The 288,358-nt window shown below is 41.4% G+C and overlaps 6 protein-coding genes across 8 annotated transcripts; 3 read left to right on the top strand and 3 right to left on the bottom strand.

The window, feature by feature from the left end:
* Positions 1-6,809: 6,809 nt before the first annotated feature.
* On the bottom strand, positions 6,810-78,037 carry unc13a (unc-13 homolog A (C. elegans)). The gene is made up of 41 exons (XM_051935325.1): positions 77,633-78,037; positions 64,828-64,857; positions 63,141-63,240; positions 62,903-63,020; positions 61,912-62,035; positions 61,738-61,808; positions 61,562-61,616; positions 60,494-60,523; positions 60,140-60,353; positions 56,629-57,186; positions 56,440-56,536; positions 54,871-54,917; positions 51,849-51,927; positions 47,314-47,385; positions 46,985-47,204; positions 46,604-46,831; positions 46,316-46,457; positions 45,983-46,152; positions 45,521-45,636; positions 45,281-45,444; positions 44,803-44,953; positions 44,629-44,697; positions 43,826-43,915; positions 43,600-43,734; positions 43,376-43,509; positions 43,214-43,299; positions 40,282-40,408; positions 40,031-40,127; positions 39,520-39,663; positions 37,229-37,306; positions 36,990-37,067; positions 36,784-36,872; positions 35,346-35,498; positions 34,809-34,932; positions 32,545-32,574; positions 32,028-32,084; positions 31,852-31,932; positions 20,933-21,080; positions 18,802-18,894; positions 18,538-18,697; positions 6,810-12,545 (listed from the first exon to the last, which is right to left on the bottom strand). The coding sequence occupies exons 1-41, from the start codon at positions 77,652-77,654 to the stop codon at positions 12,260-12,262; spliced, it is 5,067 nt and encodes a 1,688-aa protein (XP_051791285.1). The 5' UTR covers positions 77,655-78,037; the 3' UTR covers positions 6,810-12,259.
* A 9,334-nt stretch (positions 78,038-87,371) lies between these two features.
* hmg20b (high mobility group 20B) lies at positions 87,372-113,618 on the bottom strand. 2 transcript variants are annotated; one of them, XM_051935313.1, is made up of 10 exons: positions 113,468-113,618; positions 104,689-104,740; positions 95,564-95,708; positions 95,192-95,395; positions 94,986-95,106; positions 94,847-94,896; positions 90,142-90,220; positions 89,836-90,051; positions 89,579-89,711; positions 87,372-88,056 (listed from the first exon to the last, which is right to left on the bottom strand). In XM_051935313.1, exons 2-10 carry the CDS (start codon positions 104,727-104,729, stop codon positions 88,044-88,046), a joined length of 1,002 nt encoding a protein of 333 aa, XP_051791273.1. In that variant the 5' UTR covers positions 104,730-104,740; positions 113,468-113,618; the 3' UTR covers positions 87,372-88,043. The 2 variants fall into 2 exon arrangements, with proteins under 2 accessions (XP_051791273.1, XP_051791272.1); XM_051935312.1 differs by having other exon boundaries at positions 94,847-94,899.
* Positions 113,619-126,660: 13,042 nt separating this feature from the next.
* On the top strand, positions 126,661-163,964 carry LOC114662800 (BTB/POZ domain-containing protein 2). The gene is made up of 9 exons (XM_028816473.2): positions 126,661-127,332; positions 138,950-139,069; positions 139,281-139,437; positions 139,545-139,650; positions 152,141-152,338; positions 152,427-152,619; positions 153,408-153,495; positions 153,978-154,124; positions 163,025-163,964. The coding sequence occupies exons 1-9, from the start codon at positions 126,788-126,790 to the stop codon at positions 163,184-163,186; spliced, it is 1,716 nt and encodes a 571-aa protein (XP_028672306.2). The 5' UTR covers positions 126,661-126,787; the 3' UTR covers positions 163,187-163,964.
* A 1,207-nt stretch (positions 163,965-165,171) lies between these two features.
* On the bottom strand, positions 165,172-170,842 carry eef2b (eukaryotic translation elongation factor 2b). The gene is made up of 13 exons (XM_028816472.2): positions 170,696-170,842; positions 169,492-169,706; positions 169,212-169,393; positions 168,887-169,098; positions 168,324-168,502; positions 168,022-168,127; positions 167,559-167,811; positions 167,279-167,474; positions 166,576-166,942; positions 166,131-166,484; positions 165,864-166,046; positions 165,614-165,746; positions 165,172-165,464 (listed from the first exon to the last, which is right to left on the bottom strand). The coding sequence occupies exons 1-13, from the start codon at positions 170,696-170,698 to the stop codon at positions 165,271-165,273; spliced, it is 2,577 nt and encodes an 858-aa protein (XP_028672305.1). The 5' UTR covers positions 170,699-170,842; the 3' UTR covers positions 165,172-165,270.
* A 9,665-nt stretch (positions 170,843-180,507) lies between these two features.
* On the top strand, positions 180,508-217,003 carry LOC114662801 (cyclic AMP-responsive element-binding protein 3-like protein 3-A). Of its 2 annotated transcripts, none has more exons than XM_028816474.2 (10): positions 180,508-180,666; positions 197,267-197,404; positions 197,513-197,792; positions 197,922-198,037; positions 210,874-210,987; positions 211,113-211,219; positions 214,046-214,114; positions 214,352-214,433; positions 214,509-214,605; positions 216,271-217,003. In XM_028816474.2, exons 1-10 carry the CDS (start codon positions 180,646-180,648, stop codon positions 216,627-216,629), a joined length of 1,383 nt encoding a protein of 460 aa, XP_028672307.1. In that variant the 5' UTR covers positions 180,508-180,645; the 3' UTR covers positions 216,630-217,003. The 2 variants fall into 2 exon arrangements, with proteins under 2 accessions (XP_028672307.1, XP_028672308.1); XM_028816475.2 differs by having other exon boundaries at positions 210,877-210,987.
* A 53,061-nt stretch (positions 217,004-270,064) lies between these two features.
* LOC114662802 (relaxin-3 receptor 1-like) lies at positions 270,065-271,661 on the top strand. Its single transcript, XM_028816478.2, has one exon. It carries the CDS (start codon positions 270,418-270,420, stop codon positions 271,570-271,572), a length of 1,155 nt encoding a protein of 384 aa, XP_028672311.2. The 5' UTR covers positions 270,065-270,417; the 3' UTR covers positions 271,573-271,661.
* Positions 271,662-288,358: the final 16,697 nt, after the last annotated feature.

Consider the following 288,358-nt stretch of genomic DNA (forward strand, 5'->3'; position numbering starts at 1 on the left):
AAGAAATCACTTAAATAGGAGCTGCCTGACACAGAGAAGTAGACCAAAAGCACCTCAAAAGCTAGACATCATGCCAAGATCCAAAGAAATTCAGGAACAAATGAGAACAGAAGTAATTGAGATCTATCAGTCTGGTAAAGGTTATAAAGCCATTTCTAAAGCTTTGGGACTCCAGCGAACCACAGTGAGAGCCATTATCCACAAATGGCAAAAACATGGAACAGTGGTGAACCTTCCCAGGAGTGGCCGGCCGACCAAAATTACCCCAAGAGCGCAGAGACGACTCATCCGAGAGGTCACAAAAGACCCCAGGACAATGCCTAAAGAACTGCAGGCCTCACTTGCCTCAATTAAGGTCAGTGTTCACAACTCCACCATAGGAAGAGACTGGGCAAAAACGGCCTGCATGGCAGATTTCCAAGACGCAAACCACTGTTAAGCAAAAAGAACATTAGGGCTCGTCTCAGTTTTGCTAAGAAACATCTCAATGATTGCCAAGACTTTTGGGAAAATACCTTGTGGACTGATGAGTCAAAAGTTGAACTTTTTGGAAGGCAAATGTCCCGTTACATCTGGCGTAAAAGGAACACAGCATTTCAGAAAAAGAACATCATACCAACAGTAAAATATGGTGGTGGTAGTGTGATGGTCTGGGGTTGTTTTGCTGCTTCAGGACCTGGAAGGCTTGCTGTGATAGATGGAACCATGAATTCTACTGTCTACCAAAAAATCCTGAAGGAGAATGTCCGGCCATCTGTTCGTCAACTCAAGCTGAAGCGATCTTGGGTGCTGCAACAGGACAATGACCCAAAACACACCAGCAAATCCACCTCTGAATGGCTGAAGAAAAACAAAATGAAGACTTTGGAGTGGCCTAGTCAAAGTCCTGACCTGAATCCAATTGAGATGCTATGGCATGACCTTAAAAAGGCGGTTCATGCTAGAAAACCCTCAAATAAAGCTGAATTACAACAATTTTGCAAAGATGAGTGGGCCAAAATTCCTCCAGAGCGCTGTAAAAGACTCATTGCAAGTTATCGCAAACGCTTGATTGCAGTTATTGCTGCTAAGGGTGGCCCAACCAGTTATTAGGTTCAGGGGGCAATTACTTTTTCACACAGGGCCATGTAGGTTTGGATTTTTTTTTCTCCCTAAATAATAAAAACCACCATTTACAAACTGCATTTTGTGTTTACTTGTGTTATATTTGACTAATGGTTAAATGTGTTTGATGATCAGAAACATTTTGTGTGACAAACATGCAAAAGAATAAGAAATCAGGAAGGGGGCAAATAGTTTTTCACACCACTGTATATATATATATATATATATATATACTATATATATATATATATATATATATATATATATATAAATGTACCAAGCAGTTATATGGGAATAATGTATTTTTTTCTTTTTAACAATATTTTCATCTTCATTTTCATTCTACTTTTCTAGGTGTTCTAATTGTTTAATTAATCCATAATTTATTAATTAGTGGGTCTGATGCTAAAGTAGTTGAAGCCTTTGATTATTCAGTGTTGTTTCCTAACGTGTCTGCTCTGCTTATTTTTAATTGTCATTAATAAGATACAGTCAGTCAGTCAGTCATCGTCCATACCCGCTATATCCTAACACAGGGTCATGGGGGTCTGCTGGAGCCAATCCCATCCAACACAAGGCGCAAGGCAGGAACAAATCCTAGGCAGGGCGCCAGCCCACCACAGGGCACACACACACACACACACACACACCAAGCACACACTAGGGACAATTTAGGATTGCCAATGCACCTAACATGCATGTCTTTGGACTGTGGGAGCAAACCGGAGCACCCCGGAGGAAACCCACGCAGACACGAGGAGAACATGCAAACTCCACGCAGGGAGGACCCAGGAAGCAAACCCGGGTCTCCTTACTGCGAGGCAGCAGTACTACCACTGTGCTGCCCTTAATAAGATACAACGAAGGGGAAAAATGGCACAGAGAAAGGTTTAAATATGAAAATCATCAAAAGAGAGTTAAGCATTTAAATCTATAGCAAAATTAGAAATATTTCTAAATGTCTTATAAATATAAAAATCATACTGAATAAGAGAAAAAATACCAGCTAATTAAATGAGATCAGCGTGATCAGGTGTTGTCACTGATTAGGAATCTGGTTGGAACAAAAACCTGCAGCCACAGGGGGTCCCCAAGGACCAAGTTTGGGAAACACTGCTTTAAGCTGATGTGCAGACATTGAAGATGTGAGACCAACAGTGTACCTGGAGAAAGAGCCCATACAGACATGGAGAGAACATGCAAACCCTGCACTGACAGCAGGAAGATGTGGAGTTGAAACCAAAGCTATATTTGGAGCTATATTAAGTGGTTCTAAACTGTGCCCCCCTTACTGTCTCTGAGGATATGTATGAAAAAATAAAATCTATATAGTTTACATACAGTCATAAGAAAAAGTTTGGGATACCCTCTTAATTCTTTGGATTTCTGTTTATCATTGGCTGAGCTTTCAAAGTATCAACTTCCTTTTAATATCTGACATGCCTTATGGAAACAGTAGTATTTCAGCAGTGGCATTAAGTTTATTGGATTAACAGAAAATATGTAATATGCATCATAACAAAATTAGACAGGTGCATAAATTTGGGCACCCCAACAGAGATATGACATCAATACTTAGTTGAGCCTCCTTTTGCCAATTTAACAGCCTCTAGAAGCTGTCCTCCTATAGCCTTTGATGACTGTCTGGATTCTGGATGGAGGTATTTTTGACCTTCTTCATACAAAATCTCTCCAGTTCAGTTCAATTTGATGGCTGCTGAGCATGGACAGCCTGCTTCAAGTCATCCCATAGATTTTTGATGATATTCAAGTCAGGGACTGTGACAGCCATTCCAGAACATTGTACTTCTCCCTCTGCATGAATGCCTCTGTAGATTTCAAACTGTGTTTTGGGTCATTGTCTTGTTGGAATATCCAACCCCTACGTAACTTCAACTTTGTGTCTGATACTTGAACATTATCCTGAAGAATTTGTTGATATTGGGTTGAATTCATCCAACCCTCGACTTTAACAAGGGCCCCAGTCCCTGAACTAGCCACACAGCCCTACAGCATGATGGAACCTCCACCATATTTGACAGTAGGTAGCAGGTGTTTGTCTTGGAATGCGGTGTTCTTCTTCCGCTATACAAAGCGCATTTTGTTATGACCAAATAACTCCATTTTTGTCTCATCAGTCCAAAGCACTTTGTTCCAAAATGAATCTGGCTTGTCTAAATGAGCATTTGCATACAACAAGCGACTCTGTTTGTGGCGTGAGTGCAGAAAGGGCTTCTTTCTCATCACCCTGCCATACAGATGTTCTTTGTGCAAATTGTGCTGAATTGTAGAACGATGTACAGATACACCATCTGGAGCAAGATGTTCTTGCAGGTCTTTGGAGGTGATCTGTGGGTTGTCTGTAACCATTCTCACAATCCTGCTCATATGCCGCTCCTGTATTTTTCTTGGCCTGCCAGACCTGCTGGGTTTAACAGCAACTGTGCCTGTGGCCTTCCATTTCCTGATTCCATTCCTTCCAGTTGAAACTGACAGTTTAAACCTCTGAGATAGCTTTTTGTAGCCTTCACCAAAACCATGAGACTCAACAATCTTTGTTTTCAGATATTCTGAGAGTTGCTTTGAGGATCCCATGCTGTTACTCTTCAGAGGAGAGTCAAAGGGAAGCACAACTTGTAATCGACCACCTTAAATATCTTTATATCTCATGATTGGACACACCAGTCTATGAAGTTCAAGGCTTAACGAGATCATCCAACCAATTTGGTGTTGCAAGTAATCAGCATTGAGCAGTGACAGGCATTGAAATCAGCAAAATTACAAGGAGACCCACATTTTTGCACAGCCAGTTTCTCACATTTGATTTAATTTCATACAACTAAATACTGCTTCACTAAAAATCTTTGTTCGGAAAACACTGCAGTACTCAGATGTTCCTAGGAAGTGAAAGACATACCACTGTTATCTTTTTTGTTGAAAGTAGAGTCAATTGTTATGCAGGCTAAGAGGGGTTCCCAATTTTTTTTCATATGACTGTAACTTGTAAGAGGAACTGAGGAACAGGATTAATTTACATTTAAGTTCTTGCAGTGAATAATGGCTGTTAGTTTTAGCTACGTTTGGTATCAGGATTTTGAGTAAGGTGAAGTGAGACAAGTTTATGTAATTTAATCATGTTAGAGTTGTACACATGTTAGCTGTCAAGAAGGTTATGGACAGGTAGGTAAATTGTCTAATTTTTTAAAAAATACAATGAAAATATAAAGTGTTCTCCCCCATGAAACAGTTTTTATTTAATTGTGTTACAATAAGGGAATATTAATTAATTTCAATCTAACTGTAAATTAAATTCAACAGATCCTTCTGTTTCCACATAACATCCTCAGGTTCACCTTGACATGGTGGTAGGGCTTGTGAACATTAGGGATGCTCAGAGCTATGCTGGCTGGAGCCTGATGCTTCTTTTAGCATCTCCCTTGATAAACAGGTTTGAGCTAAAAGGTCAGACAAAGAACAGTTCATAATGATCCTCATGATGGTGTAAATTAAAGAACAGTGTGCCCTGTTGGGTAGGGTTAACAGGACCCACTCCTGTAGCCATGCCTTGGGGTGGCATTCACTGGTGAACAACTGGTGGTTGGTTAACCCACATAACCCAGCCGGGCTCAGCCTAAAACAGCAATATGGAACTGTCTTGTGGGCTCACAACCTGCAAGACCAAGGGTGAGGGTTGGATGGCGGTGCCAGTTATGTGGCAGGCATGGATGGGGAAGAGCCAGAGTCTGTTTCCGACAGGATTAGATGCAAGGCAGGATCTAACTCTAGATGAGACACCAGTCTATCAAAGAGCCTGCTTGCACACACACTCTTGTACACATGGGGTCAGAAACACCAGTAAACTTGAGGGATGTGTCTTTTGAGGATGTGGGTGAAAAAATAGAGGAGCCCAATATAAGCCCAATAGAGCCACAAAAAGAACTTGCAGAGTCCATACGGTCAACAATCAGATGTAGGATTTGTAAATGGAATACAGGTTTTCAAGGGGCAGAAATGAGTTTTTCTTTGCAAGGTGGATGGACTGACACTCTTTGATAGGGTGAGACGCTCAGTGAATCAGGAGAGCCTCAGAATAGAGTTGCTGCTCCTCCGGATTGAGACAATCCAGGTGAGGTGATTTGTGCATATTGCAAAGATGCTACCTTGGTGGCTCCCACTGGATCTGCTCTTGGTGCCACCATCCCACTGGGCAAAGACCCTGAGGCAGACCCAGGACACTTTGGAGGAACTAAATCTCTCAGCTGTCTTGGGGCCACCTGGGAATTCCCCAGGTAGAGCTGTAATCTGTAGCTGGGGACAAGGAAATCTGGATTGACCTGTTTGCCACTGTGACCCCTATCAGGAAAAGTGGTTGAAGTGATGAAATGAGAAGAATGCAGGATTCAAAATATAGCAGCACAAACTTCTGCGCCACCATGTTACAAGTAAAAACTGAAATTCGCTAATTTCATCATTTTTCACCTTTGTCTTTGTAACACATATTAATTAACAGACTTGGTCACAAGTGTTTGTTTTTAGAAATTTAGCCCACCTAGATGTAATAAAGGTACCTGCTCTGCTAACCCTAACCCAAATACAGCCACAATGTGGAGACAAAGCAAATCTGTGAGACATTTATTGAAAATTTTTAATCAAGCAAATTCCCAAGGCACTGAAAGTCCTCCAAATCACAGTAAAGTTCATTATAAAGAAATGGAGAAAATATGGCACAATGTCAATATGAGTACAACAGTGTGCCCACCAATGACCATGCAGGCAAGGGGAGGGGGGGTGGGAACTAGTCAGGGAGACGATCAAGATTGCAATGTTGCATGTAAAAGAAGTTTTTGGAGGGCTACATAATCTAAACTTGTTGTGCTCCTCTGCTATTTAGCTCAGTTCAAATCAGTTTATTTTTGTATACCACTCTTCACCAAGTGCACAGAACGGTGTGACAGATTCTCAGGTAAAATGCAAATACAAACTTTACAAATCACTAATTACATAATATAATTACATAATTCAGTCTTTGTGCTGATTGCTGTATTACAGTTGTTGTACTTTTTTCAAGGAAGTTTATTCTTCATTCACTTTGCCTTTGCATTGTCTTCTGCAGCACTCTAGTGCTTATATATACAGTATATATATATATATATATATATATATATATATATATATATATACTGTGTATATATCCTTATTTGTAAGTGCTCATGGAAGAACATATATTAATATTCTAAACAGTCCAGTTTAGGGCTGTGGGAACCCAATGTCTGTCCATCAGGTTTCATGCAGGACCTAACTGTGGATGGGCTGCTCTGCTCACTTACTTACTCACCTGCACTCACAAGGGCCAATTTAAAATCACCATTTAGCCTAACATGCATATGTTTGGAATGGAACAGGAAAACCCACGTAGGCTCATGGAAAATGTTATTCCATTACAGAGTGACTATACATGGGATTCCAGCCTAGGATGGTCGATTATTGAGTCAACAGCCCTAACTAACATGCTGCCATACCACCCATTTGGCCAAATAAGGACAATCTAATATCACAAGCAACCCATAACCTAAATGAAAGAAACTCTGTGAGGATGGCTACACACCTGCTGATTGGCAAAATAAAAGACACTGAAAAAGCTCACACCAAATATCAATTAAGATCAGTAAGGTAGAGTCTGAACTGATGGAGCAAAGTGCACAGAAATCCTCTCGTGTATGTAAACAGTTTTGGACTTTGGAGAAAATTCATCTTTCAGCTCAGGTGGACAATAAGCCACAGTGGAGTGGCTTAATTATAAAAAGTCAAGGTTTTGGTGTTGCCATTCAAACACTGAACCTCACGTCATTTGAGAATATATAACCAGAGAAATAACAACCTTCTGTTAATCATACACCTCAACGGAGCTTAATAAATTTGGTTAATAAGAACAGATTGAAAACTGCAATTTTCAGGTGCACGTGGTACAGACTCAAAGATTTTCAATGGCCGCAATTTCAGAAAAGGTGTCTCGAGTGGGATTAATATGTATAAATCTGTCATTTCAAATATAATACAACATTCTCAAAGCAATATTGGTTGTTGGGGGACCAAAGAGTATCCCAGCAACATATGACAGGATGCTGGAACTAACCTTAGATGGATGACCAGCCAAATGCAGATAAAAACTTAGGGACAATATTACATTTGTTAATAATCAAACTTGCACATCATTTGTATTGGTAAAGACAACTGAAATACTCTGTGACATAAAATGTTACGAAAATGTATGTACTTAGAAAAACTTGTAGCCTGTTCTACTTGCCACAAATCAGTTCAGACTGACAAAGATCAAATAAACCATTTTAGCTGCTCTACTCACCACCTACCAATTCATTAGAACATTTGAAAAAATGTTGACAAGAACAGACCATTTAGCTCAACAATGCTCATCAATTCTATCCACCTAATTCCACCAAAATAATATCAAGTCAGATTTTGAATGTTCCTACTGTTTACCACACTACTTTTACCAATTCTGATTGATAAAGATTGGATAACAACTAATTGACGTAAACAAAACCTGCTGTACACAGATATGTGTGTGTTCTACTCAGAGAATACCAAATCAGAGCCAATATAAACTAAATATTGATGGACGAAAACAAGTTTGACCTAGCTCAAGGGCTACGGTGAAAAGTTGAGTTAGTAGAAGTTTCAATGACATAAGGAATGCCTAAACAGGATCGGTCAAAGAGAGGTCTGAACATGAGAGGGGAGTTGGCCTTACACTATGTTGTTCCATTAACCTAAGAGGTACACCAAGGAAGAACAAGACCAACATAAATTTAGGCTAACAGAGCATCCAAGTGTCTCAGTCTCTCTGCATCATTCTATCCATTCAGAGACAATGCTGGTTCAGAATCCACTTGGCTTACTAAGACAAACAGCCAGCAATATGCCTGGACTCCTAGGAAGACGAGCTGCTGCCTATCCAGGTTGTATTAGTATTATTTTGTCACACTCACTTCTTTGCTTTTTTTCAGCACATTAGGAATCTTAAGTTAATGTTAATCTATAATGCATGATAAAAGTGTAAGCTTTCTCTCCTGTTTGTTTTTGGTTTGTGACAGACTGCTACATGTAAACACATGAGGGCTATAGCGGGAGTTGGTGACACTCTTATCACATAGACCTGAACAATGAGTCCGAAAGTGTACTGCTATGATAGAAATAGCATCAAAAGGTTTTAAGGATCAGATGAGACAAAGTCAAGGAACAAAACACAGGTAGAAATAGTAAAGACAATAAGAGATGTGCCAACGCCAAATATAAAAGACAGAAACCATAGTTAAAAAGCCAGAATATCAAGAAACACTTATTAGAAATGGGTTGTTTTGTTTTAGCTCCTTATCCACAATCTCTGATACAGATCATGTGGAAGCAGCACATTTTTCTTCTGTTACATAATAGACATAACACGTCAGGAATATCCAGGATGTTGCCACAGAAATGCATAAACGATTAACATAAAATGGTAGCGTATGTGAGGAAACAAAACAATAGAAACTGCACCAAAAATCTTCAAAATCGTAATTACACTTAGAGAATAAGAATTAGTATTCTAAGTTTATTTCCCATGAAATAAAATCCAAAAGGGGATCAGCAAAACACTAAAATGGGCAGGGAAAACCAAATTTAAAAAAAAAATGAAGCCATGAAGCAACACAACAACGTAAAGTGAGAGGAGGGTCACCTTAGGACCCCTTCACAAGAAAACTATATAGTCAGAAGGACTTCGGTGTAACCACGTCTTTCATCCCATTTATGAACGTTGTTTTTCTTAGTGATTGAGGAATATAGTATTCACAGGGTGCCCACAGTATTAGCAGGCTGAGTGGAATGTCCCACCAGAGAAGATGTTACAATGGGATTAATGCATTGTGGGCTGATAAGTGTGTCTAGGCTCTTTGTCAGATCAATGTGTATGAGAGTTTAGGTTTAAGTTATATCTGGGGATACCCGTGTGCTGTTTGTGCAAAAAGTAGTGAGTACTTATTGAGGAGTGGTCCATTGTTCAGGCATCACTCATAATCAGAGTTTTAGTGTAGGGGACGTCTTTGTGAATGTGTTTTAGTTTAGGGGGCAAGAGTAGGAAAATCCATAACAAATTTGCAACAATATCAGCTTAAGATCATAGAGACAAAAATGTTTACGCCCATATTGAAATCAGCAATCTTCCAGTGCAGTGGCAGGCGCAAGCAGGGGGAGACCAAGAAAGAGAGCCCAAGTGGCCTCTCCTATTGGCCTAAAGCAGAGGAATAGACACCTGCTGTATAGGTGCCAGAAGAGGCACAAATTGATCCGGCGATAGTACGGGTTGCTACACATCCAGGTTGCATTCATATTATTTTGTCATACTCATTTTACTTTGCTTTTGTTTTGGCCACATTTAGGAACTCTAAGTTAATACATCAGGTAGCACAGCAGGTTAGAGATAATGGAAGTATGAAAATTCAAAAGACTCAAAAAAGGATAGTAAAGATCGCATTAGCGCAAACAAATGAAAATTATTACTCGGTGAAATAACAGAACAGTGAAAAGAGATCAAATATATTGTTTGGATTTGTTCAGAGACTTGTAGATCGTCTAATTCGTGTTGCCAGCGAGAATCAAAAGATTCCAAAAACGTTGGTGCGGTATTTAGTCCCATGAGATGGAGACTTTTAACATGAGATTCTTTCAAGTCACGCCCTACTTACAACTATTTTCAAACAAGACCACGGTCATCTAACCTCAGTCGTGTGAATGCTTTTGGCAGACTCACTTCTAGCGCTCTCAGCTCATATAAATTTTATCAGGACAATAATTTTTTACGTTCTAGATGACACGTCAATGACAAAGCGAAGAAGAAAAAGCATGGACAAACATTCGAGAAAGTCGTTTTATTTATTAGAGAGAAAGAAACGATATTCACTCACAGGCAGTTATACGTTGCGCTGTCACGATGTAAGTCCAAACACGGAATCAAAATTCAATGCAATCTTGAAGAAAAGTTAATTCCAAATATTGTTTTTACAAAAGTTTTAAAGTAAAAGTGAAAATAATGCATATGTAACAATTCCCATAAAAATAACAATCTCTTTAAATGTATATCCAGTAAACCAAACCCGGGGGTGGGCAAGTGAAGCGAGCAGGGGGCAGAGTCCCCTAGTAAGTTTAAATTTTCTCTCCTGCTATGCTTTGGTACTCTGTCTTGTTGCTTGGGGTCGTAGATAAAAAAGAAAGGGCATGACTGGACCTGCAGACTGCAACTGTATTTTTGCGATAGCCTGGCGAGCGTAAACTTATAGTACAAGGTTTATAGTAAGGAGCCTGGACACTCTGTTCAGGTCTACGTAATAAAGAGTCTGAAAATGAAAACAGGGTCTCCCTAGGACCAATCAATGATAAAGCACTCTGAGAAAACAAATGGGGAGAACCTGCAAACTTCATATCAAAAAAGATTGGGGTTACAATTTTAACCGTTTCAATGAGGTTGCAGTGCTAAGGCATTGTGTTGTCATAGTCATATTATGTTGTTTTTATTAATAATTTATTTAGAAGGATCTGAGGAATTTTGTTTTACTTTGACATTATGAAGTATTTGCGTTTACCAATGGCAAAATCTTAAAACCAAATGCTTTTCAAATTCTATATTGTGGCACAATTAAAGGTAAAAAAGTCAAGTGACTTGAATACTTGTTACATCCCATAAATCTGTTAGAGAAGTGATGTCCATGATTGTCATGGGTAGGCTACAGTGGGACAGAGGGCATTGTAGGTTCCCTAATGTTTCATTTAGAGTTAAGGATTTAGATGTTCATAGCAGCTCTGGACACATTTAAGCGAAATTTAGAGACAACTGCAATATGTTCTCTCATCTATCCAGTATCAGACCCACTTAATCCAGTTCACGGTTGCAGAGGTTCAGAGCCTGTCTTAACAGGGAGATGATTTTATTTTTGAAAATTATTTTTTGAGATGCATACATAAAGTGCATTCTGGAGAGATAGAGAAAGGGAAGATTTGTGTCTCTGCTCTTCGACTAGTTAGACAATAGATGAGGACATCACACATGCAGACACGCGGTGGTGCATTTATTACGCATCCCTTGTGGCCCCCGCCTCACCCAAGAGCAAAGGGGAAAGGTGGGGGCACGTGCAGCGGAATGTTACTTGTTAAAAACAATGAAATTAAATAAAAAATAATTAAAAAAAACAACAAAATAAAAAAAAATCCCAATGAAAGAGTCTGAACACAGAGGCCCCAGTGGTGACAGTTTGGCAGTCTGGCAAGTAAACAGTCTTGTTTGGGTCTGAAGAATTTCACATCTGTAGTTTTGTTCTTTTTTATTTTTCTTTCCCATTCAGTGAATTTTCCAGTCTGCAAAGTGTTTGTGCACGTGGGGAGGGTTGGGATTTATTCAGTCACAGTGCTAAAAGGCATCCAAATTCTCATGCGCACGTTGAAGAATTTACACAGGAATGCACAGATAGACTTTCACTAACCTAACCCACAGCCAGGGGGCACTGTGCTCCTGCACTGACATAAAAATGGAACAAACAAGACACCCATGTTAATGGTTTTCTCTTTTAAAGAAGTGCAGATTTTTTTTTTTTAATAACTAAGTTAAGTCCTTAGTAATTAGAAACGCCTTTGCGGTTCAAGGAGAGAGGCTTCTCAATGGCTATTGCATTCGGACTCCGGCATAATGCTCTGCTCCACTCTTTTTTGACCACAGACTTGCAGAAATGGCTCCTAACTGAGCTCTGTCTTCTATTGCCCATGTGGTCATGCCTTCTGGAGCAGACTAGGATGTCGGGTGTCCTAGATTTGCATAATGGAGAGAGCTCCCATTAACCCAACTGAAAAACAGTCCTCTTCTCCCCTGGGGGGTGGGGGTGGGGGTGGGGGGGGTATTGGTTGAGCTGGGTTTGATGTAACATGCAGTCAGCTATAACCATTCCGTTCTACAGTGCACAAGATGTGTGTCCTTCAGAAAGTGTTATTGCCCCCTTCCTCATCCCCTCCACTGAAGGGCATGAGGTTTAGAGCAATGGGCGGGATGATTTGAAAAGAGAGGGAGGGTTTGCCCATCCCATCTTGTCAATATCTGGTTATCACTCCATACCCCCTAGCTGCCCTCCTCAGCTGAGCGGGTGTCAGATTTCAGCTTGACAAACTCCCTGGCTACTTCATCATTGTTGCGTTGGGACAAAATACGTAGCACCGTCAGACCCGTCTCATCCATGTGTATCCGTTTGCCCAGTGGCAGCCAGCATGCTACGCTCCCCCTTGTCATGAGGTCCTTCAGCTGCATGACGGCAATGCCCACGGTGCGATCTTCTCTGGCAAAACAGTAGTCCTTGACACAGATCTGCAGCTCATAACACTCTGGGCCTGTCTCATTGCTCAGGGTGCTAAAAGAAGAGATAAAAGCTTAGGATTATTGAACTCTAAGACAACCCTGGTTAGTTAAAACACCTGCATAATACAAGATACTTACTGTGATTGTCTTCTTTTGATTTTCTAAAAGCACAGAGATTCATCTAGAAAGAGGGTATTCTGTAGCACATAGTGACATGTGAAAAAGTAATTTTATGGTTTTACATAGTGGTGAAATAGCTAACAGTCAACTAGCCCTCGCCAAGTCTGAAATTTAGATAAATCTATGTAACTTCAGATGACAAACCACTCATAAGAGCAGATTTTACTTCATTTTTTAATTTATCAAAAAAAGATATCATTCAGAAGCCACATGCAAAGAAATAAGCACATCCATAATGCTTCCATATAAATCTAAAAGGTCATTAAAGCCTGGTGCTGGCCATCATAGAGTGTGCACTAATTAGCTGATGATCAGATGTGGTACCACCTGTTGTGGGGTACAAAATCTGTACATTTTGGTTTATATTTCCATTATATTTTGTTCAAGACAAGACAAGACAACAGATGAACTACATTCAGGACACATCAAAGCATGTCTTCTTCCCAGTTATATCTCACTTTTAAAACAGCTGTTCCAACATAGAAAGAAAGACATGCTGGTGGCTCAATTACTTTATAACCTGAGAAAGGATGGACATCTAATTATTTTACAGCCTGGGAAAGGAAGACACAGCGACACTTCAGAGAACATAAAACGTTTTATTGTTTGGGGAAACGGACAGTGAATTAATTCTTCATAGTGACAGCCAGCCAATCAGAATATCTAACAATCACATCTTGCAAAACTCCCCAATTGAATTTTAGAATAAATATGCCTCGTCTGAGGAGCGATATAGTGAGTGAGTAAGGAAGTAAGGAAGGAGGGATGAAGAAGGGACAAAGACATCAGAAGAGAACAGAGTGACGTCAATGTGAAGCCGTTTCCATCTGGTCATCAGAAAAGCATCATGAGCAACTACGAGTGCTAAGATCACAAGTTGCCTGTGACATTCATCCTTGTCATCTGTAACTTTTCGTAAGCTTTTTCTAAAGACTATATATACCCAGACTTTTCTATCATTCCTATTTCCTATTATTCTTTGTTCCAGTGGTATTATTATTATTCTTGTAATAAATACCATGCTGCTTTTAACTTTCTATGCTTTGTCTTAATGTCTAGAGTGAATGATGTAATAAGGTAGATTTTTTTGAGCACCTGGTGCAGCCGGAGGTTTGCCATATGCTCCGTGCTGTGAGGTTTATTAAGACTGAGGGTGAGAGCTCCACTCAATAGTAGGGAACAGTACGTAAAGTAAGGTATTCTTGGCTGATAAATGGCCTATAGTCAAGGATGCTGAGCCCTTGTATGTTTAAATGTATTCTTGTAGACCAAAAGTAATATTTAGGTCTGAGATATTAAAACTTTGTATGTTGTTGGTGCCGATAATAAGTAAGTCTCTTGAAGTGCTGAGAGAGTGACAGGCTGTGTTATTCCTAAGGCACTTGTGTGGTTTAAAGTGCTAAAGGTTAATCAGCTGTGGGAGTGTCATTCATGAGGCACTGTTGAGGTTAGGGTCTGTGTGTATGTGTATATCTATGAATGTGTGTGTTGATCTTAACATGCAACAGTAGACCAACCCAATAACGAATTTGATAAGTACACTTACCCTTGAAGGTGTGGCGGACTGCCAGGAACCATGCCCGGCCGGAACGCCTAGAAGGACCAGGAGAGGGATTATACCTCCCCTGGGCCACGACAGGGTGGCCACCCTGGTCTGTATGGGGACCATGGGAATGGAGCATGGAAGCTCAGCCCCATTGGGGCCCATGGCCACCACAGGGGGGTGCCAGGAGGATTGTGGAACCCTGGGTGTCAGCAATTCCGCCACACTTGGAAGTGCTGGCGGAAGAGATTCCAGGGACACCCGGAGTTTTTCCGGGTGCTAATGTGGCATTTCCACCACACCAGGAAGTGCTGAGTCGGGAGGAGAGGTGGAAAGGTGGCAGGAGAAGTCCGGAAGGGAGAGAAAAGGACAAGAAAGGTGGTTGGTGCAGGGGCACTGTGTTGTGTGCTGGACTTTTATAAATCAAAGAGTGTGTTTTTTGGAACATTGTGTCCATGTCTGTCTGTGCCGAGGCTAAATTACCACAAAGGAAAACAGGCAAAGGGTAAGTAGAGAGAAATACTGTGATAACACACCACCTCAATATAAAAACAAAACCCTTTGGCAGTTTTTTTTTCTGGTGCATTCAGTTTTATCATTACACCATGTCAGGGACAAAATATACCTGTACTAACTCAGAAGAAGACAGTGAAACTTTTAATAAAAGGGGTCAGGACATATCGGAACATAGTCAGAAGTTTGCACCATGGTCATTACCAAAGAATGCAAACCAATTGATTGTAAAATTCAAAATGCAAAGTCAAATCAAAAGTCAAAAGAAACAAAGCAATATGATTAGCAGGAAGTCTTTTTAACAAGAATTAGATTTGCACACTACACTGTTTTTACCTAAAACTTGGATACATAAGGAATGCATGTTGCTTTTTATGTGGCCATTCCAGGGAGGTCATACATTGTGCATCACCAGGAGGTTCTGCGATAAATCACCATGGCATGGGCAGACGAGATCACTCCAAAAATGGAAGCACCCCTAACAAAACAAACATGGCATTGCAACAAAACAATAACGTTATATTAGGATTCATTGATGTTCAAAACCCCTAAGTATATGCATATATATTGAAAATTCATCCAGGAAACCCTACAAAAATTAATAAAGATCGCTGATCAGAAAAAAACCCATCAGTTTGAGAAGGGTTACAAGTCTATTTTCAGACAACCTGGAGTCCTTCATTGTACACTGAGAAAGATTATTTAAAAAACGGAGGACACTCAAGAGAGCTGTAAATATTGTCTGGAATTGACAACCAGGCAAATTCAACAAAAGGGCAGAGAATATGATAACCTGGCATTATGTGTACAGTTTGGGTCTCCCTATTACCAAAAGAGACATAGCAGCACTACAGTAAGTCCAGAGAGGAGTGACAAGACTGATTAGGACTGAGAGATATGAGCCATGAGGAGAGATTTAAGGACCTTTACAGTTTAACAAAACAAGGATTATTAATAGGTGACATGAAGGAAGTGTTTAAAATTATGAATAGAATTAGTACAATGGATCCCAGCTGTTACTTTAAAAAAATCTTCAACAAGAACACGGGGACATGGTTGGAAACATAAGTGCAGATTTCACACATATGTTCAAAAGTTTTTCTTCATGCAGAGAACTATAGACACCTGAAATGAATGACCAAGTAGTGTGGTGGAGAGAAGACTTTAGTAACTCTTAGATCTTGACTTGATGTTATTTTAGACAATGTAGATGAAGAGGATGGACAAGCTTGTTGGGCAGAATGGCCTGTTCTTGTCACAATTATTCTAATGTTCTAATACTGTATTTTAATATTCAGATATTAGATGTTTATTCTTCATGCAGGGAACCATAGACATGGAATAAATGAACACCAAGTGCTGTGGTGAAGAGAGGACTTCAGTGACCTTCAGATTTTGATTTGATGTTATTTTAGACAATCTAGCTGAATAGGATGGACAAGCTTGTTGGGCTGAATGGCCTGTTCTTGTCACAATTGTCCTATTGTTCTAATATTCTGCCCCAAAAAATCACAAAAAGAAAAACAAAAGTCTGTGGATTTGAGTATAGTAAATATTAAAGTTAATGAGCCTACCATTAGAAAAAGATGGGAAAGTATAGCTTCCTTGAAAGGGTAGCCAGGAGAAAGCCTCTTTTCCCTAAATACATAGCAACAGAGTCAAGACTTGCAATGCTACACGATAATGAACCTCACAGCCTTTCGAACAATGTCCTCTAGACTGACAAGACTGAAGTGCAGTGTTTTGCTCAGAATGCATAATGTCATGTTTGTTGAAAACCAAATTTAGCCTCTCATCACAAAAACCTTATATCAAGTGTCAAGCACAGTACTGCAGAGGTGAAGATTTGTACACCTGGATGTCTCTCAGTCACTGTGGTTACTATGAACTCCTTCACATTCAAATATTCTAAAGGAAACTGTCTGGGAACTAATCCAACAAATGATACTTGGCCAAAAATCACATCGTGCAAAATGACAGCAAGTAAACTACTGAATCTACTACAGGATGGTCAAAAAAACCAGAGGGTTTTAGAATGGACAAATCCAATTCCAAATCTCATCCCTTTAAAATGCCATGGTGAAACTTTAAGTCAGGTGTGCATAAAAGTATGGCCCCAAACACTAATAAAGAAGTCAGTCGGTCATTTTATAATAGTCCTGAACAAGGCCCACAAGGGTCTGCTGGAGCCTATCCCAGCTAGCATAGGGTGCAAGGCAATCACAGATTGAATGCACACACACACACACATCCACCCCAAGCACACACTAGGTCCAGGATCACCAATTCACTTAACATGCATGTCTTTGGATTGTGGGAGGAAACCCATTCAGACACGGAGAGAACATGTAAATTTCACACAGGGAGGACCTGGGATGAGAACCCTGGTCTCCTTACTGCGAGGGAGCAGCATCACCGTGTGCAACCTGATGTAAGAAGTAGTGGACTAAAATTCCTCTAACACCGCGGGACAGACTAATAAACTCATAGTAAATTACTATTTCATGTTAACGCGGCCAAAGGTGCTTCTACTGTACATGCTGTTGGGTCGGGGGGTACACATTTTTTCATAGGTGATTTCTGCATGTTTATTTATTATAAAGTGGATAAATATGACAAAGTAAAATCTTTTCTGGGTTATTTGTCTTCTGAAGTTTATTTACCTCAATTGCTCTGGACAACATGATTCTTGATTATGTCTCTGATATGTAAAACCATAAAAATGAAAAAGTGGGTACTTACATTACTGCATTTGCTTAAGTATACTCTCTTTCTAGCTGAACATCTCAGCTGTTGCATAATATCTCTGTCTTCAGAGAAGACCAGGTAGCTGAATTCTGCAGGTGAAAGTAGACTAAGAGAAAGAAGCTTCTTAGGTAGCAACACCGAGGCAGAAAAAGGAGAAGTGGCCCTCAATCATTCTACCCTAATTCTTTCATTCATCTGTGTCAACCAAATTGCATAATCTGAAGCAAATTATCACTTAATCAACATTTTTGTGCTGCGTGTTTGTTAGCTTGGCATTTACAATGCACATAATTGCTTTCTTAGTCTTAAACAGCTGCATTCTCATTTTTTATTGCTTCTTGCTTTCTTAACCAAATGTAGATTGACAAGAAGATGAAATTGACAAGCAGTTCACCATTAACTTGGTCTCATTTAAGCCTGTGCACATTGCTGCACCCACCACACGATTGGGACCTCAAGTGCAGCACCTCAGCACCACTCTGGAACAGTGTGAGGTTTTTTTGTTTTTTTTGTTTTATGGTGGTTGGGTTGCCAATCCTGCCTCAAACCCCCACGTTTTCCCTGTAAATCGGAGGATCTGCTTGCAGGGCTGGATGCAGGTTAACATCATATCCATGACAAAACAATTGCAGCTTAAGGGCTTTTGCTCAAGGGCACAACAGAGTAGAGTCACTTTTGGCATTTACACGATTCTAACCGGCAACCTTATGATTGCTGGTGCAGATTCCTAGCCTTAGCGCCACCAATCCACGACATCACAAAGTATCTGAATAAAATAAATGAAATGAAATGCAAGAGAAAAAGTGAACAACTGTGATTTACTAATCCATTCTGAACTACAAATCATTTGGATGATAGCCTTGGAAAGGAAAAAAAAATCTACAATCTAAGAATGACCAGAAATAGCAGAATGAGAGCCATGGAATTAAGTAACAAGTTCTGTTATTAGCCATGATTGGTTTTGAAATAAGAAATTGGATTGAACTTGAGGAAACCTGACTTAGGCCCTGCGATTATGTCCACACTAATTAGATACATAAGAACAATTGTTTAGACTTACAAGGTGAAGGTCTCGTTGTACTTGGGAGCCCAGCTATTATTTTTGGATTTAGTGGCAAATTTCCTCTTCCTGTCACTAAGATGCGGGCCGATGATGTTCACCTCCACAAACGGACGGAAAATCCCAGAAGTCTGCCATCGGAGGTCATTTGCTGCCACCACTGAGGAAGGAAAACATCAATTCAACCAGGATGAGATGGGAGCAAGAATGGAGTCTTCCTTCTAATCCAAGACCCATGTGAGGCTCATCATCCGTGTTACTCACCCTTGACTGTAACCTTATGCTCGCCAGTGTTAGGATGTGTAAACAGCTCCACATGTATAGACACTTCCCCAACGGGATCATCTACTCCAGAGCCTGTAGGTGATAGGTTACACTGAATATCTGAAAAACACCACACACCGGCCAAGGTAGTTCCTTCCATCTGTCTGTGTTACTCAAAGGTTACCCTTCCACAGAGCACAGCCTTGTGATAGACTGCTTAGGGCACTCAATTTTCCTGCACTGCCTATTGGTGCTGGAAGGATGCACCCAGTTGCTGCCAAGGCTATGGATTAGCTTTGCAGGTCCAGCGGCTTGTTTCTGAGCATGGGTTAGAGGGTAAGGACATTTGTGTGGGGAACTGAATGCAGGAAAGCAAGCAGGAAGCATGGTAGAACTCATCAGACTTTAATCCATAGCCTTCATTGATAAGGTATTCTCAGGTTCTCGAGGCAGCTTTCCGGCCACTGCCGTTCATGTTTAAAATGGGTAAAACCCCCGCAGGCAATTCAAAGTCACATGCTGAAACCTAGCCAATCAGTGGCATTCCTGGCTTTCTTATGTCCGAGCAAGCACAGTGAACAACTGGCAGTGTGATTGGTCCGATCGGAAGCCTAGTCTCCTCCATAATATGCACAGGCTTCAACCTTAGTGCAGCTTTGGTGTGCAGGGAGCATCCAAATTCAAAATGGAAAGTGGGATACTTCCCTGAAATTCTTTCCCGGTTGAATAATGGAATGACATTGGAGTGTTGCTGGGAAGAAAGGCTCTAGGGTTCAGATCAGACCTCATTCAAAAAACAACAACAACATGCACAGTCTTTTCGGGGTACAGTTTTTCTGCAGGCCAACCCCCCGCACCCCCTTCATTTAAAGAGCAAGCCTATGCTTTAAATGAAGCAACAGTCCACCTGAACCTGAAGCTGTAGGTCTGTTACCCAGACAGGCTGGTGTAAGTGTCTAAAGCTTAAGCATGTAAAATGCTTAAGCATGAATGGAGAGGGAACAGCGAAAAGACCATAGGACTGGCTGAATGCCTCAGCACCTCAAACCACCAAAATCCAGGTGAAGGTACCTTGTTATCTGAGGTGCAAAGAAATGCTGACTAAATGTGCATTGTTGGGAAGAGAGGTCTGCCAGAGACTTTAAGAAAACGGTTATATTATTGGGTTCAATCAGTTTCTCAAACACCCTGTACCGGGACCAACTGAACAGCTCCAAAATCCCAGGAACCACTGGACTGGCTAGAAAAAAAATGGTGTCTAAACCCAGTTTTATTCCACTGCAATGGTGACAAATCCCATTATTCTATCCTAGTAAGAAACACCATGAGGAGGCCTGTGAGGATGCAGCCTGCCTGGGCAACAAGACCTTTCTACTGTTGCTTGTCATTTCCGATGACAACAGTCCACAAGTCAGAGCCACACTGGGATCAGTGGCCAAACAGCTTCATGCTCCACTATCAAAACTGAATCTGAAGTAGCATTCCAAAGTCAAGACTCCCGCAAGAGGCAATAGGTTGCTTCCAGTGCAAAACTGGTGCCTATCCCTGCAGGGTGAAGACAAACACACACTCACACACTCGCACACGCGCCATTGTAGGTGCACACACACAGGTATACACAACAGGGCAGTTTCTCTGGGGACACATTTCTCAGGGTCTTGAAAAAAATTCAGTGACAATCTGGCACTCCAGTGCAAACGTACCCTTCTCCGGGTACACATCTTCACTAAGGGTGAACCTAACACCCTTGCCTCCGTGAACTATTCAGATGATGGATGAAAAAGGGGAAAGAGAAGAGAAATATAGAAAGAGAGAGAGAGAGAGAGAAGAAAAGATAAAGAACGGGGTTCAGAGAACAGGAAAACAGAAACAGTTACAACAGGCAGAAAACCGTGGACAGGTGTTAACAGCAAAATGAAGAACAATATGAAATTATCCAGTAGGGGTGAACTACCTTTCTTCCAAAGGTACAATTACTCCATCTGGGGACCATGGCTCAATTACACAACCCAAAGGCTTACTGTCACTCTGTTACCCAAGTGCTGTGTCTCCTTCTCAACTTGGCTTGTGCCTGATGGCCAGTAGACACTTCGATTTGGGAGAACATTCCTTTGTGAATTGGTTGACTTACCCTGTGCATTCTGGGATTGAACAAAGGTCTTAATGAGCGTGTCCGTGGCTTGTGTGTACAGGGAGAGGGCATAGCGCAGGGACTGCAGGTCGGGACTCTTCTCTAGGAAGGTCTTCTTTAGACCAACTCCACCTGCATGGAAGTATTGCTGCAAAGAGAAAACCAGATGTAATAAGCAAGGGTAGGAAAGAGGAAAGAAAGTACAAAACTAACAATAAGTAGACACCACTCATGCAGGTATGTATTGTATTTATTACACATCTGTTTCTAACCCTGCCTCAAAAAGAACAAAAGAGGGGAAAGGTTACATGTGCATTGCTTGTCTTTAAACAAAGAAATAAAAGAAATTGATTTAGTGAGTTGGAATGCTGGAGGCAATAAATAAACATACTGTCAGTATTTAGTTTAGGAGAATACATATTAGTTTTGCTACATTATCAAACACCTCTGATGTTATCTTTGGTGCTATTTTGATTTTCAAACTCAATGTACTGTACTATCCAAGAAAAACATGCTCCTGCAAAATGATAAATATAGGTAAATTGTGTGTATTTTTGTAGCTTGTTTAAGTGGAGTTTTGATGAGGGGGCCCTTTGGGTCTGGAAGCCCCCACACCCAAAGCGTGGGCTGTGGGGTCATCCACTATGCCAGTAACCATGGCACAAAGTTCTTGGGGACTCTTGATCCTGACTTAGATAGGCTTAAGGTTGTGGCACCAAGAGTCAGTGGTTACTTTGAACACCAGGGAATTTCTGGATTGACATCCTCCATCTTCCAATAACCCTGTCAATAAAATTAATTCTAAAATGGTGCCATGTGAAGGACACATTTGTTTATTGCCATGCACTCAATGATACTAGGGTGGTGTCAACCCCCCAAACATAGCTGTGAATTAGTTTGGGAGGCTTAACAAATGGACTAATAGATGGCTCTTATAATGAGGCATCACACACCCGTGTTGCAGGTTCTTTCCTCATGCTTCTTTTCCAGTGATGCTGGGAAACAAAATGGAGCTTTTAGCATAGCTATAGGTGTCTTTCCATTATGTGGATTATTAAATGTATGGAGGATTAGAAACATTTGTGTACTTAACATATTTAGGCTACGGAAAAGTTTTAATACTATATTTTAAATGCCATTGTTTTAGTTTCATGTTTTTCCTTCCCTCGTTGCTGTTTTACTCATTGCCAGATGGTTTAGATTCACGCCATGGGGCTTTGCTTGCAAAGGGGGCTTTTGTATATATGAGAGAAAAAATACCTAAGGTTTTTACTGATCGTACCAGCATTCACAGCAATCAGCTGTCCATAACACACCTGAACCCACTCCGATACTCACAGTTATAAACCTATCCATTAGATTGAAATAAAAAGATTCCGAAATAAAAATGAGTGTAATTTGGTTGATATGGGTGAGCCAGGATCAGATAAATTGTCTGATAGGTCACTTCTATTAGATTATACATTTAATCACTTACTGTTCTGCAAAAGACAAAATGGATGGCCATTGAAAATGAGGGATCAGTGGGGCAGTGAAAAGAAATGAAATAGAGAGAAAAGCTTTAGATGCTGATTTGCTAGTAAATACTGAATGAGACTCCCATTACTGATTGTTAGGAGAGAGACGACATGACCGCTTGAAGCAACCTTTACATTAACATACAGTCCAGTTCTGCACAGCCACCAACATAGACATGGAGAACAATATGGTAGATAACAAAACCACTGCAGAAGATAAGAAGCACCAAACACTGCCAAACCCAAATAAAGGATCCCCTTTCTGGTCCTGAATTTCATTTGGTCCCAAAACACTCAGTTAAATATTACCTTTTTTGATAAAAAGTAGAAAAAAACTTCTAAAAATGTTTAATTGATGTTCGTTAACTGTGTAATCAGAAGAAAGCTGATTTCTCAAAACTGTGATATAGCACTCATTAAGTTGTTTGTTAAATTCATTGCAACTGCGGTCCCACTGCTATAAAAGTAAGACGCTCCCGGAATGGCGTGTCACACTCAGGAGAGAGCAGGCTGATTACTGGATACTGAAACTGATGTTGAATGAATACGTTTCCTGCATAATTTTTATTTAACCCGCTTTTTCATGTTTTTTTATTGGAATTTCTATCGATGATGTCTGTTTAAGGACCATGTAAATATTTAAAGGAACAACCTGGTTGGTGCCCAAAACTTCTTCCATGACCAGTGTATTCCCTCAGTCAACACCTGTTATAAACTTTTTGGATTTTTTTAACAGTAGCTGATTTATTATTGAATTATATCACATTCATAATTTGTCAGTATATGTGTGTGCCAAATGGGGGTAGAGAAGTTTGGTGAAGAAGAGTCTTTTGAACTTTGACACTCTAGGGCTTGTGGGGGATTTAATCTGGCCTTGGTTTTCTCTTTGTGTAATCTCCTGTTTCTTCCAGCCCTTTCAATACTCGCTTATACAGCACGACAGTCACTTCGAATACTTTCAGTAAATGTTTCTATTATAGTGTCTTGGGCTCTCAGCTATGTGATGGCATGTCTGTAAGTGTTAGAGACTGACACTGCCTTTGTTTTAGGGACACAGCGGTGCGGAGATTGATGATCTGCAGTCTATACAAATTAAAGTCGCTGAAAGAAAGTTCACAGGAGAGTGTACTGCCTATGCAAAGAGACAAAAAGATTAAAAAGAGGAACTGGTGCAGACAAAGTGAATTCAAAATCAGAGTCTAGGGAGTGACAACCAAATGGGAATGAAAAGGTGAAAAAGCATGGAAGTCATTGTAATTAGGTGGTGAGCTTTGGGGCCTAATGAAACACCAGAGCCAGTAGTCAGGTCATTCCCCATTGCCACAGCAATGGAAAAAAAGAGTACTTAGGAATGTAAATAGTTGCTAATTTCATTTCCTTACTATCATGTAACCTGAAAACTCTATTCTCTTATTATTGTGTTCCTCACTTTGAAATCACTTCAGTTTCTATTTGTCCAGCACCTTGTGACTCGCCTTTATGAGAAAAAAACCCCACATATGATAACAACCACATTGATTTCAACAGCACATTTTTATACACGGATTGTAGCTGAAAGTGATTTAGAGGTCAGGTGGCCAGGAGGACAGAAAAAAAACAAAAATATATATATAAAAAAAAAAACTTCAGTTAAGCTACAGAAAAAAACAAAACCTGCAGGGGTACCAAGGCCAAAGGACTACCCAGTCCCCACTAGGCATTCTACCTAAAATGACGTACCATTTGACTTGTCTTTTATCTACAGTAGTTATGCACGACATCAAGCTTTTTGTAGTTACCCCCTTTATTGATCCTGTAGACCAAAAAAAAAAAAAACTCTAATTGTTAGGCCATTTCTGGATCATACTTTTGAAGGAAATTGCACCCTTATGATTAAGAGTAAACCAATGGGTGCCTTCAACAACAATGTTCAGAAGCACTTGAATTTATACATACGAAAGAAGTTTGGAAAAATGGGGATAGTTAAAATAGGCATGTAGAGTCTCCGTTTATGTTATTTTGAGGTTGCCGATCATGAATATGAAAATGTTTTTGATATTTACCGGCGGTCCTAGTCCTCTAATAGCCACTCCCTGAAAGTTAAAAATTACAAATTTGAAACATAAGCATATGGGGTATTGTTTTGGATTATTTCAATGAATATAATGTTTTTGATTTTTGATAATCTTCTAAGGATCTAGTCTTCAATAGACCTCTATCAGAGGGTGAAAAATAATACATTTTCTATTACAATCAAGAATATTTAGACTTTTAAGATTTAAATTGAAGCACAATTTTAATACTTCAAATATAGAGTGACATGTCTTGTCATTGCATGGGCTGTAGGGAGTGGTACCAGTGGTGGAGTAGAGTCTTGGGGGAACACAGTTTGTAAGGGCTCAGGGCACCTCCCTAGAGAGAGCTGAGTGACAGGGATCAGGGTTAATTTTAAGACGTGGAGATGAAGGGAGGATGAGTACTTGGAAGAGTAGTTGTTGTTGGAGCAAGAGGAAGACAGCATTAGGTTGAGAAGGAAGTGAACAGTTAAAAGGCAGGCAAGAGGTAGACAGGATGAAGGCGAATTGATTTTATTATTTTGGAGGTGTCCTCGTGGCCCAGACAATGGGCGGCGTTATGCCGCGATATAAACGGTGCCCTATCAAATCAAAAGCCAGTCGCCATTTGGAAGACTCCCCCTGAAAAGCGGCTCCTGATTGTATTTTATTTGCTGGGACGTCACAATACTATTATTGTTTATTAAATACTTCTAATTTATGAAGTAAATTGTCACATTTCTTATGAACACCTTGAATTAGGACAGCTTACGCTCTATTTTGCAAAAAATAAATATTTTTTATGTCAACAATCTACAGTGACGTCCTTTCTTTCCCTACCCACTTTGAAGGTCGCAACAGGTCGTACAAACACATAACTCCACTTTTTAAATCCTTACATTGGCTCTTGGTTAAGTTTAGGTCAGATTTCAAAATCCTCCTTTTAACATATAAAGCCTTAAATAGCCGAGGTCCAGCTTACTTGTCTGAACTTATCATGACTTACAAACCAGAGCGCACATTAAGATCTCAAGATGCTGGTCTGCTTATGATTCCAAGGATTATTAAAATAACAGTGGGAGGTCGAGCTTTTAGTTACAGAGCCACTAAACTGTGGAGTGGTCTGCCTGCTACTATAAGAGATGCCCCTTCACTCTCAGCTTTCAAATTCCAGCTGAAGACTCACTACTTCAGCTTAGCACACCCTGACTAGAGCTGCTGATTAACTGTACAGACTGCATCTCTGTTGTTAGTCATTAGATAGATAGATAGATAGATAGATAGATAGATAGATAGATAGATAGATAGATAGATAGATAGATAGATAGATAGATAGATAGATAGATAGATAGATAGATAGATAGATAGATAGATAGATAGATAGATAGATAGATAGATACTTTATTAATCCCAAGGGGAAATTCACAATTATTATTAATTATAATCATTAGCACTAAAGCATAAGCAACATGACAGTTATAATTTGTTACTAACCCTCACCCATTCTGTTTCTCTTCACGGTACTCAAATGTGGCACTTGGTGCCACTGCCCACTTGCCAAGTTGTTTCGCCTGCCTAAGATAAAGTCATCCCTGATGGAGGATTGCAAGAATCATTGGGTAGAGGGGTCCTTTCATCAGACTGGCTGGCCTAGCGCTGTCTCGGCTGTGGAATGGCCAATTGGGGGGAGGCAGCTTGATGGCTAAGATCTCCACGACTCTAAACAAATCCAAATCATATTATGTGATATTATCTACTGTTAAATTCTGTTCCGTATTTGTAATATTTTTATTTTTATACTGTATTGAGGATTACTTGTGTTCTGTTCTGTATATTGCATTGTATTGACCCAGTTCTTTTTGACACCCAGTGCACGCCCAACCTACCTGGAAAGGGGTCTCTCTTTGAACTGCCATTCCCAAGGTTTCTTCCATTTTTTTCCCCTACGGGGGATTTTTTTGGAAGTTTTTCCTTGTCTTCTTAGAGAGTGAAGGCTGGGGGCTGTCAAGAGGCAGGGCCTGTTAAAGCCCATTGCGGCACTTCTAGTGTGATTTTGGGCTATGCAAAAATAAATTGTATCGTATTGTATTTCTTGCATTCCACTACAGGGTTAGGAGCACATGCTGATACAGTGCATTGCAGCGCCCACCATGTGACAAGCCAACTCAGGATCCCAGATTAGGACCTGAGTACAGCCATACAACTGGTGACACCTCAGCGCCACACTTGTGCAGATGGAATGGAACAGTTGGAGGTTTTTTATGGTGGCTGGAGTGCCAATTCTGCCACCAATCCCCAGGTTTTTTTCTCTGCAGGTTAAGGGCCTTGCTCAATGCTATGAAATTCTGCATAAAACTAACAACTTTAGTGAAAACGGCAGGCAAAGCAATAAGCCGCTGCCTAACTGGTTTCCCATTATTTTAAAACCCTAAATCTGCGCGGAGTCATTTCGGCTAAGGAGAGAGAGAGAGAGAGAGAGAGAGAGAGAGAGAGAGATTGGGAGCATGCGCATTATAGCGAATTGTCCTGCCGTCAAACCCCATAATTTCCCTTTAAATTGGAGGACCTGCTTTTAGGGCTGGAATGCAAATTAATGTCGTACCTAATACGAAGCAGATGCAGGTTAAGGGCCTTGCTCAAGGGCCCAACGGAATAGTGTCACTCCTGACGTTTACGGGATTGAATGCCTGTGCAGATCCCTAGCCCTAGAGCCAGCACTCCGCACATGTTGACAGACAGAAAACAATAAGCCCAAATTCGCGGTAGGCTCGAGGAACTTTAGAAAAAAACGTATTAAAAAAGACGAATAGTAAAGTTATATTACATCGTTACAGAGAATAACTGGAAGCCGTGGTGTTGACTAACACGATAAAGGCTCGTGTCACGGCTACCAGCAAGTGAAAAGAGCGCGAAAGCGGGCGTGTATGAAACGGACTCGCCGCGTGCTTTTTGGACACAACAAGACAGGTTGCGAGCAGCACGCCAGGATAGACTATTTAAAAAAAAAATCGAGATAAAAGAGACATCAAAGGACCTTCAACGCAAACAAACACACTTTTGGAACTGCATTCAGGGAAGACTATTATATCTGAGCAAGGAAGTGCATTTTTGAAACACGCCATGAATTCAACGTCAAAAAGACACACACACAAAAAGCTACCAATCATTCAGATCCTACTGTCTTAGCTTTGCACGACTTGGACATTTGGAGAGATTATTCATTACTCTCTTCGGCACTTGGAATCAATAGAACTCGACAGAAAACAAGCCTTTGACTTGTTGGCACCGTAAGATGAAACCAGCACACATGCGTTTAAAGAGAATCGGCAGAAAATGTAAAGGTTAGTGTTTTTTCTAAAAAAATTTTTAGTCAAATCCCGCATTATGAAACTTGTACCATGAAAATATACGTGTCATGTTAGACATGGCAATCGCATGGAAGGGCCGATTGTTCAATGCAGTAGCTATAAAAAGGGGGCGCTTTTGGGCTCCGGTAAACTTAGTTGGCAGCAACATGACTGAAAAATATGATAAGATAGCATAATACTGAAAATCAGGCTATGACGAGGGTGTCAGATGTTTCTTTTTAAAGGAGATTCCTTCATCAATATTCAACATTTGTTACATACGCGCGCCATGGCTGTCAGTTTTCTCAAAGATCCACTTCATGTATAATTTGAGTCCGTATGTAATTTAAGAAGGATCACGTAAACACCATACGGAAGCGTATTCCAGACCAACAATATATATAGATAGACTGATGAAGATGATTCAACATTATTGTCATTTTACAGTTAAATGATATATAGGTTAGGAGCATGTCGCAACCACCACACGACAAACCAACTCAGGATCCAGGATCCAACTCAGGACCCGAGTGCAGCCAATAACGTCAGATCCAGGACGGAGAAATTGCATGTTAAGGGCCTGGCTCAAGGGCACAACAGAGCGGAGTCCCTTTTGGCATTTACGGAATTCGAACCGGCAACGTTCCGATTGTCAGTGCAGAACCCTAACCTCAGAGCCACCGCTCCACGCGCACGCGTGTGTGTGTGTTTATATATATCTTCAGTAAAAATGGGTCATCTGTGTCTGCTCGCAATTATCTGAACCACAAAGCGCACCGCGGCTGTTAATCTGTAGTTGGAATTGTAACGGGAAGCAACAAGAAAAACTGTAGAGAAGATGGCTTTCCACACTGCCATAATGAAATGTAGTGGTTTCAGTATGATGCCAAAGACATGACAGTCTCATGAAAGATATGCTGCAGCGCACCGCTCATTTTCAAAACGGCCAGGGCTAGCCGCCCTAACGCGGAGGATATGTAGAAAAGGCATATTTGCATTTTCAGTGGTGTTAAATGTGGCTGTCGCTGATGGAAACGCTCCAGTGCTGAATCCTGAGGGTAGCGGAGTCGGTTCTATAAGTTATGATAAAAATGACTAATTCTGCACTTCAAAAATATGTAATTATTTTATGCATACTTTAATAAGTATTTATGCATACTTTAATAAGTAATATTTAAGTCAAGTGTGTAGTGAACAGCTTTTCTATCTGTAGTAAGACATTCTGTATTTTGGTAATTTCTGGTTGTTATTTATCCCCTAAAAATGCCCACTTATTTTATGTTATGATTAAAGAATTTGGCCACTAGTAAAAAAATAAACAAAATAAAAAACATGCTTTTTGAAATGGCTTCTTAATTTTGTATTATGTTTTTTTTAAAAGAAGCAAATTTGCTTTTATTAATAAATGTTAGCAGCAGTTATATGTGTTTATTAATAAACATAAGTTAAAAAAACAAACACCTTATTCAAGACAGCAGCAAAAGTACAAGAGTGTAGAATACAGTGTCATGGCCACCATTGGGATGGCCTCAAATATACTTGTGGTTGGAGAAATAAACAGCTGAGAACCACTGGTTTGATGGTTACAAAAACTAACTGTGCTTGGAGCATTGAATCTATTATAACAAAATATTTACATCATTTTTAAAGTGTTGTGACTTGTCAGGTATAACTTAAACAAGTAAGATCGATATAAATACTAATCATGGCAACATTTTGTATGTTGACTATCACTAGCAAGTAAGAATTCCCCTGTATTCTCTACACAATATTAACTATTTTAACCCCATTAATCTATAAACTATTCCCTGCAAAACCTGCATAACCAAAAATTAAACCTCAGGTCTTCAAGTTTGAGTGAGCATCATTATAGCTTGAACCTCTGCCAATTACATTTAAATTAGTAACACTGATGCACGCCAGGCTATTCTGGACCAACATATTGTATGTTGTGCCAAGTCAAACTTTACATTTGACAAGTGCCATGTTTGTACAGCACATGGCACAGCTGACATCTGCTTTATTATGAATTTGTGCCCATCTCAAGCTTCTCTTTTGCTTAAATTATGTCTGGTGAATGCTGTGGTAAAATTTGTAAAATCAAGGATTTGAGAAGAAAACCTGACTGTTATAACTAAATACAAACACATTAGTCTGATGCAATATCCATTTTTTGCTTCAAGCCTACCTCCTCTGAGCTGTTAATTTTTTACATATGGCTAATTATGTTATATTCACTGTTTAAACCCTAATTTTAAGGCATCAGTCAATTACTTATTTAGTCCAATTCACCCACTAGGAGCTGGAGTCTATTGCATCAACATAAGATGCAGGTAGCAAATTCTGAAACCCATGCAAACACCAAGAAATTATGCAGACGCTAGATGGACCATGAATGGGCATGGAATTCAAACCCAGCATACCAGATCTGAAACATGTTACCCATGTTTTAAAGAATTATACATTTTTTTAAAAGTTACAGTGTATCCTGTGTGTTAGATGCTGGTATCTTAGTGAGACTAAAGCAGTACAGTGGCACTATTTGTGTTTTTTAATTACATAGATTTTTTTTTTGTTCTTTATTTCACCTTATACAATTTCTTGTATTAGGAATTTGGTAGTTTTCGCATACCCCTTGGGGTCAGAGCGCAGGGTCAGCCATTGTACAGCACCCCTGGAGCAATTACAGGTTAAGGGCCTTGCTCAAGGGCCCAGCAGAGCAGTGGCCTTTTTGGCAGTGACGGGGATTTGAACCGGCAACCTTCGGGATACCAGCGCAGCTCCTTAGCCTCAGAACCACCACTCCGCCCATAGATGTAGTACACTGTAAAATTCCTCATACTTTGAACCTGTATTCTGATAAATGGTTATCAATCTAAAAGGTTTTATTTTTTTATCTTTGTGAGCTTATCTCAGTTATTTCTCTATGAATGCGATTTATTATGAATTTTCATTATCTTGTGTTGCACTTTATTATAGAACAAAAGCAGTTGTTAAATGCAAACAGAACACTGCAAATATTATTTCTTATTTTTCTGCAGTTTTTTAGAAAATATGTCACTGTTTTAAAATCTGTGAAAGTGACCAATGTGTCTTTGTAACATGCTCAACTATGATTTGAGCTTAACCGAAGTAACAGATAACTTAGCTGACCAGTGTATTTTAAGAGTATTCTTTATATTCAGAAAGATGAGTTTTCTTTGCATATACTTCTTACTTTTTTCAATTGTGGCACCAATTTGCAGTGTAAGTTTAGATCTTTCACCTATTAACCTAACCTGCATGTTTGTCAGATATAGGAGGAAACCCGCATTAAAAACACACATACAATGATGAGGCAGCAGTGGAAACCTCTGGGCTTATGACATATAGATCAGCTGTTTTCTAGACATCAACACTGTGAGATGTTTTGCTTATTGCTTAAGTGAATAGCAACTCAACGCCTTATCATAGCCTGGAAAAATGTAACCTCAAGTATACATAGTTTTGAATTGATTAAAAATCTAACAAGATCTTAGGAGTAAATATGTTACTATCTATATATATAATTCACTAAGCTGGAAGACAAGTAGCCACCCATGGAAAGCATGGTGTGGATTCACTAAGCCGCCGACAAGTAAGACGCCCAAGACCATTGGATACGACGACAACTCGCAGAGCCACACCCACCAACTCGGACACGACAACTCTGAAAAAACGACATCATTTATGTTCGGTTGGGCTACAGTACACATGCACCTCTGAGCCACGTTGACTTTTTGGTTACGAGGCATGACCGCGTGCACCATAGCAAACTGTTTTGCACGCTACATACAGCAATTCGCATCCGCGACAAACATGCGTTTTCGGTTACGAGACACGACTGCGTGCACCATAGCAAACTGTTCTCCCATTTTATGTCAAAATAGCGAAATTGAAATGAGCTGCAAGATTGATGGGGAGGAAATCTGCAGTCGACAGTGAGAGAGTGAGACAGAGAAACCATTGAGTAGAGTAAACTGAATAAACATCAGCCTACCTACCTTTATAGTGTCCAGGGCAAGTTCCACAACAGCACACTGTTTTGGCGATAGTGACTTAGCTTCCTCTCTTACCATATGGTCCTGAAAAGCAATTTCACAAATAAGATAATCTTCTGTTCACCATGTGGCTCCTCTTTTCCACCAATGAACCCAGCCAATGATAAACCCATTATTACCTTCAACTTAGAAAGTTGTCCCAGTTCCTTTGCTGCATTAAAGATCAGCTGTGTGCCCTACAAATAAAAAGACAGTAGGAGTTAACCCCCATAGATAAGTTTGAAAAGAGAAAGGCACAGTTCAAGAGCTGAACAGAGAAACGTGCAGACATGAGAGCAAGAAAACAAGAGAGGAGAAGAAGAGGAGCCAAGAGTGAGAGAACAGGCACTGGAAGGCACAGTTCAGTCTGCTACTGTGAGACAACTCAGATGGACAGACTCCTGTTTTAGTGGAGGGTTGGTGGAAGGGTGGAAGTGAAAGTGTCAAGGAAAGCAGCTATGAGGGCAACCAGACAAGTAGACAAAATCCTGACACGCAGCGAAACGAGGGAGCCCTGCAAGCAGAGAGAGGGGCTCGTGTCCGTGCAAAGTTTCAAAGTCTCCACGAGTGAAAGATACAAATAGCATTGAGGAACAAAGAACAGAGGAGCAAAAGGAAGAGAGACACATTGAGTACGGCAGCAAGGCATTTCCTTACATCAGTGTGACACACAAGCTTCACTCTTCCCTGTAAAGAGAGGAGAGTTAATGACATTGCAGCAACTGGTGCGGTACCACACCAGCTGCCCTTAGTTCCAGAGGTTTGTAGCTGTAAGAGGATGAGCAGCAGCTCCATTCTGTAGGATGTCAGGAAAGCCTTAGATTGGTTCAGTTCAGTAGCAGTGTCTTTAAGAGAAAATATCTAAATTGGACGGTCATCTTCACCACCAATAAACTGCTTCTTCCATGCTCTATTTACCAGATCCTGAACCTTATAAGGCCTATGAAATTTGATCCCTCCCAAGCATACACTCATTAATTAAATCTCTTTTTGGTCACATCAAAAAAGTAAAATTACCCCAGCTCACACAATCTAACCATTTCCTGAGTTAAAAACTCACAGAAGAGCCCACCACATACACATCTGTATCCTAAGTCAACCCAGATATTCCTCTAGGTGCATGTGAGCTAAGTGTTAAGCCCACTTGACCTGCTTTATACTGTTTTCCTCTCTGCTATATCAACCTAATCACTAATAAGAAATTTGTGTGGTTGCTCAAGACTTGGAGCTGCAGGCAACATTTCTACATTACTAATCAAACCATAGGAGGATCAGAGAGCTCTTCTCATTTATTACTCATTTACATTTAGTTAGAAACATACAGTCAAAAGACAAAAGCATATATTGGCAGCCAACATTGCACCGGAGATGCAGTGTGGAACAGGTAGACAGTGAAGAAAGCTGCAGTACAATGATTCTGAACGAGGAGCGGGGGGCAGGTGGGGGAGGTGGAGTACCTGAAATCATCCACAGAGACCAAGGCTGGATGGGAGAGGGCGGGAAACAGGAAATCCAGTCAAGACAATGCACAGAAACATGGCAACAAACCTAGTCCAAAATATCAGACCACCAGGGTGTGAGGTGGGCCCACAAGGGCGAGAATGGGTTTTGTGTGTGGGGCTGGGCCCAGCTGTTTACCGAAATGCACCATGCTGCTGTCTAGAAGAGACTGATATAGGAGAGCAAATTAGTAGGGGAGGGAAGAAGAGAGGGAATAAATATTTAAAGAAGTGAAGAGAATAAGGGGTATAGTTAGTGATGCATGAATAAAGAGAATTTACAGAACTAAGGAACCTCCCTAATTATAGAAAGAGATGTAATGAGGTGTAACTGAAGAATAATTTAAACTGTGACTAGGTAAAAAGGAGAAGAGTGGAACAAGGGTGCTGCCAACTCCCAGTGTTTCAAATTTACTTTCAATTTTGGTTTGTTGTGACTCCTATGTTGCTTTGTTTAAATGTCTTTAATGACTTTGGTTTAATCCTGTGGTGCAAAGATTTTATCAAACTGATTGTTTATTTGAAAATGTCGTGATAGTGCGTCAATATATGGCTGTGTGCCAATGCACTGTGAAATACTGGCTTTTCATCCAGGCAAGGTTCCTATCTTGCACCTGTGGCTGCCAGGGTAGGCCAAGGCTGCTTGGAATTTGACCATCAGGCAAAGAAGATGGCTGAATAGATGAAATGACTAAAAGTGAGTGAGAGAGAGAAGAGGAGGGGTGGGACTAGTAGAGATGGGCCAAAGGACCTAACCAGAGGTGTGGAGGAAAATGATTTAAAAAAAGAGAAAAATAAATGTTAAAAGTGAAAACAGAAAAAACAATGAAAGTGTAAAGAGTGCGAGACAGGGAAAGGGAACAACAGACAGGTGAAAGGTGGGCTGCGAAAACATGGACAATGAGAGTGAGAGACAGCAGAAGAGTACAGGGTTGCAAGAAGGGTGCAGCCACACATAACAAGGACTGGCCACCTGCAGCGACGCACTGGAGACAGACAGATAGACACACAAGTGTCGTACTTACAATCATCTGTGGAGTAGCCAGAGAGGCAGGGTGCAACAATCAGAGAAGAGGGTCAGTAAGTATCCATAGGCCCAAGTGACAACAAGAACAAAGTATTCATTAGAACAAAAAGGGGACACCCTGCAGCACACACTGCTCTGCTCAGAATGGCAAGCATATCTGCTTTTCTTTTTAGCCATGAAGTCAAGGAGGTGGATATTTAAGTGAAAGAAAGGTTACTGTAGGTACTGCCCAGTAGGGGAACACTGATCATCCACACGGCCTGCTAGGTGACACAGCCACACGTTGACCTAGGCTTTCTCATAGATCAGGTGAGAACTGGGTGCAGTAAGGTTAGTGACAGCTCGAGGAGTTTCAGTTATAGAAAAAGTCAAGCTGGGTAACACTGTGTACTTACCGTCTGATCAGTGAGAGGTGGCAACACGATAGTCTTCTCCATTGTGTTCATCACCAACTTCCACAATTCCTTAAGGACACGTTTCAAAACTGTTTTCTCACAGATCTTTGCAAAAAGGGTCAGGCTGCAGTGAGAATGTTAACAAAAAATTAGAACAGTGCTTCCTCCATATTTGTATCTTCATACCCTCTCACATGTATCTCATTCTCACACAAACTTGTGGCTTTACACAAATATCCTTAATCCTAAGGCAAAAATGACCGGTATTCCCCATTACATAACATTCCAGACCTATATGTATTATATGTGCTCATTATATATGCATGCATGCACTGGAATGAAAAAAGGAAGAAGAAAGGAAGGACCAAGCACTTGTCTCACATTTAGACTCATACTTACAGAGACTGCTAAATCACATATGCCAAGGGCTTGTATGTTACAGAATGCGCAGCATCCCTTGATTCACAATGCATGAATACTTTCTCCCTCAACATGCTTAATTTGCACATAATATATTTACAACACTCGTTTGCTCACTTGCTATCCAGGAAATCCATTATTGGTTGCAGTACATTGTCTGCATCTTGGGCTACACTGCTACAGGCACTGGCTGGTACATTGCCTGTACCCTTCACTTGGCTTAGAATGTCACCCATTTGCTTGACACATTCTTCAATATGTGGCTGGAAGCTGAAAGTGAGAAGAAAACAAAAGCTGGCAAAAAGTCTTGTATTGTACATCTAAAACCATTTCATGATAAGAATCTGTAATGGAGAATAATATCTAGCATTTATGGTAATAATAGTTTGTTTTATTTTCTATTTTTCAAGTTTAAAACACAGGAAAGGTGTATGACCCAGTCCTTGCCCAGGGACATTTACGATCTACCAGATTAGTTAATATCATTTGTTATCAGGGGAGAATTGACCAGGTGTGCAGGATAGTCTATGCACGTACCCCCAAAGAAGGGACAAGACAATTTATCTGGAATACCAGGCAGTTGAGATGAAAGAAACATGAACTGGATGGGGGCTGAGTATGCCTGACCAAGAGATGTGTCCAGAATGACAAGATTGGACTTAAATTAAGGGCAGACTGAAAGGCAAAATCTCTGTTTTATCCACCTTGTATCTCCCATTTTATATCCTGAGAAGACCATGTCTTTCAGATACCATATTCAGACAGGCAATGCTGTGTGACGCTATGCAGATGGCATGCTGGATCAAGGACCAGTATGGACCAGGCCATACCAGGACAAAAGAGGGACAGCCTGGTAATAAGAATATGGATGCAAAATGAACTTCTAAGTAGGTTGTAATGGTATTTTTATCACACTTATTTTTCTTTGTTTAATATTTTGGGTGTATTATTTATAACGCATGATGAATAAATGTGAAAGTTTCTCTCCCTGTTGTTTCCCTCCCTACTGCTTGGGAATTCAGATATAAAAGAAAGGGGGAATTGCTGAACTACTATACCTGAAAGTGTGGTTAGAGTAGGGAATTAGAGGTGTTTTGGTCAGGTCTACATAATAAAGATTATTAAAGGGAATAGGGACATGATATGACCTTATCTCAACATAAGTGCATCTAACAATCCCTCTAATCCCATTTCGATTTTCCATTGCAGTTTGCACATTTGCCATGATCTCCTATGTCAGTTGTTTTGCTTATTTCATCTATCCTGATTTGGAGTGTGCTTCTTGCTTCACTCCTGTTGTGTCTCATATATCCTCTTGGCTCATCCCATGTTAGCATTTTTGTTACATTACCTAATCCTATGTTTTGTAAGCACCAGTTCCTTATCACCCCCACCCCCTTTTGTCATTATACAGTATTTTAAGCATTTTGCCACTTTCTAACTCTTTTACACTTTAAGTACTCCTTGCATCTTAGGTCCTATGTATCATATTGCTACATTTCAAATGTTCAGTCTCAGCCCTTATAGAATTTCCCATTTTTTAAGCTCCACTTACCTAGTAGCAAAAACTCTGCTGAGGTCATCCAAGACATTGTTCAACTTTACCTGTAATTCTTTCAGGATGTCACTGGCCTCTACATTCAACTACAATGAGATTCATAATAATAATAATAATAATAATAATAATACAATATATTAGATATATTATTATATATATATACATTATCATCAGGCATGCAGCCCAAAGAAAGCAACACTCACATCTTTGCCTCCCATAGCCTCAAACATTTTCTCCAGCTGAACTCGTAGCTGCTGTATGTTGTTCATCAGGATACATGGCTGTGAACAAGAAAATAGTTTGAGCAAGAGAAATGTAATCAGAAGATTGCAGACCAAGTAAAACAGCAATAGGACTGGCTGATGGCATAAGGACAAAAACAACACAAGTCTGCATTGACCACATAATAGTAGGTGTGTTTTCCACACTAAGAGTTACTTACCACTTTCTCTTTGGAACAGTAGTTTGCAAAGTCCTTGGCAATAATATCAGCATAGGAAAGCAGCACATTGCTGATGGTCTGTCAGTTCACGGGAGAGGGACCAAGACAGAGAGAGGAAGGATAAGTAAAAAGGTCAAGCGCAGGAGTAATAAATTAGTAGTAAAGACTCCTGACACAGAATGTGGCTCTGGCACCTCACAGCACTTTGACTTCAGTCTTATTTCCAGCAGTGGTGTCAGTTAGTATATTCCACTCTACTTATGAGGATTTTCTTTCACTGTTAAAAGATGTGCTTTTAAATTGATTGATTTTTGTGTGGTTTGGTGAGTGTGTTATTCTGAAGGATTTGCCAGCACAGACTTTAGATCTCTCTGGCTCTGTATTGGAAAATTGATGGATAAATTAATAATCAAATTAAGGATGACAAAGTAATGTGGATTGCATTTTTTAACACAGGGTTAAAATGTCATATAATCTGGGAATGGTCATTATTTCCTATTTTAGATATGACCTGACAAACCAGTGAATTACTTATGTTATAAATCCTGACATTTTCTTGACTGGTAAATCATATTATCCAATTATATTATAGGGATTTGAAAACATGAAATCCAAAAGAGGATAGCATATGAATTAAGGATAAGTTGATCAATACCTCCTTCATCTATTTCCATTGCAGTTGCCAGGATTGAAGTTCTTTTAAGAGTACTATTGCTTTTTTTCCAGATTTTCTCATCAAATACAATTGGCTTTTAAATTAATAAACAATTCCTATCTCCTCTACCCTTATAAACCCACTTAAGATTCAGAAAGTGATACACATTCAATAATGATGCTAATGATTATTCTTAATTAATTACATTTACTGTATATAATGCTTTTCTAACCTACTCAAACCAATTTACATAGCAAGTAGGGAGCCACAATATTCACCACCTATGTGTATCATCCACATGGATGATGTGACGGCAACCATACACTCACCACACATTAGCTATTAGGTTGTGAAGAAGTGAGAGAGATAGCTAGTTAGAGACAGAGGATGATTCTGGGCCCAGAATGGACAAGGCCTTGGTGGGCAATTTATCCAGGACTTTGGGGAACATCCTATACTTTTAAAAGATCTTTTATGAGAGTCAGGACCTCGGTTTTATGTTTCATCCGAAAAACGGTACCGACTTAATGTCATTGTCACTGCACTGGGGCATTAAATCCACACACAGGCCATAAGATAAGTGTGTCTTGCTAGCCTCACCAACACCTCTTCTAGCAGCAATCCAAGCTTTTCCTAGATGGCCTCCCATTCATGCACTGACTTTGCCCAAACATGCTTAGCTTCAGGTGGATTACCTGTCCTAAAGTGCAGGTGGTAAGGCTGCTGGCATTTAGAGGAACAGGGACTAATATATGGCAAACAGTGATTGTCAGTGCTATTTCTGTGGAAATATGACCTTGTAGTTCATCGATGGAATATACTTTCTTACTTGAACAATACAGCGCTACTTTAAAAGATATGTATTCATAAAAGTAAAGCCCTTATAAGTGCATCACTAAGTGTCACATAGTAAGGCAGTTTTGTGAACTGATCCTGCAGCCTTATGGTGTTCAGGACAATTTCATAGACCCTAGACATCCCTCCCAGTAACTTAATAAAGCTGAGTTTCCATTTACACTACTCAATTTCTGGTCTAATTTCCACCCCCCCCCCCAAAAAACATCTTTTCTGTTTTATATTTACAACCTGACAAATCAATAAATGATTGCTTCTATTCTTATACACATTATATACCAATATGAATATGATAATAACTTAATAAATATAATCAAAATATATCAATGCTATATCTAGATTAAATGGCTTATGAACAAATGGCACTGATTTTAATTATGGGACCATAATAAACAGCAAATATAAATGTAGTGTGGGTGTCTGAGCCCTGTGATGGATTGAAATCCTAATCAGTGTTGGATCTCTATTGTGCGCTCAATGTTGTTGGAGCAAAGTGTGGCTCCCATGATCATAACCAGGATAAACAGGACAGAAAATGGAAGGATGGATGGATGGATAGCCTAACATTATAACACATCATAGAATAATTGCAACATTTGTGTAATTAGACTAGTATTTCTTATTAATTTCTTTTTATTCTGTGAGCTCAATCTCTCTTGATGAGAATGAGTACCAATGACTGATACAGACCTTTACAGTTGACTAAAGCCTCAGATCTTAAGCATCACATCCTGATACATATTTTAAAATGCTATGAAAAGTAAAAGACCATCTCTCTTACCTTGGCAAATCTTCTCATGTAGTGACCAACAATTTGTGGATCTGGACATTCCAGCTTCTTTATGATTTCAAAACTCTGGTTGAGCTGAGAAAAGACATCCACCACAGAGCAGGAGAAAAGTGCATGCTCTGAGGTTTGTTGAAACTAGGAAAGAAAAGTGTGATTAGTTATGCAAATATGCAGCTGATGCCAGGACTCACCCTGAGCCTGACAAGTTGCTCCCAAAGGACAGAAGAAGGCACAGGAACTAATGAGCACAGCATGGATGAACAACCTGCAGGAGAAAAAGCTCAGCTTTGCTTTGCTTCATCGCTCAGTAATCAATACTCTTTTAAATTTTACTAACTTGAAGAAGCCTTGCAGAAATGATTTACTCCTCATTGCCCCCAGGAAGCATCCTTGATTCCCATTAGATTTATTTGATTTCCATCAAGGAACTTGTCATAGAAACAGCTCCATTCCAGACACTTCATCTTTGGATGATTCTTCCATTATACTTTAAGATACTCACCCCATCCTTTTTGTCCCTTTCAAGAGCCCCATGCAGGAAATCACGAGAAACTTCCTCATTTTCATCAAGCCACTGAATAACAAAAGGCTCAAACCAGCTGCGACACAAAGAGAGACGGAGATAAAAACAGCCTTAAACAGCTTAATGCAAAGCAGTTCTGGAGACATGGAAAATGTCAGGGTTAAATATTGGAGACATTAGTGAGATAACCAAAAAATAAAAATAAGGGAGACAAAAAAATCAACACTTACGCAGGGTATTCTGGAACACGGTTTTTGAAGAAAGGCAACTCTGTCACATATTCATTGTATAGCCATTTGACCTTAAAGTGCAGGTTCATATAGTCTGCGCTCTTACACAAACGGTTCTTGTCATGTTCTGAAAGGGAAGGTCAATAAAGAGACAGAAGGAGAAAGACTAAGTTTAGAAAAAGAAATATGACAATGAAAAAGACCAAGACAGGTGTGAATGCCAGATGGGAAAAGATTTGAAAAATGCAATAACATGGTAATAGAGAAATAGTTGGTTAAATTAAAAGTGGACAAATAAAGTGGGAATGAAAAGGGTAGGAGAGAAGAAGGTATGACTGTGAAATGAACGAAAAATTGATTTATTCAGAGCAGGGCTACGGAGAAGCTGGGACCTATCTCAACAAGCATCAGGTGCAAGGCAGGAACAATTACTGGATGGAGTGCAACACACAAATACACATACACTAGGACCAATCTGGCATTGCTAACCTTCTTATAGTATGAAGAGGAAAATGTCACATGATAATTCCAGAATTACAAGTAAGGAATACAGCTTAATTGCCACCTCTCTTCATGTGTATTCTACACAGTAGTGTGCTTTATATCCATACATCCTATTGGGCTTTTTAATTGCTTGTGTAAAACAGTGTAAGACTCTTTATTACAAAACATATTTTCATGTTTCAGACTATTTATTTTGTTAATATATAGACTTTTTTTTTTGAATATATACAGTATCCTTTTTATACATGTTTTTACATTTATTTGCATTAAGCTAAATTCTCCACATATTTGTCCATATTTGAAAGTCTAGTTTATTTTGTGGCCATTTTTCTGACACTAGTGTATGTGCTTTGTGTTAAGCCATCTAATTTATTGCAATCTGGGAAATTAAACAATTTGTCGGCTACCTTCTTGCCCTTTACTTGCTGAAGACAACCTCTGAAATAATGTAATTTTGATGAATATTCTCCTATATTCTTTGCGTTTAAGACAATTGTGCATCCAACTGCACAACACCCTCTGGAAATCTGATGACTAGCCTCTCCAAGGTGCTTTATGAACACTTGTAACTGTATATAGTATAGAGCATTCCATTAAAATCCAGTTTTTTAATTTTAATCCACCAATGCCCCTGGACTTGATAACTATTTGCTATCATCTTGTTTGTAATTTTTTTCCATTTTTTCTAATGTGCATTAAGCTAAATGACCCATCATTACCAGGGCTGACCCAAACATTTTTCTATATAATGACAGCTTTACAAGTTTTCAGTCATTCAGGCATATAGCAATATCTGAAAAATACCAGTATAGTACCACAGAATAAACGGTGTCCACTCTGGATTATTTATTTGCTTTCAGTATTTTTAATCTTAGTATCATTTTACTCTGTACAGTTCACAAGACATTTAGTATTTAATTTTGCCTGTTGCTATTGACATGTTACTAAACTCTATACATGTAAGGAGCCCAGAAAATATGAATTCATATTAATTGTCATTTTATACTTTCAGCTTTCTGATCTTAAGACACTTTGGTTTGCTCCTTGATCATTATTTTACTGCTAAAATATTGAAAGAAATTCTTTGTTTGTTATCATTAAGAATATTTTTAGCTACCTGTCTTTTGTGAATTTGCACTTTTCTTTTTAGCTCCTACTGTACTAGTAGCAAACCTAGCATTGTGGGATTTTCTTTAAAGGAAAACTGGAAGAAGAGGTGTAGTTAGTGCCAAGAAAGGGTCAAAACTGTAAGAATTACTGTACAGTGCCAAAGCCAAAACAAAAACCAAGGTTTGAGTTTATAAATCGCAGGGATGAGTCAAAAAGAAACTAATCGGAGAGAATAACTAATCACAAAATCGAGCGTCAAAAAGTGTTTTTGGAATCTATACTCTAATAGGGAAATGATTTTATAGGTGACATTTTAAACCCACCACATTGTTAACGTAGGTCACTACCATTGAGAGCAAGCCCCTAACAACATGAGAGCTGCCCTGACAAAGAGAAGACAAAATAGAAATGTGGTGTCAAAAAGGTACAAAATAATTAATTACTACAAAACTAAATTTTAAATAAAAAACTAATAGAAGATTCACAATCAAGGGCTTAAGAAACCTCAAACTCAAAAACTGATTCAGATAAATACATAGATAAACAATAATGAACCCATTCATAAGAGGTGCTGTCATGTGAGCATAAGTGCTACAGCTAGCAGTTTTGTAATTTAGTTTAAATGTATTAGAACATTTTTTCTACAATGGTGCTTTCCAATTCATTTACTAATCCACTGAGAATATCTGTTAGGTTTCCTAATGCTTTTATTTTTTGCATAAAATCGTCCTGCGTTGTATGAAGTAATGTACAGAAATTACTCCAAACTTCTTTCTTCAAAGTTTTGTTGCATTTGTAAAAAGTTCAGCTTTATGAAATTACATTACCAGTTTGACTTCCTGCCGCTTCATTCTGTCTTACTTTTCTCTATCTAAATTATGTGACACTTATTATATTATGATCATTGCATCATTTGTGTACATAAAAAGAAAATATTAAGCTTAGACATACTGCCTTCACATAATGAGTTGTCATGGATTACATTTCTGAACTTAGTTCTTGCACTGTACTGTTTCTTAGTCTTTCCTTTTGGTATTTCTCCTCAAACCTAACTTGTATAATACCATTATAAAGTTGATTAATAGTTTAACTTTTGCTTTGAAAGGTCTGCAACACACCCAGAGTTTCATGCCTCAGTCCTCTAACCTAAATCTCCTCTTTTAGATGTGACTCATCTTCTTTTTGAATCAGGTGTGAATTAAATTATGTCAAATACAGTATATGATCATCCTTCCATCTTTTGAATCAGAGAGCTGCAGGCTCTCTGATTAAGATTGAGAAGTTTATGATTGATGAATAAACTGTTTTCTGTAATCACCTTCCATGGCATATTTCATGTCCTGAGCAAACAGATTCCACATGACTTCTGCGCTGATCTTACCCACATTCAACTCCTGCGGGAACCTGTAGAGAACAAGCAATTTAACTAGGGTAGAGGTGTTTAGAAAATGTCACCCTACATGGACAGAGTTCCACTAACTGGTTAAGACATGGCGTGTAAGAGTTCTTGTCCTCCTCGATGATGGACACAATAAGTGTGATGAGTTTGGACCAAAAGTCAAGGTTTTTGATACTGGGTCCCTGCTCTTCTGGTGGTAGCTCACCCTTCTTAGCCTGCAAAAACATGAAAGAATGTGCAGTGTCTTCAGCTGCTTGGTGCCCTAGTGTAAATCCAAAGAAGAAAGTTTTAGTGAGCATACTTACTGGGTCAGTCTGATATTCCCGACTGTACAACTCATGGCAGTTGTTAAAAATATATTCATAAGTGGAGTTCAGGCATGCTTTCACACAGTCCTTTACAACCTGACTGGCCCTGGGTGGGCTTTGCAGCTCTTGCACCTGAAAGGTGGAAAAGTTAGAAAGAAAAACTTGCAATGTTGTCAGAGGAAACATGAAGTACAAAGGTTTCTATCACTTGATGCCATCTGACCTTCATTCTAAAAAATGTAATGCTGGTGAGTAGGTCCACTGTCGATTTCAAGTCTTGTAGACGCTCAGGGCTGCTGGCAGGGAAGTTGTTCTGTAGGTAAGGAGACATATGACTTGAGAGAAAGGAGGAGTTTGCTTCATTCTCCTTCGCTAGTCATGACAATTCTGAGGTAGGGAAGCTTCTCTATTTGACCTATTAAAAAGCCACCCCTAAACCCAGTACTTGATTTTTTTATGCCACCTTCCTTGTTATTAAATAGCCCACTGCAGCAAACAAACTACCTAATACAAAATTGTATGAATATGTATAGAACATTTTACACAATAAGTTGCAATTACAAAACAGCACTTGACTAAGTCCATTGACTTCCTGCCAAACAAATGGGTGAAACAAAAACTCCAAACTGACATTAACCCTGGAGAAAACCAAAATTCTCTGCATCCATAAAGGAAATATTCAAAAAGACCACCAGCAGGCCAACCAACGCTTTCATTGGGTACAGAGCGTTGCCACACCCACCACATGACAAACCATTTTGAAAATATATAGCCTAAAATGTCAAGAGAAGAAATCTATGTATTTAGAATAGAGAGTGCAATAGGAAGGTATTAAATCATGCAGATATGGAAGATTATTTTCTCTGTTTATGCTTATTTCTCTCTGGATATTATTTCAGTAAATGGTTTATGATTTTTTTATACAATTGTTTATGATTTGCTCATTATAAAATAGTACTATTTACATATTACAGTATTAAATATTGAAGTTCCTGATATAAGTGTATAGTATGGTGTAATCCTCACTCGGTATGTAGAAAGGTCAATCCTCAGGGAGTTGTGTAGCTGGTCCAGAAGTTTCACAAACCTTTCTTTCTGCAGGGGGAAATAATAAAAAGATTCAAATGGTTACTACTAGAAAAACCAAAACTGGGATTAGTTTCTTGCACCTCATGAGGCTAAGCACTTAAAAAGACTCACCCCAAAATTTGAGGCTGAGAAGCGGTCTGAAGCAGAAACATTGGTGGAAGCGGTGGTGTGAGCGTAGTAGGCATTAATGTTGGCAAGCAAAGTGCTCATAACTGCAGGGACACCTGGACACATGTACTTGGAGGAGAGGCAAGCAAAATGCCTGGGAGGTGGGATTGAAGGTAGAATTTATAAGAAGTTGATTCTCTCGCCACATGTAGTTTTTCACCTATTTAATTATGATGGGCTTCAGCCCTTATGTTCAAAAATAAAGAGTTCCATTCTAATTTAAACCATTATTCTCTACCAACAGTATATATATAGAATGACTCACATATCAATACTCAGTAATATTGAGATACTTTATAGTTGGCAATCAGCCCAACACGTATATCTCCTTAAACAAACATCAACTCACAAAAGCACTCTACTGAATATTCTCAAAATACTATTATTTTGCAAGGTCCCATCATCAGATGGTTACACTCACGTCATTGCCTGGTAAATGGACTCCACACCATAACGCATGGCAAACTCGTCCACAATTTCTTGTGCTGTTTCTTCAAAGTAGACCTTCCAGGCATCATCCCCCTTGGCATCAGGGATTTTGACCACACCATTGTTTTGAACATCTGTCACATAATGGAACAGGTTCTGTGGGGGAGATGATCGATTAAGACTACAAAGTTGACATTTCCCACGCCCTATATCACTGTGCCATCATACTTGCCTCGTGCAAACAAGTGTACTGTACGTGGTAGGGTGCCACCTTTTCCTCGCCCTTGATCTCCACACTTATTTGCAGCCGAATTGCTCCAGACACAGCAGACTTGTCTGTACGCTTGTCTGTTTAGAATCAAAGATTGATGACAAGATAAATGATTTAGGAGAAACTAGATAAACAAGGATATTAGTCTAATCAGCGTACTTCTCTTCATCTTACATATTGCCATTTTTAAAGTTACCCTTAAGACGAACAGCATTCCAAACAAGAGAAAATGGTGTAAGTAAAAAGTGGTAGAGGTCATATTGAAGAATCATGGCATATAAAGCAAAGAATATAATTTGTGTCATGAGACAGGATAACATGAGATAACATTATGGACAAGAAACATTGGATATGCATCAAAAAGGATATACAGTTGATAATATTGAATGGAAATGGGACCCATCCTCATATCCCAGAGCTTACCCAAATTGTACCACACATCCATCTCTCCACTCAGTGTTCGAACTTCAATGATTGTCTGACCCAGGAAATCATCAGACTCGCGCTTAAACCTCTGTTTGACCCGGGATTTAATGTCATCATCTTCATCCCAGACTCTAACCTTAATCCTGTCCGAGGAGTTGTGGCACTCACTGCATATAGAGTAAGTAAGGGTCAGATTTGTGAGTATAGGTTCACATTAACAATTATATATTGCTGTCCACTTACCCTCCCTCAGTCCATGCTAGGGCAGAAGGAAGACCAGATAACCCTAATGAAGGACTAGCATGCAAGAGAGGTATTGGATTCACTCACAAGTGGAAATTCTCTTCCCAAACGGGGTTCAGATTTCCATATATGGTCTTTGTCCTCTTCTTAGTTTTGCCAACCTGAACGGTTACATATGGATCACTAGAGCCTGTCTTATCCTTGGCTTGAAGACCTTGAGCACAGACCACTTATTCATTTGTTAAGAGAGAGAAAGAGACACACACACACACAATGAGAATATATTTTCAAGACAAATCAGTTATAGACACTCCGAAACACATGTATTAGACCTTTAGGAGAAGTAATAAGGAGGGAACTCCTGGCAGGTCTTACCTGTGATACTGATCTTAGCTGACCACTTGGATGTTCCATCAAGCACACTTTGTTTGATCTGTTTCATTTGTTGGGCATGGGGACCCTTAACCACACCAAAAACCTCTTGAATAAGCTCAAAGATCTCTGGCTTGTTCCTTTCTCGTATTTTCATCCGATCTTTAAGAACCTGGATGATATTCTGCGTCCTGTCTTCAGCACCATGTTTGGAGCTCTTCTCAGCAGCTCCTGCAGGAATGCAATACATAGATGCAATGAGTGGTATAAGAGAAAATGAGTAATAGATAGAATAATTAGATGGGCTAGAAAAACAGGAAAGTTCTGTATAATGGGAGAATGGTGTACGGTATGTGACTAAAGCTATTGAAGACTTCTACTCACTTTGAAGACAGTCAGCATTCAGCAGGTCCTGGCACTTTTCGTGACATTTCACTCCACATTCTGTGCAACGCATACCCTGGCGTGCAATGCCCCACAGCAGTCCCTCACACTCATAGCAGTAGGTAGGCGTGGTGGCTGTCCACACCTCAAAGTTGTGGGGTGTTGTGGAGGAGATGGGGTAGATGAGGGCCTGCAGTGTTTTTCGGTACACATGATTCTTCTGCAAAGAAGGGCAATCGCCAAGGCGGAGATCCAGTCAGTGACCAGATAGTGAAGATACACATCATACGGGAACAACCACAGGAAAAATTTGGATGGGAGGATCTTACCAGCTCCTCATTGTTCAGAGTGCTGGAAGCAAGTGCAGAGGGGATCCCTACTTTTCGAGAATTAACCAGAGTCTGGAAAAGTAAAACAGTAATGATTAAGTTGGAGGAGATTTCACAACAGGTAAAATGAGAACAATATACCCCCATCATTTAGAAAAAAGGAATATTTACTCACCATAGCCTGGGGAAACAGTGCCATTATTGGAGGGAAAAAGACATTTGTTAGCTGATGGAATCTTAGACGTACTTCAATCCATAATTCAAGAGGAAAATGAAGAGCATGATTTGCAGCTGAAGGGCAGGGGCTACTGACAAGACTTTATAAGTAAATTCCCTGCCATGGGAGCAAACCGGAGAAAATCAGACAGCTTGCTGGCCTTAGACTGGTGGCACATAGGTCTATACCTTGCCCCTACCATATTCATTGTATTTTTCTTAATATTGTTTTGTGTAGATAGACTGAGTGAAAATGTCTTCATTTTTTCAGTTTAGTGAGATTTGACACCTACATCTGAAGGATGTATCTCCTCTGTAAAATGTAGTCTACTTCAAACTCATGTTGTGCCTAAAAGGAAAATTCACATAAAGTTAGAGTGAAAAGCCTTAGTAAATGGGTTAGATCAGGTGTGGTTTTCCCCTCAAACAGAATGTCTTAGGACCTGATTTGCACTTTTGAATCAGATAAGGACACTTGCAAAGGGGTGCAAGATTTCAGTCACATGAACCTTAAGCCATCAAGTCTTCAATAACTTTAAACTTAAAGGTTGATGATTTTTTGGAGAAGATTCTAAAATTAAAGATGCAATGTTGGGGAAAGAGATTTTAAAAAGGGATAGCATTAAATTGGGCAATGACTTAAGACAATGTGAAAGATGTGGTTGGTGGTAATCTACACCAAAAATTACCCTGAAACATGTAACCCTGCATGACTTTGAGAATCAAACATTTAGACAAGAAACTGTGCATTGGGAACAGATTTCTCCACTGGCTTAACATTTTCCCAGAGCTTTATTTTGTTCTTTTTTGAGGGAAGGATAAAAGAACAATGCTCCACATAGAGTGAGGTCATCAGCAGAGTCTCTTGGGGGTCTGTCATGGGACCGTTACTTTTTCTGATTTATATTAATGACATAGATTTCAGTATAGTGAGTAAACTTGTGAAATTCACAGGCTACACTAAAACTGGAGGAATTGCAGACAATGAACAGTCAGCAAAAACAATTCAAGAAGACTTGGACAAGCTTAAGAACTGTATGAATGCTTTAAAAAATGCACTTTAATGTAATAAAGTGCAAAGTATTAAACTTGGACAAAAGGAATGTTATTTATAAATACAAGGTGGAAAACACTGTCTTACGGGAAGCAAACTCCAAAATGGATTTAGAGGTTTATGTTGACAACAACATTTTCATCATCTAAGCAGTGCACTTGAAGCTATTAAAAAAGACAAATAAAGTGTTAGGTTGTATCATAAAAATAGCTGAATATAAATCAAGGGATGTCATGTTTAGGCTATGTCAGGGGTGAACAATGTCGGTTCTGGAGGGCCGCAGTGGCTACAGGTTTTTATTCCAACCCAATTGCTTAATTATAAACCAATCCTTTCCAATCTCAGACCTTATTTAATTTTATGATTTGTTAGTCTGCAATGTAAAGGTTTTTACATCGTAGATCATAATGATTTCAAGCCTGTCACATTTTCTATTAAGTGTTTTAATAAATCAAACAGTGCATGATGAACACACAGAGATGTAAATGGAAACAAGATAGATAGTGAACTGCTGACTGAGTTGTCATTTACAGTACATCTTATTGCTAATAAGGAGCCATTAAAACAGTGAATGCAGCTCTTTAAGATTGAAATAAGCAATTAAGGGTGGGGAACCTTAACACATGGGACCACTAAAATGAAGCATCAAAATGTCACTTGAGCAATAAGTGTTTCATCAGCAATAATTGACTTCTCATTAAGAAACTGGGTTGGAACAAAAACCTGCAGCCACTGCGACTCTCCAGGACCGACATTGCCCACCCCTGGGCTATGTAATACACTAGTGAGATTGCATCTGGAGTATTGTGTGAAATTCTGGTCACCACACTACAAGAAAGACAGCAGCACTTGAAGCTCTGCAGAGGAAAGCAACCAAGTGCATTCCAGGACTTAAGGACATGTCGTACTCTGTCAGACACAGTGAAGTAAAACTCCTTATTCTTGAACAGGAGAGACGGTATGGGGACCTAATCCAGGTCTACAGAAGTATCAAATGCACTCTAAAGTATATCCAACAGAATTCTTTCAAATTACTGTTGAATCAGGTATTCAGAGACATTAGCGGATATTAAGGGGAAGTGCGTTTAGGATTGAAGAGTTGTGGGAATCTATAGCAAACTACTAAGACATGTAGTCGAAGCAGAAACCTTGACAAACTTTAAGAAGTGTCCAGATGAAATATTGGGACAGCTTAGCAATTAGCTAAACAAACAATCTTGATGGACTGAATGGTTTCTTCTCTCTTATCAAATTACTTCTTTTTCTTATGTTTCTAGGGCTACAATTGTAGATGAGAGTCTTAGTTTTTCTCCTGCTGTTTGAAGAGGCCAGACCTATCTAAGGTCAGCAATATATTGAACACAAGGTGTACACAATGCAAACTACAGAAAGCAAAGCAATAGCAAACAAAGCATAGGAATTTTAGGAGAGGTGGAGGAGAGGAGGATAACAAAAGGCTGCTGAACCTGGACCTGTCAATATTAAGAGGAACATGTGAAAGCTATCTTTTCTTTTCTTTTCTTTTTTTTCCACAGCAGCACTTACTTGCCCTTGCATCCCTTCTTCCCCATGCATTGCCTCTCGCAAACAGCCTAATAAGCAGCATGCATCAACTCATTTGATTTCCTCCAGCAGGCCCATCCTCAATGATAGGCAATAGTGGTTTAATTGAGTCATAATCTATTGTAATAATCTTTCACATTGTAAATTTCCACCACTGAGAGAATCAAACTTTCTGGAAACAGTTACATTGTGGACTGGGTTGTGCCCTCTGATGAGCTCCCTTAAAGAGACAGCACCCTGACTAATAAAAGTGGTAACAAAGCCAACTGACACCTAGGCTGAATAATAAACTATATTTCTAGAATACTTTCTGTGGCATCAACAATTACTAATTAAGGATGCCCATTCAATTATCTGGATTAGTGGAAAGCTCAACCTAAGATAATTTTCTCATTTTTTGATGTCGTTTCCAGAATAAAGCAAAACGTTTGCCTAAGGTAGGCAATGAATAATGTGCTCAGATTGCAGAGACCCCTTCCCCACAACTTTACCTATACAGTAAATAATATGGCAGTTTTCAAATTGAAATCTGGTCTGGGCCATTAAGTTGTCTCAGGCTACTCATTATGCCACATTATTGCTCTTCTTTTTCTTATAAGCCATAACTGCTAAGGCATCATTTGGTACTACATGTGGTGCTGTCTCTTTAAATGAACTACTAAGCCTGTGGTAAGCTCACCAGGCCAATGACAAATGGGAGAGATTTGTGCCATGGTTTAATATCAGGCATGCTGTCAATGCTCTGCAAGACAGCCACTCCCCTAGTCAGACCAACAGGGAAGGACACAATCCAAAACCCAAATCAACAAGCCTGCTATAACAAAACATGAGATCGATATTAACAGAGGCAACTACAAGAGCCAATCAACAAACAGATAAAGAGAAAGCAACAGAAGGCAGAACAGCTGGAGCCTCCTCTCAACGGCAGGATAGAAGAAGAGAATCCATTAGTCAATCAGGAGGAGTAAGAGGAAGAGTAGACATTTATAAAAAGGGATTTAGGGAAGGAAGGCTTATAGAAAAAGAGATGGGAATGAAGCAAGAAGATGAAATGGAATGTAAAGGAAAAAATACATAAAAAGTAAGAATTGGAATGGAAGGTCAAGTGATTGAAAACAATGAACAGGAGAAATATGGAAATAAAAAGCAGGCAGACAGAAGCTGGATGGGGGAGGAGAGGAGTATATAAGATAGAGTATAGGGTTGAGTGAGAAAGTTTGAGGAGCTGAAAGAGTATTGTAGACGAAAGTGCTGAATGGAGGAACAACAGCAGAAAACAGAAAGAGCAATGGAGAGGTGAAGACAAAACAGAGAGAGAGAGAGGGAGAGAGAAATTTGTTAACTAGAACTAGAACAGAACTGATTAGCAGAAAAAGTGTCAGAGACAGACATGACCAACAAAAGTGGAGAGTGAGTGAACAGGAGATATAGACATAAAGGAGGAAGAATGGGGAGGAAGAGAAACAAAAGGGGCTTATAACTGAAGAATGTGAAAGAAAATAGGAGAAGGAGAGGGCAGGGACATAAAATCTTTGGAGAATAGACAGGGGAGAAGTGGAAGGGTTTTGAGAAAGAGAAAGTGAAAGGACAGGTGGTACAGAATACAATGAGAAGCAACTAGAGAGGGTGTTTACGAAGGGGTGAGAGGAGAGGAGTTACAAGGAATGGGTCATTAAGAGGGGGGCAGATTCAGAGTGCTCACCAAATCTCTAACTAGAGGCACCGCTTTCCTCTTTCGAAGGTCAGGCATGCTGTCTATGCTATACAGCGCCCCACCTGGCCTGCAGAGAGACAACAACAACATCATGTAGGCAACATCTTCTCCACCCTGCAGTGAGCCCAAAATGTGAAGGAACAACAGAACTTACATTGACACTAACAAGCAAAGTAGAACCTTTGTTACACTGGATTTGTGAGATTTCACATAGTGCAGAATGCAGTTTGTCTAGTTTGAAGCACAGCTGAGGAATGCTGGCCTGGATACCTGAAGACTCCTTGGACATTAAAGTGACACCCTTCAAAGCTCTTCCATCCTCCAGTGATGTATGACACCAGTGATATAAATGTACAACAATGCCCAAAGTTCACTTGAAGATGTAGAATTATATGCCCCTTTGTATCTATGTGGTAGAACCAGTTCATACTGACCTTGCAGCTAAATCACCAGAAATGTTAAGAAAGTGTACCAAGTATGCCAATGTCTTTAAATTTCAAGGTTCTACCACTTTTTAGGGCATAATAAGCCACTCTGAACCAAACAATTGCATGGATGTATCTGTGAGTGTTGATCTTGGGTACAAATATACATTTGAGTTAAGGGCATCATCTGTAAGTGTGTACAGTAGTTAAGTATATCAGAGTAATGGATGTACTTGGGCACTTGCCCTGCATTATTTTAGTTCTGTGTACTGGTACCATGGGAACAATGTAAACAACAGGAGCCAAAAGCACATGTGAGTCTATCCATGTGGGGCACAGTACACATTTTGAAGACAAATTTATATTTCCTACTCTTTCTGGTATGCCAGTAATATGGTTGCATATGTATATGCATATTAAAGATGTTGGAGCTGTTGATGTTCCAGTGTTGTGGCTGTAATCTAACACACAGATAGTACAGGACTAGTCAGATGTGCAACTGACATGGACCTACTTGAGCATTATGTTGCTACGAGCATTTCAGTATCACAGGAGTGTAAAATGCCATGTACATAATGGAATTAAAAAATAAGTTTGGTACTTTTCAGGTCAAAGTTATCTTATTTTATAAGATATATATTAATTTGTCATGGACAATTTTGTTCCTAAGTTATGTGTTTTTATAGATAAAAAAAATAATAATATATATATACTAGGGGGCTCTTCCCCCTGCTCGCAACCCCCATACGGGCACTATGCGCCAGCCACTTTGCGTCTCTGCCGCTTGCGTATGTGGATTTCATTTTCACCAAACAACAAATCTTTAAATTCTTGTGGATACGCCTCTTCATTGGGAAGAAACACTACTTTTCCCTGATGGCAACATGAATTAGACGATCTACAAGTCTCCGACTTAAAGTTTAAAGCCAAACAATATCTACATACTTCTGTCATATCACCTACTGTATGTCAATATATTCGATCTCTTTTCACTGTTCCGTTATTTCACTGAGTAATAATTTCCATTTGTTTGTGCTAATGCAATCTTTACTATCAGTTTTTTGAGACTTTTGAATTTTAGTACTTTCATAATCGCTAACCTGCTCTGCATGTGTACCGCACCAACGTTTTTGAACCTCTGTACGATGTTTTACTTTGTCTTCTACTCTTTGTCTTTTATTTCCGACCCCATTTGGAGCTGAGAGTGCAGGAACTGTGTCTGACAATAGCATTCACACAAATGAGAAGTGATTGGACTGTGGGTGTGGTTGTAAATGTTTGAGAGGAGGGTGGAACTTGTCAAAATCTCAACAAAATGATATTGGAAATAATTCATTTTATCACACATTCTTAACGCTATTTTTGCTCAGGTAAAGATGCATTCCTAATCACTTGTCTGATCACTGCAAATGTTGTGGGTGGAGTTTTTATTTAAATATGGAAGTGAAATACAACTAAACTACACACGTCTGAAACTGTTTAGCACGATATTACCTTATTAACAAAATATTTAAAAAATGCACATATCCAGGATGTAAAAATAAAATTAAAAAAAAAAAATTGTTTACAACAATGTCAATTTCATTTATTAGCAAATTGAATATTGGATAAATTAGTGGCTTTCATGTAGGGTGACACTGCAGTGCAGTCATTAGTGCCATTGCCTTACAGATCTACCATCCTGGGTTTGAATCTTGTGTTCAGTTGTTGCCTGTATGGAATTTGCACCTTGAGTCTCAACTCATTCATTGGTTAAGAATCCTATCTTCAATTCAGATGCACTGTATTGTGGGAATGTGCTTTTCCTGTTGATCTTTAGCTCTGAATTTCCCAGAAGTAAGTATTAATAGTATTTTTGCAAAAATGCACAAATGTTGCACCTTAATAATGGACGTGTGAATTATATGACATGAGTTATGTAAAAGTTTGTTTTTCTTTTTCCCATGAAAATTTTCACATCATTTGTTGTTTGAGAGATCTAGTCAGTATTTTTGCCCATTATATCATAAATTGTTTTTTCTCATTCTTCATAAAAATATGCAAATAAAATTTCTTCTCATCACTAGTCAAGTGCAGCAGGTAATATCTTTTCAAAACAACACAATCATTATTTCAAAATAACGCAATACTTTTGTGAAGTGATGCAATAAAATTTTTTTTGAGTGGCAGGAATAAGCTTTCATGCTGAATAACTTTCTTGCCTTGAATATAGACATTCGTTTTAAGGTTTTTGAATTCACGTTTGGACCAGTGCCCCATATACCCCATTTTAAACCACAAGAACAAGCTCAGCATTTAATTTATTTATTTATTTAAAAAATACATCACTTGAGGACACAACTTCCCATGACAAATGAATGTATACCATGACTGTATTCTTATCTTTGATTTAAAAAATGCATAACTTGTCCTTTAAAGAGCTGCCAAAAAGTCTAAATGGAACAGTGTTTGGGTTGTATGCAGGTGTGTTTAAATTGACTTAACTTTGCAGGTGTGCCAGTGTCATGAGTGTATCTGCATAGCACAAGTGACACATCTGGCCCTGTGGAAACCGAATGTGGCACTGCAGGTGCACATTTACTTACCCCCCTTTAAACCATAAGGATTGAGCCCCAACATTTTCTCCACGAGCCTGGTGAGGAGGAGAGAAGACAAAGATAGTTAGGTTTCTTGGAGTTACACCCTGTGCACAAATCCCTTCCTCCCTTCCTTAGCCAGTATTAGACATGAGAACCCCCCTCCCCATCTCTCTCTTTCACACATTCTTTCTCTCTTAAACCATCTCTCTCTCTCTCTCTCTCTCTCTCTCTCTCTCTCTCTCTTTCAGCTTGCAAAGGGGAACTGTTTGGTTCAGAGTCTCAGCTGCTGTTGTTTTCATGGACAAGCCATACCAAACCAGACACACCAAACTGTGAGGACCCACCTGTCTTGCCGTCTCCGAGTGCCCCAATGAATATCGCTATGGAAACAGCTGGTGACTGGAACACAAAGGTGAAGAAACAAAACAAAGTGCCAACAAACTGAAAATAATTCAAATCAAGACATCAGCAGACAGTGCCAATCAAAACAAAAGCAATGAATTAACAGGAGGAATGGAAGTAGCAAAAAAGAACTAAGCAACAAAGGTAAAAACAAAAAAGCTGACACACACAAAAACACCACAAGACACTGGGGCCAACACCGTGAGACTCTACTTCCTCCCCTTATTATCTACCAGTCACACCTTCACAGTGCCTGTCTCTTAATCTGTCTCTTAATCATAAAATAGCTCCAAGCATTTGGTCAGTGCCTTTATTAATAATAACTAAACCTTTCTCAGTGACTTCCAAATCCATTGATCAACACATACCCTAGGACCCACCTCCTCAACTAGTGATCTATACAACCCTCCCTTAGAGTCAGATTTAAATGCTGTGGAGAAATATGCCTTTACCCAGAGACCCCAAACATAAACCACTTCATGCTAAATCCAGTTACCCCAAAGAACCAAAGCTCCCACCACCAGTATGTACAGTCTTTACCCTGTAAACATTCTTCCATCAAGTCATCCTCTCACACTCAAGCAAACACTTTCCTTTCCCAGCTAAAAAAGTCTTTTCCTTCTTATTGGTCCATGCTTTCATCTGCCAAAAATAAATAGTCCCACTTCTCCCAGTATACACACAGTTCTCGACATCACCATTCTTTCAATGTGACTGCTGATCATTGACCCCTGCTCTTTTTCTTCCCCCTCCCAAACACATTCTTTCCTCTAAATAACTTCCCACTACTAGTTACAAACCTTAATCCTGTGTCATATTAACGATATTCCCAAAACGATTTTCCCTAGCAACTCTTGCAATTACAATACCCCCTGGTACTGATGAAATGAATCCACAAAATAGTCAGTGGACTCTACTTCTCTTCAACTAATCCTAATATCCCAATGCAGTAAGTTAGCAATGCTCTTTCTGCCAGTAACTAAGACTCAGTGTCATGTCCTTCCTTTTATATGGACACAATAATGCAATGACACTGTGGGTTGGATGAAACCTACTGCTTGTTTATGTTGCTTTCCTCTTAAAATGCATCCAAACCAGCGATTCACCCTATCTTTCCTTTGGCTCTCTTTAAAATCCTTTAACATGGGGCCACAAGCCCATACATCTGCTTACCTCCTGTAGCTGCATTCGGACCTTGTTGAAGAGCCTCAGCCAGTTAGCCTTAGCTCTGGACATGGAGTCATGCCCCACAGGCTCCTCCACACCAAAGCTGTGAAAAACAGAAAAGTGCCAGTAATGAAGAGATGGGAAAAAGACCAAGGAGCAAGATCTGAGTCATTTATATCATGCAGATGAGTTTACCTGTCCGGCAGCTTTTCTGGCTCTGTTGGGGGCACAGCATCAGGCTGTGTGGGCAGTGGTTCTTCAGGTGCCTGCCGATTTTCTGGAGCTGCCTCCTCTGTAGTCTGAGAAGGGATCTGTTGGGAGAGGGATGGCTGCTTTTCCAGAGTGGGCTTGACTGATGCCAAGGGGGCCGGTATTGTCTCTTCCTGCTGCTCAGTTAAGTAAAGATCAATATCCTCATCATAAAGGGGCTCTTCCTCATAGGCACCCTGGTCTTCCTCGGGTTCATAGATTTCTTCTTCCTCATAGAACTCATCTCCCTGCTCGTAGCCAACCTCCTCCTCTCCCTCATCACTGTAGATGCCAGGAGGTTCATCTGTCTCCCAGTCAGGTGACTCCTTGGTATAACTGACTGAGCTGTGGCAGGAGTGGTAGGACTCCTCTGCTTCTGGGTCATCATCCAGCTCTGACCCTCGAAGGCTCTCATTGTCTTCCTCAGGATAGAATTCTTCACTGAGCTGGGAGCTCCCCCGACTCAGCTCTGCTGAAGATGCATATCGACTACTGCCAGTCGGGCTGGGTGGACAAGAAGGGCAGACCAACTGAGCAGATGGGTGTGCCAGTGTGTAGATACGCACTTTGCACCACCGGTCACACAACTGTATGCTCGCAAACATGACTACACTCATGCACACGCACACATAATCAAACAGCACAAAAACACAACCACGCGAATGCTAAATTTACACATTACGCAATCACAACCTCACTTTCAGTTACATGCATGCTGACACAACTCACTCCTCCTTCTAACATTCAAGATAGATGGATTGTGAAAGACCTGGAGAAAAAGGTCTAATGCTTCAGAATGTGGCCTCCTGTTTTTATAGGTATAGACCAGCAAAGAAAATCAAGACCCTGTAAGGACGTTCACTAGTAGCTTGAGTGGCAAAGATTCCCCCTTGCAGTGTAGTCCGTTAAAAACCAAGCCCTTCTGTTCACATGACCTAAGATTAAGAGAAAAGGACAACCTGCAAGTTGGAAATTTAGTTCATTCCCAGCCTCTGAAGAATAAGTATAAGGAGGAAATCCACACTGCAACTGGCGCAGTCTGTATGTACAGAGGGCCCTGTCCATTATAATTGAGACAAAGTAAGAATTTCTGATTAATTGAAAACAAAAGGACACTAAGACATCTCTTAAGGTATTGATGCATTCATAAGCAAATCAGTAACTAAATGTACTTATCCTACTTTTCAAATTCAGAATAATGAGCGAATGCACAATAACTCCACTTTTATATCTATAGCCTATAGCGATCACACATCCACAACGGCACACATGATTATGCAAATAAGGACTCTGACGCAAATGTATTTGTGATTATACAAATTCACAAGGTACTTACACGCCTATAACTGCATGTAATCACAAGCTTACTCGCAGCTGGGTACATTCACATTCATACACTCCTCAAAAGTCAAGTAAGAGAAATACACACATGCTTGCAGCTATACGAACACAGAGTGAAACTCTTCACACATTTGTAATCATATTTACATACAATCACATTAGTAACTGCACAAAAGTACACAGTCACCTGTATACACTGCAACACTAGTACACAATTTTACAGGTACAGCCATTTGCTTTTAATCATATTGCACATAACTGCACACACAACTAGCTGGGCTCAAAATTGCATTCAGTCATATACACTGCAGAGCTACATATTACAACCACATGCTCTGCCAACTAAAAACACAGCAACATAAACGTAAAATCTCATGAATAACCCACCAAAGAGCTTCATACAAGCAAATACCCTCAAACAGACCACCACGCACACCCATGAGATTATCTTAACACACAAAGTATTACACAGTTGTAGTCACAACTAGCATTAGCAACACTGCATTACCTATAACTGTGCAGAGATATACATAGACCCACAAAAGCTGCACACACTCACACTCCAGCACACCATTAGGCATCCTGCATGCATGCGCAGGACATTGCACACGCAAAAGGACATGCAGAAGACACTCAAAATCAACACAGCAGAATGCGTGTGACCAGCAGCAACGCTAAAGAGGAGCAAAAAGCGCACATTCCCAGCATGGCTGGGCTACAGGAGAGAGTTGCACCCTCTTCCTAGTGTTAAAAATAGTACCTGGGCATCAGGCCTCTGTTATTAAAACAGACGCATCTGAAAGGACCAGACTGGTATCTGGAAAGGTTCACCAGTGTCCAGCAATACTGACACCCCATTGAATCCTTTTCTGAAATGTAATCCAGCACTGAATGGCACTGGCCATTGATGCCTATGCTTTGGGAATTTGAAGAAACAAACTGTTCAGCTCAGCTGTCCTTGCTAATATTTAATTTACTTGCCCACTCTGACTGATCACCTCACCATATTATATGTAGTCCTGTCTGCTCTCACCTTTCATATGCACACAAAAAAATTTCTGATAAATTCAGCCTCACTGACTCCTTAAAGTTTTCCTTTAATAATCAACCATTAATTACAGCCACCTCAATGTGACCTCTGCCATTTCTTCGCCCACTGATCTATGACTTCAGCTATCATTTATGACCACTTTGGTGTTACATACTTGCCATAAAGTACATCCCTATCTGATACATACATTATTATCTACCTGTGTGATCTTTATAATTTCTTATATCTGGTCTACTGTGACCTCAGGCATTGCTGACACATGACCACGTGTGTAACTCAGGTGTTACTCATAGCCAACCTGTGTAACCCAATGCCATCCCAATCTCTGTTCTAAAGCCCTGCCTCACTTGCTCATGCAGTGTTTCATGAAGTCCCAGCTACCACCAGGAAACTCATTAATGCACTCCAATACACCTTCTCCTGCTGTACTAAGCAACCATGCTGCTCCACTGCCTGACTCTGGTACACACGAGCCTCAGAAAATAAAAGAGAGAGACAGAGAGAGAGCACCAAGAAAGCACACATGCAGACATGGCCGGCACAGGACAGGGTACCCACCACAAGCACGGCTAGAGATGAAGGCTGGCCACCCACCTATCAGAGAGGGATTGCCTACTGTCTAGCGAGTACTGCCGACTGGTCAGCCTGCTAGAACCTGAGGCTGATTCAAGGTCGCTGCGCCCATTGGTGGCAGAGTCTAAGCTATCATAGCGTCTGCCAGGGAAGGGAGGAGAGGTCTGTCAGTACCCGCCAGAATGGTCATCAGATGCTCATCCTATCTACATGGGAGTTGCCACCTTATTGCTATAACAATGTGGCTATCTTCTGGCCAGTGCATAACAGCAGGGAGATGGTTATACCATGCACAGTTTGATATCCCACACACTACAGGAAATGATCCTCAGTGGCTAGACAGTGGGAAATATTAGCAGCTGACCACCCATGGGCTCACCATATGGGAAATCCCACATGTGGGAGAACTATTTTGCATGCCTATGTGGTAACTCCTTTAGGATGTAACAGAAAATGACTGTACAAGGGCTACACCACCCACAGAAGGATTACCTCATTGCCCTCTGGTGATCAGAAGAGTCCAAATCACAGCTGTGCATAGAGCTTGTGTATGAGTCCCGTGAGATCTGCTGCTGATGCCTCATTGGATACTGATGGACAGAGGCATTGGGTTGGGAGGTAGTGTAATAAGGTGGTGGAATGCTGTTACTGGTCTCACTACGATAATCACTGTCCCGGTCATCCACCGCACTGTCAGGGTCATCATCTATATGGGCGAAAAAAAGTGTTATCATATCTTTGCTAAAACAACATTTTTGTTGCTTTCCCCCTCTGGTCTGGTCACTCTAATCCTGGAGATTTTTGCTGAACCCCTGCCCTCCAACTCAGTGCAAAACCTGTACTCACTTTGCTGGTCCCACCAGAGATTCAAGTTACCTGCAAGGAGAACAGAAAAATAGAGGGGAGTGTAGGATTAGTCTTCGGTGGTCAGCAATGGAGAAAGTGGGAAGCAACCAGATTTCACTGCCCAGCAGTGAATTCATTGATGCAGACTAGGTGACAAAGTAGCCTGTTTTATTTGTCATTGCTGAATATAGACACTAGATCCTACTAGTCATAAATTAATATACTGACCTGAAGAAGGCAGTAAGTTAATAGATCTCACTGGTTAGGGGTAACTTCAGGGACCCAGGAAAAGTAACAGTAAATTGTATCTTAGCAAGCAATGATGACTGCATTAACCTAGAGAAGGTGATAGGTAGACCTTACTAAGGCAACAGGAAACCATATGTCATTGGCCATTACAGACTAATGTCAACCAATTATACTTGAAATATACTAATCACAATAACCTCAAGAAGATCAGAGATGATCTCAATCAACTGCTGTAGGTTGTGTAATTCAGACCACTATAGCCTCAACAACATGTCAGTGAAGGAGAGTTTCCTGACGAGGAGTGAATACAAGCCAGAAACCATGAGGGGGAACCACGTCTTATGGTATTGTTCTGACTATATTAACTTAAAGAATACAGTATTTCAGTCCAATCTCACTGACCAGCAGTAACTTCATTCATTTGGTGGTGGCAATAAAGTATTGCATAGAACTAATCACAGTGACCTAGAAAAGTAACAGATCAAAAGTTCTACCTGGTCAGCATCTACCACATCATTCTGGTGGTCATCTAAAACAACTAAACAGACTCAGTGATGCAGAAATAAAGGTGATAAGAAATCATAAATTACTGGAAAGTTCCAATTACAATGACCAAGAGAAGATGCAATAAATAAGGCCTCATGGGTCAGTAATGACCACCGTGATCTAGTGGGCTTTGCAAGATAAGGCCTGTGAAGACCATTCTGAATGGTAGAAGATGACAGAAGTCACATTTCTCTTGCCGGTAATAACCAAAATGATTCTTGGAAGATGACAAAAATGAGTCTCCCTTGATTTATGCTCTCCAGGAATACTTACAGCACTGAGTCCCTGGCACAGGAAGCGGGTGCTCCTGCTCTTCCTGGTCTGTGTACTGAAAGTAGAGTCATGGTACAGGAGGTTAGTGGAACTGGAATCATGAGTCAGTTTTTCCTCATATGCTGTTGACTTTTTCAAAGAGGTCAAGACTTTCTTAAATCCCTACAGCTACTTACATCCTGGTCCCGCAAGGCATTCAGCTGTTCCAACTTCTTTGCCCAATAGCGTGCCTCCTCCTCTGGGATATCTGGTGAAAGAAAAATGAGATACAGGATGCTAATGAAATCCCTTTGCCCATCCCATATATTACCACTAAGTGACAGCACTGGTCCTTCCACTACAGGGCTTACCAAGAGGCAACTCAAAGCGTGTGTCAAGAAGAACGCGATGGAAGGTAGGGTCCTTGGTGCCACAGATCTCACTGTCTGCCATGATCACCTGGGAGTCAAGGGTGAGCCACTCTCCTGGGCCTTCCTATAAAAACATAGTTGGGAAGAAGATGAGCTCTTAAACACACCCTGGACAGAAATTAAGATGAATTCAAAGGCGGACTGACATAGAATACTGAATTTTGCATATACAGTAATCCCTCGCTACTTCGCGGTTCACTTTTCGCGGATTAACGACTTCGCGGATTTTATATGTAAGCATATCTAAATATATAACACAGATTTTTCACTGCTTCGCGGGTTTCTGCGGACAATGGGTCTTTTTACTTCTGGTATTTGCTTCCTCAGTTGGTTTGCCCAGTTGATTTCATACAAGAGATGCTATTGGCGGATGGCTGAGAAGCTACCCAATCAGAGCACGCAGTTAAGTTCCTGTGTGCTGCTGATTGGCTCAGCGATGGAGTGCTGCATTAACCAGGAAGTCTCATCTCACTCATTCAGCATTAACGTGCTCTTGCTACTGCATTCAGGGGATTATCACCTTCATCGTCATCATTTTTACTGCGCAGCATATTCATCACCATCATCACGTCAAATATAGCTACGTGTACTTCGCTATACAGTAAGTGTAAACTTGTCTACCGATTTCATATTGCTTAGCAGTTGTCCCTGTTATTAATAGAGTAAAGGGAGGGTTGTAAACAATACAGGGAGGGTTTAAAAACGTCCAAATACACGTTAAATAATTAAATAAATATGGTGTCCCTACTTCGCGGAAATTCAGTTATTGCGGTCGGCCTTGGAACCTATCTCCTGCGATAAGTGAGGGATTATATTTAATATTCTGATTCAACAAATGATATTGGAATCCTGCAAACAACAGCAACACTAACACTATTTCCACATACTCCCTGTACCCATCTTCTCCTCACACCATTAAGGGGCACAGTACCTCATTTGACTGGCGGATGCTGTGCAGAGGGATCCACACTGTGCCCATCATGGTGTCCCAGATGAGACCTTTGTTCCATAGCTCCACCGTTAGCCCAAGATCAAGGCGGCTGATCTCGCTAAGTGACAGAATGAGACAATTAGAATTTGGTACCACTGTGCATTTCTGCAATGAACATAAAGCTGAATATACAAGAAATGAAGTTGAATGGGATCAGGGTTGGCCTATTGTCACTCACAACATAAAATCTTGTTCCCAGCATGGCTGGCTGCCCCTAACAGCGATCGTTGTGCTCTTCACATTCTGAACCTTGAGTGACACATACGTATTGAATTTCTCTAGAAGAGACAAGAATAAAATAACATCAGAATGGGAATCAGTTTATCAAACAGGTAGATCCACCAGGCATACTGTACATAAAGAGTAAATTCAGCATGGACACAGACTGAGTACCAAATGCTGAGAAGAATAAAATGAACATAACTAAAAGTTGTGTACAGGTGAGGCAAGAAATTGGGGGACAGGGAAGGTACATGAGAATGGAAAGAGTCCAGAAAAAAAAGTGGTCTTTAAAAAGAACAGTACATAATCACGGAGCAACAGATACCCAGTTAAAGGTGAGGACCACTAGGGGAGATTAGGTTGTGTACAGGAGGGGAAAATGTTAATTTCATATTCAATGAAAAGCTGAAGGGGTTAGGAACCTAAAGTAATGGGGGAAGAATATCAGTCAGTTACGCAATACTGACATCATAATGTGCTGTAAATGGGTATTATAGTGCAGTATCAAACAGATGTCACTGATAGAGTAACTGAAATTAAATGGTGTTAGGTGTCAATGGAAGGAATGACGATGCTAAATGGCAGAGGTGGAAACACAAGTGGAACATAGTGGACTATGGAATAAAAACAATAAACAGTAAAATAATAGTGAAAGCGAAAGCAGGTTGATGTAGAAAGATTCTATAACATGGATGTTAGGTGCAGTTTAAAGGCAAGCAGTGTAAGTGTGGTTACACTGGGAGTGGGTGTGGTCTTGATGGGAGGAGCAACTTTTAAAAAGTCAGCAACCAATGTAATCCTGACAGTAGGAGCAATGCAAAGTAAAGAGTAGGATATTGCTGATGACATGGTGTTGTGTAGCACCAGAAAAGAGAAAGTGGAGAGGAAGTTGGAAGAATGGAGAAAGACTTTGGAAGACAGAGGATTGAAGATAAATAGGAAGAAGACAGAATATATGAGATTTAATGATGATCAGAATTCAGAAGATAGCCTGCAAGGAGAGCTACTGAAAATAGTGGATTAATTTAAATATCTAGGATCATTGGTAGCCCAAGATGGAAAATTAGATGCAGAGATAAATCATAGAGTGCTGTGTGGATGGAATAACTAGAAGAAAGATATCAGGAGTACTGTGTGATCAAAGAATTGAGGTAAGGATTTTAAGAAAGTGGTAAGACCAACAATGATGTATGGAGCTGAGTTATGGGCAGTAAAGGGAGCGCAGGAGAATAACTTACAGTAGATGTGGCAGAAATGAGAAATGGATGTATGGAGTTACAAAAAAGAACAGAATAAGAAATTTCACAATCAGAGGTACAACAAAAGTGAGAGAGATATCTAAGAAAGTACAGGAAAGTAGGTTAAAGTGTTATAGACTTGTGATGAGGAGAGAAAATAAATATGTGTACAACAGAATGATGGGAATGGAAGTACAAGGAAAGAGAAAGCGAGGGAGGCTAAAGTGAAGGTGAATGGATAAAGTAAAGAAGATTTGAAGAAAATAAAATGACTGAGGAGGATGTGCAGGACTGAGCTGTTTGGAGAAGGTTGATCAAGCACATTGACTCCATATAAAAGTGGGGAAAACTGGAAAGGGAGAAGAAGAATATAGATGAAAATACCATATATAAAACACAACTCACCCTGCGGACCATCGAGTTTGGCTTTCTTTACTGGAAAAGTAAAATAGAAAGAGAGGTTATCAGCTCCATACACCTAGAACAGGACACATACAAGAGTCTGCAAATAAATTTGAGTGTCACATATTCCCATGTTCACATATAAGGCTCCTCAACTCTAGCAAATATTATTGTGTCAATCTATGTGATTAACTAGTGCATGCAAGCTCGCGATGGAAACTGAACAATAAACAGAAGAGTATAGCAAAGGTGACAAAATCCCAGTAACTCACTGTACATTGTCAATGTAGTTTCAAATTCAAAAATATGCTATCAGATCACTTCAATTCATCAAGAATGCAACAGCCTTCCATCACAGTGACACAGTATTCTGTCCTCCATACTAGGGGCAGCATATATTGTATACAAAATGCTAGTGCTGGCTTACTGGGCTGACAGTTGTGCTGGCCATGTCAATCAGCCAGCAGCCATATTATTTGCATTTCAGAACAGGTAATTCACCTGAAGCTAAACATGCTTGATTCCAGACAGTACTTGGAGGGGAGACCACCTAGGAAAAACTTGGGTTGCTGCTGGAAAAGGTGTTGCTGAGGCCATCGGGGTCTCTTACCTTGTGGTCAGTGTGTGAATCCCAGTGCAGTGACTGGGCCATTATGCTGTAAAAACTGGCACTGTCCTATGGATAAGAAATACTGTAAAAGAGAGATTCTGACTCCCAGTGTTGATAAAAAGATCTCTGAACATCTTTTGAAAAGAGTAGCGTTTTTCCCAATGTTTTGGCTAAATTGCCCACCATGGCTTTGTTATTCTGACCCCATAATAATCCTCTGTCTCTTACTGGATAACTCTCTCTCACCCCTTCACCACCTAATAGCTAATGTGTGGTGAGCATACTGGTGTGAGAATTGCTGGCGTCACATCATCCAGGTAGATGCTACACATAGTCATAATGGTTGCCCAAAGTTTATGTAAACTGCTATATAAATGTATTTAATTATTATTAATATTATCATGCACATTTGTACACCAGACACATCTTATACATCAGCAATCCCTTGATGGTTGTTATCATCGTGACCGGAATGGTTGAATCCATTTCTAGGTTCTAAAAACCACCAAAGACCCAACTTCTCAAATGTCAGTTATTTAACCCCAAAGTCTGACACCTCATTTTTGTTTTTCTACTACACTTCTGATGTATTGACTAAACCATTATTTTGGTATCAATCCACTTTGTTACTAACCATTTTGTGTTCTCTTTCTCTTCTTAGTGATGTGCTGTCACTGCTACATTAAACAACAAACCCCTCCTGGCCCTGGATGTGACTTTAACAGCAGATGAGAGAAATGATGTCAACAGTGGCTGACCCTAGTGTCACAATGTCACACATCCGTCCATCCATCCAACCATCCATCCATCCATCCATCCTATCCTAGCAAGCATAGGGTACAAGGTAAGAATTTATGGACAGGGTGCCAGTCTAGACATCATACGTTTCCATCACAAGTATAGACATCTGTCGTCTCTGTAATTAATGCATGTAGACTGTCCAAGAAGGGTCTCGTTATCCATCCAGTCTTAGTTCAATACATGGACTACTAGGGGGCTTTCCCCCTGCTCGCTTTGCTCGCCAACAACCCCGGCCTGTGCTACGCGCCTGCCACTTCGCATCTCTGCATCTCACGTTTGTGGATTTCACTTTCACCAAACAACAAATTCTTTAATTCTCGTGGATACGCCTCTTCATTGGGAAGAAACACTACTTTTCCCTGATGGCAACACGAATTAGACGCTCTATAAGTCTCTGACTTAAAGTTTATATCCGAAGAATATATTCGCCGTTATTTCACCGAGTAATAATTTCCATTTGTTTGTGCTTTACTATCATTTTTTTGAGACTTTCGAATTTTACTACTTTCACTATTTCTAACCTGCTCTGCATGTGTATCACGCCAATGTTTTTGAATTCTTTATGATGTTCTACTTTGTCATCTACTCTTTGTCTTTTATGTTTTATTTCCGGCCCCGGGTGTGGTTAAATCTCTTGGCACAAAGTCTCGTCTCGTGGGACGTGAAAGTATCTTTCTGAAAAGTCACGTCTCGTCCCAGGCTAAAAAATCTCGTCTCATCCCAGGATTTATTTATTATAATAGAGAGATATGCTATTCATGTTTTCCAAACATCATGACCCTCCCTAGGATTTGTGACAATGAGAGTTTTTATTTCCCTCCCCATACAAATCTTATATACATTCTACAGTTTGTTTAGCTGAGTGCAGATTGGTGCAGATATTTAAAAAAATGCAACAATATGCTACAGAATACGACATGGCAGAACTAAATTACAAAACAAATCAATGGCAATAAACAATATCTGTAAGTATCAAAGACACTCAGCAGAATCAAAATTAAATATATAAATTAATTAAGTAAATAATATAGTATATGGAGCACAAGGATATAGCAGACACATTTTAATGAACAAAGCAATAGCAACAGCAGTACCAAAAACAAATAAATAAATGTATCAGAGAGAACAAGTAACAGACAAAGGAAGTAACAGAACTTTAGACATCCTGTAACATTGATTTGGTAGTTTAGTCTGATTGGTTATATAATGGAGTCTTGGGCAAGTGTCAATGAGTTGAAAGTATGTGAGTTAGCAGTGGCTAAAAACTGCCTTAGAGTCTGTTTGCATGGCAGTGAATGCTACAGTATCACTTGCTGGATAGTGTGTGTGGTGGGAAAGCAAATCATTTGTAAGTGGGGTATGTGAGGCCTGAGACAGCTAGCTTTTCTTCAGTAATTTGTTTCTTATGCCTTTGGTCATTATCTGGGAGACTTATTAGTTATTTTTCAGCTTCTAAGTTTTGGTACAGAATTTTCCTGCATTTTATGAAGTCTTTATTTTAGTACACAGTTGGCCATAAAACCATCCCAAGAGCTAGGCATTTCATTATTTTTGGCAAGTGCTCAAAATTTTCTCATTTTCAAATTAAATGAAAGAGTTTTATTTATTATGATTACTGCTTCATAACAGTTTAATCACCTGTTTACTCCAAAGTTTGTCTTCATATTACAGAATATCGGCAGCATGGTAGCGGTTAGTGATACATAAGCACGTAAGAAATTAGACAAATGTAAAAAGACTATTTAGTCCATCAGGCTCGATTGTTTAAGCAGAGGTTCTCAGTGTCGGTCCTGGGGGCCCACTGTGGCTGCAGGTTTTTGTTCCAACCAGCTTCTATTTTTAATTGGACTCCTGGGCTAATTAAGTGAACTATTATTTGTCAGATTCTGTGTTTTGGGAAAAATGTAGAAATTAGAAAACTAATTTTGGTATATTAAAATGTACCAAGCAGTTATATTGGAATAATGTATTTTGTTTTCTTTTTAACAATATTTTCATCTTGATTTTTATTCTGTTTTTTGCCAAGTGTTCTAATTGTTTAATTAATTAATTATTTTCTAATTAGTGGGTCTAAAGCTGAAGTAGTTTCAGCCTTTGATTATTCAGGTTGTTTACCTGGCTGTCTGCTGCTCTGCTGGTTGTCATTATTAAGATACAATAAAGGAAGCAAACTGCACAGAGAAGGGGCAAAATATAATGAAATCAACAAAAGGGAGTGAAGCTTTTAAATCTATAGCAAAAATGGAAATATTCCTAAATGTCTTATTAATGTAAGAATCATGCTGTGGTGCTTTCTTAATGTAGAATAAGAGACGAGAAAAAAACAGCTAATTAAATGAGATCAGTGTTGTCTGGTGTTGTCACTGATTATGAATCTGGTTGGAACAAAAACATGAAGCCACAGTGGGCCCCCAGGACCGACTTTGAGAACCCCTGGTTTAGTGAAAAGCCAAGCTGCCCCAATATCTCATCCAGATAGTGTACTTCGCAAAGGTTGTCAAGATTTCTGCTTCAACTACGTGTTTTGGTAGTTTGTTCCAGATTTCCACAACTCTTAGCATAAAGAAGTGCTTCCTAGTTTCAGTCCTCAATGCACTTCCCCATAATTTTCAGTAGTGTCCTTGAGTATACGTATGATTCACCATTCATTTGAAAGAATTCTGCTAGGTCTACTTTATTGATACCTTTGGAAATATTGAAGGCCTGGATCAGGTCCCCATGGAGTCTCCTCTGCTCGAGACTAAACGGGTTTAATTCTCTGAGCCTGTCACAGTGTGACATGCCCTCAAGTCCTGGGACACTGACTCTTCTCCTCAGTGCAGCTTTAAGCATTGCTGTATCTTTCTTGTAGCATGGTGTCCATAACTGCACACATTACTCCAGATGCGGTCTCACTAGTGTATTATATAATCTAAGTATAACGTCCCTCGGTGATGTGCGCAGACCTTCTGGAAGGCACTGGCTCAGAAGCGGGATTAGAGACACCATGCAGTCCCCACATTGATGGATTGAAGGCCAGATGTCCACATGACCATCATCATTTAATTCGTCCACATGAAGCCTGAAAACCATGAGGACTGATTGAGATCATTTATGTTAGGTAGAATGACCAGTGGGGGCTTGGGTGGTCTCGTGGCCTCAGAACCCCTTGTTTTTTTCTCCAGCCCTCTGGAGTTTTTTTTTTTGGTTTGTTTTTTCTGTCCTCACTGGCCATCTCACCTTACTTTATTCTTTGTTACTTAGTATTGTCTAATTTTATTTTTATATTTTTCTTTTTTCTCTCTTTATCTTGTAAAGCACTTTGAGCTACATCATTTGTATGAAAACATGCTCTAGAAATAAAAGTTGTTGTTGTTATTATGAGTCAAGTTTTGTTACATTGCAATCCTGGACTCATCAGTGTTTCACTTCTGCAATTTTTAATTTCCCAGGAAATTTGGATGTAATTTCAAGGGCATTATAATATTCACAGCCTTCTGTCCACATTGCTGAATATTTATATATTATCAGGAAAGATATTACACACCCACTACTGTTCCTACACTTTATATTCTTAATAACACATCTTAACAACACCTAACAGAAAATCACAAAATTAGTTCATGCAGTGCTTGAAGTGAGCCGGTACTCACACACTCTTCAATCAAGTAGTGACGCAGCCCGGTGCTCAAAGCTTCACGGGAGACCACCCCCCCAACTCTTTGATTGAATGTCACTGTATCACCATTAAAAAGACTACTGCCAGTAATTTGGTTCCACTTCAAGCGCTGGGTCCATGAATACCAGACGAACCTTAACAGCAAGAGTTCACATCAGAGAACATCAAGTCAAAGATTTTTCTCCCTCTATAAAGTGCCTTTTGTGAGTCAGTTATTCAAGAATCCACTAGACCTGATCATCTGTTAGCATAGATTACCATTCTTTTTTTGTGCATTAATCATTCAGCAATGAAATGAACATTTTGTTATGATCCTGAACCCTAAATTACAATATTAAATGGCTGTAGTTGTCAGCTTTTGGATTTTAAAGCAAAATCTTCTCTTTGCATCCTATGTTTTGATAGGTTGCAATGACTTCATATTTTTTAATAATTAAATCACTCTTGACAGAATTAGAACATCAGAGAGCTGGTGTTGTCATAGATTTATGAATTTGGACTTAACTGAACTTGGAAAGATTTCATTCAGCAGTTGCTGTAGATACAGGCAATGTGGCATTGAATTGCAGCAATTGGAACCACTCAATCAGCATCACACTCTTTCAGTATACCCAGCATTGCTTGGTTGGTAATCTTTGGATAGGTTTATACAGAATGAAATACTCTGAACTGTATCAGTAAACCAAAGCCACCTAAGCTTGAATGGCACTGCCAAATTTGAAACCTGAGATTGGTCCCTTGGAGGCACGCTTTCATGATGCCAATAGTTTTACAATGCTTTGCTTTGTTACAATGCACTTGAGTTAATAGGCAGAAAAAGCTGTTTGCTGTAAGAAACAGTGCTAGGGTGTTGTACCATGTTAGCCATTATGGATGCAATGAGAAGTCAAGCAAAATGACACCTTTTATTGGCTAACTGAACAGATTACAATATGAAAGCTTTCGAGGCCACTCAGGCCCCTTCTTCAGGCAGTTTGTAATCAAAACTATCATTACAAAATGCCTGAAGAAGGGGTTTGTGTTGCCTCAAAAGCTTCCATGTTGTAATCTGTTCACTTACTCAATAAAATGTGTCATTTTGCTTGACTTCTCACTGTAAGAAACATTTAATTTATAAAACACAGATAAGCGTAACAATTGAAAAGCATGACCAGCACACAAATCTTTATTATAGTTTTTGTGGAAGAAATGCCAATAATTATCATTGATAACACTTTATTATGATAGTAAACAGTAATCTACCTAACTTGGATAAGGTATGTGATCAGAAGTGATTAATTAATTTCTAATGGGAGTAAAGGTCACCTGGGCCAATGAGGGGATAAAGGTCCAGGGCCTAAGCCACAATAGCTATTCATTTGTGCATGTCCCAGTTTTTTATGATTTTTGTGGCTCAACATGTCCAGTGTTCTGGGTTTAAATTAGGTGTAGAGCTACTTGTTAAATATAGAAGTCATGGAAAGCTCAATTAAGAAATTGGGTAGAATATTAACACATTGGTTAACAAAGCTTCTTCACTGATCAAGCAGCCGGCTGCTGCTGTTTGCATGAACTCTGAATGATCTCTCTTTGTCATTTGGGGATTTCCACCAAATGCTCCAGTTTTGCTTCCACATCACCCTAAGATGTAAAGGTTAGTTTATTTAGCAATTACAAATTGTTCCCTTGTGTGCATGTAAGTGTGTTAAAATATTGTATGTTATAACAATTCTTATCAAAATATGCATTTTGATATGCAGTAACAAAAAGTTGTTAATGGGTAGTACAGTATAATCTAAACGGGTGGCTATTGATGAATGGTTATGTTTACACAGAGCCATTAATAGTTTGCACCATCATATGGCACTTTACTGTGCTAATAAGATTAAAAAGTCAGATTTATCAAATAATTTGTTCAAATGGATAACTAAACACATGTCTGTCAGATACAAGACATTAGGAGGACTTGGATGGAAACCTGCGGGATGTTACACAGCAAGGGTCAAAAGAGATTTCCTTCTCAAATATCTTAACATACACAAAGATAAAAAAAAAGTCTTCCGCCATTTTTAAGCAACCTCAGTGTGGAGTTGGCTCATTCTCAGCATGTTCACCTCAATTGTGTACTAATACTCTTGTTTTCATCCCATTTCCAAAATGTATTGTAGCTGTCAGCTTCATTCCTGACTCTAAATTGACACATTAAGAGCATAAGTGTGGGCATGTGTGAGTGTACCTTGTGATGTCCCATCCAGGATTGGTTATTGCCTTGAACCCTTTTGCTTTTATGATAGTGGGTTTGATGATTGATGGATGGGTGGGTTGGTTAAGCAGAACAGAGTACATCATACTTCTGAACCTAAGACCTTAAAAGTGGATTAAATGGGTCTGCAAATGGAGAGATGGACAGACCGTGCCTTACTTTGTGCCAGCCCAATAAGCAGGGAAACATATAAGAATAAATGAAGCTAAATTAAACACAAGAGTTGTTTTCTCCAATATATTTCAGTATGACAGATTTCAATGAATTTCATTTTGCACTGTATAGCACTCTTCACCGAATGGAACTTCAGAACACTTATACAGAGGACAATTACAGTGTCTGCAAATAGGTGGCACAGTGGTTCAGTGTCTCCCCCAGATCCCCATTTGACTCCCACGTGGATTATGGGTGTTTATTTTTCTCTCTGTATTCATGTAGGTTCCACAGTCTACAGTGTAAATTAACCTATTTTTAGTTGGCATGCCCTGTGTAATGCAGCTGACCCACCCAGGGCTGGTTTGTGTCCTGTGCCTATTTCTGTTGAGGCTCTGGCTCCCCATGATCCTCTATGATGTAAAGCAGAAGCAAAAAACTGATGAGAGAATGTAGGTATGTTAAATGGAGGGCGGTGACTACTACAGATCAGTGCTGATGAAAAGACAGAGCAGCTTGCTCACGTTCACCAGTGATAAAAGGACTAGTACCAACCTTTCTAGAAGTGGAGAAAAGGCCAGTTCAGAGGGAAAAAATCATGTTTCAGATATTGAACTCTCTTCTGGGATGACGCAGATGACTTCTCACTGCTGGCTGCTGCTGCCATTTGGCTAGTCAAATTTGTCAGTCTAGCTTCAACAGCTGCTTATAATTAAGCCATTTTAGGCAATTTAGAAACCGACTGCTCAGCCTTTTCAATGCCCTATCACTTTTGTGTGCCAGACAGAATTTTGTTTTTCATAAATCATCTTCAGAGGGCGACATAGCAATCCAAAAAACACCTTGTGAGGAAAAATGGCACAGTAAAATAAAGTGGGATGGCTTGCTTTTGAACCAATACTCATAAAGCTGTCATTTTTTTCATTTTCTAAACCTGCTTGTTGGAGTTCAAGGTGGTGGAGTTACAAAACCTATTCTGGCCACAGTGGGCTCGAAGCAGGATACACTGGATAGATAGATAGATAGATAGATAGATAGATAGATAGATAGATAGATAGATAGATAGATAGATAGATAGATAGATAGATAGATAGATAGATAGATAGATAGATAGATAGATAGATAGATAGATAGATAGATAGATAGATAGATAGATAGATAGATAGATAGATAGATAGATAGATAGATAGATAGATAGATAGCCTCTGAACACACACTAGAATAATTAAAAGCAAGAAAATTAAAAACAAAGTCACAGTCACAGTGATGCATTACGCAGGTGTATAACCATTGGTATAAAGGAGTCCCCGTAGCTTTTCTTGACACACTTCTGCTTTATAAGTTGTTGGTTGAAAGTCCTCTGTGTTACTGGGTCAGACAGAGGATGTGCATCACAGAGTTGTAGAAGATGTGAAAATGGTACCTCAGCACATAGCACACAAGCATGGATGGCACTTCATTCCATTGTAGGACACAAGCATACTCATATTTGAACAGGTTATAGCCTGAATCAATCTAACCTTCATGTGTTTTGGATGTACTTGCAAAACCTGTATAGCTGTGTAAAGCCAATATGTACAAAGACAGAACATGCAAAATCCCTATTAAAAGTTACAGGCTTGAGACTCTGATATCTGTGGAGCTTTGAGGCAGCACTTACCATGGTGCCACTCACTAATATCTGTATGACAGTTTACCTGATTTATAAACACCAGAGAAACAGAACTCCAAAATGGACATTGGAGCATGGAGAATTTGGATCATAATTATTTCTTTTATGAAACTTGCAAAATGGACGTTTTCTGCTGTTTTATTTTCTCTGAAGGGACACTTTAGACTGAGTTGTCAATTCTACATTGAATATTTAAGTATCATGGATTATCTTCATAACATGTAAGTTTTTTTTTTTTTTGTCTATTGGATTGTGTTAAGAATATGAAAAAATGAATGAAAATGTTTATGTAGATGTACAGTTGTTGGTTTCCAGATCTGTCCATTCTGTATTGTATTATTCCATAATGTGCACACCAGTAATGGTAATAAAGTAATTTCCCAATGTTTCCTCCAAAATCTTGAAGAAGACCCCACGTAGTTATTTAAGCATTTTCCCCAATGTGATATAATCAGCAAATCCTATATTAGGGATACAGTTTCAAATAGTAAATCCAAACCCATTTTAAGAGTTGAAAGTCTGGGTCCATTTCCTTCCTAAATCTGGATCAGGAATAGTCAATAAAAATATACAGACAATAATATCCAAACAATAACTGATGTTTAACATAGTACAATTTACATTAGTGCCTAGATAAAATGACCTGAAACCAATTCACCATATACTGTAAATATACTGTTCAATCTCTCAAATCTAGGGTCACTGCAGATGAGGCAGAAACCAAACTTCATTGGCTGACCATTCACCACAAACATGTACATTTCACACCCACACTCTCTACTAATGGGACCAGTTTATAGTTGCCAATTTACCCAACTGGTATGTCTTTCAGCGGTAAGAGGAAAACAACATCAGCCAGGGAGAACATAAGAACTCCAGAGAGGCAGCCACAGGTCCAGAATATGAAGCTGGTCTTGTGCAGCTTTAAGACAGCCGCCATAAACGCTGCACCATGCATGCTGCCCACCCTACTTATTATATACAGTATAACCATATGTTACAGAAGAGGTAACAAATGCATAAAGTATATATTTTAGGAAATTAACACAAATAACAAATATTTTTACAGATCATGTACTATGAGACAAATGAATGTTTGTGTAATAACATTTTGAGACAGATGTATGTTTTGAATGACGTTCTAAACTGTTGTTAACCAAATTCAGAGCTATGGGGAGACGCATGCTGTAGAAGATTAGAAATATCTTTATATTATAAAAGCAATGTTTTATAGGACTCCAGTTAAAAATTACTCTTTAATAATAACTTTGATTTGTATTTTTACAAAGTAAATATAAATTAGTTTACAGAAAAATATAGTGAAAAGTCAAGCAAAATGACACCTTTTATTGGCTAACTAAAAAGATTACAATATGCAAGCTTTCGAGGCAACTCAGGCCCCTTCTTCAGGCAAGATGTAATCATCTCTGCCTGAAGAAGGAGCCTGAATTCCCTCAAAAGCTTGCATATTGTAATCTTTTAAATTAGCCAATAAAAGGTGTCATTTTGCTTGACTTTTCACTACATTCATAATGGCTGACACGGTACAACACCCTAGTACTACAGAAAAAACATATGTTAACCCAAATGCCCCTGTTTTGAATACATTCTGTGTGTGAAGTCGCTGAAATGTGTTATTAGAAGATTAACATCAATTACTTCATGAGATAAAAATGAAACTGAAATTCTTTGTAAAACGTGATAAAAGCTTACTTTATGCTTCTCCTTCTAGACTGACAGATAAAACACATGTATTGATGTTCTGCTATGAATTGGTGCTTCCATGCCCAGCCAGGCCAGTGCTCCAGGGATGGCACCAGCATCAAGCTCTCCTGATACACTGGTTAGTAAATGGATAGATGTGTAAATAAACTGACCTCTTTAGAAACAGCTTATATGGACAATGACGCTCTTGACTCACTGGGCTCAAATCCCAACACTGCGGATATCTGCGTGAATTTCTCCAAGTATTCTGGTTGGCAAATGCGTGCAGATAGGTTGATTGGCAATTGTAAGTAGGCTCATTATATATGTGGGTATTGCTAGGAATGTCAATGACTTTAAGTTTTATTAAGCGGAAACAAAAGTATTTAGTAATGGGTGTGTTTAGTTGTGTCATCAAAAACTCCAAAAGTTATAAACCCTCGTAGTTAAAGTTCGTATAAGTGAACAACACACAGCAGAAACTCTGCCGCTGACCACATCCTTCTCTGGTCAGTATGTTTTGGAAGAGACTACCAGAAATTTGAAGCTTTTGAGATCTAGGTGAAAACCTAGCACTGGCTACACCTCCAGATTGTACCGAGGCGTTGCAGAGTTTGCAGGGATCAGACCTGACGATCCTGCAAACAGGAGAAGACACCTCAGATATCAGATTAAATGACCACAAGCAACTTGTGGGAAAAGGGGTATCTTGCAGGTAGTCGAGAAATGCGTGTAAACATAGAGCGAGGTGCCGTTGGTAGGGTCGCGTGTGATGGCTGCAGGCGCTTTAAAGAATGCTGTGTCAGTAGAAAATGCGGCAGCAAGCTGCATGGGTATCAGCGGAGGGAGGGTGTGTCTGCGTGCCCACCACCAGCTAGGGCATCTATCTCAGGCTCACTTTAGTAATCCCGGGATTGGCACACAATAAACCGCCTCCGCTGTGTGTGTATGTGGGTGAAGGGAAGGCCGGCCAGCCAGGGGACACCGTTTTGTGAATGAAATCAGCGCGACATGACGGCCTCTTCAGTTCATCCCTCGTGACTGTGATGCGCTGTTCCATTTACACTCGACACACACGCGCGCAAGACTCACGGTTTCTCGCCCATCACGTGCATTCGTTCCATTGATACCTACTTTAAAGCTCCAATCTCCTGATCCCCAAAATAAATGTAATGCGCGTGTTTTGTGTATGTGTGAGTGTGTACATGTGGGTAAGTATGACTGAGTGTGCGATCGTTAAATATCTTCTTTCCCTCAAGCCCGATTCTATAATTAGCTAAGAGCTAGGGTGGTAAGGGGCGGGGAAGCTTCAGGGTGCTTTTATTTTAAAAATGCTTTGTGTGGGTACTGAGATATATGCAATAAAGTGTTAGTTTCCCTTTCTATTACTTTTAAAGCATTCGCTGGGTTCGTCTGAAAGATAGTATTAAGAGACTGCTGACGCCGAAGGCGCAGAGACACCTGCTTGCGATGCATCGATTTGAGGCAACTACAATTCTAAATAAATAAATATCCTATTAAATAAAGAAGGAAATTTGGAGTCCAATCGATAGATCAACATTACGCGGTAGTGACCATGCGGGCGAAGAATGGGGGACTGGAAAAATCACAGTTCCGCCCCACACCCCCTCAAAAAAGAAGCTAGCAGTTCGAACGGAAGAGGAGAAGGAGACCGGGGTTCACGCTGCACCCCAGGGGACAGCTTAGCCCCATTAATTACTTCCCATCCCTAATATGGGAATCCTTCACTCGGCATCAAACACAAAACCACCCGGAGTGGTGGGTGTGCTAATGGGGGATAGTCGGATTCGACACAGAGGCTAGGTACAGGGCGGGGTGGGGGTGTGGGGTAGAAGAGATTTTTTTCTGGCACTTACAAAGTAAAAACAGAATAAAATTTTGTTTAAAAAATCAGTTCAATGACTAGTCAAAATAAATCGAAGCCACAGCACTGGTCAGCGCTCCTACCTCCGACGCACAACAGGGACATGGCTGCTCGGCTCCCTCTCCCCTGCCTGGTCCGGCTTTATCTCCGCGCTGGTTCTCCTTTCCTCCTGCTGTCCTGTCGTCTCATGTCAGGTCGCTCCTAAAGCAGCACGGAGCGGCTCGCCTCACTTGTCCAACGCCCCAGCCATCTTGGATTCAGCACTAGCGGAGGAGAACAGCGCCCTGACGTCACGTCAGCCAGATCGGAGGCAGCAAGAGGAGATGAGAGGCACCTGACTCCGGCCAGCTGGTCTGGAGAATGCCGCTCGTCGAAAGTCCTCTGGTGACTAAAACGGGAGAAAGGTTTGGGAAGAGAGTCTTCGATTCATCCGCAACCCCTCACCGTTTCCGGATGGAACAACCCGGTGTAGGCGGGTGACAGCAGCCCTGATGTCACGGGGGATCTCTGCTAGAAAACAGCTGGAACCCCCACCCCCACCCCCACAGTCACCGCCACCGCCCCCGTCTTGTAATCACACCATCTCAACTTAATCACGACCACGAAAGAAAGAAATGTATTCAGAAGTATTTATCGTTGCGTTAGATTTCAGAGCACAAGGCTTTGACATGAAATGTGTTAAAGAAAGCGCAATGAAATCACGGTGATTAACGTGGTCAGTTTAATATATCTCAATGGGAACGCCAGATGAAGTCGAGCTCATAGAGGTTACACCTATTGAAACATAAAACAGTAATAGAAAAGGACATAAAGTATAATCATTCAACATATACAGTACAAACACGACAACGCATCTATTTAGAGGGATCAGTAATAGACGAATCCATACACATTAGCTGTGTGTGTGTGTGTCATGAGGTGGACTGAGGTCTTTTCAAGGGTTGGTTCCTGCCTTGTGCCCAATGCCACCAGTACACGCTCCAGCGCCCACTACCCAAAGTTGCACATTTGGGCATAGATAAAGGAAGGATGGATGGATGCATGGATGAATACAGTATATGGATTTCTCACACATGGGTATTAGGTTAAATTATCCTGTGTTAGTGAGTGCATGCGTCACTGTGCAAACTGATGAACTGATGCCATGTCCAGCAATGTAACGGTCTTGGCAGCTTTGCACCAATCCCTGGATCCGGGCTTTGTGTGGACTTCAAATAGAAAAAAGCAGGTTCACAACTTGACTAAACTAATGGATGAATGAATGATGAATATACACTGCCTATTCCGTTCATGTTTGTTTTTTTCTTAATGAACAACTGCACTAACTTTACTAGAAGGTAAAAAATGTATGTGATATTGTGATAATAATCTTTGTTTTTAATATTTGAAATAGCTTACTGCACTGTATCACTGCATGCACCCAACCTCCTCCTCCTCCTTACTGTGCTCTGATGCCTATTAAATTTAACTCTATGTTTTGACATCACATACTTAATCTATCCAAAGTGCTCATTCTTTGGTTTTTGTTATTACTCTCACAAAATCTGTTAAACATGTTTAGTACCTGGACTGCCCAGCCCAAAACCCACTAAAATAAGCCCACACTTCTGTGTTCCCATTGATAAATTATCCTTTTTTAAATGTGTACATTCAGTTTCAATTGAAAAATCTTAAGCACTCAGAATCTTTTATTTAAAGTAAGATATACACTGTAGAGATGACAACTTGGAAAGCAAAATGCATAAAGACATAGGTACATGCTTTACTGGGCTGTGTGGTTTCACTTAACTCCGTTACTTCATTCTGTAAGGGCCCTTTGTAAATTACATTGGTTGATTGGGCTTTGAAAAGATTAATGTAGACAAAACAGAATAATTTAATGCATCAGCTACCTTACAGGATACAACAGATCAAGAAACCTGAAGTTAGCATGTGCTACTTTAAGCAGTGAGGGTCCATTTAAAACAAGGAACCCACTGCATTCCTTTTATAATATGTTTATATTATTATGGAACCTGTTTCTGATCAAAATAAATAGTCTCCTTATTGATTCTTTATGTTCAACCCCAAATCAGAAAGTAAAAAAGGCAGTGATTTTTTACATTTACCTTGAGTTTTAGTTCATTGCAGACAGTATGAACAGCAAGATATTTCATGTTTTGTCTGGAGAACTTCATTGCATTTGTTAATATACACTCATTGCTGTTTTTCAGGGGCAAACAAGAGAAACTGTGCATGCATACAATAGTGGCGCCGGATCGGGCTTTAGGCTTAAACTCATGAACTCTTCTGCCAAGTCAAAAACCTCAATCCCCCCCCCCCTCTGCTCTTCCATGTTATATGTGAATATCAACGTCCTCAAAATCCCAAAGTGGGTCCCTCATTTAATTTATACAGCTATATATTGGCTAATGACGCTGATGCAATCGAAATTTATATCCATTAAGCTCTGCCATGTTCTAATTTTTCTCCAGTGTGTAACATGATTGGCATCCCTTCCAGGATTGGCTCCCACTGGTTCCACGAACCCCTTCGCTAGAACACGCCCTCTTAACTTTAATGAGTAAAAGTGACAGTTTTCATTTCAGAGTTTACTTAAATGAATAATTACATAAAGAATAAGCAATAAAAATATATATTGTGACACATTTACTTATCTAAACTCAAATTTCATGTTGTTATTGATTATTTCTTGTCACATTTCACATTGGGCAGCATGGTGGTAGATATGCTGCTTTGCAGTAAGGAGACCAGGGGTTGCATCCTGGGTCTTCCCTGTATAGAGCCTGCATGTTTTCTCCATGGTTGCGTGGGTGTCCTCTGGGTGCTCTGGTTTCCTCCCACAGTTCAAAAACGTCCAGGCTAGGTGGAATGACAATGCAAAATTGGCCCAAGTGTGTGTTTGGTGTACATATGTTTGTTTGCTCTACGATGGACTGGTGTCCTGCCTAGGGTTTTTTCCTGCCTTGTGCCATATGCTGCCTGGGACAGGCTTCTGTGACCCTGTTCAGGACTAAGCAGGTTAGAAAAATAATATAAATAGCATTTCACATTTATTTATTTATTTATTTGTTTGTTTGTTTAATCTGAAGTATTCCTCCATATGTAAGAAACAACAGATGGCTGGGTATGGCTTGCTTTTAATTCATTATCTGATTTGTGTAACCGACCTTTAAATTCTTTATTTTATTATTTATATCTCTAATTTTTCAAATGAAGTTAAGTTTTAATCTCTTATTTTACCTTCAGTGATTATTGGGTCTTAATGTCTCGTGAGGTTAGCAACAGAGGGGCCGAGGGGGCACCATTGTTAGGCTGGGCTTTAGGCATCATTTGGCCTTAATCCTGCCCTGTTGTTTGGCAAATTTAGTTGAATTTGTGTGTGTGAAAGACTTTGCCCAGGGATGAACTCGTTGGTCCTTGCATTAAGAATGATGCTGCCCTCTGCCCCCAAAACCCCAAATTAGATTAATTGAGGTTTCATAATGTTATGATCAATAAAGAAGAAAAGCTGTAAGTAGGGCTGTCTTAGGTGAATTAGGCAGTGTGAAGGTCAGCAGGATGCAGAGGCACACTGTAGGGCTTTTCTTGTGCCGTCCTGAAGCTGGTCAGAGTCACTGCCTGAATGAGGGGCCAAGATGCCATTTGGGAGCTGGTCGAGACCACTGCTCAGATGGAACACAAAGGAGAGATCCTGGGATTGGAGAGCCCATCCCAGATGGAAAAGTGGTGGCGGCCAGAAGAAGACGAGAGACCACATATTAGTTCTCTCAGCCATGAGGAGCACCAGGAAGGTAATTCCTGTTTGAAGCCAAATATAAGTGTGCCTGGCCCTTTAAACAGATGGAAGTATGACCCAGGATCGCAGGTCAGTCAATTGGCTGTGACCCTGGAAGCAGTCAAGGGGCACAATTTAAAAGAAGTGTCCTTCCCTCAGCCAGGTGAGCTGGGGTTGAGAGTGAAGTGGAGGCAACAACTTGCCTAATAAGGAAGAGGAAAACAAATCACTAGTATCCTTGAGGAAAAGGTAGGCCAGGGACAGAGCATCATGTATTTTAGACTTAGGCTCTGAAGTGGCAAGTATATGTTGTTTTTTTCATTATATAACCTATATTCTGTACCTCCCTGGAACCCTTTTTTCTACAAGTAAAAATCCTTGTGACTGGACTATGTGGTGTCTGCATGTCCTTTTAAGTGAAAGGTTGACTCGTGAGTGCCCCCACTGGTCACAGGAGTCATTTACAGCAGTAAAATTTGGACGGGGAGGCATTTAATACAAACCATGACTACAAACACTCAGACTAGACACAACATTCTAACGCTGATTATCTTGTTTTACACTATTGTCATACATCCTGTGACGATTAGTCTTAACGTCTGCCCCTTACACAAGCACTTCACAGGTAGTCTTCCAAATCTCTTCTTTATTTTCTTCACTGTATGCTTGTGCAGTGCAAGTATAGATGCCATCTATTGGGACGCATTTTTGAAACCTGCTTATCTAGAGTAGAGTCGCAGAGGAGCTGAAGTCTATCCCAGCAATCATCAGGCACAAGGCAGGAATAATCCCTGGGCAGGGCACCAACCCATCACAGGATGAAGACACAAACACACACACATAAATGCACACTAGGGCCAATTTAGCATTGTCAGTTCACCTAGCCTGCATGACTTTAGGCTGTGGAAGGAAACCACAGTACCCAGAGGAAACCCAGGCGAACACAGGGAGAACTTGCAAACCTCATACAGTGAGCACCAGGGATGCAGATCCTGGTCTTCTAGTTGCAAGGCAGCAGCACTATCACTGTGCCACTGTGCTGCCCTCCCACAAATCACAGACAAGTAAATTGAGATGCCTGAAATAAACTGACTAGCCCAGTGGTTCTCAAACTGTGGGGCGGGCCTCCTAGGGGGGCATGAAGTAACAAAAAGGGGGGCACGAAGATGTGAAAAAAAGAAAACAAGAATCGAAAATATGAAAAATACATCTATTGAAACCAAAACAAATTAACTTAAAACTACATTCTGATACTAGAAAAATAAATATAGAGTTAGATAAATGTCGATAAAAGTTAAGTAGGTATAATAAAATATGCATCTATGATATACTGTATCATTAATTTAAAAAGAACAAATTGGTATTAGTGGGCTCCTTTCAAAAAATGTTAGGGGGGCGCGATTAAAACTGTTATGAAAGCTCGGGTCGCAAATACTTAAAGGTTGACAAATGCTGACCTAGCCTAATATCACCACAAAATTTAATGAAATTGAAGTATAATGATTAATGTTAAGCATTTCCCTATAATTCCTGTTTATTGTGTCTTTAAAACATATGCAAAGAAGGCAACATCACCATCCAATCAGTGGATAATGTCAGAGGTTGACTATGGAGAACTTTTTGGCATGCCAGGAGCATTTGTGAAAAGTGCATTTAATCCAATCATACTGTAAATGGTGAATGCAAGCTTTATTGTATGTGCATTCGAGTGCTGCTTATAATTTTAATTAAATCATCCTTAAGCAATGTATTCAAACCAAAAGTTGCAGCTGTTTGCAGCATTATTTCATTTTATTGTGCTATATTTTGTGTCACATAGGCTATGCCAATTTTCAGATTATTTCTATTATTATTGTTGGATTATTACACAGGTATGCAAAATTAAACTAATAATAATTGCTTTGTGAATACTTTTATTTGCATTCATGAACATAATAAAAATATATATTTAGAATGTTTCCATTATGTCACATTTATGTACAAAATTGAAAAGAAGTGTAATTAATTTTTAAAAAATTATGCAATTTATTCATATTTACTATAAATTAATGAAACAAAAAACATTTAGTCAATCAAATATTTTTAAACATATGTGAAAAGGAAACAATATATATTCATTAATTTACATAGAACTTCCCAATTTTTGGTCACTTCTTAGTTCTTTTGATACTAAACGTCGTTTAGTGGCCAGTCGTTTGTCTACTTTTTCTGGTGCCTCCCTACGCATCCAGCTGTAGTCCATCTTCATACTGACATCCCAACGTCCCTGGGGCCTTCTTTTCATGCACTTGATATCATAATGGAGTCTTTCAACTAGATTCCCAGATTTTCAGGGAAAAATTCCAAATGCAAATCCAAAAAGTAACCTTTGAGACACTTGTTGCAACCCAATTCCTTAAACGTCACTAATACCTTTTTAGCATTTTTTAAAAATTTGAATCTTGAATGTTACCATAAAATTTTAAATTGCTTTTTTTAATGTTACTCAGTCCGCTCGTTCCAGGTTTGTTTATTGAATAATCCAATTCTGCATTAGAAATAAGTTTTCTAATAATCAGATTAGGCAAAAATGCCTTCTTTCGCTTTACTCTCAAACAAACTAGGCCACTTTCACTACGAATGCATCAACCTGGCTCCATTTTTGATGGGTTATTTGACAAACTGCTTCATTAACCCAACCTTAATTAAACAAAGCGGGGTTAACTAGCACCTATTGAAAATAAATCCTTCTGAATTCAGGCGAAGAAAAACAATTAAAGATTAATTGATTTCATAGCACGGTTTGCCCCTACAGCATCACAACTCAAGAGTGCTGGTCACGGTATGCGAGGGGTTTTTCTCATGTGGGGTTCAATGCATCCAACACCCGCGTCTCGTTGAGTCAGGTCTGGTCTCGCGAGATTGCCTCAGCCCTGAAAATTTGCAGGTTAAGATTTTGAAATGCTTTTAAACTGCCCCAGCCAGGGTGTTTACGTGAGTGTGCCCTGTCAAGAGCTGATTCATAATAGACTAAAATAAGCAAGCAGGACTGACTGAAGAAATAATCTAACACTTCGATCTGAAAGCAGCAGCCAACCGAGAGCACTGTACTATAATGGAACGTTTTGCAGGATAAAGTTGCCAAGCCCCGCGTTTTTCTGCTACACGATGACATAATTTCGTCACCGTGCGTTTCGTTTCTTTCTTTCACTGTATCTCGAGCTCCGTCTAATGTCTTTTGTGCCCACCTTTACATCTTGGTGTGCACCGATTTCATACAGTGGGCTTTTAACTGCATCCAAATCTCCAAATGTTATTCACTATGAGACGACACTGAATCTGGTATGTGTGCACTGCCAACGAAAAGCTTCTGCTTACGTGTATTACTTTTGTCCTTTTTTGGACAGATGTCTTCTTTATTACTCGCGCATACCTCTTTCATGCAGATCGTTTTATTATAAACAAAGAGGGGCTAAAAGTAATTTTCGTAGAATATTTTTGATGCTTTTATGAACAAGTAATTGATGACCTCAGGTTAGACAATTAACCTATTGGGAGTATTTACAAGGGCGGCACGGTGTCGCAGTGGTAATGCTGCAGCCTCGCAGTTAGGAGACCCGGGTTCGCTTCCCGGGTCCTCCCTGCGTGGAGTTTGCATGTTCTCCCCGTGTCTGCGTGGGTTTTCTCCAGACGCTCCGGTTTCCTCCCACAGTCCAAAGACATGCAGGTTAGGTGGATCAGCGATTCTAAATTGGCCCTAGTGTGTGTGCTTGGTGTGTTTGTGTGTGTCCTGCGGTGGGCTGGCACCCTGCCCGGGATTGGTTCCTGCCTTGTGCCCTGTGTTGGCTGGGATTGGCTCCAGCAGCCCCCCGTGACCCTGTGTTCGGATTCAGCGGGTTAGAAAACGGATGGATGGAGTATTTACATTGCAAGCTCAGGCTGTCCGGAGCTTGCGCGTTCCCTTCCCACTTGCCGAAGACGTGCGTGTGAACTGTCCGTTAATGTAGGGTGGACCTGGGCAAGGGCGACTTCTGATTGGACTAAGCGAGTTGAGTTGAGAAATAAATGTTTCGGTACTGGGGTAACTGCCGAGACGGATATTGGGTCCCATTAGCTTTTTTTTCCTCTGTATCCCGTAAACACGTGGGCTCGGTTACTTGGCAACGCGCGGTCGTGTTCTGTGCACTGGTCCTGCTCCCCATCCAGGCTCGGTGCTTGCCTTGCGGATAATTATGTCAGCTCTCCGTCAGCCAGAACTTGATAGGTAGGCAAGAAAAATGGTTGGACTGAGACTCTAAATCACTTTGGTCTGGCCGATTCATTGTCTTTTCTCACATTCCACTCCACAAGGTGGCTGTAGGATGTATTTTTTTAATTAAAACAACAGGCCAATTAATCTTATTTCATCCCATTGTGTGTTGTTTAAAACTTATTAACACAATTTTTCCTTTGTCCTAAGGCATACTTCGTTTGCAGTAGACTTAAACCACAGTTCATTCGCGCAAAGGGAGGTCTTAAATTGCACTTGAATGTCTGCACCTGGTCAAACCCAAACAGCGCTGCACAAACTTCGCCATCTGGTGGAAACAGACAACAAATACAGTTTAAATAAACAGAAATTAGGAATGGAGTATACAGTGGCTCTATAAATTATTAGGTCCCATACACGTTTTGCATTTTGTTATGTTGCAGACTTAAGCCAACATCGTTTATTTCGATTTTTTCCTTTATAAAAACACTTGGTATCCCAGAATAACAGAGAGAAAACAGGGTATTGAGATTTTTTTTTTGTGCAAATGTATTTAAGATAAAAATAAAAAACTAATAATCACATTGACACGAGTATGCAGTCCCTTTGCTATGACACTTGAAATATGGCTTAGGTGGATTTCATTCTGCTGGTCATCGTTGAGATGTTTCTACAATTTGTGAATCCAACTGTGCTCAATTCAATACGTGAATAGCCTTTTTATGTGAAGGCCAAAAGCCACAATGTATATCAGAGCAAAAAACCAAGCTATGAGGTCGAAGGAATTTCTTGCAGAGCTTAGAGACAGGACTATGTCATGGTGCAGATCTGAGGAAAGCTACAAATAAAAAAATAAGTATTCTGCAGCAGTGGAGGTTCACAAAAGCACAATGACATTTATAATTCTTAAATGGAAAACATTTGAACAACCACAACTCTTCCCAGAGATGGCAGTGAAGTCCAACTGAGCAAAGGACTTGGTAGGAGAGGTGACCAAGAACCCGATTGTCACTCTGACTGAGTTTCAGAGAACCGGTGTGGATACAGGAGAAACTTCCAGAAGGACAACCACCACTGCAACGCTCCACTGTTTTGGACGTTAGGCAAAGTGGTCAGATGACACACGAAAGCCAGCTTGGAGTTTAGAGAAATGTAGCTGAAGGACTCTCTGGTCTGATGAAATCAAGACTGAACTGTTTGGCCTGAATTCTAAACATTGCATCTACAGGATACCAAGTAATATTCATCACTTTCACAATACCATTCCAATGGTGAATCATGGTGGTGACAGTAGCAGGGACTGGGAGACCAGTCAGGGTTGAGGGAAAACAATGAACCTCAGCACAAAGCAAAGAAAACAAGTCCCTTAGGGACAACTCTGAAATGTCCATGAGTGTTCTAGCAAAAGTCCAGATGTGAACCCAATCAAAACCGCTCTCCACCAATGGTCTCAAGTCCAGCCTGCCAGAGAATGAGAGGTTCTGCAGAGACAAATGGCAGAAAATCCAAAACTCCAGGTGTGTAAAGCTTGCTGCACCAAACCCGAGACATCTCTAGGATGGAAGTGCTGCCAAAAGGGCTTCAAAGAAGTACTGAGCAAAGGGACTACTTATGTCAATGTGAGATTATAGATTAATACATTTTGAAAAAAATCCTAAAGTCCTTTTTTTTGTTTTGCCATTTATGATATGGGATGTTTAAGGACGAAAAAAAAAGATTTTAGTAAAAGGGCTCTGAAGAAAAAAAAAGCAAAAATGGTTTGAAAACTTTCTGAAGACACTGAATTTATCTAAAAGAAAGAACACACTAACTCAGCTTTCAGGGTTAAGCAATTGTTATTTTAGAAATTCCAGAGTGAAAAAAAATAAAAATCAAAATTCATTTGTTTCATTAAAAAAAGGCCCTACTGATGGAATGTGATACATTTCTGAAAGGCAAAAATCATATGAGGCAGAGGCTAACAGGACATTTTGTAAGGCACGAGGGTGGAAATAATTTAAACCTACAACTGTAATAGAAATAAAAGAGAGGGGACTTAAAATGCAACTGGTGCAATAAAATGTAATCAGAGTACCTTATTTAAAAAAAAAAAAAAAAAAAAGAAAAATGTCATGGTGGGCTAAAGGTGGAATAAAGTCCCAAGCTCTGCCCCTCCAAAAGCATAGCAGTGAGGTAAACTTCTATTCCCCAACAAAACAGCTGTTGATGGCAAAGCAAGACTATATATATGGGAGAGCTAAATAGCTAACTGCCAACATCTCCCATTCAAAAGCCCCCCCCCCCCCCCCCCCCCCCCCCCCCCCCCGAGGCAGATGGCAGTGATTAGGGAGCTCTTCATATATTTCATCTTGCCGTCTGTGAGGAAAAGCCAGCATCAGGAAATCCCATGAATCAAGGTGCAGAGGTTGGGGTTGCTCCTCCGCTTAAAGATAAAAGGCCATAAGGCATGGTCCCACCAATGAGCAGCAATTCCTTCCTTACATCCTGTTCAGATGTTTTCACTAAAATGCAAGACAGTGAAAGTTGTGTGTTAGGACCTCGAAAACTAATCTTGCTTCCCCCCTCACCAACTTAATATTCTCAAGTTCTTTCAAAATCATTTGCCAACTAGCTGATAATCCCATGATCAGCAAAATTCATAAAAATTAGTTGCAGTGCCTAGGAAAAATCCCAATCCTGTCCAATTACTACGTGCCTTTCTCTGCAGCCTTCTAGAGGCCTCCATCTTGAAATCTTGCCCACCTTTGCATACCAAAGCATTTCTGAAGAAATTGTAAACTTCAAGTTGGGTTAGTGTGGGGATGTTGCACTTGGATGGATGACCAGCATTCATCCTCGCTTTCTACAAATCAAGGAATACCTGGGATCTAATTCTGTAAAGACCACACTACAGTATGGCAGCCTTTCTATGTCTGACACCTCTGATAAGTAAAGGCAAGCAGCCACTTTAATTACAGTTCAAGGGTTTTCACATTTGAAATTTATTTTGAACCAGACAAAAAAGTGTAGGGCCAAGGGTTTATGAGAGATAATTTGATGGACGGTGGCTTGCTCAATGAAATCATGGACAAACAAGTCCACACTGCAAAAAATGAAATCTTAACAAGCCAGAAAATCTTGAAAAGAAATGATAGATCTTGTTTTTTTATTTTAAGAATAACTGACTTGAGTAGATTTGTATGTGTAAGATATACAATCTCATTTTTAGAAAATTTAACAAGTTAAACTTTCTCACTATATTGGCAGATAATTTTGCTTGATTCTAATACATTTTTCTTGTTAAAACAAGAAAAAGGTATTAGAATCAAGCAAAATTATCTGCCAATATAGTGAGAAAGTTTAACTTGTTAAATTTTCTAAAAGATTATACATCTTACACATACAAATCTACTCAAGTCAGTTATTCTTAAAATAAAAAAAACAAGATCTATCATTTCTTTTCAAGATTTTCTGGCTTGTTAAGATTTCATTTTTTGCAGTGCAGCTGTTGAACCGTGCCACTGGGAATTTATTGAATTGTATTCCTGCAACTATCCTAACAGCTACTTACCTATCCATTCATTTTCTCACCCTTCTGTCCAGTTCTGGGGCAACAATGTGCACAAACTCATCCCAGGACACTCGTGCTCTAAAACACTGGTCTAAAGTAGCATTCCCAATTAAATCTCTTAAGACATGACTTTGTCACAAGCAGCTATGACAGAGTATGGGATTCAAACCATGAGGTAGCAGCCCTAACCACCACACTGCAATGCCACCTTTGTATGTTGTGGTATTAAAAGTGTTCACCCCATTGAAAACCATTTTATTATAAGGAATGTACACTTTTGTCATAACAGAGTGAAGCATGGAGAGCAGTCCTAGTTGGTATTGTTAGTTCTTTAAATTGAGCTTTTCAAATACCATCTTTGCTTGCTGCAGGGTGATACTGCATTTTCCTCTTTGTTGTAAGCATGCAACCAAAAAGCATTCTGCACTTTACCACTTTTGTATGTCTACTATCCCAAATACTCCACTTCCCACCTGTCAAAATGGCTGACGATCTCCTGTATCTTGGCAACAAGCTTCTTGTACTCTAGGGGGCTGCTTTCAAGAATGCTGGTTAATCGGGTCATATAGGACTCCACTGTGCTGGGAGTTGGGATCTCCCCTGTACCTGAAAGAGGTAGGAGTGTAAGAGGAAGAAGATGAATGTAGCAAAAACTGCTGCAGCTGATCATGGTGCTTCTCATTCCTTCATCTCCCCCTTCTAACCGCTCTCCTTAAGTAACCACGTGTACCTGGCAGCGGGACTGCCGCAAAGCTTGCTGAGAGAACCTGCCGGATATTTAGCAGGTGGTGTTGTAAAGCCTGAGTCTCTCGCTCGTCTTGCGCCAGCTCTGCCTCCAGCCTCTCTTTGGCATTGTGCATGTCTTCTATGTGCTTCTGCAGCACTGAATTCTGCTCTTCATATTCCACATTGGCCTTGCGTAACCTACGGATTTCTGCCTCCCTTGCTGAATGAGATGGAGAAAACAGGCAATCGTGAATAGACAAAAAAGACACCAAAAAATAGACAAGCAAGATACAGGTAAGCCCATCATTACCTTTGTTCTGATCCAGGAACTCTTCAGTAAAAATGGGTACATCAAAGCTGGAGAATCTGTCAGAAAGTGGGTCACCGCTCTGTCCACCAAGACAAAACTGCAGTTAGACGAACAGAAAGGAAACCCAACACAACCCTCTCATTAAAGGATTAAAAAGCTTCAGTGCTGAGCCTTTAATGAGGGAACAGAGGAGGAGGGTTCACAAATGAAGAGACAAGACTTTTAAATAAATGGCCAGATTGAACACAGGCTATTAAATGTATAATTTTCAATAAGCCATATATGCATTGAGAAGTCAGGCAAAATGACACCTTTTATTGGCTGACTGAACAAGTTGCCTCGAAAGCTTGTATATTGTAATTGTTCAATGAAAGGTGTCATTTTAGAACATTAGAACACTTATTTCTTCCAAAAAAACCATCAAGTCAAGTTTTGAAAGTCCCCATCGTCTTACTGTCTACCACACTACTTGGTCGCTTATTCCAAGTGTCTATCATTCTTTGTGTAAAGAAAAACTTCCTGTTTGCGTGAAATTTCCCCTTAAGTTTCCAACTGTGTCCCCATGTTCTTGGTGAACTCATTTTAAAATCGCCGTCTCGATCCCCTGGACTAATTCCCTTCATAATTTGAAACACTTCAATCATATCACATTTTAATCTTTTTGTTTAAACTGTAAAAGGCTCAGCTCTTTTAATCTTTCCTCCTAACTCATCCCATGTAGTCCTCTAATCAGCCCTGTTGCTCTTCTCTGGACCTTTTCTTGTGCTGTTATGTCCTTTATGTAGGCTGAAGACTAAAACTGCACCCAGGACTCCAGATGAGGCCTCACCAGTGTGTTATAAAGCTTGAGCAGAACCTCCTGTGACTTGTACTATATAACCTGACATTCTGTTAGCCCTCTTAATGGCTTCTGAACATGCTTGGGAAGTCGACAGCTTAGAGTCCACTATGACTCCTAGATCCTAAAATTTGCCCAACTTCTCAATGCATCCATTATGGCTAACACGGTACAACATCCTACTACTACAGATAACTCGTATATAAAATAGTGAGGAAAAAAATGTACCCAAGAACTCCTAGCATCAATTATAACATTTTCTTTTCACTGGTCTTCATGTGTAAAGTTTTGACATAGGACATACTTGCATATACTATCCAAATTTGAGTCATAGAGGGCTGGGTGAAACAAAAACCAACCCAGGTCAAGGTGCCAGTCCATTCCAGTTCCCACCCTCGCATACATTCACAAAGGATTTGGAGCCACCAAATTGTGGGTACAAATGCATGCAAAGAACATGTAACCTCCACATTAGATGTCTGTTATAATGGATTGTAAAGCAGGATGCTGGACTTGTGAGGCTGCAGCACCAGCCACTGTGCTACCCTTGACAAAGCAGGTTCAAACCTTTGCTACCTGAATCAGAATCAGCATCATCCCAAATGTAAAGAACACATCACTCTTCATTTGGTTCTGGGTGTGGCAGAAGTGCTGAGGACCAGGGCTCTCTAGGCATCTGGGTGCCCCCTGGCAGTGACCACGGGCCCCTATAGGGTTCAGCTTCCATGCTCCTTTCCCGTGGTCCCCCTAGCCACCAGGGCGGTCACCCTCTCGTGGTCCGGAGGAGGCGTAATCCCTCCTTCGGTCCTTCTGGGCATCCCGGCTGGGTACCGTCCCCAGCCGCTCGCCACAATGTTTATTTAACTGTATGGACAAACTAATTAGTATAAACAGCAAAACAGACCCAATTTTAATTTAGCTATTATTAAAAAAAAGTTACAATATCAGTATATTAACACTATAACCAATATATCACAAGTTGACCCTGGAGAAGCAGAAAAGAAAAACTCCAGTCAACAGGATTCCCAGAGAAAATAAACCTCCAATGGGAATTCACAGTCAGTTATAACAGACAAAGTCACATTAGCAGCTAACACTTTATCTTCATGGCAGCTCAAATAACACCATGCTGAATCAGTGTACTTAGGGTAAATTCATTATAAAAAGGCTTAAGACCATAAGCTCTTCTAATGCTTGGGCAGAAGATGGATCAACTGAAGTGATGAATTTCACAAAACTCACAACCACTACATTCCTGTAAGTCTAACGCAGCAGTATATAAAAGATAGTTTCAACTCCAACTAAAGGTGCTTAACACCAAAATTATGTCAGAGTTGGGATTGTATGGGAGTACAGTTGTTAGTACTGTCATTTCACAAACCCAACATCGTTCCTGGTAGTTGTTCATTAGAGTCTTCTCCAGTAGCTCCAGGTTTCCTCTGACATCTCAAAGATGTGTTCTTTAGGTTTACTCTAGATTCTAACTTGGTCTCATGTGAATGTGAGTGAACCTTGAGATGGACTGCTGCCCCATCTAAGGGTCATATCTGCCTTGTGCCTCAGTGCTGCTTGGATAGGCCCGGACACCCATAAGTCTGAATTCGATGTAGCTGCTGGTGAGTAAGGCAGGATCAAGCCTCAACCAAACACGTACAAAAATAAATCTCTCAACCTTTTTAAAATGAACTTTTTGGACTAAGTGAAATGTCCAAGCAGACAGTCCACACAAGAATAGAGAAAAGCTGTTACTGTAGAATAAAAAGGCAAAAAAAGAAAAAGGTTTCTTCTTGTTAAACTTCAATTGTTTCTATACTTAAGGAGGAGTTATTTCTCTGTGCTTTTCATCACATTCAGTACATCCTAAACGTATGGCTCTGCACATACAACTGAGCACGTTAAGACACAGTTTGAAACCGTGTGCCCTCCATGCCTTACACACGGCAAGTCAGGTCACTAACCAACTAATCTGCAATCAGAGGGACAAGACATCGTTAGAATACACCAATTCAATTCAACTTGTGAGGGTTATAAGAACCTCCCATATACAGGTGCTGGTCATAAAGTTAGAATTTCATGACAAAGTTGATTTATTTCAGTAATTCCATTCAAAAAGTGAAACTTGTATATTAGATTCATTCATTACACACAGAATGATGTTTAATCAAATGTTTATTTCCTTTAATTTTGATGATTATAACTGACAACTAATGAAAGTCCCAAATTCAGTATCTCGGAAAATTAGAAAATTGTGAAAAGGTTCAATATTGAAGACACCTGGTGCTACACTCTAATCAGCTAATTAACTCAAAACACCTGCAAAAGCCTTTAAATGGTCTCTCAGTCTAGTTCTGTAGGCTACACAATCACGGGGAAGACTGCTGACTTGACAGTTGTCCAAAAGACGACCATTGACACCTTGCACAAGGAGGGACAGACACAAAAGGTCATTGCTAAAGAGGCTGGCTGTTCACAGAGCTCTGTGTCCAAGCACATTAATAGAGAGGCGAAGGGAAGGACAAGATGTGGTAGAAAAAAAGTGTACAAGCAATAGGGATAACCGCACCCTGGAGAGGATTGTGAAACAAAACCCATTCAAAAATGTGGGGGAGATTCACAAAGAGTGGACTGCAGCTGGAGTCAGTGCTTCAAGAACCACCACGCACAGACGTATGCAAGACATGGGTATCAGCTGTCGCATTCCTTGTGTCAAGCCACTCTTGAACAAGAGACAGCGTCAGAAGTGTCTCGCCTGGGCTAAAGTCAAAAAGGACTGGACTGCTGTTGAGTGGTCCAAAGTTATGTTCTCTGATGAAAGTAAATTTTGAGAGGAGAGGCACAGAATCCACGTTGCGTGAGGTCCAGTGTAAAGTTTCCACAGTCAGTGATGGTTTGGGGTGCCATGTCATCTGCTGGTGTTGGTCCATTGTGTTTACTGAGGTCCAAGGTCAACGCAGCCGTCTACCAGGAAGTTTTAGAGCACTTCATGCTTCTTGCTGCTGACGAACTTTATGGAGATGCAGATTTCATTTTCCAACAGGACCTGGCACCTGCACACAGTGCCAAAGCTACCAGTACCTGGTTTAGGGACCATGGTATCCCTGTTCTTGATTTGCCAGCAAACTCGCCTGACCTTAACCCCATAGAAAATCTATGGGGTATTGTGAAGAGGAAGATGCAATACACCAGACCCAACAATTCAGAAGAGCTGAAGGCCACTATCAGAGCAACATGGGCTCTCATAACACCTGAGCAGTGCCACAGACTGATAGACTCCATGCCACGCCGCATTGCTGCAGTAATCCAGGCCAAAGGAGCCCCAAATAAATATTGAGTGCTGTACATGCTCATACGTTTCATGTTCATACCTTTCAGTTGGCCAACATTTCTAAAAATCCTTTTTTTACATTGGTCTTAATTGATATTCTAATTTTCAGAGATACTGAATTTGGGACTTTCATTAGTTGTCAGTTATAATCATCAACATTAAAAGAAATAAACATTTGAAATACATCAGTCTGTGTGTAATGAATGAATCTAATATACAAGTTTCACTTTTTGAATGGAATTACTGAAATAAATCAACTTTGTCATGATATTCTAATTTTATGACCAGCACCTGTACTATAGCAAACATTTAACATAACTAAAAAAAAAAAAAAAAAAAACAACATGACTTAAATAACTGGCAAATGGCTCTTACATTAGATTAGCTCATAAATGTTACACCAGTGCTGCCTTACATATGTATTTTGGCAAATTATGTAAACACTAACCTAAAAATTCCTCCAAACTTTCACTTTCTCTTAGTTGATCCTTAACAAAACCACATTTGCCTACCTTGTGCCCTGGGAAACTATATATGCCTACCTTGTGTCCTGGCCCATTTGTGACCGCATTGATGATGACTGACGTACATTCTTCTGATGAAAGAAAAGGTGGTCAGAGGACATGTAATACTGCATTTCTTTATTACCACAATCCACCACTTCTATATAGGCTTCAGTACCTTTCTTGATCTTTTTCTCTTGGATCTTCTCATTGCTCAGTCTGTACGCCTCACTCTGCTGGTACTCCTTCAGTTCTCTCATATACTTCTGTTTTTCTTTCTCTGCTTCGTCCAGATAGCGCTATAATTAAGATCATAGCCATATGCAAATGCAATGCAGCATTGTGTCATGACAGCATCCCCCACCAGACAGACACGTCCCTCACCTGTTTGTCATCGATGGCAAGCCGACTCCACTCTGCCCCTAACATCTTTGTGATTTCTGGGAAGGGCAGCTCAGGATGTTGGCTTCGGATTTGTTCGCGTCGCTCATTTAGAAAACGCACATATCCTGTCACGGGAGCTTTTGGTCCATTTGGAAGCACTTTTTTCCTTTTCTTCCCTTTTGGCCAACCACGCTTTTTCACCGGCTTAAAAATAAAAAAATGAAAGGAAAGAAAGAAAAATAAAACCAAAAAGTTTCAGCAACCTGATCAAGATTTCACACATAAGGCAAAGAAAAGAAAAGAAACAAAACTCATTGGTCCAGACGGGGGAAGAGAGCGTGGGAGCAAACTGGAATATAGAAAGCATCTCACCTCCTCCTCCGTGCTTCTCCCTTGGCTGCCTGCTGTGTTCCCACCTTCGCCTGCATTTGCCGCCCGCACATTTGTCTCACTATGCTCCAGTTTGATGGCCCCAAAGACAAGAAGCTCCCCGTTCTGACTTTTTGCAGACAGCAGCCTGTAAAACACAGAATAGTACAATGCAGGAGGCTTGGAATATTAGAAATGACAGGCAATGTGGTGTAGTGGTTAAGGTATTGGACTTTAAACCCAGAAGCTGAAGTTTCAAATATTGCTACTGACACTGTGTTCATCTTGCCTGTGCTCCAATTGGACAAACAACAAAAAAATGTAACCAATGTTGTATGTGGTCTTGGACACAGGCTTCAGACAAATAATAATAATTAGAATTTCTCACACACACACTTTTACAGTATCAGTGCATTGAAACTAATGGAGAACGATCCATTGATCCTTTTTGTATACCCTCCTGTCCAGGTGAGGTTCCAAAGCTAGCAGAAGAAAAGACCCTATGTCCTTCTCCCTAGCAGCAGATTACAATTACTGCTGAGGAAACAGTCTTTTCAGCATGTCCTGTGCTTACTTCAGAAATTATGCAGGAAAAAATCCTCACTGGACGCCCAGGGTTTCATCTGGCTTCTAATAATGTGAAGGAACTTTTAAAACACAACCAGATGCGATATACATAGTAACTAGGGGGCTCCGCCCCCTGCTCACTTCGCTCGCCAACCCCTGGTCATGGGTAACCCGCAATAGATTTGAAAGAGATTTTTGTCTGTCTTGGCAATTGTTACATAGGTATCATGTTCACCGTCACGACATCTGTAGGTCTATGTAATATATGTAAATGACAATAGCAGTTTAATTGTTTTGTTATGTAAGTATAGAATGTCTTTGAGTTTGCGCAGATCTATGTATGAGATATATTGGAGTGTAAAGGTGTAGATGACGCACAAAGGATATCTTCATACACCACATTTGTAGTAAAGATGGCGTGTTGTCCTTGAATGAGTTTTCCTTGGTATGGAGTTATTATAATCTTGACGTTAACGTCACATGCATGCCGAACTCTTGAGAAGGCTACATAAAGTTGTCCATGTCTAAATACAGGCTCAGAGAGGTAAAGGCCGACTCTATCCATGGTCTGTCCTTGGGATTTGTTGATTAGGTATACGTTGTTTACCGTTAGTAATATGGATAATTGCACTTACTGTTAAAATTACCTATTTCCGTTAGTTGAACTCTTTTGGGGCGGGACGCGGAAGCCTCTTCTGTTTGTGTTTTCTGTGAGTACTTATAGTGTTGTATTACTGTAATGTGATTCACATATGCTGTGGAGTCCGGATCTTCGGGGCTTCTGTACTATCTCGGGTTTTTGCTTGCGGTGCTTTAGAAGCGTGTTGTAGGCGTCTGCACCTTCCGCACTATGTCGGGTTTGACTATGCTGTGTAGTGTGGACGTGTAGGGTTTTGTACTCTCTTGAGAAGGCTACATAAAGTTGGTTAAGACTGTGTTGTGGTAATCCGGCCGGGTTAATGGTGTTTCTCGTTTTGGAGCCGTGACCGTGACTCCATTAGTTATACGTTGTTTACTGTTAGTAATAAGGATAATTGCACGTACTGTTAAAATTACTTATTTCTGTTAGTTGAGCTCTTTTGTTTCTGAGCTGTGGCTCCTTCGCTTGCGGTGTACAGGCGCATGCGCTCTTCGTACTATATCGGGTTTGACTTTGCTGTGTAGTGTGGACGTGTGTCAGTCGAGCTCTTTCTTTTTGGAGCTGTGCCTGCTTTGCTTGCGGCATTTCAGACGCGCGTTGTAGGTGCCTGCGTTCATTGATTCTATCCAGGCGGGCTCGTGGTTTACCATTCTCGGTTAGCCTGTGTTTTCTGTGGTTGTACTGTCAATATTGTATTACTGTAATGTGATTAACATATGTTGTGGAGTCCGGATCTGTGGGGTTCCTGTACTATCTCATGTTTATGCTTGCGGTGTGTTAGAAGTGCGTGGACCATGCTGTGTAGTATGGACGTTCAGTTCAGAAGCGCGTTGTAGGCGCCTGCGACTTTCGTACTTTTCCGCGCCTTCCGTACTCTCTTTGTGGACCTGTGGGGCCTCCGTAGCCTCTTCCGTTTAACTCTAGGGTGCAGCGCAGAATCCTCTTTTTTGTGTGGCTGTGTCGTTAGTTGTTAGCTATGGGTGCGTTGTTGCTTCATTTCTTATTCACGTTAGTTGAGCTCTTTCGTTTTTGGGCCGTGACTCCTTCATTCGTGTTGGATCAGACTTCGCTTGCGGTTTATGAGACACGCGCTGTAGGCGCCTGCGCACTATGTCTCCTGGTCCCATCGCCGTGTACCTGCATCCGTGCCTTCCAGTTTACCATTCTCGGTTAGTAATATGGATTAGCTCATTCATTTTTTTTTTTTCCAAATTCAATATTTCAAAAGTAGAGTTTTAGGAGAGCCAGGGAGCATCCTGCCAACATCTGGCACAGAGTGTGACCCTGCCATAGGTGGGATGCCTGTACATTGGAGGTCTGGTTTACCTCCACACAATCCAAGCTAATTTATATTCACCTGTTAATCTAACCTGCAATTTCTCTGGGAAGGGGGTGAAACTGGAGTTCTCAGGAAGCCATGCAAAGTGTATGACGATCCTAACCTAAGTATTACAAATTACTCTGTAAAAGTTTTACATACTGCAAATGATTGGAAGCACTTTTGAGTTGTCCTCTAAAAGTAAAGAAAACCAAAGGGTTCAAGGTTGCACATAAAAAGGGAAATTCACTGCAATCGAAGGCATAAGGAGCAGATAAATTGATACAAATAAGCAAAAAGAAAGCAAAAAAACCAAACCCCCCAATGCCTGATTGGGTCGTCCAATGACAAGGTCAAGACCATTGTGTAAATATTAGGGGCAGTGGCTACATTCCCACCTTTGTACTCACACTACACACTGAGTGTACACTTACTGTACTGTTTATTTTGAATATCTTCTCAATCTGAACTAGGGCTGCCACAACTGTTTATTTTGTAAAATTACACTGCACAACAATTTTTTTTTTTTAGTCGATTGTGACAAGTACCTACTGGGTATGCACAAATACAGTTTTGGTTTAACTGCATCACGTAGCAACTCTGAGAAATAGACATTTATATGTTTATTGACAATAACGTATTTAGTCACGTTTATGTTTCACATAAGCTATTACATTCAACAGAATTAAAAGTGTTTTGCTCCTAATTTTCTTTTGTATTCAATGTCTGGTGCATCACGTTGCAGTGTCCAACAATAGTCAGCAAGCATTGACGGATTCCAGTTGCCCTGGTATCGTTTCTCCATTGTAGCAATGTCCTGGTGACACCTTTCACCGTGTTCATCACTGGCAGCACCGAGATTTGCAAGTGTGAGTGGAGCAAATGAATCTTGAGTGACATGTCGCACTTCATTGTCTTGTATGCTTTGAGAAGTTTGTCTACCAGCTGAATGTAGTTTGGGGCTCTGTAATTGCCCAGAAAATTGTCAACAACATCTTCAAAGGCTTTCCAGGCAATTTTTTTCCGGCCCAACTAACAGATCTTCAAACCGCTTGTCACTCAAAACATGTCTGATCTGGGGGCCAACAAAAATGCCCTCTTTGATATTGGTGTCAGTTATTCCTGGGAACATCTGTCTCAAATAACGAAAACTTTTGCCTTCCTTGTTCAGTGCTTTCACAAAATTCTTCATGAGTCCCAGTTTTATGTGAAGAGGAGGCAAAAATATCTTTGCGGGTCGACATGCGATTCATGTGCCACATTTTTCTGTTTTTCAGTTCTGTCGAGAATAGTGCGACTCTTTGGCATGGCTGTCCCATTCACAGATGCAACAACAGTACTTTGTATAGCTGAGCTGTAGTCCTAGTAACAGAGCAACAACTTTAAGATCTCCACAGATATTCCAGTTGTACCTGCTATACTGGACTTGCCTCAAGCAACAGTTTCATATTCTCATACGTCTCTTTCATGTGTGCTGCATAGCCAACAGGTACTGAAGGATAAACATTGCCATTGTGTAGCAGAACAGCTTTCAGGCTTAACATTGACAAATCAAAGAAGAGACGTCACTCTTCTGGGTTGTGATCACAATTCAAGGCCGAGAACAGTCCTACAATGTCACAACAGAAACAGAGACTGTCGACTTGTGCAAAAAATTTGGTTATATCATGATGTCTGCCTCGAAACACAGATATTTTCGTACCTGGTGACAGCAAACACTATTCCTGCAGTCTCGAACTCAGCAGCTTGGCTTTTGCTTTTGACAGACCCAAATCTCTGACCAAATCGTTCAATTTGGACTGTGTTATCAGATGTGGATCGCCTGATGAGCCCGGTTCAAAATCCGGGTCAATGTCACTGTCAGTACCCTGCATTGTAGTTTCTTCATCAGGTTCATTTAAGGTCCAATCCTCTGGTGGTTTTGGAATTGGAAGACTGTCGTCATGTGGCACGGGTCTCATTGCTGAAGGCAGATTACAATATTCAATTGACTTGTTTTTGGCAGAGAAACCAGACACATTTGTCAAACAGAAGTAACAGTCTGTCACATGGTCTTTCTGTTCTTGCCATATCATCAGAACAGCAAACGGCATCGTCTTTCGAGGGTCTCTGAGCCAGGCTCTCAGACTGACAGCACATGTTGCACAGCAAATGTGAGGCGCCCATTCCTTGTCTTGATCGCCAATTTTGCAGCCGAAATACAGATGATAAGCTTTCTTCACAAAAGCAGTCATCCAACGTCTCTGAGGCACAAGTGTATATTCAGCACAGATATAGCAGAATGTATCGCAGCTGTTACGACATTGACGAGACATATTGGCCGACACCAAAACGTCTATAGCATCAAGCTTACTTACTGTTGTATTGCTACAGATACTATACTTTACAATACTGATATTATACATACACACTGACAATCTATTTTAACCAAATGAGCAGGATCGGTGTATGCAAGCCACCTTTATAGCATGCTGAGACAGCGTCAAGCTCGTTCAGACCTGCCCAGGATGTCAGTTTCACAGAACAGCTTCCAACCTGGCCTGATTCCATACCTGGACATGCTCAGGCTGCACAAACCGTTGTTGATAAGTCACTTACGGGAGTGAAAATGTTTGGATTCAAATACAGTACAATCCCTCTTAACTGGCCTCACATTAACCAGCCAATGGATTAACCGGCCTGTTAAAATAAAATAACATTTTTTTTTTTTTTAATCCCAAGTTCTTCTTTATATTATATGTATGCACTTCCTTTTTTCCTGGAAGGTGAGAGGGCTCCTACTTTCAGAGTAATTTCCGTTTACATACTCCTTTATGAATTTTCCACAGTGCCTTCTTCTTTCTACCTGGTGGCTCCCCTGGTTCTCCCATCGGGCTTCGCAACAGGGGAGTCGCTCTACCTGCAGGTGCAGCTGCCTTCCACACTGGTCCGGTAGCCCTCCAATCCCTGGCTCCATCGGGCTCCATCCGGACCGAGACTTGGGTTCTTTCCCCAGCGGCCAGGGCGCTCACGCTGGGGCTAAACCAGCCCAAAGCCTCCACGACTGCCACTGTCTTTCAATGGCCACTCATCTTCAATACTGGTCACTCCAGCTCTGTGATCGCTCAGTGGAGTGACTGCTTTCTTCAGCCCCACCGCGTGTCAGCCAAACACTCATCTGCAGGGGTTCACCTCCCAGCTGCCTGCCTTTGCTCCATCAAATCTGCTCTCACTCGCTCTGTCTCTCTCTCCTGCACCGGCTTTCCTCTGTCTGCTTCCTTCTCCATTAACCTCCCATTCTTTCCTGTTCTCCCCCTAGCCGCTTCTCACTTCTATTTATCATGGGGACGTGGATCAGATGTGGCAGTTAGCAGTTCCCGGGAACAATTATGGATGCAGACGACTCTTTACCTGTGCACTTAAGCTAGGATCGCCCGCATCACAAATTCCCCAGGAACCGATCAGCCACACATACTCGCTAAGCTGCGAGTGCAGCGATTATTTATTTAAAAAGTGGCCTTTTGACTTGAGCTGAGGACCCGCTACTCCACACTGTCCAGTCGTTGTACGAGAAAAAAACCCATGTGCGAAATCGTGGATGAAGCCTTGTGGAAATGGTTTCTTCAGGAACGTCAAAGAGGTACAGTACATACCTTAGAAATATTTTTCTACATGAAAATAGGTTTAATAATAATAATAAGTCTTTACATTTATATAGTGCTTTTCTCACCACTCAAAGCGTTCTCCACACAGGGAGGACTCGGGAAGCGAACCCACAATCTCCTTACTACAAAGCAGCAGCACTACTACTGCGCCACCTGTGAGGAATGCGTCGGATTAACCAGCCAAAACGGCCACCGGCTATGGGTCCAGACCCAAGGTGGCCAGTTAAGAGGGACTGTATAAGAAAAAATCATGACAAAACTGAAGATTTCTCTGAAAGGGTACGTGATGGGTAAATTTTGATGTGATATTCATAATCAGCACCCAGAAATCTATAAGAAACATCCAACAGTGTTCAAGAAGCAAAAACGTTGTTGTGCAGTGTTATTAATCTATTGGCTGTTTTATCAATTAATCTAATGACTAATTTTATCCAAATAACTTAGACGTATCAATTTGCACTGTACTTGAATATTTATTCAATAATTTTATATATAGAATTTGAAAATATTAGGAAATGGAAAAAAAAAAAAAAAAAAACCCAACTCCAAGGAGAAAACAAGACAACACTAATCAATAAAATATTTCACCCAAAAATGCCCAAAAGAAAAATTAATACATTTGATCAATAATGGACTTAACATGACTTGATGTCTGTAGTCCAACTTGAAACAAAACCAAAGAAATAGGCTTTTGGGGTCTTTTAGACCTCAGTGTTACAGTGGACTCTGACTAGTTCCAAATATATTTTTAAAAAAATCCATCTTAAATTGAGATATGTTATTTATAGACATCATGAATATAGGTGCTAGGAATATTTAGCATAAAGCGGCTTAATAATATTTGCAAAATATAAATGATATCAACTGAAAGATGTAGGAGACAGGCAACTCAGACTTGAGGTTAAAAAAAAAATCTGTGCTTTTGCAACCACAGAGCATTAAATAATTATAAAAGTTACACTTCTTAGCAACAGGTGATTTTTCCACTGTCAACTTTGGTACAACTTTGTTCTAAAGGAGTAATGACTGCACAATGAGCATTTTTTTTACCTACTATGTAATAAAACGTTAAGGTATGCGTGTCCAGTTTCTCAGAGCAATCCAATTGGTCAGTTTGGCTTTGATGTGATGTGTCACCAAAGGCAAACTGACCAAACAACAGAGGAAGTGCGAGTGTGAGACGTAGGCTTTACAAGAACAAGCTCAACAGAATGAGTGCTGGTGAAGAGAAGTTCTGACACATGTAGATACAGAAGAAAGGCACTGACTTGGGGTAAGAGATAGCAAATATTTTGAAATTTTTCTATAAATATGGCTAGTTATTTATAAAAACACGTAAATCCATTCATTCATTTTAACATGCTTAAAGTGCTTAACATCAATAGTTTAAAGGTGCTATAATAAATAGCTATTATTCTTATTTTGTATGCAATTTTTCAGTTTTACAAAAGCAACCTGCTAGATGTCTTAATCAGTAGGTTACCCCATAAATGCACATTGACAATCCATTACAAATTGTGTACAAAGGGTATGATGCAACATGCAAAGTAATTAATTCAGAATATCTTATGTTGAAAACAAATACTGTTTCAGACATAGGAGGTGAAGAGAAAAAAATGGGAGAGAACCTCTACACCACGTACAGAACACTTGATACGCAACATGATAACTCGCAAGTGGCACTTCCATCCCCTTAATGTCACTGGAAAGGATGCCCAGGATGTTCCTCAGCCTGTCCGCACCTTCTTGAGAACTATTTTAGTTAGATGTGCTTATATTCACACCTTTTTAAAATGTTAAAACCAGGGTTTTTCTGAGCTGTAAAGTCTGTCTATTTGCAGTCTAAACTGCAGGGGAAATTGTGTTTCACTTCCAAAAAGCCAACTTCTCAGCAACAGCTTCAGAACAGGCAGACAGCAATGTGTTGCCAAGCTGCAGACTCTCTTTCAGTTTGGATGAACTGCATCACCCATCTTACTGAGTTAGCCTGATCGATTATTGAATGTGATTTATTTACAATTTAATGATTGGAGAAAATACCTAAAAATAAGTTTATAAAGCTGATGTGTGTTTATATAGGTTGTTATTGCTGCCTAATTTTGACAATCACTGTTAAGTACTTTTCTTTTGGATACACAAGGTGACTGTTAAAGAGTTCTAAGTTGCCAGCCCTGTCATAACTATCTGGCAAAAAAGTGAAAATGCAAATTAATTAAGAAAATACAATCTGACTAAAAATGTTTTATTTGTTTACATTGATTAATCACGGCAGCCCTAATCTGAACATTAGTTCAGCTCAACTTCCAAACCCAAGTTCACCGGAACTCTGGCTTTCAAACCCAAGTCAAAAATCACTTCTTATAGTAAAGGTCAGGAATACCCCCTGAACCGGTGCAGTCCTAGTTCTCAGGCATAGGGGCAAGCATCCCCAGGTAGCCCAATATACAGTAAAGCATGGACTCACTAACATTTTATTATTCTGGTGGACATCTGAACAATTTGTTGTTTCCAGTATTCTCTGTCCTGTAATGCCCACTTCGGCTAGAAATCATGGTTCCTCTCCTCAATTATCATTATAAGCATAATACTTGAAAAAGCAGAACAAGGAAATACATTGATAATAATAAAATGCAGTTTGAGCCAAATGACAGAGGGTAAATAAAGTAAATGAAACAGAGTGTTTATCCCAAACATACAAAAGAAAATGAGCCTTGGTACATTTTTGAAAGAGTGTGCTTTTTCACTCGCATAGTAATACATAATATTGGAAAATTACTATAGCCTCCTAACCATATCTGCCACCTGTTAGATATTACATAAAGAAAGCAATCAGAAAACATAATGTGGTACAGCCGACAGTTCACCGAGCAACTCATTCAATACAGTGCAGCTCAATATTAGGAAAAAGGATAGAAAATAACAAAAATAATCACTGTAATTGAATTGAGTTTATACTCACTGAGGTCCAGTGCTCTGCTGTTGCTTGGCAGCATGTGACATATTCCACCAGCCTGCAAGTATATAAATTAACAGTCAGGAAAAATGGGTGGTCTTGGTACACTGTGATGCCAGGCTATCTGCTCTTCTGAAAATAAAAATGTCGAACATCAACAAAAGGAAAACCTTTGCAAAAAAATGTACAGTCCTGGATAAAGCCAAGAAATGGACACATGGTATCAGAAGAGCAGAACATAAGGAATCATCTGGCATGAAAAGTTTGTCTGTCCCAATAAAGCTCTTCAATTATTTTTAATTAACATTATCAATAAAAACAGCAAGTTAAGATGTAAACATCTTCAGTTCCTAATTAATTAGGGAGGTACTTTCATCAACATATTTATACTTTTGTGTTTAAAGGGATATTTTCTAACATTTGCAAAACTCCTCTCTGTGCCATCATGTTCAGCCTGAAAAGCTCCTAACTGCGAGGCAGCAGCGCTACCATTGCGCCACCGTGCTGCCCTTATATATATATATATATATATATATATATATATATATATATATATATATATATATATATATATATATTATATATACATACACATACAGTGCATCCGGAAAGTATTCACAGTGCATCACTTTTTCCACAGCCTTATTCCAAAATGGATTAAATTCATTTTTTTCCTCAGAATTCTACACAAAACACCCCATAACGACAACATGAAAAACGTGTACTTGAGGTTTTTGCAAATTTATTAAAAATAAAAAAACTGAGACTGGCTGCAGTGGCTGAAGAAGCTGGACAATTCAATGAGGTCCAAAAGACGACAAATTGTTTGCTCTGTGACAACTGTGCAGCACACAGTGATGATATCAGACTGACAAACATCAAGCTCGTTTTTATGCCGCCCAACACAACAAGCTTAATTCAGCCCATGGACCAAGGCATAATAGCAAATTTCAAGCGAAATTACCGATCCCTCATGCTTCGCCGTCTGATGGCTATCATGGATCAATGTGACAATTAAACAATAAGAGCAATTGTGCTGCCCGTAAGCTGATGCTACTTGACAGTTTGCACATGCAGAAGGATGCATGGAGTCGTATCAGTACATCAACAATCGTTAACTGCTACAGATGGGCAAGCTTTGTGAAAGCTGTGGAGGGAGGTAGCACTATCCCAGTTCCAGGTGCCTCAGCAGCAGTTGTGGACGATAGCAGCAGCGTGGGGCTACAGCTGCCTGATGACTTTGATCGTTTCGTTGAAATCGACAGTAATGCTCCAACAAGTGTAGATAAAACAGACGAAAAGATATGTGAAAGCATGAAGGCATCTACTCCAGCCGCTAATCAACTAGAAGAGGAGGAGGGACTGGACGTGTAGGGCTGCAACTAATGATTTTTTTCGATTAGTCACCATTATTTCATGCCTGACTATTTTGAAGCCTGCGACCTGTGGTTGCACATCCTGTTTTGGGCTCCAGTGCATCTCTTACCTCATCTGCTCACATCTGTCCACCTGTGAATGTCACCCTGATGTCTCTGCATTAACACGATTAAACTTAATAATAATCAAATTAAAATAACAACCTGTGAAACATATGAATTTGAAAATAATCAGATGTTTTATATTAGTGTGACCATCACAATAAAAAAGAAATACATTAAACAATACAAACTAAAGTGCACATAGTCTTTAAACAAAAAAAGTGCATTTAACTTAACCAAAAATGGCCACTGGTGTGTCTTAAAGTCCAAAAGTTTAAATAAAGTTTCAATTCAAATAAAATAAAAACAATAATGTACAGTTTATAAAAGATTCAGTTCGTATATTCCTGATTGCAGTGCAGGAACGTGAGCATTTCGACATGCTCTGGTGTGAGGTTGGCTCTCTTCTTTGAGACAATGTTCCCAGCTGCTGAAAAGAGACGCTCAGAGGGAGTAGCAGGAATACATAAGAATGATTTTGCAGACAGAGAAAGATGTTTTAATCATCACACTCTGAAGGAAAAGTGTTGTAGTTTATCACATCATGTACTATATTATGCCAAAATAAAAACATAACGGAGTAAAATACAGTATGTAACCAGCTAATTACGAATATACCCCAATGTTAGTTAGAGATGATTTACTATTCACATGAACTCAAATATTATACGAAAAAAGAAGAAAACATGTTAGCAAACATAACTGAAATTATATTCACTTAGCCCTTAAACTGCTGGAACTGGCTGGAGTCGGCTGCCAGTGCAATTTGGAAGCACACCGATGCCGAGTACATTCGGCGACGTACATTCATTGAACTCCGCAGCCAGCTAAAGTTGTTTCTCAGTACAATTTGCCAGCACACCGGATGGCGAGTATATTTGGTGATTGTATATTCGTTGAATGCTGCAACCGGCTATAGTCGTGTCTCTGAGCAATTTGCCAGCACGCAGGGGGAAGAGTATATTCGGCGACATACATTCATTGGACACCGCAACCACCATATTTGCTTCACAGAGCAATTTGCCAGCACGCCAGAGCTGATCAGTCAAAGCCGTATATATGTTGAGCAGCCAGGAAAAAGAAACAATTAAGGGGTCTGAGTCTTCAAGAGCAAGTCAATTAAAATTCATTGAAAAGAAATTAATTAGAAGCAAAAACAGGTCACTGATTCAGAAAGGGTTAAAATGAAAACCTGCAGCCACTGCGGCCCTCCAGGACCAGAGTTGGGCAGCCCTGGCCAATATGATCAATAAAATAAACCAGAGTTTCAAATTACTGACCCATGTCACACAGGGTGCTATTATATAGAGCTCTAAACATTGAAAACGAAATAAAAAATGTAAAGCAATTAATAAGATGCACACCAAGACTATAAACCTGCACATTTAAAACAACACTTTTGTGCCAGTAATTGCAGTTTAAACACATCCAAATGTCATTGCAACAATAACCCAAGCATTAGATTATTCTGTACTTCTGTACTGGTTCTCATTTGATTGCTTTATTCAGAGTGCCTACCATACAACTGACTTGATGGAAGGCTTGAGATAAAGTTAAGCACACAAAAGCTCTGCTTCTTCTACAGTTGTAACCAAGTGAACTATACATTTTACAAAAACTCGCCTTTTCACCAAAGAGAAATTTAAAAGGGTAACAGTGATTATAATTGAATCATCTGACTGCTCTGCTATACCCTCAGGAGGTAGTGCTCTGGCAAGTAAAGTGCACAATGTCCTAAAGTCATGCAGGAAGATGAGCCAAAAAGTTCCAGACTTGTTGAATCAAAGTACACAAAAAATGGCTACAGAAAACAGATGGCTGCCACTGTCACACTGCACTGATTTTAGAAGGTGGCCGTCTCATGTTTACTGGATCCTGGGTGCAAATTTTAGCCCGCTCACTGCTTGTGAGGAATTTCCCATAATTTCTTTATGGAATTTTTCTCCTGGTAATCCATTTTTCTTCTACATCCCAAAGATGTGGATGCCGAGTTAACTGGTCACCCTAAAGTATTCCAATGTGACTAAATGAGTGGGAATACACACTCTGATGGAATGACAACTGCTGCGATCCTGAAGTTGTTGGGATATATTCAGTGCAAAGTAAAACTGAATTTGAATAATAGGGCTTAATAATGCCTGGATGGGTAAATTAGAAAAAATGCAGACTAGTTGTGGCCATTAACAAAAAATGCCAGAGTTAAAGGAATGCTTCAATCAAAAGTGATATTTCTGATGTTACCCCAAGCAGTTTGCAGTGATGACGGAGAAAAACTTTTCATGCTGAACAAATATAAAGTTTTCTGTAGATCAGGGGCTTATTGTGGCAAACTCTGGACAGCAACAAACAATATCAAAAAAGACACTTCACCACAAGGAGAAAAAACACAACACAACTCTGATGGAGTGAACTGGGACATTCACACTTTCACCTGAGAAGAGTCAAATATTAGTGCATCAAATTGACCTAAACCTGTACTACCTCTAAAAAAAGAAATATTCTAAACTTGATCATAAACATTTAAATACAGTAGATTAGTGCTGGGCGGTATACCGGTTCATACCGAAAACCGTTTTTTATTCTTTTTATGATATGGATTTTTCTTATACCGCAACACCGGTTTAAATTGCCTAAACGACGTTCGGAACGTGGCGCAGCGGGAAACTGCTCAAGTGGGGACCTTTTTCACTGCTACAACGCTAAATACAGATTTGTTGCGCGGGGGCTCTTTTTCACTGCTACACCACCAAATGGGTAGCGGTAGCGTAGGTATTGCGCGGTGAAAATGGACAAAGAACATTCCGAAACTGAGGCCGACGATAAAGTTGAACATGATGAACAGAAGAACTTTTGCTGAAAAAAGGGAGTCACGTCCGTCGCCTGGAGATATTTTAGTTTTAAAAGGTCAGATGTGTAAATACTGTTTCTATACTACTGGATAATACTGCAAGCCAAGTTGTACTTGTTTTATTTGTTTTCAATACAGTGTAATGTACCTGGGTACTGTGTAATAGTGTGACGACATGTTGACTTTATTCTCGACATTTCTACTTTATTCTCGCCGTTTATGTCAAGATTAAAGTCGACATGTTGACTTTATTCTCGTAATTTGTCATTAAAGTAGAATATCGTAAACTAAACTTCATCATAAAATGAATATTTAATTTACTAGATTTTCTCAAACCCCGTCATAAGTTATATAGCACATTAAATGCTTTGTGTTAAGTGTTCTCCGAGATTCTTAAACTGACTTCTTCTTGCACTAAGAAGAGGCGCCGGCAGCAATCGCCGCACAGAATACATTCACTTCATGATCTTCCTGCTCTCTGAACATATAGAATGCTAAGATAAATACTTAATATAATTTTCATGGTGAAATGCATTAAAGCATGCATTAATTATATGGGGGCATGGCGGCGTGCCTGCCTTGCATTTGCATGTTTTTCTGGTGGGTTTACTCGGCGTGCTTCAGTTTCCTTTCAAAGTCATGTAGGATGTGGGGTTTTGCTATGCTATATTGTCCCTGCTAGTGTATGTTTTGCTTGTATTCATCCTGTGATGTGCTGGCGACTCGTTCAGAGATGGGCGCAACTCTGAATGGATGGCATAATTAAACATGTATAACGAAGATATTTTTAAAGTTCTGAACACTCTGTGGGCTAAGTTTATAACTAGTTTTAATTTCACAAAGACGTTTATCGTGTGGTGATTGGTTATGTGGTGAAAGAAAAAGGAAGGATAGGAACTGGGGTTTTGGTACGTCAGATAGAGACCGCATGCATGCAATAAAGATAGCCCGCTCAGAAGAACATGCATTGAATTCTGTGTTCATGTCTCCGACCAGCAGATCACAAACCCAACATTTACACAATATTTAAGTTAAACCTGTGCGATAGCCATTCATATATCCAGTTTTTTGGAGCCTCGTCACACCTGCCATAAAGTTCTCTACACTGAACATACACCTGGGGACCCCTTACTGCGAGGGAGCAGCACTACCGCCTCACTACCGTGCATGTGTAATACCTGCTTTAATGCATTTCATCATGAAAATGATATCAAGTATTTATCTTAGCATTCTAAATTTTCAGAAAGCAGGAATATCATGAAGTGAATGGATTCTGTATGGTGATCGCTGTCTCCTCTTAGTGCGGAGGAAGTCAGTTTAAGAAGCGTAGTAATTAACAACTGGGTCGGGGAACGCAACACAAAGCATTTAATGTGCTGCATTAATTTATGACGGGGTTTGACAAAATCTAGTAAATTAAACATTGATTTTAGGAAGAAGTTTAGTTTACGACATTCTACTTTAATTATGAAGTAAACTATGAGAATAAAGTGGAAATGTCGACTTTAATCTTGACATAAACGGCGAGAATAAAGTGGAAATGTCAGCTTTAATCTTGACATAAACTGCGAGAATAAAGTGGAAATGTCGACTTTCATCTCGACATAAACGGCGAGAATAAAGTGGAAATGTTGACTTTATTCTCGACATATAGTTTGTTTTTTTTCTTCCCTGTGTCCGTATTGTTTTTTTCTTCACCGTGGCCCTAATACAATTCCGTAGGGCTATACCACAAATAGCATTATAAATGCAAGTTGCAGGTTTATTATTTATGCATATAGCTTAGCTTGAAGCAAGGTCCATATTAATGCAGTTTGCCTAAATGATGGTTCAGTTGGTAAAGATGTCATCACCAAGTTGCACTTGTTTTATTTTAATTTGGTGAATACTGTGTAATTCACCTGGGCTTGAAGTTTTGAAGTAATAGTGCAACTATCATTAATAATACTATTATTTATTTTATTGTTATTATTTATTAGTTTAAATATTATGCAGTTTAATGATGATAAAGTTGTTTAAAAAGTCACTTTAACGTGTCAGTGGACAGAGATTGTTAACATTAACAGAAAGTGTAGTTGGTTTACAAAAAACATTTACTATTTATTCCTTTTCTAAGACATATTCAGTGCAATACAACTTTTGACAAGCACTTCTGGATATTTTACTAAGTCTAAATGCCTCTTTGTATGGTTGAAAATATGTTGTCAAAATTATAGTTTGTTTTTGCAAAATTTGTTCAATAAAAAGGTTCTATATTTTGACTGCATCTGTCATGCAATGTGATACCTTCTCCATTAGTGCCACCCCCTTGAAAACTATCACTTTATGGGGCAATGCAAACCTGTATTAATACTTGTGTGCACATTAAAATGTTTTTTTTGTACAATGTACAATACTCTTGACAGTGGAATAGGTTATTCTTAGCCAGTAATTGCAGTGGAAAATGTGGTTAACATCCACTCATGCATGGGGAAAAAAATACAGTCGAATACCGTGAAACCGGGATAATTTAGAAAAATACCGTGATATAGAATTTTGGTCATACCGCCCACCCCTACAGTAGATCCATATCAGGATTAAATGCTACCTTTAGTATCCAATTCTGGTTTTGAAGGGTAAACATGTCTATTTTCAATTATCTGATACACAGCTTGTAAGATGCTGTGTTCTTTAAACCTTCAAGTTCTGCCTTAACATACTTTCATTGAATCTCTAAATTTATATGTGCATAACTCACTGTATTAGGAAAACTCAAAATCATGCGATTGGCATTGTTTGCATATATAAAAAGTTTATGTATAATCATTAATATATTTGATTTATTGGTCGTTAGCTACATTTCACTGTGCGGTATTTGTGGACTACTTGACTTAAGTCTGAGAAAACATGAGAGCTATACATCCATTCATCTGTTTTCTAACCTGCTTATCCATTTCATCATCACAGACAGACACTATCTCTTTGGCGTGCATCAGACACAAAGTTGGAACCAAACCTGGACGTCATGTCCGTTAACAGTTTACAAATTATTAAATCAGTATTGAAATGCTTCTTAAATAATCATGTACAAAGATTTCTTTTGTAAAAACTTTTGCATAAGCTGTGTCTGTGTATTGTTTTAACAATTAAACATAACTAAAAAAAGTACTATGTTTGCATTTTCAAGGGAATACTTAAGATCCAACATTCACATAAGAAATGTGGCAAACCAGGGGATACCTTTCAGTCCATCAAGCTTGTTCGTTTAGTTAATAGGTGAGCTATCCCAATATCTCATCCAGACACTTTTTAAAGATTGTCAAGGTTTCTGCTTCAACTACATATTTTGATAGTTTTTTTTTTTGGAGTAAAGAAGTGCTGCTTGTGTTCTGTTCTAAATGTACTACCACACAGTCTTCACTAATATCCTTGAGTATGTGATTTCCCAAATTGAAAGAATTTAGCCAGATAGTCTTTGAGAATTTTGAAGACCTGAATTATGTCCCCTTGAAGTCTCCTTGGCTCAAGACTAAACATGTTTGTCGGACATGTCCTTAAATCCTGGAAAGCACTTTGTTGCACTCCTCTGTACGGCTTCAAGTGCTACTATGTCTTTTTTGTTGCATGGTGCCAACAATTGCATAGAATACTCCAGATGTGGTCTGACAAGTATTATGCAGTCTGTGCTTAACGTAACCTTGATCTACTGTATATTCAACGGTTACTATGATATCACCTAACGTTTGTTCATTGCTTTGATGATAGAAATGTTCTGTCACCATAAAACCCCTAAAGCCTTTTCAAACGTGCCTCCCACAATGCCCTGGCACTAATCTTCAATATGTAGGTAAGACACTATATGGGGCAAATGTGGACGTGGCGTAAAGCTAGAAGCTCATATTAAACTGTTAAAAGCGCACTGCAGTTAACCCGTTACGTTCAACAAGTGCAACTGTCTGGTTATATAATATTCACCTGATGTGATCAGTACCCAACTCTACGTCTCACAAAGAGAACAATTTGCAGAAATGCAACTAGCGAAAATAAATGTAGTTGCAGCATATTTTGAATAATGCCTTACACACGTTTTTGAGAGGACTAACTGCATGTATAGCTCTGCAATCGAAATAGAAGTTGATCAAAAACTGCATTTTGTCAAAGTGATGCTACTTTGAGCATGCGTCCCGTTTTATTGTTATTATTCTAACAGTATGTGAATGTCAATGGGCGTTATCGGATTTATACAAGATAACGGAGAATAGCTTTTTCAGATGTCGTAGGCAAACACCACAGGCATTATCCTCGAGTTGCGGAGAACTCAATGGCCTGCTCTAGTAAAAGATTCTTTTATCTTCGATAGACGTGAGCAACAACAATCACTCGCCTTCGTTTTAAAAATAACCGAGACAGGTATTATCGCTAAGCTGCAGGTAAGCTACATCATAGCCCTCTTCCCCCAAAGAATTCCCGTCACACTCACCTTAGATGTCAGTCCCCAGTGAGAAAACAACGTTAACTCACTTTAACTTAATCGTCGTCGCTTCGATTCGGGGCCTTACAGCAAACACTAGATCGCTGATTTAACCCGCCCCTCGTCGCTCATTGGTTTTGAAAAGTAATCTCAACATTTGATTTGATCGGATTTTCACTCACTGGTCTGACAAACAAATTCCACATTACCAATTGGTCATACCCACTTCTGAACGCTCATTGGTAACTACGGCAGTGTTAGGTCTTTTTAACCCGCCTTTCAACGTTGATTTGCTCTTGAGCGTAGTTACGTCTTCACAGTCGACACGGCTACTGGCGGAGAGCGACATTAATAACAAAAGCGAGCCTGCGCAGTGCTGCAAAGATTGCTTCTTAAAAAGATAGCGCTGCGTCCAGAGATAACGGGATGGCTGATTTTAAAACATGAGAAGCTGACACCGCTCTGTAATACACACTTTTCAATTGTGTCCAGTCTAGGGTTTCCCTACAAACTGGAATTGAATTACACGGGTGGATGGGTGCATTCTTTTCTATTTAAAAGTTAGTTAAGTTATTTAAATTTTAATTAAGTAATATTTACAAAAATATAAATCTAACAAAATTGCAACTATTACATAATAAAAACATACCCTCTGCGAGTGTGTATGTGTGTGTTTCATGTGTCCGAGTTTTCCGAGCAATCTGATTGGTCAATTTGGCTTTGTGGCAGGGATGATGACATGATACTTCAGTGATGGCCAAGTTCAGTTCCTGACTGTGACTATTTTTTAAAATTATTTCTTACAAAAATTTGTTAAATTGGAACATTTCAGCAACAGCAAAGTGGTAACCACCTGCACTTCAGAATAGGTAATTCACCAGAAACTAAGCATGGAGACCATCTAGGAAAAGCTTAAGTTGCTGCTAGAAGAGGTGTTGGAGAGGCCAGCAGGGATGTTTATACTGTGCTCTGTGTGAGGATCCAATGCCCCAGTCAGGTGACTGGGACACATGCTGTAAAACAAAAGCAAAAATTGGCAGCATCCTTTGGATGAGACTTATAGTCAAGATCCTTAGGCATCATTTGAAAAAGGGTAGGAAGTCTCCCAGTGTCCTGATGAAATTGTCGACTATGGCATTGTCCATTCTGGCCCCTCTATCATCCCCTGTCTCAAACTGTCTCTCTCCTTCACCACCTAATAGCTAGTGTGTGGTGAGCGTACAGGTGCAAAAATGCCGCCATTGTCCAAGTGGGTGTTCTACATTGGTGATAATTGAAATGGCTCCAAGCTATCTACATAAAAAGCTTTGAGAGTCTAGACATAAATGTAACTATCTATCTTTTTACCCCAGTGTCTGTCTTACAGACTGAAATACCACAAATTGTATTAGAAGTGCCAGTTTTTAATCGCTGGTTTGTTTATATTTAACCATAATAACAGTAAAAATGATGATAATAATAATAAATGTTATTTATATACAGTAGCATGTTCCCGGAGCTCAAAGCACTTAAAATTAGACAAGAACAAGAATGTGTTTACACTATTATTACAATTTGCTTTCTGAAATTCAGCCTGATTTTTCAAAAAAGGGTAGCGCCTAGACAATTGTTCCATTTTTAATTGCTTAGGACAAACTAATATTCTTTGAAATTCAGTGAATATTGCTTTTTAAATAATGTTTCTGCAGTTCACTAAAAAGAGAAAGGATATCAAGCGACCTTGACATATTTCCTTATTTGTGGTGAATCTTTGTAAAGATGGCAAAACTAATTAAAAGAAAAATACATTACAAGTTTCTAAATGTGGGAAAGTAAATTCCTTATTTAGAAAAGCACATTCAATAGAAATGAGTGCTTAAGTGGTGTCAACTGCTTTAAAAGTGTCAAAAAGCAAAATCTTGAACTCTTCACTAATAATCTCATCATAATCAATGAAATTTAAAACTAAATGGACAAACTTTGAAATCTGTACACCGAGAACTCATTAGTAATCTGATTTATACCCATAACAATTAGTAAGTAAAGAAATGAGTTTCCAGTGATTTAAAAATGCGTCTTCATTTGACTGGGCAATTAATTTAGTACTATTCAATATAATTCCACTGTATGGTTCAATAAAAAAGTATTTGTTGCTAATCAGACTGGTGCAAAAACATACAGCAGCAGTATAGTAGGTGGAAAAACGACACAGGAGACACAAGTTACTAAACAAAGCAATAGAAATAAAAAATAAATAAACACCCAATAAATATGCATGTGCCAGATAAAACAAGTGACAATCAGACAATACTAATAACTGAGCTATAAATGGTCAGTAGCACTAAATCAATAATGCAAATTGATGGGTAGTGCACATACTTGCATAGTGAAGTCTTTGTCTTGTGTCAAACAGGTGACTGCATGTGAGTTAACAATGTAATGGCCAGCAAGTTAGAAACTGTGAGTCTGTTCATGTGATAGTGAATGTTAACAGATTGTTTCATGAATGGTAGAGGGGTCACACACTTTGATACTTGTGTGTTTGTGGGCTCTGAGACAATGAAAAGTGATCTGCTTTACCATTTCTTGTCAAACATGTTCTGTGTGATTGTCTCTTGGATCTGGTAATAAACTTAGCTGTTTTAACCACCCACTGCATGACCCTACTGTCTGACACATTGCAGCTGCCATTGGAGACAGTTATACAGTATATCTACTTTATCCTCTCTACTGTGCATCTGCAGAATTTATCTGTAGAAGTTCCAGAGAGACTGAATTTCCACTGCCTTCTCAAAAAAACAACAGGCACTGCTGAGCTTTTCTAACAAGACAGGTGGTGTTTGGAGACCATGACAGTTCCTCAGTGATTTAGACCCATAAGAACTTCAAACTTCTTACTCTTTCTATAACGATGTTCTTAATATCAATAGGTGCACTATACTCTGTTCAACTGCACCCAGTTGGGCCATATGGGCTTGCGTTCCCTGGATTAAGTGGTATTACAGGATTGATGGATGGATGGATGGACACTTTCTCATTTTGGCTGTCTATATCAGAGGTCTCCAACTCCAGTCCTGAAGGACTACAGTGGCTGCTGGTTTTCATTCTAACCTGTTTCTTAATTAGTGACCTGTTTTTGCTGCTAATTAATTTCTTTTGAATTAATTTTAATTGACTTGTTTTTTAAGATTTGTTCCTCTAAATTGCTTCATGTTTTTCTTAAATTGCATCCAAACAGAAAAGAAACATGAAGTGAATGAGCCAACAGAAGACTAACTAAGTCAGGGCCTCAGACTCCAACCAATTTCACTCCAACCAGTTCCTTAATTAGGCGCCAATTCTTGTTGTTAATTAAACCCGTTTTTTAATTCCATGGCTTGTTTCTGCTCTCATTGTGCAATAGCAGACATTTCTGAAATTGTTGATTTTCTATTTTGTTAAAATGCTTTGGGGACCTGAGCAAATCGACATTCCTGAGACCTTCACCTTTCTTTATTTTCAGATATTGTGTGATGGACACAGTTTGCTGGTCATATTTTGGCTCATTTTGTATCTCATTATTGTTTGGCAGCTAATTAAGGAAAAAGAAGCAATGAAAGGGTCTGTGTCTTCAAGAGCAAGTCGATTACAATTAATTCAAAAGAAGTTAATTAGCAGCAAAAACAGGTCACTGATTAAGGAAAGGGTTAGAATGAAAACCTGCAACCACTATGGTCCTCCAGGACTGGAGTTGGGGACCCCTGATCAATAAAATATATGCAGCATATTCACAAAACAATTACCAAAATACTACGAAAGAACAGATAATGTAGAATTAGCTAAATTTTGTCAGAGGGACTTTATTTTATTTATGGCATATTAAATGTTATGCAAGAAAATGTTAAGTTCTGCATGTAGGAAGTAAAAATATTAATTCTGATTACACAATGAGAGGTGTGAAATGTAAAAGTGTCCCTCATGAGAAGGAGCTAGTAGTCATTGTGGATTGATCACTATCTACATCAGGGGTCTCCAACACGTCGCTCGCAAGCTACCGGTAGCTCGCAACCCCTTTCCAAGTAGCTCGCCAAAGGGTTAATGAATCCTACATAACTTTGAAAACTTGATTAGGCAAATTAGGGGTGGGCGATCTTTCCAAAAAATCATCTCACGATCCTTTTAACACAAAATCACGATCCACAATCTGAACTGCAATCTATCTTTTCAATGTGGCATACACTTAAGAGAATATTCGGACTCAAACTCATCAAGACCTAAGTAACACTTTATTTTAAATATTAAACAAAGTTAAATTCAATTGTTCTCTTGTTCGCTAGCTAAGTGGAGTTAAGGAACACGCCCTGAAGCTGGCGAGTGAGTGAGGAAGGCCTCTCCCCTCGGCCCACTGTGTGTTTCTTGGATTCACGCAAATAAATCGGTACCGCAAGTGAATTGTGATACATAGCGCAATGAGAGAAGTTGCAAAATCAACCAGAATGTTCAAGCAAATTATAGAAAAAAACCCAATATAAATCTGTTAAGTACTTCTCTCGTGAAAAGCAGATAGACATACAGACAGACAGACATAGGATTTTATATATTATATATTAGTAAACCTTCAACATAATGTGCAGTTAAAGTCTCAACAGCGTTCTCAACATTTCTGGAGCTTTGTAGAGCCAGATAACTATAAGAATCTTCAGCAATCGGCTCTGAAAATGTCTGCTTTGTTTGGGTCTCCATACCTCTGTGAGTCTGACATGAATGTCATGCAATCAAAGTTCAGAGCAAGACTGACAGATGAATATTCAAATGACTCCATAAGAGTGAACCTCAGTGGCTCCACTCCACCGTACACCTCTCTTGTTGACTCCATGCAGTGCCAGTCATCTCACTAACTAAAAAACACATCACACATGCAACTGGACATGTGAATACTCTTGTGAAGTGAAACAGTGACACGGAACAAAATGACAAATGAATAAGTCATTTCTGAGTATTTGTAATTGCATTGTTTTGTTTTGACAGCATTCATGTTTTAATTCAATAGTATGAGATACACTAGAAAATGCATACAGACGTACAAAATGCACTTGCAGGTGAACTAAACATTTTTTGTGATGTTTTAATGCAAAATGTGAGTTGTGGACACCAATATTTTGTAAATGTTCAGGCAAAACAAGCTTATTCAGTTTGTTTGGGTTGAACTAAGCTGTGAGAATAAACATTAGAAAACATGAGTAGCTCTCGGCCATTTTCATTTTGTAAAAGTAGCTTTCAGGGGAAAAAAGGTTGGAGACCCCTGATCTACATCAAGACAGTATACAGAAGTTATCAAGAAAGTAAAGGGCATGTTAGGTTATATATCAAGATGCATGGAGTACAATTAAAATGAGGTTTGCTTAAGATATATACAGTGTATAATGCACTAGGGGGGCCTCACCTGGATTACTGTGTTCAGTTTTGTTCTCCATATTACACAAATAACATAGCAGCACTAGAGAACTTTCAGAGAAGAGAGTCTAGGCTGATTAGGACTGAGATGTTTGAGCTATGAGGGGACATTGAAGGAGCTGAACCTTCTCAGTTTAAGCAAATGAAGATTAAAAGGGGACATGCTTAACGTTTTTATAATGATAAAAGAAATTAGTACAGTAGATTCCAGATGTTACTTTAAAATAAATTCTGAACATGAAGAATACAGGGACTCAGTTGTAAAGTTGTTAAGGACATACTTTGCCCAAATGTTAGAATGTTTTTCTCCACACAAAGAGACACAGACAATAAATTACCAAGTAATGTGTTGGAGAGTAAGATTTAATGACCTTCAGATTGTGACTTGACAATCTGAAGGTCATTAATTTTAGACAATGAAGGTGAGTAGGAAGAACAACATAGTTGGGCTGAATGGCCTGTTCTCGTCTCAGCTTTTCTAACATTCTAATGAAATATTGTGCCAAAGCACAAATGTATCCATGGACTGAAGGTCATTGACAGGCTAAGGTTATTGAGCCCCTTTAGTCTCAGAGAAGGCTGTGCAGTGTCCTTATACAGAATCCTCAAAAGCACTGAGAAAGTTAATACAGCAGTGTTTTCAACAGTGAACTGGCACTTAAGGACACCTAGTGGAGACATGAGACTACAGTGAGGTACATAAATCTTTGAAGCACTTCATCACACAAAGGGTTATGGGAATCTCCATATGAATGTCAAGAGAAAAAAAATGTGACAACTTTCAAAATTATCTGCATGGGATATTGGTATTAGCAAACAAAACAAGCTCAATGGACTTAATGGTTTCTTCTCATTTGTCAAATTTGTTATGTTTTGTAAAACAAATAAGTATTAATCCATTAAAAGGAAGGAAGACACAGCACTTTACATTCTTTTTAAATTTTTTATGTCATGCCTTTGTTCAAATCAACTTAAAAACCACAAACACCACCAACATTTCGTCAGTCAGAGAACTGGCATGTGAAATGACTCATTGTCTGACAGTAAGTCAGTACTGAATGGTGAACCATCAATTTTACATTTTTTAAGTAACTTTAATACTAAGGATTACTACACAACATTTTCCATCTACAGTATGACTGTCTCCACATTTCAGCAGGTGAGGGGACTTGTTCAGGGTCACACACAATGCTGAATTGTTCCCGATATAAACAAATGTGTGTGTGGACCCACCAACGGCCTGCATCACATTTACCTTCCTGCATCCCCTTAATGGATGGACAGAGGATCACACTAATATCTGGGAAAAATATAAAGTATTATTAAAGCAAAAGTCGTATGTGCATTTGTGAATGCTCCCCTTTCGGGAAAAAGGGGCAACACTAATGAGAGTTTTGGTGTTTTTATTGTAGAAAATAAACAAAGGTTCTGGTTAAGTGCACATCCGCTGGCTAAGGTGTAGTCACCACATGAATGGAGAATGGGAAAAACCCCAACAAGCCAAAAGTACACAATTTATCACCTCTAGTCCTTGAGGATCATCTTTTTATGTTCATATATTACATGCCAATGTACTGATTTATTCAGTGCTACATACACCACTCTTCTCCCTCTCCCTATTATGCCCGTTTGAATAGCCATCTCCTGACTGCACCTTCAGTCCCCACGTTTACACTTGAACCCATGTCACAGTGTTGTTTTTGTACAATCATGCCCTGACGCCTTACAATCCTTCTTGTAAATGGTTGCTCATTCTGCCTAACCCAAACCCTTATTTTAGTTCTCCTCCCATTTCACTGTTAAATGGGAACCCATACCAACTCTTTGTACAGTGCCATTCTGATAATGACAGTGGTGTTTGCATCCTGTGATGCCAGCTTTTAAGTATTTTTGCATACTGAGAGCCAGGTGCCCTTTTTAGTCAACATTTGCCAGAGTCAGCATAATAGCCCACTGCAGCCTCATTTTCTAACTCCATCACTCTGCTCATCATGTAAACAGGAGACCACAGCTGGGTGCCAATGCTTTGCCAGCTTATACCTGGGTGCATATTTTAGCCCACTCCACAGTGCTGCTTTCACTCAAATATTCATCATTTTAGCCTGCTCTTCAGGTGTGCTCTTACGTGGGAGCCTATATTAATGGTTACCCAAATGTCTATTCTTAAACAGCTTTTACTGGGTGCTGTTCTTACCCCAGTTCTTTTTCACACTGCTCCTCAGTAGTTTCACAAGCAGGAGCCCATATTAATGTGTTGCATGTTGATTAACACATGGAAATAAAAATTTAACAGTACTCTGTACACAAGACAGTAATGACCCTATAAATCCATAAACCTATTAACTCAGCTTTGTTATTTATGTTCCCTTGGTTTACCCGGCACCTTCCTCCGTATGTTCTGGCATTGCCCTCCTGTTATCTCTGTTCTGCTTACATATAAGCAAGTTTCTGTTTTCCTTTCTGTCTGTAAACATCATTCTCATTTTTCAAACCCTACTTCCGTTGGACTTTTCAAAGCTCTCCATCAAATCTCAACAGCATGAACTGCCCTGTCTTGGCATTATAGCGGTTAAATTTCTTCTTCCCTGTGAATGGAAATCTTCCAAAGTATCTTTCTTTTGACAAACTAGGGGGCTTTGCCCCCTGCTCGCTTTCGCTCGCCAACCCCCCGTTTTTGTTTTTCCAAATACACACTTTTAAGATATTTTTTTTCTTTGAATTGTTGTTATTTCATTAGTTTCACTTTTATTTCAGAACTTCTGTAAAAACAATATTTGGAATCTTTCGAGTCCCAATGTGCTGAATCTTTTTGATAAGGTCAGTGAGACATGTTTTTAATGACTTTGTACCATAATTCAGGATAGGTTTCTCTGTTTGGAATTTCAGCACAGACAAAGTGATCTACATCATCAGCAGTGTGGGAGATGGCCGGTTGTTCATCCCGGCCAATATCCCCAGGCCGCTAGATGGAGCCCTCCCTGTAGCATGGAAGTGCCCCGAAGACCAGCAGGGAATTATGGACAATGGAGTTTTTATTCCCAACCCCGCTGGACACCGTGGGGCCCACCAGAGGACGCTGCAGGGAGGCTCAAGGACTTATACGTGCCCTATAACCCGGAAGTACATCATGATCACATGATCAGAAGGAACGATGTGCTTCCGGGTTGAAGAAAAGGACTTTTTATCTGACCCAAAAGTGGTAAGGAATCATGGACTGTAGGATGGGAAACATTTCCGGGTCAGGGAATATAAAAGGACTGTGGGAAAGCCCAGACGCTGAGCTGAGCTGGGAGGAAGGGTGGCGAAGTGTCTGGGAGAGAAGGAGTGATTATTGTTATTGATTATAGTGTATTTGTATGTGTAGTGTGGAGTGGAGGGTGCTTTGTGAACAGTGTTATTATAAAATAAATAATAATTATAGTTTTACCTGGTGTTTGGAGTAGTATCTGAGGGTTCAAGGGAGCTCTAGCGCCCCCTACTGCTACAGCAGTTAATCATTTTTTTTGCAAAGTAACCAATAAATGCATGTGAGGTAAACTCCGTTTTTGAAATTCTCTTGACTTAAACTTCAAAGCCTTACAAAATTTGCATACTTCTGACATATCACCAATGTCCATATATTCGATTTCTATTCGCCTTTTCGTTATTTCTCCGAGTAATAATTTATCTTTCTTTGCGCTAATGTGATGTTTACTTTCTTGGTTTTGAAACTGCCGTTTTTTTCTGCTTTCATATTCTGTATCTTGCTCTGCATGTATTTTGCACCTATGTTTTTTAACCTTTTTATGACGTTTTACTTTGTTTTTTACTCTGTCTTTTATTTCTGACCTCGCTTTATTCTGCTTTTGTTTCAATGACACCTGGTCCGTGATGATTATTTTCCCTTTTTCGAGTAATAATTTCCGTTCGTTTGCGCTACCGCGATCTTTACTTTCTTTAACTTTCTCCACATGTGTATCGCGCCAACGTTTTTTTTGAGCCTTTCGAATGCCATTGCTTTCATAATCTCCAACCTGTTCTGCATGTATATAGCGCCAAAGTCCGGATTGGACATTCTATTTTTTTCAATTCCACTTCCTCAAATGAGTGTCTCCTTAGAATTCCAAGAGCAAAACTTAAAAGAAGTGGTGAGGCGGCCTTCTGCTGTTATGCACCTAAGATCTGGAATAGCCTGCCAATAGGAATTTGCCAGGCTAATACAGTGGAGCACTTTAAAAAACTGCTAAAAACACATTATTTTAACATGGCCTTCTCATAACTTCACTTTAATTTAATCCTGATACTCTGTATATCCAATTCATTATAATAACTGTTCATGGTGGCTCTAAAATCTGTACTAACCCCTACTCTCTCTTCTGTTTCTTTTTCCGGTTTCTTTATGGTGGTGGCGCATCTACTCAAAGCACCGTGATGTTCCAATATTGATGGATTAAAAGCCAGAAGTCTGCATGACCATCATCATCAAGTCCTTCCGTGACAACCTTAAATACAAAGAGGACTATTTCATTTATGTTAGGTAGAATGCCCAGAGGGGACTGGGCGGTCTCGTGGCCTGGAACCCCTGCAGATTTTATTTTTTTCTCCAGCTGTCTGGAGTTTTTTTTTTTGTTTTTTCTGTCCTCCCTGGCCATCGGACCTTACTCTTATTCTATATTAACTAATGTTGTTCTATTTTAATTTCTTACTTTGTCTTTTATTTTTCTTTTCTTCATTATGTAAAGCACTTTGAGTTACTTTTTTGTATGAAAATGTGCTATATAAATGCTGTTGTTGTTGTAAACCTCTCCCCTCAGTTTCAGTCTTAAATGAGAGACCACAGTCCCTTCCATGCAGCTTTGCTCTCACCTAGCTACCCATATTATATCAGCTTTTATATGATCATCCATTCTAGTCATTTATGCAGTACTATGCTAATCCTGGAATCAATTTCCTCCACCTCTCAATGCTGCCCACCTACCCATAACTTCAGCAACACTTATCTTACAGTGCTGTTTTCTATCATGGTGCCCAACTCTGGTTAGTTTATATCTAAATACTTATTTTAGCCCACTTTTCAGTGCTGTTCTTACATGAATCCTCATTTTTCTTCCCTGCTCATACTGCTTCACCGTAAATGCCACTCTTACCTAGGTGCCCATTCTTCATCATCTCTTCCATCCCAACCCAGTCAGCAGTGCTGCTCTAATTTGGTGTATAGCTTTCCAAAATTTCACAAAACTGAGTGCCAGTATGAACAATGCTGTACATCCTCTCTCTGACACACTAACATTGAGAACTTTCAGCAGACAAATTATTCAGCAGAAGTGTGTCAGGAAATGTGACTGGGGCTCCTTCATAACAACAGCAATGAGCCTGCATAAGTCGCACTGTGATTGTCAAGTCAGAAGTTTTCTTTCTTTTTAATTTTCTTGCTTCTTAGTCATTCTGGGGTGTGTCAAGACCAAAGTGTGTGTGTATATTTATTTAGTTACTTATCTACTTAACAATCTACCTATTTATGTACTTATTTAAAGAGTTTCTGTAAAAAAGGCAATTTTCCCTCTGGGGACTAATAAAGTTCTATCTGTATATCTACCTACCTACCTACTTATTATATTGTGCCTTTCTTTTCTAGCTATCTATCTGTCTATCTATTATATAGTGCCTTTAATCTACAATCATGGCCGAAATTATCGGCACCCCTGGAATTTTCCCAGAAAATTACCATTTCTCCCAGAAAATTATTGCAATTACAAATGTTTTTGTATATACATGTTTATTTCCTTTATGTACATTGGAACAACACAAAAAAACAGAGAAAAAAAGCCAAATCTGACATCATGTCACACAGAACTCCAAAAATGTGCCGGACAAAATTATTGGCACCCTTTCAAAATTGTGGGTAAATAGCTTTATTTCAAGCATATGATGATTGTTTGAACTCACCTGTGGCAAGAAACAGGTGCTGGCAATATTTTTCAAGGATATAATAATATTTTAAATATAATATAAAATATATATATATATATATATATATATATATATATATATATATATATATATATATATATATATATATATTATAACTATTCCGGTTAATATAATAATATATTATATTTTTATAATATATTATAAAAATAATATTTTAAATATAATAATATTTTTCAAGGAAAATTCCAGGGGTGCCGATAATTTCGGCCATGACTGTATCTACCTAGCTTAGTGCATTCCCAAAGCATGTGGCCTATTAATACTAGAAAGAGATGGCAGTGCTTGCAGGTTGGATCTTGCCCTGGGTACATTTTGGACAATTTTAAACGAAATAAATGTGATTGATGGAAGATTTTAGTTGAAGTATGGTATGTAATGCTTGGCACATACAGAACTACAGTGTATTCTATGGATGCCCGAGTTCAGAGCAAAATGTGCGTTTATGTATTTATATATTTATCTATCTATTTACTTACTTACTTATCTACCTATTAATGTATTTAATTATTGAAAGAGCTTCTGTAGAAAGAGAAATTTCTCCATGGAGACGAATGAAGTTCTATCTATGTGCCCATCCAAATCCCAAATAAGTAGTAGCAAGTAAAGTATTACAAGTAAAAATGTTAGATTTGGATACACAATGGGAGGTCAGAAAATCGAAAGTACACCTTATGAGAAGAACTTAGGAGTTGTAGTGGACTCGACACAATAAACTGCCAGACAGTGTTCAGAAACAGCTAAGAAAGCTAACAGAATGTCAGGTTCTATAGTGCCTTGATGTGTAGAGTACAAGTCACAGGAGGTTCTGCATTATAACACACTGATGAGGCCTCATCTGGAATACTGTACAGTATATAGTTTTTGTCACCAGGCTACTAAAAGGACATAGCAGTGCTGGAAAAAGTCCAGAGAAAAGCAACTAGGCTGATTCCAGGACTACAGGGGATGAATTATAAGGAAATATTAAAAGAGATGAGCCATTTTAGTTTAAGCAAAAGTAGATTAGGAGGAGACATGATCGATATGTTTAAAATATGAAGGTAATTAGTGCAGTGGATTGAAACTGTGACTTTAAAATATGTTTATCAGGAACATGGGGGCACAGTTGCAAAACTTGTTAAGGGGAAATTTCGCCCAAAAATTAGGAAGTTTTTCTTTACACAGAGAATCACAGACACATGGAGTTGGTTGCCAGGTAGTGTGGTAGACAGTAGGACTTTCAAAGCTCAACTTGATGTTATTTTGAAAGAATTAAGTGGACAGGACTGGCAGGCTTTGTTGGGCTGAACGCCCTGTTCTCATCTAGATTGTTCTGAGGTTCTAATATTGTGAAGTGGGCGCCTTCTTCTTAGTGTTTTTTTTTTTTTGTTTTTTTTTTTACCACAGTCCTCATTTCTGGTCAGTTTACATCCAAGTATCCATTTTAGCCCACTTTGCAGTGCTGCTCTAACATGATTCCTTCTCTTTCTAACCTGTCCATACTGTTTAATCATAAGTGTCACTCGTACCTAGGAGCTTATTCTTCGTTCATCCATTCCAACGCTGTCAGCAGTAGTGCTGTCATCTGGTATATATAATTCCCAAACTTCACAATGCTGCCCGTCTACCCCAAACTGTTGTGTCACTTTTAATGGGGCACCCATTGTAACCTCATTTTAAAGTGCTAACTTTTTTTTTTTTTTTTTAACAGATTTGCCATTTGTTGCCGTGTTATACTCAAATGCCCATTTTAGCTCACTCTTTTGTGCTGCTCTCACCCTGATACAAGTCTTTCCCCAGTTTTACAATCCTGGCCATGTACCCGAAACTGCAGCGGCGCTTTCAATTGGGCACATTAACTTACAGCACTTCTCTCCAGTCGGGTATTCATCTTAACCGTCCAGCGTCGTTCTTGGCACCCATACACATTTAAGCCGTCTACGTCTTTAACGGCGGGGCGTCTTTTTTATGCCCACTTGGCACCCGGGCATCTTCACCCTGATGTGCTGTACAGTTACCCGAGGGCCAGTTCTGTTCCCCTCCACCCCCATGCGCTTCTGCTCCTGTCTGCCTCTCGTCTTGCAGCTCCCGCAATCCAAGATGGCTGCAGGAGGGAAAGGTGGCGGAGCTCCGTGTCTAAGCTTCACCACCCTGGGACCTCTCGGCAACGTCCTCCCAAGCAACAGCGCACAGCCCCCTGCAGCAGCGGCAGCAGCAGCAACCACTAGTGCTGCTGCCGGAGCGGCGGCCGCGGGGGGCTCGCACAGCGGACAGAACCCTCAGGCGTGCGCGGCTATGCCGGCGAGTCTGCCGCCCACTCCTCCTCCTCCAGCCCCGGCTCTCGTTCCGACTCCGGCCGCGGTGCTGGTATACAGAGAACCTGTTTACAACTGGCAGGCAACTAAGAGCACCGTCAAGGAGCGCTTCGCCTTTCTCTTTAACAACGAGGTACTCAGCGACGTGCACTTCCTGGTGGGCAAGGGCCTAGGAGTGCAACGCATCCCGGCGCACAGGTGAGCACAGCGCGGCCCGGGAGAAGCGTGAGTGCTGGGGTGGGGGGGACATGACGGGAGATCGAACGAGGAGGACAGGCTGAGTGTGGAGTCTTGACGCCGAAGTCACGGAGGTTCATGGTAGGCCTTCTCCGGACGCTCTATGCCAGGACAATACTTTTCATAATTCACACGTATAACATGCGGATACTTTAAACCGACCGTGGTGCTGCTGGTCAGTCAGACAGAGACGATGCCAGTCTCTGTTGGTATCGCCAGTGCATTTTCGTGCTTTGCTTGTCAGTGTTTGTAGTCGTAATGCCTGCAACGGGTAGTACAGTTTGAATGTCCTCCGTGTCTTTCCAGCTTGTGCATGTCAATCTTCCCAGGCTTTAATACGACTGGGTGTGTCGCTTCATTGGGGTAGCTTATGATGGTCCGATGCCAGTCCCAGTTGTTTTTTTTTGACAGCGGAGTCGCCAGTCTCTGTTGGCCTGAATGCCTTCTGTGTCTTTTATGTGCTGTCTCTTCCTATATTTTTGGTTTGAATGGCCTCTGTTTTTTTCCAAGACTGTGCATGCTAATCTATCCCAGTTTTAATTTCATATATTGGATCATTTTTATTGGGGACTTTCCTAAATGTCATGAGTGCCAGAACAGGATCATGCCTGCCCCTCCTGATTTTTGATAATGAAAGTGAATCTTGGTATTATGCCTTCTGTGTATTTTCTAGTTGTCTTGCCTAGTTGTACTAGCTTGTGATGCCTTCTTCTTAGGAACGTTGTTGTAATGACCTCTTGTGCTTTTTAGGAGGGCATATGCCAGGTTCTTTACTTTTATACTTATTTATTTACTTACTTAGCAGATGCTTTTATCCAAAGCAACTTACAAAATCAAGTAAACGTCAGTCTGGAGGAGTAGTCAGTTACAAATGTTATCACCACAAATGAAGAGTTCAGAAATGCATGCTTGGTACAATTTGTAGGTTCATATCCTAACACCAAATTAGACAAAGCAATTAACAATCAAGAGACTCTTCAAACACTTCTTAAACACAATAAGGGAGTCAGAATTTCGAGTAGAGGTAGGCAGCTTGTTCCATTATCTAGGAGCTAAAGTTTGAGATATAATGCCATGCAGTAGTGTCATCACCAGACACCATTTATCAACAGATCTGAGTGGTTGAGAAGGATAGGACCTCACAAGTGTCTCCATATAAATAGTTTCTGACCCACTGACTGCTCTGTAGACAAACATCAAGGATTTGAACTTAATTAATATGTGCCACTACAGAAAGCCAATGTAGTTATCGGAAGAGAGCGGTGACATGTGATTGAACACCAGACGTACCACTGCATTTTGAATTATCTGCAACGGCTTGCTGATGCTTGGCCATTACTCCTGGCAGCAGAGAGTTGCAGTAGTCCAAATGTGACAGTCTAGACCAGGAGTTGTGCTGCATACTCTGTCAGATACAGTCTGATTTTACGGATGCTGTGTGGAGTGAATCTGCAGGAAAGCAGCAGCATGGTCTCTGAAGGACAGCTGAACATCAATCACCACTTTAAGGTTGCCTACAGACTTGGTGGGTGTTAGCAATAATGAGCCAGACTGAATAGATGGATGAGCTGAAATAATAAGAAGGTCTGTCTTTGTCAGGTTGAGCTGGAGATAGTGTTCCAGGTTCTTTGAATTTGAATGGCCTGTGTTTAATTTAAGGGAGTATAGTATATGCCAATATATAGCCTACCCACCTTCAGCAGGTTCACTTCATAATAATGGCACCTCTGTGTCTAAAACAGAAGTTTTTTGGGTTTTGCAGAAGTCAAGATTCCGATCTTTCTTGAACAGCATACCTTTCTTGTCTTTTCAGCCTGTCACATCCTCTGTTGGACACCTTGTGTTTAATACCCTGTAGTTTTTTTTGAGAGATAGAATGCTAGTATTCCTGGACCTGAATATCTGCCGTGTGCATTAGGATCAATGTGACAGTCTCTTCAACCCTTTCTGCATAAGGGTTATTATATTTTACAGGGTAAGTTTGGTATTTTTCAATTCCAAGGTTATTTTTTCACAATCTTGAAATACATTAGTTAGCCACATGAAACTGAGTATTCTAAAGTGAAGCATACTTTATACATTTTAAAAAATACAGTAAGTAGCTCTCTAATATATTTTATAATGGAGCTAATGGGTTCTGGGAACCCATTTTGAAAAATAAGAACTTCTCAAAAATGTAGCAAAGGTTTCGATTTAGGAAAATATGAGGCATGCTTGTCACAACAAAACTGAACTGGAAAAAAATACTTTTATCATAAATTCTTTGTGCTATTTTCTCTGGGTAATTATGTGTTTCTTGCTTGTTTATCTGCTCTCTGCCGATGATGTAGATAGAGTTATGAGATCCAGCCCCCCAATCAGTACTGTTTTATTGTTCTCCTTTTTAACTCTTTGAGGGCTGTATTATTTTCCAAAAAACTCGGATGTCTGAAATGTATACAAAGCAATGGCTTCACACATAAATCAACATAAAACGCCTGTTGTTGCAGCCGTGGCTGCCGTCAGTGCCTATTTGCTGTTTCTGGCGGCAGCGGCTTGACGGCCAGCAGGAATGCACAGTGGGTCGGCTGCCTGTCTGTCTTTGTATGCCAGTAGCAGTGCAACACAATCTGGTTTGCACCTCTTGTCGTCGTAAGTGGCGGTTCCCCCCAGGTGAATGTTGCCCGAGGCGCATCAGCTACTTAAACGTGTCCGACACCACAATCAGCTGATGCTGGTACCTCACTTTTGTTTTTGATCTCCTTCAAAATCTGAGTCCGACAAGTCCCAGTCCATTGCAGTGATAATACGCAAAACGCCATCCACAGAGCATGTGTCTTTACGCATTCGCTTTGGTCTCTCACCAGATGTTGATGCCATTTTACTGCAGAGGTTGTCTGCTGTTCGCTAATTGCACTGTTAATTCAACAAAGCTAACTTTCTTTCAAACTAAAACATAACGGAGAGTTTTGTTGCTGTTTACAGCTGATTACTGACCTCTACACCTGAATTTTGACAAAAGTCAACATCCGCCCTGAAAGAGTTAATTCTGCAATTCTGTTTCTTCATCAGTTATGTTCAGTCACAGCTTATAATAACAGATGCATGCTAAAATCATAAGATTGTTTTTTCCTAAACATTGCTGACTTTTCGCCAATTACATTTTGTGTAGTTATTTTTACATAGCGTACAGAACAAGATTCACACCAAGTGGCAATGTGGTGAAACGAGCACATAGAAATTTATTTGTACAGATAACAATACATCTGAACTGAACTGATTACACTCAGTTGTATTTTTAATGAAAACCTTAGATTTTTGAAAGCACCTATATGTCATACTTTCTGTGGCATGTTGTGAGAATGCGCAATTAAAAAAAAAAAAAACTCAAGATTGAAAAGGCAGAGTGTGTGATAGAGCAGATTGAAGCACCACAAACCAATTATCTAATTTTTTAATGCATGATGAGTTGCTGTTGCTGAGGACGTTGTAATAAAAGAACCGAGGACATTTTTTTTGAGTGAGTAAACTCACTGATGCCAACCAAATCCATAAATATACGGGGTGAATGTGTAAACTCCATGCAGTCCCTGGCACTGTGAGATAGGAATGACAACCCTTTGCTACCACTATGCCTTTGTTAAAACATCTGTACTAAACGTCAGCCTAAATAAACGTAGGTGCTAATTCTAGTGAGTGTGTGCTCTCTTCAGGAATTGTTCTACATTGAGCTTTATACTTGCTTGGATAGGCTCCAGCTGCAACCCTGCCCTGGATAAGTGGGTTAGGAAGATGGATGGATGCCTGCCTATAATATCTTTGTAGTTCTTCTCAATGGATTGCATGCTACGTCTGTGCTCAAACTTCATGCGGCAAATTAATGTTTACCATGATTGTGAGGAAATGACTTTGACTTGAAAAATACCAAACTGATTGTTTAATTTCTTCTGTTTGTCTTCTATAGCAGTTCACAGTCTCGCCTGGTTTTTGACAGAAACTTGACACTTTTCCTCTGTGTATTGCAGTGTGCACCTGTTGATCTTGGCAGCCAAGTTCTCCCCTCTTTTTGTAAAGTTTATTTTAAAAGCCCGGGGTGTTTTTAATAGTTTGTGTCTAGTCATCTGGACTTCAGTGCACTTTTGGGATGTTACAAGTCATACATGCCACACACCTCTACCTTTGATACCTTAAGTTTGGTTGTTTTATTTTGGTGTCTTCTCTCTTTCTGTAATAAAACACGCCAATATCTCCTCCGTTTGCACAATACAGATACAAACCTTTTTGGTCTGAATGTGCATATCTGATACCAATGATGCAAGCATCTGTTAGATTTTCATAGTGAAGATGCCAGTCTTTGATTGAATGAGCATCCCTAGATCTTTTCAGAGCGTGCCTGCTGGTTTTTGCTACCTGCATTGTCCTCTATTGGATATTTTGATTTGAATTGCCCTTTGTATTTTTTCAGTTGAGGATGTCAGACCTACTGTTTTAGGACAGTAGTTCTCAAGTTCAGTCCTGGGGACCCCCGTGTGGCTGCAGGTTTATGTTTCATTTAGTTTCACATTGAGTAAGTCATTTTAACTTTTAATTGATCTCATTGTTCAATTAGTTTTCTTTTTTTATTTATCCTGTTGTGCATTCAGAAAAGCATATTAGTGTTAGACTTGCATTTATATAAAACTAGCAAAATACCCGCGCTTCGCAGCGGAGAAGTAGTGTGTTAAAGAGGTTATGAAAAAGTAAAGGAAACATTTTAAAAATAACGTAACATGATTGTCAATGTAATTGTGTTGTCATTGTTATGAGTGTTGCTGTCATATATATATACATATACACATATACACACACATATACACACATATACAGATATATTATATATACATATACACATATATTTTTTATATATATATTTTTTATATATATATATATATATATACACATACATACATACATATACACACATAGATGCACTTACAATAACATAGAAATCAATATAAACAACATTAACATCATTGTCATATGAGAAAATGAAGTAATATATAAGAAGCACATTTCATATAAATATAAATTATTAAACAGTAAAATCTTCTTCTATAATTTGCTACCGTGGCTTTTCGTTGGTCTGTCCAGGATTTTAAATCACATGTAGCTTGCAAACCATTTCACGTATTGACTTGAAATGTGGTACACATATAATACGTCACGTCTGCTATCCGCTTTATGGGTCATGAATGTATAACTGTTTTTATGTTTATTTTATTTTAGAATCAACTCCTATCTGCGCACACCAGGGCGGCCGTGGGCAGATGCGTATGGTGTATTCACTCCATGTTATCGTGCATTGCGCTGTCACTGGTATTTTGATAAAAGAATTTGAACAATATATAAGAAGCGTATAAATTATTAAACAGTAAAACATTAACATTTAAGAAGTAAAGTTACATTGAGTACTACTGCAGTGCCTTCGGGTATACCTCATTTTTTCTTTGCCCATTACATGCTTAAATGTATACATTTTTTGGTGTACCTACCCGAGAACACGCGACATATAACCGACCGTGGGAGAAGCATGGATTTTAAACACGCGTTGAGTTCATCTGCTGGTCTCCCTCGTGGAATAACTGGTAATGTTTGACTAAAATCTACAGCGAGTAAAACGACATTACCTCCTTTTTTTTTTTTACGATCTCTGAGATCTTGCTTTTTTCGGTTCAAGGCTTCATAAGCTCTTTTATGTTCAATGTTGTACTTAATAAGTACTAATTATCCCAAACCATCATCTTTGAATGTTGCAAGACTTTCGCCTTGTATGTAGATCGGGGTAATTACATTCATTGCATTCCTAGTCTGAATCACAATCTGATTGTATGGGTGGTTACCTGGCACTGTAGGGTTGCCACCCGTCCTTTAAAATACGGAATCGTGCCGCGTTTGAGAATGAAATTGCGCGTCCCGTTTTGAATCAATACTGGACGGGATTTATCCCGTATTTTTTTGGTCTTTTTTTTTTTAAAGCAGCGTCTCATGCAAATCATCCCACACGCATTTTATGAAGATGCCTCCTTTCCTACTTTTGATTGGGTAATACTTGATGTCATCGTTAGTTTGATTGGTGTTTTTAACTGTCCAGTGAGGAGGGCGTGTCTTTTAAGTACAGTCTGCAAAGTGTTGGCACTGAGATGTTGCGTCAGCGCCGTAGTTGAAGCCCCTAACGTTGCGGTCAGCAAGTCGGCTAACATCCGCCATGTGCCGTCTTTCAGTTGCGAGAAGCAGATCATAGAATGGTTGAAACTGTTGCCCCTAACGTTGCGCCACGGCGTGTGCTTCGTTTATACCTCGTGTCTTCTCATTAAACTTTTATCTCGCGAATATGTTATTGCAATCCGCAGCGGGAGCGTTTCTATAAACTTAATTTAAACTTACGTTTTACACCGTGCTTTGTTTCCCTTATGAACATGCTTGTATGCTTGACTTGCTCCGTTCTCAATTGTTTAATTAATTTTTTGCTCTTCGCTGTTTGCGGCTGTTCCTCCATTTCCCCGTACTTCGTTCTTTTATCTCGCGAATATGTTATTGCAATCCTTAACGGGAGCGTTTCAATAAACTGATTGAAAATAGTTTTGCATTTACCTTTTTAGTAAAAGGCGAGCTTTTAAGCCTGAGAAATCACCCCGTAAATGCACACGTTTAATTGGACATGTGTTAATATGTATGGTTACACAGTATTAAAAGACAGTGAACAACGTCAGTTACCTTTCTTCCCGCGTTTGATAAAAGGTGAGCTTTTAAGCCTGAGAAATCACCCCGTAAATACACACGTTTAATTGCACATGTGTTAATATGTATGCTCACACAGTATTAAAAGACAGTCAAAAATGAACGTCATTTACCTTCGTTCCCGCGTGTGACTCGTGCTGTAAATGTCTTCCTTGTTTTTAGTTCACGTGATTACGTAGGAGGCGTGATGACGCGATACGTGACTCCGCCTCCTCCATTACAGTGTATGGACAAAAAATATGTTCCAGTTATGACCATTACGCGTAGAATTTCGAAATGAAACCTGCCTAACTTTTGTAAGTAAGCTGTAAGGAATGAGCCTGCCAAATTTCAGCCTTCCACCTACACGGGAAGTTGGAGAATTAGTGATGAGTGAGTCAGTCAGTGAGTGAGTGAGTCAGTCAGTGAGGGCTTTGCCTTTTATTATTATAGATGAAGAAATATTTCTATTTCTTTTTGCCACTAGGGGGCTTTGCCCCTGCTCGCTTCGCTCACCAACCCCCTTGCCTGTGCTATGCACTAGTCTCTTTGCGGTTCTGCCGCTCACGTATGGGGATGTGGTTGTACAATTTAAACAGATTTTTATTTTCCTGGGAATTGTTACATATGCATAATAGAACTATTTTACATTACAGCGAGTAATTAACCATATTAAAAAAGAGTAAAACGTAATAATTTGAAAGTAAATTGTGTGTGATGTTGTGTTAGTTATTCGTACATGGCTTTGAAATTAACAAGTAAATACTTTTTAAACTTACACTTTTATTGTAAAACTTCAGTAAAAACAATTTTTTTAATTAAATTTTCATCAATATCGCATTGAATTTTGATTCTGTGTTTGGACTTTCATCGTGACAGCGCAACGTGTAACTGCCAGTGATTGAATTTCGTTTCTTTCTCTCAATTAAATAAAAAGACTTTTTCGAATGTTTGGCTCTGATATTTGTTAATTGTCTTTGCAAAAGCTATTCTAATGGGAAACTGTTAACATTTTAATATGAATGGCATATCAAGATCTCCTTTGTTGTGTAATGTTATCCGCAGAAGATGTACTACATTAACTTTCTTGGATACGTCCTCCTTTCTACAGTAATTTGTGTTGAGGAAGGCCGGACGGTGTTAACGGTTGTGGATATTCTTTGTGATATTATAAGTTGATGTTTTCATCTTCCGCACGATCACCACCAACTGTTTCAGCAGAGTCTATTGATATACAGTGCATCCGGAAAGCATTCACAGCGCATCACTTTTTCCACATTTTGTTATGTTACAGCCTTATTCCAAAATGGATTAAATTCATTTTTTTCCTCAGAATTCTACACACAACACCCCATAATGACAACGTGAAAAAAGTTTACTTGAGGTTTTTGCAAATTTATTAAAAATAAATCACATGTACATACGTGTTAACAGCCATTGCTCAATACTTTGTCGATGCACCTTTGGCAGCAATTACAGCCTCAAGTCTTGTTGAATATGATGCCACAAACTTGGCACGCCTATCCTTGGCCAATTTCGCCCATTCCTCTTTGCAGCACCTCTCAAGCTCCATCAGATTGGATGGGAAGCGTCAGTGCACAGCCATTTTAAGATCTCTCCAGAGATGTTCAATCGGATTCAAGCCTGGGCCACTCAAGGACATTCACAGAGTTGTCCTGAAGCCACTTCTTTGATATCTTGGCTGTGTGCTTAGGGTCGTTGTCCTGCTGAAAGATGAACCGTCGTCCCAGTCTGAGGTCAAGAGCGCTCTGGAGCAGGTTTTCATCCAGGATGTCTCTGTACATTGCTGCAGTCATCTTTCCCTTTATCCTGACTAGTCTCCCAGTTCCTGCCGCTGAAAAACATCCCCACAGCACGATTCTGCCACCACCATGCTTCACTGTAGGGATGGTATTGGCCTGGTGATGAGCGGTGTCTGCCACCACCATGCTTCACTGTAGGGGTGGTATTGGCCTGGTGATGAGCGGTGCCTGGTTTCCTCCAAACGTGACGCCTGGCATTCACACCAAAGAGTTCAATCTTTGTCTCATCAGACCAGAGAATTTTCTTTCTCATGGTCTGAGAGTCCTTCAGGTGCCTTTTGGCAAACTCCAGGCAGGCTGCCATGTGCCTTTTACTAAGGAGTGGCTTCCGTATGGCCACTCTACCATACAGGCCTGATTGGTGGATTGCTGCAGAGATGGTTGTCCTTCTGGAAGGTTCTCCTCTCTCTACAGAGGACCTCTGGAGCTGTGACAGAGTGGCCGGGCAGCTCTAGGAAGAGTCCTGGTGGTTTCGAACTTCTTCCACTTACGGATGGTGGAGGCCACTGTGCTCATTGCGACCTTCAAAGCAGCAGAAATTTTTCTGTAACCTTCCCCAGATTTGTGCCTCGAGACAATCCTGTCTCGGAGGTCTACAGACAATTCCTTTGACTTCATGCTTGGTTTGTGCTCTGACATGAACTGTCAACTGTGGGACCTTATATAGACAGGTGTGTGCCTTTCCAAATCATGTCCAATCAACTGAGTTTACCACAGGTGGACTCCAATTAAGCTGCAGAAACATCTCAAGGATGATCAGGGGAAACAGGATGCACCTGAGCTCAATTTTGAGCTTCATGGCAAAGGCTGTGAATACTTATGTACATGTGCTTTCTCAATTTTTTTCTTTAATAAATTTGCAAAAATCAAAAACTTTTTTCACATTGTCATTATGGGGTGTTGTGTGTAGAATTCTGAGGAAAAAAATGAATTTAATCCATTTTGGAATAAGGCTGTAACATAACAAAATGTGAAAAAAGTGATGCGCTGTAAATACTTTCTGGATGCACTGTACATTTAACCATTTTACTGGGTAACCGATCATCATTTTTGGCGTTAATTCGTTTGACTTCATCGTTTCTCGGTGCTAGGATTGCCCGTGTACTCATTTTTTCTGTTGATAAACCTTTGTGATGAAATTCTTCAATAAAATTTGGACATAATACGTCTTCATTAATTGGAAAAGTGAGGAAAACGTTAAAATTTATAAGAGCTGAGAGAGCAGAAATTGTGTCTGTCAAAAGCATTCACACGAATGAGAGGTGAGATTACCGTGTGCGTGGTTAAAAATGTTTGAAAGGAGGGCGTGACTTGAAAAAATTTCATGGCCAAGGTCTCAACTCGCGGGACGTGAAAAAATCTTCCAAAAAGTCTTGTCTTGTCGCCAAAAAAAATCTTGTCTTTTTACAGGATTTTTTTATTATAATAGAGAGATATGTTTCAATGCTTTACATTATCATTTTTTCCATTCACTTTTTCTGAGGAGTTTTGGTTATATATCTGGACACTGACAATAAATGAAAAGCATAGCAGTAACCAGGGCAAGCGACACTCACTGCTAAAGGGCAGCTATTCATTGTTACCCACTTGTGTACTTATTAGTAAATTAGCTGTCCCCTGTGGTTCCGCTCACGTAGTAGTGATACAGGACAGTGAGGAGGGCACCGCCCAGCTCTCTACTCCTGATGTCACGCTTCCCCCTCCCCTTGTCCCGCAGCCTCTGTCTCGGATTAGCTTGAATATATTGCTCCTGCAAGCGAACTGTAAAACTTAGAGAGATGAGAGAAGTTGCAAAATCAACCAGAATGTTCAAGCAAATTATAGAAAAAAAAACCCAATCTAAATCTGTTAAGTAGTTCTCTTGTTCGCTAGCTAGCGAAAGTAAGGTACACCACGCCAACCCCGAGTCTGGAGCGTGAGTGAGGAGGGCCCTGTCCCCCTCCCCTCGGCCCGCTGTGTGTCTCTCGGATTCGTGCAAATAAATCGGTACTGCAATCAAACAATGATACATAGAAGTCGCAAAATCAACCGGAATGTTCAAGCAAATTCTAGATAAAAACCCAATCTAATCCATTCAGTAGTTCTCTCTTGAAAAGCAGACAGACAGACGCTGGATTTTATAAATATAGAGATAATGTCATTAATAACAAGAAGTTTTTAAAGAGAACATAGCACCAAATAGCTTCTAAATTCCTGTTTCAATCAGTAAAATAAATCACCAAGTTGACAGTTATAAGTTGATACAAAAACACAAACTAGGAAAATAATATCTTGCTTAATTAATGTAGGAGACTAATTAAAAAAAACAAATTGATTGGAGTGAAAACCTGCAATGTTGTGGGTCTCCAGGAATGAACTGGAGAACCACTGGTTTAGAGCACTCTTGTTGTCATTTTAGGTAGTGAAGTCTAATACCTTGTAATTTTGTGGGGCACATATGGGTGATTTTTTTTAATGTCTGGTATGTATTTAAAGACGACAATGCAGGACACTTGAGATATTTGCCAGTTCATCTTGGTGTGAATGCTCTGTCTTTTTTTAGAATGTCTGTGCTGGTCTCTTGCTTCCTTGGATTTCCAAGTGTTTCATCTCATAGTTTCAATGCAGTCTATCCGTTGAAAAAAATATGCATGTCTGTCTTTGTTTCAATGTACTTTGTCTTTTTGGACATGATGGTGCTTTATAACAACAACAACAACAAAAAAAGATTTTGTGCTGGTTACTTCTGGTTTTGTTGGTAGTGAAGGTGCTGTTCACTTGGGTTTCTGTCCTTTACATTTACCAGTGATAAATCATTGGCATCTCCTGTAAGTAATGCCCTGGTTAAGGAATGACAAGCCCTTGTGTTTTTTTTTTTTTTTTGAAGGAGGACATGGGTATTTCTTTTAATGCCTTTTCCTCATATTCTGGTCATGATTCGGTCTTTCCTGGCCTATGAGAAAACCGCTATATAAATGTAATGAATTATTATTATTAAGAATTCCTTTCACACTCCACTAAACATTTCCTTTCTGTTTCAGGTTTGTGCTGGCAGTGGGCAGTGCTGTTTTTGATGCCATGTTTAACGGTGGGATGGCTACCACTTCCACAGAGATCGAGTTGCCTGATGTTGAACCTGCTGCCTTCCTGGCTTTGCTAAAGTGAGACCCTAACTAGTCTAGTATCTGGCTTGTGTTAGTTTTTGTCCACTATTGGTGGGTGATTATTGTGTATCTTGCTGCTGGGCCAATTTTTACAGCGAGGCCTTCAGGTCCTGTTATGATCCGGGACAGTCCTGGACCTCTCTGCCAGACCATGCTTTTGTTTCCTTCTGTATTTCACCATAGGTCACAACTCCTTCTCATTTATTAGATTCCTGTATTCTGATGAAGTGCAGATAGGACCAGAAACGGTGATGACCACTCTGTACACTGCCAAAAAGTATGCTGTGCCAGCGCTGGAAGCACACTGCGTGGAGTTTTTAAAGAAAAACTTGCGGGCCGATAATGCCTTCATGCTCCTCACACAGGTATGCTGTTTAGGAGAGATTTGAATGTTTGGAATTTGTGACGTCTGGAGCTATAATGGTTTGACACTACAGTCTGCCATCTTTCTTTATGTTATGTTCTGTCCCAGGCTCGCTTGTTTGATGAACCTCAGCTTGCCAGTCTATGCCTGGAGAACATTGACAAGAACACCTCAGATGCTATAAATGCAGAGGGCTTCACAGACATTGATTTGGGTAAGAGGAAGAAAATTTTGTGACAGAAGGTCTTTGAAAATTATGAGGGAGGCACAGTGAGAGGCTATCAGCACTGCCTGTAAAGTCAACATATTGGCTTGAATCTGGACACAACTGCTCTCTGTATAATTCTGTGTTGTGTGATATGTGAGTGCATCCTGTAGGGCTACAACAAGTAATTGGCATTATTAATTATTAAAAACATTAGCAACAATCACTTTCATCGATTAGTTGACTACATCATTAGGCTGACTACATTGTGTCGCTACTTCATTCAATTGTGAATGTATTGAAAAAAGGTATAGTAATCAGGTGCCAGAGAAGACAGTGCAACATAAGAGTTTAGAAACAGTTTACTCTGAACACAGAAAAAAAAATGTTACGAGTTGCAAAATATGTAGGTCTGACCTCATATGGCACAAGAACAAAACAGAGATGCACAGATATTTGAATAGGAAACATACCATTACAGGCTCTGTGGAGGAGGAAAGTTGACTGTTACTTCAGCATTCTGTGATACAGATGCAGGCCTGTCTTACCAGAATCATGGGCTCCTGGGCAAAGTAGTGCACTGGAGCCCATGTTTTGATAGCAAATCAGAAACATACATAGGCATCCCCCATGCTCCTGAGGCCACCATCCAGTGCCCATATGTTAAGACGGCTCTGGATATATGAGTGCAATGTTTGCTAGGCTAGGCATAATGACATGACTCAGTTTGAAGTGAGGAATAATTTGAGTCATAGAACATTCCTCTACAATGTGAATAAAACTTTAGCGTATACGACAGAATTTCATGATAGGCAAATAAAATTATGTGTCATTAGCTACTAGCTAGTAAACATTCACATTTTCACTTGCCAAATTTGGTTGTTTTTTTTTTTTGTTTTTTTTTTTGATGTGGTCACTGCCTAAATTATGGTGCTGCATTATATACTTGCAGACATGTATAACATTAGCGTGTGGGTGTTTGCAAAAAATGGTTGTAAAGAAATGCAAGTCCCTGTCCGAGCAGAAACGGTCTTTTTTTTCAGTCTCTCATGCAAAGGAAATCAAAAACTCCTTGAGAGTGTGGAGTTGAATCTCACAGCACCTCAACCACGACTGAAAGGCCCATCACTCATTCTGAGTCAAAAGATAGGTGCTGGGTGGAAAAGTAAAAGTTCCAGACTATTTACCGTATATACTCGCGCATAAGTCAGGTCTTGAAACCCGAAAAATCCATCGTAAAATCAGACCCCGACTTATACGCCCGTTCAAAAATACACTTAATTTTTTTTTTTATACATCTTCTTGCTTCCTCCAGTCTCGCACCAGTTTCTCAGACACATTATATTTTGTTGCAGTGCAGTTACCAATTTCTTTCACTACTTCAGCGACTTTTAATTTAAAACCAGCTTCATATTTTGTTCTAATCAAACAGTTCATCGTAGATAAGGGATGCTGTTATGATAAAAGTGTATAAGGGTGTAAGATACAAAAAACTCAAAACAGTGCAAACATCGCTTCAGAATAGTTCTGGTATTACTGTGTGGTCACGTAGGCACAATACATAGAAAAAAAGGCCGTGTGCTCTGTGGTTACTCTGTCAGGTGGGCATTAGCATATCATAATCTCTTGGACCAATAGCGTGAGTTTTCTGCATTCGACTTGTATGACCAAAATAATAATTTACCGAAAATTATATGGTAAAATCAAGCCCCGACTTATCCGCGGGAGAACTTAAACGCGAGTATATACAGTAGCTATCGGACTTCAGCTGGCTTTTATACAGTTTGGAAAAAGACATGATAATGTGCAAGTACTGCTGCAGCAAGCCTAGTGTAGCTGGTAAAAGAGACTCTGTGGCAGGATCATACAGTTTCAAACGTGAAAATGTAACGGCACACTAGTGACAGCAAATGATCTGCAGCAGGCTGTGACAGTGTTTTGGCTGCAAACAAATGTGCCAAAGAATCTGCAGTGGTAAAAGGTTTCCAGACACAACAAAGTCAAGTGATGATGCAAAAAAGATAAGAACTTTCAGTAAAATACTCAGTCTATTACTTAGTAAAGAAAGAGCTGAATTGCACACAAATTAAACTGCTTGCTTTGCTGCAAAAGGAAAATAGTCTGGACATTTCCCCAGCATGTGACAACCATGTTGGTTGTGCTGAACTAAATTTTGAACTAATTTCGAACAATACCACAGACTTTCAAAAAAAAAGAAATTAATAAAGTCATGGTGGTGCAACAGATTCTTCTGTGGTGGAATGTGTTTTATTTTGAAGTGTTGGTTTAACGTTATTCTGAATACATAATCCATATGGCCAGTTTAGTGAATTTATTGAAAATTGTTGTGTTTTTAAGGAAAGTTTGTGTGTGCGTGTGTGTGTGTGTACATTGCACAGCCAGAGCCATAAGTGCTACTAAGTGTTTTATTTCTATTTATTACTGTTTATTTTCAATGTATGATTATATAAATGTTTTATAAAAAAAAAGTTGTTAAAAATAGAATTTTTTTATTTAAAAAAAATAACATTTCTGAAAATTTTACACAGACCTGTTTAATTGGTGATTTATGTAGAATTAATTTACGTAGAGTGTCACAAAAGTAGCTATAACAGAGGTATCCATAAACTTAAAGATTTTTGGTTTTGTACGAAAAGTGGTTTTGTTTCCCAGGACAACAGAGGGCTGTAACTCAGTGCTGGATAGGGTTAGTTGACTCTTCTGTTAAAACAGGATGATGCACAGGGGTAACTTAGCTGGGATATTAAAACAGAAGAAGTACAGTGCAGTGCGGGATGATTAAGTTGGTGTAAGAGTTCTTCAGGTCAGTTTGGTTGCAGCAGGAAGTCTTGTTTGGTGGTGTGATGTATCTTAAAATTTTTACTTGCAATGCAGATATGCAAACTTGCTTTTAGATTCCACATGAAGTCCAGAAATTGGTTAGTCATTTACTAGGCTTGCTATAGAGAGCACTTCCCAAAATGTACCTTGTTCAACATGGCAGCATGCGACAGGTGAACGACTATACAGTGTATGTGCCACTAACAGTTTATACATTTATATTTTCATTTTACTACTTCGTTAGTATAGGTGATTAATTTGTGATGGCAATTTCAGCTTTGCTGACTTATTATCCATGCTACTGGTCTTGGGACAAGACATCAATATTGTTAAAACACAAAAAAAACACCAAAACATTTTTTTTCTCATTAATAATTCATGTCAACATACTGTATATATGAAAATTGTTATTATGACGCAAATACTGATACTAATTAAAATGGCTTCATTTACATGGTCACACAAGGTTTAAAAAAAATGCACACTTTTCCTTGAACCTCCTATTTCACTCTTTATTTAAATTTTAGAAGTGTCATATACTTAAAAAGATGTCTGATTTAAAATGGTGCCTATTCTGTCTACGTGTAGAATAGGTGAGAAGATTTCAAACTAAAAATCACACTGGCCTAGTCTAGTAACAGCAACTTCAATAAGCCATTGCCATGTACAAGCACTAAGAGAGACACAAGTTCTATTTTAAATGAAAAAAATACCAAAACTGACACGCAGACTATCGTATTTAAAATCTCTTGTATATATTAAGTATGGGTGATGAATTGGAAATCAAAGGTGAACATTGCTGTGATTATTTTGACCCATGTGAAAAGAAGTCAAATTCTCTCAAATACATGTTTTGAATGGAAAACACAATTTACAACTAAAATAAGCCAGCAGCTTCCCAGTTTGGCTCCCAGTGTTATTTCCTGTACAGATGTGGAACACAATTATTCCTATGACCAAAATATTCTGTCTAAACTTAATATACATTTTGATGCACCTTGCGAAAATTTTTTTCGATTTTCATTCTAAAATATAGAGAAGATCCTTACCTTACCTCAATTGTTTCTATGTTTTGCATGCTAATTTAAATAAAATTGTTTTGTCCTACTCTACAAGACCCGTTTCAGTGGCTAATTTTAGAGGCTGCGATAAACTTTTCTTTATGCCTATATACTTTTCATAATATTCAATTAACATATTAACCTTCAGTCACTAATTATATGGACTGCTGTCAGAAATAAAAAAAAAATACCTTTATTATGTAAAGTTGGAATCATATGACAGGCAAAGTAGGACATTTTCATAAATTTCTTTTTGCCCCCCATCAGGTCATGTGCACATACCAAGAATTGATCAGAGAGCCCATTATTTGAGTGTCACTTAATTTACTAGCTAAGTTTGTGGAAATATTAAATATTATTTTGTATTAAGTAGATATGTTAAACTTTTACCACTAATTGTAATATACCTGTACAGTGTATGTTTTACAACAAGCTTCTCTGCCATCCACCTTTTCCTAAATCCATAAATCCATACTTTACAACATGCGTATAATGAGTATATTTGATACACATCATCGGTATTCTTTTTTATATAAAAAAATAGAGTAAGGAAGATGAGAAACTTACTTTAATAATTAAAAATTATAAGCCTCAGCCTGTTACTCACTGTATTATCAATTTATCAAGCACAGTTTATATGTTTTTTTTTCTTTTAATGGTTTATTGGTAAAATAAAAATATTGAACAAAAAAAAAAAAAAAAAACGTCAAATTACTTGACTTGTTTAATTTCCCCAGTCTAGAACAGGGTTTGAATTCTTGGACTCCATTTGCTTCTCCAAAAAATGGACTACTTTATTTGGATCTTCTTTATATCGATAATTAAACGCACACACACATACTTTTCTTGTTAAAAGTTTAGAGCACCCCCATTTTCCCTTGAAATTTAAGAAGCTCGAGTTTAGTGAATAACCTGAAATAATGCAAAGGTACACTGTAAACTGTCCATTATCCAACCCGCTATATCCTAACTACAGGGTCACGGGGGTCTGCTGGAGCCAATCCCAGCCAACACAGGGTGCAAGGCAGGAAACAAATCTCGGGCAGGGCGCCAGCCCATCGCAGGGCACATACACACCCACACACACCAATCACATACTAGGGACAGTTTAGAATTGCCAGTCCACCTAACCTGCATGTCTTTGGACTGTGGGAGGAAACCGGAGCACCCGGAGGAAACCCACGCAGACACGAGGAGAACATCAAACTCCACGCAGGGAGGACCCGGGAAGCGAACCCGGGTCTCCTAACTGCGAGGCAAACACTGTAAACTGGCCAATGTTAAAAAGGAGGTATGGTCACCAAAGACTGGAAAAGAATGTCTTTTTCAGAATTATAAAAAATTTACCCAAATCTACAACAGAATGAGAAGAGAAGTTTCACAAGACATTAGCTTCAGTCACAGATTAACAGTGGTCCCAGTAAGCATGTGTCACTTAGAATTCGTAAGAAAAGACTTCAAGCTGCAGTTTTTTTTTCTTCTTTTTTTTTTTTTTAATTTTTTTTACATTTTATTGAATTTATTAAAATCAAACTACATTCCATACAAGCAAGTCAAGTCAAACCCCACCCATGAGAAAGAGAGCTAGGCCATCATAGTGAAACTTTGAAATAAGTAGAATAAAAAGGGGAAGAGAATCAGCTTCCTCAATGTAATGCTTATTCTAAAATGTTATTAATTAGGTCCTGCCAGGTTTTTAAAAAGTTTTGCACAGATCCTCTAAGTGAGTATTTATTTTTTTCCAATTTCAACTAGTATGTAACATTAGTTACCCACTGACTGAAAAGTGGAGTGTTAGGATTCTTCCAGTAGAACAAGATTAGACAAGGCAATCAGTCTGTTTGTCCTTCTCCACTTTAAGCCCATCTGGGAGTACACCAAACACATCTGTTAATGGATTAGTAGAGATTTTGTCACCCAGACTGTCTGAAAGGCATTTAAAGATTTTGGTCCAAAATGATGTTAATTTGGTGCACTCCCAAAACATGTGGCCCAGTGAGGTGGGAACTTGATTGCAACGTTCGCAGGTTGGATCTTACCCTGGAAACATTTTGGACAATTGTAAACAAGATAGATGTGTTTGATAGATGATTTTAAGTTGAATGATAGTATACTTTGCGCATATGGAGCTCGAGTGAATTCTGTGCATTGCTGCCTTCTATTTCTGTTCAGAAATGTTGAGTGAGAGATCCTTTTCCCAATGTACTATGGGATTTTTGAAATGTAGGGACTTTAAAATGGTTTTATATATTACAGAAATGCTGTCCGAGTCCTCCAGAGTGGTCAATATTTTTCCCAGAGTAGAAGTACAGTAGGTGGGAGGTGAGGAAAGTTGGGTAGGTTTTGTTTAACAAAGTTTCTAATTTGGAGGTAGTGAAAGAAATGTGTTGCTGGAAAGTTAAATTTGGAGTGTAATTGTTCATAGGATGTGAACACATTGTCTATGTACATACAGATCTCTAAGTGATTTAATCCCGAATGTTTTCCAGACTTTAAAAGCTGCGTACGTTTGAGAGGGAGGAAAAAGGTGGTTCTCGTGCAAAGGTGGCACAGATAAAAGCTTCTTTATCTTAAAGTACTTCCTGCATTGGTTCCATATTCTGATTGAATGAAGCACATTTGGGTTATTAGTATATTGGCGATAACTTGTATTTACTGGGGTACAAAGCAAGGAATATAAAGAAGTTCTGCAGGATTTTATTTCTATTGCGGAACAAGCCTGTGTATGTTCGTCTATTTCTGTCCATGTCCAGGTTTTTATAGTTTGTATGTTTGCCGCCCAGTAATAAAATTGAAAGTTAGGTAGAGCCATGCCACCTTCTGCCTTAGGTCTTTGTAAGTTCATCCTTTGGATACGTGGATGTTTTGAATTCCAAATAAATGAGGTTATGATTGAATCTAACTTCTTAAAAAATGATTTGTTGTTGTATATTGGAATACAGTAATCCCTCACCTATCGCGGGGGTTACGTTCCAGAGCCCCCCCGCGATAGGTGAAATCCGCGAAGTAGCGACCTATATTTATTTTATTATTTATACATATTTTAAGGCTTTATAAACCCTTCCCACACTCTTATAAACCTTTCTCACTCTCTTGTTAACCTTTCCCACGCTCTTATAAACACTTCCTATACTCTTAAACACTTTCTACATTCTTAAACACCTCAGACCAACACTGCACACTGCCTGCACGCAGCGATCAGACGTCAATGTGTCTGCACTCGCTTTGTGAAGGGGGGCAGCTGAACTCACGCTGAGCAGAAATGGACTTTGTGCTGCTTCTGCCAAAATGCCTGCTTGTCGCTCTGCTCGAGGAGTGTGTGTGTGTGTGTGTGGGTGTGTGAGAGCTGAACGCACCTTCGCTCAAACCCCCCCTCCCCGGAAGCGCAGTATGCTCCTGCCACTTCGCATTGTCAAGGGGGTGGGGAGCTGAATGAACGCTAAGGAGAAGTGGACTTTGTGCTGGGTTTGTGCTGCTTGTCGCTCTGCGTGTCAATAATTTAAAAGCCTGTACAATCAGGCTTTTAGGTGTACATCACCAATTTTCCTGTCTCACTGTCTTGTCTTGCGTGAAGTTAAAATGTTTTATAATAGTGAGATGTTACTCATATCCTTAGCCCGACATCCACATATCATATGTGTTAACAAAGTGTGTTTTATAAGTTTACATGTGTTTAAAGCATGTGGGATGGGTATTTTAAGGCTTAAACTAAAAAAATGTTTATTTATATGGTCTTTCTATATCACGGATTTTCTCCTGTTGCTGATGGGTCTGGAACATAACTTCCGCGATAGGCGGGCAATCACTTGTATTTAAAAACCCGCGAAGTCGTGAATCCGCAAAAAGTGAACCGCGAAGTAGCGAGGGATTACTGTACTTTGAAATAGAAAAAGAAGCTTAGGAAGGATATTCATCTTAACAATGTTAATTCTTCCAGCTAAAGTGAGATGAAGGGTAGACCATATATGTAAATCTTGCTTAAATTTTTCCAAGCAGACAGCAAACTTTTGTTGATAAAGAGCTTTATGTTTACTTGTGATATTTACCCTAGGTATTTAAACTGATCTGCGATGATAAAAGGGAAGGTGTCCAATCTAATATTGTGTGCAGGAGAGTTCACTGGAAAGAGTACACTTTTATTCAAACTAATTCAGAGACTGGAAATCTTTTGAAATTCTGTTAGTGCTGTTAGGACTGCAGGCACAGTATTTTGTGGATCTGATATAGCTAGTACCATATCATCTGCATATAGTGGAATTTTCTGTTCAAGTCCTTTTCTGATAATCCCCTTTATCTCATAAGCATTTCGACAGTGAACTGCCAGTGGCTCTATAGCGATTGCAGAAAGCAGTGGTGACAAGGGACATTCTTGTCTAGTACCACATTCTAGTTTGAAGTAGTCTGAAATAATGTTAATGCAAACTGAATCTTCTGGTCTGGTATACAGCAGTTTAATCCATTCACATATGTTTAGATCAAACCCAAATGTGTTGAAAAGATAGTTCCATTCAACCATATCAAATGCTTTTTCTGCATCGAATGATAATAATATCTCCAGGGTCTTAGACTTTGTGGGTGAATATATTGCATTAACACTAGAATTACCAGAGCCTACGAAAAAACTCGTAAATCCGTCCCACCTTAAATCGCGTCTTAAATCCGTTTGCACCTCTCCGCCAGAGTCCTTTGTCATCTAAATGTGCTGATAAACACAACCTACTAGCAGCCAGCTATTCCATCCCCCCACCGACTTAGAACGAATTTCTCCTAGCACATGGCTTGCCTTGATTTGATTATGTGGGATTGAAGTGGAGTTTTAGAGTGGAAATAATATAGCCTTATTTGGAATACACGCATTTCATGTGTGTTCCGTTTCTATAGTAGTCTGTGCAAACACATTTTTAAAACAGAAACGTTTTTCATATTCTAATAGTAAATGACAAAATGTAGGCATAAACTATATAACGTATGAAGCCTGAAGTCCATATATCAAAGAAACACTTTCACAAAAGGTACAAATAAGAGAACATGTGCGCTTTTATTCAAAAATATAACTGCACAAAAAAAAAAAAAAGCCGCGTTAGCATGCCACATTGACAGTCTTACTACAACCGCCGCGGTGGCGTAATGGTATCAGCTCCTGACTGGGAATCAGAGGGTGGCGAGTTCGATCCCGCACGGCTCCACTTCGAGAAGTGAACTGCTCTTATTCTTACAATTTTAGAATAACAACATAAATTTGATTTCAGTCTGTAACAGCCGGTGTAACTTATGATACTGGTAAAGGTTAGCTTTTTTTTTTTTTTTTTAAATTCACTTTTCATTCTCGCAGTCGCATTCAGAACCAATCCATACAACCCCATCTGACACAGCTGTTTTCACATAAATAAAAGTGCACTTTTATTCAAGGCTATAACCGAAGAATAAAGAAAGCAAGTTACAGTTGGTGGTTGATACGACAGCTTGCGTGGTGCAATGCTAAGAACTGCTGATTTCAAGTGACGGTGAGATACGAAGAAGGCAGCTTCGCCAGCGTTTGTGTGTCAGAACCCTTTTGGGGGGTGGGGTCGGTAGTATGCATCGTGGTACACTGCAGACCTATAGCGCGTCTTTATGTCAGATGGGGTTGTATGGATTGATTCTGAATGCGACTGCGAGAATGAAAAGTGGTTATTTTCATGAAGCAGCTTCTCGTTTGTCTTGTGTACATCCTTTATTTCTTTCCTTATATCATTTATATCCTTCTTTATATTATCCTTGAGCTAATTTGACAATTTTGACTAATTTGAGTGGTGGACATTGCCTTCAGCTCAGATAGATCATTTTAGTCTTCCCCAAACTCTGCGGGTGAAATAGCAAGCCCAGTTGCAGCTGATGTTATTGGCTCACGAGGGGTAGATGACAACGCGGAAAGGAAAAGCCTTTTTCAGTTTTACTGAGCCTTCTGGAATTGGCAAATTATCCCGACCCGAATCACTTGCACATTCACTCCCACTTTTGCTCTTGGCTGGGGATGATACAGCAGAGTCAAGTCCCGGGAAATCTGTGTTTTTGCCTATCTATTCCAGGTCAGTCTCTGGCAAGGCCATACCTTGAGCTTGAACTTGTCTGTTTAGATTTGGATGAAGCTTTAGTTGTCTTTTCCTGTTTTTTGGAGTCTTTCGTCTACCACTCATGCTTATATATGCTTGTATATACTGTAATTGAACCAACCCAAACCCACCAGCCCCAAACACTAACCCCCCCAACACGGGTTGACTAAATACAGGATACCTCGGAATTATTTTTAAAAAATCGAAAAAATAACACCGCTGCTAACGGAGTTCCACCTCAGACGTCCATTTCCCATAGCGGACAGACCAACTGCAGTTTTGACAGGTTGAATGGAAGAAAGAAAGCAATTGTTAAAAAATTGTAAAATCAGAAACAGAGGCTTGATTAGCCCAGGCACCACCGGTCTCAATGTACCTTGAAAGTAAATCATAGAACAAATAAATTATTGGAGATATAAATTCTGCACAGGAGTTGTCCTGTGAGGTGCCTATCATGCAAGTTGTTGACTCTCTGGAACTTGTCTTCTGATTCTGCTGTAGCTATGGGACTGCCAGAATTGTTACTGGCAAGTTTTTTTCCAGTTTCCAAGTTCGCATTGATGGTGTAGGAAACACCTTATTTAGCTGTCTTTGCAGTTTCTCTAAAGGAAAGACCTACACTTAGGGTTATAATAGTCTGTCTTTCTTTGTTAGCTGCCCTTTTATCACCATTATTGATAGCAATATACTGTGAAGTATTGTCCAAATAATGCTTCAGAGGGTGTAGTAACGCACAGATTAGTACAACTCTGATTTTATAAGAACAAGAGGTTTATTAGTTATCAACAAAATTTAGGACACACATAGAAATTGTTTGATTCAGTTTTCAAGGCTTCTTTAACTTCCATTGCTTCAGAAAAGCTGTAGGTTGTTAACCCATTATTCATTCATTAAAAAAGGCTTTTTGTATAACTCTGAAAATTACATAATTTTTCACTTTTTGCTAACCTTTTTTTTTTTTTTAACCTCTAGCAGTTTACTGCTAACCTTTGTACCACTTACAGTTATTTACTGGACGTGAATGATCCAAATTACAATAAAAACTTGAAAGATGATGGTCTTTTAAAACTTTTGACTAGTAGTGTTTTAGGTTATAACAGTCTTTATTTTCTGTATTTGTAGTAAGCCAACCTGTCAACAATCTTATATCAGCTTCATTTTGCAGTTACTTATGTATCACTGATAAGCTCCAGTATTAAAAAATAAGGGGTGCCATAAATGGAGAGGTTTTCTAACACCTTAAAAGCAATTATTAGTCTGTTCAGAAGTGTAGATATGTACAGACTTTTAAACATAAAATATACAAAGGAAAATAACTCCAGTTTTGATCAGTAAAATTGCAGGGATCCCCAGTCTTTAGCATAACAAACATCCAAGTCAATGTGACCTCAGTTAACTGCTCCTCCAGCAAGCCGTGTGCCTTCTGCTGTGTACTGTGGTGAAGGTGAGTGCTCTGAATGTGGCTGAAATACAATCCAAGATTCCTTTAATAATCACGTCAGACAAAGAGGCTTTTGAAAACAAGTTGGTATGTGTTTGAAATACAATTAAATGATGACGTAAATAAATCAAACTTGGTTGTGGAATTTAAGAAAGTTTAGCTGGATGGAGAAAAGTTGTCAGTGACTTTCAGGATAAGGTATTAAAAAGGGAAACACTGCTATTAGTAATTTCTCATCGATTCTAAAAGTTAATTTTTTTTGTTCTTATAAATAATTAACTGGGGGCTCCCATCATACATGCAATAAGTGAATTTTTTTTTTGTTCCCTATGTGTGAAAAACATGGGGACCGAAATCTGAGAAGACACTGGTTGGCTTTGGACATCCTTTGTGATTTCTGTTCAGATTACACATTTGAATGTATTTTTCTACTTTCCATATGGAACAAAATAAACACAGTGATATTTGACACTGATTTTCAACTTATCCATACTGAATTCACAACTGTTATGAAATATGATGGCCTGCCTGTCTACTTTGGCGCTCTTTAGCTGTACAATTCAACTCATTTCACTTAGTTTGTGTATTTGTTTTGTCACATGAAAAATTTGTTTATTTCAGTTGCTATGAGACTAAGACAGTAAATTATTTTTATGAGACCAATTCACCTACATTTTGTATAAGACAGAAAATGAATTGTTTTTATCACATCATTTTTTGGATGTACCAATACTTCTATAATTCAATTAAAGGGCAAAACTGGAGCTAAAAGGGGGAAAAAAATTAAATGTGTGTTTTTCTTGTATGAGGACTCCTAAGCACATTGTAAATAATTTGAAACGTCATTCTTTAATGTTCAGTGGGTTTAATGATGGATCAAGAGTACCAGCTAAGCTAATACCCACAATGGCTCGATTCAGTTATCAAAAAATAAAGTCTATAAACATTTCTTTGGTAATAAAACACCTTTTCTCATGTGAGAACTAAGTATAATGTTTGCAGTTTGGTGAGTTTCTTTTTCCATGAGAGGCTTTATTGTGATTAATGTGTGCTCCTCACTTCAGATACACTGATGGCTGTCCTTGAGAGGGACACCCTTGGGATCCGTGAGATCCGGCTGTTCAATGCTGTAGTGCGCTGGTCAGAGGCCGAATCTCAGCGGCAGCAGCTGCCAGTGACGCCAGAGAACAAGCGTCGGGTACTGGGCAAAGCACTTTCTCTCATTCGCTTCCCACTGATGACAATTGAGGAGTTTGCAGCAGGTGAGTGGTGAGTCAGTCATGAAGGTGCTTGTCTGGGGAGAGGGTTGCTGCCTTTTTGTGCTGACGCTATCTCAACTTCATGATGTAGGTCCTGCTCAGTCTGGCATCCTGACAGACCGGGAAGTGGTTAGCCTATTTCTCCACTTCACAGTGAACCCCAAGCCCAGAGTGGAGTTCATTGATCGGCCGCGATGCTGCCTGAGAGGCAAGGAGTGCAGCATCAACCGCTTTCTACAGGTGGAGAGCCGTTGGGGTTACAGCGGGACCAGTGACCGCATCCGGTATGTGAAGGCCCCAGCTTGTCTGAAAGGTGATCTGAGCTGTGTCCATTTTTTACTGCCGTTGTTGGTTCATGTGGCTTTTATGGGCGTTTAAACTCGACTTCAGAAATATATCATCCAAACACTGATGTCATGTTAATGCATATATGTTATCCATTTATGATTTATGTTCTTACTATTTATATCTTCAGTATGAAATGTTCCTTGGGGAAAGGTCAAAGTCTTTATTCTGTGACGTTGGACCCCTTATGATCACATTACGTCAGTCTCTTGGTTATGCAGAAGATCTTATATGATGGTAATCTGCTGCTGTTGTGAGATTGTGCAGCAGTAAGCACCATTTCTTTACAGTGTGTCATTTGAGAGAGTGAGTGAGTAAGAGAATGGCAGCTACTCCTGTGCTAACACCCCATTACTCAAGACATTCACAGTGCAAAAGCAGGACATTTGCTAGTTAATAGTATGCTGTTATCCAACTTTCAAGCATTCAATTAGTGTCAACAGATTTTTCAAGGAGGTAAAAGCAATGCCTCGTTGTCTTCTGTGAAATGTTAGCATTTCCATGTGCACACAACAAGCAACCACTATTGTAATCAGTCATTATGTAACTGTTGCAACACTTACATGTATGTTAAAAATCTGTCCGTTCCACCAAATGTAATTTATAATAGCTTTGAAAGCCTAGTATAAATGAGGCCTTGGTGCTGAACTCATCTTAAGCACATAACATTAGAACAGCATAGAGAGTCTGGAATTAAACATTTCTGTCTGTCCTTCCTGTCCTGCAGGTTTTCTGTAAATCGACGAATATTTATTGTAGGATTTGGTTTGTATGGCTCAATCCATGGCCCCACAGATTACCAAGTCAATATACAGGTGAGTTGCGGCCTCTGTTTACATGATGAGAATAACTGACACTTCATAAGCAAATGTTTGCTTGTCGAAATATTTTTTAAAAAGTGGTTTCTGCCATTGTTTTCAGTGTGCTCCACTAAGCAAAACCCTGCTGCTTATTTCTTAGAAGCCAGCTGCCTTTAAGATACAGAACTGATAAAACAAAAATCAATGTCACTGTCATTTAAGCATATTGTACAATTAGTATTGTGATGTTGCATCCATCAGTTTTATATTCTGTGTTATGAGTGTGCTTCCTCTCAAAGATACAAGTTAGTTAACAAGGTTCTTTAGAGAATAATTTCATAATTGCATCTCTGTCCTGTACACTTGCCCTTCAGGTATAGTTGTCTCAATCCACAAGCTGCCTTTTGCCATTTCAAGCTTGAAATGGCTCCCACTTCACATGTCTTCTTTGTTCTGTTCATTAATGTTAGTTTGTGTCCTTGCTCTCTCTTGTTCAGATCATCCACACAGACAGCAACACCATCCTAGGTCAAAACGACACTGGCTTCAGCTGTGATGGCTCATCTAATACCTTCCGAGTCATGTTCAAAGAACCTGTGGAGATTCTGCCCAATGTTAACTATACAGCCTGTGCCACACTCAAGGTAGGAAAAATTTTATATGAAATATGAGGGCATAAGCAAACCAACTGACAAACATGCAACAGCCTGTTAGTCTGATATTCAAATTTAAATGAGCTTTATTGGCATGGATTACATAAAGTTGGATTAATAAAGTTGTATTCAATTGTTTCAACAGTTTAAAACACTTGAAATACTTGAACAAATATTAGTTTGTTGTTATCTTTAAAAATCTGACAGAAGCTCAAGTGGCCAGCTCAAGCCGGTGTAGTTCAGCTATATTAGTAGAAGCTCAAGGTCATATTTTATAGTTTTAGTGATAAGATAGATGGTCAGAGACATAAACAAGAAATACTTTTGTTGGTTATATATACTTTGGTAGGTGTTGGCAAATTGTTATAAGCAACATTTATAACAGGCAAAATAATTTGTAGTTTCCACTTTTGGATGTAATTGTGTAGGAAAGTTAAACACTAATGTAACAAGAAAAAAACTAAAATGAAATAAAAAAAAAGATAACAAGGTCTTAAGAAATTGCGAAATATGGTATATAGAGATTGCTCTCGCATATTAATGTGCTTGCCCAGAAACCGGTGTCTAAGGTATTGCTCTGTAAATTTCAAGGTTGCTGATTCAATCCCTGCCACTGACTTTGGCTGTTTGAACCTGGGAAAGTCAGTAACCCTGCCAAGGGCACAGCTGCACAAACACTGAAACAATTGCACCATTGTGATTTATATATCACTAATTAAAGTGTCAGTTAAATAAATATACATTTAAATGTGGTTAATGTCAGAGCTAGGGTATCTTATACATCCAGAATGGCCTTTTTAATGAGGCAGAGTCTGTCCTGTTTACTCTGCTCCTTGTATGCTCACTGCCTGTATCATTCTGTAAAAGATAGAAAGGTCAAATAATGACAGGACACTTGGCCTAACTGTTACTACTATTAAGTAAAGTTAATGTAGCAAAATAACTTGGGGCCCCATAATTCTATAGATGGGGTTTCCAGCGTTTGTTTTAATGTAATCTAACTTTAAATTTTCAAGGATAACAAAATGAGCAGTGGCCATTTTGTCCGTTGAGATTTTTTGATTGACTAAAGGCTAAGTTGTCCCAATATCTCATTTACATACTTTTTAAAAGCTCTTAAAGATTATTCCTTAACTACATGACATGATCATTTTTTCCACAAACCTTTACTTCTCAAACTAGTTCTTGAATGTAACTTCCACCAGCATCCTTAAGGCCGGGTTTATACTTCACTTGATACGTGCTCCTGCAGATGGCACAGAAGATGGTATGTGAGACCTTTAAAATGTATCGTGTCATTGTGATGGGGAATACGCAACGCTTGAATATAAAAGCACCACAAATGCATTTGTTTGTTGGCATTTTGCTTAATGACATCGAACCATTCATCAAACATCGAAGCGCGCACATCGATCCTCAAATCAGCTTTCTGTCACATGTAGATAGTAAGCACAGACTCTGACGTTACATTCCGACTTGATAACACTGCACCCCGACATAATTTTCTGATGCTGTTAAAGGCTAAAGAGGTTTAATTCTCGTATCTTTTCAGGGTAGAATATATATTTTACAACTTGGGATATGGTAGGCGTCTCTACACAAGCTTCTAGAGCTTCTGTGTCTTATTTGTATCATGGTGACCGGAATTCCGTGCAGGACTACAGTCTCACTGGTGCACCATAGAGTCGGAGCATAATGTCACTTGATTTTTGCTGTAGTTAACAGTTTTTAGAGTATAACCCAACGTGTCATTTATATTCTTAATTGCTTGTGCACATTTCTTAGGCAGTGATGATGTTACACCAATATAAACTCCTAAATTCTTTCCAGAGGTTGTTTATTGTTGGTTAGCATGATCTAACTTTTGATTATAATTCTCTTTTTGCTTATATGTTAGAATTTCTATATTAAATTGCATTTTCCATGTGCAGATCCAGTTTAAATTATTGTGAAAGGCTACCTATGGATAAGTTTAAGTCAATCCAAGTCATATTTTTTGTAATGTGCACGTAGTACAATGAAATTTTTACTTGCATGTCACCTCAGAACAGTTGACAATAATACAATAAATAATAAATAGAAAGTATACCTAGCATGCAGCATATATACACTATCAGTTAAAATTTAGACCCTTATTTTTACAGTGTTTATTGAAAGTTAAGCAGTTCAAGGTAAACAGAAAAGATATAAAGAACTGTCTGAGGTTTAAAAAAAATATATAGGTTACAAAAAAACTGAAAAATAATGTCATTTTCAGAGTTATACAAAAATATGTTCTAAAATTTCTCACCAACACTGTATTTGTGTATGAGTGTATGTATGTGTGTGTGTGTGTGTATATATATATATATATATATATATATATATATATATATATATAATACAGTGCTGTACTAAAGTTTTAGGCAGGTGTGAAAAAATGCTGTAAACAAAGAATGCTTTCAGAAATATAAATAACGATTGTTTATTGTTATCAATTTACAAAATGCAAAGTGAGCGAACAAAAGACAAATCTAAATCAAATCAATATTTGGTGTTCCTACCTTTTGCCTTCAAACCAGCATCAATTCTTATCGGTCCACTTGAACAAAGTCAGGGATTTTGTAGGATTCTAGTCAGGTGTCTGATCAGCCAATTCTACCAAACAGGTGCTAATGATCATCAATGTCACACGGAGGTTGAAACACAGTCATTAACTGAAACAGAAACAACTGTGTAGGAGGCTTCAAACTGGGTGAGGAACTGCCAAACTGTGCTACCAAGGTGAGGTTGTGGAAGACAGTTTCATGTCATGGCGAGATTGAGCACAGCAACAAGACACAAGGTAGTTCTACTGCATCAGCAAGGTCTCTCCCAGACAAAGATTTCAAAGCAGACTGGGGTTTCAAGATGTGCTGTTCAAGCTCTTTTGAAGAAGCACAAAGAAACGGGCAAAGTTGAGGATCGTAGACGCAGTGGTCGACCAAGGAAACTTATTGCAGCAGATGAAAGACACATCAAGCTTATTACCCTTCGAAATCGGAAGATGTCCAGCAGTGCCATCAGCTCAGAACTGGCAGAAACCAGTGAGACCCAGGTACACCCATCTACTGTCTGGAGAAGTCTGGCCAGAAGTGGTCTTCATGGAAGAGTTGCAGCCAAAAAGCCATACCTCCGACGTGGAAACAAGGCCAAGCGACTCAAGTATGAGTCACGAAAACATAGGAACTGGGGTGCAGAAAAATGGCAGCAGGTGCTCTGGACTGATGAGTCAAAATTTGAAATATTTGGCTGTAGCACAAGGCAGTTTGTTCGTCGAAGGGCTGGAGAGCGGCACAATAATTAGTGTCTGCAGGCAACAGTGAAGCATGGTGGAGGTTCCTTGAACGTTTGGGGCTGCATTTCTGCAAATGGAGTTGGAGATTTGGTCAGGATTAATGGTGTTCTCAATGCTGAGAAATACAGGCAGATACTTATCCATCATGCAATACCATCAGGGAGGCGTATGATTGGCCCCAAATTTATTCTGCACAGGACAACGACCCCAAACATACAGCCAAAGTCATTAAGAACTATCTTCAGCATAAAGAAGAACAAGAAGTCCTGGAAGTGATGATGTGGCCCCCACAGAGCCCTGATCTCAACATCATCGAGTGTGTCTGGGATTACATGAAGAGACAGAAGGATGTGAGGAAGCCTACATCCACAGAAGATCTGTGGTTAGTTCTCCAAGATGTTTGGAACAACCTACCAGCCGAGTTCCTTCAAAAACTGTGTGTAAGTGTACCTAGAAGAACTGATGCTGTTTTGAAGGCAAAGGTGGTCACACCAAATATTGATTTGATTTAGATTTCTCTTTTGTTCATTCACTGCATTTTGTTGATTGATGAAAATAAATGATTAACACTTCCATTTTTGAAAGCATTCTTTGTTTACAGCATTTTTTCACACCTGCCTAAAACTTTTGTACAGTACTGTATGTGTGTATATATATATATATATATATATATATATATATACATATATAAAATATGTAGTGGTACCTCGGTATACATCCTGTTTGGACCTGAAAAATTTTGCTTGGTATATGACCTTTGTTTGGAATATGACTCGCATGCTAGAACACCGCGCACTACCCTTCTTTACCTCTCTCGAGACAAAGCCACGACTGCCCACGAGCGTCAGTATGCTAGTTGCTAGCATTCAGTGAACAACCCGCGCTATAACTCTATGTGAATTTTCATGTGATTTTGTATTTTTTCGCGTAAATTTGAATTAATTGTTGAAAGTATGAATGTGGCATGCGTATCCAGGACATGGCTGCTGCATACCATATGCTGAGAACGACGGTATCTACAATTGTGAAAAGCAAAGATGTTATTAAAAAGTAAAGTGAGGTTAAATTTTCATTTATTTCATATAATTGCTTTTGTATTTACAGTCATGGCCAAAATTATCGGCACCCCTGGAATTTTCCCAGAAAATGCACCATTTCTCCTAGAAAATTGTTGCAATTACAAATGTTTTGGTATACACACGTTTATTTCCTTTATGTTCATTGGAACAATACAAAAAAAGAGAGAAAAAAAAGCCAAATCTGACATCATTTCACACAAAACTCAAAAACCGGACTGGACAAAATTATTGGCACCCTCAACTTAATATTCAGTTGCACGCCCTTTGGAAAAAATAACTGAAATCAAGTGCTTCCTATAACCATCAACAAGCTTGTTACACCTCTCAACTGGAATTTCTGACCACTCTTCTTTCGCAAACTGCTCAAGGTTTCTCAGATTTGAAGGGCGCCTTCTCCCAACAGCAATTTTGAGATCTCTCCATAAGTGTTCAGTCGGATTTAGATCCGGAGTCATTGCTGGCCACTTCAGAACTCTCCAGCGCTTTGTCTTCAACCATTTCTGGGTGCTTTTAGAGGTATGTTTGGGGTCATTGTCCTGTTGGAACACCCATGACCTCTGACGCAGATCCAGCTTTCTGACACTGGGCCCTACATTGCGCCCCAATATCTTGTGGTAGTCTTCAGATTTCATGATGCCTTGCACAAAGTCAAGGCATCCAGTGCCAGAGGCAGCAAAACATCCCCAAAACATCTTAGAACCTCCACCATGTTTGACTGTAGGTACTGTGTTCTTTTCTTCGTAGGCCTCATTCTATTTTCTGTAAACAGTAGAATGATGAGCTTTACCAAAAAGCTCTACCGTGGTCTCATCTGTCCACAAGACGTTTGCCCGGTAGGATTTTGGCTTCCTCAAGTACATTTTGGCAAACTCCACTCTGGCTTTTTTATGTTTCTGTGTCAGCAGTGGGGTCCTCCTGGCTCTCCTGCCATAGCGTTTCATTTCGTTCAGATGTCAACGGATAGTTTGAGCCGACACTGTTGCACCCTGAGTCTGCAGAACAGCTTCAATAGGTTTTGACGTTGATTGGGGTTGTTTATCCACCATTCGCACTATCCTTCTTTGCAGTCTTTTATCAATTTTTCTCTTCCGTCCACGTCTAGGGAGATTAGCTACAGTGCCATGTCTTGTGAACTTCTTGATTATGTTGCACACAGTGGACAAAGGAACATGAAGATCTCTGGAGATGGACTTGTAGCCTTGAGATTGTTGCTGTTTTTCCACAATTTTTGTTCTCAAGTCCTCAGACAATTCTCTGCTCTTCTTTCTGTTCTCCATGCTTAGTGTGGCACACTCAGACACACAACAGAAAGGTTGAGTCAACTTTTCTCCATTTTAACTGGCTCCAGGTGTGACTGCTATATTGCCAGCACCTGTTTCTTGCTACAGGTGAGTTCAAACAAGCATCATATGCTTGAAATAAAACGATTTACCCACAATTTTGAAAGGGTGCCAATAATTTTGTGTGGCCCATTTTTGGAGTTCACATGATGTCAGATTTGGCTTTTTTTCTGTTTTTTTGTGTTGGTCCAATGCACACAAAGGAAATAAACGTGTATACAAAAACATTTGTAATTGCAATAATTTTCTGGGAGAAATGGTGCATTTTCTGGGAAAATTCCAGGGGTGCCGATAATTTCGGCCATGATTGTATGTATTTTAGTATTAAGCAGTGATTAAATAATTTTATACAACCCCATCAATGTATAATATGCCAATAACAATAGGATTTTTTTTCATGGGAATGGATTAATCGTGGGAAAAATTTGTTTGGTATACGTCCTGTTTGGTATAAGTCAAAGGATCTGGAACGGATTAAGGACGTATATCGAGGTACCACTGTAAATGAAAAAGTTAATTTGCCTTTACATCAGTTTACATTGGGCTTTTATTAAGTTGTTTTCAAATAAAGTGGCAGCTAAATTATATATTAAAAATTGTCTTTTTTCTTTCACCTTATTTGTAATGTCAGTACAATAAATTTTATAAAATGTGTGTGTGGAAGTGCCTAGAAGTAGGAAAGCAGTAAATGTGATGCTTGATATAAGCAGCCTTAAAGATGGCATTCTGCTCTTGCATGATAGAAAGTTGTGTGTGTCATATTGGCTAAGACCCTGACCATTAAAACATGAAGTTTCAAGTTTAGCTTCTGCCTTTGATTTGCTAGCTGTCCCTAAGCAAATTAATAATAATTCATTACATTTACATAGCACATTTCTCACTGCTCAAAGCGCTCTCCACACAGGGAGGAACCGGGAAGTGAACCCACAATCTCCTTACTGCAAAGCAGCAGCACTACCACTGCACCGCCTGTGATACATAAAAGATCACTGTATAGTGCAATATGCTTTTAAGGAATGAAGCACAGTCAGGTCAGGCTAAGTTCCTTTGGATAAAAGTGTGAACCAAATATTATATAATGTATAATTGTAATTTTAGGTTATAATTATGGATGCTATATGAATATTGTCCTACTCCATTTGTAAAAAAAAGGTGACTTATCTTAGTTGTGATTATGCTGTAGCTCACATTAAGACTGTAACTCACATTAGAGAACAGTTTGGTCCATCGAGCTCGTTAGCATGTCCAGTATCTCATCCAAAAAGCTATGCAAACGTCATGGCTGTCCGTTTCAGCTACATGTCTGGGTAGTTCCTTCCACATTTCTGACACTGTTTCCTGGTCACCCTAATTTCTGCAAGTCCTCAAATACAGTGGAACCTCGAGATACGATCACCTCTGTATACGAGAAATTCAAGATACGAGGAAAGTATGAGCGAAAAATTCAGATCTAAATACGAGCACTGCCTCACGTAACGAGCCACGAGCCAGGCTGTGGGTATAGCTCGCGGCTTAGCGAGGGGGCGTGGTAGCAGTAGCGAGCCGCAGGGCGATCTGCGGTGTCTGCATTTCTCACCTAAGTGCACAGGTGGGAAACTGCCCACATCCATGATTGTTCCTGTGGCTGATGGGCTGCAGCTGCCATGTCCTCCCCGCATATATAGAGAAGCGCGAGCCGGTTAAGGGGGAGAAGAAGTAAAAGAAAAGAGAGGAGAGAGAACGGAGGTTGCAGGAGGAGGCAGGAAGCAGCAGCAGTACGAGAAAGTCGGTGCGGGAGAGCGAGCGAGTGCAGGCTCGCGTGTAGCTGAACAGTGAGCTGAACAGGCGAGCCAAACAGCTGAAGCAGGACGGTGTAGAGAAGGTCAGCTGCATTAAGTGTCTCGCCTGTTGCAGAGCCTGCATGGGAGAAGCAGGTGAGACGCTGACACTAACAGAGAAGAAGCACCGGGGATTGTCATCTGTTTTTTAAAGACTGCTTCCTGTTGACGTTTTAACCTCGTGTTAAAGGATTGTTATTCTTGTGTATTTTAAACCTCCACTTCACAACTGTTTTAAGGATTATTTATTTAAAGATTTATTGAATGCTCTACTGCACTTTGGACACCTGTTTTGATTCTTTTAATAATCAGTTATATTATTTACCAGTGTTATTTATTAAAGGTAGACTACAGTATATTATTATTTATCAGTGTTATTTGTTAGGAAAATTGATTTTTATGTTAATATTTTTGGGGTGCGGAACGGATTAACTGGATTTCCATTATTTTCAATGGGGAAGTTTGTTCTAGATACAAGAAATTCGCTATACGAGCTCAGTGCTGAAACGAATTAAACTCGTAACTAGAGGTTCCACTGTACATGATTCACATTCAGACAGGGTTAAACCTGTAAATAGAGAGAAAAGAACTGCGATTGAATCTTCAGCCAAGCTGACAACACCCTACTGCAAATGTGCCAGTGTGACACATACACGGATGTTGTCTGTTAGACTGGTATGTTTACTTATGTAAAGTAGTGTCACGTCATTGTGATCGGCAGAGTGTCTGGCTGTGGCAGTGGAAGTCAAAAGTTGGCTCACATCAAAATGGTGTTGGCAAGTTGTACAGACACAAGTGTGAAATTTTATACTTGAACTAGGAAAGTCTAACATTTTAATTGGCCACAAATGGTTTTACTTTATATGACATTTAAGGCATTACTGTGCTCAGTGTTACTGCCTCCATGCCTTCCATCCATCACTTTATTTTGGGTGGGTTACTTCAAGGTTCTGTTCGAGTGCATCAAAGAGATGTTTAAAAAGGGTACATTAACAAAATAAAAAAATGATAGTGGCCAGTGAGTGTATATAACTATTATTAGGCACACCAGTTCAACTGCTTGTTAACACAAATATCTCATCAGCCAATCACATGGCAGCAACTCGATGCATTTCAGCATGGAGACACTATCAAGATAACCTGCTGAAGTTCAAACTGAGCATAAGAAAGGGGATTGACTGCATTTAGGAGCCTCTGGTCACCAGATAATGCCAGGCCCTTTGTGGTTCTTGTTGCCATTATTCATCTGGCATTCACGCCAGACACCTTACATTTTGTCATTTTATACTTACGGTAGGTAGAGAGCTATTTGGCTGATTGATGCGTTTCTCATTTGTAGGGCCCAGACTCCCACTATGGCACCAAAGGCTTGCGCAAGGTGATTCATGAGGCGGCCACAACAGGGGCCAAGACTTGCTTTACATTCTGCTACGCTGCTGGCAACAACAATGGCACATCTGTGGAGGATGGACAAATTCCAGAAATCATTTTCTATACATAGTTGTTTTAAGGATGTGAAAAGGGATTAAAAGAATTGCGGGTGCATCGGAAAGGGTAAGGGCAACACTGCAAAGGCGGCAGAGGATTCTGAGCAAAAGTTGACATCATTCCAAGGTCATCACCACTCCAAAAAGCTTGTGAGCAATTTCCAGTTCATTTGGTGGGGAATCGGACATTGGTCAGCGTGCAAGGAGAAGCTCCAGACAACCAAGTTCTAGTTTTGTGCCCAGCCCACCCCCACAGCACCTTGGTTGAGTGGATACAATCGTCAGAAATGTGTATTCTGCTCACTTGTCTTCCTGGAGATGGTGATCACCCCTTTTGCAGAGAGAGCTGACTGCAAGTGAAGTGGACATCTCAACAAAATGCATGGACTCTCCCACCCTCGCCTCAGAGCCCACTCAACTCTGGGCTCTTTTCTGCCTGTACTACACTTGCTAGAGAGTTAAATGCAAGTGGGTGGAGGATACTTGCGTGAACGTCATGCAGAATCCAGGTTTGGTGTGCACTTACTCCCATCAAGCAACAGGACCACCAGAAACTGCAGGTCCAAGGCCTGGATTTTAAAGGATACTGTGTGGTACATTTCCCCATTGACGTTTTAATTGAAGAATTTAATCTCTCCATTGAGGCACTTGTCTTTTGCCATGTGTATGAAATGAACAGGTTTGAAGTGCACATTTAACTTACTGAATGTAAACAGTTACATGCGTGTGTTCTCTGCACTGGCTTCTCATTATGAACTGTATATATTCATGAAAATAAAGGTTTGTGTTAAAAGTTAACCAGGGGCTGAAAGCTTCTCTTCCATGTATAAAAACGTGAGCAAATAGGCCTGGTTTTCTTTTGGAATGCACAAGAAACATACTGCTTGCCATATGAACAGTTGGAAGGGTTATAGCAGGTGGGAAGAGGCCAGGCCCACCAATACACACCTATATATTAGTTTCATGTATTTTTAGACATATTAAACTGAAGCCTGGCTGTGGTTTCCTTAGTGGTATTATCATCAAAAGGTGAGGAAGCAGTCCCCCTTGCAGTCATGCACAACACAATCTTAAGAAAATGGCCCACTTATAACCGTCTATAGTCATTTTCTTATATTTCAGTCATCAGATCAGGACAAATTGCCTGAAACCACAACATCTGGTCACTCTACACACAAATTTAATGGAAAAAGCTGTTGATGCTAAACATGGGCAAAGGATTAGTAATTTGGCAATTACTACTTCTAAAGTGTACATCATACCAACCACAATCCTTTTTGAACATCAATCACTTGTTTTTGTACTCTTAAACGGTCAATATCAGGTTTGTAGGCTATAAATACTTGGCTAATTTAAAGCATTAGGCTTCTGTTAACACCAGGTCTGAATACAGTTCAGGAACAGCAGGACTTTCAATATTAGATGCAGCCAGGGAGAAATAGCTTTTAAATTCTATCACCCTCATAATTCCAAGTATATGCTGTATTTAGAAATTATGACTCGCAATGCAAGGAGTGTCATCAGTTGTACAAAGTACATTCAGACCAAGTGACAGGCCACAACATGGGTGCAGGCCGTCTGCAGTAAAGCTTTACCCATTCAAAGCTATAAGGCCACAGGGTTCTCAAAACATCAGAAGCTGGCTAATGAGTTTTGCTGCACACCATGCTCTTACACCACCACATGGTCACCATGCATGGTCATCACATCATTGTTGCTGCACAATGAATTTTGTGAAAATTAAATGCAAAAAAAAAAAAAAAAAAAAAGTTCAAATATGGCAACTGAAATGCAGCAAGTTCTTCTGTTCACAAGATGCAAGTTGGGCAACACAGAAGGAGCTAAAAATCAAGTGTATGCCCAGCCTGCGCTTTAAAATGGAACCTTTGTACACCAGAGAGCAAATTCAAAGACAATTTTCTAAAGTCCCTCACACCACTGGAGGTGTTGCCCATGCCAGTCAAAAATGTTCAAGCTCAAAATTCAGCTTTAATCTTTATTTTCTTTTGGCAAGGTATATTTAAACAATTTCTAAACAAGTCCACAAGACTGGATGAGCAGAGATCACAAAGAACCTGCGCCCATCACCAGAGTTCAGTTACAGCTTGTCCAGGTAGTTGTCCAGGGCTGGAATGCCCTCCTTTAAGCCTTTGCGTTTACGGGTCTCTGCCACAACTTGAGCAGGTCGAGAAGATGCTTCGTAGGGGTCACCAGGCAGAATCTGCCAATGGTCAAATACACACTGAGGGAAGGCTTGGCCACCGGTGTTGGAGCGCAGGTCTGCAGTGAATCCTACAGAGAACAGAAACCAGAACAGGTAAGTTTCTTTATTTTCAGCTACTACTGAAAAGTACTCTGAGCCACTATCATTTAAGACTTTGATATATCAATGTTACCCAAGAAACTTGCAACAATGCATCATGGACAAACAATCAACTTACCGAAGGATTCATTTACAGGCAGGTAAGCCTTAACCACAAACATAGGAGTCCCAGCCACTTGTGATTCCTCAAACACATGGCCTCGTTTTCTGTTCAATACACCATAGATTCCTCCTACTACTTGCTCAGGACACTTGCACACACAAAAAAAAAAAAAAGGAAATCAATATCAAGACTGCGACAGGGCAACCAATCAAATATAGGACCCTATTTAAAAAAAAAAAAAAATAAATAAAAAAAACACACACACCTGAATCTCAACAAGATAGATGGGCTCCATGAGTCTGGGCTGAGCGGTCAATTGGCAGGCATATAGGACACGACGGGCAGTTGGGATGATTTGTCCACCACCACGGTGGATTGCATCAGCATGCAGAGTCACATCATGGATATCAAAGCGAACTGCTCTCATGTTCTCCTCACAGAGTGCACCCTGTCAAGACATTTTAAAAAAAAAAAAAGTTGAGCAGCGAGATACCAGACAAGGTTATCAACAATTAAATTGCCAAGTGCTCACCTCCTTTGATGCCCACTGGAAACCAGCAACCACACTGTCTTTAATTTCATTCAAATACTGAACTCCCTTAGTGACATCAACCAGGATGTTGGGTCCTGTGCCATCGGGTCCAAAGCACCAGATCTTTCGTGCCTCAGACACATCCCACTCATATTTCTCCGCTAAGTAGCGGGCACGAGCCTTAAGCTCTTGCCTTGAAGAGACATCCCCTTTGTCCACATCCTCTGCCAGACCATCAGGGAAGGGTCGGGCCTTCATGAACAGACGGTTGTGTTTATTTGGAGACTTGGAGAGACACATTTGATCAGACTCTGCACTCACAGTCTCTCTGTAGGACACAACTGGGTCAGATTTCTTGAAGGGGAAAAAAAAAAAAAGTTTTAGAAGATAAAGTTATAACTATCTCTACTGCAATTTTCAACATCCACGAATCTAAAAGATTTACCTTGAGTGGAATGCAGGCATGGTCCTCCTCTAGATCTTTAAGGCAGATCTCCAAGTGCAACTCCCCAGCCCCAGCAATGATGTGTTCTCCAGACTCCTCAATGATGCACTGCACCATGGGATCTGATTTGGCCAATCGTTTCAGCCCCTCTACCAGCTTGGGAAGATCAGCAGGGTTCTTTGCCTCCACAGCCACACGGACAACTGGGCTGACACTGAACTTCATCACCCTCATATTGTGGGATTGCTCAAATGTAGTGATGGTACCAGTCTTCACTAGAAATTGGTCAACACCTACCAGACCCACAATGTTGCCACAAGGGACATCTTCAATGGGCTCAACATAGCGACCCATCATAAGAATGGTTCTGTAAAAGGGGTGAAGAGGGGAGGGAAAAAAATAAATGGGGTCAAGACTCAAGCATATCAAGTACTCTTGAATTCACCCATTTTCTGAGTCTCTCCCTGCTAGTACAAGGTTACAAGCAGAAACCATCACAGGACACTAGCATGAGGCCACATTAATGCCAAGCCAGTTCAGTTGGTCAAGATAACGGACACCCTTGAATGCAGGAGAAAACCAGCATTAGCGAATAGCCATTAAAAAAAAAAAAAAATTTAAGGTGTGCCAAACACTACCTTGGACCTCAAATACAGATAATTGTGAACCCATCTGACATTTTCCCCACACAAACACTTCTCACCTCTGAATTGGCTTAAGGTACAGATCTTCCTTTTTCCCAGGTGTGTAGTTTGGTCCCATGATCCTAACCTTAAGGCCAGTAGAGACAATGCCAGAGAAAACTCTTCCAAAGGCATAAAAGCGTCCCTTATCACTAGTGGGCACCATTTTTGAGATATACATCATCAAAGGAGCTTTAGGGTCACAGTTTTTGATTCCTGAAAGATACCCAAAGGCCAGTAAATTTAGCAAACAAAGCCCACAACCTGGTAATTACTAGACTGAACATGTAGAAATTTTACCCATTGCTGCCTCGTCATCTCCAGGACCCTCGTACAGAAGTTCACAACGGTACCGTTGTGCAGTGACTGGAGAAGGCAGGTGGATTGTAATCATTTGCAGCAGTGCCTCTCCTGCTGGCAGCCAGCGACGCATTACTGCCTTCAGCAATGGTTTACCCTCCTTGTCCTTATCTTCACTATCAAGCTTAATGTCCAGCTTCTCAATCAGCTTAGCAGTTTCATCTTTCTTGAAGTTCATGATGGCATCAAATATCTAAGGGAAAAAAAATGGGACTTATTGCTGGACAAAACTCAAGTGACAGTTTAGGCAGTTTGTCAACTGCATCAGACAGAGAAATCATCACTAAAAAAGTCAGGTCAAAGTGAAGAATTCTGATCATCACACACAGATGCATCTGATTTTTATCACATTAGTCTCAAAGCTTGTGTACAAACAAAACTGCTGTTCATTATTGACAATCACCTTGAAAATAGGGTCCAGGACAAGTTGGCTGAAGGTACGAGGTAGCTTTTTACCATCAGGGGTTATTGCAGTCTTACTGAATTTGCCAGCAGATGGGTCAAAATACCTAAAGGAGAAGCGAGTCACAAAGAATCCGGTAAGGCAAGAGTAAACTGCTTCCACTGGGCTAAGCTCTGGACATTTCAAGCAGGAGAATGCCCATACACTCCACCAAATTCAGTGCCAACAACATAGGGGACTGTACTGATGATTTTCATTACAGTCTAGTACAGTCATTAAGTCTCTCTTGCCCATCTACTTACCGGTCTCCCCACAGCTTCTTCATCATGTCCTCCACCTTCTTGGCCCTCTCAGATGGTCCCAATTGAGCATCTCCCTTAGCAGCAAACTTGGTCACATACATTTCTGCAAACTGTTTCAGGGTGAAAGCCCAACCATGCAGCCCAGAGCCAAAACCAACAGTGCCAATCACTGGATCAATCTAATGGAAGAAGTTAAAACCAAAAATAAATACAAATTAAATAGAAGCGACCCCTAGTCTTCCAAAGGGCTGATCCTTGACAGCCTTAATTGAAAAAATTCATTCTGCTCCAGGTAGACCTTATACCCAGTGTGATCATAAATTACAGTTCCCTACAAAGCTTTTAATATTTACTCAGTAGTTTACATATTAAACATTAAATATCTGAGACTACTAAACTCAAAACTGTCATTGGATATGCAAGATGTCTTAAAAAGCCTTGTGCTTCTGAAAAACTTTACAAATGAAGTTAATGAATGGGTGTGGGTGACATGGGTGAGGCACTTAAACTGGAGAGTGTGCTACAGTTCATTTGCTGTTTTACTAAGTCAATCTAATACACACCATGATGTTACCCATGGGGCCTGCCTCATCCTCGCCATAGGTGGAGATGATGACGTTGACATTCTCCACGATACGCTGGAAAGTCTGGTAAAGTTCCTCTGGTTCCAGCTGCAACTCGAGCAATGCCCGGTCCATTTTGTTCATCATAAGCACCGGCTTTATACGCTCGGCGATAGCCTGGCGCAACACTGTTTCCGTCTGCACACATACACCTGCATGATAGGTAAAAAAAATTTACAATCAAAATTTAAAATTGTTGCAATAAGAGTAAAGCTTGTTACAGAAAAGTCAAATTAGTTATTCTACCTTACCCATAATCCCTTACCTGAAACACAGTCAACAACCACCAAGGCACCATCAGTAACACGCAAGGCAGCAGTCACTTCTGAAGAAAAGTCCACGTGCCCTGGTGAGTCGATCAGGTTGATGAGGAAACCAGACCCATCTTTGCTTTGCTTGATGAAGGCCATGTCATTGTCAGTCAGCTCATAGAACATAGAAATTGCACTTGAGGAAGAAAAATGTGAAGATGGGAGATTTCAGGCATTTAAGTTTTAGGAGGCATCCACACATTACATGTAAAACAAAGCACTAATGAAACTCACGTGGATTTGATGGTGATGCAGCGTTCCTGTTCATCCTTCCTTGTATCAGTAAACCTGGTCTCTCCAGCACGTGCAGATGCGATGATACCAGCTTTGGAGACCAAAGAGTCTGTCAGTGTGGACTTCCCATGATCCACATGGGCAATCACAGACATGTTACGGATGTTGGACTTTTTGTCCATGATTGCCCGGATCTGGTCTACTGTAAAGTTCACCTGAACGGCAAAAAAAACATACAGGTATGAGTCACATAAGCCATCACTATGAGTCACATAAGCAACACTGAAACAAATGGAAACTTAAAAATAGAACAGAAATTAATGATTAAGCACACACCCAGAATTCCATCCAACTTAAACAGAACAAAACTCCTCTGACAAAGCCAGCTGACTGGTACCTCCAATAGCTCACATCACTAAACACACACAAACATCGGATTTCAAGCAGTCCCCTTTATAACTCGCTGAACTCAAAGCTAACCCGGGGATTAAATACCTCATTTTACCATAAAATCCGATACTATATCCCTGTAAAGAAATCGGGCACTGCGACATTTCTGAAGCCGAAATGCATTACGTAATAGCTAGATTGTGCCATGTTAGTTGAGAACAGGCAGGAGAGGCCCAGATCTCAAGGCCGTTTGATAACTGGCCACCTAGCACTGCGGAGTTCTACAAACGGTTAAAAAACATAACGGCATAACGTTCTCTTTTCCCCTCCAGCAGAATACTAGAAATTGGACATCACCCGCGATGGCCTCCAGAGCCATCATTACAAATCAAAAACCTCGCGCTATTCATCACACTTCCCACACCGGGTCCTCGTCGGCCTTCAGAGCGCGGGTGTGGAGCTGAATGTGTCGCATTTCATGACCAAACTAGTCTGAACATGCCAAGGACGAACACGTAAAACCAAGGAGGACCAGTAACGCTTTGAAATCATAATGGCATCTCGAAATGTAAAGTAAAACGTCGACATAGGCTACTCAGCCACTGGTACCCCGAAACAACACAATGCAGAGCCCTCCGCCTCAACCCGGGTCTGCGTCAGGGCGGCTGCCATCTTGCGCAGACGCCGGCACCCTTTGTGCCGTCGGACATTTAAAAGTACGCAAAAAACATTCGAATCGCTTTAAAAATGGTTTTGTGTGAGCTTAGAGAAAAGATGATAAAGAATAAGTTTTGGGGACTCGATTGTCACTCACCATGATGTCGGATGGCTGTGGATTTCCTTGCCAAGCCGGATCGCTGCCCACCGTTATGGGGACAGGCAGGAAAGAGGCCGCTGACGTCAGCTACGGTGCTTTTATAAAGCGGGCTGGCGCGCAGCCGATGACGTCGTCGAACTCGCGCACGGAAACCATGCCGAGTGGCATATCGTGCGCGCTCCAGCGTCCGTACGTACATAATAAAGAGTTACGCAGAGGCGTCGAGTTAATTCCGGATGATGAAATATTTAGGCACTGCAGTAGTAAACCGAACCTAAAAAACAAAACACAACACGAAAGGCCATCCATTTTCCGAATCCGCTTAATCAGATCGTAATACCAGGAAGAATGGCTCTGTAGCTGGAGAACTGGGCGCAAGGTAGCGCCGTTCCGCCTTTAAAAACACTCCGTCCGCTTTTAGCTTAAGAGCTCTTTCACTTTTGCCCGTAGCATTTTTATTTTTTTCATGTTTTAAGTTGGTAAAAGATAAGTGACTGAAACTTAACCGAATGCAGAGAATGAAGATTAAAACTGACATGTCGAATCGGGGGCAAAAAACGAGGAAATTAGGAAAATGACCTCTTCAAAGTTATTTATTTCGATCCCATGGTCCATTCTATGGTTTGGTGGCTACATTCTAAGCAACATGAGGAAACTTTAGAATTGTATTTATTTAAAATTTAAATATATAGTGAATGGCGTTTTCCATACAAAGTAAATGTATTTATAAAGTATACTTTAATATACAGAAATATATATTATCAAATCTGTTGAACTAATTTACTCTAACTATACTGTACTAGTTGAAGTACCCAGTGTTGCCTGAGTATATTTGTAAAATGGATTAAGTTATGAAAGCAAAGGTTTATGTGTTTTTTAAATGGTGACCCTCCAGTTATTGCTGTTGGTCAAATCCGTCATCCATACTGCTGTTATCAATGTCTCTGGTTTCGTGAGTTGAGATTTTGTTTCTCTTTGGATCGACTGAACTCTAGAATTGCGTTAACTCCTTGCAGGGTTGTAACCGTAAATGCTGTCATATCTGACTCATTCTCATTCTTCAAGGTGGACAGTTCATAGCGCTTAAATTATGAAGAAAAGCCAAGCAAAATGACACCTTTTATTGGCTAACTAAAAAGATTACAATATACAAGCTTTCAAGGCAACTCAGGCCCCTTCTTCTTGCTGGCTAACTAAAAAGATTACAATATGCAAGCTTTTGAGGCAACTCAGGCCCCTTCTTCAGGCAAGAAGAAGGGGCCTGAGTTGCCTCGAAAGCTTGTATATTGTAATCTTTTTAGTTAGCCAATAAAAGGTGTCATTTTGCTTGGCTTTTCTCTACATTCATAATGGCTAACACGGTACAACACCCTAGTACTGAAGAAAAGCTGACAAAGCAGGAGTTAAAACAACAACCCTCGATTCTCCTTTGTGTTTCATTGCACTTTGCCTCTCGATCAGGCCCCATCCAACACCTCCTTGCAAGAGCACTCAATACTTCTTTTTAAATTACAGTAGGTAGAAGCATCATGAGGCGGTGACCAGGTAAGTAATGTTACGCTCTGGTCATTTTGTCGGCTACTCTTGCTTCAGTCTTTTCAGTGTTTCACTTGCTGTCAGCCAGCAGGTGGCACTGCTATGCAAATTGTAGCACACAAGAAAAATGAATCTACTGGGGATTCCCCCCCCCCACTCAAAAGCCTGAAAAGTAGGAATGGATATATATTAAATAATAATAATACATTTTATTTATTCATAGGTGCCTTTCTAAACACTCCAGGACACTGAGCAATAGATAAAACACACATTATAAACAAAACTAAAATACAAAATTTAAAACCAGACAGAGCAATTGTAGTCAAAGAGAAAAAGCAGTCTTAAACAAATGATTTTTAAGTTTAGATTTGAAAAGTGAGAATGAGTCAATATTTCTAAGCTCAGATGGTATCGAGTTCCAGAGCTGGGTAGCAGAACAGCTGACCGCCCCGCTCTCCATAGTGGTAAGACGGACGAAAGGGACAGTTAAGTAGATGGAGGAAGAGGATCTAAGGGTACAGGAGTGAATGGCAACATGGAGAAGGTCAGACGGATATGGAGGGGCAAGGTTGTGGAGAGCCTTAAAAGTTAAGAGAAGAACTTTGAAATCAATGCGGAACTTAACTAGAAGCCAGTGAAGCTGCTGCAAGACGGGAGTGATATGGTGAATAGAGGGGGTTCTAGTAATGATGCATCTAATCAGGATGCCTCCTGGACGCCTCTCTGGTGAGGTGTTCCGGGCATGTCCAACCGGGAGGAGGCCCCGGGGAAGACCCAGGACACGCTGGAGGGACTATGTCTCCCGGCTGGCCTGGGAACGCCTCGGGATTCTCCCGGAAGAGCTAGAAGAAGTGGCCGGGGAGAGGCAAGTCTGGGCATCTCTGCTCAAGCTGCTGCCCCCGCGACCTGACCTCGGATAAGCGGAAGAGGATGGATGGATGGATAGTAATGATGCGGGCAGCTGAATTTTGGACCAGTTGAAGAATATAAAGAGATTTGTGAGAAACACCAAAGAAAAGGGAATTGCAATAATCCAGATGAGAGGTGACACGGCTATGAACAAGGAGAGCAGTGGTGTGGGGAGAATACGATTCATGTTACGCAGGTGGAAATATGCAGACCGGGAGATATTATTGATGTGGGACTGAAAAGATAAAGAGTACTGTCAAGGATGACACCCAGACTCTTAATTCCTCTGTCTCCCCTTCCCCAAAAGTTATCAGTAACCAATGAAAAATGATCAGTTTTGGATAATGTTGATGTTGTACTAATGAGGAGAACCTCAGTTTTGTCACTGTTTAATTTAAGAAAATTTGAAATTTAATTTCTGCTATACAATCAATAACCGAGGAAGGTGGAAAGGAAGAAGTAGGTTTGCTAGTGAGGTAGAGCTGGATCTCATCAGCGTAACAGTGGAAGCTAATGTTATATTTACAAAAGATATTGCCAAGGGGAAGGAGGTAAATAATGAAAAGGAGGGGCCTCAGGACAGAGCCCACCTGAAGTAACAGCAGTGGGTTGGGATGTGAAAGTTTTAAGCTGAATTAACTGAGTGCGGCCTAAGAGATAGGATCTGAACCAATCTAGTGGAGTGTGGGTAATGCCAATCGAAGATAATCTATGTGAGAAGAGTAGTGTGACAAATAGTGTCAAAGACCACACTCAGATGAAGAAGGATGAGAATAGTAATTAAATCAGAGTCAGCAGCCATAAGGAGGTCATTAGTAATTTTGATAAGTGCCGTTTCTGTACTATGGAGAGGGTGAAAATCAGACTGGAACTGTACATACAGATTATTTTGAGATAAATGAGAATAAAGTTGACCAGACAAAACTGTCTGTAATGAAATAAAAGTCAGAGTAAATTTAAGAATCACCGCTTTTTTTTTTTTGTATTTTCCATAACATCCCAACTTTTTCTGATTTTGGGTTGTAGATTGATGGGCAAAAATGGCAAACGTAACCATTTAAAGTGAAATTTACAACACAATAAAGTATGCAGAAAGTGAAGGGGTCTAAATACGTACTTAATGAATTCAGCTTATGTGGAGATTTCACCATCTTTGTATCTCCTCAGGGTGATGTCCCCCTCAGTCACACATCCTAACTGAGACAGCAGCTGCTGGACTTGAGATGACTTCTCGGCCACTGTACCAAAAGCTCCTTCTCACTTTATTCCCAAAAGCATCAATGTGCTTGTTGGTTTTCGTAACACAGTTAAAACTGATAGGTTCTGTTCTGCTCACGATGTACTGCTTAGTAGTTCTTCCACACCAGAAAATGTCAGAGTCTCGTTGATCAAATAAACTGGAAGGCCTGTTATAGGCAGAGGAGGAGGTTAGGAGCAGACGCTGATACAGCGCATTGCCGCACCCACCACATGACAAAGCTACTCAGGATCCCAGATTAGGACCCGAGTGCAGCCATGTGATGGGTGACACCTCAGCACCACCCTAGTTCAGATGGAGTGGAACACTGGGATGTTTTTTATGGTGGCCGGAGTGCCAGTTCTTCCACCAATCTCCAGGTTTTTCCCTGCAGGTTGGAGGGCCTACAAGTAGGGCTGGATGCAGATTAAGGTCATACCCAGGACAGAGCAATTGCAGGTTAAGGGCTTTGCTCAAAGGGCCCAATGAAGTACAGTCACTTTTGCCATTTATGTGATTCAAACCGGCAACCTTCCGATTGAGAGTGCAGGTTAGAGCCACCACTCCGGCAGAGGGCTGCAGTCTTTTCACCAAGCAGTAGCCATTGACCTTCTCCTGGATGAGAGAAAGGCCAGGGTTAGGGACTGTAATTGCACTTGCACCAAAATTCACGGTGGTCCGCTGGAGCCAATCCCAGCCAACACATGACGCAAGGCAGGAACAAATCCCGGGCAGAGTGCCAGCCCACTGCAGGGCACACACCCACCCACCCAGGGAAAATTTTAGGATCGCCAATCCACCTAATCTGCATGTCTTTGGACCGTGGGAGAAAACTGGAGCACCCGGAAGAAACCCATGCAGACATGGAGAGAACATGCAAACTCCACTCAGGGAGGACCTGGGAAGTGAACCCACGTCTCCTAACTGGGAGGCAGCAGCGGTACCACTGCACCACCGTGCCACGCTGCACTTGTTTGTTCTGTGGCCAAATGCATGAAGAACAAATAACGTGATATATCAATATATATAAAAAAATCTGGAGCGTTCTCCACTCGACCTTCTCGTATACGTAGAGATGATATATTAATTGTATGAATATGTCAGCTTGTGAAACAAAACATGTACCTGTTTAAATTTCAAGTTTATTTGATAGTTCTTTTACCTGATTAGATGCATTTCCAATTACAGTGTTATTTTGTGCTTGTACCATGTAATTTGGTTGCATTGCTGATGAGTTATATCTCTCTATTTTAATAAAAAAATCCTGAGATGAGACTTTCTCAGAGAGACACTTTCAGGTCCTGCGAGACGAGACTTTGTACCAAGAGAGTTAACCACACGTGGGGCCGGAAATAAAAGAGTAGATGACAAAGTAGAATATCGTAAAGAGGTTCAAAGACATTGGCGCGATACACATGCAGAGCAGGTTAGAGATAATGGAAGTATGGAAATTTGAAAGTCTCAAAAAAATGATAGTAAAGATCACATTAGCGGAAACAAACAGAAATGATTACTCAGCGAAATAACGGAACAACGAAAAGAGATCGAATATATGGACACAGGTGATATGACAGACGTTTGTAGACTTTGTTTGCCTTTAAACTTTAAGTCGGAAACTTGTAGATCGTCTAATTCGTGTTGCCATCGGGGAAAAGTAGTGTTTCTTCCCAATGAAGAGGCGTATCTGCGAGAATTAAAAGATTTGTTGTTTGGTGAAAGTGAAATAATCCACAAACACAAGCGGCAGAGACGCGAAGTGGCTGGCATGTAGTACAGGCCAGGGGGGTTGGCGAGTGAAGCAAGCAGGGGACGAGGCCCCTAGTAACAGTTAAAAATAACAATACGTGTAATGTAGTTAATAAACTCTGACTTAATATGATGAATATTTAGATATTCCCCAAACTATATATTATGCTAGCCCTGTCTTTGACTCTTTTATTCTGTTTATATGACCAATCAGATCGTAAATATGTATGCAACTGATTCATTTTTTTCTGCCTTTGTGATGCGGTTTGCTTTTTGACTCTCATTTTCAAATAAAAAATTAAATGTAGGTAATAAAAAGAAGTTCTGGCAATCCAAAAAATATGAAAAATGAGGAGAAACAGCACAAAATTGATGAGTGATCAAAACATATATGAAATACAATCCGTGGAATTAAACGTAAGGACAGAGGTAAATGGTTAGCATAAATCAGAAAGGTACGGTATGTGCAGTAAATTTCAAAATTTTAAAGAATATCTATACTTCAATTAAAAATGATCTCTTACTGGAAAAGTTATGAAGTAATGATTTCATTAATCGTAATATATATTACCAGTAACGGCGTACTGCACGATAAGTGCAGTGAATACACTTGACTTGACCATACTCCGCGCCCGTACCCATGCGCTGCATGGCATCCCTGCTGCCCACTGCCAAGAGCTGATTCTGCAATAAAATAAAATAAAAATAAATACAGCAATAATTTCAAAACTATTCGCTTTTAATATAAAGCTGTATTGCACAGTTTCAGGGTAGTATACTGTATGTGTACCAAATTTCTGGCTACAGCTTATTTGATTTTTGACCTTGACCTTCCTGGGTTGATCTTTGACCTTGGAGGTCAATTATCACCCTGAGAGCAGACAGTAGGCATCAGGTAGTGTATGTGTACCAAATTTCAGGTCAATTGGTCAAACGGTTTGTGAGCTACAGGTGATTTAAAATCCTGGACAGACAAACGGACAGCATATTATATAAGAAGATTAAATTAGTTCAAACAACCACCATAATTAGCGATAAAACTATTTTTTTTCATTGACAAAATAATTTGTAACTATGAAAAACAAACTTACCAACTGTTACTGTTCATTTGTAGCCAATCATACGTGATAAGTACTGAACAGAAATACTAACACTGAGTTGTGTAAGTTCACCGATGAATTGACAATCTTCTGTGGAAATTCATTCAATTTAGAAATGTGCTCATGTAAAAGTACCACTTCCTGTTGACGTATGGTACCCAAAAGGTGATAGAAAACTAACATTTTGATATAACATCCATATGCCAGATTTCATTTATCTAACTCAAAGCATTCTCAAGTTATCGTGTTTCCATACATACGCAAAGATAGACACACACACAGACATAACTGCAAAATGGTCACAACATGTTCAGGAGTGCATGAAACATGGAGATTAATCAAAATCTCGAGGTCGATTTTTTTCGCGATTACTATACGTTCTCTATACTATGTATACTTCTTCTTTCCGCTGCTCCCTTTACGGGTTGCCACAGTGGATCATCTTCTTCCATATCTTCCTGTCCTCATCATCTTGCTCTGTCACCCCCATCACCTGCATGTCCTCTCTCACCACATCCATAAACTTTCTCTTAGGCCTTCCTCTTTTCCTCTTCCCTGGCAGCTCTATCCTTAGTATCCTTCTCCCAGTATACCCAGCATCTCTCCTCTGTCCATGTCCAAACCAACGCAATCTCGCCTCTCTGACTTTGTCTCCAAACCGTCCAACTTTGAGCTGACCCTCTAATGTACTCATTTCTAATCTTGTCCATCCCCGACACACCCAATGCAAATCTTACGAAAGTAAAAAAATAGAATGTCTGTCTGTCTGTCTGTCTTCCATTAGTTGCTTCCATTAGTCTGTCTTTTCACAGTTGCTCTGTAGAACCACACAGTCAAGATAGATACTTTGGAACCCAAAATTTCGACCTTGGAGGTCCCAGTGGATTTTTTTTCTTGTGTGCTACATTTTGCATAGCAGTGCCACCTGCTGGCTCAGAGCAAGTGAAACACCTGAAAAGACAGAAGCCAGAGTAGCAGACAAAATGACCTCCAAAAATGATAATGCTTTTATCTACTGTACCATCAAAGGAGTATCAAGTGCCTTTCTACCTAGCTGTGTATCTTTTATACGTGCACCTTTCACATCAATCTCTCTGTCTACTGTAATGTAAAAGGACTATCATATGTTGTATCATATGTTGTTTCTATCTGTGTATCTTGTATGTAGTGCCTTTCATTATCTATCTATCTATCTATCTATCTATCTATCTATCTATCTATCTATCTATCTATCTATCTATCTATCTATCTATCTATAGTGCCTTTCATATCTATCTATTATATAGTGCCTTTCATATCTATCCATTATATACTGCCTGTCATATCTATCTAACTGTCTGTCTATCTATTATATAGTGCCTTTCATATCTATTATATAGTGCCTTTCATATCTATCTATCTATCTATCTATCTATCTATCTATCTATCTATCTATCTATTTATCTATCTATCTAGCAGGTGTTGTGCTCTTGTCAGTCTATCATTTTTTCTTCTTCATTCCTTCTCCATGTCCACGTTGTAGTCTTGTCACGACTGCGCTACTGCAACTCCCTTCAGGCAGGAGCACCAGCATGATTCCAAATGCAGTGGCACGTCTTGTGTTCATCCAGCTGAGGAGGGCACATGTCACTCCTCTTTACAGGTCACTTCACTATGTCCCTCCAGTAACTCACATTAAGTTCAAATCCTTGGTGCTCACCTGCAGAGTAGTCGGTGGGTCAGCGCAGTTTTATATCTATGGAGACACTTGTGAGGTCCTACACTCCTTCTCATCCACTCAGGCCTGCTGATGAATACCATCTAGTGGTGCCACCTCTGTGTGGTATCAAATCTCAGTTCAGACTCTTCTCATTTGGTGGAACGAGCTGCCCACCTCCATCCAAACTGCTGACTCCCTCATTGTGTGTCTTATGCCCAGTGAACTTCTGTCTAGTTGATAATGGCTTTGATTGGTTCTTCTAAGCAAGAAAGTGTGACTAGCATTGTTTTGCATCTTGTTGTGAGCTCTTCAGCTAGGATGATCAATTTTGTACCCTTGTCCTGTCACACTTGTCCCCAAACAGTCCTCCAGACTGGTGTTTACATGTCCCCCTGGTCTGTAAGTGACTTTGGACATACGCATTGGCTAAGCAAATGTAAATATTGCTTCTCTTCTCTCCCACCCGAAGGCCAGAAGTCTGCCAATGTACCCAGCAGAGGGCGCCCCCACCAGGCACCTGTATCAGTCATGACAAGTCCAAGCTCAAGGTTAACTTGTGTGAGCCATTCAGAACAATGGCCAGCACTTCATTGAGTGACACCCGCTGGGGACACGTCTGTCATCCCTCAGCCTCACCCAACAGCCCGGAGAGGCCACTGCAGGTGAAGCCACCATAAACCGTATTAGTCTTTCCATCCCGGGTGACTCGGCCAGTGACATTATGTGCCTGAGATATGCAATTAGAGGCTGAAGGTACTGGCTGATATGGACGCCTCCGCCCACCCTTTCCCTAATCTAACACAAATCACCCCTAATAAAGGCTGAATCATTTTATTTCAGATCTGGTCACCTGATGAGACAAGAACACTCGACTTGAACATTGCACTTTGGCCCAAAGTAATTTCCTTCTCATCAGTTTAGTGTATTGCCAGTTGGTGCCAAACCTACAAACTCCAACACCCGACTCCAGGACCTCATGCCTACACAGTGCTGGGCACCTTCACTAGCCCACTGTCCTCCTCATAGATGGACAAGGAGAATTTGGAGCACCCCCAACCACCAGCAGCGCAGGGCACGTCTGTCCTGTCAAACATGACCAATGGAACAAAGAGCAGCTTGACCAGTAAGGACAGTCTGACCCCAGAGCTGGTCAGTGCATTCTGATGCCAGTTCTCTTCCTGCCAGGTCTGAGTTTTGACCCCAAGAAGTGGACTCCTCTGTCTGTGATGTCCAGGAAAGCTGACTATTAATTTTAGCAAAGCCATGATGTCATGTGTTTATAATGTGTTTGTTGTGCAAAATCCTCCTCTCACAAAGATAAAAAACACTCTTGGTGGTGCCCGGGGGCATTTTGTATGGCGCTGCTTTATCAAACTGTGTCAGAGTTCAGCCAGCCATCAGCTTTTTGTACTTTGGACCTCCCAGGCTTCTCTGGAACTGGTGCCATCAAGACCCGCAGCGATCCTCAGACACAATCCGCTTCCTCCGCTCCCATTGGTCAGCAGGAGATGCCAGTCATTAAGTGCTGCCCTGAGCTACACCTTCATGCCCAGTGACAGCCTATCAGGACCCCTACAGGTGTTGCAATCCCCCCCAGTGCACTTTCTGTCCCGTTGGAGTTTAAACTTTGTCATCAATTCCAGACGGAGCTTTGACAGAATCGGTGAGAGGGGCCACAGACTCACAAGTGACCAACCTCTGGGCAGCAGAAACTGGAGCCATGGCGCTTACTGTTAGTGAGGTGAGCTGGTGTGCAACGTGTGGGCTGGCTGGTCCGGCAGTTCTGGGAAACGAGATCTTTATATCTCATGTCTGCTTGTGTAAATCAGTGGGGGGGCAAGAATCCTGGGTGGGCTCCTGCCTCACAAAGATGCTGCCAGTGTGGGCTCGGGCCCACTGCGTCTCTTATCTGGTTAAAGAGTGTTGTGTTCATTTGTGTGGATTGTGTGTGTAGGGCGCCTTCATTTGTACCGTGGGATCTGCACGAGGCGGTGGGCTCCAGGCTTTATGTTCATATGTCAGTTGTGTCAGTTTGTACAAATCATTGTTTATCAGAATCGTTTCCATTTTCTACACATGTAGTATATATATGATTTGCCTGTTACATATTTGATTTGTGTTCCACAGGTGAACTATACTTCCCTTTATTCTGTCTTTGTGGTTGTTGTCTTATTGTGCATTGTCTGTTAGTGTTTTGTGTTCTGGTTTTTCTTTTACTGTATCTGTTTGTTGCTGAACAGACTTATAATTGTTCCACTAAAGGTCTGTGTTTTGGCGCTTCAGTTCTCGTGTGTGTCCAGCCTATGGGTGGGGGTGTAATGTGTTGAGATGAGCCACTTTGTCATTTGTTGTGTGGTTTGTGTCAGTCTGTGTTGTGTGTCTTAACTACGGGCATGTGGGCAGGCAGTGTGGCGAACTGGGGTTCAAATCACACCAGTGACACTGTGGTACCCTGAGCAGGTCACGTCACCTGACTGGGCTCCAACTGGAAAAACAAAAGAAATGGAATCAGCCGTACAGTATCTCAAAAGTAGCAAGTCATCTTGGAGGAAGGTGTCAGCCAGATAATGGACAGATTAAAGATAGACAGATATGAAAGGCACTATAAGATAGATAGATAGATAGGAAAGACACTATATAATAGATAGATAGATAGATAGATAGATAGATAGATAGATAGATAGATAGATAGATAGGAAAGACACTATATAATAGATAGATAGATAGATATGAAGGCACTATATAATAGATATGAAAGGCACTATATACTGTAATAGATAGATAGATATGAAGGCACTATATAATAGATAGATAGATAGATATGAAGGCACTATATAATAGATATGAAAGGCACTATATACTGTAATAGATAGATAGATATGAAGGAACTATATAATAGATAGATAGACAGATATGAACGCACTATATACTGTAATAGATAGATATGAAAGGCACTATATAATAGATAGATAGATAGATATGAAGGCACTATATAATAGATATGAAAGGCACTATATAATAGATAGATAGATAGATAGATAGATAGATAGATAGATAGATAGATATGAAGGCACTATATAATAGATACATAGATAGATATGAAGGCACTATATAATAGATATGAAAGACACTATATACTGTAATAGATAGATAGATATGAAGGAACTATATAATAGATAGATAGACAGATATGAACGCACTATATACTGTAATAGATAGATATGAAAGGCACTATATAATAGATATGAAAGCCACTATATACTGTAATAGATAGATAGATAGATAGATAGATAGATAGATAGATAGATATGAAGGCACTATATAATACATAGATATGAAAGGCACTATATAATAGATATGAAAGGCACTATATACTGTGATAGATAGATAGATATGAAGGCACTATATAATAGATAGATAGATAGATATGAACGCACTATATACTGTAATAGACATGAAAGGCACTATATAATAGATCTGAAAGCCACTATATACTGTAATAGATAGATAGATAGATATGAAGGAACTATATAATAGATAGATAGACAGATATGAACGCACTATATACTGTAATAGATAGATATGAAAGGCACTATATAATAGATATGAAAGCCACTATATACTGTAATAGATAGATAGATAGATATGAAGGCACTATATAATACATAGATATGAAAGGCACTATATAATAGATATGAAAGGCACTATATACTGTGATAGATAGATAGATATGAAGGCACTATATAATAGATAGATAGATAGATATGAACGCACTATATACTGTAATAGACATGAAAGGCACTATATAATAGATCTGAAAGCCACTATATACTGTAATAGATAGATAGATAGATAGATAGATAGATAGATAGATAGATAGATAGATAGATAGATAGATAGATATGAAGGCACTATATAATACATAGATAGATATGAAAGGCACTATATAATAGATATGAAAGCCACTATATACTGTAATAGATATGAAAGGCACTATATACTGTAATAGATGTGAAAGGCACTATATAATACAAAGATAGATACAAAATGTACTATATGATTGATTGATAGATGTAAAAGATTACATATGCTAGATACAAAAGGCAATATGTGATAAATAGATAGATAGATATGAAAGGCATTATATAGTAGATACGAAAGGCAATATGTGATAGAAAGATACAAAAGGTACTATATGATAGATAGATAGATAGATAGATAGATAGATAGATAGATAGATAGATAGATAGATAGATAGATGTTAAGGGCACTATATAATATATAAACACTATATAATGGTTACATAGATAGTATGGTGTGGTGGTTAAGGCTTTGGACTTCGAACCCTGACATTGTGGGTTCAGATCCTACTACTGACACTGTGTGACTCCGAGGAAGTCACTTCACTTGTCTGTGCTCCAGCTGTAAAATGAAATGTGACTAATTGTATTTTAAGTCCCGTAAGTCGCCTTTGGTTAAAGATGTCAGCCCAGTAATAAGGAATAACATGTCAGGCTGTGCAGTCGGCACTCGACACCTCCGATTCCTCTTGACTAACAGATTGAGTGTTTTTGTTGAAAGCCCACAACATACAAGACACCAGGCATTTCATGGCTGCCAAGAGGAGCCTCTGCCACTTCTGGATGAAAACGCTACTGTCTTTTCAAGCCTTTTTTGAATTATTACTAAGGTGTTTACTTTTCATAACACTAAAACCGCTGATTTTTGCTTCACATCCTTTTTCTCATCAACATCTTCTACACTGCGGTGACATTGGTAATTTTTCGTCTGCTGTGACTGTAAAGTTTTCAAAAACTGCCAAACTTGTTAAAAGTCTTCCTACTGTGAATTTGTGCATGAGGCTTAAACTTCAGTAAATTTGTTATATTTTGAAAAAAAAAACAGATCACTTTTCAATATAAATTAAAACGTATCATGAAAAGAAATAAATAATTTGGCCGAATTGGTACATGTGAAATTGCACATTTTTACACGTTTTATTACAATTTGTCAGTACGTTCTTTCCTGATATCTGCTTCCGACTCCGCGGTCCTGGCGGTATGACGGGCTGCTCTTTAAAATGTAAACCTAACGGAGTTGTCTTATATGTGACGTGCGTGTGTTGGAGTGTTCGTGTGTGTATTCTTGCATTTCTATAATAACACAAATATTGTGGTTTTTTTTTTCTGTTCTGGACACATTAAACCGCACTGCACTATTAACACACTGGCTCTTTAACGGCGCTTTATGGTTCTTTACCGGGTAGCGTGGTCCCTCATCGAGCCTTTGCTTGACCAAGAAGCCCCATTTCATTCTGCGACGGTTCTATTCAATAAGGGCACGCACAAAAAGGCGAGCTTCAAAAGGGCGACCTCAATTGGGCGCGGCGACAAATGTATTACAGAAAATGTATTAGATAAAGGCAATGATTGAACGTATAAAAAGACTAAAGCAAGAATATTAAAACATTCGCTCAACTGAGGTCGCCCTTTTGAAGCTCGCCTTTTTGTGCGCGCCCTTATTGAAGGATACCATTCTGCGACGGGTTCTTTGCACATTTGCTTCGTTGTGCTTTGAAAAACTACGTGACATGCAGAAAAACGGAAACGTTTACAGTATGGTGGGCTACATAAAGGGGACTAACAGAATAAGAAAAGCCGAACTTAGCCGGAGTTACTTTATGTAAGCAGTGAGAGTCCTTTTAAAATCGGGAGCCATTGGGGTGTCGCAGATCTTTTCCCATCTCTTTATGACTATTTAAAGTATGGAGCCTGTTACAGGGCGAAATAAATGAAATTCATTCTAGAACCTTCATGTGGGTGGGTTCATTTGAGAAACTAAAATGGTTCCCCGCTGGCATCTTTTATTTTGAAGAGTGTATGCGATTTGTGAGACCCTCGCAGCGTGTCTGTCACGATTGGTGTTGTGTCCTTTTAGCAGGTGTGTGTTTTTTGTGTAGTATAATGAGGAGATTCGGTAAACGCGTCTTTGTTTCAATTTATCAGGCTAATTTTAATAAGCCTCAGTTTCATGAGTCAGGTGTTTGCTATTTGTACTGCGATAGCGGCCCTTTATTTAAGCACAATTAAAAAGAGATCGGAGAAAAATGAAAAACTGCCTCAACAACGACGTAATGTATAAGTAATTACAGACCCCGTTTAACGGGAAGACCAAAGGGGGCTCTTATCTTACCAAGCTGTTTATGAGCGCCAGGAGCTGGAAATGCCGCGCAGCTGGGGGTCGGTGCGCTGCGCTGTTAACAGTACGAGTCACCCGGGGGCCCGTGGGGGTCTTGAGTCGGGCTTGATCACGGTGTGAGCGTGTAAGTTTAAGATTTTTTGTGTTTTATTTGTGTGCCTGTATTTTATTTTTCGTTTTTTTTTTTTTTTTTTTTTTTTTTGTCGAGCGTATCCATTGTTGTGCGGCACACCTCTGCACGCCTTTCTCTCCTGCACACTTTGGGTCACCCTTGATGTCACCTTTGTGTCACCCTGGTGTCTTTACTAGCTGTGTGTGTGTTATACGGTGCCGTTCTTTTGTGCAGTTTGTTGGCTGATGTGTGAAAGTTTTTTTTTTTTTAATATCATAGAAGTTTGAAACTTAAGATATTAGAAATCTAGAATTTACGTGTTTTTAATGAGCGTTTGTGTTACGATTGTAATTTGTGAAAACTTTTTTATGGTGTCTGTATTGTATAGAATGATGTAATTCGGTGTTTTTTAACTTTATACATTTTAGACGTTACTTAAAACACTGCAGGAAAATGGGGAAACTGTAACTACCTAAATTCAAAAGTCACACCTGAGAAAACATGAATATGTGTACAAATCGGAAGCATAAACGTGACGAGAAGAGTTACTTCCCATTGCAAAAATAAAAAGTGAAGAAGTGCAGAGAAGGTTCCAACAGAGTGAACTGGGCCTTATCCATGGATAGGAAAAAAATCGGATGAGGTCCGAGGAAGACACCCGGAAAATAACAGGAGGTGAGAACTGCCGAAAATATCACACGGCTGTCTGCGAGAAACCAAAATGTCCGTGTTGCCGAGAGCAGGGGGTCCTTTTCTCTCAAATTTAATGGAGCGTTTTACTCTTCAGCCGAGCGTCGTGTGAGGGAGGCCGCTCGCGTCCTGCACCGAGACGTCCACAAGGTGGCGCACCGCAGACACTCCGCAGCCTGCCGTTTGTTTGGCTGCCCGTGAAGTGGACAGCACTAAAAAGAGAGCATTTGATCTCAATATAGCAGACAGCGAGTTAAAAATTAAAGCCCAGAAGCTGTACAGGCTGGAGCAGTTCCAAAATAAACGTATTTGCTTATGCTGCTCCCGCGCTGGATCGATATCTGGGAATATGCGAGCACTCGTAGCTCACAGAAGTGTATTTGGTGTAAGATCTTAAACTGCATCAAGAGAACTCAAACACACGTAGAGGATGAGCCTAATTCAGGGTTGTGTGTGTTTATTCTGTACAAATACAGTTCACTCCCAAACCTGCTTAAACCAGTCCAGACTAATTAGGGCACAAGCCTGTCCTGGCAGCATCAGGCACTAGTGCAGCGCAGGGCTCACTCGCTCACACACACACACACACAAGGACACATTCAGAAACCCCTAACCCATCTAACACACGCTGGGCAACCCATATAGACACACGGGGAGAACATGCAAGCCGTTCACAGACCACCGACTGGTGTGGGAGTTGCTCACAAGACGCGGCGTCAGTGAGGCACCACAACCCCATACTAGAAAAAGTGGGCTCTGCTAATATAACAAAAGTCAGAAACGAGAGGAGACCACTCAGCCCATCAGGTACGTATGTTGAGCTAATAGCTGAGGTGTCCTCCAGAGATCTGTTAAAGCTTATCATGTCTTCTGCTTCAAATTAGCTGGATCCTCATTGCATACCACAGGCAATTCAAAGCTTACTTATATCATCTGTCATTTTGACTGATGTCTTTATACAAGATAACTTCCAACATCTGAGACACAGCTGGGTGCATTTCCTTTGCAACTGGACCACAGGCAGGTGAAGTGACTTGCTCAGGGTCACACAGTGACAGTGGTGGGATTTGAACCCAAAACCTCAGAGTGTGAAGTCCAAAGTCTTCACCTCCATGTCCCACTGCCACTCTATTATATAGTGCCTTTCACATCTATCTATCTATCTATCTATCTATCTATCTATCTATCTATCTATCTATCTATCTATCTATCTATCTATCTATCTATCTATCAATGGAGTTTCATTCCATTGCTATGCCGATGATACGCAGCTCTATGTGAGACTGGATTCGACTTCTCTCACACCTCCATCAACGTTTTCCTCTTGCTTGGATGAGATTGAGGCCTGGATGTCCAAGAACTTCCTCAAGCTGAACAGCTCCAGAACTGAAGCTCTTTTAATTGGCACCCTCCATCAACTTCATTCCTCTGTAAATTGTATTTCCGTTTCTGACCGTACCATTGCCCTTTCCCCTTCTGTTACAAATCTGGGTGTCAAGTTAGACGCCCATGTGTCATTTGATACACATGTCCATCACCTTTGTAAAATTGCATTCCTTCATCTCCGAAGCATAGCCAAACTCCATCCCTACCTCTCCCTCTGTGATGCTGAAAAGCTGGTTCATGCCTTTGTCTCATCCAGACTGGATTATTGTAATGCACTCCTCATTGGGATACCCAACAAGAGCCTTCAAAAGCTACAATAAATTCAAAATAGTGCTGCAAGGATCCTGATGAAGGTGCAGATATATGACCACATTTCACCAATCCTTCGGTCACTTCATTGGCTCCCTATCCACCTCCGTATCGAATACAAACTCTGTTTGTTTACTCACCAGTGTATCCACGGAAATGCTCCACAATATCTTAAAGAACTCCTTATACTACAATCCACCACAAGAAACCTCCGATTTACAAATACCTACCGCCTTCGCCCCCCTGTGACCAAACTTCATACAATGGGTGACCGAGCCTTTGCAGCCGCTGCTCCAGGGCTCTGGAATGTCCTACCAGAGAGCCTGAGAACACAGCAGATTGTGAGCTGTTTTAAATAACAGCTAAAGACTTTTCTATTTAGGAAAGCATATTAACAAGAATGCTACTAATTATTGTTGTTTTATCTCTGTTTTTAACTTGCCTTGCCTTTGTTTAAACTTTTTATGTTGCACTTTAAGATTTACTGCTAATGTAAAGTGCTCCTATAAATAAAATGCATTATCTATCTATCTATCTATCTATCTATCTATCTATCTATCTATCTATCTATCTATCTATCTATCTATCTATCTATCTATCTATCTATCTATCATCATAGTGCCTTTCATATCTATCTATCTATCTATCTATCTATCTATCTATCTATCTATCTATCTATCTATCTATCTATCATATAGTGCCTTTCATATCTATCTATCTATCTATCTATCTATCTATCTATCTATCTATCTATCTATCTATCTATCTATCTATCTATCTATCATATAGTGCCTTTCATATCTATCTATCTATCTATCTATCTATCTATCTATCTATCTATCTATCTATCATATAGTGCCTTTCATATCTATCTATCTATCTATCTATCTATCTATCTATCTATCTATCTATCTATCTATCTATCTATCATATAGTGCCTTTCATATCTATCTATCTATCTATCTATCTATCTATCTATCTATCTATCTATCTATCTATCTATCTATCTATCTATCTATCTGTCATATAGTGCCTTTCACATCTATCTGTCTTGTTACTATCACTTGTTATTTGACAGAGGCAGGTGAAGTGACCTCCTCAGGGTCACACAGTGTCTGTCACTGGTGGCATCTGAACCCCAGTTTGCCGCACTGCCCACCCACATGCCCGTAGTTAATAAACACAATACAGACTGACACAAACCACACAGCAAATGACAAAGTGACTCAACTGAACACAGCATCACACAAACTCCTTTCAGCTGGACGCACACATGAACTAAAGAGCCAAAACACGCACACATTTTATGGAACAATTAAGAGTCTGTTAAGTAAGAAATCCATAAAACAACACAGTCAGTACATTAATCTCATAACAAGTTGTGGAGTCAGAGGTTTTGTGTACCGACTCCACGGCCATGCGTATCATTCCTTCATCTAAGGTGAATTGCATTATTTAAAACACAATCAGTTCCATTTCTGTTGTTTTTCCAGTTGGCACACTGGTAGGTGAAGTGACTTGCTCGGGGTCACGCAGTGCCAGCAGCAGATCTGAGCCCACAGCCTCAGGATCTGAAGTGCAGGGTTTTGTGCTTTTCTGCTGTTGTGTTTGTGTAGTCGGACCTCCAGGGGTTTTCGTGTCTCGCTGTCCCTTTAAGATGGAGAAGGCCGAGGTGTGCAGGAGCCACTAGAGGGAGCTCTTATTCATTGTTGTGGGAGGTGAGAAAGTACATGAATCCTAATTCTGTGTATGATGCGTCACCATGACATTGTGACAAAATGTATGTCGGAGGGGGGGGTTTCAAACTCAGCCCGCTCAATGCATAATTCTGTAAGTAATAATGAGAGATGTGTGATGGTGTCAGTGTTTGCTTGAGGGTTGATCTCCACAGCTTGTGTGCTGAACACTAAGACGACTGACCAAAGACACACCTTCTCAGAGTAGCGCCAGTTTGTATCCTGTGCCCTGAGATAAGCCAAACAGCCCCCTTATCAGGCTGACGCACACCCTGCCGCCATCGCTGATACTCTGAGCTCACAGCCAATCAGATGTGTGTCTGTGTTTCCTCATTGAGTGTCCAGCAACCCAAAAGAACATCACAACCCCGCCATATTGGTATTTCTTCAGCTCTCCATATGCATTGTTGTAAGATGAGATAAATATAATTTATCATTGAACCTGATTTTTTTCAGTGCAGTACATTACTGAACCAAGAAATTCATATAAAAAGCTGTGTATCTCAGTCAGTATTAATTGGTTGCCTCTTAAAAGGAGGTTGAGTGTGGATTTTGAACCCAGCTTATATATTGTTGTATGCTGGTATAAATACAATTTATCACCAAGCCTGATTTTGTTAAGTTCGCCTGCATTTCAAAGTCAATGGGTATGAGAACAATGAAAAAAATCTCTCCATTATAATAAAAAAAATCTGCGGTGGGTTGGCACCCTGCCCAGGATTGGTTCCTGCCTTGTGCCCTGTGTTGGCTGGGATTGGTTCCAGCAGACCCCCGTGACCCTGTGTTCGGATTCAGCGGGTTGGAAAATGGATGGATGGATGATTGAAAACGAGTGTGAGGTTCCAGCTTCAGCTGATTGGTCCCCAGCTAATCGTTGTACTGACAATGCTCACTCACCAGGGAGGACTGCCACTTAACAATGACGAGATTGCAATGCACTGCGACTTTGTTCCAGTCATGCAAAGACAGCCTGGCTGCAAGCCTGCCACACGTTCTTGGTAAACTGGCAGCCACAGCATGCAGCAACAGATGTTTTATGTTTATTTCTGTGTGAAACCATTGCTTTTCAGAAACTATGTTTTTTGGAAAAAATATTCTGCCCTCAAAGAATTAAAGAGCTGCGTGTAGTAATCGGAGGCCTCATTAAAGCAGGCTGACCCCAAATTTTGAACCTGACTTACAGATAGCTTTAAGCTGTCATCGGTACAGTTTATCTTGAAGCCTGCCTTTGCTTGATTCGCCTACATTTCTGATTCAAAGTAACAGAGTATTGAACAAAATAAAAATAAAATTAAAATAAAAAGCTGCTTGTCTGAGTGACAGACAGATGGGTGCTTCTAGAAAGGACGCTGATCTGGTCAGATAGTGCAGATGGCCTGCGTGTGATTGAAAGCAGAAGGCAGTACATTATTGAACACAGACATTAGTATGAGACTTTATGGAGTTTGAGTCGGTACTAATTGGATGTCTCTTTGAGTGAGGCTGAACCTGTCAAGTTCTGAAGTTGGCTGAAGCAGACATCGGGGTCATTCATCGGGGATTCAGACTTTAGTAGACTGGCCTGCATTTCAGAGTCAAAGGGTAATCCCGAACTAAACACAGGACTGAGTGTCAGCAGAGAGCCGGCGGTTAATGTAATGAGCTCCTTTGTCAAGACGCCTGACTCTGTCACAATGGCTTACCTTTCAGACTCAGAAGTAAAGTAATGAAAAAATAAAAAAGAATGAAAATGGTCAAGTTGAAGCCAGAACTCAGTGACTGACACTACAGCAGTGGTTCCCAGTCTTGTTTTGTCCATGCCCTACCTAGGCCTCTCTAAAATCATGATGTCCCCCACTGTATCATATACCTTATTCTTATTATTACCTATTCAAACAGTGAACTCCTACTCATGTGGAGGAAGCCCATCCATCCATTTTCCAACCCGCTTTATCCTAACTACAGGGTCATGGGGGTCTGCTGGAGCTAAACCCAGGGCGCAAGGCAGGAAACAAACCCCGGGCAGGGCGCCAGCCCACCGCAGGGCACACACACGGTACAATTTCGGATCACCAATCCACCTAACCTGCATGTCTTTGCACTGTGGGAGGAAACCCACGCAGACATGGGGAGAACATGCAAACTCCACACAGGGAGGACCCGGGAAGTAAACCCAGGTCTCCTAACTGTGAGGCAGCAGCGCTACCCACTGTGCCAAGGAAGCCCATAATGTCATTCATTTGGTCTAAACAAGCTTCCAAAGAACATGGAAACAAAAGAGGGAAAGGATAGTAGAAGTTGTGAGGAACAGCCTGGACACAGACAGGCAGACATCGTTTTGTCACCCAACACATGTTTATTATACAACTATTATTTACAATTATTGTGCCACACAACCCACAAACTCCCCCAAAGTCCAGGCCAATACCACAATGCCTTTCCTTCAGACCGCCTCCTTCTCTCTCCTTCCAGACCTCGTCCTCTTCCACCCGACTCCAGCCTCGAATGAAGGGAGGTGGCCCCTTTTATCCATACCCGGATATGCTCCAGGTGTGCACTGGCAATCTTCCACCGACACGCCCCAGTGTGGCGGAAATGCCGGCTGTCTCCCCAGAAGCACTCCGGGTGTTCCCTCTCTTCTTCCCCCCAGCACTTCCGCCACACCAGGGTCCATCAGGTACAGGGACGCCCCCTGGCGGTGACCACGGGCCCCTACAGGGTTGAGCTTCTAAGCCCTGTACCCGTGGTCCCCAATACAACCAGGGCGGTCACCCCCTCGTGGTCTGGAGGAAGCATGAGCCCTCCTCCTGTCTCCCCGGGCATCCCGACCGGGTAGGAACCCCAGCCGGGTGCCACAAAGTACTGACAAAGAAATCACTAAGAAATTGTAAAAAAGAAATCTAATATGAAGTAATATGATAATACAGCAAATACAGTTTTGAAAACATGTAATAAGTGACGTGATATTCATAAATATAAAATAACTTTAATGACCGCTTTTTCTGTAATATTTTGATCATTTTATATTTTTGTTATACAGTAATCCCTCCAGAGCCACCCGCGAAATAAGAAAATCCGTGAAGTAGAAACCATATGTTTATATGGTTATTTTTATATTGTCATGCTTGGGTCACAGATTTGCGCGGAAACACAGGAGGTTGTAGAGAGACAGGAACGTTATTCAAACACTGCAAACAAACATTTGTCTCTTTTTCAAAAGTTTAAACTGTGCTCCATGACAAGACAGAGATGACAGTTCCATCTCACAATTAAAAGAATGCAAACATATCTTCCTCTTCAAAGGAGTGCGTGTCAGGAGCACAGAATGTCACATAGATAGAGAAAACAATCTCTAGCAAACAAATCAATAGGGCTGTTTGGCTTTTAAGTATGCGAAGCACCGCGGCACAAAGCTGTTGAAGGCGGCAGCTCACACCCCCCTCCGTCAGGAGCAGAGAGAGAGAGAGAGAGAGAGAGACAGAGAAAAACAAACAATCAATAATCAATACGTGCCCTTTGAGCTTTTAAGTATGTGAAGCACTGTGCTGCATGTCACTTCACGAAGCAGCTGCACAGAAGGTAGCAACGTGAAGATAATCTTTCAGCATTTTTAGACGAGCGTCCGTATCGTCTAGGTGTGCGAACAGCCCCCCTGCTCAATCCCCATACGTCACGATCAGAGAAAGTCACCGCAAGAGAGAGAGAGAGAAAAGTAAGCAATCTAGCTTCTCAGCCATCTGCCAATAGCGTCCCTTGTATGAAATCAACTGGGCAAACCAACTTAGGAAGCATGTGCCAGAAATTAAAAGATCCATTGTCCTCAGAAATCCGCGAACCAGCAAAAAATCCGCGATATATATTTAAATATGCTTACATATAAAATCTGCGAAAGGCGAAGCGCAATATAGCGAGGGATCACTGTATTGCAAAATTTTATAACCATCGTTACAATTCATATTATTTTAATGGTAAAAACAATTTCTAAGTAGAAAAACCCAAGCTGGTTGTAAAATCATAAATTAAAGGGTTCTTCACCATCCCTTCTATGTTTATATAAATGCCTCCGTAAAAAATAAAAATTATTTGTTTATTTTCTTCTATCATTTTTAACAGTGAATTTCTGTTTTTTCATTTTATAAATTGTTTAACGTACCTAAATTCTCGAATTGCCCCTCAGTGGAGCGTGCGCCCCACATTGGAAACCACTGCTCTACAGTATAAAGAAAGTTCAGCCCACCAGATTGCACCGCTGATGTCTATATCATCGGACTGTGGGCACCTCTTCAGATTTTCATGACATGTCTGCTTGTCTGGAGGCCACTTCAGTGAGCGCGTATAAGCGACAATAACTGCCCACCATCCTGACAATAGAAGAGACAATAACTACCCACCATCCAAGTCCTGCCCATTGTATCTGATGATGTCTGCTGCCTCCAGGCTGGCTTGATGTGCTCCACTGCCCACTGCTCAGTGTTTTGTCTCTTTACTTGACATTTCTCACTTGCCCATCACCCCTAGTCTCCACTCAGACTACATTTTCCTGAATGTTCTTTGACTTGTCTTTGCTTGGGGTTTGTTTTTGTTGGGGGGGTCCTCTCGAGTGTTCACTGACGCTTCCAATGGTTGGGTGTCTTTAAATGTTCACTGGCCCATCTCCCTGAGCTTCTACTTCTGATGGTTCTTTTGTATCCCAGCTGGTTGAGTCCTGATGTCCCTCTGAGTGTCAAAAATTAATCTTCCTTATCGTCACCACCTCAGTGTCCAGTGACGCTTGTCCTGGCTTTGTACCTCAAGTATATGTGGTCAGCTCTCTCCGTCTGGAAACACTTTTGAAGGTGCCCCCTTCAGTGTCCAGTGTTAATCCTCCTTTATTGTCACTTGCTGTTGTGTGGGGTGAAATTTTGTATATAAGCTGATAAATATTTTGTTTGTCTTTATTTGTGAGTCAGACCAGGCAAATGTAATGTTAGTATTTAATTTCATTGGTACGCTTTCATGTCTAATCCGAGACTCTTTAGGACTGACTGAGAAAGTGAATTTTATGGCAGGGTTGGCATCAAAGCCTACAACCAGTTTGGCAACGATTCTCTGCAGGACATTCACTTTCAGTCAACCTCCACAGGAAAGCCAAACTATCCCGCTGGCAAGCTTCACTCAACAAATGTTTTTGGGGGGGCAGGTGTGAAAATAAGTCAATAACAGGGGGATCTGAATTCTATTGGTCTAAAGTTGGCTGTTAGTTTGAAGCACAAGCCATTCTGCTCCACGACACCGTATTGGTACATAGGATTTGAACAGAGAATGGATAAATGTGTCTGCTTTACACCCCCCTTCTAAAAAGAAGACCACACTCAGAAGCACAACTCGGCAGCCATATTGAGACAGGCATGCGGCCTGTCCTGCAGAAAGCCATAAAATGAGGACTTAACTTGAGACATTTTAAGTAACTAACAAGTCTCTGTGCCGCCTGAAACTACACATCAGCATTTATCAGGTTGTATGGTTGCCAATGCTCACTTGTACTTTGCTTATTGTTATTATTTTACGAATATTATCAATATTACATTATTTAAAATTGTAACTTAACTCCTGCTTATCTTTTCTCTGTGTAATTGCCTGAGGTTATACATGTAGAAAGGAAGGTGAGGAAAAGTTATAACGTACAATACCTGATAAACAGTAGCAAGTCTATGAGATATGAAGCATTCTGACAAAAGCTTCACAATAAAGTATACTAAAGGGGAAAGTCAAGTCATCTAGGACTCTACCAAGACAAAACACTCGCCCACTGTCAAGTGACAGCTGTCCTTGTTTATTGTCCTTCAAGTATCCACTGGTGACCCTAAGTGTCCACTCACACCCACTCTTCTGGGTCCCTCTCATTGTCCAATGTTAATCCAGTAGCGTAGCATGGGTGTCAGCCGCCCGGGGCGGAGGAAAATTCCGCCGCCCCCTTATTTAGGTATGGTTCAAATTTTTACAAGATATTATTATTATTTATTGTGAAATTTTGCCGCCCCCTAAAAGTGCCGCCCGGGGCGGGCTGCCCCTGCCGCCCCCACTACGCTACACCACTGTGTTAATCCTCTTAGTTTTTACCTCCCTCAGCATCAGTAGACCGTTGTTCTTGTCTGCTGTCCCCTGCCTTCTGTATTATCGTGGTATTTCCCTCTCCTTACCCTTTATTAGGGTTAAGTGTACTCATCAGATTCGTTACCGGGTTGGTCTGCTTTTGCACCTTAAGAGTAACACACACATACATAATATAATTCTTTGCATTTATATAGTGCTTTTCTCACTACTCAAAGTGCTTAGCAATTGCAGGTTATGGGCCTTGCTCAAGGGCCCAATAGAACAGAGTCAATTTTACGGGATTCAAACTGGCAACCTTCCAATCACCAGTGCAGGTCCTTAGCCTCAGAGCCACCACTATATACGCATACACACAGAAACTCAAAAGTGCCATATGAATGACACACACACACAGCTGGTTAATCTCTAGCAATTTAAACCACACAAGTGTCTCATGAATAACACAACTTGTCACTCTCCTAGGACTTCATGAGGCTTACATACACACAGACCCTAATCACAACAGTGCCCCATGAATGACACTCACACAGCACTTTAAACCACACAAGTGCCTTAGGAATAACACAGCCTGTCCCTCTCTCAGCACTTCATGAGACTTACTTATTATCGGCACAAACAACATACGATGTTTTAAAGATATCTCAGATGTAAATATTATTTTTGGTCTCCAAGAATACATTTAAACATACAAAGGCTCAGCATCCTTGACTATAGGCCATTTATCAGCCAAGAATGCCTAGTTTTATGTACTGTTCCCCACTATTGGGTGGAGCTCTCACCCTCTGCCGTAATAAACCTCGCAGCACAGAGCGTATGGCAAACCTCCGGCTGCAACAGGTGCTCAAAGAAATCTACCTTATTACTTCAATCACTCTAAATATGAAGACAAAGCATAGAAAGTTAAAAGCAGTGGGGTATTTATTACATGAATAATAATAATACCAGTAGAGAAAAGCATAAAAGAAAATGTGGATAGCAATGTCTGGATATATATTGTCTTTAGAAAAAGTTAAAAGATGACAAGGATGAATGTTGCTGGCGGTTCGTGGTCTTAGCACTCGTAGTTGTTTATGAGACGCTTTTCTGATGAGAAGATGGAAATGGCCACACGTTACCGCCGCCCTCTTCTGACGTCGCTCTGTTTTCTTCTCCTGATGTCTTCGTCCCTCCTTCTTCCTCCCTCCTATGTTGCTCTTCAGACAAGGCATATTTATTATGAAATTCTACCGGGGAGTTTTGCAAGATGCGATTGTTAGATATTTCATTTTCCCAAACAATAAAACTTTTTTGATGTTGACTGAGGTATTTGCATGTCTTCCTTTCCCAGGCTATAAAAATAATTTAGCTATTTGTTGTCCCAGATGTCCAGGTTATAAACTAATCAATAGCATGAGGCATCACCATGTCTTCCTTTCTTTGTTGGAACAGTTGTTTTAAAAGTGAGGTACAACTGGGAAGAGGATATGCTTTGATTTGTCCTGAATGTAGTTCATCTGTTGTCTTGAGCAAAATAAAATGAAAATACAGAACAGAATTTACAGATTTTGTACCCCACAACAGCCTCCTATCTCCATTGGCGCCTCTTCTTCTTTTAGACCCTGGAGTGTCCACTCTTACATCTTGATGGTCCTCATAAACAGCTCTTTTAGGCTCCATTGACAATTCTAATTGCCTGGAACTCCGCTACATGTCCACTGACTGTTTAGTCCTTATTGTTGCTGTCTCCCCTACAGTGCCAATTGAAAGGTTTTCTTTTCTGGGGGTCTCCTGGTGTTCTGAATCTTGATTCTGTATCTCTTGTGTGTTTACCTTGGACTGGCTCTCTCTTATATTTTCAGATTGTGTGCAATACAGGACTTGGAAGCATGGAGCTCTTGGATCTGCTCTTTGATCATCAGCATGGGATTCTAAGGAACGAGGGCTTTCAAGACCCTGCACCCACCGGTCAGGGAGAATGGCCTGTTGCAGAGCAGAATGTAAGTCTCTGTCATTTTTTTTTTTTATATAAAAAGCGGTGACGATTAATTTATAGAGCTGGATGTCACTGAGAACACTCCTTTAACTTTTATGTCTTTGTACCTTAGCTGCTGACTGAGCAGGACAGCAAGGAGATCCTTAACACACTACTGTGCCCCGGAGAGTCTGTCTCTGGCTCCCCCTTGTGGTCTCCTGCCACCAGTGACAGCGGCATCTCTGAAGAGCCAAGCTCAGATCAGCCAGACAGCCCACAGCAAAGCCAGGGACCCGACAGCCCCTACCTCTACCATCCTCCGTCCTACATCAAGTCTGCCTTTTCTCACACTGCCTCCATGAATCTGGAACAAGTGATGGAGCCTCAGGACCTGGACGTGTCCATCGATTTGGGTATGACCCATAGACTATCCCAACAAATGCCACTTAGTGTTTTAGCATGACTTGCACACAAGAGGCTATGAGGGTTTGTCAGAAATCCATAGATGCTGCACCTCTGACTCTTTGTTGTGTCTCATTCAGATGGCTGGGAATCAGGATTTTACCAGGAAAAAGCTCAGGACGTGTATCAACAGCCTGGATCTGGAATGTTCCCCCTGACGGTGAAGGATCTGCTTCTCAATAGCATCTCAGACCTGGTGAGTCTGCTTACAGTGCCAGACACTTTACACTTAGCTGGCTTTTCAGAATAACTGGGCTGATCCTGTGAGACTGCGTACTGAGCCGCAAGCTACGGGCAAGCAGGAGAGGCATCTGGGAATTAGTGGTGTTGGGTTAAGAGGCTGTATGTTGTCCGGATATCCCAAGTAACTTCTGGGGATGGGGATGGGGGGAATTCACTCCTATGAAGCTTAACCACACACTCCAGAAACAACACCTATGGAGAAGTATTTCAAAAATATCTACTAGAGGGGGAAACCATTAAACCTGGCTAGTAACAAGGGCAGACACAGAATCTGTTAAAATAATAGTAAAAAATAATAATAATAAATTTTATTTATATTGCACTTTATATTTTAGCAATCTCAATGTGCTACAAAGTAAAAATAAAGAAATAAAACAAGAAAATCTATTAATACTTTAACAAAATGTCCTTCTAAAAAGATGAGTTTTTAGATTTCGTTTAAAAGCGTCAGTCGACTGTGGGGCTGTCAGGTAGTCAGGGAGGGCGTTCCACAGCCTCGGCGCCACAGTTGAAAAAGCCCTATCACCCATACTGCGAAGCTTGGTTCTAGGGACTTGGAGAGTGTTAGTGTGTACAGAGCGGAGGGTGCGTGAGGGGTAAGGAGTTCCTATAAGTAAAGGGGGGCATGTCCATAAATGCACTGATGGGTGAGGAGAGAGACCTTGTACTCTATTCTGAGTGGGACAGGGAGCCAGTGAAGGGTTTTCAGGATTGGCGTGATATGGTCATGCTTTCGCACCCTCATCAGGATCCTGGCAGCGCTATTCTGAATATACTGGAGTCTCTGGATACTCTTGCCAGGAATCCCGATGAGGAGCGCATTACAGTAATCCAGCCTGGAGGAGACAAAGGCATGGACGAGTTTCTCTGCATCTGCCAGGGTGAGTGTTGGGCGGAGTTTAGCGATGTTCTTGAGGTGGTAGAATAAAAATAAAACATTTATTCTTCAAAAAAATGCTGGGAACAAAACATAAGAACACAAAATGCAAAGAGGATGTTGGTAGCAATGGTGATCCAAGGTGAACAAAGTCCCATTATAAAATCCAAAGAGCAAAAAAGTCAAAAATCCAATCAGTCAGAGAAGCACAAAGTGCAGAAATAATCACAACACTCACCAACTCTCAAGCGCATTCAAATGAACCGCAAGGGACTGTGGGTTGTCCCCGCCTTTTTAGGGCTGAGAGGGCAGTCCCCTGAAGTGATGGGCAGGTAGCCCCGCCTCTTGGAGAACCAATGTTCCATCTCCGGCAGAACTGCTGATCCAGGCAGATTGTGCAGGTAACCTGCATGTGACACAAAACAGGCTTTGGGCTCGTCCATCAGGGAGCCTGCAATTCAGTGTCAGACAGCAGTACACCATGAAGCTGTGTGGTGGAGTCAGTAGTAGTGGCTGGATGTCTTTTTAAAGGAAGGCTGAACCTAAATTTAGCTGTAAGCTGTCACAGGTACAATTCACCATGGAGCCTAACCTTGTTAGTCTGGCCTGAATTTCTGAGTGCAAGGATAAAAGAGTCTTGAATCCCAAAAAAAATATATATATATATATTATATATTTCACGGCATTCGTAGTCTAAATCACAATCTGATTATATGAGTGGTTACCTACCAGGTAACACTTGTGGTTGGTCAGCAAGTCGGCTAACATCCATCACGGTGCCCTCAGTTGTGAGAAGCAGATCATAGAATGGTTGAAATAGTTTACTGTCAAATAATGCAAAGAGTACGTGACACGTGTTTCACCCTAATTCTGGGCTCATCAGGTGTACACACTCACTGCACTTGCTTACGGGAATCAAACCTCGGACGTCAGCGCTAGAGGCGAAGCCCCTAACGTTGCGCCACGGTGTGTGGTTCGTTTATTTGACAGCATGTAGATCGGGGTAATTACATTCACGGCATTCGTAGTCTGAATCACAAACTGATTGTATGGGTGGTTACCTACCAGGTAACGCTTGTGGTTGGTCAGCAAGTCGGCTAACATCCGTCACGGTGCCCTCAGTTTGTGAGGAGCAGATCATAGAATGGTTGAAATAGTTTACTGTCAAATAATGCAAAGAGTACGCGACACGTGTTTCGCCCTAATTCTGGGCTCATCATGCGTACACACTCTACTGCACTCCCTCTCGGGAATCGAACCTCGGACGTCAGCGCTAGATATACCGTATGCTGATAAAGAAACATTTCTTAATCCGAGTATAGCATCAAGTCAATGAACCCTGTGGGCTATTGATCTGGTCAGTTAAGTAGCAGAGGGGCTTGTTAATCAGTTTCAGCTGCGTTGGTGTTAATGAAATTAACAAGAGGTGCACTAGAGGGGCAACAGTGGGGCGGAGTGGTGGCTTTATGGGGCGGAGTGGTGGCTCTGAGGCTAAGGATCTGCGCTGGTATCCCAAAGGTTGCCGGTTCGAATCCCCATCACTGCCAAAGGAGATCCTACTCTGCTGGGCCCTTGAGCAAGGCCCTTAACCTTCAATTGCTCCAGGGGCGCTGTACAATGGCTGACCCTGCGCTCTGACCCCAAGGGGTATGTGAAAACTAACAAATTCCTACTACAAGAAATTGTATAAGGTGAAAAAAAGAACAATGAGACAACCTCCAAAACAGGAATGAATGGTTTCACAGGTGGAGGCCACTGACATTTTCCCTCCTCATCTGTTTTTTCACTCGTTTTGCATTCGCCTATGGTCAGTGTCACTACTGGTAGCATGAAGACATACTTGGACCTTACAGAGGTTGCAAAGGTAGTCCAACTTTTCCAGGATGGCAGGCACGTTAGTACATGGCGTTGCTAGAAGGGTTGCTGTGTCTCCCAGCACAGTCTCAAGGGCATGGAGGAGATTCCAGGAGACAGGCAGTTACTCTAGGAGAGCTGGACAGGGCCCCTCGTAGAAGGTCCTTAACCCATCAGCAGGACTGACTGGTATCTGCTCCTTTGGGCAAGGAGGACCAGGATAAGCACTGCCAGAGCCTACAAAATGACCTCCAGCAGATCAATGGTGTAAATGTCTCTGACCAAACCATCAGAAACAGACTTCATGAGGGCAGCCTGAGGGCCTGACGTCTTCTAGTGGGCCCTGTGCTCACTGCTTGGCACCATGGAGTTCAGTTGGCATTTGCCATAGAATACCAGAATTGGCAGGTCCAATACTGGCACCCTGTGCTTTTCACAGATGAGAGCAGGTTCACCCTGAGCACATGTAACAGACTTGAAATGGTCTGGAGAAGCCGTGGAGAATGTTATGTTGCCTGTAACATCGCTCAGCATGACCGGTTTGGTGGTGGGTCAGTGATGGTCTGGGGAGGCATATCTATGGAGGGACGCACAGACCTCTACAGGCTAGACAACGACACCTTGACTTCCATTAGGTATCGGGATGAAATCCTTGGACCCATTGTCAGACCCTATGCTGGTGCAGTGGGTTCTGGGTTCCTCCTGGTGCACGACAATGCCCAGCCTCATGTGGCAAGAGGATGAAGGAATTGATACCATTGACTGACCCCCACACTCACTCGCCTGACCTCAATCCAATAGAACACCTCTGGGTGGGACATTATGTTTCGGTCCATCTGACGCCTCAGACTGTCCAGGAGCTCAGTGATGCCCTGGTTCAGATCTGAGAGGAGATCCCCCAGGACACCATCCGTTGTCTCATTAGGACATTGTCAGGCATGCATACAGACTACTGAGTACGATTTGGAGTTACTGCAATGAAATTTCGGCAAAATGGATGAGCCTGCCTGCCACTGCATCATTTTTTCCCCTTGATTTTCGGGGTGTCTTTGAGTTCAGCCCTCTGTCGGTTGATCATTTTCATTTCCATCAAATGATGTGGCGTCCTTTCATTCCTAACACATTACCAGTCCATAGCTGAAGAGATATCCAGCATTGAGATCTGATGTGTTTTCAAAGTGTTCCTTTAATTTTTTTGAGCAGTTAATATATTGTGGGGAACAGCCCGGACACAGACAGGCAGACATCATTGTAAGTCATCACACACGCTTTATTTACAATATTTACAAGTGAGAACACAGCACACAACCCAATACTCCCCCAAGTCCAGGCCACACCACGATGCCTTTCTTCAGGTCCGCCTCCACTCCTCTCCTCCCGAGCTCCATCCTCCTGCTCTCCCGACTCCAGCCATCGAATGGAGGGAGGCGGCCCCTTTTATAATCACCCGGATGTGCTTCAGGTGCCTCCCAGTGAGCGCCGGCTGGCACTCCCTGGTGTGGCGGAAGTGTCGGCCATGCACCCGGAAGCACACCGGGTGTTCCTGGTCTTCTTCCCCCCAGCATTTCCGGGTGTGGCGGAAGTGCTGAGGGCCAGGGCTCCACAGGCATCGGGGTGCCCCCTGGTGGTGACCACGGGCCCCTATAGGGTTGAGCTTCTAAGCTCTGTTCCCATGGTCCCCAAAGGCGTAAACTCTCCTCCGGTCCTTCATGACATCCCGGCTGGGTACCACCCCCAGCCACTCGCCACTATATATATATATATATATATATATATATATATATATATATATATATATATATATACTGTATATATATATATATATATTGAAAAGTAGGGGGCACCGGTAAGCCCCTAATCCCAAACACAAACATACAAGATTGTGTTTATTACACTAATACCTTATAAACACAAGCACAAGCATGTCATTTCTTCCACTCTCCTCTCCTCTTTCTACTGCTCTGCTCTCCCCCAGTCGAATGTTGCGTTACTGCCTCCCACCTCTGACTTGCATGGACAAGGCAGCACCGTTCCTTTTATTGAGTACCCAGCAGTACTTCTGAGTCATACTTGTCCTGTTAAGGTGGACCCAGGATCACTTCCAGTGATGTGACGTGGCCAGTTGGAAGTACTTCTCGGTTATAAGGAAGCCAGGGATGTCCTCCCCTGGTAGTGCCCTCTATCGTTCCCTCAGGGCACCTGTGGGTGTCGAAATTGGGACTCTATATGAGGGACACTGCCACCTAGTATAATGCAGGATGAACTTCTCCCTTTTGTCTTCTTTGTCAGTTCTGGTAGCCTTTGGGCATTCCAGTAAGGATGGGAATCATAAGGTGTTCACAGCACATCACTTTTTCCACATTTTGTTATGTTACAGCCTTATTCCAAAATGGATTAAAGTCATTTTTTTCCTCAGAATTCTACACACAACACCCCATAATGACAACGTGAAAAAAGTTTACTTGAGATTTTTGCAAATTTATTAAAAATAAAAAAATTGAGAAAGCACGTGTACATAAGTATTCACAGCCTTTGCCATGAAGCTCAAAATTCAGTTCAGGTGCATACTGTATCCCCTGATCATCCTTGAGATGTTTCTGCAGCTTCATTAGAGTCCACCTGTGGTAAATTCAGTTGACTGGACATGATTTGGAAAGGCACACACCTGTCTATATAAGGTCCCACAGTTGACAGTTCAAGTCAGAGCACAAACCAAGCATGAAGTCAAAGGAATTGTCTGTAGACCTCCGAGACAGGATTGTCTCGAGGCACATATCTGGGGAAGGTTACAGAAAAATTTCCGCTGCTTTGAAGGTTCCAATGAGCACAGTGGCCTCCATCATCCATAAGTGGAAGAAGTTCAAAACCACCAGGACTCTTCCTAGAGCTGGCCGACCATCTAAACTGAGCGATCAGGGGAGAAGGGCCTTAGTCAGGGAGGTGACCAAGAACCCAATGGTCACTCTGTCAGAGCTCCAGAGGTCCTCTGTGGAGAGAGGAGAACCTTCCAGAAGGACAACCATCTCTGCAGCAATCCACCAATCAGGCCTGTATGGTAGAGTGGCCAGACGGAAGCCACTCCTTAGTAAAAGGCACATGGCAGTCCACCTGGAGTTTGCCAAAAGGCACCTGAAGGACTCTCAGACCATGAGAAAGAAAATTCTCTGGAGTGATGAGACAAAGATTGAACTCTTTGGTGTGAATGCCAGGTGTCACGTTTGGAGGAAACCAGGCACCGCGCATCACCAGGCCAATACCATCCCTACAGTGAAGCATGGTGGTGGCAGCATCATGCTGTGGGGATGTTTTTCAGCGGCAGGGACTGGGAGACTAGTCAGGATAAATGGAAAGATGACTGCAGCAATGTACAGAGACATCCTGGATGAAAACCTGCTCTAGAGCGCTCTTGACCTCAGACTGGGGCGACGGTTCATCTTTCAGCAGGACAACGACCCTAAGCACACAGCCAAGATCTCAAAGGAGTGGCTTCAGGACAACTCTGTGAATGTCCTTGAGTGGCCCAGCCAGAGCCCAGACTTGAATCCGATTGAACATCTTTGCAGAGATCTTAAAATGGCTGTGCACCGACGCTTCCCATCCAACCTGATGGAGCTTGAGAGGTGCTGTAAAGAGGAATGGGCGAAACTGGCTAAGGATAGGTGTGCCAAGCTTGTGGCATCATATTCAAAAAGACTTGAGGCTGGAATTGCTGCCAAAGGTGCATCGACAAAGTATTGAGCAAAGGCTGTGAATACTTATGTACATGTGATTTCTCAGTTTTTTTATTTTTAATAAATTTGCAAAAACCTGAAGTAAACTTTTTTCACGTTGTCATTATGGGGTGTTGTGTGTAGAATTCTGAGGAAAAAAATGAATTTAATCCATTTTGGAATAAGGCTGTAACATAACAAAATGTGGAAAAAGTGATGCGCTGTGAATACTTTCCAGATGCACTGTGTTTATATATATATATATATTTGTCTGAGTCAGAAGAGTGGCTGCCTCTATAAAGGATGCTGATCTGGTCAGATTATGTAGATGACCTGCATGTGATTAGAAAGAGGCATTGGGTCATTCGTAAGGGAGTCTGACTTTAATGGACTGACCTACATTTCAGAGTCAGAGAGCAATACATTATTGAACAAAGAAATGCATATGAGAATCTGCGTTTGAGTTGGTATTAATTGGCTGTCTCTTTATAGAAGGCTGAACATGATTTTTGAGCGCGTACTTGTACGTTGGCATAGGTTCAACTTATCGTGGAGCCTGACTTTGTTCCATTGGCCTGAATATCAGATTCACAGTACATGCAATACATTATTGAACAAAGAATTTCATATACAAGGCGACGTGTAATAATTGAGTGTCATTTTAAAGGAGGCTGAAGCTGTCAGGTTGTGAAATTGGCGCGCATGTCGCTAGCAGCAGATATTGGGCTCATTCATCGAGAAGTCTGACTTTAATGCTTTGGCCTACATTTCAGGGTCAATGGGTGACCCTGCACTGCACAAAGAAATGATTATGAGATGCTGCCTGCTCTATGTCAGCAGAAAGAGGGCTGTTGATGCAATGGACTCCTTTGCCAAGGTGCCCGACTCTGTTAGAATGGCTTACATTCAGTTCAGTATTGAAATAAGAAATATGGACAAAAATCATCATGTCTGAGCATCAATAACCAATCAGATTATGGAGGTGACGGGCAATGGATAATTAAAACTGGCATGGTGGGAAGCATGTTTGAGTCCGCAGACTGTAGGCATCTCTTTAGAGGAGAACTGATCCTGCCTGCACAGTGTGCTTTTCAACCCTTGACAGTCAGCAGGGAGTGAGCATCTCGGTGAAACTTCCTAACAGGCTGAAACAGCGGATCAGTAATAGCCTCCCCGTCTAATATTATACGATGCATTCAGAAACATTCAGATCCTTGACGTTTTCCGAGTTGTTATGTTGTAGCCTGGTGCTGAAATTGTTTTAATTAATCATCTTCTCTCATCAAGGGCGGCACGGTGGCGCAGTGGGTAGTGCTGCTGCCTTGCAGTAAGGAGACCTGGGTTCGCTTCCTGGGTCCTCCCTGCATGGAGTTTGCATGTTCTCCCCGTGTCTGCATGGGTTTCCTCCGGGCACTCTGGTTTCCTCCCACAGTCCAAAGACATAGGTGGATTGGCGATTCTAAATTGGCCCTAGTGTATGTTTGTGTGTGTCCTGCGGTGGGTTGGCACCCTGCCCAGGACTGGTTCCTGCCTTGTGCCCTGTGTTGGCTGGGATTGGCTCCAGCAGACCCCCGTGACCCTGTGTTCGGATTCAGCGGGTTGGAAAATGGATGGATGGATGGATCTTCTCTCATCAAGCAGCAGAATAATAAACTGAAAAGACGATTTTAGCAATTTCTTTCAAAATAAAAAAATGGAAGTATCTTCTCGATACAAGTACTCCGACCCTTTTCTATGACGCTTTAAATCTGGCTCAGCCATACCTCATTCTATTGATCCTCGTTGAGGTGTTTCTACACCATGTTTGGAGCCCACCTAGGGTCAATTTAATAGATTGAGAAAATTTACGAAACGCACAGACCTGTCTGTAGAAGGTCCCACAGTTGACACAAAAACCACCAAGCCATGAAGCTAAAGGAACTGCCTGAAGAGCTTAAAGTCAGGACTGAGACACAAATCTGGGGAAGGCTGCAAGAAAACTTTTGGCAGCACTGATGGTTCCCAAGAGCACAGTGGCCTTCAAAATTCTTAAATGGAAGAAGTCCACCTGGCTAAACTTAACAATCCTGGGAGAAGGGCCTTCGAAAGAGAGATGGCCAGGAACCCAATGTTCACTCTAGCTGAGCTCCAGAGAACCCATGTGCAGATGGGAGAAACTTCTAGAAGGACAGCCATCCCTACAACACTCTACCAGTCAGGTCTTTATGACAGTGTGGCCAAACAAAAAGGCTCCCCTCAGTAAAAGACACACGGAAGCCCACTTGGAGTTTGCAAAGAGGCACCTAAAGGACTCTCAGACTATGAGAAACAGCATGCTGTGGTCTGATGAGATCAAGATAAGGGTCACGTCAAGAGGAAGCCAGGCGCCACTCGTACCCTATCCAGTGGTGAAGCGTGGCTATGGCAGCATTAAGCCATGGGCTTGTTTTCCAGCAGCAGGGGCTGGCAAAGCTGAAAGGAGCAAAGCACAGAGATATCCTTAATGAAAACCTGCTTTCGAGAGTTCTGGACCACAGACTGAGTAGAAGGTTCAACATCCAGTAGGACAAAGCAATGACAACACAGGAGCCGCTGAAGGACAACTCTGTGAATGTTCTTGAGTTGCTCAGTCAGAGCCCCAGACTTGAATCCAAAAACATCTGTAGGGAGACCTGAAAATGGCAGCACACCGAAGGTCTCCATCTAAACAGGACAGAGCTTGAGAGGATCTGCAGAGAAGACTAGCAGCAAATCCCCAAATCCAGTTATGCCAAGCTAGTCGTATGAAACCCAAGAAGACACCAAGCTGGAATTGCTTTCAAAGGAGCTCCAACACAGTCAAGAATTTAAAAAGTGTTAATACTCGTGTCCATGGGATATTTCAGTTTTTCCAAGAGTTCCTAAACTTTCTTGTTGAGGGAAGTACTAGGGTGTTGTAGCATGTCAGCCATTATGAATGTAGTGAGAAGTCAAGCAAAATGTCACCTTTTATTGGCTAACTAAAAAGCTTACAATATACAAGCCTTCAAGACAACTCAGGCCCCTTCTTCAGGTGAGATTGAATGTTGTTGAGGGATAAAAATGCAAAATGTGACAGGGGGTCTGAATACTTTCTGAAGGCACTGTACTGTATGCCTTGTTTAATAAATAACACATTTTGTGTGGGGTGCCCCAGAGGAGTGTCATTAATCCACAGTCTTCGTCAAATGACTCTTTCATCAGTTGTCCCACAAATTGATCACCCTCATCTGTGAAGGCGGTATGCTTAAGTGTACAAACAGGCAGGGGTTACATTTGTCTGACTTTATCACAGTGTGACAGTGTGGCTTGAACCCGACACCGTCAGTACTGTAACCGAGATGAGCGTGGCAGATGAGGACAAAACACAGCCAAGCAAGAGGATGGTAAAAAGTGCAAGTGCTTTTATTAAAAACTCAACAAAAACCAAGTGTTCAAAAAGGGCAGTGCTCAAAAATTAATAAATAATCCATAAAAACATCCAAGTGTTAGTGGAGGTTAAAATGATCAAATAAACAAGTCCATAAAAAATGAGGTTAAAATTCCGGCAGGAGACTTCTTTAAACTCCTCAATCCCCAGTGCTTCCCTTTAAAAACCAACGCCTTCTCCGGATCATTCTACTCGGACCTCACAGCACGGAGAGACGTCCACCAACAAGCACAGACATCCTTCAAATCTGTCCCGGGTCACCGCCGCCCAATCCACAGCATTCCACGGGAAGCCATCGGACCCTGCTCCCTCCCGCGCCCACCGCTGCCTTTCCAGGCCCCACCCAGTGAAAGCGCACCATCCTCCTACAGCAGGCTGCCAATTGCAGGCTCCACCCGGTGAGAGGACACTCCTAAGCATAACGATCACTCCTGCTCCCCGGTTGCTCAACAGGAGCGATCCTTGTGCCCCCTCCTGAGCGCTGGCCACATGCTACTTCCTGGGGCACCATGCTCTCTCTCTCTCTATCTCTCTAAGCACCTGCTCACTCGTCCTCCTGCTTTTCTCTCCATCTCACTAATCTTTCACTTCACTTCACTTCACTTCACTTCACTTCACTTCACTTCACTTCACTTCACTAGACGAGACGAGACTTCTTCCCGTTTCTGTTATGCCAGCTCATTCTTAAGGCTCCATCAGTGCAGTGTCTCAATTGCACACCGCAGGAAGCCAATGAACCAATTAAGAAAGGCCAGACCTTCACGTGCAGGTGCGTCACGCCCCAATTACTCCACCAACTCCCTGCAGCTGTGTGAGTGCGCCCACAGAGAAGGAGCCGACTAATTGATTGTTTATTATAAACGGCCACTCTTTTTGAGCCACGGACCCTCTATAGAAAGGAAGAAGAAGAATATATTAAGAAGAAGGATGCCTCATGCCTGGACAAACTGGTGAGGAAAGCAGGCTCTATTGTAGGCATGGAGCTGGACAGTTTGACATCCATGGCAGAGCGATGGAAGCTCAGCAGGCTCCTATCAATTATGGAGAATCCACTGCATCCACTGAACAGGATCATCTCCAGACAGAAGAGCAGCTTCAGCGACAGACTGCTGTCAATGTCCTGCTCCACTGACAGACTGAGGAGATCATTCCTCCACCACACTATGCGACTCTTCAATTCCACCCGGGGGGGTAAACATTAACATTACACAAAGTTATTGTCTGTCTGTATACCTGCATTGTTATCACTCTTTAATTTAATATTTTCTTTATCAGTATGCTGCTGCTGGAGTATGTGAATTTCCCCTTGGGATTAATAAAGTATCTATCTATCTATCTATCTATCTATCTATCTATCTATCTATCTATCTATCTATCTATCTATCTATCTATCTATCTATCTATCTATCATATACCTCATTTCACATCTATCTATCTATCTATCTATCTATCTATCTATCTATCTATCTATCTATCTATCTATCTATCTATCTATCTATCTATCTATCTATCTATCATATACCTCATTTTATATCTATCTATCTATCTATCTATCTATCTATCTATCTATCTATCTATCTATCTATCTATCTATCTATCTATCTATCTATCATATACCTCATTTCACATCTATCTATCTATCTATCTATCTATCTATCTATCTATCTATCTATCTATCTATCTATCTATCTATCTATCTATCTATCATATACCTCATTTCACATCTATCTATCTATCTATCTATCTATCTATCTATCTATCTATCTATCTATCTATCTATCTATCTATCTATCTATCTATCTATCTATCTATCTATCATATACCTCATTTCACATCTATCTATCTATCTATCTATCTATCTATCTATCTATCTATCTATCTATCTATCTATCTATCTATCTATCTATCTATCTATCATATACCTCATTTCACATCTATCTATCTATCTATCTATCTATCTATCTATCTATCTATCTATCTATCTATCTATCTATCTATCTATCATATACCTCATTTCACATCTATCTATCTATCTATCTATCTATCTATCTATCTATCTATCTATCTATCTATCTATCTATCTATCATATACCTCATTTCACATCTATCTATCTATCTATCTATCTATCTATCTATCTATCTATCTATCTATCTATCTATCTATCTATCATATACCTCATTTCACATCTATCTATCTATCTATCTATCTATCTATCTATCTATCTATCTATCTATCTATCATATACCTCATTTCACATCTATCTATCTATCTATCTATCTATCTATCTATCTATCTATCTATCTATCTATCTATCTATCTATCTATCTATCTATCTATCTATCTATCATATACCTCATTTCACATCTATCTATCTATCTATCTATCTATCTATCTATCTATCTATCTATCTATCTATCTATCTATCTATCTATCATATACCTCATTTCACATCTATCTATCTATCTATCTATCTATCTATCTATCTATCTATCTATCTATCTATCTATCTATCTATCTATCTATCTATCTATCTATCTATCATATACCTCATTTCACATCTATCTATCTATCTATCTATCTATCTATCTATCTATCTATCTATCTATCTATCTATCTATCTATCTATCTATCTATCTATCTATCTACCACACACAGGCACATAACGCTGGGGTATTCCATAAAGAAGCATCATTTTGGAAGTGGACCTTGTTCTGCACATTTGAATCCGTAGACAGAGGGAGGCTGACTTGGTCAGGCTGTGTTAATTCTGCAGTGGATATCCGTGTAAAGGAACTTCACCCTCTCTGTAGTTGGGTAGCTGGGCTGGGGTCTCGGGGCTCGCTTTCTGCGAAGTCTAGCGGGGCAGAATACCTGACTGAGGTAGCGGTGGACTTCACTCACAATATCCTCTCTCACACAGCAGCCTGTGCAGCAAACCCAGCAGCTATGTCAAGAGTTGGTCCTGAATGAAGATGAAAAGAAGCTTTTGGCTAAAGAAGGCATCTCTCTGCCGAGCCAGCTGCCACTGACCAAGGTAAGCTACTACGCACATTGGCGTGCCTGCGAGATGAATCCCACTCGTGAGGACACGTGTGGCCGTTCAACCTCCTTACACACAGCGAACTTCTGACATGGCTGCTTACTTCAATCCCCTTTCAGTACGAAGAACGCATTCTGAAGAAGATTCGTCGGAAGATACGGAATAAGCAGTCCGCCCAGGAGAGCCGAAAAAAGAAAAAGGAGTACATCGACGGGCTGGAGAGCAGGTAGAGGGGTAGTGCCCATGAAATTGTTGGGGGGTGGGAGAACATAATTTAGGATGTCAGAGGGAGAATAACGTAATCCTGAAGAACATCAGACAAGTTTATAAAAGAGTAGAGTGTACAGTGGGTGGGAGCCGGGCAGTGGTGGCATTATAATATTTAGTATGCAGGGGGAGAGTAATGCTGAGCCTACACTGCAAAGAGTAAAACACAATTCTCACCACTAGGGGCAGTAGAGAAGCATGAAGATCATGATCAGGAGCTCTAGTAGGTGCACACAATACACAGCAAGCCACCCACCGACATGTACTTGTTCTCCTCACCACTAGAGGGCAGGGGAGACACACGCAGATTATATCCAGCTCAATGGGGAGAACAGTGCAGTCGGCACCACTAGGGGGCAGCAATGACAATATCAATACCAACGCCTTAAATGGACCATGAGAAAAAAAAAATACAGCCACTAAACCATTAGGGGACGAGGAAGACGTCTTGCATATAAAACTCTGTGTTCTTTGGGGGAAACACATGAAATCCATACAGCTAGGAAGTTGGAGAGGGGACTTCAGGATACACTGACCGTTCACTTTGTGAGGTCCATCAGGCTTTTCTTCAGAATCAACTGCAGCATTTTATATGCAGAATAGAACCTTCAAATCAGGTGGAAGGTGTTAATGGATTGTCTATGTGCGTAATTCAGACTAAAGATTTAAGTAGCTTTCCACATGACATGTCAGTAGGCGAATCGGTGTATCAGAGCCAGCAGCCCTGCTGGGATTTTCAGAGATGATAGTGTCAAGGGTTGAAGAGAGTTCTATTTATACCATTAGGTGGGATTGAAAAAGAGGAGGTGAATTTGAAGAGCTAGGGGTCAGGAGAAAGAAATGACAAAAAATAAGTCCCAGTGTCAAAAAAAAAATTCTCAAGTGACACCACTAGGGGGCGAAAAACATAAACGACACCTCTGTGAGCAGGAAGGATTAAACAGGAAAACACAGCAGTAGGTGGCAGGAGAGATGAGAAAAGGGATCCCACCACTAGGGGGCAGCAGGAAGAAGTGCCGAGCATAGACCACTAAGTGTCAGAACAGGGTAAGAGTACACAGCACTAGAGGTAGTGAGGAGAAGTGCAGTGAGCACACAGTTAGGGTGCAGGAGGGTTTAGAGCATAAACAGACCACTAGGGGGTGATAAAGAGAAAGGAAAAATACACACCACTTGGGGGTAGCAGGAAGAAGTGCCGAGCACAGACCACTAGGAGGCAGTAAAGGTTAAGAGCACAAACTGCTAGAGGTAGTGAGGAGTAGTACAGTGAGCACACAGTTATGGTGCAGGGGGAGTTCCGAACAAAAAACAGCCACCAGTGGGCAGTAAAGAAAAAGGAAGAATACACAAGACTAGGGGGTAGCAGGAAAAAGTACACAGCACAGACCACTAGGAGGCAGTAGAGATTAACAGTACACACCTCTAGAGACAGTGCTGAGAAAAACAGTGAACACCCAGTTAGGGCGTAGAGCAGAAAACAGACCACTAGGGGGCATTAAAGAGAAGGGGAGAATACACAACACTAGAGGGCAGTAAAGATAAGGGAAGAATACACACCTCTTGGGGTGGCAGCAGAAAGAATTGCACAGCACAGACCACTAGGAGGCAGTAAAGGATAAGACTTTAAACTGCTAGAGGCAGTGGGAAGAAGTACAGTGAGCACAGAGTTAGGGCACAGGACAGTTCAGTGCAGAAAACCAACCACTTGGGGGCAGTAAGGAGGAACGAAGAGCACATACTGTACCACTAGGGTACATGAAGAAGAAGAAGAGCAAAATATCCACCTCAGAGTTTCTTTAGGAATTGGTTAGAATTGTCATTTGATTTATTTTCTTTTCCATTTTTATGTTATTGTTAACCTTGCAAAGAGCTTTGTGATGGTGCACTTAGTGAATTTTATTATTTAAAATACGTTTGATAGATTTAAAGGCCAGGAGACCACAGAAAAGGATTTATAACATGGGAAAGTAGAAAGAAACAAGAGTCTAACTTTGGCCACTAGGAGGCAGGAGATAGCAATTAAGAACCTACAGCTACAGATACACAGGGGCCAAAAGCCTTAAATGGGGGTGGGGGGGTGGGGGGGGGATCAAGACAGAGAAGGGACAGAACAGAGGATGGAAGGAAGGGAGAATCATAGAGTCCAGTGTAGCACAGAAGACAGAAACAGAGCTTACAACATGAGTACAGCAAGGCAGACAGTAGGTTTCTGTCCCCCCTGGCCATCGGACCTTCCTCTTATTCTATGTTAATTAATGTTGCCTTATTTTAATTCTGACTTTGTCTTTTATTTTTCTTTTCTTCATTATGTAAAGCACTTTGAACTACATTTTTTGTATGAAAATGTGCTATATAAATAAATGTTGTTGTTGGATTTGGGCCACTAGGGGGAACAAGAGAGAAAAGTGCAAAATGTAGAAGAGCAGTGTAAGCGACAGAGAAGTGCACTGTGTAAACCACTAGGGGGCAGGAGGGAGACGTGCAGGGCACACACCACTTCAGCAGAGAGAAGTGTAAAATGGCAGAAGGACATAAGACTGACACCACTAGGGGGCAGGAGGGAGACATTCAGGGTACATACCACTAGGGGGCAGGAGGGAGAAGTGCAGAATTAGAACTAGCAGAATTTGGATTGAAAATCACAGAGTTTTAAACCCTGAGCAGAGCATGATGGAGGGCAGCTGGCTTTAAAGCACTAGTGCCAGGCAGGTGGGCTGGGCATATAATTGGCATTATGAAAGTTCCTTAGTTACCGTGTTGCTTTTTTTTGTCTCCTCCCCAACAGAATGGCAGCTTGCAATGCCCAAAACCAAGAACTGCAGAGGAAGGTGTTTCAGCTGGAGAAGCACAACATGTAAGCACTCCCGGTTTATGTTCTGTGCTAAGACTGCGAAGTGTTTAGTCCCAGGGGGTGACACTCGTGATGCCCAGGCTCCAACAGCTTTGCCACCCTCATCCACTCCCCTTACCCAGCGCACTTTTTCCTAATGTTTTGACTCTTGTGTGCTCTGTTGATCACCTTGCCACAATGTTCGCTGTCAGACGCGCTGTATCAAATCAACATGGGTCGTTGCTCTCCACTTTGTCGCAGGTCTCTGATGGAGCAGCTCAGGAAGCTGCAGGCTCTCGTCATGAACGGCTCCAAGGCGGCACAGACTGGCACGTGCATCATGGTAAGACTGGCCTTGTGACTCTGCGTTGGCTCGCATGCTGTGGTGCCCCTCATTGAATTTGATCCCATCTCCTAGGTCCTGGTCCTGTCCTTCTCCCTCATCTTCCCCAGCCTGCACACCTTCTCAGAGGGCAATGTGGCTTATGAAGACGCAGACTTCCTGCCCGTCCGAGGTGAGCACCATGTCCCAGCATCTTGCTTTGGTGTAGCCATTTTGTATTGGCTGTTGAATCTCTCTTGACTCGTCCATCTCATCTCCGCAGTGCCTTCTGTGTTTGGTGGAGTCTCAGCACTGTGGTGTGTCACTCTCACATGCCCCTCTGCAGTTCTCACTCCCTCTCGTACCTCCGTGTAATCGTCCCCCTCTTATTTTTCTTCACCATTTGGCTTTACCCTTCCACCTCTTCACTATTACCTCATGGAGATGTCTCTCACTTCTCACTGTTGTGTCTCCCCGTCTTTCTGTCTCACTCTTGCTTGTCTTCAGCTTGTTGTTCCAGTCTTGTATTTCTCCACCGTTGTTTCATTTCACACCAGCGAGCCAATCTCAGGTATTCCTATCCTTTTATCTCACTCTCAGTTTCCTTCACTATTCACATATCTTTCTGTCTCACTACCGTATCACTCCTACATACTCGCTCTTCTGTTTTAACTCTCATTTCTTTCTACTGTAGCAACCTCTCTCACTCTTTTTTGGACATCATGGTCTCACTCTTGTGTGGCTACACTATTAACACATCAGTGTTCTCCTTGGCCTTCTTTCTCACTCTTTTATTTTCTTTCACAGTTCTGTCTCACTCTAGCATTTTGCACCTGTTTGTGTCAGCTCTGTTTCTCCACACCATTGTCTCACTCTTACATTTGTTTTCTCTCTTTGTATCTCAGTTTTTCATTTGATTGCCCTTCTATCTCACTCTCTCTTTCACTATCAAGTTGTCTCCTTCCCCTGCTTTTCTGATGTCCTGACCCACTCTTGTCATTTGTCCTCACTCTTTAAACTCTTCACTATTGTATCTTACCCATATGTCTTTTCACTATTGTGTCGCTCAGGTGTTCTGTCTCACTCTAGTGCTATGCACCTTTTTGTGTCACTTCCGTATTTGTCTCACTCTTGTATTTGTTTTTCTCTTTGTTTTGTTTTTTTGTTTTATTGTCCCTCTGTGTCACTCTCACTTTCCTTCACTATCAAGTCGTTTGTTGTGTTGTCTCCCTCCTCTACTTTTCTGATGTTCCATCTCACTCTCGTGCCTCATTGCCATTTGTCCTCACTATTTAAACTCTTCAACTTTGTATCTTACTTGTGTGTCTTTTCACTATTGTGTCTCTCTGGCGGTCCGTCTCACTCGGATTATCATTCACTCATCAGTCCAAGTCTTGTATGTCTTTGCAATTGCATCTCACTCTTAACATTTGTGACTCTCTAGTGTTCTGTCTCACTCTAGTGTTATGCACCCTTTTGTGACAGTTCTGTATCTCATTCTTATTGTCTCACTCCAGTTTTTTTGTATTGTTATCACTCTCCTTTCCCTTCACTCTGGTGTCTCTTTGTTTTCCATCCCATCATTCATTTGCCAGTCTTCCCCATTTGTCTCTTTACAATTGTGTCTCACTCTTGTGTCTCCATGTTCTCACATACCACTCCTGTGTTTCTTTGCTGGTGGTCCTCACTCACTCCTTGAGCACTTCACTGTTCTTTCTCACTCTCGAGTCTCTCCAGCATTCTGTCTCACTCTTTCTGTCTGTGTCTCGCTGGTGTCTTGTCCTGCTCTCTCTCGTCTGCCCCAATAGTTTGTTCCTCATTTCTCAATCACCCCATAAACTCCTCCTTGTCTCCGCAGTGCAGTCCCGCTCACTCCATGATGTTGCCTTCTCCCGTTTTGCCGTGATGCATGAAAAGCAGCCCGCTGCTGCCGCCGCAGCCAACCCAGATGCCTTCACCGCCCTCCCTGAGTATTCTGGAGAAGAAGGTGCCAAGTCAGTGAAGGTGACCTCCCTCCTCAATGAGCTCCTGTCGAGCCGACGACTGGGGGGGCGAGAGTCCAACCCCGCTCAGAACCTCAGCCATGATGACCTCAACCTGGAGGCTGCCCACCACCTCCACCCTGACCCCATCTCAGGCGGTGGAGTGACAGTCCTGACGTGGCCTGAAAGCCGTGGGGGTGAGCAGCTTCACCCGCTTCACGCAGACGAGATGTGAGAGCACAGCGGGGACGGACTTGGGAAGACCTGAGGACCCTGATGATCCTGGACCTCAACGGAGAGACTGGCCTTGTGGGGTCAGTCCAGTAGGTCTGTAAATGTGGACAAAGCTGACCACGAAGACCACAGTGCAGAATGAGCCCTCGTGAAAAGTGTAACAAAAATTAGTGAGAGCCGCCCTGCCGTCATGGACTACAGAGACACTCGGCACCGGGCTCAGCCGGCAGCGCTTTTAGTTTACCAATCGTGTGTAGAGTTGTGACAAACTTAGAAACGCCAGCAGACGCGCACTTCCATGTACCAATCTATGTTGTATACTCGAGATACGCATCAAGGGTGATATTGAAATTGAATAAACGGTGAAAGGTGAAAGGGACGAGTCCGATATCTGAGCTCACATGGGCAGGACCAGAAACGAGAGCTGAATGTCATCTTGAGGTCCAATGTGTGGAGGAAGTGAAGGGGTTAAAGGAGAGCCAGGGGTCTTCACTGGTGGTCACACTGGACCACTCCAGCCAGATCAATCAAGCAATCAATCTATCTATGTTTTACTTTATATAGTGCCTTTCACATCTATCTATCTATCTACAGTGCATCCGGAAAGTATTCACAGCGCATCACTTTTCCCACATTTTGTTATGTTACAGCCTTATTCCAAAATGGATTAAATTCATTTTTTTCCTCAGAATTCTACACACAACACCCCATAATGACAACGTGAAAAAAGTTTACTTCAGGTTTTTGCAAATTTATTAAAAATAAAAAAACTGAGAAATCCCATGTACATAAGTATTCACAGCCTTTGCTCAATACTTTGTCGATGAACCTTTGGCAGCAATTACAGCCTCAAGTCTTTTTGAATATGATGCCACAAGCTTGGCACACCTATCCTTGGCCAGTCTCGCCCATTCCTCTTTGCAGCACCTCTCAAGCTCCATCAGGTTGGATGGGAAGCGTCGGTGCACAGCCATTTTAAGATCTCTCCAGAGATGTTCAATCGGATTCAAGTCTGGGCTCTGGCTGGGCCACTCAAGGACATTCACAGAGTTGTCCTGAAGCCACTCCTTTGATATCTTGGCTGTGTGCTTAGGGTCGTTGTCCTGCTGAAAGATGAACCGTCGCCCCAGTCTGAGGTCAAGAGCGCTCTGGAGCAGGTTTTCATCCAGGATGTCTCTGTACATTGCTGCAGTCATCTTTCCATTTATCCCGACTAGTCTCCCAGTCCCTGCCGCTGAAAAACATCCCCACAGCATGATGCTGCCACCACCATGCTTCACTGTAGGGATGGTATTGGCCTGGTGATGAGCGGTGCCTGGTTTACTCCAAACGTGACGCCTGGCATTCACACCAAAGAGTTCAATCTTTGTCTCATCACACCAGAGAATTTTCTTTCTCATGGTCTGCGAGTCCTTCAGGTGCCTTTTGGCAAACTCCAGGCAGGCTGCCATGTGCCTTTTATTAAGGAGTGGCTTCCTTCTGGCCACTCTACCATACAGGCCTGATTGGTGGATTGCTGCAGAGATGGTTGTCCTTCTGGAAGGTTCTCCTCTCTCCACAGAGGACCTCTGGAGCTCTGACAGAGTGACCATCGGGTTCTTGGTCACCTCCCTGACTAAGGCCCTTCTCCCCAATCGCTCAGTTTAGATGGCCGGCCAGCTCTAGGAAGAGTCCTGGTGGTTTTGAACTTCTTCCACTTACGGATGATGGAGGCCACTGTGCTCATTGGGACCTTCAAAGCAGCAGAAATTTTTCTGTAACCTTCCCCAGATTTATGCCTCGAGACAATCCTGTCTCGGAGGTCTACAGACAATTCCTTTGACTTCATGCTTGGTTTGTGCTCTGACATGAACTGTCAACTGTGGGACCTTCTATAGACAGGTGTGTGCCTTTCCAAATCATGTCCAGTCAACTGAATTTACCACAGGTGGACTCCAATGAAGCTGCAGAAACATCTCAAGGATGATCAGGGGAAACAGGATGCACCTGAGCTCAATTTGAGCTTCATGGCAAAGGCTGTGAATACTTATGTACATGTGCTTTCTCAATTTTTTTATTTTTAATAAATTTGCAAAAACCTCAAGTAAACTTTTTTCACGTTGTCATTATGGGGTGTTGTGTGTAGAATTCTGAGGAACAAAATGAATTTAATCCATTTTGGAATAAGGCTGTAACATAACAAAATGTGGAAAAAGTGATGTGCTGTGAATACTTTCCGGATGCACTCTATCTATCTATCTATCTATCTATCTATCTATCTATCTATCTATCTATCTATCTATCTATCTATCTATCTATCTATCTATCTATCTAGCCAGGCATCTACATCTGATGTAACCAAAGGTCCTAGTGACATGTTTGGACTCGGGCATTACCGGTTAAACACCATCTGGAAGGCTGGGATGAAGGGTTGGGATGAAGGGTTGGGATGAAGGCTGACTGGGAGAGCGTCAGGAAAACGGCACCCCTTTAAAGATGGGGCTGCTGCTGAAGGGCCAGGGAATGGGGACCACCACCTCGGCCACACCAGTTCTGCAGGACAGGGTGTGCACAGCTGATTGGGACCTCCAGCCTAAATATCTGCGCTCCACCACAATCTCACATCATGCTAGCGTCTCAGGGGCACAGGTGACATGTGCCTGAATTCCAGCAGATGTGAGCGCTGATAGCAGCGGCCATTAAAATGCTAATTCTCTCTTGGTGACACGCGGCCCCCCGACTCTGCAGGGAGAGTGAGCGCCCCTGACCTTTCGCAGTTACAAGCCGACGCTGGATCGTTATCTGCCTCAGACCTCGCAAATGCAAATGTGGCCCTTGCTTGAATTAACGGAGCGCTGCTATAGAAACACGCCGGCTTGTCTGCCATGGCTTGCTTTTCTTTGTTGGCCTTTCTTTTTACCAAAGTGATTTTCAACTTTGCTTAGAATATGAATTATCTGTGGACGTTACAGGCTCCTCCTACTCGCCAGCCCACCAATCAAATCGGGGTCAGTCAGTCAGTCAGTCAGTCATTTTCCAACCTGCCATATCCTAACACAGGGTCATGGGGGTCTGCTGGAGCCAATCCCAGCCAGCACAGGGCGCAAGGCAGGAACAAACCCTGGGCAGGACACACACCAAGCAAACACACTGGGGACAATTTAGGATTGTCAATGCACCTAACCTGCATGTCTTTGGAGGAAACCCACGCAGACACGGGGAGAACGTGCAAACTCCACGGAGGGAGGACCTGGGAAGCGAACCCAGGTCTCCTAACTGCGAGGCAGCAGCGCTACCCACTGTGCCACCATGATGCCCCAAATCGGGGTGCAAGGTGTAATTTGATTGTGTGGCTTATCAGCAGTGGCGTCACAGGTCCCACAGTCAACTCCAGCAACACCAGCTGCTCCCATAGCTCAAGAGAACTGGGGAACTCTACACTACGAGAGGGTCTTGGATCAAATGTTCTGAATGTTTAAGAGTGGGGCCCTCAGGTTGAATTGTATACTGGGAAGGCTGCAATCCCAGTTTAATCCATCAGTCCATTTTCAAAGCAGCTTGAAAAGATTTGGAGTCAGCAAAAAGGCTGGGAGACCTGAGCAGTCCAAAAGAGCCTCACCCCAAACCAGCCATCTCCCAGCACTTCTACCTGCAGGCTGTGGCCTAAATGGGCCCAAAAACGGGAAAGTTCAAAATTCCTATCAAACTCCAAAACACTTTAGCTGGCTCTTTTAGGTGAAAGGAAGCCATAAACAAAACAAAAAAAAACAAAACTTTTGGCTTGAAGATGCAATCCAGCCCAAAAAATGATGAATTAAAATACAGGGTGATTCAAAAAGCTTCATCCCATTTCAAAGTGCTATACTTTTACAATCGTGAGGCGCCTGGGAACCAATCAGATACCACCTGAAAGAGGGGGCCATAGAGTGTCCGACTGTCACTGGAAGATGGCTCCCTTCAGGCCGTGCGCTTCATCAACAACGAGCTCCCTCATCGCTGTAAAGGAGCCCACGGTTTGGCACTCCACTTCTAGCCCCCCAAGACCACCAGATATCGCGCCAGGTGACTTTTTTTTTGTGGGGGTACGTTAAGGATTCTGTGTTTGTGCCACCTCTCCCAACAACACTGGATGATCTCTGTGAGCCGTGAGTACAGTGACACCCGACATGCTCAATCGAGTGTGGGATGAGTTTGACTATCGCGTTGTTGTCCGCACAGCTGGAGGAGGTCATATTGAGCAAGTGCGCCCTCTGCTGGCTGGGATTGGCTCCAGCGGACCCCCGTGACCCTGTGTTAGGACGATGACTGACTGACTTTATGCTCACCTAAACCATTTACAATTTACTGCATTGTTCAGCAATGATTTACAAGTGAAATAAACCATTTTGAAGTCGGATGAATCTTTTTGAATCACCCAGTACAGTATTCAAAAATAGAAAACGAATAAACACTACAAGGCCAAAAAGTATGTGGTCACCCCTCCAAATGACCAAGTTCAGGTGTTTCATTGTTAACATCAGATCGGCACATAACCACACGATGTCCATTAGTAGAAGAAGTGACGTCACGTGTGGCACTGTCACAGGATGGCACCTTTGTCACAAGTCATTATGTGATGTCCATTAGTAGCAGAATGAAGAGCTGAGTGACGTTACATGTGGCACTGTCACAGGATGGCACCTTTGTCACAAGTCATTATGTGATGTCCATTAGTAGCAGAATGAAGAGATGAGTGACGTTACATGTGGCACCTCCACAGGTTGGCACCATTGTCACAAGTCATTATGTGATGTCCATTAGTAGCAGAATGAAGAGCTGAGTGACGTTACATGTGGCACTGTCACAGGATGGCACCTTTGTCACAAGTCATTATGTGATGTCCATTAGTAGCAGAATGAAGAGCTGAGTGAAGTTACATGTGGCACCTCCACAGGTTGGCACCATTGTCACAAGTCATTATGTAATGTCCATTAGTAGCAGAATGAAGAGATGAGTGACATTACATGTGGCACCTCCACAGGTTGGCACCATTGTCACAAGTCATTATGTGATGTCCATTAGTAGCAGAATGAAGAGCTGAGTGACATTACATGTGGCACTGTCACAGGATGGCACCTTTGTCACAAGTCATTATGTGATGTCCATTAATAGCAGAATGAAGAGCTGAGTGAGGTTACATGTGGCACCTCCACAGGTTGGCACCATTGTCACAAGTCATTATGTAATGTCCATTAGTAGCAGAATGAAGAGATGAGTGACGTTACATGTGGCACCTCCACAGGTTGGCACCATTGTCACTAGTCATTATGTAATGTCCATTAGTAGCAGAATGAAGAGATGAGTGACGTTACATGTGGCACCTCCACAGGTTGGCACCATTGTCACAAGTCATTATGTGATGTCCATTAGTAGCAGAATGAAGAGCTGAGTGAGGTTACATGTGGCACTGCCACAGGATGGCACCTTTGTCACAAGTCATTATGTGATGTCCATTAGTAGCAGAATGAAGAGCTGAGTGACATTACATGTGGCACCTCCACAGGTTGGCACCATTGTCACAAGTCATTATGTGATGTCCATTAGTAGCAGAATGAAGAGCTCAGTGAGGTTACATGTGGCACTGTCACAGGATGGCACCTTTGTCACAAGTCATTATGTGATGTCCATTAATAGCAGAATGAAGAGCTGAGTGAGGTTACATGTGGCACTGTCACAGGATGGCACCATTGTCACAAGTCATTATGTAATGTCCATTAGTAGCAGAATGAAGAGATGAGTGACGTTACATGTGGCACCTCCACAGGTTGGCACCATTGTCACAAGTCATTATGTGATGTCCATTAGTAGCAGAATGAAGAGCTGAGTGAGGTTACATGTGGCACTGCCACAGGATGGCACCTTTGTCACAAGTCATTATGTGATGTCCATTAGTAGCAGAATGAAGAGCTGAGTGACATTACATGTGGCACCTCCACAGGTTGGCACCATTGTCACAAGTCATTATGTGATGTCCATTAATAGCAGAATGAAGAGCTGAATGAGGTTAAATGTGGCACTGTCACAGGATGGCACCTTAGTCACAAGTCATTATGTGATGTCCATTAGTAGCAGAATGAAGAGCTGAGTGACGTTACATGTGGCACTGTCACAGGATGGCACCTTTGTCACAAGTCATTATGTGATGTCCATTAGTAGTAGAATGAAGAGCTGAGTGACGTTACATGTGGCACTGTCACAGGATGGCACCTTTGTCACAAGTCATTATGTGATGTCCATTAGTAGCAGAATGAAGAGCTGAGTGACGTTACATGAGGCACCTCCACAGGTTGGCACCATTGTCACAAGTCATTATGTGATGTCCATTAGTAGCAGAATGAAGAGCTGAGTGAGGTTACATGTGGCACTGTCACAGGATGGCACCTTAGTCACAAGTCATTATGTGATGTCCATTAGTAGAAGAATGAAGAGCTGAGTGACGTTACGTGTGGCACCTCCACAGGTTGGCACCATTGTCACAAGTCATTATGTGATGTCCATTAGTAGCAGAATGAAGAGCTGAGCGACATTACATGTGGCACTGTCACAGGATGGCACCTTTGTCACAAGTCATTATGTGATGTCCATTAGTAGCAGAATGAAGAGCTGAGTGACATTACATGTGGCACTGTCACAGGATGGCACCTTTGTCACAAGTCATTATGTGATGTCCATTAGTAGCAGAATGAAGAGCTGAGCGACATTACATGTGGCACTGTCACAGGATGGCACCTTAGTCACAAGTCATTATGTGATGTCCATTAGTAGCAGAATGAAGAGCTGAGTGACATTACATGAGGCACCTCCACAGGTTGGCACCATTGTCACAAGTCATTATGTGATGTCCATTAGTAGCAGAATGAAGAGCTGAGTGACGTTACATGTGGCACTGTCACAGGATGGCACCTTTGTCACAAGTCATTATGTGATGTCCATTAGTAGCAGAATGAAGAGCTGAGCGACATTACATGTGCCACTGTCACAGGATGGCACCTTAGTCACAAGTCATTATGTGATGTCCATTAGTAGCAGAATGAAGAGCTGAGTGACGTTACATGAGGCACCTCCACAGGTTGGCACCATTGTCACAAGTCATTATGTGATGTCCATTAGTAGCAGAATGAAGAGCTGAGTGAGGTTACATGTGGCACCTCCACAGGTTGGCACCATTGTCACAAGTCATTATGTAATGTCCATTAGTAGCAGAATGAAGAGCTGAGTGACGTTACATGTGGCACTGTCACAGGATGGCACCTTTGTCACAAGTCATTATGTGATGTCCATTAGTAGCAGAATGAAGAGCTGAGCGACATTACATGTGGCACTGTCACAGGATGGCACCTTAGTCACAAGTCATGTGATGTCCATTAGTAGCAGAATGAAGAGCTAAGTGACGTTACATGAGACACCTCCACAGGTTGGCACCATTGTCACAAGTCATTATGTGATGTCCATTAGTAGCATAATGAAGAGCTGAGTGAGGTTACATGTGGCACCTCCACAGGTTGGCACCATTGTCACAAGTCATTATGTGATGTCCATTAGTAGCAGAATGAAGAGCTGAGTGACGTTCCATGTGGCACTGTCACAGGATGGCACCTTTGTCACAAGTCATTATGTGATGTCCATTAGTAGCAGAATGAAGAGCTGAGTGACGTTACATGAGGCACTGTCACAGGATGGCACCTTTGTCACAAGTCATTATGTGATGTCCATTAGTAGCAGAATGAAGAGCTGAGTGAGGTTACATGTGGCACCTCCACAGGTTGGCACCATTGTCACAAGTCATTATGTGATGTCCATTAGTAGCAGAATGAAGAGCTGAGTGAGGTTACATGTGGCACCTCCACAGGTTGGCACCATTGTCACAAGTCATTATGTGATGTCCATTAGTAGCAGAATGAAGAGCTGAGTGACGTTACATGAGGCACTGTCACAGGATGGCACCTTTGTCACAAGTCATTATGTGATGTCCATTAGTAGCAGAATGAAGAGCTGAGTGACGTTACATGTGGCACCGTCACAGGATGGCACCTTTTTCACAAGTCATTATGTGGAATCTCTGCTCTGCTAGTTTTTCACCAGTCAATTGTCCCATTATTGTGAAGTGGTCAGAATAGCAACCACTCATCTATGGAGTGGTAGATCACCCAAAATTAGAGTAGGGGGCCGCCAAGTGATGAAGAGCACAGAGTATACAATTTGCCTCTCCTGTGTTATCACCCACAACAGAGTTCTAAAGTGCCTCTGGAAGCAGAATCAGCATGAGACCTGCGTGTGAAGAGCTCCACACAATGGGTGCCCACGGTCGAGCAGCTACCCACGAGCCTAACTAAGACCACAACGGGCAATGCCAAATGTTGGCTGGAGTGGTGTAAAGCAGGCTGCCATTGGACTCTACAACAGTGGAAACACATTGTCTACTTTGTGATAATTCAAACTTCACTATCTGGAAGTCTGAAGGACAAATCGGAATTTGGCAGATGCCAGAAGACCATCACCTTCTTGACTTCACAGTGCCTACCGTAACGTTTCACGAAGGAGCGATAATGGCAGAGTTTGTCTTGGTCCCTTGGCGCCAGTAAAGGGTCCTGTTAATGCCACAGAAGACAAAGGCATTTTAGACGCGTCTGTGCTTCCAACTTTGTGGCAGTAGTTTGGTGACGGCCCTTTTCTGTTCCAGCATGACTGTGCCCTGTGCACCAAGCCAGTCCATAAAGACATGGGGGATTTGAGGGGCCTGCATAGAGCCCTTTAATGATCTCTTGGCCAGTGGCAGTGCATCTGTCTGCGTAGGGAATGTCGACCTCATCAAGAGGTTTACTTACTCGGCAGGGACATTCTGATGAAGTCAGTAGACGGATTGGGAGAGCATGGGGGTTCATGAGGTCACTGGAAAGGGGTGTATGGCGCTCCTGAAATCTCTGACAAAGGATGAAGGTCCAAGTCTTTAGAGTCCTGGGGCTTCAAAAACATGGACGCTATCCAGTGACCAGAGATGAAGACTGGACTCCTTCAGTACTGGGTGTCTCTTCAGAGAGTCCATGGGTACCGCTGGTGTGACTTTGTGTTGCTGATGGAGTCCTGAATGAGGTACATCACCTGCATTGTGAGGGAGCGTCAGTTACGGCACTACAGCCATGCGGCGTGATTTCCCTTGGGTGATCCGGCTCGTAGGACCCTCATTGTTGAGCTAGACCAAGGGGATGCCCTTGGAACACCTGGTTGTGGCAGACAGACAGTCATTTCCAAAGTGTGGGAAAGGGGGGTTGCCAACCGGGATGCCAAGCTGTTTCATCATATGGTGAGTGTAGCAACATGCTGTACCAGTGCAGGCTCCCCAACCTGACCTGACCTGCACGGAGCCCTGACCTCAACACTATTGATCACATTTGGGATGAATTGGAACACCAGATTGTGGGACAGGTCTTCTCACCCAATGTCATGAATGCTCTTTTGACAGAATGGGCACAAATCCCCCCAGACCCACTCCAATCTCTTGTGTAAAGAAGAGTGGAGGCTGTTATAGCTGCAAAGATGGCAGCATCTCCATATTAATGGATGCCCAGTAAGCTCATATGAGTTTGATGGTCAGGTCTATACGTCGGAATGGCCATATTGTGTAGCAAAATGCTCAAAGGAGGGGAAAAGGAGAGGTCAAAATGGCAATCCACAGAGGACAAGTCCCCAAAACACAATCCATAATCAGAAACCAAGACTTGAAAACACTCAGAAAACCAGAAAATCCAAAACAAACAAACAAACAAAAACACGGACAATGACTCCTTCCAAATTCAATGCACCCCTGCTCAGATCCTCTTCCCTACCTTGTTCATTTCATAGTCCGAGGGAGGTCTCAGCACTGGAACTGCCTCTTGACGTACCACACAAGAGAACATGTAGAGAATAACTAATAATAAATAAATAATATGAACATAAAAGAATAAACATATTAGAAATCATTTAAAATAAACCCAGACGACATAAAAGAGGAAACCAACCTGACTGCAGCAGAACACCATTCTGGTGACAGCTGCTGCCAATCCTAACACCAGGGGGCACAAGACAAGAATCTGTTGTGAACCTACAACTACAACAAAGGCCTCTGACTCTTTTAAAGATGCCTAATGCTAAAGGCCTGAGTCCTAGGATTGGGATGTCCAACAAGCTCACAAAGGGAGAGGGGAACCATAAAGCCCTGGCTCAAAGAAACAAAAACAAATGAAACTTTAATACGTGGATACAGAAAGTATTAGGTTTCTCACTTTTTCTTATCTTATGGCCTTGTTCTAAAATCATTTCATTTTTTTCCCCTGCAAGCAACGCTCAATACCCCAGAAACGACAAAGTGAAAACAGGAAGTTAGAAATGTAATCAAAATTGACACGAGTATTCAGACCCTTTAGTCGAACACTTACAGTTTGGCTCAGCTGCATGCCATTCGATTGCACATCGCTGAGATGTTTCTACACCACGTTTGGAGTCCACCTGTGGACTGATTAGGAGAGATGCACACACCTGTCAACTGAAGGTCCAAAAACCAAGCGTTGAGGTCAAAGGAATGGCCTTCAGGGCGTAGAGAGAGGACTGAGTCGAGACACAGATCTGGGGAAGGCTTCAAAAAATACTTCCAGCATTGAAGAGTATGGAGTGGTGGCTCTGAGGCTGGGGATCGGTGTTGGCAACTGGAAGGTTTCCGGTTTGAAACCCGTAAACGCCAGAAGTGACTCTGCTCCATTGGGCCCCTGAGCACGGCCCTTAACCAGCAATTACTTTGTCATGGGTGTGACGTTAATCTTCATCCAGCCCTGCGTGTACAGTAGGCCCTGCAGCCACTGTAATAAACCTCACACTGTTCAGGGTGGTGCCGAGGTGTCACCCGCTGCACTGCTATACTCAGTCGAGGTGGTTTGCCGTGTGGTGAGTGTGAAAACGCACTGTAATCAGCACATGCTCCCAACCACTGAAAAGTAAAGTGGCCTTCATAATTCTTAAATGGAGGAAGTTTGGAACAACCACAAGTCTTCTTAGAGCTGGCCACCCAGCCAAACTGAGCAATCAGAGGAGAACTACCTTAGGTAAGGGAGGTGACTCGTTGGTCACTCTGGCTGAGCTCTGGCCAACCTTGGCGGAAATGGGAGAAACATCAACAAGGACAGCTGCCACTGGGCTTTATGACAGAGTGGCCATGCAGAAGCCTCTCCTAAGTAAAAGACGCATTTACAAAAAGGCAGCTAAAGGACTCTCTGACTGTGAGAAACAAGATTCTCTGGTCTGATGAAACCAAGATTAGTGTCATGTCTGGAGGAAACCAGGCACCGTTCATCACCTGTGCATCACCGTTCCAACAGTGAAAGGACCAGATGGACAACTGCAGACGAGGTTAAGGATATCAGAGTGTGTAGTTGGAGAAGCAAACGGCGTACAGGTCCTCATTAAATGCACACCAAACCCCGGTGTCATCAGCAACAGACAGAAGACGACTCTAGAATGCGGCCCATAATGCACGTTCCCAGTCATCTTCTGTCCAATGTCCGTATTCCTTGGCCCATTTTAACCTTTTCTTTAATTTGCCAGTTTCACAGAGGGCTTCTTCTTTGAAACTCTGCTTCTTAGGCCAGCATCCCAGAATTGTCTTTTCACTGTGTTTTATCTTGGTAAAGTAGTAGATTACTCTTCTTTCCCCTTTTGTATTATTAATATGTAGCCTTTGTCAGAATGCCTCAAATCTCACAGACTTACTACTGTTTATAACGTATCTATACATACAGTCATATGAAAACGTTTGGGAACCCCTCTTAATTCCTTGGATTTTTGTTTCTCATTGGCTGAGCTTTCAAAGTATCAACTTCCTTTTAATATCTGACATGCCTTATGGAAACAGTAGGATTTCAGCAGTGACATTAAGTTTATTGGATGAACAGAAAATATGTAATATGTATCATAACAAAATTAGACAGGTGCATAAATGTGGGCCCCCCAACAGAGATATGACATCAATACTTAGTTGAGCCTCCTTTTATAAATATAACAGCCTCTAGACGCTGTCCTCCTATAGCCACTGATGAGTGTGTGGATTCTGAATGGAGGTATTGTTGACCTTCTTCATACAAAATCTCTCCAGTTCAGTTACATTTGATGGCTGCTGAGCATGGACAGCCTGCTTCAAATCATCCCATAGATTTTCGATGATATTCAAGTCAGGGGACTGTGACAGCCATTCCAGAACATTGTACTTCTCCCTCTACATGAATGCCTTTGTAGATTTCGAACTGTGTTTTGGGTCATTGTCTTGTTTGGATTATACAACCCCTGCGTAACTTCAACTTTGTGACTGATGCTTGAACATTATCCTGAAGAATTTGTTGATATTGGGTTGAATTCATCCGACCCTCGACTTTAACAAGGTCCCCAGTCCCTGAACTAGCCACACAGCCCTACAGCATGATGGAACCTCCACCAAATTTGACAGTAGGTAGCAGGCGTTTGTCTTGGAATGCGGTGTTCTTCTTCAGCCATGCAAAGCCCTTTTTCTTATGACCAAATAACTTAATTTGTGTCTCATCAGTCCAAAGCACTTTGTTCCAAAATTAATCTGGCTTGTCTAAGTGAGCATTTGCATACAACAAGCGACTCTGTTTGTGGCGTGAGTGCAGAAAGGGCTTCTTTCTCATCACCCTGCCATACAGATGTTCTTTGTGCAAATTGCGCTGAATTGTAGAACGATGTACAGATACACCATCTGCAGCAAGATGTTCTTGCAGGTCTTTGGAGGTGATCTGTGGGTTGTCTGTAACCATTCTCACAATCCTGCACATATGCCGCTCCTGTATTTTTCTTGGCCTGCCAGACCTGCTGGGTTTAACAGCAACTGTGCCTGTGGCCTTCCATTTCCTGATTCCATTCCTTACAGTTGAACCCTCTGAGATAGCTTTTTGTAGCCTTCCCCTAAACCAGGAGATGGAACAATCTTTGTTTTCAGATCTTTTGAGAGTTGCTTTGAGGATCCCATGCTGTCACTCTTCAGAGGAGAGTCAAAGGGAAGCACAACTTGCAATTGACCACCTTAAATACCTTTATATCTCATGACTGGACACACCTGTCTATAAAGGCTTAACGAGATCATCCAACCAATTTGGTGTTACAAGTAATCAGCATTGAGCAGTGACAGGCATTCAAATCAGCACAATTACAAGGGGACCCACATTTGTGCACAGCCAGTTTTTCACATTTGATTTAATTTCATACAACTAAATACTGCTTCACTAAAAATCTTTGTTTGGAAAACACGCCAGTACTCAGATGTTCCTAGGAAATGAAAGACAGACCACTGTTATCTTTTTTGTTGAAAGGAGAGTCAATTATTATGCAGGCTGAGAGGGGGTCCCTAACTTTTTCATATGACTGTATAAAAGGCAAAGCCCTCACTGACTCCTCACTTATTCTCCCACTTTCCATATAGGTGGGAAGCTGAAATTTCGCGTGCTCATTCCTAGCAGTGCACTTACAAAAGTTAGGGATGTTTCATGTCCTATTGCAACACCCAAGGGGGGGAAATGGGTGTGCCCCCTAAACTGTATATATAGATAGGGGAAACCCCTCCTCACTATTTCTGCAACTTCCAATATATGTAGGAAGCCCACATTTCCCATGCTTACCTTTTACACTGTACTTACAAACATTATGTTTCATTTCGCGCCGTGCCCCATAACGAACTTTCAAAAATAACGTCTTCTTTTTGGACATTCTCACCATTATGGCGTAAGGAACTTTTGGAACTGACCTCTCCTTTTGGCGGTTTCATTCCTTATTTCCGTTAACAGACGATTTATTTCACAGCAGAGATGCACAAGGGCCGCCCCGGTCCCCCTTCCTTTTTCCGCACGGCTGCTGTCCGCACTCCTACCACGTGGTTGGCTCCCTGCCTATATGCATTAATGACATCCCGCGCTCATGTGCCTCCTCACTCGCTTCCTTACTTTCCTCAGCTGTTCAGCAACAACAACAACATTTATTTATATAGCACATTCTCATACAAAAAGTAGCTCAAAGTGCTTTACATAATGAAGAAAAGAAAAATAAAAGACAAAATACAAAATTAAAATAAGATAACATTAGTTAACATAGAAAAGGAGTAAGGTCCAATGGCCAGGGTGGACAAAAAAAACAAAAATCTGTAGGGGTTCCAGGCCACGAGACCACCCAGTCCCCCCTGGGCATTCTACATAACATAAATGAAATAGTTCTCTTTGTAGTTAGGGTTCTCACGGAGTCACTTTGATGCTGATGGTCATACAGACTTCTGGCTTTTAATCCATCCATCATTGTTGGAACATCATGGAGCTTTGGGTAGATGGTGACCAAAAGGACACCGGAAAAGGAAACAGAAGAGAGAGTAGGGTTTCGTCATGCTCACTGCTCCCGTCTTCTTTACTCCATCGATTCAAGCCTGTCATTGTTGGCCTTGCTTAACGCCTTCCTGCTGGTGACTCCTGCCTTTTCATTTAATTTCTCACACTCTTAATCCTCCGGGCAGGCCTCCGCATTCACTACTTTTGAAGATCGGCGCACCAATTCTGTTACTACGAAACTTACAACCACCACAACTTTATAACGGCACCAGGCTTTAGATCAAATCTCTGCACAAGAACCTCATTGAGACCACTGTCTTCACTGGCACTGGCTCAGGGGGGACTGGATTTATTCCTCACATCCCTCTCATACCCTCTGACCTCCCATTCCAATTCAAACACCTCCAATTTCCAGTAAGGGTCTGCTTCGCTATGACAATAAATAAGTCACAGGGCCAGACTCTAAAAAAGGTCGCCATTGACTTGACACAAGATTGCTTCTCACATGACGCCCACCTGTACGTTGCACGCTCAAGAGTAAGATCAGCAGACAGCCTGGTCATTTTACAGCCCGAGGGCAGAACTGCAAACATCGTTTACAAAGAGATCCTTACATCCTAAAAATGTGCATTTCTCATACACAACATTTACAATCAGAAATGAAACTCTTTACAATCATCAAATTCACTCTCAATACTAAAATAAGCCTATGACAATTACATTGACAATCATGTTATGTTATTTTTAAAATGTTTCTTTTTCTTTTTCATAACTTCTTTAACACACTACGTCTCTGCTGCGGAGTGCTGGTATTTTGCTACTTGTACCATATAACTTCTCCCCACCTTCCCTTCTACATTTATAACCTCAGGTAATCAGGTGTAGTAAAAGACAAGCAGGAGCTAAGTTACAATTTAAATAATGTATTATTGATAATATTCATAAATAATAACAATAAGCAAAGTACAAGTGAATATTGGCAACCATACAACCTGATAAATGCTGATGTGTAGTTTCGGGCGGCACACAGACTTGTTAGTTACTTGTCTCCAGTTAAGTCCTCATTTGTGGTCAGCTTTCTTCAGAACAGGCCGCATGCCTGTCTCAATATGCCTGCCGAACTGTGCTCTTCATTGTCTTGTCCTTTTCAGTTCATGGTGTGTGAGATGCTCCTTCATCATTTGGTAAGAGACAGAGGGTGAGGTAAAGCAAGCAAATTTATAGATTTTCTGTCCAAACTCTTCAGCCAGTAGTACGTCATGGTACTTAAAGGCTTCTGATACATGCCAGGTCCAAACAGCCATACTTCAGACCAGTGGTTCTCAATCTGTGGGACAGGCCCCCCTAGGGGCGCGCAAAGTAACAAAAAGGGGGGCGCGAAGATGTGACAAAAAGAAAACAAGAATCAAAAATATGAAAAATACATCTACTGAAACCAAAACAAATGAACTTAAGCTACATTCTGATAGTAGAAAAATAAATATAGAGTTAGATAAATGTCGAAAAACGTTAAGTAGGTACAGTACTGTGCAAATGTTGTGTGAAAAAATGCTGTAAGCAAAGAATGCTTTCAGAAATATAAATAATGATTGTTTATTGTTATCAATTTACAAAATGCAAAGTGAGCGAACAAAAGAAAAATCTAAATCGAATTAATATTTGGTGTTCCTACCTTTTGCCTTCAAACCAGCATCAATTCTTATCGGTCCACTTGCACAAAGTCAGGGATTTTGTAGGATTCTAGTCAGGTGTCTGATCAACCAATTCTACCAAACAGGTGCTAATGATCATCAATGTCACACGGAGGTTGAAACCCAGTCATTAACTGAAACAGAAACAGCTGTGTAGGAGGCTTGAAACTGGGTGAGGAACAGCCAAACTGTGCTACCAAGGTGAGGTTGTGGATGACAGTTTCATGTCATGGCAAGATTGAGCACAGCAACAAGACACAAGGTAGTTCTACTGCATCAGCAAGGTCTCTCTCAGACAAAGATTTCAAAGCAGACTGGGGTTTCAAGATGTGCTGTTCAAGCACTTTTGAAGAAGCACAAAGAAACGGGCAACGTTGAGGATCGTAGACGCAGTGGTCGGCCAAGGAAACTTAGTGCAGCAGATGAAAGACACATCAAGCTTATTACCCTTCGAAATTGGAAGATGTCCAGCAGTGCCATCAGCTCAGAACTGGCAGAAACCAGTAGGACCCAGGTACACCCATCTACTGTCCGGAAAAGTCTGGCCAGAAGTGGTCTTCATGGAAGAGTTGCAGCCAAAAAGCCATACCTCCGACGTGGAAACAAGGCCAAGCGACTCAAGTATGAGTCACGAAAACATAGGAACTGGGGTGCAGAAAAATGGCAGCAGGTGCTCTGGACTGATGAGTCAAAATCTATATATATAATTTACTAAGCCGGGAGACAAGTAGCTGACCATGGAAAGCACGCCGGAAGGGGCGTGGATTCACTAAACCGCCGACAAGTAAGACGCCAATGGCGCACGCAGGAAGGAGCCACGCTCACCAACTCTTAGACCATTGGATACGACGAAAGAATCACAGAGCCACGGCCACCAACTCGGACGCGACGTCAAGGGAAACATGCCATCATTTCTGTTTGTCTGTGCCACAGTACACTTGCAGCTCTGAGCCACGTTGACTTTTCATTAGTCAACCTCAGTGGAACCTTGGTTCACACAGAGGCAGCACCAGAGAGAGACAGAGGCACACACAGGCAGCGCGATAGAGAGAGCCGCGCACACACAGGCAGTGCCAGAGAGACAGAGGGGCGCACACACACACACACAGAGAGAGGCAATGCCAGAGAGAGACAGAGGCACACACAGGCAGCGCAAGAGAGAGCCGCACAATCCTTTAAAACTGAGGTTAAAACACAATGAAGGAAGCAATCTTTAAAAACCAATAAGCCCTGTGCCTCTTTTTCATTAGCTTCTCACCTGCTTCAGGCCCTGCAACAGTCGAAACGCTCTCTCTGCAGCTGACCTTCTCTGTGCCTGACTCCACTACTGTCAGTCGCCTGATTAAAGATGGCCTTTTGAACGGGAGCTATGGACCCGCTATACCACAGGAACACATTGCCTTCGAGCCTGCTCTCCCTCAATGTAACGTACTGGCTTGCTCTCTCTCTCTCTCTCCTCACTCGCTCACACACTACACAGGGGAGAAATGCCCGAAGCAGAGAGACAGAGGGGGTGGGGGCTCGAGTGCTGCAGAGAGACAGAGGAGGAGGGGGCTCACGTGCTGCTGAGAGAGAGAGGGAGGGGGGCGCTGGGAAGGCTCCAGTGCTGCTGAGAGAGGGGGAGGGGGCTCGCGTGCTGCTGAGAGAGGGAGAGGGGGGGCTGGGGAGGCTCTCGTGCTGCTGAGAGAGGGGGAGGGGGCCGTGTGCTGCTGAGAGAGAGGGGGGGGGGTTGGGGAGGCTCGTGTGCTGCTGAGAGAGAGAGAGAGGGGGGGCTGGGGAGGCTCACGTGCTGCTGAGAGAGGGGGAGGGGGCTCCCGTGCTGAGAGAGAGAGAGAGAGGGGGGGGGGGCTGGGGAGGCTCGCGTGCTGCTGAGAGAGAGAGCCTGCGCATGCACTGTACATGCCATGCAGCTGAGCAGGGAGCCTGGGTGTTTATGTCAGTGTTATTCAATGTTTTTACTATTACACTGTGCATTCTATGGTTTAATAATTAACTATATTTGTGCTTAAAAATCTTTAAAAAAATATATTTACATACAGTTTGTATGGTCTGGAATGGATTAATTGTATTTACATGCAATCCTATGGGGGAAATTGCTTCGGTTCACGACCAAATCGGTTTACGACCAGAGGTTTGGAACGAATTATGGTTGTGAACCGAGGTTCCACTGTATATTGAGTCTAGAAAACATGATCAGCAAGTCTTTGATAGGCTGCAACAAAATGATGAAAGAACGGGCACATTTTTTTCTCACAAGCTGGGTGGGTGTTAGTTAGTTAATTAGTTACTCAAAGGATTTCAAGATTTAATATGCACAAGCGGTAACACTGCAAAAACAGCCCAAACCAGAAAAGACTGCTGGCAAAAAATGGCTGACAAATTAAACGCGTGTGCATTGTACTTACTGAAAGCGGCGTTACGGATTTTGCAAATGTTCATTTTTTCCCTCTGCTTAAAAAACATTAAAAAAGCGGCGTGATTATGCGGCGTATACTACGCCACGGGTTGGTATGCAGCGTGTAAAACAGTTTGTCGCGGATAATTTGCCTTTTACTTTTACACGAAGACAATTTCCTGTTAGATTTGCCTTTGCGATGACAATTGATAAGGCATAGGGCCAAACTTTCAAAAAGATGTGCATGTATCTGCCAAAACCAGTTTTCAGTCACGGACAGTTGTATGTTGCTCTCTCCAGATCTCCATCTTTTCATTCACTTACTGGTATGCCTGCAGGAACACGTGCAGCGAGCGACACACACACGCATACAGGCGCGGGAGAGAGAGAGGGCTGGACGCATAACAATAATAATACTTCATTACATTGATATAGCGGTGTTTTCAGTATTCAGAGCGCTATCCACACAGGGAGAAACCGGGAAGCGAACCCAAAATCTTCCACAGTCTCCTTAATGCAAAACAGCAGCACTACCACTGCGCTACAAGGCAGTTAAAGAATGCACCGGCCTCGATTTTGTTTTCACTTCTGTTTACAGTGATCGGATCGTAGCGTGCATTGTTGCAATGTTACTTTTCTTGGTGGCTTATTACATTACGGATGTTTCACATGTTAATTTTTTTCCCTGTGCTTAAAAGACATTAAAAAGTGTTTCTCAACTGTGACTCCGGAACAACTCAGTACGCAAGCTATATTAAGCGTCAACAACGAAGACTCGCTACACCTTAATGAACAAGTGCTGAAACATACCTACCGACGAAGTAACTTTCACCAGCGTGGCCTCCATCATCACAGACGATCCCGCTTTCAGTCACGGACAATTGTATGTTTAGGGGGTTGCCTAAGTTACAAATAAAGAAACGCAAAATATTTATCAACTTGTATGCAACATTTCACACCACAACACATCGTTACAGATGACACTGCGATTTGGTGTGTATTTATTAAGAGGACATCGGAAGACCAGCAAGGCGTTTCTAGTCAAACTACTGTGGTACGCAGCTGGGGGTCAGACCCGGCCGGGATGCCTAGAAGGACCGAGAGGTGGCACATTTGTCCTCCAGGCCACGAGGGGGCAACCGCCCTGGAGTAGAAGAGGCCCATGGAAGGGGAGCAGGGAGGCTCAAGCCCGTTGGGGCCCATATCCACCGTCAGGGGGCGCCCCCTGACCCTCATGGAGCCCAGCTGACATTTACTTCCACCACACCAATGGACGCTGTTCCTTCCAGGGACACCTGGAGTGCTTCCGGGTGCTCTCGTGACGCTTCCGCCACACCAGGAGGTGACATCAAGCAGAGCACCTGGAGCTCATCCGGGTAAGGTTAAAAGGGGCCGCCTCCCTCCAATCAGGGAGCTGGAGTCGGGAGCAGGAGCAGGACGAAGCTCCTGGAAAGAGAGAAGGAGGCCCAGGAGAAAGGTGACTGAGGCTAGAGGCACAGTGTGTTGTGCGGGACTGAGTTGAGTTGTGTGGAGAAAAGCAGAAAATAAAGGTACATTTTGTATAAAGATGTGGTCTTCGACTGGTGGTGTCCGGGCAAGTCTTACACTACACACACTGATGTCCTTATCTTCTTCTGCAGTTACCCATTTTAGCCTTCTTTTTCTCTGCTGGTCAGATCCTGTTCACCCTCATCTCTCTAGACAGCAACAGACATCTTTGTATGAAATCTTCAGTTTCATGGCAACCGGTCACACAGAATAAACTCCATTCTGCAAAAAAAAAACAGACTAAAACACAAATGGACGTGTGTTCATGAGGGAGCTCTTTGGGCCGATTTTGACCCCAGATCTGAAGTTTAGCAAACCATCCATCCATCCATCCATTTTCCAACCCACGGTCACGGGGGTCTGCTGGAGCCAATCCCAGGGCACAAGGCAGGAACCAATCCCGGGCAGGGTGCCAACCCACCGCAGGACACACACAAACACACCCACACACCAAGCACACACTAGGGCCAATTTAGAATCGCCAATCCACCTAACCTGCATGTCTTTGGACTGTGGGAGGAAACCGGAGCGCCCGGAGGAAACCCACGCAGACACGGAGAGAACATGCAAACTCCACGCAGGGAGGACCCGGGAAGCGAACCCGGGTCCCTAGGTCTCCCAACTGCGAGGCAGCAGCACTACCCACTGCGCCACCGTGCCGCCCTTAGCAAACCAAGTGAACAGAATAACACGTTTGAGTGGTGCTGATGGAATTATGAGGGTTTCTCGAATAACCAATTAGTATTTCAAAAGACTAAATCAAGATAAGCAATGGCAGTTGATAATTAGGGCACTGAAGGAATGGCTGCTGAAGATGGGGCTTTGCAGTCACACAGCGCCCTCCATAATATGTGGGACAAACACACACTTTTTCATTGATTTCCCCCTCTGCTCCACATTTTAAAATTACAAATCAAACAATTCAGGCAGGGTGGCACAGTGGCACAGTGGGTAGCGCTGCTGCCTGGCAGTAAGGAGACCTGGGTTCGCTTCCCGGGTCCTCCCTGTGTGGAGTTTGCATGCTCTCCCCGTGTCTGTGTGGATTTCCTTTCACAGTCCAAAGACATGCAGGTTAGGTGCATTGGTGATCCTAAATTGTCCTTGGTGTGTGTGCCCTGCCCGGGGTTTGTTCCTGCCTTGCACCCTGTGTTGGCCGGGATTGGGTCCAGCAGACCCCCGTGACCCTATGTTAGGATATAGTAGGTTGGATACTGACTGACTGGCATCACAATTAAAGTGCACAACGCAGACTTTCATTTAAGGGGATATGCAGACATTTCCGTCACAGCATTTTAAAACACGGTCCCCCCATTTCAGCACACTACAATGTTTGGGCCTATTGATATCACAGGTGTTTATGATTCCTCAGGTGGGCTTCATGGCTTCATAAGATACCTTGGCCTGCTTCTGCCCTCTGGAGTCTGTAGCTGCCATTGTGTGAGGACAAGAGCTGCGCCAATGGGTGTCAAAAGAAGTCATCATGAGGCTGAAAAATAAGAGTAAAACCAGTGGAAATATCAATAAAACCTTAGGATGACCAAAATCAACTGTCTGGAATATCACGAAGAAGAAAGAACACACTGGTGAGCTCAGTAATCACAAAAGGACTGGTAGGCCAATGGAAGACCTCCACTGCTGATGACAGCAGAATCCTTTGTCACAAGAATGAACAGGAGACATAAAAAGGTTTGGGGCAGTATATTATGCCCTGGCTGCAAAAGGGTTAATTATTGAGGAGTTGTGTCCGGTTCAATGTCCAAAACAGAACTGATGACATGTGGCAAAGATGGCAGCTTTAAAAGTCTGGACAGGGAGTGACGTTACCTGGGCAGGAAGTGACGTCATCATGGGCCGTCGGAACCCTGCGGAATTTCCCGTGAATGGTCTGCAGAAGATTGAGAGAAAAAGTCAGTGCACCTCGCCACCCCCTGGTCAGACATGGAATTGTCACTATTCGAGCCCTTTAGCTGCCTCCCATGCACACGTGTGTGACACCTCACTATGGTAAAGTAAAATCCCCACATGCCTGTCTGACAGATCAAACACAGTCTTCAGGGGGCCGATGTGTGTGTGTCAGAGACGACAATCAGCAGAAGACTTTATGAACAGAAACACAGAGGCCACACTGCAAGATGGAGAGACCACAAAAACAGGAGGGCCAGACTACAGTTTGTGAAAAAGAACTTAATAGAGCCTGCAGAATTCTGGGTAAAAAGGTCTTGAGGACAGACGAGACAAAGATGAACCTGATCAGAGTGATTTTTTGGTATTGTAGTATAGGATAAAGTAAATGACCTTTAACCCCGTCACGCTGATGACCTCATAGGCCACACCCCTAGAAACACAACAGGACATGACTCAAATGACGGACCGAAGACGGTAAAACAAATCAACTTTAGTTAGACGTGAGCACAACCCCAATAATGAAACCTGAGCGTGACACGAGCACATGTCAGTTTGCTGAGGTTGTTGCTCCCCAGTTTTATGTGTTTATTTTTTTTAATGTCCAGAGCGTATCAGGTCACAAACATATGGTGAAGACCAAGATCAAGGTTCAAGCCTCAGCACTTCGAGAGTAATGGCGTGCCAGATGGACAGATCTAAGCATTTTATATACTGTATACAGATAAGCTATAACAAGGAAAGTGTAACACACACAGAAGCAATGCTGGATTTGCTATGCTGACATCTGAAGTCATTCATAAGAAAAATGTTAACAGTTACTGTAAATAATAAGAGGGGTGGCGATGGACCAGCGCTCTCTGTAGATATTATTCCTGCCTTGTGCCTGATGGTTGCTGGGATCGGCTCCAGCTGCCCTGGATAAGCAGCTTAGGAAAATGGGTGGATAAGTCGAGGGTTCAATTGAATGGACGTTGCCATAAAGCCGGAGGCTCCTATTGTATCCAGATGCGCGTGCCACTGCAGGACCTCGCAAAGTCGCCGCTCGCACATCTGCAGCTCTTGGGCACACTCGTGCCAGCACGTGACCGCGTTCAGTGCCGCCTGACAGGCCACATTACTGCAGCTTTGTGCCTCCGAGTCTCCCGCTACCATTACCTGCCAGGCGAGCCCTCCTGGGAGCAGACCAGCCAGCCGGCCGCCCACGCTCCACTGAGCCTCAGATTGACTATTCCTGTGCCCGCAGTGCATCCTCGCTTGCTCCCTTTCCTTTTGATGCGTGGAGCAGAAGCAGTTGTGAAAGGGACAGATGATGGCATCTGCGGCAAGACTGCAGTATACATAATTATATACGGCATATAGCGCCTTTCACCAAAGTGGATTATCCAGGGGTTGCAGTAGCACACCAACTCCGCCTCCAGCACTGTTGCGGGGGTCATAATAATACTTTTTAATAATTCTTTGCATTTATATAGCGCTTTTCTCACTACCCAAAGCGCTCAGTAATTGCAGGTTAAGGGCTTTGCTCAAGGGCCCAACAGAGCAGAGTCCCTATTGGCATTTACAGGATTCGAACCGGCAACCTTCCGCTTGCCAGGGCAGATCCCCAGCCTCAGAGCCACCACTCCGCCCACAAGCTCCGCCCTTACATCTGTACTACTTAAACACAACTGACCTTTACATCTCAGGCTTCCACAGATTTCACTACCACAGGCTCCCCACAAGGCTCCTGTCCATCCAGGACTCCACAGCGGTGAGCCGCTTTTAATTAGTGTAAGACACCGTTCTGCCCGAAGCAGCCTTCCAGCTAAAGGGCATGTCAGCCGGACAGCAAAATGTCATCTACGGTAAGAGGACTCCTGTGGTAAAACCATCTGGAGGTCATGTTAGAAGCTCAATCTCTTCCAGAGATGTATCCATGCAGCCATTACCAAACCCCTTTAATGAAACTCACGGGGGTCACCTGAACAGGGCCATTAGGGCATTTGGGCAATGCCCGATGGGCTGCAGACTCTGGAAATTTTTATGAAATAAATTTTATGTACTGGTTACTGTTTGACATTGAAATTAATTTTCTAAGCTACTAGATAGATATAGTCCTATATAATATAAAATTGTTTTAGTTGTCAGTACACAATGTTGCAACGAAAAATTGGGTCAGAACTGCCTTTTGTCGATTTCTGTTCCGATACCGCTACATTTCGGTTAGCATATACATTACTGCAATTTATTTTATCTCATATCTAGTATTTAAATTCTTCGGTACTAATAATTAGTTTAGATTATGTATTACGCATTTTATTGTTCTCTGGTTGTCGGCGTGAGTGATAATTAGTGGTTTTCAGCTGCGATTATTAGTGTGATGAATTCAAGTTATAAAGCACAGGATAGGACTTTTTCATATTAGGATGGGACATTTCTAGTTTATCGTTAAGTTAATGGAACATTTCAATCATGTGAGGTTTTCTTTATAACCTCAGTTATCATGTATTCCATTGTAAATGAGCAGCTACTAGGGTACTGGCACTTGGACCTGACATTGACAGTTGACATGTGCTCTAATAACGTGTAAGCCGTGTTACTAAATATTTATTTTTCATTACACTTTATTTCTAAGTATGTTGTCAAATTTTAAGTTGTGTTTAAACAACAGTGTACAGATTAAGTTTGGCCACAGTTTAGATAGCATTCATATCATAGGCTCTTAGCAAGTAGTGAGCCGCGTATTCATCACAAATTTAAGACAATTACAATGAATAATGGCGCCGAGTGGGTCGATCTCGTCACCTCATTCGTTGAAGGATAGTCCAGGCTGGTTTTGAGACCCAGTCTGCTCCTGCACCTGAGGACTGGAGTTTATTGGGCTCATGGGAGGAAGTTACACTGGACTAATGGACTAACTCATCGGAGGATTTATGCACCAATTGTTTAATAGACTTTCCACCACCACCTTTTAATAATAGCGAATGTCCCCACACCATCCCTACTGCATCATGAACGACTGCCACTTCAGCTAGTATGGCCAGTGATGAGTCCACCTCGGACCACCAATATGGGCTGTCCATAGCTGATGACCAAGTCAAGAGACAACTGAAGAGGATACCAACAAGAAAAGCCACATACTTAGTGACAGACTGAACAGGTGACAGAGGACACATCAAATTTGGTCAGCACTGGCATTAAGGCTCCAGAAAGTGCCACTTACTGCCAGTGCTAGGTTATTTTGCACCCTAGACCACACTTATTTGTGTGCCAACCGTTTGGTAATGAAGCCATGCAGCTGGGTCGTCCCCCCCCCCTCCCATGATCTGTGCCCTTAGGTGAATCTTAATGGTGGCACCAACCCTGGTGCAACTGCTGTGGAAAACTTCCTACATCGTTCCTGCTCCAAATAAATCAGACACCTTTACACCTAATGACTACAGACTAGTGGCACCACATCATGAAGACCATCAAGAGGGTGGTCCTTAACTATAATAAATCCTACTGCGAAAAGTGCACTTTGACTATTGGTCAAAGATTAGTGTGGCAGATGTCATTATCTATCTGCTCCACAGGGGTAGACAAAGCTGGCAGCATCGTGAGGATTCTGTTTTGTGATTTCACCAGTTTCTTCAGTGCCAGCCAGCCATCTGTGTTAAGGGGCAAACTCAGAGATATGAAGGTGGACGAGCCTGATAGTGGACTATCTGTCTGTGAGACTCAAGGACTGGGTGAGTGACACTGGAGCACCACAAGGCACAGGCCTATCTGCTCTTCTACTCACTCTGTACACCTCAGACTACAAATATAATGGCAGGTCACGTCACTTGAAGAAATTCTTTGACGATTCTGTACTTATGGGGTGAATTGAAAAGGGGTATGAGACAGAGGAGAGGAGTCGGGTGCAGAAATATAAGAACTGTCTGCAATTTAACATCAGCAAAACCAAGGAACTGCTTATTGACATTTCCTGCACTTAGCACAGAAGCTGATAAGTCACAAGTCAGGGAGTAGATGTGGAGGTGGTGTACGGTTACTTGGGGGTCCACGTGAATTGCACAGACAAACTACAGAAGAAAGGCTAGAGCAGACTTGGTTTCTGAAGAGACGGTGCTCCTTTAGTGATGTCCTTCACGTGTTCTTCAGCTCTGTGATAGCCAGTGGTGCACTCTTTCAGTATCATCAATTCAAGAGAGACTCACCGAATCAACAAGCTGATTAAGAGGCCAGGCTCAGTCATGGGAGGCACTCCCAACTCCCTGGAAGTCATAGCGTCGTAGAGGAGAGAATGAAGATAGAACTGATAGCCATTGTGAAGTGCTGCATGTCCTCTCTCTGTGACACTCCAGCACTGAGGACCTTCAGCAGAAACGTGTCAGCAAATGCGACTGCAGCTCCTTCACACCTACACCTATATAGCGCCTCACTGGGACAAGGACAGCGCTTATTATATTTATTACTATTTATTATTTTAGTCATTCTGGTTTGTATTTGAGAGGGATTTGTTGTTGGTTACGATTAAATAATACACGGGGAGTCAAAATGATGTTCACATTTGAATGGTGGAAACAATTTATTCACAAAAACATACTTCATATGTGCAAGATGATTTATAGAAATGTCTCAACCTGTTCGCCATCATGTTCGACACACAAAAAACAACAAGCAACAGTACCATTGAAAGCCTGGACACACATTTCGCGGGGAATAAATGATACCACAGTCCGTATTCTGTTCTTCAGGTCATTACTATCACAAACTGTCCTGCTATACACACGCTCCTTCACCATAACCCATAACCAGAAGTCACAGGGGGTCAAATTAGGGGAGTGTGGAGGCCATGGCAATGGTCCACCATGACCTATCCATCAACCTGGAAAGGTGTTTTGGAGATAAAAAGAATCCAATTTTGACTCACCTGGTATTTACTGTACTTACTTACTGAGCTATTCTTCAAAGTGAAATTTCCCCCTGAGGACAAATAGAGTGCTACCTATCTATCTGTTATATGGTGTCTTTCATATCTATCTCTTATATAGTTCTTTCCTATCTATCTATACATTAATCTAGTTAGTATATAGCACCTACCTATTTATCTATCTGTTATATAGTGCCTTTCATATCTTTCTCTTATATAGTTCCCACTTGAGTTTCTATTAAATGTAAAATTTCCCCCTGAGGACAAAGAGAGGGCTCTCTGTCTGTCTACTGTATCTATTATATAGTGCCTTTCATACCATTCTCTTATATACTGCTCACAAAATTAAAGAAAAACTTTTTAATGAGAGTATAGCATCAAGTCAATGACACTTCTGGTCTATTGATCTGCTCAGTTAAGTAGCAGAGAGGCTTGTTCATCAGTTTCAGCTGCTTTGGTGCACTAGTGGGGCAACAATGAGACGACCCCCAAAACAGGAATGAATGGCTTCACAGGTGGAGGCCACTGACATTTTTCCCTCCTCATCTGTTTTGTCACTCGTTTTGTATTTGGCTACGGTTAGTGTCACTACTGATATCATGAGGCCATACCTAGACCCTACAGAAGTAGCACAGGTAGTCCAACTTCTCCAGGATGGCACATTAATATGTGCCATTGCCAGATGGTTTGCTTTGTCTTTCAGCACTGTCTCAAGGGCATGGAGGAGATTCCAGGAGACAGGCAGTTCCTCTAGGAGAGCTGGACAGGGCAGGAGAAGGTCCTTAACCCATCAGCAGGACCCACCGGTATCTGCTCCTTTGGGCAAAGAGGAACAGGATGAGCACTGCCAGAGCCTACAAAATGACCTCCAGCAGGTCAACGTTGTGAATGTCTCTGTCCAAACCATCAGAAACAGACTTCATGAGGGTGGCCTGAGGGCTCGATGTCCTCTAATGGGCCCTGTGCTCACTGCCCACCTGGCACCGTGGAGCTCGATTGGCATTTGCCATAGAGTACCAGAATTGGCAGGTCCACCACTGGCACCCTGGTGCTTTTCACAGATGAGAGCAGGTTCACCTTGAGCACATCTGACAGACGTGAAAGGGTCTGGAGAAGCCATGGAGAACGTTATGCTGCCTGTAACATTGTTCAACATGACCGGTTTTGTGGTGGGTCATTGATTGTATATCTAGGCAGGCATATCCATGGAGGGACGCACAGATCTCTACAGTCTAGACAACAGCACCTTGACTGCCATTAGGTATCGGGATGAAATCCTTGGACCCATTGTCAGACCCTATGCTGGTTCCTCCTAGTACACGACAATGCCCGGCCTCATGTGGCGAGAGGATGAAGGAATTGATCCCATTGACTGACCTCAATCCAATAGAACACCTCTGGGTGGGACATTATATTTCAGTCCATCTGACGCCTCAGACTGTCCAGGAGCTCAGTGATGCCCATCCAGATCTGGGAGGAGATCCCCCAGGACACCATCCGTCGTCTCATTAGAACTTTGTCAAGCATTCATACAAGCACTTGGGGGCCATACAGACTACTGAGTACGAATTGGAGTTGCTGCAGTTAAATTCCATCAAAATGGACGAGCCTGCCTGCCACTGCATCATTTTTTCCCTTTGATTTTCGGGGTGTCTTTGAATTTAGCCCTCTCTCTGTCGGTTGATCATTTTCATTGCCATCCTTTTGTTTCCTAACACATCACCATACCAGTCCATAGCAGTAGAGATAGCCAGCATTGAGATCTGATGTGTTTTTCAAAGAGTTCCTTTATTTTTTTGAGCAGTTTATAATTCCTTCCCATCTATTCAAGCTTCATTAAAAAGCTAAATTTCCCCTGGGGGACAAATAAAGTGCCTTTTGGCCAATTATGTATAGTTTTGCAGTTTTCCAATTTTGAATTATAGCCATTGGACAGACAGGACCACGTTTAACACAAGATTAAGGAATCAGTTGTGTTCAGTCCGTGACTTCTCCTCCGCTAAGCTGTGATTAAAACATTGTACACCATCTCTGTACAGTAAAATGTACCGCAGTGATTTTGCATAAAAGTAACAGACATTTGGCATTTCACACAGCTAACAATTGTGGTAAATGTCACTTGGACAGAATGATTAGTTTTTGAATTATCACGTCGCCACACTTCCAGTACATCCTGACACACAGATGGACGTCACTCTGAAAATCATGAAATCTGGTTCAAAATTGGTTGAAATTGTCACAGTTCTTTGTCTGTTTTTATAGATATGAACTGTTAAAATTAATGAATAGATTACTAGTGTAGACTTGGTGGCACATAACGCTAGCACTCTGGGTCAGGATGTGCCCCTTAGGTGTGCCACAGACAGTCAGAAGAGGCAGAGTGCCTGGAGGAGCAGAGGAAGGGGGCGCAGACAGAAGTCTTAAAGAGAGGAGCACTTCATCCGCATCTCCCTGCTACTTAAAGTCCCTTGGCCTGGACGTTTGCCACATGTGGACACTGTGGGTTTGCCTGTGCCCTCGGGTGAGCAGAGAGAGGTGCGGCTGCTGGCGTGTATGCAGAGGCACGAGGACAAAGCAGCTTTGAGTGCCCGGAGCTGCAGAGGATCTTTGGAACACTGAGGAGCAGCTGATGAAGGTGGTGGCAGGTCCAGCCACTGCTGAAGCCATCAGTCCCTCTCAGGATTAACTACCTCCAACTTTAGGCCGAGTGCTAAATCCAGTCCTCTGTCTCCCATACCCACTGGGTCATTACATTGGTGGCAGTGTTAGGATAAGAGTCGACTAATGACTCGAGACTTAGTGGGATGTAGCAATACTACTTGTAGCCCCCTTGACCATGCTCATGATGACTTGTTTCACGCTGGGCAGACCAGGTTACCTGGCGCCTGAACGTCCCAGTGGACAGATGTTTGTGTCACCCTGGACAACAGGAGTTTTGAGAGGAGGGCAGTGTAGCGCCCTGGATCCAGACCCAAGAGGAACATTCTCCTCTGGTGGCTGTGGACCTTTAGAAGGGGCATGAGTTCCTGGAGAAGCTGACCACAAAAGTAGCTTAATTAGAGGTGCATGGGGAGGAATGACCCAGGAGGGAACATCCAGGAATGCTTGGAGTCGCAGAAGACCCGTGCAGCATAGAGTACTGGCTGATGAAGTTGGCAGCAGGTTTGGCCGCTGCTGAAGCCAACACTCCTTTTCAGGGCAAACTACCACCAGGTTTGTGCAGTGTACTAAATCCATTCCTACGTCATATGCACCCTGTGTCATTACATTGGTGGCAGAGGTGGGATAAGAATCAACTAACAACCCAAAATGAGGAACTAGATTAACATTAATGCTGGAGGACCCCTCAACTATGTTCACAATGGCTCACTTTGGGCTATGCAGACCAGATCACCTCACATCCCTTGAATGTCCCAGCAGATGGACTTTGCGTTATACTCGAGGATGAGGGTTTTGAGAGGAGGGCAGTGCAGTGCCCTGGGCAGACACAAGAAGGACATCCTCCTTAGGTGGCTCTGGACTCTCAGATAGGGCAGGGATACACTGAAAAGCAGCTGATGACAGCAAGAAGAGGGGGCAGGTGTAAGCACAGCCCTTAAAAGAGAAGCACTTCAAGCACATATCTCCACTATAAAAGCTGCTGGCGGGCCTCGGTTATTAACTCTTACCTTGGGTCAGCTCACAGAACTGGGTGGATAGTGTGGCAGACAGGTGGCCGCTGACCGCTGAATGAGCGGACTGAGGCATGGCTGGTGATGTGTATGCATAGGCGCTGGGACGAAGCATGGAGCCGTAGAGGACTGGTGTGGCAGACAGGAGCAGCTGGTGAAGATAGTAATGGATCCAACTGCTGACGAAACCAACAGTCCATCTAAGAGACAATTACCACCAGCTTTACGCAGAGGGCTAAGTCCATTCTTCACTCGCTAGCACCCCTGGGTCATTACAGTGTGAACATTTGCAATCCTGAATTAACTTCAGATCATTAAACTCCTCTTCCGTTAGGCTCAGCATGTACCAAATACACTGATGAACACTACAAATGTGGAGTATGTGGAATATCTACAGTGTATGGAGATGAAAGTTATGGTAGAAGAAGATGTAAAAGGCACTTTATTACAGATAGATATCTATGAAAGTACAATATAAAAGGTGCTATATTATAGATAGAATGTGAAAGGCACTATATGATAGATAGATAGATAGATAGATAGATAGATAGATAGATAGATAGATAGATAGATAGATAGATAGATAGATAGATAGATAGATAGATAGATAGATAGATAGATAGATAGATAGATAGATAGATGTGAAAGGCACTAGATAGATAGATAGATAGATAGATAGATAGATAGATAGATAGATAGATAGATAGATAGATAGATAGATAGATAGATAGATAGATAGATGTGAAAGGCACTATATAATAGATAGATAGATAGATAGATAGATAGATAGATAGATAGATAGATAGATAGATAGATAGATAGATAGATGTGAAAGGCACTAGATAGATAGATAGATAGATAGATAGATAGATAGATAGATAGATAGATAGATAGATAGATAGATAGATAGATAGATAGATAGATGTGAAAGGCACTAGATAGATAGATAGATAGATAGATAGATAGATAGATAGATAGATAGATAGATAGATAGATAGATGTGAAAGACACTATATTATAGATAGATAGATAGATAGATAGATAGATAGATAGATAGATAGATAGATAGATAGATAGATAGATGCGAAAGGCACTATATAATAGATAGATAGATAGATAGATAGATAGATAGATAGATAGATAGATAGATAGATAGATAGATAGATAGATAGATAGATAGATGTGAAAGGCACTATATGATAGATAGATAGATAGATAGATAGATAGATAGATAGATAGATAGATAGATAGATAGATAGATAGATAGATAGATAGATAGATGTGAAAGGCACTATATTATAGATATAGAGATAGATGTGTTTATTAAATACAGGCAGTGTGGCATACTGGGGTTCAAATCCCACTAGTGACACGGTGTGATCCTGAGGAAGTCACTTCACCTGATTGTGCTCCAATTGTAAAAACAAAAGTAATGTAACCAGTTGTATCTCAAATGTTGTTTGTCACCTTGGATAAAGGCATAAGATAAATAATACTAACACAGATAGATAGAGAGAGAGATGGATAGAGCTATGAAAGGCACTATATAACAGGTAGCTAGATAACCTTCACGTTCCCCTTGAGGATAGTGAGCTCATCTCAAACTGAATGGAGTACAGGCTGACTCCTACCAGTAAATGAACACGACAGAAGAATTCCACGCTGCACGCTCTCATAAATAATTGAACGGCTGCGCCTGATGAAAGACTGCGGCTCTAGAGACACACCAGCTACGCCTGATTCTTGTTTTTCAGGTCAGTTTTTAATTAGCCAGAAAATATATTAACGACTAGGAGTCATTATGAATTTAACAGCAGGAGTATACACTCAAATAAATAACGACAAAGACTTAAATTGGGTGAGACCAGTAGACATCAAATAATCAATTCTCCTTTTACCAAACATTTTGGTCAGAGACGAGCCAACTGACATCTGCCACATGGAGCAATAAGCCATCCAGCCAGTGAGCCAGCAGGGCCCAGCTTGGTCGCACCTACGCCACTCATACAACAATCACATAGTGAATGTTTTACCCTCTTGCTGCCAGCGCCAGCCGCCACTACTAATACAATCCATGTACTCCGTGAGCCGAATAAAGTCCCATTGCGTGTGTTGCACTGATGTGACCTTCTCCTTACAGGCGGCTGTACCACATTTTAAAAGAAGTGTCAAATGCTGTTTTCCCTTCAATCCCCCCGAGTCAACCTCCCCACATAGTACTAAGTGATGTTAGTCAGTAAAGATTCAACTGTTTATTGGAGAAATCTGCCCAGGCCTCGTCTGCTCGTTGAGATGATATTGCAAGTGAGATTGTAACAAAGTAAAGTTGTTCATTGGACACAATGGTCTCCCATCATAAGTCATTGATCCATCCATCCATCCATCCATTTTCCAACCCGCTGAATCCGAACACAGGGTCACGGGGGTCTGCTGGAGCCAATCCCAGCCAACACAGGGCACAAGGCAGGAAACAATCCCGGGCAGGGTGCCAACCCACCGCAGTAGTCATTGATTTGAATGTTTATTTTAAGAAGCACAAAAGTGTGAGTTTATGAAGCGGTAGGTGAAACGTTGACAAGTTAACTTCAGGGTTCTCTCTGGACTCCGCAGTCCGCCTCACCTCATTTGTCATTCTCAAACTCAAAGAGCCACATTCAATTCATAATGGTGGGCCGGGCCGGCTCTGCAATTTAAGTGAACTACACGGTTGCAGCAAAACTTATCTTTGGTGGGGGGGTACAGCATTTTAAAAAGAAACAGACTCTGACTTATAAACACTTGGACTTAATTCAACTGTCCGATTCCAATGAACCTAATTCTATTGTTTTAGAATACGATCATCTCTGGTCAAAGTCCATTTGGAGCCCTTTGGGAGGATAAGATGGCACCTCCTCAGTGTCCATAGCTGGCAGGCTGTAGTATTAAACTCTGAAGACCAGGGTGGTGTGGAAGTGACCCAGTGTCTCAGTGTCCAGAGTGTGCAACTTTACACTTTCATAAATGGCACCCCACTTGTGGTGGCGTGCACAGAGTATTATCTGACTTCAATACCCAGGGTGGGGTGAAGGGGTGTCCCCCTAAGTGTCTGGCGCATGCAGCCCTGCAGTAGCATAAATGGCACTCCTCCATACACATACCCTTTAACTTTACTCATTTCTGTTTGGTTTGGGTGCCCGGCAAGATGCCACCCTAGCTGATTGCCAATTTCATCCATATCTAAATCTGCCACTGCTTGTGATGTTTGGTGTTAACGTCTGATGACCTACATGAGCCTATAATGGTTGGTCTTCAAAATCCCAGGATGCACCTCAGCTTCTCAGAGGCTCTCTTGACACACAGTGTTGTGGTTACTTTACTTTGTTCAGGTGCAGGTTTATACTCTTGGTTTTGTTTTCATGGATGCCGACTTGACATAAACACAAAAATCAGACTGCGACACAGATGATAATAATAATAATCCTCAAACGGGTAGCGTAGGACACACAGACTTGGGGGGGGGGGTGGAATTAAACAATCAAAATGGCTACAGAACTGCAGCTCATGAATGCATTGCTAAAGGCAGATTTAATTCAAAACTATATTCATCTCCACAGTGGGTTTACATTAAAAGGCATGAAAACCTGGCAAAAATCGTTCTGTGTTGCTCACCACCATCTACAAGATTCGCTCTTCGCATGCTAAAGCAGTTCTCCATCGTCCGTCTCTCTCAGGAAAAACTCTCCGAGGTTGTGCATCGATTGGATAGTTATATTGCATTATTGGCATACATTATCAAGGATGGAGCAAATATGAATCATGACAATAAATAAATGTCATGTTCTAACCTGCTTAATCCAGGCCAGGGTTACTGGGGGGCGGTGCTGGAGCCTATCCCATGTGGAATGGGGCACAAGGCAGGAAGAAACCCAGTCCATCCAAGTGAGAACACACACACACACACACACCAGGGCCGACTTCAATGTAGCATCACCAGTTCACCTAATCTGTATGTGTTTGGACTGTGGGAGGAAACCGGAGCACCAGGAGGAAACCCACGCAGACACGGGGAGAACATGCAAACTCCACACAGGGAGGACCCGGGACACCAACCACAGTCTTCTTACAGTGAAGCAGCAGCACTAAGGTTGTACCACCGTGAGTAAATGTTTAAAGGTTATCATAATACTTCAGTCTGATTTAATTTTGTGATTATGTTCACTTTGTCAATTTGTTTCAGCAGCATAAATGAAATTTAAGTGTTTATAGAGCTACCTTGGTAAGATTATAATTAGACTGTCACCATCATCATAAGCTACCTGTTAGGCTGGCAGTTTAACAACAGAGCTGCTGAGTATAGCTGTAGTTTCAGTGTTAATGGGAGTATGTAACCAGAATGTTTTTTCTAACTATAGAGAAATGTCAGCTGCAATAAATAAATAAATAAATCTCTCTATTATAAAAGGAAATCCTGGGAGGAGACTTTCTCGGAGATAATTTCAGCTCCGGTGAGAGATAATTTCAGGTCCCGCGAGATGAGACTTTTTGCCAAGAGATTTTGACAAGCCCCGCCCTCCTCTCAAATAGTTACAGCCACGCCCACCATCCAGACACTTCTCATTCGTGTGAATGCTGTTGTCAGTCACAGTTCCTGCACTCTTATCTCCAACCAGGGTCAGAAATAAAAGACAAAGAGTAGAAGACAAAGTAGAACATCGTAAAGAGGTTCAAAAACGTTGCCACGATACGCTGCTACTTCTTTGTCTTGTCTTTGTGCAATGTCCTGTCTTGTTTGTGTTTTCATTTTAATTTAAATTTTAATTTTATTTTTAAATTATTATTTGCACGTCATGTTGTTACACTCTGGGCCCTGAGCTTCGCAATTTCGTCTATCTGTATACTTGTATATGGTTGAGATGACAATAAAGTTCACTTTGACTTTGACTTGCTGAGCAGATTAGAGATAATGAAAGTACTAAAATTCGAAAGTCTCAAAAAAACTGATAGTAAAGATTGCATTAGCGCTAACAAATAGAAATTATTACTCAGTGAAATAACGGAACAGCGAAAAGAGATTGAATATATGGACACAGGTGTGTCACACACGTGCGCATGGGAGGCAGCTAAAGGGCTTGAGTAAGGGCAATTCCGATTCAAACCAGGATGTGACAGAGTGTACTGATTCTTTTTCTCACTTTTCTACAGACCATTCACGGGAGATTCCACCTGGTCCTCCTGACATCACTTCCGGGACCGAGCCTATGGAAGAAGACCTTGCCGGCTCCAGCTCCTGTGATGTCATGTCCGGGCTAGAGCCTATTGTTGAAGACCCTTTTGACCTCACTTCCTGTCTTCCCCTTTAAAAGCCTCCACCTTTTCCCTATTCCCTCAGTTCTGTTTTGGACTCGGTTTTGTGCACATTAGTGCTGTTTTCATTTTTACGACATTGCAGCCAGGATACCGATTATACGGGTGGCTGCCCCAAACCTTGCTATGGCTCTGTGTGGAGTTTGTAACAGGTGATATAACAGAAGTATGTAGATATTGTAAGGCTTTAAACTTTAAGTAGGAGACTTGTAGATCGTCTAATTCATGTTACCATCAGGGAAAAGTAGTATTTCTTCCCAATGAAGAGGCGTATCCGTGAGAATGAAAAGTTTTGTTGTTTGGTGAAAGTGAAATCCCATGAGAGAAAATTTCAAGCCCCACAAGACAAGAGCTTATGCAAAGAGATTTGGAAAAGTCCTGCCTACATCTAAAACATTCACAACCACGCACATGGTTCAATCATCTCTCATTCATGTGAATGCTATTGTCAGACACAGTTCATGTAGAGAGAAAGAAATGATATTCACTCACGGGCCGTTATATGTTGCGTTGTCATGATGTAATTCCAAACACGGAATCAAAATTCAATGCGATATTGACAAAAATGTAAAAGCGAAAAGAGATTGAATATATGGACATGGGTGATATGACAGAAGTATATAGATATTGTTTGGCTTTAACCTTTTAAGTCGGAGACTTGTAGATCGTCTACAGTAATCCCTCGCTACTTCGCGGTTCACTTTTCGCGGATTCACGACTTTGCGGATTTTATATGTAAGCATATCTAAATATATAATGCGGATTTTTCGCTGCTTCGCGGGTTTCTGCAGACAATGGGTCTTTTTACTTCTGGTATTTGCTTCCTCAGTTGGTTTGCCCAGTTGATTTCATACAAGAGATGCTATTGGCGGATGGCTGAGAAGCTACCCAATCAGAGCACACAGTTAAGTTCCTGTGTGCTGCTGATTGGCTCAGCGACGGAGTGCTGCATTAACCAGGAAGTCTCACCTCACTCATTCACCATTAACGTGCTCTTGCTACTGCATTCAGGGGATTATCACCTTCATCGTCATCATTTTTACTGCGCAGCATATTCATCACCATCATCACGTCATATATAGCTACGTGTACTTCGCTATACAGTAAGTATAAACTTATCTACCGATTTCATATTGCTTAGCAGTTGTCCCTGTTATTAATAGAGTAAAGGGTGGGTTGTAAACAATACAGGGAGGGTTTAAAAAACGTCCAAATACACGTTAAATAATTAAATAAATATGGTGTCCCTACTTCGCGGAAATTCAGTTATCGCGGTCGGCCTTGGAACCTATGTCCCGCGATAAGTGAGGGATTACTGTAATTCGTGTTACCATCAGGGAAAAGTAGTGTTTCTTCCCAATGAAGAGGTGTATCCGTGAGAATTAAAAGATTTGTTGTTTGGTGAAAGTGAAATCCACATATGCGAGCGGCAGAGATGCGAAGTGGCTGGTGCATAGTGCAGGCTGGGGGGTTGGCGAGCGAAACGCGTAGAGAGTATATCTCTCTATTATAAAAAAAAACTTGGGTCGAGACGTGATTTTCTCGGAGACACTTTAACTTCCCGAGACAAGGCAGTGAGAGAAAAGGACAGCTGCTGTACAGGCTTTTAAATGTTCGAAGTGCTGCGTGACATGCAGATCACACAGCACGGCACAAGCAGCAGCAGCAAGCCAGCTGATCGAGCATACAGGAGGTAAAAAAAGGGTATTTGTTTCCCATTGTATCACCATTTAAGAGGGGGTTTCAGAGGAGCAACTGCATATCTTTAGCGTGCGTTCAGCCCCCCCTCTTCAGAATGTGACAGGCAGAGATGCAAAGTGGCTGGTATGTAGTGTGCCCCTCAAGGGGGTGGGAGAGTGATGCAAACAGGGGGCAAAGCCCCCTAGTAAATAAATAAATAAATCCTGCTTATACAGCCAAATTCCTACTTGTTTTCTGGGATGGCAACCCTTGTAAACAGACATTGCTAATTAAAAAAAAAAAATCAAAACAACCCTTTTACATTTCACAATGGTGAATTCAGTGTTTTGTATTCAAACCCTCCATGTTTTGCTCTCCCCAGTCCCAGCTCCTCTCTCTCATGTCTCCAGGTTTTAATGTCCAAGTCTGTCAGTGACGATTCCACTCAAAGCGAAGAGGGTGGTGCCATTTGCAGCTTTGCCTAGGGCAGCCAATACGTTAGAACTGCCCCTGGTCTTGGGTGGCAATGCCAAGCAGAGTGTAAAGCTGAAACCAGTAATGGACATTGCATCAGTTCATCAGAATGCCCACTCACACACAGTCACGGGGGCAAATGTGGAATCATCAAAGAACCTGGCATACATGGCTTTGAAGATACAGAGGAAAAACTGAGTATCCAGAAGAAATACGCAGATATGATAAGAACATGCAACCCCCATAACACATGGATGACATCCCATTGTGAGGTTTGAACCATTGAAGATTTGGTGCAACTTGTTTATTCCGTGCCCTTGACTTTGTTTTAGAAAATAAGTTAAACTTGTAGAAACCCTGCCATACGTCTGCCACATGTCACTCTAAGCCACAGCTGTTAAACCAACCCCCTCATTTGTTTTGCATTACAAGTTCAAGTTTACTGCCACATACAGCGCTTACTGGAATTTGTACAGGTCTTACCAACACACAGTACTCTGCCACTCTCTAGAATCTTCTTTTCCCCACAAAGCAATCTGAAAATCTCAGGAATATGGAGATAGAGCAGTTGCTTTTCACCTAAGGTAGCTGTTACTGAGAGCAAACTGATCCCCAGTACACGTTAATGAAATGCCAGCAGACTGCAGGAGCAGGTAGAAAGTTGAAGTTACTGTCTGCTTATATGCACATGCAAATGGGAAAACTTGTGTTAAATTTGAACAGCATTGGGAGGACAAGCAAGAAGGAGACAAAAAACAGGCAGAACTGCCATTAACTTGTTTCCACTTGGAACACTGTGTGGTCATTTGTGAAGGTGTGTGTGTTTTTTTCATTTTTATTTCCTTGCCCAGATTCTTCTATGATGATGATGACATAAAACAGACATTAAACAAATGAGGATGGGGTTTATTATGTGTGGGCTTGCATGCTAAACAAGTGTCCTGGGTTAGGACTTTGAAAATCTGCTCACCCTATAATTTACTTTCAAAGGGCCACAATCACCGGATACCATTAACGGGCACTTGCTTTAATAAAGTTTGCTTTTCACTTCTCTTATTCTCTTACATTTGTCATAACTGAACAGCTTTGAGTATCACATTTCATTTTATCCACTTTTTTTTAAAATAAAGATTATGCCAGGAGTTCGAAATCCATGCTTGTCCCTGGTCTGTATGAACTTTGATGGATCTACCTGCTTGTCCACGAGTTTTTCATCACTCAGTGAGATCGCCAGTGGCAAATTAATACTAAAACTGTGTTTGTGGAAATCTTGGTGACCATCCAAATAATCAGGCGATTCAGACATATGGATATAATATTCTGATTTACACCCGGTCAAGTAAGTGAACCAGCCGCCATGGTGTAACGACTGTGGCTCCATCTCAGGTGCTGATGTCTGAGGTTCAATTCCAGATACCAGAGCAGTTCCTGGGTCCGAGTCCAAGACAGGACTAACTGGTAAGGTTGAGGAGATTGACTGATTGGTGGAGTAAAGGAAGAGGCGTGTCCATAAGGGGGGTGGCTGGAAATGAGGTCAGTAGGAGGGTGTGGTTAGGAAGGGGATGGAGGAACTGGGCATAGTTTAGGTGGGCTTCTGTTCTGGTGATCTGTAGAAGAGAGAGAAGAGACATTAGTGCACTTAGTCAACCCCTGACGTTGCGTCTTGCCCTTGGTTAATCCCTTAGACTGCATCTACAGCACACATGTGTGACAATACACACACACACACACACACACATTATACTGTATATACTTATATATATTTATTGTAGACTGGTGGAAGGAACACAGGATGACTGCATGAAGTGTTAAGGTGCCAGCCGGGTCACCCTTTTAATTGCATTGACAAACAATATACAAAAGAAATGCTCGAGGGCACAAAAAAGTAACATAAATACCCCTTTCGGTTTATCTAAAGTGGCTCTTTTGAGAGGGTCACAGCATCAGAGCTCCATCCTTAATGCAGTTCAGGTCCAAATGAGACACCAACCTTCAGGGCCATCAGATTCTTATAGCTCTCAAGACAGAAAGGGGCAGAGTTAGATGTCCTCAAGAGAAGGAGAAAAAAAAATGGTACGGTTAGCGGCAGTGCCCCCTCTCACACCACTGGGGTATTACATACATTGTATGAACCCTGAAGGTGTCCCTTTGACTCATAGGCATACACTCACTGGCCACTTTATTAAGTACACCTTGCTAGTACCAGGATGGCCCCCCTTTGGTCCTCAGAACTGTCGTAATTCTTCATAGCATAGATTCCACAAGGTGCTGGAAACATTCCTCAGGGATTTTGCTCCATATTGACATGATAGCATCAAGCAGTGGCTGCAGATTTGTCAGATGCACATCCATGATGAGAATCTCCCTCTCCACCACATCCCAAAGGTTGCTCTACTGGATTGAGATCTGGTGACTGTGGAGGCCATTTGAGTCCAGTGAACTCATTGTCATGGTCAAGAAACCAGTGTGAGATGATCTGAGCTTTGTGACATGGCGTGCTATCCTGCTGGAAGGAGTCATCAGAAGATGAGTACACTGTCGTCATAAAGGGATGGACATGGTCAGCAACAATACTCTTATAGTCTGTGGCATTTAAACAGTGCTCAGGTGGTACTAAGGAGCCCAAAGTATGCCAAGAAAATATCTCCTACACCATTACACCACCAGCAGCAGCCTGAACTGTTGATACAAAGCAGGATGGATCCCTGCTTTCATGTTGTTGACGCCAAATTCTGACCCTACCATCTGAATGTTACAGCAGAAATCAAGACTCATCAGACCAGGCAAAGTTTTTCCAGTCTTCCGTTATCCAATTTTGGTGAACCCATGCAAATTGTAGTCTCAGTTTCCTGTTCCTGCAGCTGACAGGAGTGTCACCCGGTGTGGTCTCCTGCTACTGTAGCCCACCTGCTTCAAGGTTTGACGTGTTGTGTGCTCAGAGATGCTCTTCTGCATACCTTGGTTGTATTGAGTGCTTATTTGAGTTACTGTTGCCTTTCTTTCAGTTTGATCCAGTCTGGCCATTTTCCTCTGACCTCTGCCTTCAATAAGGCTTTTTCACCCAGAGGACTGCCATTCCCTGGATATTTCCCCTTTTTCAGACCATTCTCTGTAAACCCTAGAGATGGTTGTGCATAAAAATTGCAGTAGGTCAGCAGTCTCTGAAATACTCAAACCAGCCTGTGAGGCACCAATAACCATGACACATTCAAAGTCACTTCAGTCCCCTTTCTTCCCCATTCCGGTGCTCAGTTTGAACTTCAGCAGGTCATCTTGATGAGGTCTACAGGCCGAAATGCATTGAGTTGCTGTCATATGATTGGCTGATGAGATATCTGTGTTAACAAGCAGTTGAACAGGTGTACCTAATAAAGTGGCTGGTGGGTGTATATTGGCTATAGAGGGTATGCAGACCTCTTCACATTCTGCACCTTTAATTGTGTTGTAGATTTAATTGGAAATTGACAAATTTTCCATTTTTGCCCATCAGTTACCCTCAATAACCTACAATGATAAAGTGAGAACATGCTTTCAGAAAATTTTGCAAATGTATTAAAAATCTCTCATTCCTAGAAGTATCCAGCTCCTTTGCTGTGTTCAAGTGCCTCCTTTAATTCTTTAATTCTCCAAGAACTTGACTGGAGCCGAGCAGCAGAAAACGGAACTGACTGAACATCATTTAGAAAAGCAGAGGTGTACCTGAAGGTCCACAATCCACACTGCATGTTAGGAGAAAAACCCCAAGCCATGAACACTCTTAAAAATGAAGGTGCCAGAGCAGTTCTTCAGGGAGATGCTATAGAGGAACCATATTTGGTTCCCAAAACACCCATTGGCATGAAAGTCCCAGAGAGAACCCTGGTTTATTTAGATCTTTAACTGGCTCCATACAGTAAATAAGTGTAACCCCCTTGCACCACCCTTCTTTTAATCAGCATGCAAGACCCTGAGCTCTTTATTATGGTGTCGCCACCTCTATTGTTGGCATGTACACAATATATGCCACCTTCAGCCTTTGAACACATAACCAAATCACAGTTGCTCAAATTTTAAGTAAAAAAAAAAACTCTCTTTACTTAAATGCATAATGCACAGGTTTCCAAACTTGTCATTTTACAAATATATACAATACATAATAAAACACAAACAGTAAATTATTTACAGCTATACATATATCGTCGGTCTGATACTACTGGTGAGCTCACCCTTATTAATTACCACAGTCAGTGAAGTTTACGCACTACGTTGGGGGCCCCAAACCGTAGCTCGGGTGCGTGGTGGCCAAACAAACAAAACAGAACTGGCCCTTTCACTTCAGGATTTAACTCAAGCCACTTAAAACAAACCAAAAAAAACACACAGACCTTGTTTGAATGTACTCTCCTTTATCCTCGGGTACCTCCTCTCTTGAACAACCTCCTCACTCGCTGTTCGCCAGTGCTGAACTCGTGTCCTGCCGGCTTTCTCTCCTTCAGGTCACCAAATCACTCAGTCCACCACGTGTCAGTCCCTCTCCTTTCTTGATTCTCTTCGCGTCCTGCAGTGGCACACTTACTTGTCCTTTCCATTGGCTATAGACACCCTCTGTTTGATGGTGCCCCCTTACAGTGTTCCCCACTTGCTTTCTCCTCTCTGAAATATCTATCGCCTCGGTGCGTCGCCTTGTGCGTCCATGTTTTGCTAGACTGTTCTTTCTCACTCTTTGCGGCTTTTTCAATACAGTAATCCCTCGCTATATCGCGCTTCGCCTTTCGCAGCTTCACTCCATCGCGGATTTTATATGTAAGCATATTTAAATATATATCGCGGATTTTTTGCTGGTTCGCGGATTTCTGCGGACAATGGGTCTTTTAATTTCTGGTACATGCTTCCTCAGTTGGTTTGCCCAGTTGATTTCATACAAGGGACGCTATTGGCAGATGGCTGAGAAGCTACCCAGCTTACTTTTCTCTCTCTCTTGCGCTGACTTTCTCTGATCCTGACGTAGGGGGATTGAGCAGGGGGGCTGTTCGCACACCTAGACGATACGGACGCTCGTCAAAAAATGCTGAAAGATTATTTTCACTTTGCTCCCTTCTGTGCTGCTGCTTCCTTTAAGCGACATGCTGCACGGTGCTTCGCATACTTAAAAGCACGAAGGGCACGTATTGATTTTTGATTTGTTTTTCTCTGTCTCTCTCTCTCTCTCTCTGCTCCTGACGGAGGGGGTGTGAGCTGCCGCCTTCAACAGCTTTGTACCGGCGGTGCTTCGCATACTTAAAAGCCAAACAGCCCTATTGATTTGTTTGCTTTTCTCTCTATCTCTCTGACATTATCTGCTCCTGACGCACACTCCTTTGAAGAGGAAGATATGTTTGCATTCTTTTAATTGTGAGACGGAACTGTCATCTCTGTCTTGTCATGGAGCACAGTTTAAACTTTTGAAAAAGAGACAAATGTTTGTTTGCAGTGTTTGAATAACGTTCCTGTCTCTCTACAACCTCCTGTGTTTCTGCGCAAATCTGTGACCCAAGCATGACAATATAAAAATAACCATATAAACATATGGTTTCTACTTCGCGGATTTTCTTATTTCGCGGATGGCTCTGGAACGCAACCCCCGCGATGGAGGAGGGATTACTGTACACTGTATATTTCACGTTCCATTTAGCATTCATCTATCGCTTCTTTCTGTCTAATCAGTTTAGCGTGTTGCTAAATCTTTCTCTTCTCCCGTCTTCTCCTTTTATGTTTTAGCGGTTTGCTAAAATTATTTCCTCTTTCTTCTTCCTTCTCGTTTTTCGGCGTTCTGCCTCAACTGTCCCTCTCTTTTCTCTTCCTCTCTCAACTTTCCTCCAATCCCGGCTCATAATTATCTTACCTGGACTGTGTATAGGCCAATCAGAGGACACTTACATATCAAACTTAACCTTACCCAACCCCCACAACTTGTATCCTATTTCAGTCAATAAACTTTATTAACACAAACTCGCATTCGGATATTCCTCTTTTTCTTTAAACCTAGCCTTATGTAGGTACCATTGGCCGTTTGATTACAATACATATTGTAATTGTTCTTATATTGGTTTAGTGGCCTTTAACCAACTTAATTAATGATTCAGAAACATTTTGCACGCAAAATTAACAAACTAGATAACAGTCGTTTCTGCCGAACCCGCTGGAGTCGGCAAATTTATTTAATTACGGAGAACCAGAACACTTGTAATAAAACGAACACTTACCAAACAGCTGCTTTGACAGTCACAGCCACTTTTCTGGCTTTTCGCTGAGCAAAATCGTTGATAAGATCCTCGTAGTCCAATGTTGAGGCAAGTTCCTTTTCGATTGACAAAATAGCTAAACTGCACAGTCTGTTTTACGACATTGTTGATCGTAGATAATTTTTGATAAGTTTCAACTTTGAAAATCATCTTTCCGCGCTCGCAATGGCAACAGGAATTAGAAGAAATCCACCACATACCATATTTCAGTCTGTAACGGATTTGAATGTCTTGCAGAGGCCCCGCATATTTGTATGATGAGCTGACGGTGACAAAAGAATCTCCTATTGCGGGGCCTGGAGCGATTGCCCTAGTCGCCATCCCCAAAGGCCGCCTCTGAAAGAACCATAAAGTGCCATTAGACAACCAGGATTTTTAAGCGTGAAGTCCTAGGAACTCTCGGTAGACCTTTGTGATCAAATTGTGGTGAGGTATAAGTCAGAGCAAAGGTATAAAACCATTTGTAAAGATTTCATTGTTCCCAGGAGCACAGTGGCCTCAGTGTCATGTCACATAGAAGAAGCTTAGAGTCATCAGGACTCTTTCAAGAGTCATCATTGGTCATTATGGGTCAATGAGTGCAGATTGATGGTCAGAATGGCAAATTGATCCATTTCAAATGAAATCAACCAATCACTTTATTGTATTGTGTAACACAACTAAATTACTTTTGTAACGACCCCAAGGTGCATTTAAAATTCAAAAAGGCAAGTAGTATGAAAAATGATCTCAGACTCAAGAGTTCAACAAGTTTATGGCAGTTGGAAAAAAGCTATTTTTTAGTCTATTTGTGTGAATTCAAATTCATCTGATGAATAACCTGATGGAAGGATCTTAAACAAGTGATGTCCAGGATGAGTGATGTCCCTGATGATGTTTTCAGCCCTTCTCACACAAATGTTCAAGTGATGGCAGTTCCATGCCAACAATGTCCTGTGCTATTTATGCGACCTGCCACAGGGCTTTTTTGGTGGAACAGCTGCTGTTCCAGGCCATCGTGCAGTAAGTCAAGGCGCTCTCAATACAAGCTGACCAAGAGCTTCTGGGGGAGCTCAGCTCTCCTTATCCTTCTCAGAAAGTAGAGGTGTTGTTGTGCTTTGCTTAATATTTAAGTATTGTCAGCACAGAAGAGGACCTCTGTGGTGGTGATTCCCAGAAACCTAAAGTTGAAGAAATCCACAACACAATCATTCAAGTGTGTGGAAAGTGGAGGGGTCTCAATGCCTCCCCTCGTATATTCCCTGAAGTCACAGGTCTCCCCCAGGCAGGCGGGCAGGGTGAATGCCGAGAAAACAGAAGCGCAGAGTTGGCAGCCCGCAAAACGTCAAGGCTTCCTTCATTTTGTGAACTCACTTTGCTGCATCGGCTTGAAATTGACGCGTTGCTTTTGATTCCCATCCGTCTTTGAATCTGTGGAGTCGCAATCACTCGTCTAACTGGGTCGAGCTTTTTGCCTTCCAGGATGGAGAAAAGCTGATTCATGGAGTTCGCTTGTGACAGTTCCGCTGCTGTACTTGTTCTCGCCCTACATGAGGAGTCAATCAAAATGCTGTAGCTATGATTAAAGGAACAACTTGGAAAAAGAATCACAGCTTTTAAGTTTGTTTTTTTCAGTGGTTTCTAATGTATGTTGAGAATCGATCGCGCAATCCTCCATCGGCGTGTGAAGCTGTGAATGGTTTCGATCCCCTGCCAAAGTTTCAGCGAGTTGTTGAGCTGCGAAGATCCTTCTGACACGTCGCTGGAAAAAGCAGGACCAATGTCTCATAAATCCCTGAAGAATCTTACTGTATAACTTAATTCTTTTTGAACTCTCAGCTCCTCGTATTCATTTCTCTTCTCTATCCATTTTATCATCTTTAGAAAAAGGAAAGGCGCTTAGTACTTTCCTGTAATCGGGATGTGCTGCTAGCACTTGCTTAAGCCATCTTTAATTGGGATGGGGGCTTTAATCTATTTTTGATGCTGCACGTTTCTTATCTGGTTGTTCTCTCTTTAAAAATATTTCTAAAAACCGTTACTCATCATGAGAACGTGGGCATTTATTATAACACCCCGAAGACGCCCTAGCAGTTTTATTATATTGGTAGACTTGGAGAGGCGTCCGTTTATTCTTAAGAAATACCAGCCAGGGTTGAGGACGTTGACCCACCTGTGCTTGCTGCCCCACTGGCGATACCATACCTTAGCTGTATTGCTGTCCTGTTCATCTCTGTCTCGAGAAAATACCTCCGGACAGACAAAGTGTTTAGTGAGAACTTCAAGCCTTGCCCTTCGTTGCTGAGGGGTTTCACTTGCACGTTGCACCGCCGCACCGTTTGCTTTGTTTCGACGTTGTGTCTCTTCATCTGTGCCATTAGCACCACGTCGGAGCGGACTGCTCCATACACACGCACGCGCACACACACAGGCCTTTCATAGTGAGAAGTGAGGTGCATGCAGGCGCCATCTAGTGGCTGTGGTTGAATGTGAGAAGAGTGTACTGCTCCATATACACGCACAGGTCTTTCGTTTATATCTTTTTATTATAAAAAAAAATCTTGGAAAGAGACGAGACGTGATTTTGTCAGGCAGACACTTTCACGTCCCGCAAGACGAAACTTTGTGTCACGAGATTTAACCACGCCCGGGGCTGGAAATAAAAGACAAAGAGTAGATGACAAAGTAGAACTTCATAAAGAATTCAAAAACATTGGCGTGATACACGTGCAGAGCAGGTTAGAGATAATGGAAGTACGAAAATTCGAAAGTCTCAAAAAACTGATTGTAAAGATCGCATTAGCGCAAACAAATGTAAAATATTACTCACTGAAATAGCAGAGCAGCGAAAAGAGATCAAATACATTGTTTGGATTTAAACTTTAAGTCGTAGACTTGCAGATCGTCTAATTTGTGCTGCCATCTGGGAAAAGTAGTGTTTCTTCCCAATGAAGAGGCGTATCCGCGAGAATTAAAAGTTTTGTTGTTTGGTGAAAGTGAAATCCTGTGAGAGAAAATTTCAAGCCCCACGAGACAAGAGCTTATGCAAAGAGATTTGGAAAAGTCCTGCCCACATCTAAAACATTTACAACCACGCACACGGTTCAATCATTTCCAGTGGCAGACCGTCAGGGCCTGCAAGGCCTTCTCTGCTGGCCTAAAAAAATATCTGAATCATAAACTGAAGTTAATTATATTTTGTCCATGAATACTTATTAAATAATTCTAAATAGTCTGTCCGCTTCCTTTCATTGCTTTTCTGATGGTTGTGCAGCTTCCAGACATGTATTTTCGTATTAAAGCATTTAACCAATCACATTTCAGCCATCATTTGTTGCCAGGCAGGGTCAAAGTCAAAGAAGTCTGCCCGGAGGCCTTCGCAATCTGTTCTGCAGGCCCTCTAACACAAAATAAATGTTGATTAAACTGTTGCTTCAACCAATCAGATTTTGAGTTGGTTTCACTAGGGCCCTCTAGCAGGCGTACGGCAACGTCACCGAGAAGAGAGATGCTCTAAAGCAGCTGTGCGCAACCTGCGGCCGTACGGCCGCATGCGGCCGTGGGCAAGGACTTTGGCGGCCGTGGACGTGTATATTAAAGTGTACGTAATGGCGGCCGTGCAGGTGTAGGGTCTCTGGACTCCAGCGAGTAAGGTGTCTCAACGCCGCGGAATCTTTGTCGGCCGGGTCGGTATGGTGACGCCGAAAGCCGATTTGCTTACTTGAATATTAAGTTCGGTTGAAATGGGCTGACACCCAGGAGTACATTTGAAGTCACGTGACTAGCGGCTAGCCAATATGGAACTGAGAAGGAAATGGGAGTGTACGCCTGTACGGCCTTGTGGCTAAGTCCATACACTGCCTATCGCCATTAGCAAACGGTCATCATATGTGCGAAGCAGCGTTTTCCAGAATGAAATATCTGAAAAACAAGTACCGAACCCGATTGGTAGACAGCAATCTAGAGTCTGGAATACGGCTAATGGTCTCCAGCGAGTCCCCTGACTTTGCAAGTCTGTCTGCAAACATGCAAGAGCAAGGAAGCCATTAATGGCGATGTTTTCCAAACTTCCTGAAACAATTGCTGTAAAGGTTTTTTTGTCCTATATGACGTTTCGTAGACATTTTTTTACATATGTAGACCAGTAAATTGAATATTGTCAGATATATCATACTCTGTTTTAATGTGTAATCTGTAAATTTTTACATAAATCATAAAACATTATTAAGTTTACTTGGACTTACTGGCGGCCGTTATTAAAGTAAAAAGTCTGTAGTGCGGCCGTCAATAGCGGAAAGGTTGCGCATGCCTGCTCTAAAGGAACTGTTTCATCACATTCTGGAGCATCATGACGAGTATGATGAGGACACAGTGTGCTGTGCTGATGGATTTAAAGCACGTCTGGATGATTATGAGTTTTGTTTTTTGCTTCACACATTCAATGGCATTTTTGAGTATTCAGATGTGCTCTTTTCAATACTACAGGACAAAAAACTGGATGTGCAGTTTTGTCTGGCTAAGGTAAAGGAGTTCTGTGACACCATTGAGCAAGATAGAAGCCGATATGAGGAACTCTACAAGGCCACTAAACGCACCGCAGGTGCTCCGAGCACACGAAGAGGTCAAGCGCAAGATCCTCACGCGCACTACCGCCAACTCCATGGCAGGATTCTGGACAATATTATGATTATGATTATGACAATATGATTTCTCATTCGTGTGAATGCTATTGTCAGACACAGCTCATGGAGAGAGAAAGGAACGATAGTCGCTCGCGGGCCATTATACGTTGCGTTGTCACGATGTCATTCCAAACACGGAATCAAAATTCAATGCGATATTGACAGAAATGTAAAAGCGAAAAGAGATCGAATATATGGACATAGGTGATATGACAGAAGTATGGTGATATTGTTTGGCTTTAAACTGTAAGTCTGAGACTTGCAGATCGTCTAATTTGTGTTGCCATCAGGGAAAAGTAGTGTTGCTTCTCAATGAAGAGTCGTATCCACAAGAATTAAAAGATTTGCTGTTTGGTGAAAGTGAAATCCACATACGCAAGCGGCAGAGATGCGAAGAGGCTGGTGCATAGTGCAGGCCGGGGGGGTTGGCGAGCGAAGCGAGCAGGGGGCGAAGCCCCCTAGTATGTCTAAAAATACTGTTATTTGGATTTTTCATTACTTGTGCATTTACATTATAGTTTAATCTTGTATTCAGTATATTTATTAGTTAAATTTAATGCTTGCATGGTTCAATTCTTACATTTGTCAAATGTGACTAAATTATAAACTGCAAGTTCATGCTACTTGATTCAGATCATTGAATGCCTTCATCTCTCAGGTAATGTTACGTGCAGTTCCATGTTCCCTGAGCAGACTGCGTTATTACATTTTTAATATCCATTTTAAAAGTGGCAGTAACTTTGTGCGACATAACTTCTTTACTAATACGCATATCACATTCACTGTTCTCATGAGGACAGCACGGTGGCACAGTGCAGGTCAGGTCAAGTCAAGTTGGGGAGCCTGCACTGGTATAGCACTTTGCTGCACCCACCACATGATGAAACACCTCTGGATCCCAATTAGCAACCCCCCCAGGCAGACACACGGTCCAGTACCATCCTCCAGAAATGACCCTCTCTCTGCCAGGTGTTACGTGAGCATCCCCTTGGCCTTCAAGTCCAGCCACTTGGGTCCTCAACAATGAGGGTCCTTTGACCCAGATAACCTTTGGGGAAACGCGCCACATGGCCGTAACTGACACTCCCTCACAATGCAGGCAATGAGCCTCATTTGGGGCCCATGAGCAACACAAAGCCAAACTAGCAGAAGAGAGACACAGTACTGAAGGAGTCCAGTCTTCGTCTCAGGTCACTGGATAGCGTCCATGTCTCACAACCATATAGCAAGGCAGGAAGCACCAGGACTCTAAAGACTTGGACCTTTGTCCTTATGCAGAGATATCAGGAGCGCCACACACCCCTTTCCAGCGACCTCATGACCCCCCCATGGTCTCCCAATCTGTCTACTGACTTCATAGGAAGAGTCACCAGAGACATGATTGTCACAGCCAAGGTAAGTAAACCTCTCGACGAGGTCGACACTCTCTCTGCAGACAGACACACTGCTGATGGCTGTGCCCAAGAGGTCATTAAAGGCCTGGCTGTTGGTTTTTATCCAGGACACTCGCAAACCCAGACACTCAGACTCCTCACTCCGTGTCTCGAGACCCCCGATCAGAGCCTCCATTGACTCTGCGAAGATCACAGCATCATCAGCAAAGTCAAGATCAGTGAATCTCTCTTCACCGAGAGATGTCCCACAGCCGCTGGAACCCACAACCTTGTCCAGTCCACCCAGTCCATGCAAGCATTGAGCAGAGTAGGAGCAGGGCGCCCTCTTTGAAATGTTCTTTAATGGCACTTTATGGCTCTTCACTGGGTTGTGTGGTTCCTCCTTGAACTATTGCTTGACAAAGCACCATTTCATTCTGGGACGGGTTCATATGAAGTTGGTTCTTTGTTTTTAAAAAAAAAAATCATAATATGTAGAAAAAAAGCCAAAATCTTGAATGTATGGTGAGATGCAGGACACTAACAGATTAAGAAAACCTGGACTTAGCTGCATTAGAGCACAAGTCCTTTTACAATTATGACCCACTGATATTTCACAGATCTGTTACCTTCATGGTTATTTACTGTAGGAGCCTGTCAGACATCTAAATAAACAAGGGGTCTTTGTCAAACTTTTATGTGGTTGGGGCCTTGTGGAAACCAAAAATGGCTCCTCTATGGCATCGCTCTGAAGAACCACTCTGGCACCTTTAACCATTAAGAGCGTGGTAAAGCGATGAGGTTCACGGCCCTGGTCCTCTCTGTGTGGAGTTGGTGTGGGGTCTCCCTCTGACAGCCAGAGACATGCAAGTTAGGTGGATTGGCGACATCAAACTGGCCAGTGTGTGCGTGTGTGTGCCCTTGATGTCTGTGGGTGCCCTTAATGTGTGTGGGTGCCCTTGATGTCTGTGGGTGCCCTTGATGTCTGTGGGTGCCCTTGAGGTGTGTGTGTACCCCTGATGTCTGTGGCTCCCTTGATGTGTGTGGGTGCCCTTAATGTGTGTGGGTGCCCTTGATGTCTGTGGGTGCCCTTGATGTCTGTGGGTGCCCTTAATGTGTGTGGGTGCCCCTGATGTCTGTGGGTGCCCTTAATGTGTGTGGGTTCCCTTGATGTCTGTGGGTGCGCTTGATGTGTGTGTGTACCCTTGATGTCTGTGGATGCCCTTAATGTGTGTGGGTGCCCTTGATGTCTGTGGGTCCCTTGATGTGTGTGTGTGCCCTTAATGTGTGTGGGTGCCCTTGATGTCTGTGGGTGCCCTTAATGTGTGTGGGTGCCCTTGATGTCTGTAGGTGCCCTTGAGGTGTGTGGGTGTCCTTGATGTCTGTGGGTGCCCTTAATGTGTGTGGGTGCCCTCGATGTCTGTGGGTGCCATTCAGTGACTGATCCTGCCTTGTGCTCTGTGCTTGTTAGGATAGGCGGCAGCTTCCCTGTAACCCTGCTCAAGGTAGAGTAGGTTTGGAAAATGGACGGATGGATTGTTTTTATGTGTGTTACACAAAAAAGTAAGACATTTTACAGACGAGGAAGCCCCTCATTAAGCTCATTTGTTCAGCACTAACCTGCCCCGATATCTCATCCAGATACTTCATAAAGCACCACATTCATAAACAACCTTCATAAAGGATGTCAAGATTTCCAAAGTTTGGGAAAAGTTTGTCAAGGTGTTAAAGTACATTATGGTTGCTGCTTCTTGTCATGGGCAGCACGGTGGCGCTGGGTAGCACTGCTGACTCGCAGTAAGAATGTGAATTTCCCATTGGGATTAATAAAGTATCTATCTATCTATCTATCTAAGAAGACCATGCATCCTGGGACCTCCTGCACTCTTAAAAATCCTGGTTCTTTAAAGGCATTTTATGGTAGTGAAGTTCCTCGTTGAACTATTATGTTCTTTGCATATAAAGTAAGATTTTTGTGCTTTGAAAAACTTCCTAAATATGCAGAGAAACAAAATGATATCTTTAATGTAAAGTCTAACTAGCAGGACACTAACATATTAAGAAAACCTGAACTTAGCCTGTGTTACCGTCCTTTTAAAGTCATGACATACTGGTATTTCATAAATGTATATAAATAAAATGTATTATTATTATTTTTAAATGTGTTACCATCTGTTCTTGGTTATTTACCTTATGGTACCTGTTACGGGACAAAATAAACAAAAAGTTCTTTCTAGAACCTTCATGCCAGATGGGCCTTTAAGGAACCAAAAACAGTTCCCCTGTCGCATCCCTCTGTAGATTCTCTTTGACATCTTTCTTTTAAAGAGTGTGTGTGGAGTTTGCATGTTCTCCCAGTGTCCATGTGGGAGTCCTTCAGTTGCTCCAGTTTCCTCCCACTGTCCAAAGACATGCTGGTTAGGTGAACTGGAGACACTAAACTGGCCCGAGTGTGTGTGTGTGTGTGTGTGTGTGTTTGCCGTGTCCAAGGTCTGTTCCTGCCCTGCGCCCCATGCTGACTGGATAGTCGCCAGCACAACCCCACCACCAATCCCACCCGCGACTCTGGTCTGAATGAAGTAGGCTAGAAAAGGAACTGATATGTTGTCATTACTGTATTAGTGTATTACTTTTATTATTGCATTAATTGAAATAGTAGTGATTCTTCAGTGTGAATATTTTCTCATTTTGTTCACAGAATCCACACATACATCGTGAAATACATCTGTAGGTTGGCATATGTAACCAGTCCATTCTGTGAGAGACTCCGAAGTGCATATTTCGATAAATAATTATAATTGGATATCATCACTGAGAGTTCTTCCAGAACAACCTGTAGTGATCGTATATTCAATCCACAACTTTTCCTGTTATCAATTTCACTGAGGTCCCAAGTTTGCGCTTCGCTATCTAACACCTCCGCAAACATTAACATTCATGCAAAGGGCATTTTTATTGCTCTTTTTACTACATCGCTCAGCTAAAGACGTTATATAAGAGAAACATCACTGAATAAAAATGGCAATGAAATTAAAATGCATTAATGTTGTCTAACAGGTAATACAGAAGCGGAAGTCTTCGAACTACGTGCAGAATTCAACGCGGACGCAGCGATAATAAAAGACACAGAAGAAGCGACGGAGTGGTCCGATTGTTTTTTATTTTTATTTCGTCCTTGTCTGTCTTTATTTTAGAGCACTGGATTTTATACTCTTGTGAAGTGTCATTTTCAGACTAAAGAGTCGTTGGAGGTGTTGTCGCCTGGTCGCCGTTTCGTCCCGATCCCAGTCCGATTCTCAGTACCACAGAGAGCTCTACTGCGCCTGCGCCGGGATGGTGCGCGCTTATAAAAGCCCGGCGCGAAGCTCACGTCTGAATAAAAAACTGAGGCTACTGCAGGGGTCTCATGTGAACGGAGTTGCTCATCCGAAACAGAAATCGCTCCAGTGGAACGAGGTGGCTGACTTTGGAAGTCCTTCTTTTCACCGCTGTTAGGGATTTTAAAGCTCGGTGGATGTGTTTGCAATGAACTGTAGCCAGCGCCCTCCCGAGGGGGACATGACCCCAGAGCAGAACGGGTCGAGGAACCAAAGCCTGCAAGACTGGTTACAGCTGCTGTCTCAGGACGAGTCGGAGATGCACGGCGATGGTTCCAGAGCCACGCGTGTCCTGATCGCGACGGTGTACTGTGTTGTGTGCGCCCTGGGACTGGTGGGCAACCTCCTGGCACTTCATCTACTGCGATCAAGACATGCCCGGCAGCAGTCCACGGTCAACGTGCTCGTCATGGGTTTGACCATCACGGACCTCCAGTTTGTTTTAACCCTGCCCTTCTGGGCGGTCGACACTGCAATGGACTTCAGGTGGCCCTTCGGTAAAGTGATGTGCAAGTTGGTCAGCTCGGTGACAACCATGAACATGTATGCCAGCGTATTTTTCCTCACAGCTATGAGTGTCACCCGTTACTGTTCGGTGACTTCATCGGTAAAAATGAGCAGACGTTCCCATGGCTGTTCTGCCAAGTGGGTCAGCTTCTTTATCTGGTCTAGCGCTTTGCTAGCCACCTTACCTCACGCCATCTTCTCTACCACCGTCAAGGTGACCGACGAGGAGCTATGTCTCGTGCGTTTTCCAGACTCCAGTTGGGACCCGCAGCTGCTGCTTGGACTTTATCAAACCCAGAAGGTTCTTCTTGGCTTCGTCCTTCCTCTCATCACGATCTCGGTGTGCTACATCCTCTTGTTGCGCTTCATCATCAGCAAACGAGTTGGAGACGTCAGCGGCGACCACAGCCACGACAAGCGCCGCTCTAAGGTCACCAAATCCGTCACCATCGTGGTGCTTGCCTTTTTCATCTGTTGGCTCCCAAATCAAGCACTCACCATGTGGGGCGTTTTCATTAAGTTTGATATCGTTCCGTTCAGCAAGGCTTTTTATAACGCCCAGGCGTACGCCTTTCCCTTGACAGTATGCCTCGCTCACACCAACAGCTGCTTGAACCCTGTCCTGTACTGCTTGATCCGCCGGGAATTCAGGGCTGCGCTCCGGGACATACTGCTGCGTCTGGCACCTTCCTGGAATATCCGTCTGCCCGCCATCACCCCCAAGACGAGCGCATCCGTGGCTCCGGGCGTCATCCAGACGAGCGTGAGGAGCACAGCGGGCTTGTGCTGCCGGTAGGAGGGCGAGCGGAGGAGGCAGGCAGGCAGGCAGAGTCTGGAATACTTGAAGGGCTACTCAGGGACTTCTTATTCTGGGAGACTGCTTTGGGATATTCTCAGTAGGTTACAATATGGGCTCATAAAACTGGGAGCAAGCCTTATACAAATTTGTATCCTCCATCACTCAGATCGACTTGGGCAAAACGGGATTTGGACCAGAAAAGGACGCCGAGGTGTCACAGATTATTACAGCGGTGTTAACCTTGAAATCCAATAGTATGTTGCAATTCTTTTAAACTTGTGGACGCGGGTGGATTATTATTAAAAAGCTCCTTTAAAATGCACTTTGTAATTGATGCTGGGTTGAAATTCCCACATATGTGCGATATGCGTTTTCGTGCAGCTTTACAGATCAGGCATGGTGTGAGTGTGTGCGTGTGTGTATATATATATATATATATATATATATATATATATATATATATATATATATATATATACACAGTTATATATCTATATATATATATATATATATATATATACACAGTTATATATATATATATATATATATATATATATATATATATATCTATATATCTATATATATATATATACACACACACACACACACACAGTTGTGGCTCTGAGGCTAAGGATCAGTTCTGGTATCCCGAAGGTTTCCGGTTCAAATCCCCCATCACTGCCAAAAGAGATCCTACTCCGCTGGGCCCTTGACCAAGACCCTTAACCTGTAATTGCTCCAGGGGTGCTATACAATGGCTGACCCTGCGCTCTGACCCCAAGGGGTATGCGAAAACTAACAAATTCCTAATACAAGAAATTGTATAAGGCGAAATAAAGAACAAATTATATATATATATATATATATATATATATATATATATATATATATATATATATATATATATATATATATATATATATATATATATATGGGTTGAATTTAATTGAAGTCTTTTTCCAGAAGTGGCACGTATAAATTACGGACGGGACACCAGTCCATCTGAGACAAACGCACACTTTTACCTTGGAATTTATTCACACCAATCCAGTCAGTTGTGATGTGCATCGTCATAAATAAATAAAACAACAATTTAAAATGTTTCTGTTCTGTTGGAAACTAAAGCCCGTGTAGATGGCTTTTTGTTTGATCACCCCTATACCCAAGTCTTATGTGAAGTGGAACCTGCCGGTTAAATTGTTAACACCGCTGCGGCTTCAAGGAGATGTTCGACTCCGCGGCACTTGGAAGGAAACAATTATATCCAGTCCGATTTTTTAAAACCGAAATTTCCCTGATCCATGTAGTCATAAAGATATACATGGCTGGGTAAACGGTGAGTACCACGTCGGACTCACAAAAATAACCCACATTGTCGCTTAATTCAACGACACCTTTAACATTATTATATGGCATAATCGCCTAAAGTTGTATTCTACACATATTTAGATGTTTACTTTTTCGTATATACTGTTATATATATATATATATATATATATATATATATATATATATATATATATATATATATATTAGAGTGAGATTTAGATAGATAGATAGATAGATAGATAGATAGATAGATAGATAGATAGATAGATAGATAGATAGAACCTGTTTATACTGTATATGGTGTTAATGTTTCACTGCCCTGTCCAGGGATTTTGCATGCGTAACGGCACCTGATGGATTAATGGATACGTTTTAAAAATTGCCCCCTCACTCGAACATACATCATAGGCTTAGGACCGTTGAAAAGAAGACGAAGTAAAACTCAAGCACATTTTGTGCACACAGCATCCCCAAATGTAATAAAGTATCTTGCGGCGTCTCACTCTATTCACACTCATTATTGCACACGCGAATGTTATTTCATGTGGAGCGGATTCCTATTGTGTTTCCGAGGCAGTAGAGCACAGAAGTGAGTAGTGTGGTCCCTTGAACTTTTAAACAGACGCGACTTTGTTTAAAAAATCCAAATGATGTTAAGGACAGCGGTGAGTCGGGTGACATTCTGCCTCTCACTGAATGCAGTTTCTGGTGTATTACGTTAATGTAGTCGTACAGGTTCACTCTTGAAAATCCTGGCTGCTTCTTTACTGGGTTGTGTGGTTCCTCGTTGAAGCACTACTCGACAAAGCACCATTTCATTCTGGGAATTGGGGTTCTATATGAAGCTGCTACTTTCTGCTTTCAAACATTATGTAGAAACCTGAAATTTTTAAGGTGTGATGGGCTACCTGGCATGAACGAACTAAGACAACCTGAAGTTATGTGTTGTTGTAAACAAGAGTCCTTTTTCAAGCCATGTCCCACTGCTATTTCGCATATCTGTTCATGGCTATTTTTTTTTTTTTTTACTGTATGGGCTCTGTTACAGATCAGTAAAGATTCTTTCTGGGACCTTCGTGTGGATGAATCTTTTCAGAACCAAAAATGATTCCCCGATGGTATATCTGAAGAATCACTTTGGCACTTTTATTTTTAAGAGTGTTAATGATTATAAAAATAACAAGACTATCGGGACTCCATTCACTGAAGATTGTGAAAACAATCCTTTACCTAAATGAATTATCAGTGAGTGCGTTACATAGCTCATTATAAAGCAAGTAACAGTACAAATTCCTGAGTACAATAAAAACGAAAATAGAGTGAAGCCATCAGAAATGGGATGCATTATCCTTAGGCAATAGGAGGGGCATTGCAGTGACTCGATAGCAGGGGAAGAGAATGATGTTGAATCTGAAATCAAGCGGGGCGGTGAACTACTAAACCACTTTAGAATCCATTGGGATTTACAATAGCATTATATACAATTCTAGAAAGCAAGAGTGACGGATATAAACGCTTATGCCCTTAGGGAAGCAGTACCGAGGGTCGGAGAATCGACGGAGTCCAGAAGGGCGTCCTTACACAACAAGACCGTCACAGCAGACTATAAACGGAGCTCTCTTACGTATTTAAATAAATGCTGGGGTGTTGAACATTGAAAATTCCGCGCTCCTCTTTCAGTCATCACGCTCTGCTCGTTGTAAATTTTTCAGTTAGAAACCTCAGAATAAACTCGGAAACTTGACCTTAAATTGATTCCTGTGTGGACGATGTACTTGTTAAAACAAGACGGGTACTGGCAATTTGAAGGATGTCCTCTTTTGCGTTTTGCTTGATGTTTCCTCCCCAAGGGTCTAAAGACACAGCGCTCACTTCATCTTTGGCATAATTATATTTTAATCATTCTTAAAGCAGCCGTGTACCGAATTAGCCATTCTGACTGCATGCGTTGCAAAGTTGCAGGTGCTGGGCAGCACGAAGGCATTGTCGCCTTTCGGGTCCTGGGTGTCGGACAGTCCTGTTGTTTTGTGTCGAGTCTGTTTGTTTCATTATTGTGGGATTTTTTTTTTTTTTTGTACCACCGTTCATAAATTAACCTTTTGCGGGACACTGAACTCCCCGTTCACATCTGTTTCCGGCCTTGCGCCGAATACCCACAGGAAAGACTCGGGGGTCTGTAACCCAGTAGTGGAAAAAGCAGAGTCAAGTATGCGAGTGGGTGAGTAAGTTAACGTGTGAACGTGGGAGTGAGTGAGCGCAACGTGTGCGTGTGACAGAGTTAGTGCGTTAGTGTTGAATGAGTGTGCGCAGGCGTACATGCAGGTTGTTTTTAAACATCACGTGTCTGTGGGGCGGGGACTTACGGGCGAAGAGCCCTCCCGTAACCCGTGGAGTTTCTCTATGGCTGGGGCGCCCATTTTAAAGGTGAAATCAAAAGTCGAGAGGCCTCACACTAACCTCTGCAAATACGATATACATTTTTTTATTATTTTATTAAATCGTAACTGACGGAAATGTTCTGATTACTTTTTCATGTACAGGAAAACGGTAACGCACCTTGGAACGACTTTATTGTTGAAGTATGAATAAAATATTCTATGGATTACAATTGTGACGCTGTTGATCCACATATCTGCTTCCACTCATTTTCCACCACGGAGATTGGTGTCATTTATCCCAATAGCGCCGTTTGCAAAATTGGAATAAACGCAGAAAAAGGAGTCCGCCGGATACACTCGTCGTACGGATACGCGGTGTTAGAGAATGAAATCCTGGTTCTTTAATGGCAGTTTATGGTTCTTTACTGGGTTGTATGGGTCCTCATAGAACTATTGCTTGAAAATATTTAATTCATAGACAAGTTATTTGCACGTGAAGTTGGTACTTTGTGCTTTGAAAAGTTTTCTAATATGTAGAAGTTAACAAAAAAAAAACTGAAATCTGTAATGTATGGTAGGCTGTCTAGCAGGACATAACAGATTAAGGAAACCTGAATTTAGTCCGCGTTACTGGACTAAGTCCTTTTACAAATCAGGAGCCATTGGTATTTCACAAGTCTGTTCATTGCTGTTTACTGTGTGGGGCCTGTTACAGATTAAAATAAATAAAATAAGACCCATTCTAGACCCTTCGTGTGGATGGCTCTTTTAGAGACCAAACTGGTCTTCCTATAACATCGATCTGAAGAACCACTCTGGCACCCTGATTTTTGAGAGTGGATTTTAATTATTGATGTTGGCCATGTCGTTACAGTAGCTTAGCGGATGTCGCCGAGAGAAGGTGTCCTGTGATGTGCTGAAGTGACGTGTCGTAGTTGGTCTCACGCAACAAAAGCCCGTTATCATGAAGAAGAAGAAGAAGAAGAAGAAGAAGAAGAAGCCATGGGCGGAGTCTGAAATTAAGAATTGGGGGCCGGGTGAAGCATAAAAAAAAGAACTGCATTCTTTCAGAGTCCAATGCTAATACATATTGACATCGTATTCCAAATTATCGGTCTATCAAAAACTGTTCTTAATATAAAATTACAATATAACCTAAACATTCTCTTTAATTAAAACATTGACACTAGGAAAAAGTAATCAAGTTCTGCTAAAGATACTGAAATGTCAGGTACTTTTTTGGTTCGTCTGTTATTGCACTTGGGGGGGGGGGGGGATGACGGACAAAAATGTTCTTATTTTTAATCAAGTTAAGGGAATGTGTGCATGCCGTAATATTCAGGTGTTCTAAGACTGGGTTACCTGTTCTGAAAGACACGCATGAAGGTGGATTGGCAATGCTAAACTGACCCCTCATGTATGTGTGGGTGGGCTGGTGTCCTGTCCAGGTGGTGTCCTTTGCCTTGCGCCTGATGATTCTGGATTAGGTTCCCGCATCCCTGCGCCCCTTCGGCTGAATAAGAGGGTTTAGCAAATGAATGGCATGATGGAGAGCTGCAGCCTTTTTAATTTCTTGTTTACTTTATAGTACTAGGGTGTTGTACCGTGTTAGCCATTATGAATGTAGAGAGAGAAAAGCCAAGCAAAATGACACCTTTTATTGGCTAACTAAAAAGATTACAATATGCAAGCTTTCGAGGCAACTCAGGCCCCTTCTTCAGGCAAGATGCAATTATTTACTTTATTAAATAGATATTTCTGTTTGTATTAAATGTTTTGTGACGGGATGTGTGTGTCATGTCATGGAGGTTTGCCCGGACCACCACGTTGTTTGTACAGCCAGGACAGTAATGCATCAGGAGCGAGCCCGCGAGAGCAGGGGCGCGGGCGCGGGCACGTGCACACTCAGACCAGAGCGCGCGACTTTGCGCCGTTGTTAATCGTTCGAAAAGACCGCTTGAGGATCTGTTCTGCTGACATAAGCAGCTATCTCACATTTAAAAGAGGAAAATATTGAATACCAAATATACAAGCTCAATCAGAAACAGTGAATTAATCAGTAATTTATGTAATACATAATGTTTCTCAGTTTTAGATGACGTGCGAAAAGGAGTCGCTTATTAACATATTTATAATACCCGTGGCCTTAAAAAAATGAGGAAAAAGCAACCCTTAGAGGTTTATTTTAGAACCATGGTGCATCCGTTGGTATCCGCCTACTACTCTTAAATTCCGCCCATGGAAGCTTTCCGAATTACGCACCAGGGATCTCATTTATAAAACTTTGTGAAGATTAGAGCGTGGAAAACAAAGACAGAAAAATGTGTAATCTAAAAAAAATGAATTTTTAAAACCGGGGGCTCCGGTTTCCTCCCACAGTCCAAAGACATGCAGGTTAGGTGGATTGGCGATTCTAAATTGGCCCTAGTGTGTGCTTGGTGTGTGGGTGTGTTTGTGTGTGTCCTGTGGAGGATTTGGCACCCTGCCCAGGATTGTTTCCTGCCTTGTGCCCTGTGTTGGCTGGGATTGGCTCCAGCAGACCCCCGTGACCCTGTGTTCGGATTCAACGGGTTGGAAAATGGATGGATGGATGGAAATCTCTATTGTAAAAATGTGCACACGTGAATGCTCCTCAAGCACCGCCCTGAAACATCGATATCTGGAGCACGCTAATCAACCTCATACACATGTACAGTATATGCAACCAAGCTGCTATTGTTGTACTTCATCGGCCGGTAGAGCAGCCTCCCACCTTGCACGTCCAGACCCCGCCCCGCATTCAAGAGTCTCTCAAGGTGCTCTCTATGCAAGAGAGAGAGAGTAAAATCTCGCGCAGCATTATAGCGCATCTCCTTTGCGCTCTGGAGAGGGTCCGAGAAAGGTGTAGGACGCCAGCGCCTGAGATTATCACCTGCACATATAAAGCCATGCTTCCAGTTACAAAAAAAAAATACTACAAGCCATATGAAACACTGAGGGTTCCGCCAGTTACATTACCAACAAGCCATTCACCATGTTCGGCACCATCATGCCTGTCAAAGCTACTTTGCCTCAAAATAAATTAATCACGGGTTGACCCAAGCCACCGAGCCTGTTTGAACAAGAATCCAAGGGTGGTAAGCAGCACCCACCAAACGACGAACCATCCGGATATGGTATCCGAGTGCAGCCGTGCAACGGGTGCCACCTCAGCACCACAGTGAATGAGAATCCATGCGGACTTATTTTTTGTGGCAAGCTCACCAGGGACGCATCCTAAGTTTTAAGGCTTGTGGAACTGGCTAAACCTCGGAGCCCCTCCTCCGCCGACCCCAACGGCCAATCAGAACCAAGCTACTAAACGCTAATGCTAATGATCATTTAATGGGACATCAGACCTGGAGCATTGTTAGGCTTTGCGGAGATCAGTGTTTTAGACCCCTCTGTGATTGTTGGGGCATTATTGGACCCCCTACCTTAATTAAGCAAACCGATATTTCCCCGTTTTTTTTACAACCGTCTGAAAATCACAAACTGGTTATGCTATATTTTTACCGACTGAAGCAGAGATTTGTAAAAGTGAGATGGTTATAGTTAATTCTTTTTCAATTTAAAAATTGTCCCATTATTTTTAATGTTCTGGTTACACTATTTAGACAATTATTTACGAACAGGCACACAAGTGGGTGACATTGATGTAGCTGCTCGTTTCGGAGTCGTTTGCGCTGCAGTGTCTGATGTTCCCATCATTAATTGTCGGTATTCAGGTACAATTAAGAAAGAATCTGCACAGAAAAGGTTAATAAAACTTAGCATTCAAAAGATTAAGAAGTATAAACACGTATAATTTCCCATAAGGATAAATCTGACATGCCGCCCTTTTCTAAATGCAGGCCCGCTAATTAAGGAATGAGATCAATTAAAGTTAACAAAGGCTGACTGATTGAGAAACTGGTTGGAACAAAACGCTGCAGCCACAGTGGGCCAAGAGAAATAAACGTGGAGAACAACTGCTGTAGAGCAACAAACGATCTCAAGGCCCAAACCGCTCATCACCGCGTCTTGTCATTTTGAGTATCTCTTCAAAAACCCTGGGATCTGTCACATCAAGAACTGCCATATTCCTCCTTATCCTGCTCTCCCGGTAACTCTGTTGAACACCTTTGAGGTTGACTTTGGTCCTGTTGCTCCTCATCAGCGTTTCCTATAGTAAAGGCTCTGCTTTGATGAGAACGTTACCTTGTGGCCTCCAGCTAACTTTGACTGTTCTCACTGTAATTATTCTGTAAAACAACCGCATGAAGACGCACATTCTACTGGAATCTTCGTCTTTTACAAGTTTTTCTTTTTTAACTCGTGTTTTGCTTGTGGTCCATGGTGGCTCAGGGATGTATCTTCTTTGTTGCTCATACCTGCAGCCCATCACACTTCTACTTTGCTGCCCACGCATGCTGCTTAGTTTTTTTGTTCCCTTTTAAACGTGTTGATTTAGCCCTTTTTAGAGAGGAAAATGTCGGATAATATAAAATATACAAATAGGCAAATAACTAAAAGTACTTCGATATGTGACAATAATAACAAACAGCATGAAATGTCAGCGTAAATAAATATGAGACATAACATTTATTGTTTTTTAATTTATTTTTGTCCGTAATATTCCTCCAAACGCAACATGAAATACGGCTTGGATTTAAATGTCACTTTCTATCGTCACCGCTGAGTGGGCGGGCTCTTGCGAGTGTTGTGTTTTAATTGGTTCGAGGTCTCGCGGAGACGCACCGCTAAGCTTTACGATTGGATGCTAGTGTATCACCAGAGCATTACCACTTGTAGTTTGGTTCCACTTCAGCACTGGCTACAAAAATGACTGAGTTCAGGTGTTTCATTGCTAACGGGTGCATCATATCATCCGGTGACAAACATTGGGTCGTACTGAAGAGTTAAGTGACTTTAAACGTGGAACTGTCATAGGATGCCACCTTTGCAACAGGTCAGTGGGAGAAATTTCTGTTCTGCCTGATCTGCTCTGATCAACTGTACACTCTTAAAGGTGCCAGAGTGGTTCTTCAGGGCGATGTCACAGGGGGAACCACTTCAGGGTCCAAAAAGACCCATCCACATGAAGGTTCTAGAAATAAAAGCCTTTATTTCTTTAGATCTATAACAGGCTCCATACAGTAAATAACCATGAAGAGATGGTAACAGATTTGTGAAATACCAGTCAGTCACGATTTTAAACGGACGCTTGCTGCATACAATAACGCAGATTAGGTCTGACATTTCTTAATCTGTTAGAGTCCTGCTAGGTAGCCTGCCATACATTAAAGTTTTTTTTTACTACAGAATAAGAAGTTTTTGTAATGCATGAAGAACAAGCCTCATCAGCAAAGAACCCATCCCAGAATGAAATGGTGCTTTGTCAAGCAGTGGTTCAATAATGAGCCACACGACCCAGTAAAGAACCATAAAGTAGTAATAGAAACCAGTATTGTTTTAAGAGTAGTGATTTTATAGTGAAGTGAAAACATCAAGGAACAACAGCAGGTCAGCCATGAAGTGGTGGACCATCCAACTTCACAGAAAGGGGCACCCGAGTGCCAAAGTGCGTAGCTTGTTTAAATCATGTCTTCTCACAAATTAGTTCCAAACTGTGTCTGCGAGTAACATCAGCACGAGAACTGTGCTTCAGGACCTTCATGAAATGGGTTTCAATGGCCAAGCAACTGCACACAAGTCTAAGATCATTATGCACAATGCCAAGCATCAACTGGAGTGGCCACCAATGGACTCTGGAGCAGTGGAAGCACATCCTTTGGAGCAGGGGTCCTCAATCACAGTACTGGAGGGCCGCAGTGGCTGCAGGTTTTTGTTCTAACCCGGTTGCTTATTTAGAAAGCAATTCTTGCCAATAATTTAATTTCATGGCTTGTTGGTGCTTTAACTCTGCCATGTCAGGTTGTTCTTATATCCTAGATTTTCTTCTTTCTAAGGATGTCATCCAAATGATTTGAAGGCTAAAATGGAGGAGTAATTCTCAGTCCTTCACTTTCTTCTCTTCACTTTCCTTCCAAGTATTTAATTAAATCAAACAGCGCATGATAAATACACACTGGTGTGAATGGTAACAAGCTAAATGGAGAATGCTGGTCTCTTTTGTCATTTGCATGTTATTGCTAATTAGGAGCCATTAAAAACCAAGAATACAGCTGTTTAAGACTGAAATAAGCAATAAGGGTCACGAGCGAGACCACTAAAGTGAAGAAGAAGTGTCATTTGAGCAGTAAGGGCTTCATATTAAGCAGTTGGGTGAGAGCAAAAACCTACAGCCACTGCGGCCTTCCAGGACCGTGACTGTGGACCCCTGCTCTGGAGTAATTGACTACACTACACTATCTGGCAGTCTGATGGATGAAGCAGGGTTTGGTGAATGCTTGGAGAACACTACGTTCTGGACTTCGTGCTACCTACTGTTAAGTGTCATGGAAGAAGGATGATGGCAGGATTTGGGCTAGGCCCCTCGATCCCAGTGAAGGGTCCTGTTAATGCTACAGCATACAAAAACATTTTGGACAACTGTGCAGTTCCAATTTTGTGGCAACAGTTTGGAGAAGACATTTTTCTGTTCCAGCATGAGTGTGCTACAGCGGACAAATCCAGGTCCATAAAGAAACATAAGAAATTTGACTAATGGAGAAACCATTCAGCCCATCAAGCCCAATATTTTAGCTAATAGCTAAGCACTCCCTAATATCTCATCCAGATTCTTCTTACAGGTTGTCAAGGTTTCTGCTCCACGTGTCAGCAGTTTGTTCCAGACTCCAACATTCTCTGTGTACAGAAATGCTTCCTGGAGGAAGAACACAGAGCTTAGACCTCAACCCCAGTGCACAACGCTGGGATGAATTGGAATACAGATGCTGTGCCAGGTCTCCTCGCCCAACATCAGTACCTGACCTCACCAATGCTCTTTTGACCAGCGGGGTGCAAATTCCTACAGACACACTCCAAAATGTGGTGGAAAGAAAAGTGGAGGATGTTATGTTTTTGCCATTGGGTAACTCCATATTAATGGAATGGGAGGTCCAACAAGCTCATCGAGATGTGAGAGTCAGGTGTCCACAAACGTTTGGCCATGTAATGTATCTTACTTCACTTTTTTCAATATCACATGTGCATATAACCAAATTATATTCCTTCAGGTGGTGCACCTCCCACTTCCACAGCGTGAAATCCCAAGATGGGAATTTGGGTCTACTTGCCTGCATGGGGTGCAGGTGCCCATTGAGCCCAAGGAGGACTGCCTGGCCCAATCAGGATGACGTTTCTAGCAAATGAGCCCCACTACAGGTGCCATGAGGTGTCACAGCATAAATACAGCATACTGGTTGGTTCTAAAAGAAGAATAATAATCCATCCATTTTCAAACCTGCTGAATCCGAACACAGGGTCACAGGGTTCTGCTGGAGCCAATCCCAGACAACACAGAGCAGGAACCAATGCCGGGCAGGGTGCCAACCCACCGCAGGACACACACAAACACACCCACACATTAGGGCCAATTTAGAATCACCAATCCACCAAACCTGCATGTCTTTGGACTGTGGGAGGAAACCCACGCAGACACGTTGGAGAACATGCAAACTCCATGCAGGGAGGACCCGGAAGCAAACTCAGGTCCCCAGGTCTCCTAACTGCGAGGCAGCAGTGCTACCCACTGCGCCACCGTGCCGCCCCAAAACTAATAATAATACATTTTACTTATATAGCACCTTTCCCATGCTCAAGACACTTTGGCTCTTTATTGGGGTTGTGTAGTTCCTCTGAGGCCCATCGCTTTGTAAAGAACCATTCAATTCTGGTTGGGTTCATTTCTTATGGAATTGGTTCTTTGAGCTTTGAAAAGGTTCCTAATATGTGAACAAAATGGAAGTATTTCATGTCTAGTAGACCACCTAGCAGGAAACAAGAGATCAAGACAACATGAATGCAGCCTGTGTTATTGTAAGCAGGTTTAAAATTATGGAAGCCACTGGGATTCCACAAGCCTGTTATCATCCGTTCATGGCTATTTATGGAACCCATTTCAGATTAATTCTTAAATAAGGGTTCGTGTGGATGGTTCTCTTTGGGGTTCCAAAAATGGTTCTTCTATAGTAACGGTTTGGCCCCCTTTTTTTTTTTTTTTTTTTTTTATATTTTTATTTTATTAATTTTCATTGTAATCATTCCATACAAATAGATCAATTTATAACCCAACAAAATTGAAGACAAATCAAACCCCACCCCGGAGAAGGAGAGCTTAGCTAAAGGAAAATTGGTTAAGGCTTTTTAATAAGGCAACATTAAACAAAAGAAAGGGAGAAGTAAATATCTATGTAAATAAGAGATGGAGAAGGGAGTTAAATGCGGTAATAGTTATTTCTCTTATTCTAAAATATTATTGATTAAATCCTGCCAGGTTTTGAAAAAATTTTGTACAGATCCTCTAACTGAGAATTTGATTTTTCCAATTTCAAATAATATAAAACATCAGTTTCCTACTGACTTATCAGAGGAGACTTAGGATTCTTCCAATTTAACAAAATAAGTCTGCGTGCCAAAAGTGTAGTGAATGCAATCGCCATTTGCTTGTCCTTCTCCAATTCAAGTCCATCTGGAAGAACACCGAACACAGCTGTTAGTGGGTTAGGAGGGATTGTGACCCCAACGCTGTCTGAAAGGCACTTAAAAATTTTTGTCCAAAATGATGTTAGTTTGGTGCAGGCCCAGAACATGTGACTCAGTGAGGCAGGAGCTTGGTTGCAGCGCTCGCAGGTTGGATCCTGGCCTGGAAACATTTTGGACAGTTTTAAGCGAGACAGATGAGCTCGATATATAATTTTTAGTTGAATAATTCTATGCTTTGCGCATATAGAACTCGAGTGAATTCTCTGCTTTGCTACCTTCCACTCCTTTTCTGATATATTGATTAAGAGATCTTCTTCCCAATGTCCTCTTGGATGTTTGATAGGTAGGGACTCTAATAAGATTTTATATATTGCGGAAATAGTGTTTGTTTCCTCGGAATTGAGCAGTATTTTTTCCAGCATTGTGGAGGGTGCAAGGTGGGGGAAATCGGGCAAATTCTGTTTAACAAAATTTCTAATTTGAAGATAGTAAAAGAAATGTGTAGCTGGGAGGTTAAATTTTGAACGTAATTGTTCAAAACATGTAAATATGTTGTCTATATAAAGATCTCTGAGCATTTTAATCCCAAAACTTTTCCAGGTATTAAAAACTGGATATACTTGCGAAGGTTGAAAGAGGTGGTTCTCTTGCAGAGGTGCCACTGATAAAAGATTTTCCATCTTAAAATGCTTTCTAATCTGGTTCCATATTCTGAGTGAGTAAAGCACAATTGGGTTATTAGTATATTTGCGATAACTTTCATTTATTGGAGAGCAGAGCAGGGAATATAAAGAAGTACTACAGGATTTTACTTCTATTGCAGACCAAGCCTGTGTATGTTCATTTATCTGTGTCCAGGTTTTTATGGCTTGTATGTTTGCTGCCCAGTAATAAAACTGAAAATTAGGTAAAGCCATGCCACCTTCTGCCTGAGGTCTTTGTAGGGTCGCTCTTCGGATACGTGGGTGTTTTGAGTTCCAAATGAATGAGGTTATTATTGAATCTAACTGTTTAAAAAACGATTTATTGATATATATTGGAATGTTTTGAAATAAAAAGAGAAGTTTTGGAAGGATATTCATCTTAACAATGTTAATTCTTCCGGCTAGAGTGAGATGAAGGGTTGACCATCTATGCAAGTCTTGCTTCATTTTTTCCATACAGACGCCAAAATTTTGATGATAAAGAGCTTTATGTTTACTTGTGATATTTACCCCTAGGTATTTAAACTGATCTGCTATGGTAAAAGGTAGGGTGTCTAATTTAATATTATATGCTTGTGAATTCACTGGAAAGAGTATACTTTTATTCAGATTAATTCTAAGACCAGATATCTTTTGAAATTCTGTTAGTGCTGTTAAAACAGCAGGGACAGTGTTTTCTGGGTCTGATATATATAAGACCATATCATCTGCATATAGAGAAATTTTCTGTTCCAGTCCTTCTCTGACAATCCCCTTTATCTGATAGGAATTTCGGCAGTGGCCCCTTTCTTTTTAAGCACCTTCACATATATAAGGTGTTACATAGGAACTGGCCGCACATTTCAATTGTTCCCAGCTTTAAAGGAACAGATATGGACAAAGGCTGCGGTGCCAGTCAGCCAGGACCTTCCCTGTGTGAGGCGTACATTTGCTCACTGTAGAAACTCATTCATAATTCACAGTCTGCTGCCTGATGTTACTATTGCACAGGCAGGCCAACGTGGAGGTCTTGTTTTAAAGACACAAGGACACCAAGCACAAAAGCTGCACCCCAGAGGCTGATGCGCATCATTCAAGGTGTCGGGCTCAGCGCCGCCACTTGTAATGTGCTGTAAAAATTAATCAGAATCGAGTCCCCGCAGCACTGAGAACGCGGCCTGCCGCTTTCCATTTCTTCCATTTGTGAGTCACATAGCATGAGAAGCTGTGATTTCATATTCATGAGTGGGGGGGAAATGTAAAAAGAAGAAGAAGAAAAAAAAAACATTCAGTTCACATAAATTTACATCAGAGGTTTCAACATGGGAAAAATGCAAGAGCAAAACCCGACAATTTCAACTTTCTAATTAACCTTTTGACTTGCACAAAACTTCAAAGAGCCAGGATGAAATTAAAAATGAACCAAATAGCTAAAGAAAATAAGAAGAAAAGAGATGTTCAAGCAGGCAGGAGAGGGCATCGACAACCGAGTGATGACACACCGGAGACCTTTGGACCCCGGCGCCTCTTCGTCTTATTGGTCGAGCAAAGAAAACGCAGCCCAAAGGTTATCACATTCCTGGTCTGTGACTAAGATCAAGGTATTGTGTGCAGAGACCCTCCAAGACATCGCTCAGTCGGACATCACTTAAAGACACAAAGGGGCCACTTGGACTTCATTTAGAGACACAATGGAGTGACGAGGCTGATTCCAGGGCTACAGGGGATGAGTAATGAAGAAAGATTAAAAGAGCTGAGCCTTTACAGTTTAAGAAAAACTTTAACCGGAGACATATTTCAAGTGTTTCAAATTATGGAGGGAATCAGTCCTGTGGATTGAGACTTTAAAATGACTTCATCAAGAATAGAGCTGGAAACTTGTTAAGGGTAAATTTCACACAAACATTAGGAGGTTTTTCTTTACACAAAGAGAACCACAGACAGGTGCTAGTAGTGTGCAGGGACGTGCGGTCAGGGGAGGCAGGTGGGCATTGTGAGAAGTAAAGAAAACTAAAATGACATCATAAAATAAATTGGTCCACTGGTCTGTGCTATAAATTCGTTTCCTGTATGATTCCAATAATTGTGATCATTTTTATAGTCACAATAGCTGAATTTACGAATTTCCTGTTCAAATACAGGGGAGAAACGCGAGGTACTCCAGCGACGAGTCTCACCTCCCCTCGGACGGCGCTCTCCCTCACACACTGCAGGGTTGATGCCTGCGATTGTCGCATGCTTGTTGCTGTCTCTCTGTATGTCGCCAATACAGTGGTGTGAAAAACTATTTGCCCCCTTCCTGATTTCTTATTCTTTTGCATGTTTGTCACACAAAATGTTTCTGATCATCAAACACATTTAACCATTAGTCAAATATAACACAAGTAAACACAAAATGCAGTTTTTAAATGATGGTTTTTATTATTTAGGGAGAAAAAAAATCCAAACCTACATGGCCCTGTGTGAAAAAGTAATTGCCCCCTTGTTAAAAAATAACCTAACTGTGGTGTATCACACCTGAGTTCAATTTCCGTAGCCACCCCCAGGCCTGATTACTGCCACACCTGTTTCAATCAAGAAATCACTTAAATAGGAGCTGCCTGACACAGAGAAGTAGACCAAAAGCACCTCAAAAGCTAGACATCATGCCAAGATCCAAAGAAATTCAGGAACAAATGAGAACAGAAGTAATTGAGATCTATCAGTCTGGTAAAGGTTATAAAGCCATTTCTAAAGATTTGGGACTCCAGCGAACCACAGTGAGAGCCATTATCCACAAATGGCAAAAACATGGAACAGTGGTGAACCTTCCCAGGAGTGGCCGGCCGACCAAAATTACCCCAAGAGCGCAGAGACGACTCATCCGAGAGGTCACAAAAGACCCCAGGACAACGTCTAAAGAACTGCAGGCCTCACTTGCCTCAATTAAGGTCAGTGTTCACGACTCCACCATAAGAAAGAGACTGGGCAAAAAACGGCCTGCATGGCAGATTTCCAAGACGCAAACCACTGTTAAGCAAAAAGAACATTAGGGCTCGTCTCAATTTTGCTAAGAAACATCTCAATGATTGCCAAGACTTTTGGGAAAATACCTTGTGGACTGATGAGTCAAAAGTTGAACTTTTTGGAAGGCAAATGTCCCATTACATCTGGCGTAAAAGGAACACAGCATTTCAGAAAAAGAACATCATACCAACAGTAAAATATGGTGGTGGTAGTGTGATGGTCTGGGGTTGTTTTGCTGCTTCAGGACCTGGAAGGCTTGCTGTGATAGATGGAACCATGAATTCTACTGTCTACCAAAAAATCCTGAAGGAGAATGTCCGGCCATCTGTTCGTCAACTCAAGCTGAAGCGATCTTGGGTGCTGCAACAGGACAATGACCCAAAACATACCAGCAAATCCACCTCTGAATGGCTGAAGAAAAACAAAATGAAGACTTTGGAGTGGCCTAGTCAAAGTCCTGACCTGAATCCAATTGAGATGCTATGGCATGACCTTAAAAAGGCGGTTCATGCTAGAAAACCCTCAAATAAAGCTGAATTACAACAATTTTACAAAGATGAGTGGGCCAAAATTCCTCCAGAGTGCTGTAAAAGACTCATTGCAAGTTATCGCAAACGCTTGATTGCAGTTATTGCTGGTAAGGGTGGCCCAACCAGTTATTAGGTTCAGGGGGCAATTACTTTTTCACACAGGGCCATGTAGGTTTGGATTTTTTTTTTTCTCCCTAAATAATAAAAACCA

Source organism: Erpetoichthys calabaricus, chromosome 12 (assembly GCF_900747795.2).
Source record: "Erpetoichthys calabaricus chromosome 12, fErpCal1.3, whole genome shotgun sequence".
NCBI lineage: Eukaryota > Metazoa > Chordata > Cladistia > Polypteriformes > Polypteridae > Erpetoichthys > Erpetoichthys calabaricus.

What these genes read in the sequence shown, in the direction of transcription:
- unc13a (XM_051935325.1), bottom strand. Translation starts at nt 77,654, where the DNA reads ATGTCCCTGTTGTGCGTCGGAG. An exon ending in GTCCCTGTTGTGCGTCGGAG is followed by an intron (nt 64,858 to 77,632) that starts GTAGGAGCGCTG and finishes TTACTTTTCCAG; the next exon opens with TAAAGAAAGCCAAACTCGAT. An exon ending in GACAACTTTCTAAGTTGAAG is followed by an intron (nt 31,933 to 32,027) that starts GTAATAATGGGT and finishes ATTGCTTTTCAG; the next exon opens with GACCATATGGTAAGAGAGGA.
- hmg20b (XM_051935312.1), bottom strand. Translation starts at nt 104,729, where the DNA reads ATGTCACATGCTGCCAAGCAACAGCAGAGCACTGGACCTCA. An exon ending in CAAATGGGCCAGGACACAAG is followed by an intron (nt 90,221 to 94,846) that starts GTAGGCATATAT and finishes CTTGGTGGACAG; the next exon opens with AGCGGTGACCCACTTTCTGA. An exon ending in TGCGGCAGTCCCGCTGCCAG is followed by an intron (nt 89,712 to 89,835) that starts GTACACGTGGTT and finishes TACCTCTTTCAG; the next exon opens with GTACAGGGGAGATCCCAACT.
- LOC114662800 (XM_028816473.2), top strand. Translation starts at nt 126,788, where the DNA reads ATGCCCACTTGGCACCCGGGCATCTTCACCCTGATGTGCTGTACAGTT. An exon ending in CCTTCATGCTCCTCACACAG is followed by an intron (nt 139,438 to 139,544) that starts GTATGCTGTTTA and finishes GTTCTGTCCCAG; the next exon opens with GCTCGCTTGTTTGATGAACC. An exon ending in CTTCACAGACATTGATTTGG is followed by an intron (nt 139,651 to 152,140) that starts GTAAGAGGAAGA and finishes TCCTCACTTCAG; the next exon opens with ATACACTGATGGCTGTCCTT.
- eef2b (XM_028816472.2), bottom strand. An exon ending in TCCTGGACCCTATTTTCAAG is followed by an intron (nt 167,812 to 168,021) that starts GTGATTGTCAAT and finishes TTTTTCCCTTAG; the next exon opens with ATATTTGATGCCATCATGAA. An exon ending in GCCTGTAAATGAATCCTTCG is followed by an intron (nt 165,465 to 165,613) that starts GTAAGTTGATTG and finishes TGTTCTCTGTAG; the next exon opens with GATTCACTGCAGACCTGCGC.
- LOC114662801 (XM_028816474.2), top strand. Translation starts at nt 180,646, where the DNA reads ATGGCGCTTACTGTTAGTGAG. An exon ending in GGCCTGTTGCAGAGCAGAAT is followed by an intron (nt 197,405 to 197,512) that starts GTAAGTCTCTGT and finishes TTTGTACCTTAG; the next exon opens with CTGCTGACTGAGCAGGACAG. An exon ending in AGACTTCCTGCCCGTCCGAG is followed by an intron (nt 214,606 to 216,270) that starts GTGAGCACCATG and finishes TTGTCTCCGCAG; the next exon opens with TGCAGTCCCGCTCACTCCAT.
- LOC114662802 (XM_028816478.2), top strand. Translation starts at nt 270,418, where the DNA reads ATGAACTGTAGCCAGCGCCCTCCCGAGGGGGACATGACCCCAGAGCAG.